Consider the following 288358-nt stretch of genomic DNA (forward strand, 5'->3'; position numbering starts at 1 on the left):
GTAGGAGAATATAATGGATTTTTGTGTTTTTTTTCTATTGACATTTTTAACACACAATTAGATCTGGTTGGAAATTTTCTGAAGGAAGTTCTTTTCTGCTGAAAAATGCAGGAAAAAAAAGAGAAATCCCCAGTTTTTCCATTAAATGAAATATCCGGTTCCTGTCCAGCAATATAGACCACTTACTAGACAACACCATTTGTTTTGAGGGGACTTATCTCAAACCACAGAAACGATTTCATTTTTAATTTTTGTTTTGTAGCAAGATGACCAACTTACTACATTGCAGGTATTTGCTTCTGCATTTTGATTTTTCTTTTTTATATAACTTAGAAAAGATACCCACATTCTTTAGAAGAAGAATTTTGGTGATAAATTACAAAAAATCCATTAGAATTTCCTCCCTAATTAAATATAGCACTATTAATAATATTATTTACCTAATTCACTGGGTATTGAAAGGTTTAATTAACTGTGTGAAAATAAATTTGAGATCCTCAAATGGAAGGTATGGTAGAACTGCAAAATATTGTGTTAGAAATTAGGAAGAGTAGTTAAAAGGATATTGAAATAGGAGATGGAGTTATCACCACATTGGACAATGGTGGACACACCCTACTGTGTCTATGGTATTTATACAAGCCCCATGGTACCTGAGTGATTAACTATATTTAGTGGTTGTAGTCTTACAGCACCCCCAATGAGCTAAGAGAGTACAATTATCCACATTTTACAGGCACAGAGACTAAGGGATTTGCACAAGGTCACACAAGAAGTCTGTGGGAGAGAAAAGAATGGAACTTGGTTCACCAGAGTAGTAGGCTAAAGCTTTAACCACAGAACCAGTCTTCCTCCCTGCATGTGTGGCAGAGGGCTTCTTCAAACCAGAAAGAGTAGGTGAATCTCTTCTCCTTTTGGGGATGCTGCTTCCATCACCCTTCCCCCACCAATGTGATCCCCTTACTTCAGTCCTTACCCAGGAACATCTTCAAAACCCCATGATATGGCCAGCTGAGCTGAATTGATGTTAGCCACAGTACTGTCATATAAAGGTTTATGTAGACTAAGGGCTTGTCGCTGCCTGGTGTGGCATTCCATTCTGTAGACGGCAATGGTCCACAGCAACACCAGCTATTATGTAGATTTCAGTGTGCATGACACATAATTGTGAGATACCTGCTGTCAAAGTGATCCTAAGTTCACCTATATGGCACCATCGAGTTGACTACACTAAAAAAGGGACAAATTAAATTTGCTGTAAATTCACCAAAGTCAGTAGAGTTATGCTAGAAGCTTGAACTGGTCTTTTCATGTATGTTTTATGTTAATTACTGGAATCAATCCAAATGATCTAAACAAAATAAAACATTCCCTCTGTTTTATTTATCAGCATGTCACTTTGGTCTTTTTGGCATGTGAATGTCTGTTGCTGTCTGACTTTCACTTCCTTTTGACGTCTTATTGCTCAGGCAGGCGTGCAATTAATCCCATTACAAACTAATGGATTTACATGGGGATTACCTTAAACTGGTTTGGTGAAGCAATAGCTGTGAAACAATGCACTTCTTCCGGCAAAAATGTTCTGTAACCTGCCATTTCCATGTCCCTCTCCTGTGAATACAAATAATTTACTAACTAAAGTAGAAGCATCCTCAGCTCTTGGCCACTCCACTGGAACAATCCCAAAAAGAATAGTGGAAATCAGGGTGGTTTTGAAGTTTATTAATAAATAGAATTTGGTTATGCATTACTTTAGACAAGCAAGTCTATCTTTTTTTTAAATATACAAAGCACAGAAGGGTTATTTAAATGTTTCATGAAGACACCTTGTGTTAGAATGTAATCTAAGTCCAGACAGACTTCCTACAACCTTAATCTTATGTAGTGCACAGAGCAGTTGTGGGATCAGGAAACAAACCAAATTATTTCCACTCCTGTTCTAAATCTACTACTGGTTAGTGACCCAGTTTTCAAGAAGAGGGTTTTTCTGATTACCTGACAGGCGCTAATATCTGTATGAAAAAAATTTAATCTTTCATGCACAACTACAACACTGCAAACAAATGCTACTGGTGTGAAAGCTGTGCTTTTGCTCTCTCAGCTTGCATGAACGATGATTAGTAGAGAGCTGATTTTTATATGTACAAGATTTCCAGATAAGAATATTCAAAAGCCGTAGCGGCTATGTGTGCATGTGATTCAAACACAAATCGTGTGGGTCCTGTCACGAATACAGCAAGAAAGCAGTGTATTTCATGAGTAGTACCAGTGAAGAGATACGCAACACTCAGTGGATAAAAGGCTCGTAGTCCCAGCTGGGAAAATAGTTCCATTATCTCCCAGCTGCATAGACATTCCATACAGCTTGGTTCTGCCTGGATGAACAGTGTGGCTTGCTGAGAGCTTGAAACAGTTCTGCAGAAAATTGTAAAGATCCTGAGACATTTCACTGTTAAGATCTGTAAGTACAAAATTGTGGTGTCTACTGCAATGTGAATAATGCTGGGGAAGGTGCATTTTCTCTTTCTTTTGGTGATTTTCACTAGCATAAGAGGTAGAAAATGTAGAAAACAACAAATCACAGCTTTATTTATGCTGTGTTTCGATGTATTACTGATCCTCAAAATGTATTTATTCTTTGCTAAGGAAAAATATATATTGAATTTGTATTCAAGTGAGGTTAGGATGAAACATAATAGAAGACTGTTCTGTTATAAAGATACCACCGGGGTATATTTTTGAGTCTTTCACTAGCTCTTGTTACAGTAAAACTAATGGGCAACACAGAGAATGACAGTGCTAATTTTGGCACTTTCATATGACTTGATACTGCATATTAAAAGGTGGGGAAGGTAACACGAGACTCATCTCATTTTCTAAAAGCTGACGGTTCAAAAGCAATAAATATACGACTTCAGACGATTTAAGTGAGTCTTTAGATGAAAGTTTCTCCCTTTATTTATTTAAATGGGGGGAACAAAACAAACAAAACAAAACAAAAAATCCAAACAAATGAGGAGATAACATATCCTGAACTTGATGTTTTCATCCAAAGATTTATGAATGAGTTGCAATTTTGATTCTGTCAGTTATATATATGGTATGTTGCAGTTTTAAAGGAACTGCAATACTTTATTAAAAGTTTTGGAAGTTTGTGGGTCCAGAAACAAAAAATAGGAACTGTATGATGATCATTCAGTTTTGCTTTATGTCATGGTATACTTCCATTGTGCTTTTTGGAGAACTGTTTTGTTGCAGACATTTGTTGCATCTTTAAAGGGACTCTTCTTGTATTACTGATATAATGAGCCTCCATGATAGGAATTTCTTACAGCATTCATAGAATAATTACACTTGTAAAATAATAGGACTGTTTAGATAATAGTCTATTCATCCCTTTGTACTTTTTTGCAGTATTTATAGGGGCATACTCTAAGATGAATACAGAATACTTCTTCTGAATCACCTTTATTTTTTTTCTGAAGACAGAAATCAAATAACTTGCTTCCTCTTCAAATATCTTGAAAGTCCTGTAAGTCTTATGTGGGAAAAGAAAATTAAACCTTACAATGCTTGCATTTCTGAGCACCACAGCAACACAAATAATATATCTTCATCAGCAAGCCTTTGCCTTGGGGCTTCAGGGGTATTGAGTCAGTGTTTTGCGTTTCTTGTGTCTCTGTTTCAAAGGTATGATCACACAAAAAGTCCCAAATTCTTATCTATGTGATGCTGGCAACTACTGTATATCAGATTGTGCAAAAAAGAATAATAAAATATACCCATACCTATAACAATCTTCTTAAAATGCTAGTGAGATACTGGTCTTTTATTTTTAGTAACTAGCACTGTTTTTCAACTCGAGAATAAATCTATAAATAATGCAAAACAACTTTGGCACTTTAAATCAAACTGGAGATATGCTTTTCTTTTTTGTTTCCAGCTTTGCAACCATAATTCAGGAGGCTAGCCATGAATTATGGGATTTCCTAAAACCAGTTTCTTGCAGTTTAGGCAAATTTTGTATTGATCACGGTAGTCAGCACCACTACCAACTGTATCTTAGTGCTAAATTGTTGTCTTGCTTTGATTTTATGTTATGTCTAATTGAGAGGGCAGAGGTTGTAGGAAATGTAGTCCTGCCTCTGTGTGCTGGAGTTGTTACTTGCAGTGTTCCAACAAATCCATTGATTTCTATAAGCAAGTATTACAATATTTTCCACTCCCAAAAGAAGAATGTAACAAGGGCCTGGCATCAGAAAGGGAGCAGAGTTCAGATTGTGTGTTTGTTTTGTGTGTCTATGAAGCAGTACCATATCTTTTGTTTTGCATTTTAACAGAAATTATTCATTAAAATAATGTGTATCTATCTATACACCAACGTTGTTAAATTTCTTTCTAAGATTTTGCAGTAACTCTGTATTTATTTCATGTTACTACAAAACAACCCAATTTTGTGTTCTATTATTTAAATTATGCATTGAGTTTATAAAAGATACTCATCACAGATGCTCTCCCAATTGCCCTCACAGTGCTGACAGATGAATGCAGTTTACCCTTCTAATGAAAAGAACACTCAAGAGAATTAAAATTAGGATTTCCTTAGATCTGAGTGAGGACTCCAAATGCTTTTCTTTCTTTCCCAACTCAATGGGTGCAGACAGACCCTTCTTGGTGATATGTTCCTTTGTGGCATGCCATTGAGAGATGAATTTCAAGTAAACTCTCTTAAAGACAATGAATTCAAAAAAGATTGATTCAAAAGTTCCCCCTTTTGCTATCAGGGTTGTAGTCCAAGAGGATTATATAGAGACATATGGCCAAAATTCTAGCCCAGTTTTCACTGGACCTTTCATTGCTGGTTGTAGGCCTAAATAATTCCAGGTACAATTTTGTATTTATAGTTATTATCCCTTGGTCATCAAAGTATCTGATTTGTGTCTATCATCAGTTATGTAGCTGTCCAGGTGACTTTTGCGTTTTCAAAATGGCAGACCAGCATTTGATAATCTCTGTGACTTATTCGCATTATCTAAACTCTTAATATAAAAATGGGATGTACAGAAAAAAGCATGTTTTCCAAAAACAATGTGGGACTGCTTCATACTGTAAAAATCAAAACCCTACCAAAACAAAACACTTCACTGCACACACGGTTCTCTCCCTGGGTTGAGCTTGAGAGGGAGGACAAGCCACATGTGACAGGTGTTCGTGAAGTTGCTAAATGTACTATTGGAAGGTGTTCAGATACTGTGGGGATGTGAGTGGTATAAGCACCTGAATAGAATAGAATAGAATAGAATAGAATAGAATAGAATAGAATGCTGGCAAGACACTTTTTTAGAAAAGGGAGCAGTGAAACTTAGACATGCAAAAATAGGATTCAGAATCTGTCCCTTGAGATGTTGAGAGAGAATATGGTGCCCATTTTCTTTGTGTTATACCTTCATGCTCCAACTCCATCATCTCATTTACGGTATTTTAGCAGAGTGGATTCCTACCCTGTGGATTAGATACAGTTAAGTAGATTAAAAAGCAGTTTCTCTGCTTTTTCTCCTGAGGACTAAAGGTGTTTTCACCCATTTGTTCAAGGACTATAAAATTAATTGCCCCACAATAGTCACATGATAATTAAAGACTCAACACCTCACTTCATTTTTAGTACTTTGCCTTACAAAACTGCTTCTTTGATGCCATTGCAGCAGATAATGATTTCCCAAGATCCCTTTATTTTCTAGTCTCAAATGTCTATTTCTCTCTCATAAGAATGAAAAGGGCAAAATTGTGGGTCACCAGCAAAAAAATAAACAGATCTCCCCTGCTTTTCTGTTCATATACTCATGGTCTGCATTCTCTTGAATGTTTCAACTTCAGTGCGGACAGAAGACAGATGACCTCTTTTCAGTACTGCTAGCACCAGCTGTGTGCCATTTAATCAGGGTTATTTCTCACTGGTAAAATCTGTGGCTTGTTTTCTTTTGCCCCAGTTGCATGGGTGCTGCAAATCTCCTGTTGTCTACTTGGGATTTGGCAAACTGGTTGTCCTCTTTTCAGGGCAAGTTTACAACATGGCTCTGTCTACTTTTCCTGCTGATGCTAACACCAGTTCAGCTCCTTTGGCATTAGCAATGCTGGAATCTTTACTGTTCATGGCTGACACCAATGTTTTTAATACCCTGCTGTGAGGTGGGTTACTTGGCACAGTATTAAAATTGCCAGTGATCCATCCATGCTAGGGCCCACAAAATTACTAACGCTGGTGGAGCTGAACCTGTGACAGCAACAGCAGGTGGGAAAATTCCTAGAGTAGGCCTATGACTCTTGATTTCTCTTTTATGTATATGCAGTAGTTCCATTTGTCCTCACCCTGTGCAAAGATATGCATGGTGTGCAGTCAGGTTGCATGCATTCTCGCATTACCTTCTGCACCCTTTAGGTTTTAGATGTCGTGTAACCTCTTACCTGCGGCCAGGAATATAGTATCATCCAATTCCCATGTCTGAGTTTTTGTCACTTACGCAGCAATGTATGTTCATCGACTTTAGCAAGGTATGTGCACTTCCATTCTTTTTTAGGGATGGTACAGAAGCAAGGCTTTACCATTAATATGGCAGTGATAGACATGTGCTAGGTGCTGTACATATAGGAAGCAGTAGTCGCTGGCCAGAAGAGTTTAGTCTAACCAAACAAAGACAGAGAATGGGGGAAGGGAGCAGAGCTGTGTGTGGTGGTGTGCTTGGAGGGGAAGTATAGAGACATAAATAATATATTCATGCAGAGGAATCAGGGTGACCATAGAGACATGGCTTGTTAATTGCTCATTGCTGTTCTGGAGCAGGTTTTGGTAGAGCCTGACTCCTGTCCTCTGCTGTCTTAGCATGCCCTCACTGCTGTGCCCCACTACAGATCTCAGCTCTGGCTGAAGATTCTTCCAGTGGCGTTTTGGTGCAGGGTGGAGAGGTCCTGGTCTGTAGAATGTCACATTGTGGAGAACAGAAGTTCTGGGAGCAGTACCCCACTCTAACCCACTGCTTTTCCTACTCTTGCCACACAGCACCTGTGCTACTGTGGGCTTTCAGGGGAGATTGTATTTGCTGTGTTTTTCTGCTGATCCATCTAAAACATCTTTTGCTACTGCCCCTATCAAAAAGCAGGTGCTTAGTGCCAGCCATATGAATAAGTATAAGCAGACATCCAAAAATGCACATGAATCAGTGGTGGCAGGACTCCATGCCAGGAACACCCAACAACTGACTGTCCTGAGCTAAGATAGCTTTGATGATGTGCACATGAGTTATCTAGTTCTGAACGGAATTCACTGTCAAAAATTTAAAGTGGTCACATAAGATGGGTTCCTAGCCTACTGGAATCATGCAGAATACTGGGCAGGGCTTGGGCATTCGAAAGAATTAACCTGTCCTGTTTCATTCCCCATCAGAAACTCCAATGCATTGGGTAATCTAAGTGTCCTTGGTCTGTCAAACCTCTGAGCCAGATTGTAGCTGGTCCCTGAATGGGTGTGCTGAGGAGGGCACAAACATTTTTAACTCTCACACAAAGGGGCCACCTATGGTTACATCCATTCTCTCAAGTACAGGGACAGTTCCCTGCTAGCACACCTGAGGTGGTAGCTGCCTCAAAGACAGCAGGGAGAAAGCTGAGCCATGGCTCTTTGTCACACACAGCCTAAATAGCTGGCTTATTGTGGAAGGGAGACCCCCCTCAATGGTGGTGTAGCAGGCAGGTAGTTCTGGGAGGCAGTGTGCAATGCCTCTTGGAACTCACATAAGTGCATTGGCCTAATGGGCACAATCTGGCCTGTTTTGGGAATAGCTTTTCAGGTTGTTAAACTGCACTGTGGTCTCTGTGGAGGGTTTTTTGTTTGTTTTGTTGATACAAGTGGAAGGCATGCATGGTACATACTCCAAATTGAGTGTTCGGGGGAGAGAGAGAGAGTAATATGATTCTAGCCTCTAAAGATGAGACCAAATGAAGGAAGATGGTCAGAAACACAGTCTGTGTTATTAAAATTCTTGGCAGCATCTGCTGTAAAGTTCTTGTTAAGAGAGATGGAAAATGGCAAAAAGATGAGAGAAACAGTGTTATGGTCCTTTTCCTCTACACAACATTAATAGTACAGGGAAGCCAAACAGACACAATTGGATTCCAAATAACCAAGTTTATTAACTATACACAAACATGCAAGACCTGGTGTTCTGACAGGGTTCTGATGGCTACAGCAATAGAAGATAGGAAGAAGACCAAGTACAACATTTCCAAACTATTTAAAGGGAAACCATCCACTTCCTATATAGTACATATTCCTCCCCCTACAGTGTATAAGAGCATACAAAAATTACAAATATATTACTATCAATAATATACAACATGCTACAAATTAAGTCTGAGAGGTGGTTTATGACTTCTCTCTAGATAATGATTCATAGACATCCCAACAGTATCTGGAACAGTGTCTGTACTTTCTGGTGTAGCTGTATCTGTGACATCTTCCTCCTCAGCAGTGTCACTTGTAGTAGAAACAGGGACGTGAAGCTCACTGGTACTATTACCAGTCATTGACTGTGTCTGTATTGTAGGTTCAGTATTTTCAACAGGTATCACTGGTGTATTTAGGTGCCAATTCCATGGGTGCTCCCAGGCTGGAGCACCCACAGGGAAAAATTAGTGGTTGCTCTGCACACACCAGCAGCCAAGATCCCTGCCCCGCCTCACCTCACCTCCACCTCCTCCCCAGAGCGCGCCACATCTCCGCTCCTCCGCCTACCTCCCAGCACTTGCCACCACCAAACAGTTGTAGCAATCTCCGGGAGGAACGGGGGAGGAGTGGGAATGTGGCGTGCCCAGGGGAGGAGGTGGGGCCGGGGCAGGGATTTGGGGAAGGAGTCGAATTGGGTCAGGGAGGGGGCAAAGTTGGGGCGGGGACTTTAGGGAAGGGGTTGGAATGGGGGTGGGAGGGGTGGGGCCAGGGGCAGAGTAGGGTTGAGCACCCACAAGCCCATAGAAGTCAGAGCCTATGTTGGTGTAAAGCCTTTTGCTGAATGAGTGCCTACCAACTGGTTTACATGTCTTCTCCATGACATGTTTGATGCTATTTCTGGCTTGATTCAAATGTGAGCCATAAAATAACAGCCCAAAGGTGAGTAAATATTAAACTTTTTTAAAGGTTCATATAACTTAATTACTTCTCAAAGAATAGCTACTGATGTACAACCTAGGTTAGGACTGAAGACATACCAAGCCAGTAGCTACTTTAAAAAGATGTGTGCTGTACATAATTACATACAGAGAGCACAGAAAGCAAGTCAAGAGATTCTAGAATGTCTTCCAAAGATGTAAGCTATTTGGGAGGAGAATACTATATTCAGTTAAAAAAAATAATATTTCTAATGTCTCATTACCCAGCACCGGATAGGGCTGCATAGGGTAACAATGAGACAATATTGTCCAAACAGACAAGATAGACAAGGTGAGGGAACAGTTAGAACGCACGAGTAGAGTGAATAATGTGACAATGGCAAATGACTTGTTAATTCACAATTATTTTATTTTATTGTGCTTTGTTTTTTGGGTGGCGGGTTTACTTAGTTAGGATTAAGCTAAACGGAAAGAAAAGAGAAGGGAGGTGGAGTGCTGGGGAGGAGAGAGTAGAAGGGACGTGTGGAGTGAAGTTTAGTTTGAAGAGACTGTGAGGTGGTTAGATCAAACATGCAATCAGTGCATGGCAGAAAAAGTCAGAGAATTTTCTACAGTTTTGACTGGAAAGTCCAGGGGTCCCTATTTTGGCTGCTTCTGCCTCTACAAGCTCAAGTCTCTGGCTGGCTGTTAGCATAACCAGACAGCAAGTGTGAAAAATCAGGACAGAGGGTAGAGGGTAATAGGCGCCTATGTAAGACAAAGCCCCAAATATCGGCACTGTCCCTATAAAATCAGGATGTCTGGTCACCCTACTGACTATTTTCTGCGGTTTTGCCACAACACCACATGGTAATGGGAAGAGGATGTATCCTCTGGGTCTTAGTGCCCTGGAGTATGTGTGGGAAGTCTAGCCTGCACAGTTCTGGGTTCAGGAGAATGCTGTCTGGAGGGAAGGTCCCAGCTGGTCACCATCAGTCATACCCCTTCCCTTCAGTGCAGCCACCCCTGCTTTCACTGCTTCTTGTCCTACCAGCTGTAGTCTTCGGCATTCTACAGTGTACAACAGATTTACAGAGAATAGAGGGATATTAAACTAGTCAGCAAAGTTAATTCTTATGCTATCTCTGGACAAGTAATCCCTAAAAGGGCTGTTTGGCAGTCATATGCAGTCATTTGAATATAGCAAAGCAATCAGTGCATTTGTAGAAAAGTACTTAAGCAACAGAAAACATCACCCTGATAATAAAGGGAGTTGCTGTCAATTGTGTTTGATTGTCTTAAGAGCCACAAAAACACAATGCAAGAGAAAAGACCCCCACACAAGCTGCTCGAAAGTTTATTTTTAAGCAAGTGTCTTCAGTGCCACCTAGAATCCAAAGTATGATGTTGAAGCTTCAACAAGAAGAATACCCTGGGGACTATAATATGGGTGAGGAACTAAATGTACATAAATTAGATGAGGAAGAGCTGAAAAGCCCATAGAAGCAGCTGGGAACAAGGAGAAACAACTAGCACTATGTGAACTAACATTTCTCAGCAGACCATCAACTCGTGCTCACAGGACCTGAGAGTCCCACAGGCCACAGAACTGCTGTCCTCCACAGTGCCATTCCAAAGAATATTAATTCAATGCATCAAACTAAAATCACAGTTAGAAGGAAAAGCCCATATTTACAAGATGACAAAGCGAAAATACAAAAAGCTCATGGAGATGTTAATTACTGGATGAATTTCCAAAATGTTCTACAAAAAAAATTACTTAATAAATCATTTCAAAGTAATAAAAAAGAGAATACAATTCAAAATTAAGAAGAGTTTGCGTACATCAAATGAGCATAAACTGGAGTCATTTGAGGTAATGACTGAGGTCTAAGTACTGTCGGTGACCTCAGAACTTATCAAGATGCTAAAAGAAATTTAAATAAGAGTGAAACAAATAAAAACATTGACAGACTCAGGATACCCATTAGATACAGGCCTCCTGGAACAGGATACCAAATCCCTTTATAAGACCTGATGAGTCAAACTCAGGCCTGCCTGGCTGCTGACATCACTATAATGTCACCCAGTAGCAGTTGTACCGCACTTCCACATGGCCCCATGACCTGCTGAAGACAAAGACTGTGGGAAGTCCTGTCTCAAGGGGTCTGACAGATAGCAGCCTCATGGCTCCTGATTGGATCCCTAACCTTGGACTCCTAACCCAGACCCTGACATCTGACTCAAACTTGGACCTTTGGTATTGACCTTGGCCTGGAACCTGATTATGAATTGGTCCAGAGCCTGAGGTTTGCCCCTGCTCTGACCCTTAGTCCTGACTGCCTCATTGGGACCATGACACCATTGCTCATTCTCAGAAGAGTAGGTTAAAAAATGGGATTTTTTTTCATGAGAATTTACACACCACTCCTTTTTCATGAGAATTTTTTGTCAAAAAATTATTTTAAAAATGAAAATTCAGCTCTAACGGTCAGGAGAGAAACTCCTCTAAAATAAGTTAATTGCCACTTACAACCTTAGTAGCCTTTCCCACCTAATCCTTCAAGAGACATCTTTTCGTTATATGTATTTGTTTATTTAAGAACAGATTCTGCCCAGCCTATAAAGTGTGTGTGTGTGTAAAGAGGTAGGGTGTCAAGTACCCCATTCCCTGTTTCGCATAAGGTCAAGCAGAATTATTGCATGTTTTCTTAGGGATTCATCCATTTTTTTCCAGTCTTACTCCTCAAGAATCACAGAGAGCTACAAAAAGGTGGGGAGAGACAAGGTGATTTCTTCTTTCCTCCCCCTACTCTATGTCCAGTCCTCATGCATAGGGAAATGAACTTTACCTCACAATAGGGTATAGTAATCTGATGCAGAGGCTGTGCACTTGGGAATTCTCCTCCATGAGTTTGTTAAGTGTGTGAAGAGTCCCACTGAAGTCCTTAAAGCTAGGCACATGTTTAAGTGTTTACTTGGCCTGGGGCTCCGAATACTCAGCAGTGCATCTTGGAAGACAGAGTCATTATATACCCCGGGCACTCCAGCTGAAGCATTTCCACTGACCTCAGCTGAGAGACACGTTCTCTCACAAAGACAGGTCCCAAGTCACTTATGGCTCTATAAATCAAATCCAATATCTTAACACCACCTGAAAACCAACAGGGAGATCAAGCAGATTCTAGATCACTGGTGTCCTGGCTGAGATGCTCTGCTGAACAAATGGAGTACCAGCTTCAGTTTCTGAGTTGATTTACAGAGTAGATGCCTGCAAACGCTTTAACCTGGAAATGCCCAAGGAGGAGAGTGCCCAAGAGAAAAAGATGTAACTTCCTAATAAGACATCTTGATGACTCTTGCTACAGGATTGTGTCACAGCAATGTAACAGAGTCAGTAAATATTGGCTCCTGCCATATGATAGGGTTAAAAACCTTCTATTTATCTGATGCATATCAGGCAACCAGTCCAGAAAATGAAAAAAAAAATAGTCTATTACCAGCACTCCTGTGTGTAGTGCCTTTAGTACGTGGCATCAGAAGTAAATGATATCTTTGGCAAATATGAAGCCAGCTGAATCTCTCACCCTGAAAGGGAACCAGGCAAAGAACTAGCCCTTCTAAACTTTCCTTGGCAGCAAGTGGTATTGAAGAGAAATCAGAAAGGGTAAGGTGCTCCTTACTGCTGCATATGGCAGGCCCAGAGGCATTGCAAATCTACAGGGCAATCCCGTGGGGACAGGAAGGGGACTGCACTCTGCTAGACAAAGTCATTCCTATTTTCCAGAGGACTATGATACATACGACAATGTCAGTGGGGAAAGGCACATTGTTGAATAAATCACATGAAATCAACAGAACTACTTCTGAGAATTGGCTTAATCTCTGAAGAGCAAGGTTACATCCTTTCCACATTTTTTTTAAGCATTAACTCTTCTAACTTTGGATATATAGAAATCAAGGATATTGAACAGGTAATGCTAATAGAAATTTTGGGGAGAGAGATAAAACTTCATGATTCAGTTAGGAATTAGGGGCAGGGTCTTTACGGAGGGGCAGATTATTCTTCATCTGTCTACTGTGGAAAGTTTTGCACCTTCCTTTGGAACTGGCCACTGTTAGTGGACAAAAAGAAAAGGAGTACTTGTGGCACCTTAGAGACTAACAAATTTATTTGAGCATAAGCTTTTGTGAGCTACAGCTCACTTCATCGGATGCATGCTGTAGCTCATGAAAGCTTATGCTCAAATAAATTTGCTAGTCTCTAAGGTGCCACAAGTACTCCTTTTCTTTTTGCGGATACAGACTAAAACAGCTGCTCCTCTGAAACCTGTTAGTGGACAGTCAGGCCTAATGGTCAAAGGAGTCAGACCTAGGGTTTAGAAGAGGCATCAGAAGCCAGGAATAGGAACCAACATTCAGAACTGGATTACCAGGAGTGAGGCAAGGTAGCGGCAGGGCTGGGTCCAAGACAGGGGCAGGGGCTGAGAGTAAGCAGGCACAGGAGCTGTCACACCCATAAGGAAATGCTTTGAGAAGATACCAAACTGCTGGGTTTAACAGCTGATCTGGTGACTCTTCCCACCATTCAGGTGCTGTAGCCAATCAGGCACCTTGCTACTCATTAGTTTTCCTGGAGACTGGCTGTTCTGCTAGTTCTGATTCCTGACACTGTTGGAGGCAGGAAACTGGATTACAGTGACCCTAGGTCTGATCCAGTATGGAAATTCCCATCTTCCTCTAAATCAGTAGAAATTCCTATGACCTCACCAATTGCATATTTGGGCCCTATATTGATATATATTCTGATTTTGCCTGTGGTTAGTATTGTTGCCCTAATTTTACAGATAGGAAAAGCAAGGCTAAGAAAGATAACATTATTTACCTGGGATTAGAATGATTTGTATTAGATTAGGTAGAGGTCAAGCGATCTGGGTCCTAATCTGGATCTGACGTTGACTTGTTCATTGACCTTGAGAAATCTCTGAACACTTCTAAGTCTAACTCTGACTTTCTTTGTAACTAATGTCTGTAAAATAAGAGCAAAGTATTATTAAAGTCAGTAACAAGATCCAGACAGAATCCATGGCTTCCTTTTTCATTTAAGATCTGAACCAAAGCACACTGGAATAAATGGGAGTCTTTTCACCAAAATCAATGGGCTTTAGATCAGGCTTTCTAGATCCCCAGAATTCATAAATGCAAACTTTCAAGTGAAGATGTCTGTCTAGTCTTAACATTATTCACTATGAATTTCTGACCCTCAAAATTGTGAAAAAAACCCTGAATTTTGGAAATAGACAATTGTGCAAAATGAACAGTATGAACTTTTTGATGTTTTTCTTATTCAATATCTCCCAGTTGCATTGATTAAATTAATTGTAAACTACTAGCATCCCAAAATGAAAGTGTGACAACAGCTTTCTTTTGCAGTCAAAGTCTGGAATGGATGTCACCAAGATAACTCCACTAGGCATAATGCTGTACCTCCTCATTTGATCCCATTCTTTAATCTATTTTTATGTTTTTTCTTTGATCATGCATGAGAACCAGAAAATATTCCAGCAAGGACAGATGTATTTGACTGCATTGGTGAGAACTGTTGTTTTTAAAATGGTAAAATGAAGAATTGGCCACATGTTAAAAAGATCACAATGGAGATTTTTGCTGTTCTTTTATTTTACAATGTCAGAAATGTAATGTTTGCTTTTGGGTAAAATTCAAATCAATGCAACCCTCATAACCTAATAACAGGTTATATATGTTATCCAATATATACTTTGTTACACAATCTATCTATGGCTTCTATTTATTGAGTCATTAAAAGTTTGTTTTTGTAAGATAGACATTATGTGAGTAGGGCATAACAAGGAATAACCCTTCATACATACCATGCTATAAATTAAATTACCCTTAAACTAAGTCATTAATCAAGTAGCTACAGCCTAATGAGACCAAAATAGACAAGAACTTGACATTTTTTCTTCAAGGGACAACTTTGTATTTATAGTATCACAGCATTTTCCATATCGTTTTATAGATTGGTTAGGTGGGTCCCACATATTTTTCCCCCCAAGTTACAAAATGGTGTGTTGGTATTTATATATATATATAATATAAGGCTAGAAGAGGAATAATACTCTGTGTCTTGAGTAGTGGGTAGTGAATAACTGCACTGACCCAGGAGGTGATCTGGTAGGTACTTCAGACGGGTGCTGCTTATTTCCCCCATGGCCATCTGCAATGATGCTGGGGGGTTTGTTTATTCTATGCTTCACCTCTGTGCATTTGCTTCCTGGGAGAATATCTGGCCCATTAGATCCATTCCCCACCATTTGCTCATCACCTGGAGGGAACATTCTGGTAACATGGTAATGCAAGAGAGGATGGGCATCCTTCATCCCCCAATACTCTTCTACACAGAAGGGTCAAATATAGCCCATAATAACTTGTATGTATTGATAGATAGATATAGATATATATAGATATAGATAGAATATTTAATACTTGCTGTTAGGATTGTGTACATAATTGTGAAATAAATTTCAGTTTGCTGTACTTAGCACTCAGGTATTTTTCTTTTCCAATATACATTTCCCTCCTTTCTATGTACACTGATCCTGAGGCTTTTCAGCTGCTGGGTGGTCTCAAACATGAAGCAGAGCAGCCTCAGGGCTGTTCTTTCTTACATTGGCTGTTCCAGAAGCTGGGGATTGCTGAGGGGCAGACTTGTCTGAGTCATGCCCCACAGCTAGGATTGCCAGTTTTGGTTCGACATATTCCTGGAGATTTAATCACATGACATTATTGTGACACTATGCCCCATATTCTTCATAGAGATATGGTTATGATATGATTATGGCATAACTAAGATGTATTTTATGCTAGATGGGTTATGTGAGATATCACTGGAAAGGTTATGATTTACTGAATATGATTATTCTATTGGTATGCATGTATCATTTTTGTATCTTAAGATAGAAATATTGTCTGTACGTCTATTACAAATGTGCTTACACCTGCGGAACACCCACTAGACAGAATGCAATCAGTCTGGATGGCTGGTTGGGAAGGGCCATTAGGGAAAACAATAGGTCTTTGAAGATGCTAATCTCCCACCAGGAAGTCTTCCAGGGGACACTACAAACAGCCTCTGAGTTATGGTTGCAGGGACATGTGACCACCTGGTACTGGACTCCATGATAATACTAGTATTTTTCCACTAACTGGGGATGGGAATCATACTGGGAGACAAAGGATTCCTGCCATATGCAAAAACTATTTAAGGCAGGGGAGTGACATCATCATGGTTCACTCTTCATTGACTTCCCACCCAAGAAAGAGGACTGCTGGAAACACCTGAGAACAAAAAGACTTGACTAGGGGAGAAAGGCTGAGCCCAAACTAGAGGGTGTCTTGCCTGTGAAAGGAATATCTGGAGTGTTAAGCTACAGGCAAGTGCAGCTTTCCTTCAAGAATCTCTGCAATCTGCCTAAAACAGTATTTAGGATAAGAGTTTGCTATTTATAACCAGGTTTTTCAGTATATTAAGCTTAGATTGCGTGTTTGTTTCATTTGCTAGGTAATCTGCTTTGATCTGTTTGCTATCGGTTATAATCACTTAAAATCCATCTTTTGTAGTTAATAAACTTGTTTTGTTTTGTCTAAAACCCAGTGTGTGGAATTCATAACTTGGGGCAGAAAGCTGTGTATATCTCTTGCCACATTGGGGATGGGGGCAAATTTCATGAGCTTACATTGTACAATTCTCTAGGCAGGGCAAGATGGTACAATTTTGTGTTTACCCTCTAGAAGGGGTGTGCACTTGAGTACTGGGCAATTCCTTAGCTGGGCCTTCCCAGGCAGATCTAATGTCAGCCTCTGTGTGTAAAACTGCAGCAGGCTATGTCCCTACTTGTATGTGTTTTGGTAAAGTGCAGTCTGAAGCCTGAGGGAGGGCTTGGCTGGCATGCCTCAGCAATACAGTGTAAAGGGAACCCACGCTTATGGGTCAGGTGGTAATGCATGATAACATGCATAACAGTTAACAGTTCCATAACAGATAACAGTTCCAGGTGGTACTCCGAAGGTAGGGGGGAACCCATTACAATAATTTTTAATTAAAGGTGAATCTTTAATTCCTGGAGACTCCAGGCCACTCCTGGAGGGTTGGCGACCCTATCCATAGTCAACCCCCTATGCCCACTGCCAGGAAGGGACTAGTACAGGAGTACATGAGTGGGGCACTACCAAATTCATGCCTGTGAAAAATGTGTCATGGCTTGCGAAATCTGGTCTCCCTCGTGAAATCTGGTCTTTTCTGTACTTTTATGCTGTACTAAACAGACGTCAGTGTTTCTCAAACTGGGGGTCCTGACCCAAAAGTTCACCGATGGGTCGTAAGGGGGTCGTGGTATTGCCACCCTTACTTCTACACTGCCTTCAGAGCTGGGTGGCCAGAGATCGCCAGCTGCTGGCCAAGGGCCCAGCTCCGAAGGCAGCGATGCAGAAGTAAGGGTGGCAATACCATACCATGCCATCCTTACTTCTGTGCTGCTGGCAGCAGTGCTGCCTTCAGAGCTGGGCTCCCAGCCAGCATATACTGCTCTCTGGCTGCCCAGCTCTGAAGGCAGCACAACCACCAGCAGCAGTGCAGAAGTAAGGATGGTAATACCGTGACCCCCTTACAATAACTTTGTGATTCCCCCACAACCCTCTTTTGGGTCAGGACCCCTACAGTTACAACACCATGAAATTTTAGATTTAAATATCTGAAATAATGAAATTAACAATTTTTTAAATCCTATGACTGTGAAGTTGATTAAAATGAACCATGAATTTGGTAGGGCCCTACATATGAGGGTTATGCTTGGGAGGAGGAATTTTCCATAGGCTAAATTTGTTGGATTTTGGAATGTGTTGCGTTTCTGGACCTGTGCATAGCCATTCAGATAAACTGGAGGACCTGACTGTATGTCTTTCCTGAGGTTCTTCAGACTTCCCAATTGAGTTCTATGCATCCCTAAATAGAACTGATTAAACCAGCAAAACAGATTTTGTGTTCATTTGGAGATGTTTTGTTCATTTTGTCATGTGTTTTCTTAAAGATACGTTTGTGATACATGTGATTCATCTCAACCAGTGATCTGAATCAGTTTCCAGCTGTTTAGGAAAGAGAGATTTTTCATCACTGCATGAAACGTAACTATGAATCAAATAAATTATTCACTTCTTATTTCTACCATATCTAAACATGTCATAACTCATTAATAAATGATTGAGAAACTGCAAGATTTTTTTTCACAGTAGAGTGTAAACTTTTGAAACCAAATACACTTTCCAAATTGGAAACAAAAAACAAATGAATAACTCTTTTTCAATTATTAGAGATGCAGGGTTTTTTTTAGTTTTGTTCTGTTTTTTTGGCCCTCCTGATACAGGGATCATAAGTAGAGATGAAAGGGAAATGTTTTTTCTAGTCCAGTAAGAATATTTTGAGATTTACAAAAAATTACCCATGATGAAATGGGACAAAAAATCAAAATCTCAAAATTTTTCACAAGCCAATAATCCAAAATAAACAAATAAATAGATAAATAAGTAAATTGATTGGGTCAATGGAAATATTTTGTTTCCATTTTAATTTTTTTAACTTTTTTTTTTAATTTTTAATTATGGTTAAATTTTTAAACAAAAAAGTCATTCCAAGCTGAAAAAAGAAACTTTAATAGTTTTGGTTTTGAGGAATCTCCATTTTCTGATTGTGACACAAAAAACCCTTGGCAAAGGGTCTCCTGTTCTTTGGAAACAACTCTCACCTCAGACTTGACAAACTCATTACACCAAATACATATCTTGTAGGATAATTACATATAAAGGGTAACATAAGATATCTACAGAAAGCTGGTAATGTGTCAAGATTCAGTATCATCATGAGATGTATGTACAGGTAACATTTAAGGAACAATGCATTTATATTGAAAGTCTGTTTTATGGACTTGGAGTAAACAGTAAAGATTAGTCATCAGGATGCTTCAATAATGGCCTATTCAAAAAAGGGGAGTTTCTGTCAATGCACCCTGCCAATGCAAGGCTCAATTGTTTAAACTTACACAATGCTACGACTTTGAATAGGAAACCATCGAAGGCAAGGACAAATAATTGAAACCACTTAAAGGTAAAAAAAAAAAAAGAAAGATTACAGGAAGACAAGGATTTAACCTATCTCTGAATAGAAACAAAAGACTGGTTTCAGCATAACAGAGTATGTGTGGAAGGACACTGCACCTATTCATTGATGAAACCCTTTGAAGAGTGGGGTATGGGGAGAGAAATTTTTGAATGCTGGATCCTGGTTTGTCTGAAACCAGCCAACTTTGCAAAAGATGGAATTTTGGGTGGCAAATCTACTTTATTATGTAGGAAAAGTAATTATTAATGAGTGGCCACAGATTCACACTTTATCGTAACCATGTGCTTCCACCACTGTCTCTTATTCCTAGTTAACTCTTTATATATAAACCTATTTTTGTATTATTAAATATGCTCACTAATGCTGTGTGGTTCACAGGAGCAGTGGTTTAAGGTAAAACTGGTAAATCAGAGTACACTTCACCTTTGCTTGCAGGGATCTGGAATTTCTCTGACTAGCCAGTGTCAGGGGCTGGATATCAGAGGGGAACGATTCAAAGGGGGTTGGGAATTGGGGTGTGCCTACAAGTTAACCTGCAAGGTCAAGTTAGGCCTAACATAGCCTAGAGGAGAGTGTTTGAGTAGCTTAAGAGCTGGTGGTGTCAGGGAGCTGCCACAAGAAAGACTCCTGTTCACTAGAAGCAGGAGGGTAACAAGGAGACTCCAGTCCTGGGTACTCTGAGGACCGTCACACTGGTGAAGAAAAGATCATTTATTGAAAAATTTCTGACGAGCTCGATTCAAAATAAACTTTCATCAGAATGGCTGCACTGTGTAGGACTGTCTTTAAATTGCAATTAAAGATCTGTAGAGGGCCAGGTAGGTGAGGTAATGTCTTTTATTGGACCAACTTCTGTTGGTGAAAGAAACAAGCTTTTGAGATACACAGATTTCTTCTTTAGGTCTGGGCTATGTCTCTGTAGAGATACACACCTAGAGATACAGGCAAACAGTAAGTGGAATGCTCTTTAATAATCAAGATTAAACTGACTGATGATCCTAATCATTAAAGACCTGTTCCAAATCCCACTCAAGTCAATGGAAGTCTTTCTGCTCAGTTGCATGAGCTTTGAATCAGGCTTCATATAGCAAACATTAGTGATTCATTGTTCTATGACTTATGACCCACATAACCTAATTAAGCTTGAGATATTTTGAGCTGTGTGGTCTAAGGGGGGTATGTATTATCTAGAGCTGGTCAGAAAAATGGTGGATTTTCCCCCAAAAAATTCATAGAAACTGTTGATGAAAAAGTTTTCATCTAATTTTTCTGCAGAAAATTTTGATTTTAGTCAAAATACCAAAACTCCGCAAATGTATTGGTTTCCCATGTTTTTCAATGAATTGTCACATTTTTGCACAGGAAGCAGAACTTTGTTCAAAATCAGTCAATCAATCAGTAAGTCCGTCGAAAACAGTTTTTTTTCAACAAGTTCATGGCTTCTGACTGTGATAAAGAGAGAGGGAGTATTTTTTTAATGCCAGTGAAGTTTACTGACATTCTTAAGAAGCCCACTAATGACCTATAAGAGCTAAGGACTGTGGATTATCTAAGTCCTAATAACATGCAGTATGTCTTCTTAAACAGAATAAAGTCTTTCCATGGGGTAGGTGATCAGATAAGGAATACATTTTTTTTTTGTCTGAGTCCATGATTGGTGAAACCTTTTATGTTCAAAGTCATGTAGTAATAACATTGCTTCAGATGTGAAGGCAAGAAATGACAATGCTATGATTTAGGCCAAGATCACTGGATGGACATTTTCATGAACATACCACAGGCTTCTCATTCTTTCTCCCATTCCTATTCCTTCTCCTAAGCTCTCTCCAAAGCAAGTAAGTCTGATGGAGCAAAATATGCACACATTGTAGAAAACATCTTGGACTGAAGAAAAGGCTGTTACAACAATAGCAGTGACACCCATTGTAACATCATCAGAAATTACTAGTGCCTCCATACCATATATGAATGCAATCAAATATGTGGATGATAAGAAACCAGAGAAGAGCAGTAAAATCCCTGAAACCAATCTACATTATTAAGAACATAACTCTGTTGAAAATAATATTAGTATGCAAAAATGCAGACCCTTTTAATGCTGAGATCCTCCTCAGCTCCTGCTCTTCAAACAGGAATTTAGTCTAGCGTCATTAGAAAGTGAACTTTATTTTAAGATTAAATAAATTGGATTTAAAATAAACATATTGAGGTTTATTGATAGGAGGGCTTTACAATTATTTAAAATTGTATGTGTTAACACACCCACGACATTCATACTGTAGCCTGTATGTCTGAGAAAGTGTTTGAAGGCTGATGGAAAATGGTTCAGGTATTACACGTTCTCTTTTTCTGTTGCAATTGTGAGAGGTGCCCCATAAAAATATGACAGATGGCTAGATGAACAGTGTTGAGCATAGACACTGTATGTGCATGCTGTAAATACGTGTAGAGTGTGCTACATGTCCAGCTTTACATAGGAGAAGGATTTTGTCAAGGAAATTCCCATCCCACAATTTGAATTCCATCCTCACCCCTTCTCATTGCTGTCTGTTCCTTTCCTTTCCTTTTCATATTTCCACCCTCACTTCCATTCAAATACTGTTAAATGACAGTAAAGCTCTATATTGGGCTGAGTGGTTGTTGGGATGAATCCTAGTTTGATGGATTTGGGCACTAGTCCTGGTCTGGTATATTATAGTATATTTGTTCTGTATGTTTGTAAAGAACTTTGAACAGTCGTGTTTTCAAATAGCTCAAAATAAAGAAATAGCTGGCTCAAACAGAAGTAGTTATTGATATGTCATTAGTTCACATGCAATCAAAACCTGTCATGGACTGTCCCTAAACAGCACAATCATTATGGTCCCCCATTGTGCATAGGGGGCAGGATGCAAGCACCTATTGGTTCATTGTTTTCTGAGTGCCATCACGCGTCACTGTTTCATGGAGACTCCTAATACCTTAGCATAGGTGGGGCTGTGCCCAAGGAATCTGCAGCTAGTTGGATCTCACAGACAAACCCCCTCTCCTCCAGGCTGTATGAAAAATAGCAGTAAAAGTAACTATATTACGCAATGGCCTGAAGGCAATGACTTTGTTCCTTTCCTGACCCCTGCAGAACTGTCTTAGCGTATAGGTGCCCTATCTAGCAGCATGTGTTTAATGATTAGCATGTGAGTAGTCTTACTGATTTAATAGGTACTGACTAAGATTAAACACAGTATTATGAATTACTATTAATATTAATAGCCATGTTTATTACAATAGTGTCTGGGGACCAGCCAAGATTAGGCCTGATTGTGCTAGGCACTGTAAAAATATGCAGTAGGAGACAGTCCCTGTTCCAAAGACATTACAATCTAAACAGATAAACACATTGTTAAATGATTTGCTGGATCAAGGCCATGATCCTGTTTCTTTGGCTGTGTACTCACCAGAAAATGATCAATAATGAACAGCCAAACTACACAGTTGTAAGTAATTTGCTTCTCTTGATACAAAATCCAGGTCAACTTTTGCTGGTTGGTTTATTTTATTTTTATTTATATGCTGCAATACATTTAAACTCTTATAAGCAAATATATATGATAAGATTTACTGAGTCAGGATGTTTGCTTTATTATGCTCTATCCATATTTGTATTTGCAGAGGTTTAAAAAACAGGGTAACATAAGGAGATATGGAGAAATAACACACTGTCACAGTAATGTCAAAAACCAAAAATTGCCATTTGATTTAGGACACTTAAATATTCCCTGTTTTATAATAAGATTGACTTTAACCATATCAAACTCTGCTAAACAATAGCAGGGACATTTTTAAAATGATCGAACATTTTAGAGCGGGTATGCTATCCTGGAGAAAATAGGTACTTTCTATATCATTGTCAAAAGACAAAAATTGCTTCTTGATTTAGGGTCCTATAAAATTGTACACAGTTGTGAGTCACTAGAAGAAATCTATAAAACCATTGTTATATGCATGGTGGGTAATTGTGACATCGATGGAAGGATTTTGAAACATCTCTCTAGTCTTTGCTGCTACTACATCTGTATGAGCACTGGAGCCCTTTGAAAAGCTTCCTGATGTTGGAGAATACTAAAAGATGACAATATATTAAGTGTTTAGATAATGCTTTTTAGATATAGGAAATTTATAGGTACTTCTGGGAAAGATGTTTCCACTTAGAAATTGATATGACCTTGACTCATGTATAAATACTAAATACAGAGCATGCATGAAGCTGTATTGAATTGACAGAGGTATATTCAGATCTTTGTGGGCATACAACCATAAACCAGTAGTCTTGGAAGGCACTGGGGAATGTAGGGACAATGGATCTGTGTTCTGGTATGTTTAAAACATTCTGTTAAGACAAAGAGAATGAGAACATGCATTCAAATAGGAGCAATACAATGAACTAGGCAAGCATGAGAAACTGTTATTAAATAATCCAAATAAATTCAAATTAATTTGAGATTACATTTGTATCTATTTTATGGTCCCGAAGGATCCTTATGCACTTTACTAACTCCAAATAAAATTTTACTCTTACATCTGCTTGGAGGATTTTGATGCCAATACTCCACTCCCCTTTCCTAATGAAGGAAAAACAGTACATCAGAGTTGAATCCCATGATCAACATCACTGAGATTTTCCTTCCTCTTTAAAAACAGAATGTTAGAACTGTGGATCTTGGAAGAAAACTTTCCCCTGAACATTGAATTAATTCCACCCTCTGCTGAAATGCTGCCATATATGGGCTTAAAAAGTGGCAGCTATTTAAACTGTGCACAGACACAATACACAACTGTTTAGGATAGAAAATATAGAACATTGTAAACACAGGGAGAATTTAGCGAGATAGAAGGGACTTACCTAGACTGGATTTTGATTAAAAAACTTGGGTTAAGAGTCTTTCAAATAGCCAAAGCTTCAGGTAATATCAGTTTAATTTTCCCTTAAATTAATATGGACCCCTGAGTCTTGTCAATTTCAATTTGTTTCATACTGACAGGTTTCAGAGTAGCAGCCGTGTTAGTCTGTATTGGCAAAAAGAAAAGATGTACTTGTAGTACCTTAGAGACTAACAAATTTATTTGAGCATAAGCTTTCGTGAGCTACAGCTGTTTCATGGTAGACTTTTAGTACAAAACTGTTATGATGACTAGCATTTAGACAGTAGGACTACATATGTGAATAAGTGCTATCTGACATAAGTGAGGCTTGCAGAAAATGGCCTGAGTGAGATAGGTAGATGTTAAATCTTTTACTGTTAGTTTTTTATACTTTAACAGGTAGTTTAGTGTTCTGCTTTTCCCCCTTCCATTAAACACTATGATTCAGACTACATATTTTAGAGTATAAAGAGTCTAAATTAAAGTGCTGATTAGATGGGTATAAAAAAGGCTTCTCAGTCAAGTGATGAGATAAGAAAGCAGGTTCAAGTTCTATTACTTTTTGAATGTACAGTTTAAAAGATGAGAAAAGAAAGCAGAAATGAAAAGGAGATTCACTCTCTTAAAGTGTCCTCACCATGTATTAAGCCATGGGGCCGTTTGTCCTGGTGGATGGAGAAAGTGATTCTATTTAACTGTAGGGATAGAATTTGTTGGCAAGCTGGTAGGAAGGGGATCATTGCCCCTTTAAGGTGCCTCCCTCCTCCCCGAGAAGTTTACTGGGAGACAAGACATACCTGCCAGTTTGTCTAGCTCAATCCCCAGGCAGGTCAGTTTATGGATGGCCCTTCTGTTTTGTTTTCAGTAGAGAAGTTTTGACCAAAATATTACATATTAATAAATTAATATCTATATATTAATAAATCCTAAGTAAGACCATCTTTATCATTTTTGCCTTGGCTAGATATAAACGTTTTTTCCTGAAATATATGTGCACCAGTTTCTTATCTGGCATAAATAAGCATGGCTCCATCAAATTCAAGGAAGCTATGCCAATTTTCACCAGCAGAGGATCTCTCCCATTGCATTTGTTGTCAAAAAAATTAGAACTCCTTCAGAACAATAAGCTCAAGCACACATCACTTTAGTGTAGCCAGGAAGAAAAAAACATTCACAAATACTTATTATTATTCAAGCTAAAATTCTGTCTAATATATTCAGAATCTATATAAATTGTCTGCTGCATACACAGTAGATGCAAATGTATTAATACGCACATCTGTGACTTGGACTGAGTGCAGTATAATTATCAGGAAAGAGAATCAATTAAAACAAATAATCTGTCGTGTGCGAAATGGGAGTCCAGTAGTAATTAATGTAATAAAACATATTCATGTTTCTCTCTATCGCCTTCTTTCACTTGTTTGATGACAGTTGATATGGACTGTCTTCAGAATGCACAAACAGCTTACCTGTAGTTTAAAGGAAACAGTGAATTTGGGAAGAAATTCATTAATAAACAGACATCAATTAATCTTAGTAATAGAATTACATCATAATTTCTGAGCAGTAGGAAGAAATAGTGACCTGGTATGTGAACTGATTTTGAAGGAACTAGAATGTGACTTTAAAGTTCTACGTTTAAAAAAAAAAGGATATTTTCTCATAGATGGAAAGAAATTAGATATTAGTATTGCCTAAAATTCTGCCAATGCTCTGTATTCTCTAACGTTGTGCTTTCTTCACATCACATTAACACATTTTTTCTGTATATGTTCAATAATATGGCTTATGGTAACATATGCTTTATTTTATAATCTTCCATTTAAAGGGGAATTGCAATATCTTATAATCTACATGTTATAATATGTTTGATTATGCAACTTGCTATAGCGTGCCTGTTAAGAAATCAAAACTGCATATAATGCCTACTTTGTAACAAGCTATTAAAATAAGACATGGCTATGTATCCTTAATTAAACACTAATAAATCATATATTATTAGAACTTTGGTGGAAAATATCAGCCCTTCTGAGGACACTACCTTAGCCCAGTTTGAGATACTCATTTCAGACAGAGTTTGCAAATTCTGATAAGCACTTGCAAATTTCAAAACCCTCAACCCTCTGCCTGTATGACCTGTATTGGTGTGTGCATTATACACACAATTATACAATGTTGTACTAGGTGGTACGCTTTACACACAGCTCAGCATAGAGGTGGAATGATACTCCAAGCAAGACGGGCTGCTTGACCTTTCATCAACCAAAAGGAACAATGACGGTTGCTCCCTGCTGTGCACTGACACAGCTCCACAAGCTGGTACAGAGGGGGGCAGAGCCAGGGGCTGACTTCCTCCCCACCTTTGTCCTTCCCCCACTGCCCTAGATGGAGCAATTACTGGGCAGATCCTAGTGACACAGCCTGTTGTTGTGATTGGCCCTTGCATGGATTACACAAGGCTTCTGCGTGCAATAAGATTTTGTATCCACGTAGCATGTCTGTCTTTTTTGTTGTTTTTTGTTATGCAAATCCAGCACCTTCCTTCCTTTGCTGCAGAGGGCCTTTTGGCAGTGACACTGGTGAGCTTCTATTCTGTATTGAAGATGGGAAAATGGAGGTGGGAGTGATACACAGGGCATGTGTTGCGCAACACAGAACACTACACTGTGCAAACTCCCTGTGCAGCAATGCATAGAAGTAGATGGGGTATGAGTGGTTCCTCAGCCATGTGAGGGTCAAATAGCACATCTACCATTGGAGAAATGTGTAGAAAATGTCTCTACCAAATGCAGAATCCCACAGAGTCTGGAGTAATGAGACATTCTAGTTTTTGTTAATTATTTCAATGTTGCTCTACCTTATGGTTGTACTGCTGCCCATCACCATCATATCAGAAAGCCTTCCACACAACGTGGACTGTCCTTAGCAAAGCCCTTTGTGGACCATTGAATCTCATGGCTTTTTCCCTGGCTCTTGCTCAAATATCATCCTTCTCTTTTTCTGGATCCCATCTCCATCTAATCCCACTGTTCTGCAGATTTGGTTATTATGTTTGGGAGCTTCTGTTGCCACTGGATTGGGTAGAATCCTGTATAGAACACCTAATTTAATCAATCGCTTTAAAATGCTGAAATGGATTATCCCACTCACACATTTTCTTTTCTATATGTTAAGAAATTACTTTCACTAAGCCCAATTCAGACTTGAGCTAAAACCACTTGCAGCTTCCAGTTTTCTCGGTATTATCAAAAGAGATTCTAAATTATACTAGTAAATAGAAACAATTTCCATCTGCTAACGAAGAATGAAATGACAAAGATTAGCATTTTAACTTGAGTCACTTACTTGTTAAACAATAAACCCTGACCTCAACGTTTATCTACTGGCATGCATGTACACATGTATGTGTGAATAGTGGTTATCAATTTATTCTTGGGGAACAAATACAACATATCATATATCTATTGCACAGTTAATATAATACACCCTGACTAGCAGCAGGAGATATAGAACTGCCTGGTTTGTATTTATACTATTTAGTATTCCAGATAGCCACATTTCTGGATGGTTCAAATTTACCTAACCCATAAGAATTTATGCCTCCTTGCTTAGTGTAGAAATTTACCTAGTCTCCTTATTTATTGTTTTGCAGCAATATCTAGCTATTACAAAATCTAAATATTTCTTGACAGCTCTCTGGAAAAATCTGAAGTTAAGAATTCATATTCATGCTGCATTAATACTTCCTGCCAGGCTGAAGACCTGATTGCTATTAAGCTGGCAAAATTCCAGGTTCTGGCCTAAGAAGTAACATTAGCCCTGTTTTCACTTTTTAATTTGTTACAAGCTATGATACATACATTCATGAGCCTAGAGTGATAGGTGGCCTTGCTTTCCTCCCACCTTTAAAGGACTTTCTCAGAGTGCCTGGTTCAAAAGAGCCTCTCACCAGCAACTCATAAAAGTAACTAAACTCTTCTGATCTTTTGCAGATCCACCCATCCACTTTGTGTAGAGAGTTAAAAAGGAGAATCTGATTTACAAATTTCACTGATGCAAGTGAACTGGGAGGCCATTTGAAGTGCCCGTAGATCCCTTTCCTTCAGATTTTTGTTTGTTGGGGGCGTGGGGTTGGATGGGTCAGGGGTTTTGAGGGGAGGCAGTTTTGAGGGCCAACTGTTTGGGGAGACACAGCCTTCCCTATGCTGGTGTAGTGTATTAAATTTCTCCCTGTAGGAATGTGCTACTTATGGTGTACTACTTATGGCTGCCAGTCCTGGTGGTCCGCAAGTAGCATTGGGGTTCCATCTGCTGACTCCTGCCAGCCGGGGTCCCAGCCGCTGGCCCCACTCAGCCTGCTGCCGGCCTGGGGTTCCATTCACCCAGGCCGGCATCTGGCTGAGTGGGGGCGGTAGCCGGGATGCCGGTTGGCAGCAGTGTGCCAATAAAAATCAGCTTGCGTGCCACCTTTGGCACACGTGCTGCAGGTTGCCGACCCCTGGTATATGACTTCTATGAGACTAGGTGACTGAAAGATCCTAAAACAGAAGCAGGGAAAGCGGAAATGATAACCATATACCCAGAAACGATGCCACATAGATCCCCAGTTCTGCAGCATATCTACATTGGATCCCTTGGCTTTTGAGTGGAAGGTGGCTTCCTAGTAGCTACCTAGTGCATTTCATCTTGAAAGTACTGTTGAAATGCTAATTAATTCTTACACCCCACTCTCTGAGGCAGCTCAACACTATTTTTTGCCATTTTACAGACAAAGAGATGGAGTCAAAGAGATTAAGTGGCTTACCCAAGGCCATAGGGTGATGCAGTGTTAGAGCTGGGATTAGACTTTAGACATGGCTGGCACCCAATGCAGTGTTCAAACCAGGACTCCTTTCCAGCAGGTTTTGATCCGCATTGTTAAGTCCACTCATTCCCTATTAGTCAGAGTGCAATGTGTACCCTCAGTCCCCACTCATGTATACTCACATTGACCCCAGTGTGGACCCTTTCAGTGGGATCTGCAGCTGTGAAAGAACATGTCTGACCAGCTTGTTCTCCTTAAATCCCTTAGTAAAGCTGGTAAAAAGTTATCTATCTTAAGTACTTACATGGCCCCATCACCAAAGTATCAGACTGCCTCACAATCTTCCATGCACTTGTCTTCACAACATCCCTGTGAGGCAGGAAAGTGCTACTATCCCCATTGTACAAATGAGGAACTGAGGCACAGATAGATTAAGTGACTTCCCCAAGATCACAAAAGAAGCCTGTAGTAGAGCAGGGACTTGAACCTAGGTCTCCCAAGTCCTCAGTCAGTGCCTAACCCCTGGACGATCCTTCCTTATACTACAGCTTTCCATAAGCTTTTTCTGCAACTGCCCTCTGTGCCCAGAAAACCTGCTACTTCTTTTCAAAGGAGTTTCAGGATTATTGCAGAGGTATGTGTATAGGGGGAAACTCTTACAGAGTGGCTTTAATGGATGCAGGGTGTAAGGGAGCACTTGACCCAGCACTTATGCCCCATAGTTATTTTTAATGTCTACTTGTTCAGTACCACTTCATGTTACTCTGGATTCCCTCCAATCTGCTAGCCTCCTCTATGCACTCTTATTCGCTTCGCCTGGCATGCTTTGTATGCTGAACACATTATTCCTTTTCTCCCCCCTCCAGAATACAAAATGAAAGTTTGGGGAAAAAACAGTCATTTAACAAACTAGCCATAACCTACTTTTTTAATAAGAAAAGTTACTAGGAATTTACCACAAGGCTTAGCAATAGGTCCCAGGATAATATTATGGAACCCAGATTTTCAAGCTGGCCAATTATACTTGGAAGGAATAATAAATGACCAACAGTGAAATAAGAAACAGAAGGATCATTTCAGATGTAAGAGCAATAAACAGCAACTGAGATTCTATGCAGGTAAATATGTAATATGTCTGCAAGCCAAGAATTAAAAAAAGAGGGACTATCTCAATAAATGATACATTCCTGCTACATATTGATTTTTTAAAAAGAGAGAGATTTGTGTGTAATTGTAAGAAAACCCCTCAGCTGCCAGCTGGATGCATGGCTCTATGCTAGAAGACAAGTACTAGAATGGAGATGGGAGATATAATACAAATCAAAAGATGCAGAATTACTGCTATGAAAAACACTAGGTAGGCCTGCCTAATAGATTGTGTCCAGCGCCGGTCACTAGGAACAGGTGCCTATCCCAATCCTAGTATACTGAAAGTTGCCACAGAGGTCAGTAAGGTGTGCAAAGAATGCAGGATCAGGTGCTTTACTAGTAAAGGATGTTATTCCTCTTGAAGAGAGTGCACTGGAAAGGTATCAAAATAGTTTTAATATGAAAAGGAGGACTTGTGGCACCTTAGAGACTAACAAATTTATTTGAGCATAAGCTTTCGTGAGCTACAGCTCACTTCATCGGATGCAACTCACGTAAGCTTATGCTCAAATAAATTTGTTAGTCTCTAAGGTGCCACAAGTACTCCTTTTCTTTTTGCGAATAGAGACTAACATGCTGCTACTCTGAAACCAGTTTTAATATGGTGTTTAATAAACAATCTATGATGTTTACTATGAAGCCAGTGTCAGCCTTTTAAACACTGAATAAGGGACTTGATAGCATAAATTAAAGTGTTACTGTGACATCTGGCTCACATTGTAACAACCTCTGCATGAGATCTTGCAAGACAAAAGATCTTCAAGACACCACTGCAATGGTTTATCAGCAGTTCCATTATGAAACCCCCTCTCCTAAAAGAGACATCCTCCCATGTTGTTTAACTGCATTTCAGTTTTGATCCTGGATTATTAAAATAAAGAGGAGTTTTGCCACTGATTTCAATGGAAATAAGATCAAGCTATTTATCTTTATCGTGCTTAAAATATTTTGGAGGCTATTTTCCAGAGTTCTTTATTTGAGTTTTCACTTAAAGCACATATTTAGTTTCTTTGTTAGGTATGAATACATGTGTGTTCTCCTTAAACATACAGTTCTTAATATCTGAGTAAAGAAGGGATTTCTGAGAACTTTTAAAATAATTGTTAATTACATTAGGAGTTATAATCATTCTAAATGAACCCTTTACAGCTTTTCATATATCTAATCTAATCTAGCTCTCTCTCTCTCTCTCTCTCTCTCTCTATATATATAGGATATAGATATCTATATCTATATCTTATTTTTTTAATTGATGCAGCTCTACACTGTAGCAAAATTTAAGACAGACTGCTTTTTACGTTAATTCATATGCTTATTTTTGATTTTACAACACTATTATACAGATCTCCCTTAAGGTTATTGTCATAGAATTTTTTATTCTTGAAAAATGTCTGTCATCACATGAAGACTCCAGGATCTAAATTTAAATACAATGCTTATAGATCTTATGATGGGGGCGGGGGGAGAGAAACCCTTGAAAATATGTTCAGACCGTATGAAAATCAGTCTGTAAGATTCTACCTCAGCAAGTTACATAGGATGAATTACATACAGGTTATTTCCTTAAAGAGTTCCATCTGATTGCTGCATTTTGTTTGAAATGATGTATTTGCAGGGCTTTCATTTGAATCTGGCAGTGTTTTTCATCACATGGTATTGACTACTGAAAGTGTTTTGTGATGACATATTGAGAAGATACCTCAAATGACCTCAGGTGCTCTGAGGTTTTAGCTCAACATCAGATCAAGCGTTTATGCAAAGTTAGGTCTTGTGAGGTTGCCATTAGTTATTGCCATTGGCATATTGCTACGATTCTGATTCAAAGGTTCTGAGCAAGAAGTTGGACTTTCAGACAGTTTCAATAAGTAATATACCTTGGGTATTTACTGCATTATTTAAATGCTTAACAATAAAATAATAAATAGCATGTGTCTGGTTCCTGTCATTCTTTCTGTTGGAGGACATTGCTCCTATTGTTAATATGGGGGTGATGGCAAAGTATAATAACCCAGTTATCAGTGGGACTAGATAGGTTTGTTATGCTATACTGTACTCCCGTGTCATCCACCACTAAATACATTCCTTTTACCTCCTTCTCTCACTCTCATCTGTATGCCTTCTTCTATGGTGCGTCCTATAAATGAACAGCCCTTTCAGTCCCAATGCTCCAGGAGCGGTCCCCCCTCACTCTCAAATTCCTCCTCGCAATTCACTCATTTATGAAGCACCAACACATTAGTCTACATCAGTACAAAGTTGTCATTAATTATTGTTATTCATATTTTTATTTAAAAAAAAACCCAACCAGCCAAACTTTCTTCAGGCTTGTAACTTTCTCTGTTTCTCCCAGTGCATTTCTGTTGAAATAGGCCCATGTCTTCTTTTGCATGCATGTTGCTGGTGCTTATCAGAATTTCAAAATAAAATAATAATCAAAGCAGAGAACTTGGAGCAAAGGTTGCTCACTACAACAAAACCCCAAAATGCATGGCAATAATAAGTTATGACAAGGTGAACACCTAACATAGAAGCAACATCCTAGTAGTAGTCAATTGCCCCTAGGACACACAGCCACTAAACACACTCATACCCTTTCTAACAACCTCTCTTTCGATTTCAGCTATACTGTCACCCTCAGTACACACATCACATTGCAAGTCAGCCTTTCAGAGCTAAATTATTTAGGGTTAGAACAGGTCTGACCTCTCACACATAGCCCTATGAGCTACTTGCCATATTAGCATTCTGGTCACTATGCTGAGGACCAGGCTACTTGGTGCTGCTACTCCCCCCATGAATAGGTCTGGACAAGGACTTTGCAGGGCCAGGGTTCTGCCCCCACAACCCCAAATCTCAGCCAGCAGATTTGGCAGGGCACCAGGGAAGTAAAAAGTCTGAACTTCTTCCTGGTAGCATGGGAAGGAGGTGGGAAGAGGGAAAAGAAGGAATTGTGGCTCAGAAAAATCTTCTTTGAAGCAGTACTGACACCAACAAGTGGGCAAGTTGGGGTATTTCTGCCATGTGCCAGAAGAGGGCTGCTTTAAACTCTCTACAGAGAATTACATACAGCCCGGTGACAGAGGGTCCCTGAAAGAGTCTGTATTGCAAATACTCAGGTCCTCTTCTCTTCCTGGTCAGCCCTATTCATTTTATGTGCTGTGCTCCTGGCCCCCAGAAGAGCAAGGGCTGCAGAGGGAATAGCCTGCTGTCTTCCCACTATGGAAAGGCTTTACACTTCCAGGGCCCTAGCTTGGTTTCCACCAGTGCAATCCAAGGAGTGAATTGAGCTGTCAGTGAATGCTCCAGAACTCTCCTGTAAAGTAGAGAAAATTTATTTAAGTGATATCTCAGAACTGGGATTTAATCAGTGTCAGAGCTGGAGTTTGATCTTCGGAGTTTCTGTCTCCTTTACTTATATGTGCCTCAGATCATACTGGAAATTATATACTGGAAACAAAAAGAGAAGTAAGACAGAAAATTGTATGTGAGGTTTACATCTTCCAGCAGGCCTCTAAGATCTGTGTGTTTGAAAATGCAGTGAGACAGAAGGTCAACGGCAGCCAATCTGTTGGTGAACCACTGTATATGTTGCCTATAGAAAGTAATTAGAGTAGCCTTTCCTCAGTTGGAGGAAGCGTGGCAGACATCACTAAACACTGCTATCACTGCTGCAGTTTTTTCTTTACATTATCCATATTGCCTCCAGAAGCATTTGTGTGGTCTCTGTTTTCCTATCAAGCAACATAAGACATATAATTACTGCACTTTGTCTCACTTCAGTTTGATTTCATTTCTAAAAAGAGTTGCAGGCTAACAACCTATGGTCTAGGTCTGCCACATTTACTCCTGTTTTGAATTTTTGTTAGGGAACATGTTTGACTGATATCCTTAATAGTTGCTGTTGCTTCTGAAGCTAGGGACTGGTTTGCAGATCAGTGAGATGCAAATGGGGCTGGGTTTGAAACTGGGGCGCAATCACAACTGGGTTATGCAAGGGCTTTGCTCTACGTGGAGTTACCTTAAGATGTATTGGGGGATAAAAAGGATGCTGCTTCTTGTAAATGGGCATCGGCCATTGTCAGTTTCAAGAGGATGTAGGTAATAAACAATGATAATGGTTATGGAACTGGAACCCCTGTAGCAGCGCAAAAGGGCAGGTAAATCAGCCAGGGATCAGTGGAGCACGGGGAAGCCACAGCCTCCCATTCCTAACCGGGTATTATGGGAGTTATAATAGGAAGCATTACTTTTGCCACTGCTCAGGGTAAAGCTGGGTAATTAACGGGGAAATAATTAGTGAATATTTTAATAGAAAAAAATCCATGAAAATGAGATACATTAATTGACAAATATTATTTGACCATTTCTCATTAAGCAAACTCTTCAGTGAGTGACATCTGGGCAGCAGGTACTGTAATGGGAATGAAGCTACCATATGCTAGAGACAGTTCAGAATAGAAACTACTGCCAGCTAGCTGCTTGACTTTGGGCCTGTCCATTATCTTCAGTTGGGTTTAGGTCAGGTCTTATGTGTTAATATAAAAGCTAGATCTTATAAACTGTCTTTTGTAGGTACTGAAAAATAAATAAGTGGCCACAAAGTCTGCAGCAAGAAGCACACAGTATAAGGCCCAATACAAAACCCATTGAAATCAATGTCTTTCCACTGAATTCAATGGGATTTAAATGGGCAGCTTGCACAATTTTGGGGAACAAAAATGGAGATTTAATTTAAAAGCAGTAACGTTTAAAACAGAAATTTAACAGCCCAGCTTTGAGAAGATTTGAATGATCTGGGTATCTAAGCACTACACTGTCATTCACTGATATCAATAAGTTTCTTTTTCTTATTGATTACTTTGAATAAATAAAATATTTTCATTTTTAAAAGTAGGAATTCCTTAAATGTAAATGATGTTCGTAGAGTAAGGTTGGCAATGTAAATGGATTGGAGCTGATCCTTTGCTGAAGCTAGTGAGCATACAGTGCAGTTCTAGATGGGCGGGGTTGCAAAGCTGTCCAGGTACCAAGCCAATCTCATTGTGTAAACTAGAGCAGCCTGAAGGCTGATATAAATTATGCCACCTGCCAATCCTAAAAAGGCCAATGAGGGATCAGTGGGGTACAGGGAAGCCCCATCCACTCTCCTTAACTCTCAGCCTTGTCCCTGCACTGACATAAGGGAGCAGGGGCCTCAGAGCCACTACACCAACTTTAGGGCCAACTTTGCACCAGAACAGCACAAGAGAGAATCTCAACCTTTATTTATCAAACATAGAACAAACTAGAGTGAAAATGATAAACACTGTAACTTTACAGTCCAAAAAGTTGTCTGGAGTTGAGATGATTGATCTAAATTATACCTTTGTTGGTACATTCTTAAAAAAAAAGAGAGAGAGAAAGCTAATATGTCTAAATCTTCTATGTTATAGGGGAAAACTCTCAGAAATCTGAGTGTGTGAAGCATTTTTTTTTCTTTTTTCTTTTTTTTTGTGCCCACGAGACAACCCTTTTAGAATGATTACGGCCATTGCATACTGTGTATCAACCAAAGAAAATTCAAAGTACTAGTAAATTAGCTTCAAAAAGCATGGTATTTATGAGATAACTGTACCTTCATTGTGCTTTTCCAAAGACTTGGGTTAAGCCCAAGGGTTGTGATTGTATTATAACAGCTATTTTCATTATGACTTATTGGTAAAGCAGTTTACTCTTAAAAGACATTTTTATGCTATTTGTGAACAATGCAACATGCTAGGGTTTATATCTCTTATTTTCTATAATTGTGTTAAATGCAGCAAATTATTACAAACTGTTAACTTTAGTTCTTTTATACAGAGTTTCAACTCTTCATAATTGTGGGCATTCATTCATATTTTGGGAGCATATTATTATTGCTTGTATTTGCACTTGTAATAGCTACATGTGCAAATGATCAGCTAGATTGCCAACTGGTAATTTACACGTATATCTTAAATATGATGTGTGTAGTCACCATAACTGTGCATGCAAAGTATACACACATTCTTCAGTGTGTGATTAGAAACTCTAGAGCCTGCATTGTAAAGCAAAACTAGCTAATTTATACCTATATTGCTTTCCTTGTTTGGCTATGAGACATACACAATCCAAGCTCTAGACTATTAAATACTGGAGGGTTGCACATAGCCCATTTTAAGTTACACTGCCCCTGGAAAAAGCAAGGCCAAAAACATTATGTTATAACAAGATTTGCTTTTTCTTCTTTTATCCAATAGTAATTTTGCATTTATACAGCATCTTGCTTCCATAGATCAGCCTGGTAAAATGCTGGGTATGCATCTTCACTATCAACGGAGAGATGGGTTCAGCTGAGGAAGAGACCTGCCAGTCCCTCAAAAGGAATTTCTAAAGTGAAGTCTATAGCATTTTAGAGGTAGGGGGTATACTGAAACTATCTTAGTTATCCACAGGCACCATAGAGCCATACGGTGAATGGGAACCAGATTTTGCCTTTGGATGTGCACATGCAAATACTTGTGAAGTCAGTTGTAAAAGTGAACCAAGAGAAGCTGCAGTCACATATAAAAGGGGTAGAACTTGGTCGCTAGTGTTTAACAAAGGATGTTGAAAAAACTGACAGCATATATTCTGTCAACAGGTACGTGCGTATCCCACTGAGGTGTTCGGAGTTAGGAATGTTCATTGAAGGCTGAAAGTATTAAAAAAAAATAAAATAAAAAAAACAGAGATTTTGTGAACTAAATTTGAATTAGAAATAAGCCACAGTATTTTCAGCTCCAGAGAAACAGTTTTCAGTAGTAGTCTGGAAGGTAAAACAAATGGTGACTCAGTTCCTTTTGCAACAAGAGAGGAAACAGGAGCCATCAGCATCAGGGAAACCTTAGGCAAATTCCCCCCTTCCCCGCCCCTGCAACAAGATATGATTCAATAATTTGGAAATAAGCAATAAATGACATAACAATGGAGGTAAATCTTCCCGGAGTCAGCAGAACTGGTCTCCTTTGCCTTTGCTCCATATAGTTACAAGCATCTGCTATTCATTCTGTTATGACTACCTGGGAAGGAGTCTGAATGCAGAGTGTCTGAGGGATGAAGAGTTTGAAAAGAAAAATGTATCTGTATATCATTGATATTCATGAGAAAATTCACATTAGATGCCATAAATCAGGTGCTCAGAGACAATATAGAGATCAGGAATAAGGGTGAGCCAAAAGTATAAGCCTGGCTGGGACAGACTTCAGCTTCTTTCCTGGTAGCTGAGCACATGAAAGGGAGAAATAATATTATAGGCCAATTCATTGTTAGATCTCATGACATAGATATTTGTGTAAGTGGATGGGAGGGAAGGTTGGGATTGCAGAATAAAATCCTCCAACACAGCTATCAAGAAGAGTAAGATAAGTACACTCCTAACTTATCTCCCCCTAGTTTTAGACACACACTCTATTATATCCTTCTTTCTCTCTTCCTGCTATGCTTCCACACTTCCATCTCTTTGCTATGTGAATTATGCCAACCCACTCTCACTGGTGTATATTTTGGTCCCATCATTAACATCACTAGTGAATTTGACCTACATCCTCTGCTGTTAAACCCTCTGTTTTTCCTCTTTCGTCAAAGTGTTACTATTTCCGCAATCATGGCACAACATTTTGTCATCGGTAAAACTGTCAATGAGCTTGTATTTAACGAAGAGTAAAATCTTGTAATTTTCATTGCCCAGCAATGTTCTCCTCTGTAAAATGTCGGTTTTCCACCTGAAGTGACTTTCACTTTTAGAAAACTAACAGACAATCACAGCAGACATGAGAAATGTTGCACATTTTCATGAAAATCTGTTACGTCACCAGAAATCATAGAATCATAGAATCATAGAATCATAGAATATCAGGGTTGGAAGGGACCCCAGAAGGTCATCTAGTCCAACCCCCTGCTCAAAGCAGGACCAAGTCCCAGTTAAATCATCCTAGCCAGGGCTTTGTCAAGCCTGACCTTAAAAACCTCTAAGGAAGGAGATTCTACCACCTCCCTAGGTAACGCATTCCAGTGTTTCACCACCCTCTTAGTGAAAAAGTTTTTCCTAATATCCAATCTAAACCTCCCCCATTGCAACTTGAGACCATTACTCCTCGTTCTGTCATCTGCTACCATTGAGAACAGTCTAGAGCCATCCTCTTTGAAACCCCCTTTCAGGTAGTTGAAAGCAGCTATCAAATCCCCCCTCATTCTTCTCTTCTGCAGACTAAACAATCCCAGCTCCCTCAGCCTCTCCTCGTAAGTCATGTGCTCTAGACCCCTAATCATTTTTGTTGCCCTTCGCTGTACTCTTTCCAATTTATCCACATCCTTCTTGTAGTGTGGGGCCCAAAACTGGACACAGTACTCCAGATGAGGCCTCACCAGTGTCGAATAGAGGGGAACGATCACGTCCCTCGATCTGCTCGCTATGCCCCTACTTATACATCCCAAAATGCCATTGGCCTTCTTGGCAACAAGGGCACACTGCTGACTCATATCCAGCTTCTCGTCCACTGTCACCCCTAGGTCCTTTTCCGCAGAACTGCTGCCGAGCCATTCGGTCCCTAGTCTGTAGCGGTGCATTGGATTCTTCCATCCTAAGTGCAGGACCCTGCACTTATCCTTATTGAACCTCATTAGATTTCTTTTGGCCCAATCTTCCAATTTGTCTAGGTCCTTCTGTATCCTATCCCTCCCCTCCAGCGTATCTACCACTCCTCCCAGTTTAGTATCATCCGCAAATTTGCTGAGAGTGCAATCCACACCATCCTCCAGATCATTTATGAAGATATTGAACAAAACGGGCCCCAGGACCGACCCCTGGGGCACTCCACTTGACACCGGCTGCCAACTAGACATGGAGCCATTGATCACTACCCGTTGAGCCCGACAATCTAGCCAGCTTTCTACCCACCTTATAGTGCATTCATCCAGCCCATACTTCCTTAACTTGCTGACAAGAATGCTGTGGGAGACCGTGTCAAAAGCTTTGCTAAAGTCAAGAAACAATACATCCACTGCTTTCCCTTCATCCACAGAACCAGTAATCTCATCATAAAAGGCGATTAGATTAGTCAGGCATGACCTTCCCTTGGTGAATCCATGCTGACTGTTCCTGATCACTTTCCTCTCCTCTAAGTGCTTCAGGATTGATTCTTTGAGGACCTGCTCCATGATTTTTCCAGGGACTGAGGTGAGGCTGACCGGCCTGTAGTTCCCAGGATCCTCCTTCTTCCCTTTTTTAAAGATGGGCACTACATTAGCCTTTTTCCAGTCATCCGGGACTTCCCCCGTTCGCCACGAGTTTTCAAAGATAATGGCCAAGGGCTCTGCAATCACAGCCGCCAATTCCCTCAGCACTCTCGGATGCAATTCGTCCGGCCCCATGGACTTGTGCACGTCCAGCTTTTCTAAATAGTCCCTAACCACCTCTATCTCTACAGAGGGCTGGCCATCTCTTCCCCATTTTGTGATGCCCAGCACAGCAGTCTGGGAGCTGACCTTGTTAGTGAAAACAGAGGCAAAAAAAGCATTGAGTACATTAGCTTTTTCCACATCCTCTGTCACTAGCTTGCCTCCCTCATTCAGTAAGGGGCCCACACTTTCCTTGGCTTTCTTCTTGTTGCCAACATACCTGAAGAAACCCTTCTTGTTACTCTTGACATCTCTTGCTAGCTGCAGCTCCAGGTGCGATTTGGCCCTTTATACCCACTTCAGCTATCTTTTTGTCCATCAGACTATATAGATATATTCATCTGAAGCATGCAACTATATATACCAAGCACAAAACCATATCACCCCAATATATGACTTATTACTCATTTTCCCCCCTCCAATGTCAAAAGGAGAGGAAGTGACAACTAGAGTATAATATCTGATGGGTGAATTCTTTTCCATTGATTTGTTTGCTCTAATGGGAAAGCATCAAAACACCAGTACTGACTACTTTTGTAACAAACGTATTTGTATACATTACATGCTGTTAATAAATGGACATGCAACCAGTACTTCTATGGGAAAAATCTAATGTCTCCCCCATGATCATATTTAGCATGCCGTGTTTTTTATCTAAGTAGACTGTGTGTTTAAAGTATGGCATAACAATTATAATAAGTGATAGCATTACATCCAGAAAAGAAAGAGTATGACGGCACGATTTATCATGTTAGTTTGCCTGATTTAATGCCAGACCAGGGTTCTAGTCTGAATCAGATTTTCTCCAACTATAAATATTTCAGGGTTTTTTCATTTATTCTTGATTTAGTTTGACAGTAAATAATCCCATGGAAGCTGTTGTTGGAAAGCTGTTGTAAAAATTATTAAGTACTTGTTTGCCCGTAAGGTCCTTGTTTCTGGCAGAGTTTAAACAAGTAAAATAGTTGGGCTAACTAAAGAAAATAGATTTTTTTTTAAAAAAAAAATTACTATCATGTGCAATAGTTTCTGGATTTGAAGTTAGAAGTGGGACAGCAGTTACAAATCAGAAGATTAATAAATATCTTCAGTTTATATGAATTCCATGATTACTGGATATGTAGTTTTGCTATTGGCAGCAACATGTGCCTCTGTGTTACAAGAGACCCAGGTTTAGATGCAGTTTAAGTGGGTATTATTACATGCTTCAGCAGAACAATCTGACTACTAGGTTTCTTTTTTCCAGAAACCACAAGCCATTTATACACTCATAGATTAATATTTAACTGCCTCTCTCTGAAAGCTAAAAATAGTAAAGTAAGGCTCAACTGTGCATCAGACACAGTCCAGTTGTTGGGGGTAGTATGGAGATGCATCACCTCAAATGAGGGTGGGGGCACCAATGTCATTTGAAGAGATACAATGATTCCAGCTCCCTGATACATTGGCAGTTGAAGAAACCCCTTCAGAAGGCGTGTGTGAGAAATACTCTCCCCAGGATGGCCACCCAACTCCTCTGTCTGACACGTCTGGAGGTGAAGCTGAGGTACAACTCACTTTCCACCCTTGGCTCCCCACCCTCTTCAGTATGCTGTACATCCTCAGGGGAGACGGGAAAGAGCAGTCACTATACTCCCTGTGTGCAGAGGGACTGCGATTCTGCTAAGCCCTGACACAGGCTATGCCCTTTATTCCATCCCCCACCCACTGCACACCTGCATATCAGCCAGGTTTAATCCTTAAGGTTTAGGACAGACCTATACAAAATTACCACCGTAGTTTCAGATTGGGCAAGATATTCTTACCCACTTCTAAATCCTTGAAAATCCCTTCTTTTCACGTATTCATAACTGTCTAAAACTTCACCTTTTGAGATATATTTTAGGTGAAATCATTTGGAAGATAGGTGCTATTAGTAGGGTAAGTATTCTGTGAATTCTTATTTGGTAGCATTTTACAACCACTTTGTGCAGGTGCAAATAACACCTAATGCAGAAACCGTGGAGAATCAGGCACTTGTTTGTCTATTATGAGACCACCTGCAATCCATTAAGGCCAACACTTAAAGTTAGATTGCTAAGTCCATATTTAGGCACCTGAATAAGTTGGGTGATTTTCAAAAGTGCCGAGCACCAAACATCTCTCACTCTCTTAAATCTTATTTCTTGCTTACATCAGTATAAATTAGGAGTAACTCCACTGAAATAAGTGGATCCACACGGCTGTAAAGTGGGACAAAGGAGAGGAGAATTGGGCCCTAAATGTGGAATCTAGTTTGTCACTGGACAATTTTCAGCACTTAATAGGTCCAGAATGATTTTCTAAATTGATAGACCCACTTTATCCAGTGCTTTCCAGTTTTAACCTTTTAATGAATTGATTCCCAACAGTAAATTATTAATTTGCCATTTGGGAGTAAAGGCCAAACTGATCCTTTTTTTTCTTGATTTAATTCATCATACAATGACTGAAATGTCAGAGGAAATTAGCACAAATTGTTATTTAAACCCTTGGGGAAACATGTTTTATTTCTAAAGGATAACCCTTCAAAAAAAGATTTTTATGTGTATGATATTATATTGCTTTAACATTAATCATGAAAGTTACAATTCTACTATTAGTATAAATGCTCTTCATTCCCCTAGATCTGCCAATGCATCTCCTCCAGCCCATGGTGAAGATGGAAGAGCCACTTCCTTTCGGCACTATGTCCCCAGCTCCTAGGGCATCATAGAGGGTTCTCTGCTGGGTCCTGGATTCATTCAAGTGCTGGGGAAACTCTGAGTTTGCTCATAGCTTGGGTGAGATGCTCACAGTCTCCCAGCAAAGCCCCATATGGAATGCATAGATATTTTCCCATAAGCCCCCTGTCTTTAGTTATTAGCAGATAGTATTTCTTTTATAGTTGCATTTTCAATCATACTGATAAAAATTGAAGGGGAATAACCAAGAAGGTCCTCATTAAAACCACAGTGTCCTCATTAAAACTGGCAATCACCATTTGCTAGTAAAATTAACATTAAGGTGGTATTTGTGGCATTTCCTTCCCTGGAGTGTATTTAGCATGTGGAATAATGTGGAATACTACAACATTTATCAAGGTTTGGGGGGGGGTTGTTTTGTTTTTTTGGTGACTAATACATCTGATTTAACGTATTTAAAGGAGATCACAGAACTGAGCTTCTATGAAATCCTATTGCTAGTATGAGAAAGTGAAGAATTAAAGAGTCTAGTAATCTGTAATTTGAAAATCCACACAAATATAAACACTTGTTTTCAGAATTCTAATCTGATTTATTAACTTTTATCCATTCCCTTTATAAATTAAAATGTTTTATATTAAAGAACATACACCGGATTCTCAAACTGAAAAACTCCTAATTTCAGTGTATCATTTATTTATTGCAGTGGGACAATGGGGCTATATGCATTTGGAATATGGGCCATGTCAGGGTTCCTTCCCCACTCTGAACTCTAGGGTACGGATGTGGGGACCCGCATGAAAGACCCCCTAAGCTTATTATTACCAGCTTAAGTTAAAAACTACCCCAAGGTACAAACTTTGCCTTGTCCTTGAACAGTATGCTGCCACCACCAAGCATTTTAAACAAAGAACACGGAAAGACACCACTTGGAGACATCTTCCCTTCAAATATCCCCCCAAACCCTACACACACCCTTTCCTGGGGAGGCTTGAGAATAATATCCAAACCAATTGGTTACAAAATCATCAAAGACCCAAACCCCTGGATCTTGGAACAATGGAAAAATCAGTCAGGTTCTTAAAAGAAGGATTTTATTTAAAAAAAAAGAAAGGTAAAAATCATCTCTATAAAATCAGGATGGAAAATACTTTAGAGGGTATTCAGATTCAAAACACAGATGATCCCCCTCCGGGGAAAACCTTAAAGTTACAGAAAACAGGAATAAACCTCTCTTTTAACACAGGGAAAATTCACATAAAACAAAAGATAAACTAATCTGCCTTGCCTGGTTTACCTATACTGGTTGCAATACTGGAGACTTGGATTAGGTTGGGTTGGAGAAGATGGATTTCTGTCTGGCCTCTCTCAGTCCCAAGAGAGAACAACCACGTAAACAAAGAGTACAAACAAAAGCCTTTCTTCCCCCCCACCCCGCCCAAGATTTGAAAGTATCTTGTCCCCTTATTGGTCCTTTGGGTCAGGTGCCAGCCAGGTTAGCTGAGCTTCTTAACCCTTTACATGTAATAGGATGTTGCCTCTGGGCAGGAGGGATTTTATAGCACTGAATACAGAAAGGTGGTTACCTTTCCCTTTATATTTATGACAGGCCAAATTCTGACTTTTGCTATGCATATGTACATGACAGCAGAAGTTGCATGGATTGTAGGAACTCCATTTGTATTCCAGCCAATTCCAAGACAAAAACCATCTAGGAGAATTACAGAGTAGGCAGCATTTGGGGGTGTGATTTAGCCTATTTATGCACACGTACTGTCCCCCATCCAGCTAATGGCTCTCTGAATAGAACTATAGAGATTCTTCCGACTTCTTAGCTGGGGAAATGTATTCCTGTGCTAAGGGTCCATGAAAGGCCTATGTCCTATTTAAGTCCCTCTAGAGTGACATTTTGAGAGCTTAATGGAACATAAGGTACACACAGGACTTGCATGAGCTGTTTCCCCAGGGCTGATTTTCAGCTATTAAGTGGCAGAAAGAATCTGTAGGGATCTGTTCATAGAACCTCTTGCTATATGAGTGAGACCATACATGCATAAACATGAGGATCATGCTTCTGTGCCTGAGGTCTTTCCTAACATATAGCAGCAGCAAATGGCCTCTAGGGACAGAAACTGCTGTTGAGGATTACCATGCCACTCGGGAATCCTAGCCATGACCCCTTTCGTCTGGCCATACTCTTCTTCCTGCTATAGCTGGGAGGAGGAATGGCATTAGAAGAAGCCTATATTTCAGATCTATGGCATCTGAAAATCACCTTTACTTCCCTGCACGAGTTATGCTGCATTTGAAGGCAGGCTGTCCCACAGGGCAGCTGGAAGTGGCAACACCATGAGGGAAGTCCTGGCTCTGTGTATTTGGTTTATATTTACATTTTAACGATTCAACATGTCTTACTTGTTTTTTTTTTAACAGAATATAAAGACAGTTCCAGGAAGATATATTTTATTCTCTGCTGATTGGATGGGAGGGATTGTTGACCTTGGAAAGTGGAGATGATGTTGCTATGGAAACTAGTAATTCTGCTGCCACTCCTGAGCTGCAACACAGGTAAAATGGTTCATTATTACTATTTGTGATTGATAAATATGTCAGCATCATAATTCCTTTTTTTTAAAAGAGAGGCAATTACCAAGACTAACAGTACTTATTCTCATGAACCAGTGAGTAAGCAGCTTTTCTTTAGGAAATCCTTTATTGTTAAGCATTATACGCTGCTGACTTTGAACCAGAAAAAAAAAAAAAATGTTTGAAGTGCTACAAGAAAGCAAGATATTGGGCATCAACATACTTCTAAGCTGTGCCATTCAAAAAGGAAAAATAGAAAGATATATATCATGAGAAATGTGTGACTATCTTCCAAGTTTCAGAGGATTGTCTGTTAACTGAAGTTTTCACTCAATGTGCATCTCAAAATGTGAAAATTAGCATGCCTATTTCTGATGTTTTTGGTCCATTAACCAAATAATTTGCATCTTCTTTTCTGCAGTTTATTTGGATTGTCTGCCTTAAGGGCCCAATCTTTTTCCCTACAAAGTCAACCCCTAAATTTGCATTGACTTTTAAAGGTTTTAAAGCAATTGGTCTATTTGTCAAATATTTATGATGTAATTATATTAATTATAGCAACCTCAAATGATGCTTAAATTAATTATATCATGCATGAATCAGCAGCTATATTTGACCTGAAGAATGAACAGAAGATAATGTAGTATGCAGCCTGAGGTAGCATTTTAAAATAAAATTAAAATGAAACCAGGTCATATTTGATCAAATAGACTCTAGGTATAATCTAGAATTTTAGTATTTCAGTAATATAGATCTTGTCATTAGATGAATGCTTAACAGCAGCTGTGTCAATGACAAATAGCCAGGTATTAAACATTTTAAGAGACTGTTTGTTTCCTTGGCAACCTGGATTCCAGTATATCGATTAAAATAATTACATTGTTATTATCTCTGCTTTAATTCTGGACCAAGTCCTCTGCCTGTTGCACAGCCTGCGTACTCACAGACCCATCATCCCTGCCCTTGTCCTCAGCCTATCCCTATATTCAAAACACCTTGGAATGCACGAAGACCCTAAGTATATGCTGTGTGAACACTGCCTTCCCTCTCCTTCATGAGCTCTGGAAGCTCAGTTCCAGTCAGGGATCAGATGAGGGGGCAAACAAATGTACTGATCCTCTCCAAAGCTATGCCCACAAATCAAGCTGTGACTGTTCCTGGGCATACCCAGGGTTATGAGGCATTGGGCTACACCTGCCCTTAGCATGAAGAAGTCTTGGCTGTGCCTTCCAGGGGTCAGCTCCTCAAACTCCACTAGTCACAGGCAACGCAAGCACTCCACACTATGCCTGCTCTCTCTCTCTCTCTCTCTCTCTCTCTCTAGATTAGCAATAGGCACACTTCAACCCCTGAGCCCATCAAATGACTCCCCGGAGTGTGAAGCCCCTGTTCTACCTAGACCTTCATTCATAGTTTCTCTGCGTCCAAAGAAGCAGGACACATGGCTTACTATTTTCTTCTCAGATTGCCACTCTGTTTGGCACACAGTACTTCAATATGTTTATAGTGAAAACAAGTAAAATCTTTTAAATAAAGTATGGAGATTCGAGCGATAGGAAGTCGAAGTATTGGAAAAAAATCTTTACACATAAAATAAAACCATAGCACACATTCTAGAACCCAGACTTACTTACCTAGATACTGTCATGTCTTATACAGCACTGCTTGCCCATAGTCCTTCTAACGTTTTTCAGCCAAGCTTCGTTGTGATCTTGTATTCATGAGACAAGTCACACTGTCAGCTTGCGTCCTTACTGAAAGACCTGTGGTGTCTCTTTGCACCCCCAGACATACCAGAACAGTGCATTATCCTTCATAAGCAGGACACCCCGTGCTAATTGTTTTTTTCCCTGTATACTCCTTTCTTGTAGATTTTTCTTAATCAGCATCTGGCTCAGTATTCAAATAAGCACACAATACACAATGGCCAGACAGAGGGATAAAAGTCTCTTACCCACAGCCTGAAAGGAGCCTATCTCATACATGTCACCTCCTAGTTACCTGCCTTAAGAACATAATTTTCAGTATAGACACATAACTCCTTAAATACTATCCATCCTCACATTTAGCAATATTATCATGAAAAATGGGCTACTTCCTCTCGGTAGAAGTTTCACATGCCACCTTTTAGTGAATTATTATGCTTATATCCAACCAAGGGGATCCCTGTAAAGTCCTATGCGCCCCTATGCCGGCTGGCATCAAGAAGTCCCTGGATCACACAAGCCCCACCTACTTGAGATGCCACTCACACCAGATTTACAGAGTTTTATTATAGCATTGTCCCTCTTCTTCCTTGCCTTCTTTTGTCAACAGTGAAGTAGCTAACAGTGCTGACATTTAAATCATCATCATTAGGCTTCAAAATCTTCACCCATTTGAGATGAATGGGGACATTTCACACCTATCAAAGCTATTGATTCAGGTTGCCTGGAGACTCACAAAGACATCACTACATCATTATATATAATATTATATATATATATATATATATATATATATATATATATATATATATATATATATATAATGCATCCGATGAAGTGAGCTGTAGCTCACAAAAGCTTATGCTCTAATAAATTTGTTAGTCTCTAAGGTGCCACAAGTACTCCTTTTCTTTTTACATCATTATAGGTTTCAGAGTAGCAGCCCTGTTAGTCTGTATTTGCAAAAAGAAAAGGAGTACTTGTGGCACCTTAAAGACTAACAAATTTATTTGAGCATAAGCTTCACTCCGATGAAGTGAGCTGTAGCTCACGAAAGCTTATGCTCAAATAAATTTGTTAGTCTCTAAGGTGCCACAAGTACTCCTTTTCTTTTTACATCATTATACACTCAGTTCTCAATCTGCATCAGTGGATATACTCATTTTATTAGTATTCCAAGATGTTTATTATCCTGCATGATTGATTTATGTTCTAACTGTTCCCTTTCCTAGTGTTTATCAATATTTATTTTTAAAAGGTGTGTATGATTTTGTAATTATGTAAACTTATTTTCATATTCTTGTGCAAACATTGTCTTTTACAAGGAGCTCAGTATGCCAGACATTTTTGAGTTAAGGGATCCAAAAAGTGTACTGTTACACTGGAATATTCAGTTTTGTGAAGACTATTAAAATATAGATGAAAGACTTGAAAACAATAGAAATATTATGTCCAAGAAAGATAGCATTCAAAAAAGTCTTATATAATCGTGTTATTAGTAAATCAGGTACATAATACAGCAATCTTGGCTTGATCCTACTGCAATTTATATGAATGGCAAAATTACCATTGACTTAAATGAGAGTAGAACCAATTTGACCAAGTATATGAATGTTCATATTCTCAGCTAGTATAAATCGACATAGCTCCATTGACTTCAATGCGGACTTATACCAGCTGAGGATCTGGCCTGAAGTCTGCATAGTGGCCATAATCAATCCCACTGTAAAAGGACAAAACTTCTTTGATTTCTTAAAAGCATGGAGTTACACTGGTGTGGAATTGGTATAAGTGGAGTTAATTATCGGAACCAATAAGTCTACAAATAATATCTTAATTAAATTAACTGCATGCAAGACATATATATATATATTCCTGAGAACCACAGATCTTATATGCAGCAACAAATATTCCTTCTATTTCTCATTTTCCGCAGAGTATGTTTATGTGGCTCAACAAGGTTTTTTTTGCCACAGACTACAGCAATAAAATAGTAACAATAATGTGTGCATGCACAGTGGCACAGTGAAGGAACAGATTGGGCTTTTCTTTTCTTCTTCTTCTGCTCCTTCTTCTTCTTTAATAACCCATTGCTATTTCAATGAGATAATCAGATCTCCACATAGCACCAGAGGCAAGGAGGAGGATGAAGATAAACTCAGAGATCATTATTTTTAATTCTGTATATTTGTTATAAGGATGCCTAGTGGCTGTCTCTTCCCATTCTTGCTGAAATGCAAATATCACTTGGTATTAATATGTTGAGGGAGAAAATCCAACTTCAGGAATAAGGACTTGGATAGAATATTAAAAAGCTGATCATAATAGAGAAGTGGACATTCTATTTGTGAAGAAGAAGCATTCTTTCTTCTCACCATCTCTCGGTCTTTACCCTATCTGCTCTGTCACTTCCAAGGATAATGACAAGTCATCTCAGAAATTAGAGGAAGGATGAGCTTGTGGGTTAGGCACTATGCCGAGGCTCAGAATCAGGTTCAGTTCCCAGTTCTGCCACAGACTTCCCATGTGATCTTGGACAAGTCACTTAATCTCCCTGTGCTTCAGTTCCCCATTTATAAATAGGGACAATAATACTTCTCTGTTCCCACCTTTTTTCTGTCTTTTCTCTTTACCTTCTAAGCTCAGTGAAGTAGAAACTCCGTGTGTGTGTGTGGGGGGGTGCCTAATACATTGGGGCCCCAACCCCTGCTGGGGCTACTGGGCACCACTGAAATACAAGTAACAATGATATTATTAATATAAAATAAAAAATATTGAAAGCAGCTCAGCGACTCTCCCATCCCTTTTCTCCCTCCCACATTAGGCTGCGGGCAGGGGGGGAAATAACTCTACTCTGAGACTGCGTCTTGAGGGAGGGGATACAGAAGTCCCATGTGTTCTTCACTTCCTCCCAAAAGCAGCTCAAAATGATGTTAGATGGGAAGTAGAAACAGACCTGCCAGGGACTGCCTGTTGAGCAGTGAAAGGAGAGGGGAACTGTACGCTCTAGTCTGGTTTTCACAGTAGCCAGTCTGCTGTTTCATTCCCAAACTCCCCTTTGAGTTCTCTGCCATTTGGGAATAAGCGTGGGGTGGGGAGGGTTACCTTTGCCACTAAGGTCGACACCCATAGGTGCCGATTCCGTGGGTGCTCCGGGGCTGGAACCCCCACAGAAAAAAAAGTAGTGGGTGCTCATCATCCACTGGCAACCCTGTGGATCAGCTCCTCCTGCTTCCCCCACCGCCTTCCGCCCACCATGATCGGCTATTCAGCAGTGAGCAGGGGGTGTTGGGCGGGAGGGGAGAAGCAGGGGCAGGGGTGGGGGGCTTGGGGAAGGGGTGAAGTGGAGGCCTGCAGATGAATAGCGGTCGAGTGCCCCCGGGGAACTCAGAAAGTCAACATCTTTATTGCCACCTATTGTTTCTGGATTTAAAGTTGCTTTTTTGCTCTCCCCTCTCCACCAAGAACCCTTCACCCTTACCTTTCCCCAAGACTCTGGGACATGAGTTCTCCCCTACCAGATTTCTTGCAGCTGCTGGTCTTCAAGGAAGAAATTGCAGTCGCTTTCTAAGATAGTTACTGCTTCTGCAGCTGGCCTGTGCCCTGTTGACACATGGACTCACTTTGTCAGGGTGTAAAAAGAAAGAAAGAAAGGAGATTGTGAGTTGGGATGTGCCTAAACATCCAAAATTAATCACACACATCATATATATACTGAAGACCAAGACTGGCTAGACCTTCCTTTCACATTCAGTGGGAGATGTAGTTATGTCTTCTGTGGCTGGATTTTGAAACTGTTTAAGCTGGGAGATAAATTTCCTAACGTAAAATGCCCCAATTTTTTTTAGGTTGTAGCATGATGAATATGGAAGACATTACACCCCAGGCTCTGCCCACAGTCTCTTATAGTTTTATTTTTACCATAACAGCACCTTTAGGAATGGAACAACAGACCATATATTAAGACAAGTGACATCTTGTCCTGTCCAGAAATGTAGAGGCCTATCTGAACACACAATGACACTTGGAGGGCCACCGAGGAGTCAGAGTTCTGATGATCAGGCATCTCTCTGAAGAGATGTAGGTTCTCATGACCTGGGGAAATACTGACCATGAGAGTTTTCTGAAAATGAGTTCAAAGCCATAGAAGATGGGTTAGTTGGTAATATTTAAAGGAGGGCCTTTTTCTCCACCTTTCGGTGTATGATGGGATGTCAGTCTACATTCTGACACCAGTTGAGGTGCCTGTAACTTGGAGGTATTTCATAAGATGGTGCAGCCTCTTTTCCCAATGCTTGGAGCACACAACGAAGACTGGTGTAGAGTGGGAGAGATGAGGCAATGCACCTTCCTCCTCCTCTTCAAGAATACCCAGAGGGATCTTTCCCTGCAGTGCAAAGATTACTGTTGTGGCCAACCTTGAGGTGGGCAATACAAGGGAGGGAGAAGGCTCCCACGCAAGTGCTAGCCACAGTTTGTCCCTCAGTGAACAGCAGCACGTGCATTCAAACATAAACAAGAGTCTAAGTCTTATTTCCATTGACCAGAAAAATACTGTTGTCCACAAAGTGGTAGAGCAGTAGAAGTACTAGCTGGCAGAATAAATCCTCTCTGTGGTGCATAGCAGATAGGGAATTAAAAATAACCATTCCTAACAGATTGTACCCTTAAGGCTGTTAATGTAAATTTGTTGGTGACTGCCAGCTTTGCAGAAATCACTCAAGGGAGGTACCTATCACACAGGTTTTCCATGTAATGCCTAAAAGTAGTCTTACATAGAGAATGAGCCATTATTAAATACAGGGAACGCTTTGCTCTCAATAACACTCGGATGGGGTTTGCACAAAATTTGACCCACACTCCTTACTCTTAGGAGTGATAGCTAATGCTAAAATGCTGTTTGTTTTCCTCTGTCTCTGTAGAAGAACTGTGGTGTGAGGTTATTATGGGGACACAAAACACAGGAAATCAAGCTTGTCACTGGCTTCCTTCCCCAGGGCACACCCTAGCCCAGGCTCAGATACTATTGTGACAAGGGACATAGAAGTAGACTGACCAATAAAAATGATGTTTTATTGACAATCCATTTCAACAGAGGCTCATTGGTTAAGGTTTTCAAAACCAATCAGCGCTGACCTATCTTGTGTTCCAGGGAATTCAATGGAAGTTTTACCATTAACTTCAAGGGGAGGAGAATTTGACTGATGCTGAACACTTTTGAAAATCCCATATATTCAATTTTGAAATTGCAGAGGTTTATTTCAACGTTACTTTTTAAATAAAAAAAAAGACAACTAGAACAATGAAATATGGTGTCTTCACTTATCCCAAACACAATATGGTACATCAAACTGACCTGTTAAACACAAGGAACAAGAAGTCCTTTAAAATCATGTAAGAATATTACAATCAGTATTGTGAATAATCTTTGCTCACAGTTCATTTCCAAAAAAAACATTGACTCTATTGTGAATCCCTGTAGTGCACAAATATACGGTGCAAAAGAGGTTAGAGCACAGATGCTTCTTTGAGGGTTAATTCACTTTCAGATTTTAGGTTGCATTGATTTACGTGTCAGGAAGATTTTATTTACAGTTTTTAATGTTAAGTGATGCTTACTAGAATGCACAGAAATCATTACTTGAGGTATCTGTTCGGCTGGAGGTTACTATATATGGCCAGTATATAACTCCAAATGTATAGCCTGAAAATCCTACCACCTAGTGCTTTAAATAATTATTTCATAATCTCTTCAATGTGTTACTTTGTTATATGATATATTCTCTCTAGTCAATTTTTGTATGGTGGTTTTTTATTTTAAATCAAGTAATTTTATCTTTGCCTATGAGGCTTAATTCTAGAAAATAACATTCTTTTGGTACTTTAGAAATAATTTAGTGTTTTCATTTTGGTATGTAGCAGGTTCAAAGAAAATTCAATTGCACTTCATTATCTCTGCCAAGAAGCAGAGAATTGTAGTTGATTAAGGATTTAAAATATTTTTGAGCATTTTTCTATTGCTTAAAGTGGTAAAATAAATGTTAAAAAATCAAATCTGAGAAGGTAATGTGAAAATGTGTAGGTAATAAGGGTGAATAAATCAGACCCAACCACTGTTTTCAAATGTAAATTTGTTCTAATTTCCTATAACCACAGAATGATGGAAAGACTGTGAAGTCACCTTGTCCAGTCTACTGTACCACCTAGGATTTTTCTCTGATCTAATGGTCTTGATTCACTTTATTTATATGTAAACTCCTCTAAAGATAAGACTGCAGCCACCTCACCAGTTCGGTCTTTCAATTTTTCAGTTCACCTAACTATTAAGAAACAGTTTCTAGCATCTCACCTAAATATATCCTGGTCTGACTTTCAAGCCTTACTCATTGACTGTGGATAATCCTTCCCTTCCCTTTGTCTTATCTGATTGAGTCTTTGGCTTTGTAATTTTCCAAAATGAGAACTAGTTCCCAGATGCAAAATTCAGAGCTGGATTTTGAATCCCTCCAGAGTTTGGGCTGCTGTTCAGATTTGGATTTCTGTTCAGCAAATTCCAAAAATGAAGACTCAGCTATAAATATGGATTGAGAATGAGTTTCAGATTCAACCTCTCCTCTTATCACCCACCAAAGTCTAGAGGAGTTCGGGAGTCACATTATTAGTTCCAGACTATATCTAAGGGCTTGTCTACATAGAGAACTTAGTCCACAGTGAGCTAGTGTGTGAATTTAAAGTGCACTAGCTACTCTGCACTAATTCCCTGTGTAGACGCTCTTATGGCACACTAATGCATGCAGGGTATGTCTACACTACAAAATTAGGTTGCTATTATAGAAGTCGATTTTTAGAAATCAATTTTAGACAGTCAGTTACGTATGTCCACACTAAACACATTAAGTTGGCGGAGTGCATTCTCACTACCGTGGCTAGCATCGACTTATGGAGCAGTGAACTGTGGGTAGCTATCCCACAGTTTCCCCAAAAAGAAAAGGAGTACCGGTGGCACCTTAGAGACTAACAAATTTATTAGAGCATAAGCTTTCGTGAGCTACAGCCAGTCTCTGCCACCCATTGGAATTCTGGGTAAAGTTCCCAATGCCTTATGGGGCAAAAATATTGTCACAGGTGGGTTTGGTTACAAGTTGTCAGTCGCTCCTCCCTCCCAGAAAGCAACGGCAGACAATCATTTCACGCTTTTTTCCATATGGACTCCATACTGCTTTCAGCAGACGGTGCAGTAGGACTGCTAACCGTTGACATCCACCATTTCCGCTGCAATTCTGCTCTGCTGTTATTGTCTCAATAGCGAATTTCTCCATGTTGTCTGTCATGGTCTCTTGGTTACATGTGTTCTTCCTCGGGAAATGTACGCGGTGCTGTCATCCTCCACTGCTTCTGCTGCAACTCTGCTCTCCTGAATTCACCTCGCAGGTCCTCTGGTCGTTCTCTATAAATATCTATTCTTCAGCATCCGTCATCAGCATGCCGCTTCTGCTGCAACTCTGCTCTCCTGCAGACGCCATACCACGGCAAGCATGGAGCCCCCTCAGATCACCGCAGCAGTTATGAGCATTGTAAACGCCTCGCGCATTATCCTGCAGTATGTGCAGAACCAGAACCTGCAAAAGCAGGTGAGGAGGCGACGGCAGAGTGATGAGGACATGGACACAGACTTCTCTCAAAGTTGGACATTGAGACATTTGTACATCCTGGTGGCAATGGGGCAGGGTTATGCCATGGAATGCTGATTCTGGGCCAGGAAACAAGCACAAACTGGTGGAACCACATAGTGTTGCAGGTTTTGGATGATTCCCAGTGGCTGGGAAACTTTCGCATGCATAAGGGCACTTTCATGGAACTTTGTGACTTGCTTTCCCCTGTCCTGAATCGCAAGAATACCAAGATGAGAGTAGCCCTCACAGTTCACAAGCAGAGTGGCAATAGCCCTCTGGAAGCTTGCAACACCAGACAACTATTGGTTAGTCGGGAATCAATTTGGAGTGAGCAAATCTTACTGTGGGGACTGCTGTGATCCAAGTAGCCAATGCAATCACTGAGCTGTTGCGGTCAAAGGTAGTGACTCTGGGAAGTGTGCAGGTCATAGTGGATAGCTTTGCTGCAATGGGATTCCCTGACTATGGTGGGGCGATAGACGGAATGCATATTCCTATATTGGGACCGGACCACCTGGTCAGCCAGTACGTAAACCACAAGGGGAATTTCTCAATGGTGCTGCAAGCACTGGTGGATCACAAGGGACATTTCACCAACATTAACATGGGATGGCTGGGAAAGGTACATGATGCTCGCATCTTCAGGAACTCTGGTCTGTTTGAACAGCTGCAGGAAGGGTCCTACTTCCCGGACTGGAAAATAACTGTTGGCGATGTTGAAATGCCTATAGTTATCCTTGGGGACTCAGCCTATCCCTTAATGCCATGGCTCATGAAGCCATTCACGGGCACCCGGGACAGTAGTAAGGAGCTATTCAACTATAAGGCTGAGCAAGTGCAGAATGATAGTAGAATGTGCATTTGGACATTTAAAAGCACGCTGGTGCAGTTTACTGACTCAGTTAGACCTCAGCAAAACCAATATTCCCATTGTTATTACTGCTTGCTGTGTGCTCCACAATATCTGTGAGAGTAAGGGGGAAGGACATTTATGGTAGGGTGGGAGGTTGAGGCAAATCACCTGGCCGCTGGTTATGCGCAGCCAAACACCAGGGCAGTTAGAAGAGCACAGGAGGCACAGTGTGCATCAGAGAAGCTTTGAAAACCAATTTCACAACTGGGCTGGTTATGGTGTGACAGTTCTGTTTGTTTCTCCTCGATGAAAACCTGCTCCCTTGCTTCACTCTACTTCCCTATAAGCCAACCGCCCTCCCCCCTTCGATCACCACTTGCAGAGGCAACAAAGTCATTGTTGTTTCAAAATCATGCATTCTTTATTAATTCATCACACAAATTGGGGAGATAACTGCCAAGGTAGCCTGGGAGGGGTGAGGGAGGAGGGAAGCACCAGGTGGGATGGGGGAGGAGGGGAGGACAGGTCACACTGCACTTCAAAACTTATTGAATGCCAGCCTTCTGTTGCTTGGGCAATCCTCTGGGGTGGAATGGTTGGGTGCCCAGAGGCCCCGCCACACTGCGTTCTTGGGCATCTGGATGAGGATGCTATGGAACTTGGAGAGGAGGGTGAGCAGTTACATAGGGGCTGCAGTGGTGTCTGTGCTCCTGCTGCCTTTCCTGCAGCTCCACCAGACTCCAGAGCATATCAGTTTGATCCCCCAGTAGCCTCAGCATTGCATCCTGCCTCCTCTCATCACTCTACTGCCACCTCTCCTCTTGCTCCCGCAACCTCTTATCTTGCTCATCCCTCCTGTCCTCGCATTCATTTTCTGCTTTCATGGACTCTGCCATTGTTTGCCTCCACACATTATGCTGAACATTTTCAGTGCAGGAGGACTGTATGAGCTCCGAGAACATTTCATTGTGAGTACGGATTTTTTGCCTTCTTATCTGCACTAGCCTCTGGGACTGAGATGATGGGGGAGTGTTGAAACATTTGCAGCTACAGGACAAAAAAAAAGGGAGAATAGTATTTAAAGAGACACATTCTAGAGAACAATGGGTAGACTCTTTCACAGTGAACCAAGCTGTTACCATTATATTGCAAGTGTGCTTTTGGTACAAGGTCGCATTTTGCCTCTTATATTAAGGGCCTACCAGTTTGGTGTTGGAGATCACACACACAGGGCCAGGATACAGAATTTGACTTGTAGGTAGCCATAGTAAGCCAGTGTCTTTTGGCTTCTTCAACCTTCATAACACGTAGGAATGGTTTCAAACAGCAGCGCCCTCCTTTCCCATACCAAGCACCCATGGGGTTGGCCATTTAGAAGGAGGGGTTGCAGTTTTCGGGTTAACGTGCAGCACAAACCCAACTAACCCCTCCATCACCACCCAATTCTCTGGGATGATCACTTCACCCCTCCTCCCACCGCATGACTAGTAGCAGGGAAGATCCCTGCCAGCCAAACATGAACAGCTCAGCGTGAACACCTCCCACCCCCGCCACCGCATGGCTAAAAGTGGGAATGATTTCTTTTCAGCCACAGGCAAACTGCCCAGCAGGATTGGCCACCTCTGAATATCCCCTTAATAATGTCCCTGGAGGATTTCCGCTCCATCCCCAGACATGTTAACAGACTTGTCCAATAGCTGTACTGGCCGCAAATGCATCCCAAGTTTTCAGGGAATATTAATCATTAAACACACTTGCTTTTAAACCATGCATTATATTTACAAAGGTACACTCACCTGAGGTTCCTTCTCTGGCTTCATGTTCCAGGAGCCGGCCTTGGGAGGGTTGGGAAGGTATTGGCTCCAGGGTGATGAACAGTTACTGGCTGTTGGGGAGAACAGTTTCTCCGCTTGCCTGTTGTGCACTATCCTCATCCTCCTTCTCCTCATTATCTTCCTCCTCCCCAAAATCCTCATCCCTGTTGTGTGAGACTCCCCTCTTGCAGGTATCCATGGACAGGGTTGGGATAGTGGTAGGGGCAATCCCTAGAATTCCATGCAGCTCATCATAGGAGCGGCATGTCTGAGGCATGTTTGCCTCCTTGGTTTTTGGTAGGCTTTCCTGTGCTCCTTAATTTTCACATGGCACTGCTGCGTGTCCCTGTTATAGCCTCTGTCCATCATGCCCTTGGAGATTTTTTCAAATATTTTGTCATTTCGTCTTTTGGAACGGAGTTCTGATAGCATGGATTCATCTCCCCATACAGTGATCAGATTCAGTTACCTCCCATTCAGTCCATGCTGGAGCTCTTTTGCGATTCTGGGACTGCATGGTCACCTGTGCTGATGAGCTCTGAATGGTCACCTCTGCTGATGAGCTCGCCACGCTGCCAAACAGGAAATGAAATTCAAAAGTTCCCAGTGCTTTTCCTGTGTACCTGGCCAGTGCATCTGAGTTGAAAGTGCTGTCCAGTGAGGTCACAATGGAGCACTCTGGGATAGCTCCCAGAGGCCAATACAGTCGAATTGCGTCCACAGTACCCCAAATTTGACCTGGCGATGTCAATTTCATTGCTAATCCCCTCGTCAGGGAGGAGTACAGAAATTGATTTTAAGAGCCCTTTAAGTTGACAAAAATGGCTTTATCATGTGGATGGGTGCAGGGTTAAATCAATCTAACGGTGCTAAATTTGACCTAAACTTGTAGTGTAGACCAGGGCTAAGAGTGCCTTCAGGCCATTTAGCATAATATACTTCCACAGTGCATTAAACTAATGTATTGAAAGGCACTCTTAATGTATAGTAAAAGTGTCCACCCAAGGAGTGCAGAGTAGCTATGGCACAACAGCTACTGTGTTTTCCCCCTCATGTAGACAAGCCCTAACTTAATAGGGTTGTATATAAGCCACATTCTGCCAATACCAACAAAGCATGGTCAAAGATTCAGAGTCTGTTTCTGATATCTCGTCCATTATTGTAATGAAAAGAAACTCTACTTAGGTCAGTAATATTGCATTTGTGTAAAAGTAATGTGAGATCTGAAAAGAATCTAAGACCACTGCTCCCCTATTGGTCTGTCTGTTTCTTGTTTCATATATTTAATTTGTAAGCTCTCTGGGGCAAGTTCCATCTTTTTGTTCTGCTGGCACAATGTGTTCCTGGTCCAAGACCAAGACTCCTAGATGCTATGATCATACAAATAATCAACAACAATGGTGATGATAGATAGTAAGAAAAAATGAGTTAATGTGCACTCTCGGGAGTTGATTTTCAAATGTATAAATCTCAGATAATTGAAAACATTTTTTTCTTGAAATGTTAAAAGTGATTAGCTTACCTAGTAATAGAACTTGTAGACCAAATCTTCAACTGATGTATATTTTCATAGACAATAGAGCTACGCTCACTGAAACCAGCTGTGGATATGGCCCAATATCTCTTTCCAAAACTAAAAGGACAATAGCTACTACTTTTCAGTGAGTCATTAAACACACTAACAAACAAAAACTCTCAATTTTTGGAGAAGCTTGAAAATAAAATTTCTTTAGTTGTTATTGATTAGCTACTTCCTTTTCATTTAACACATATTGAGTTGGTTTGGGATTTGCATGTTTCTTGTAAAGCAGAAATTAACACAAGCATTTCTTTGAATTCCTTATGTTTGCATCTACCAGTACATCTATAAAAGAAGGGTTGTTAGCATCTAACAGTACATCTATAAAAGAAGGGTTGTTAGCAAATGCTGGCTAACCCAGTCACTGTGTTTATGGACTCAAGAAAGCTATTTTTTCAACTTCAATTTCTTGATAACAAAAGGATTTTTTAAACTATTTTCATTGTTACTGTTGTGTTTACTGCTGGAATTTATCTGAATACTGAAAGCCCTCAAGAGCTAACAGTTTAATTTGGACACATGAAGTAAAATTCAGACATAGATGATCATGTGTAGATTGGAGAGGAAATCTATTTGGGGAGCTGGGCATTTTTAAACAACTATCTGGAACACCGACTCCCTATTGCCACCAAAATCATTTCTTTTTGGTCTGTGTGTTCATGAAGCCAACCATGACTCAGAGCAAGACCCTTATCTATATATTGAGAACAGAATCATGTTAGATTGGGACTGCTGGGGAGAGCCAGGTGTAGGGGGGCTGCATTAAAGAGAGTGTGGAGATCTGAATGGAAGAAAGACATATAGCTTAGTTGGAGTTTTATTGACTATCTGAATAGTGAAGATATGATCAATAAAACTCACACTAAGTTACATATCCTCCTTTGATTGTTCCAATATCCTGTTGCTCTATCCAGTCTGTTCAATGCAACACCTGAGATGGAGTCCTGGAGGCGATCTTTCTTCTTTAGTTTTTCTGAAGTCTTTATCAGAAAATGGAGGAGGTAATCTCAGGAAATTACAGGGGTATGCTTGGGCCAACACTGCTTTTAAAATGAGCATTAAGTAGTGGTAAGCTCCCCTCTGTGCCTTACACTCTACAGCTTTGTCAGGGGATAAAACCAATGGCAGCTTGATTCCTGAGGGGGACTCTCAAACTAGTGCAGAAGTCCATACATTCTTGCTCATCTTCTGATTCTACCTGAAAAGAGGGCTACATAATCTGCTTCATCCAGGCCCATGAACCCTGGTGCTATGAGGGGAATATAAAGAGGAAACTCGTGGCCTGGACAATTCATTTCCTTCCTGTGTATTTTACCACAGGAAGGTCCACTGCAGTGCTTAGTTACTAACCACTATGCATTTACTGTTATATGGTCACGTTGTTTTTGTTCTTGTATCAATCCTATTCCACTTTGACACAAATAGCTTTTGTTATAACTTAATACCTTAATACCTTATTTTGCCCCTTTGTCCGATGTGAAAATATGCTATATTGTTCTTCCCTGCTTACAGTCCAATTATTTAATTCCCTAATAGGCACACTTATCATTGTTAGTGAATCTCTGTTATACTGTCATTATTATTAATATGTTGTGGCAATTGAATCTGCATTAGTGTATTAGTCTGTTAAATCATTTCTGCTATTTAATTAAGTGACTATGTGTTATACTATTGAACTCAAAAATACATGCTCTTGCTTTTCAACTTGCTATAATTAGGTGAAGTCATTCATTTCTATTTACATAAACCAGTTCTTTTAATCCAGTGAGTCCCCTCTGGGTGATACCATAGTGTGTGTTGCCTTGAATAGGTGAGAAAAGAATCCAGTGGATGAAGCTGTTTATTCAATGAAAGATTCACCTTCCACTTGGGTCATGGAGATTACTGGACTCAGCATAACTGGTGAAGCCCATTGATATTAGTAAGATCTTCATGTGTTTGAAAGAATGGGGAGGCATGTGAGGTCAGGGTGCAATGATTACCACGGGGCTCCACCAAAGATTGTCTCACAGAGCAACCATGCCTGAGGAGGCTGCAGTACCAGTTGTGGAGTGGCTGCACTGAAATTCTGTCCCTTGGGAATTTTTTCTGTCATGCCTGCTGTGAATCTTCCCCAAAATAAAGACCATTTATCCAGCCTGTGTGCTGGGGACAGCATTTTCCCCACCTAGTGTCTTCATCTCCAATTTGCATGATTTTTTAATTGATAAATATTTACTTCTGCTCCTAAACAACCAGAGGCCACACAAAGGTATATCTGTAAGATGCCATTAGTGTAAATTATTTCTGACACTGGTATTGATTGTGTGGTTATTTATTTGGGTAAAACTCTGAAAAACCGCATATTTGCTTTTACTGATATGACATTGGTAAATTCTGTATATTGTGTTAACATTTTGTGCAGCATTTTGAAAATATAAAGTGCTGTTTATGTTCAATTGTTTTATAGACATTGGTTATAAAAAGTATCACCATAAAGAAAATATTTTTGAATCAATATGCTGAGCCTAATCTGTAGTCTTTGTAAATGAGTACATTATGTTGTAGAACTGCTTATTATAATGCCTGGCATTATATGTACATACACAACAATACAAGTGTGCATTTGTTAGTGGCATAACTATGTAAAAAGGCTGAGTTCTGGGTCTTTTTTAGTTTCTTTAATTGGATTTCTGTCTTAAAAAACAAATCAAATGAACAGAACCTCACTCTACATCAAAAGGCACTCCTGATATACAATGGAAAACACAATATCATTGGAATGACAAAGCAAAAATAGTCTAAAGTTGCAATACATATTCCTCCCCAACCCAACAATACCTCATCTAACTGCTAATCGGCAGATCAATATGCTTAAAATTGCCACTCCTCACCACACCATTTCACCAGTTAGAAATACCACCCACAGCTGCCTTACTCCTCCATCAATGCCTAATCAAACAGGTAGGTTTTGAAGATGTTCAAATGATCAACAGATTCAGGCTCTTTTGAACTGAGAGGGGAAGAAGGGAAAGAACATTCTAAAGAATGATGTGGAACATCTCAGGTCATAAGACAAAGGTACAGAAGCTCGAAGCTGGGCCGCCAGAACCCCTGGTGCAGGTCAGATCGAGTATCATGGAGAGAGTTGATAAGTTCATCTACCTAGGTTGCAAGTAGAATTTGAATGGGTGCATCAAACCAGACGTTCTTCAACAAATAGGTCTCACTGCCATCTGCATGAAGTTCCTGTCTCACTTATGAATGCAAAAACATCTCGTTCAGGATCTATCAAACCTGTCTACAATCTGAATTACTATATGGGTCAGAAACATGGATCATTTTGCAGGCAGACCTGGAGCAGCTAGAGGCATTCCATATGCTCTGTCAGTGCCAAGTCCTGAGCATAAAGCAGTTTGACTTTGTGCAAAATGTCATAATCTCTCAAAAAGAAAAGGAGTACTTGTGGCACCTTAGAGACTAATAAATTTATTTGAGCATAAGCTTTCATGAGCTACAGCTCACCTCAATCTCTCAGAGAACTGACCTTCCTCCAAACATTCATTATATTCAAAAGCAGTGTTGGCTGCTCTTCAGCCACGTCTCCAGAATGGACAAAAACATGCCAGCACACCAGGCTCTCAAAGTCTCCATTGATGCAGGAAGGGATGTATGTCCTGACTCAACCTGCTGTCAGGTGAAGGGCTGCCCCAGAGACTTGAGGAGTCACAGGATTGAGACACATCTGGGAACTTTACTATATGACGCTTAGTGCAACACCATTAACTGTGATCACTTTGGCTGGCACAATGGTCCTCAATAGACTACACATGTTTGATGATGATGCTCTGTCTCACAGATTACCCTCTGCCAGTAGCCCCACCTTACTTTTATACAAATGAAGGTCCAGCTTGAGTGCCCCCCAACAACTGGTTTCAACAGCAGCAGCACGTCCCAGAGAGTCTCTCAGATAGAAAGATCCTAAGTCATTTGTGGATCGTTCTATGCTATTTTTGTAGGTATGATTTCTTTTTTACACATTGACCCTATGTGTATTGTTATACTATTTGCAGTTGGATTTTCTTAAAAATGGGGAGTGGCGCAAACTATTACTTTATGGGAAAATTCACTAGTAACATAAAAACATGTTATAAAATCATAACACAGATACTTCTATGTCATTTTTTACCCGTAATAGACCTGAAGAAGAGCTCCGTGCAGCTCAAAAACTTGTCTCTTCCACCAGTAGAACTTGGTCCAGTAAAAGACATTACCTCTCCCACCTTGCCTTTCTTATATAGTCTTGGACAGTTCCTTGTTTATAGCATTTGATTACATCTACAGACATCTACATTGACTTTCCCTCCAGATAGCAGCATATTCTCCATCTAATAGAGGTTGTCCTCATGCAGTCTAGAAAATTACTTTGTAGATTAACAGTAAAACCTGTTAAAAATTAAGTCATATAAGAACTGATGTCTAAGACTAGATCACCTGCTTATCCATACACAGACAAAATATGGAATGCAACTTTTTTTTATACTCTAGTAACTTTCCACTTTAAAGACTTGTACCCAATAACAATTGACAATTACTTGCTTTCATGCAGCTCATTGAGAAATTTACACCAGTAGGTGCACTGCCAAGAAAAAACTAAAGAGGGTGGGGGTAAATTTCTATAATATCCTCATTAGCCCTTAACTGAATTTGTTGACAGTAATGTTATGGGACTGATAATGAATTTACGCTGGAGTAAATCCACTGAAGATATACTAGATTTACATTGTTGTGACTGAGGTCAGAATCTGACATATAAACTCTAAATGCTGTTGATAATTAGATTTGTTATGCTTTATGCTGTATGTATTAGAGATGAAAAGAGAGCTTTTCCTGTATCTTTCTCCCCTGTAAACATTTGTGTATTTACAACTGAGAATATTTAGCTCGCCAGAGGAAATGTAGTAATTTCCAGTGAGAGACACTGAACTCTTACTTGCCTGACAAATGATCTTATCTATCATGACTTGGCATCTTCTAATTAGTAGGTGCTTTGGTTTTTTGGCCAACTTAACCCTCAGGCTTTCCAGAACATAAGCTGACAGTGTGTAAATTGTATGTGATATTGTAATTGGGAGAGTGGTCTATATGTGTTCTTCAGTTTTGTTTTCTATTCTGTTCTGTAAAAGCTTTTATACTTCACGGCTCACTGTAGTATTGGTGAGCCTTTCAGTAGGCCAGTAATGAACATGACACACATCTGTCATATGTCTCTTATCTTCTGCCCAAAAGGCAAAGTATGTGTAGTGAAGTGTCTTGTTTTGGTTTCTTTATTTCTTTGCTTGCTTTTGGAGGGGTTTTCTTTGTTTGTTTTATTAACTAAATATACCTTTTGCTATTTGTTTATATTAGTGAAGGCAAGGTCAAAGTAATGGGCCTGGCTCTTGGAGTGGACAGTGGTCAGGTTTGCAAAAAGAAAAGGAGTACTTGTGGCACCTTAGAGACTAACAAATTTATTAGAGCATAAGCTTTCGTGAGCTACAGCTCACTTCATCGGATGCATCCGATGAAGTGAGCTGTAGCTCACGAAAGCTTATGCTCTAATAAATTTGTTAGTCTCTAAGGTGCCACAAGTACTCCTTTTCTTTTTGCGAATACAGGCTAACATGGCTGCTACTGTGAAAACTGGTCAGGTTTGTGATGATCCTTAGTTCTTGGGGAAGTTTTGAAGAAAGTTTCCCAAACCATAGTAAGTCTTCTTAATATCACATCAAGCTGATTGTGGACTAGAGCTGTATGGTACAGCATAAAGGGAATGAGTCTGGAGGTCAGGTTTTATTATCAACTCTGCCACTGACTTCGTATGTGCCCTTGACCAAGTCACTACACCTGTCTTGGCTTCACTGCCCCATTTGAAGAGTAGAAGTAATTATACCTCAACTTTACAAAAGTGCTGTGAGATCTATGGACTAAAATCACTTCTGTAGTATTAAAAAAATTGTTTGCAGAGTGCTGAAGACAAACAATGAGGTACTTAATCATCACTCCTGGATGTTCCCTTTAATAAAAGAAGCAATGAGAATCTTTCATTATAAAACCTGAAGCTATATGAAACTCATCTGTTTTCAAAGTTCATTTTGGTTTATTTGTTTGCATTCATCTCTGTGGCATAGTATCTCAACTTCTCACAAACAATAATAGATATATCCTCAGAAAACTCTTGTGAGCCAGGTAAGTATTCAAAAATGCCTAAGTGATATAGAAGCCTAGGCCCAGATCCTTAAAGATCCTTTGGTCCCATCTGCATCTTTAGGTGTCTAAGCCCACCATTTAGTGACCACTGACATGTTCAAAGCTACCACATAATCAGGTAGGAGCCTAAGTACCTTAGGCACCTAAATTTCACCTATGTACCTAAGGCTTGCATTTGCAAAGCTACCTAAGCACTTATGCGTCCCCACATCTAACAACCTGCTTGGAGCCCTAGCTCAAACTGAAGCCTTGGAAGTCACAAAGCAGAACTGTCAAACTAGGAACACCTGTCTCACCAGTGAGGCCCAATCCAGGAGGGGTGCTCAGCGCATGCCTAACACCTGTTAACTGCCAGCCCCCACATCAAAAGGGGCTGGAGGGGCCCTAGTGTTCCCACATAAAAGGCAGGGTACAGGGAAACATAGGGAACGCCCAAGTCCCATTTTCAAAAATGACAGTCACTGAGAGCCAAACTTGTAAGGTATTTGCGTGCTGACAAATACGTACCTAGCAAGATTTTTAGAAGCATCGAGGTGCCTAACTCTCATGACTGTGCCTATCTGCATCTTTAGAATCATAGAAGATTAGGGTTGGAAGAGACCTCAGGAGGTCATCTAGTCCAACCCCCTGCTCAAAGCAGGACCAATCCCCAACTAAATCATCCCAGACAGGGCTTTGTCAAGCTGGGCCTTAAAAACCTCTAAGGAAGGAGATTCCACCACCTCCCTAAGTAACCCATTCCAGTGCTTCACCACCGTCCTAGTGAAAGAGTGTTTCCTCATATACAACCTAGACCTCCCCCACTGCAACTTGAGACCATTGCTCCTTGCTCTGTCATCTGCCACCACTGAGAATAGCAAAGCTCTATCCTCTTTGGAACCCCCCTTCAGGTAGTTGAAGGCTGCTATCAAATCCCCCCCCCCCACTCTTCTCTTCTGCAGACTAAACAAGCCCAGTTCCCTCAGCCTCTTCTTGTAAGTCATGTGCCCCAGCCCCCTGATCATTTTTGTGGTCCTTCAGTGGACTCTCTCTAATTTGTCCACATCCTTTCAGTAGTGGGGAGACCAAAACTGGATTCAATACTCCAGGTGTGGCCTCACCAGTGCTGAACAGAAGGGAATAATCACTTCCCTCGATCTGCTGGCAATCCTCCTACTAATGCCTACTATTTAGGTACCTAAATACCTTTAAAAACTATTTTCTTCAATTAGACATTGGATACTATGTGACAAAGTCAGTTTTGAAAATGGGACTCGGGGTCCTAAAACACTTAGGCATTTTTGAAAACTTTTACCCATTATCTCTATTTTACAGTTGTAATGACCTGCTCTTCCTGGGCATACCAGTTTAATAACAGTGTCTTTTGGGGCATTAGCTCAGCCCTTTCCCCCCTCTAATCTCCCTCTGTGGATGCTTTTCTGTGAATATTGGATGATCTTGGCTGCTGTTCTTCATCCTATTTCAAGGGCACTGCAGATCTCTTGGGGAGCGGGGGGAGCGGGGAACCACCGATCAATTACACTTCCAACTTCTGGGTCTCAAAAACCACTAAACTTTTATTTAACGAGAGTAAACCAAATAGTAGTGTCCCGTAGCCCTTCTACTTCTCGTTCCCAGATGGAAACTCTAGTTTTATAAGAGGCCAACTGTTCTTCTCTTCCTGAGCACAGTCTAGCTCCCTAACTCCCTCTGTGATCTTGCTCCCTTGCCCCTCTGCAGCCAGATGCCAACTCTTTCAAATTCAATCCCCCTAAAGTTCTGAACATGTAGTGAAGGTGGAGCTTCCTTCCAGAAATCCAAGCCTTTGGGGGTATGTCTACACTTCAGAAAAACACTCAAGACAGTGAGTATCAGAGCTACGGACGTGGGCGATCACTATCGCTCTGAGATAGCCATGAAGATATTCCTCCTTGGGCTGGAGCTCAGCATTGACATCCATCCCTCTCCCCAGACTTCACAGCCTGAGCTCCAGCCCAAGTGGGAACATCTACATAGCTGTTTTTATTGCTGTTGTGGACCGTGCAAGCCAGAATCTGTAGATTAAGGCTCTGAGACTCACTGCCACAGGAATTTTTTTGCAGTATAGATGTACCCTGTGTCTCTGTGTATTCAACAGTATATGTTCTTTTGGTCTTCAGCCAACAACATGCTCCATTGTACAATTTTGGTTAACAACACTTATATAATAACAACATCTCATATCACGCCATTTCAAACTAACATAGTCCTTTGGGCCAGAAAGGTTCAATGACTTGCCTAAGGTCACACAGGACAGAAAATCTGTGGCAGCACGGGAAACAGAACCCAGATTTACTGATTCTCAGTCTTTTGCCCTAACCTCAAGACAATTCTTCTTCCCTGTTTTTTGTTACAAACTCAAAATGTTTTTGAAAGACTCACTAATGGTTTACATTGAAATCATGGCTGTCCTGGGGTCAACCCTAAATTGGGTTAAACACAATAGTTTTAACTGAGTTTCATACCAAGTGTTTGTGTTCATTCTAACCTGACACTGAAAGTGAAACCTAGCACGTGGGAATTAACACAAATCAAAGCTAAAGGAAGAGGTCACTCAACCATCTTAGGTAAAGGATGTTAATGAGTTTATGAAACTCTAGTTAACAATAAATTGATGAGATCTAGGTAAACAGTAAAGGGCCAGATCTTCAGCTAGTGTAAATCGGCATAGCTCCATGGATTTACACCAGTTGAGAATCTGACCCAGAGTCTTAAGTGCTGTACAATTGAGCCAAGTTTTAGCCAATAAATCATGTCATTATATATATGAGGCAGATGATGCATTACATAGGAGAGGTTGTTTTTAGAGCTAACACATGTAAGATTAAATACTGCATATATAAATTAGCGAGTATATAGAAAATGGGGAAAAATTCTTTTTACATGTATAGTTTTGTGGAATTTTCACAGTAAGCCAAAATGTCCTAAAGCTCTGAAATTTCATTACAATTCAGAAAAGGAGTACTTGTGGCACCTTAGAGACTAACAAATTTATTAGAGCATAAGCTTTCGTGAGCTACAGCTCACTTCATCGGATGCATCCATTTCTTTTTGTGAATACAGACTAACACGGCTGCTACTCTGAAACCTGTGATTACAATTCAGGTGCAGTTTTCAGGATAATGACACAATTTGACACACAATGACACATGGAAAATATTTGGTACAAGAAGATTGATCAGAATAGTCCCTTCTGGCCTTGGAATCTATGAAGTTATGAAGATGCGTTGTGATCCATACCCCCTCCCCCCAAATGGACACAAATACTCAAAAAGAAAATGACAGAAGTTTTGCCCTGCTTTATTCCCTTGCAAACTGTGTCCCCTCAGCATAGCTAAATCAGAGTACTATCACCACATCAATCATTTTTGTGCCATTCCCTAAAAATATGGCAGTTTGTCACATTGCTGTTGATGGTGCTACACAGTAGACATGCTGAATATCAATCCGTGATAAGATTTTTCTAACCATTGCAAGTAAAACAAGTACATTCCCTACCTTCTGAACCAGGCTTTTCATGGAATGGGTGAGTACACCCTAAGATCTGTACTTTAAAGCAAAGGCACAACTCATGGACATTTATGTTCCATTGTAACTGATTTTGAGCACATATTTATTTGACCTACTGCCCTTGCATTTCAATTCCCAAATGCCCTCATGGCTTTTTGGAAGCATCTATTTTATGTTATTTACTTTTTTAGATGAGAATACTTTTAATTGCTCAGTTTATCTCTACAGTCAAACTCTCTCTCCCTCTTATTTGAAGTGGTCCACCTACCGAGAGCATTTCTTCCCTCAGCATACTATAGAACCCTACTTCTCTTTATTCTCATTATGCTTTTATCTGTTTCAGCCTGAATTTCACCACTGTCACTGATGAGATGACTAATCCAATTTCCCTCGAATGCAGTGCCCTCTCGTACATCTCTCTGCACATATACTTTCTCCTGCATAGTCATCATTTTCACGGGAGTGGGAGGCACATGTGGGATTTCATTAGTGAAAATGTGCAGTGAAGTTTGATACACCGGGTTTTCCCTGCATTTTATTTTTTGCCCTGTATTGAATCATCTGTCAGGCTCTTAGTTTGCAGATAAAACCTCAACTCAATGTTTCCATTTGAACCTAAGCAATCAAAGAAACTCAAGAAATTATCCAGTACTCAACAGCCTGAGAGAAGCATAAGCAGGTGTTAAATTAGGACTATGCTTGTCTTCCCATTTTATTACTGTCCTATTTTTAGAAAACAGTCAGAGTGGAGAAGGCATTTGACTCAGATTAGTGTTTGTGGGCATCATGGAAAAGGGAGTCAAAAAGGCATTTAAACTGAGGGAGACATTGGAAGAGCAGCATAGAAATATGCATGGAAATTAGAGCTGGTTGATTTTTTTTTTCCTGAAAATAATTTTGACAAAAATGAAATATTTTTTGGTTTCATCAGCATTTTTCCTCAAACAATTCTTTTGGTTTCATTGAAATTTTCCTCCTAAGAGTTTGGATTTCAGCCAATTTTTCCAGTTTTCAGGATTTCAATATTTGAATACAACCCCAAAACATTTAGAAGAAGATAAACATTTTCTGCAAACGTTTTCATTTCTACAATATAGCTGTGTTTTGGAGGGAAAATAACAAAAAATTGGAACAAGTGCTGTTGAAAATGGGGGTGAAAAGAGCATACAAACAGGGTGGCTAAGCTGCCATCACTGGTGGAGACTGCACCAGAGATGACATGGAATTTTTCACAGATTCGCTTGTGAAATTCATTTCCAATGGGTAATTTCACTTGTGAAAATATGCTTGAAAAGCACAAAAAACAAAACCACTTTTCCCTTCAAGGGAAATTCCATTCAAAATATTCTCTATATTCTACAATGTCTAGGTGATAGGCATTTGAGTGTGAGATAAAGGCCGTTTTCTCCATGCCTTCTAATATTTTTCACATGAATTATAAAAGTAACACAAAGAAAATTCATGTAAGTACTCTCTCTCAGGAGCACTAAAAATACATGGAGGAAAAAGGGCAGTTATCTAGTCAGTTTTGCTATAATAGAATTTGCCATTTGACAGCTTAACCATTCTGTTAGCAGCACTTATTTTAGCTCCATAATAATGGCTATCAAAAACACCTATCACAAGAGGTTTTAGAATTTGCTATTTTTATTATTTTGTTTTAAGAGTGGGACAATCATGGGGAAGTACAGAGTGAAACAAAGGAAAAGAAATTAGCCATTGCTAATTTCAGCGATGGTCCAGTGAATCAGAGAGAAAGGGGGGTGAAAGATCAGAGATTCTGAAGTGAAGGATTGCACAGTTAGGACTTTAAATTACATCCCAAGAGGAATAGAGAGGTGTGAAGACCAGTCTTAACTCCTCTACCCCATTACTACTTTAGGTCACTGTAGTAGTATCACTAATGTCAGCTGCAGTATTTGGAATCATTACTGTGGAATACCATAGCACTCTTTTCATAAGGGCAGATCTGAAGCAGATGATCTCCACCACTCAGACCAAAAGGTGAAGAGGAACCTGAAAACCCAAGTGGTCCTCATCATAAGTCACCTATGAAAGGCTTCTGCCTTGCTAAAATAGAATGGGACAAATACTTTGCTTCCAGACTTCATCAATGATATTATCACTTGAATTTTTTTGGCCTGCGACCTCTTTTCCACGCACGTGTCTGACCTTTCTACTGAATTCCTCTCTCTCCTACCCTGCTTACCATCTTTCTGATCAATCTCATTCCCTTCCTACTTCTCTCTTTACTACCCAACAAACACCTTTCTCCCTGCAAAAAAGAGAAACACTCAAAGTCGCCACTTGAAAATCATTTTATTGGAGGGAGAGAAGGATCGGGATATTATACAGGAGGATCTGGATGACTTGTAAACTGGAGTAATAGTAATAGGATGAAATTTAATAGTGAGAAGTGTAAGGTTATGCATTTAGGGATTAATAACAAGAATTTTAGTTATAAGTTGGAGACGCATCAATTAGAAGTAACGGAAGAGGAGAAGGACCTTGGAGTATTGGTTGATCATAGGATGATTATGAGCTGCCAATGTGATATGGCTGTGAAAAAAGCTAATGCGGTTTTGGGATGCATCAGGAGTGGCATTTCCAGTAGGGATAAGGAGGTTTTAGTACCATTATACAAGGCACTGGTGAGACCTCACCTAGAATACTGTGTGCAGTTCTGGTCTCCCATGTTTAAAAAGGATGAATTCAAACTGGAGCAGGTACAGAAAAGGGCTACTAGGATGATCCTAGGAATGGAAAACTTGTCTTATGAAAGGAGACTTAAGGAGCTTGGCTTGTTTAGCCTAACTAAAAGAAGGTTGAGGGGAGATATGATTCTCTCTATAAATATATCAGAGGGATAAATACAGGAGAGGGAGAGGAATTATTTAAGCTCAGCACCAATGTGGACACAAGAACAAATGGGTATAAACTGGCCACCAGGAAGTTTAGACTTGAAATCAGACGAAGGTTTTTAACCATCAGAGGAGTGAACTTTTGGAATAGCCTTCCAAGGGAAGCAGTGGGGGCAAAAGATCTATCTGGTTTTAAGATTCTACTCGATAAGTTTATGGAGGAGATGGTATGATGGGATAATGGGATTTTGGTAAGTAATTGATCTTTAAATATTCAGGGTAAATAGGCCTAATCCGCTGAGATGGGATATTAGATGGATGGGATCTGAGTTACCCAGGAAAGAATTTTCTGTAGTATCTGGCTGGTGAATCTTTCCCATATGCTCAGGGTTTAGCTGATTGTCATATTTGGAGTCGGGAAGGAATTTTCCTCCAGGGCAGATTGGAGAGGCCCTGGAGGTATTTCGCCTTCCTCTGTAGCATGGGGCATGGGTGACTTGAGGGAGGCTTCTCTGCTCCTTGAAGTCTTTAAACCATGATTTAAGGACTTCAATAGCTCAGACATAGGTGAGGTTTTTCATAGGAGTGGGTAGGTGAGATTCTATGGCCTGCGCTGTGCAGGAGGTCGGACTATATAATCAGAATGGTCCCTTCTGACCTTAGTATCTATGAATCTATGAAAAACATACCCAGCTGAATAAATGTTTCTGCTAAAATTTAGGATAGTGACATTAGAACTGCTTTTAACTTCATCCCTATTTGTGAGAGTAATTTGCACAGACTAAGATTAACATCAAGATACCAAATATTCACAAAAGACAATTGCCTCAAATCATGTTTTTGCTTATCTATAATCATTTGCTTTGGTAATTTTATTCAAGAAAATTAACACAGATCACTTGTGCTGCATTCTTAATTATTTTTTAAATATTGTGCTGCCACTCACGTTGAAATACATAACATGCAAGTGGCAGGTTAGTTTGAAATGCAACATACTAAACTGCTTTTTAATCAGTGAATGATAACGGTAGTTTGTGTTTTGACTTTTGCCATTTAATTGCCAGTAATAAGATTGTTAAATTAGTAAAGTAAAATCTGAGTTCAGAGTCATTTATCTCTGTTTATGTTTATTTTAAAACTGCCTATGAGCTTGAGGTGCTTGACACAACAAAAATCTACAACACTAATTATGTTAGGAACAGTAATACGTAAGTTGCCATATATTTCCACAATAAAGAATTCTTGTGGCCTTTTTTGGGAAGCTCTTGTACTTCTATTGTTTTCTTCAGGCCTTGGAAATTCATCAAGTGGAAAGCCCTGAGACGATGTCCCAAGAAATTCCATTCAGGTTTGGCTGGAATATAAACTGGCCAAAATCACCATTTCCCTTCTGTTACTACCATTACTCAGGAAAATTTGGCAGAATGCCAAAATAATAATTGAACATGAATATTCCAAGTCTGGGCCAAATCTGAAGCAACAGCAGTTGACACTATGCAGGGAATACCTGGCTTCTTACATCTTTGGATAAATCCAGACACTCAAGCCAAAGAACCAAAGCCAAATCCTCAGTGTTACTGGAATTCTATTTAACCAGATTTGTGTATTCATATGCACTCAGGCCTCATACAAGCTGTATTTCTTTTGATACAGTCAAGAACTTGATCTGATATGAGTCATTCTGTTGGCTGATGATTGTACAGTAGCTCATCTCTCCTTTAGCTGTGAGTTCAGCCCCAGAGCCTCTTGTCACTTTCTTTTGCATTTTAGTGCACATGAGGTCTGTGACATTAACTAATATAGTGTCTCAATAAAATAAGATTGACTTGGGCCCCTGAGGGTAATTTAAAGGGCATGCTAGAGTCATTTATAATTATTGGTAGCCCCCAAGGTCAATATTGTTTACATTTATTACAACCACAACAGACAGAGTTCAGTCTGTTGAGTGCATTTTTATGTACTGGTTTCAGAGGGGTAGCCATGTTAGTCTGGATCTGTAAAAGCAGCAGAGTGTCCTGTGGCACCTTATAGACTAACAGACATATTGGAGCCTGAGCTTTAGTGGGTGAATGATGCATCCAACAAAGTGGGTATTCACCCATAAAAGCTCATGCTCCAATATGTCTGTTAGTCTATAAGTTGCCATAGGACTCTTTGCTGCTTTTTATGTACTGTACATTTGTTTTTTCCACTTTCCACTAAGATTACTTTTCTGATGTTTTGTATATTGTTTCCAATAGGCTGCATGTGTTATGTTTTGCATTTATCACATTTTGTTGTTTTATCAATCTTCTCCCCAAGCTTTATGATGCTGTCTACCCTAGTGCCAGCTCAGGTCAGGACTGCAGGCACATTCACTCATACACTGATAGAAATGAAAGGAGTCTGAAAAGGAATTGTAGTGTAATTAGGCCACTTGACTTTTGTGTTACTTTAGTTCAAAGGAAATGTTAATGATATTGTCGTCACTTATCTATAACCTGTTGATTGCTATTGCATTACATTGTGTATATCCCTGCAACTAGTTAATCCTAGATCAAAAGTGTGTGTTATTGTTAAGATGAGAATGTACTTGATGTATATACTTCATGAAAACTAATGAAGAATTGTTGTTGGCTATTACATTGCCTTTTACAGAGTGTATATCCCTGTAATTACCATCAAACACAACTGGAGCCTTGGAAATATAAATGAAGAAGAGTGCTAACTTCAGAGCAAGAGTCATTATGGTTTAACAATGGGAATTCACACACTCAATCTCCATTTACTACTCATTGACATCAACAGAAAACCCACATGGTTAGAGAGACTGGTTAGAGAAAGGTTTCAGAGTAGCAGCCGTGTTAGTCTGTATTCGCAAAAAGAAAAGGAGTACTTGTGGCACCTTAGAGACAAGGTGCCACAAGTACTCCTTTTCTTTTTGGTTAGAGAAACTGTCAGATTGTCCTCTGTGAGAAGCAGATATAAATATGGATTCAAAGAAAGATCCTTTATCGCTGACAGTTTGGACTCTTAAAGGAAAGATACCAAATGCAATGTGGAGATCCCCAGAAATATCTGGGTTCCCTGAAAAGACTTTTGGGAAACTAGCACTTTATTACATCAACTGCTTACATTCATTCATTTGGCTCACTCACCTGTTAATGACAGGTTTCAGAGTAGCAGCCATCTTAGTTTGTATTTGCAAAAAGAAAAGGAGTACTTGTGGCACCTTAGACACTAACAAATTTATTAAAGCATAAGGTTTTGTGAGCTACAGCTCACTTCATCGGATGCATTTGGTGGAAAAAACAGAGGGGAGATTGATATACACACACAGAGAACATGAAACAATGGGTTTATCATACACATTGTAAGGAGAGTGATCACTTAAGATAAGCCATCACCAGCAGCGGGGGGGTGGGGGGGAGGCCGGGGGGGGGAAGGGGGAAAACCTTTCATGGTGACAAGCAAGGTAGGCTATTTCCAGCAGTTAACAAGAATATCTGAGGAACACCAACGCATCCGATGAAGTGAGCTGTAGCTCACGAAAGCTTATGCTCTAATAAATTTGTTAGTTTCTAAGGTGCCACAAGTACTCCTTTTCTTTTCACCTGTTAATGTATTTTACTTGCTTTAACCTCTCAATAACTCTCATTTCTTTTTCTTAGCTAATAAATCTTTAGTTAGTTTACTAGAGAATTGGCTGTCAATGTTGTCTTTGGGGTGAGATCCAAAGCACCAGTTTATCTGGAGTAAGTGACTGATCCTTTGAGATTGGCAGTAACCTGATGTGATGTGATTTTTGGTTTATGTGACCATTATCACTAAGTCCAGTTTCTCTGGGTGGCAAGATAGGCTGGAGTGCCTAAGGGGACTATCTGTAACTCCATGGTAAGAGTGGTATAGTCATCCAGAAGTTCACACTTGGTACGCGCTTGGTGAAGCCTAATTGTCAAATATAACACAAGTTTGTGGTGCCTGCCCTGTTTTCTGGCAGTCTGACCTAAGATTTCCACTCACAGTTGTGAATGTGATAGCCTTAGCCTTCAGATAGCCGCTTTACTAACCTAAGGATTTATTCTGTGTAGGCTTTTGCCTATATGACATTTTGCATGGGGTCAATGTAGAACACGTTCCTTTGTTATATTTCAGTTGCACTACTGTACTGAGACCTACTTGGGGCTACATGAAATATAGCTTGGGTACAATTAGGTTACCCCACACTCTTCTCCTTTCCTGTGCATACAGTTGAATACAGTTGAACTGGAATGATTCCACTGCACATGCCAGGGAATAGGTTTTGGAGAGACTCCATGCGGACAGTGGCTACTCCACTTACCTCTGTATGCCAGGTAGCAAAGCTCTATGTTTGCTTTTTCAGTGGCAATGCAAAGACAGGGTTGGGGGCAGAGCAAAGCCCAGAATAGTCAAAAAGCATTAGCTGCAGACCCTGCTGCAGCCCTGAGGTCCTCAGAGTTCAAAATATAATTTTGGCCAACCATTAATCTGACTATGGATAATGGCTGCTTTCTTTATTATTAGTTGGGGTGGTATAGGAAGGGTAGCGATTTGTGCTGTCCATCATAAGCAGTTGAGCTGGACATGAAACTGCATTTCATTTCCTTAAAGTGTCTAGATGCTGTGACAATGGACACATGAAAATCAGTAAATAAAACATATTCCAAAAACATTCTGGTTTTATTAATCTGACTTGAATCAGGATTTCCCTGGATTTAAAAGTGTTATAAATATTTTTCTTTCCTCTCTAATTATATGTAAGAAAATGCCAACCCTTTTAGTGTTGTCTGGTTTTACATTGTCCTAATTGCTTGGGTTGATTTATTTTCCAAGGTTTTTTCCTCCTTCTCCCAGTTATCAATTTTCTGAAAGCAAGCAGTAAGGGGCAGTCTAATTTTTTTAACATATTTGTGCATTCTAAAGATTTTGTCTTGAACCCTACATTTGGCTAGAAAATTAATTTTCTCCATATGGTTTTATTTCCAGTGTCTCTTCATTGTCCCTAATGGTTTTAAGGGCTGTTGCTACATTTAAATCTTCCTTTCTACAACCAGAATCATGTCTGAATCTAAGTTAAGTTGTTTTGTGGGCAGTTCATGAATTCACGTCCAAATTGACAGTCAGTCTCTGTTACAATTACAAAACATATGAAGCAGTCATCTTGTCCCAGCTATTCAGAGTAAAAATACATGTTAATAACATTGTAACATAGGGTTATACAGACACTTACTAGTTAACTTGGCTATAATTGCAAATGTACCAAATTCCATACAGGGACTTGGTCATTGTGAGCAATCATTCCACTGTAAAGACCAAAATAATACCCATTATCACATGTTTCCTACTAAACATGAATAGGACCAACAAAGAATGTCCTATGGAAACAAGGGGAAAATAGAGTTTATTTTAGTACATTTACAAAAATGTGACTATACACCCTTTTGCATCATTCCATTTTTATTCAGATCCATTTGTTGTTGTTGTTTTACTACTTCATATCCGCTCTGCTTTATATCACCTCTACAACAATGCAGTTGTCTTCGGTTTTCACTAGCTATTACACACAGTGTTGGTGGAATTTTCAGGCAGGCACTTTAGTATTTAAAAAATGGATTATTATTTCCTGCACAACATACTGTAATCAGCACAAAATGAAATTTGAACAGAAGGGCAATAAGAAAGTCTCTTCTCTAATCTTTCTTTCCCACTAAGAATGTGTTTGTATAGGTGTGCTTCTATAGATGTATATATGCACAGTGTTTGCATGGTAACAGCATTTCCATGCATATATATGCACACAATTGAAAGATAGTGGTGTATATACTGTTATTTTATTCTTAGTATAGGTTTGATCGAATACCCATTGAAGTCATTGACTTTCTTTTGACTTCAAAAGGATTTAACTCATGACCTTTACAAAGAGAAAATTGATGAGGCACTCAATTTGTGACATGAAACTATATCTTATTGCCAGCAATAAAAATGTAAGCTAATTCTATTATGCATCTATCATGCACCTATGAATATTTTTCTTTATTGCAACTGCAGTCATGCTGGGGGGGGAGAGGATATTTTCTCATTCTCTGTATAAATCTGATTGTATATATTCCTTCTCTTCCTGGCAGATTCCATAATAAACCATTCCAGAAGGTAATCAGATAAACAAGAAGTAAATGTGATTTTAAAGACTAGTATAAATGCCCCTAGAGATTATCATCTAGATTGTCCCAAACCCTCCTTGTCCATTCAAGGGACTAAGGAGAAATATGGCACCCCCTCACTTCCTACCCCTATACCTCCTTCCTTGACGCTGTTCTGATTGTCCTTCTTGACACAGGGCAAGGATGAAGGGGGAGATCTGGGGTTACTCAATCCCTGGGGGAAATGGAAATGGGAGGAGCTAAAAGGAGTGGGAGAAGTCATAGCTATACACACAGACAATCCAGCCATTGCTGTCTCACAAAAAGAGCTGAAGTAATTTTTTTTCCCTCCACAGAGCAATGGAGAAGCATGGAAAATATTGAGCTATGCTCTTGAGCAGTGCAGTCAAGTGCCACACACTTTCTCAAGAAAGTTACTCAATCAATGTAGCCTTATGAGAATATATATATCTAAATATATAAAATAAGCCTTTTCAATGAAACATTGTGTCTTAATCTATTTAAATCAACTACTAGCATAAAGTAAACATGGACACACAAGCAAATGTTTGTCTTTAAGATACTTCCAACGCTGCTTCAAGCACAGAGGTTGAAAAAATATTTTTGGTGCAATATTTTGTTTTTGAATCTAAATAAAACTTTGCAATGGAACAAATATTATATGCTAGTGTACATAAAAAAAGTCTCTTTTCCCCCTGTCTGAACATGAATCTGAGAGCAATATGTCAACTAATATAACTGAAATACATGCAATAGAGTAAATTGCACAAGAATACAGAGTAAACCAATTTAGGAATTGTAAAAATTATCTGAGCTTAATCAATCATCATCCCTTTAATGTAGTAAGCATAGTTATATTTTATTCAGAAAAAAAAAGTTATGAGAACAAAATGTTGGATTTATTTAACTGGCAGGATATTAAATAATATAGCTGTTATCTTTTCCTGTATTGTAAATTATTGAATTAAACCTTCAGGCAGTTTGACAATAGTGCCAAATGAATATTACAACAGTACAATGCAGCAAACAATATCTGTCACTGAATCTAGGTCTCACTTATAGCTGAAATTACAGCGAATAAAATGCTTGTGCAGTAGATTGGAAAAAGGTTCATTATTATTTATTTGTCTTGTCTGGTAACACAAAAACTAATGAAATTTCACTGAGAAGAATACATGTCAGGATTACTGTACATCATAAAGACACATCCCTTTAACTTCACTGTGGATATTTGTCTGTGTAATTAGATGCCTGTTCTGCAATACTTCTATATCCAAAGGACATGGCCAAGTTCATGACAAAAACAATTCACCCTCATAAATGAAAAGGCTTCCTTTATCTCTCCTGCATCTTACACAATAGTACAAAAGCCTTCTGAAAAATGTGCTGTAAAAACAGTGTAGCAGTGTACAGCAAGTAATTCCTCTCTAGCAAGACCCATCTGTTGTAAACGTGCATGTTTTGTTGCATGTAGCATTATACAATTAATAAACTCCATAGATGTGTATGTCTATATTCTCATACCTATTTATGGTCTATATATCTATACCAATGTCTACATAATGAATTTATCCATATATTTCTGCATGCAAGTCTACATAATGTAATGTCAGATCCTCATCTGGGGAGAACTGATTAAACTTTATTGACTGAGAACAATTTTATGCAAGTTACCATAAATATTCCTATGCCATAGCTTGAACTTCTAGCTCTGAATGCTATGTGGAATATTTTGGCTTTGTATCAAATTATCTTAGTACTCTGTATACATCCAAAGTTGGATTTTGGCCCTAAAATTTAGCATGCTCCTTTTTATGAACAATTATTTCATCAAATGTTGATATTTAAAATAAAATATTAATCATATTAAGAGCTATAATTTATACAGCTATAAAATAAAAAGACAGCTATAGATGTACACATTAATATACATTTTCCAGAATCTTAACTGGTGTAAATCTGCATTGCTTTTTTTATTCACATATACACGTTCAAATTATGAACCTGAATGAATATTCCTGGAAAATTAAGTTTAGTGGTCACCATTTAAAAAATAAATAAAGAAATACAACTCTTGCCAGACTGTAGTTTCTAAGTTACTATACTAGTATTTGTTGAATATGTTTGGACATTGAATTTTTGACAAAATATTTTATCAATATTTGAATTGCAATGGAAAGAGGGAAATTGTTTTCATGAAAATGCCCTATTTTCCAACCAGTTCCGTACAATTAGCTATTTCAATTTGTAATCATTGGCAGAACTGTGATATTTTGTATCCCATCACTATATGATAACTTTTGACATGTGGTTCCTGATTAAACAGTAACCACAATAATGTAATAATGTATACCAATATTGTATTTGTAACATCAAGGAACTTCAGAGAATATGAAAGAAGTATGTAATGAGAGTGTGAAAACGGACACTTCACCTCCAACTACTCCAAAGAAAGCACTGGCCAATAAACACACCATAGATATTTTGGTTTAAATTAGGAAAAATTATCAGAATAGAAAAATACTGAAACAATCTCCCAAGGACTGGCATTTGGAGAGTGTAGAATTGCTCTCACTGGAGATATTTAAGATTTCTCTCTCATTTTCAGGGATGATTTAGCAGTAATGAATTCAATCCTATGGGGAAAGGATAAGAAAACCTTCTGTAGATCCTGATCTTTTGATCCAGCTCAGTACAAGTTCTGGGAGGGAGAGGAAAGGGAGGGACAGAGTGAGGCATGTACAAAGATGGCTTGCTCTAAATTGTTCAGCTTTATACTCTGCCTGGCTGCCAGTGGCCACAAGGGGGATCACCAGACTGCACAGCTGTGTCCTGTTTCATCCTGCCACATCCCATATGCTGAGAGGTGGTACCAACCCTCTGTTAGAATATAGATATTCAGGCCTGTCTGTAAAGGCCTATACTCTAAGAATGTAGGTGTATTCTTATCACTTGGCTAGTTATAGAGGTATAAAGAAAGAATGAAAATCACTGTCTGCCGGTGTAAGGGCCTTCTCTCACTGTGACAGTCTGAGGCCCTGTGCTTAGGCTAAGGCCTTGGCTAAGCAGTAGAGGCAGCCATAAGCTGGGAAGCGACCGGTCACATCCTCATATTCCAAACTAGTCACATTGAAATAAGGTGCTATTGGGCTGTTAGGAATACAATCCTGTCCTGATAATGCCTATCCCCTCCAGAGAAAGGGAAGTGCCTAGAAAATGTAAAAGAAACTTAGTTGGATAGCATCCTGTCTGGCAAGAACTCATTTATCAATAGCTGGGATGTGAAATCCTCATTTCTTTGTTGTTCTATCACTGTAGTCCCCATTTCCCTATTGTTTGTCTGTATAATCTCTGTCTGGTTCTATGATTGTTTCTGTCTGCTGTATAATTAATTTTGCTGGGTGTAAACTAATTAAGGTGGTGGGATATAGTTGGTTAAATAATCATGTTACAATATGTTAGGATTGGTTAGTTAAATTTCTGGAAAAAGATTGGTTAAGGTACAGCTAAGCAAAACTCAAGTTTTACTATGTAGTCTGCAGTCAATCAGGAAGTAAGGGGGGAAATGGGAATCATGTTTTGCTAAGGGGGGAATGGGAACAGGGACACAGGTAAGGCTCTGTGGTGTCAGAGCTGGGAAGGGAGACACTAAGGAAGGAAACTGGAATCATGCTTGCTGGAAGTTCACCCCAATAAACAATCGAATTGTTTGCACCTTTGGACTTCGGTTATTGTGGCTCTCTGTTCATGTGAGAAGGACCAGGGAAGTAAGTGAGTGAAGGAATAAACCCTTTAACACCCTGTAGCTTCAGAATGGTGGTGACCCGGAGCATAATAATGCCTGACTCTGTTGGAAGTCATTTATATACATGGTGAGTCTGAAATGTAAAGTCTGAGTCTGAAATCCTGAGTGCCATTAAAGTCAATGGGAGTTTCTCAGGTGGCTTCAGAGAGACTAGGATTTCACTCCCAGTACCTCCTAGGCCACCAGCACATTCAAGAGCATTTCAGAAAGCTGGGTTCCTTTCTATTTTTAGTGTCTGATAAGAGACAAACTGGGAGGTCTCAGTTGCTCCTGAGTTGACTTTTTCAAGAGAAACTGAAACCTGAAAGGAACCCAGTGTCTCTGAAGTGCTATACATCAATGTCTGGAGGGGAAGAAAGCACATGAAAGTTGAAGACTCCTGTGGGGAAAAATCCCTACAGGCTTTAGGATGTTTTTGTTGCTGAAGCCTGTAATATGTCCTTTAATCTCACTTTCTATATGCTACTCTCCTTGTTCAATATCAGGCTGGGATTTGAACAATTTACTGGGGAAATATGTCTCCTTGGGTATATGTCTGCTATGTCTCACATGTTTTATTCCTTTCCTTGGATGCTTTCATTCCCTTTCCTTTCTGCCCATCACTGCTTAGCTTCTTCCATGGCCAATATCTGACTCCTTGCATTAATATGTTATTTTAAGTTTATGTACCGCTGGTGTTAACAAGCTAATGAACTGACACTTCATATCATCCACTGCCTCTTCTTTTGCATCAGTCATACTATTCAAAGTCCTGGAGCCACTTTTTGGTTGAAGAAAGTATCCATTCTGTTCTGTTTCTAACAGGACTGATTCAAAATCCCTAGCATTATTTGCGACAAAAGGTTCACACACAGTTTTAATATTTCTGGGGCCTAAACAGCATTTCTTCTTTGTGTATATGTGGGGTGGTTTTGTTTTTTAAATATTGTCTTTTATTTTGTTCAGGTTTGCAGGTCTTTCTTAGAGGCAGATGCTTACATCTTTACAGAGTTAATTAACACCCACTATGGTGGGACTGTCAAAAATGCATGAGTGATTTAGGAGCACAAGTCCCATTGAAAGTGAATTGACTGAAGCTGTTCCACCTTGTATAAACAGTTAATATTCATTAGAGCAGGGACTGAAACCTGGACTTCCTACTTCCCACATGAGTACCCTGACCAGTGCACTCAAGAGTCATTTGTACTCTCTCTTGCCCAATGACTAGTCAAGGTGAAGTGTAAGTCTTTTGGGTCAGATACCTGTTTGTATAGTGCCTAGCACAGTGGTTCCCCTATACTGATTGGAGGGCCAGGTGCTACCAGAATATAAATAAGTGATAGTAACAAAGACAAAAAAACTTTAAAATAGAATTATGGTTGAGAAATGTATGATTAATTAAGATTGGAATACATTACAGGGATATTGCAATTATCCCCACATGAAGCTACAAACCAGGAAATTCAGCATTAAGAATACACTTAAAAGAAATTCAAACTTGTTGAGTATGGAAATACACAGTCAAGGCACCCAAACAGTCTTAACTCTGCTCTGTATTGATGCCATGCAATAATTGTATGAGTATAAAAACTTTCTAGTATGTCTAGTCCCAGAATTAAACTGATTTTCAAGACATTCTGGTTTTCCATATTTTTCCCCTCATGGTGTCACTACAGGGCAGAAGTGTCACTCAGTCACCTGTTCTGCTTTTTTGGAACATTGACCCGGTCCTCACTATAAAGTTGCTAGAAAAGACACCTCTTAATCATCTGCTGGTTTTGGTTCGTAAAGTCATGTTAATGTTTTGAATCAGATATGAGGCTCTGTCTAAGGCATGGTAAGAAAGATTCATTAAAGACTCACTACCCTTGAAATTTATAACGTCTCTGGAAGGTAATAGCTGGGATAAATTCCTCCTTATCTGGTTTCCCTATCTGAATGATTGCAGCTTAGCATTTAGAAGCTTTCTGCAGCATAGTCTTTACATAGTGCTTTCTTGTTCTAGCCTCTTCAGTGTTGTGATATTTCAGCATATTTAGGCTGCCCTTAATACCCACCCATTCATTTTAAGGGGCAGCAATAGGGGAAGAAATAAGAAGAAACGCTGTACCCCAGTGATCTTCTGTTTATGCATCATTTATGGTCCAGGAAAATTCGAATTGCATGGGCCCTACCCATGTCTAGTGTCCTCTCTTGTGTTAGTCTTTTTGGGGTCTGCAGAATGCAGAAAGAAACTCCATGCACGGACCAGTTTCATCTATAATGAAGAGAAGCTGCACTATAATAGTGATCATAGCTCTATATAACAGTGACTATAATTCCATTTTACATAGAATTAATATAATTAAAAGGAAACCTACATATTTCTGCCCCATATATATCTATTTGTGACAGGGAGTGGGGGTGTCAAAAGAAGGGGAGCTGCAGGTCATTCCTTGCTCTTCAGCTCCCAAGCATGTCTAATATACTTAGAGTTTTACTTGATTTTACTGTGAGTGACACACACAGAGTAAAAACAAGTAAAAATCTAGAGGGACATACTGAAAAAACTGTTTGACTGGATCTGAAATGACTACTTTAGCCCACCTAACAGAAAATATGCTGCCTACACAGACACTAAAGGAAAACACATTGAAATCCTCCATTGATTTATGATTCTGGAAAAAAAAAAGGCTTCCACCATATCCGGGTTAATCTTTATATTGGTTCAAGACAATATCACATAATGATTAAAGGAATGTTATTTCATTTCCATATTCCACATTTGAATTCAAGCTAGCATAATTATGGTGTTTATGGAGCTCAAACTGATCAGACAGCATAGAGAAATACAAACTCTCATTATGAAACACATCCTTATAAAGTTAAAATGTATGTATTTGCTTTCAGACACTAAGCAGAAGATTCACAGCCAAGGTTTATGACAAATACATCCATTTAGTCAAATGCCGTTATGCTGATATACTGAAATCAAAATCCAAATTCAATGTGTACAGGAGCAAGAGATACTAAAAAGATTTGTGTGTCATAACTAGTTATGGAGAAACAGGGGCAAATGGCCAATATAGGGAAAAAATATATGACCACCGTCTACAAGAAAGGAAAAATGGAAGAGTCAAGAAATTAGAAATGACCATGCCTGACCTTTCCTAGAGAGACAGTAATAAGGAATGGGTTCCCAACACTACTGAAGAAATGTATGCTGATAAAACCTAATCCATACGGTATCCAACAATGCAATATATTGACAAACTTGGTGGCATTCTCCATGGCTCACAGAAAAAATATTAGAGAGAAGACAGGATGACAGTGGCAAGCTGTGGCTCTTCCCAGGGCATCCAGGGCTGTGAGGTACCTCACTGCCGCCTGCCCTTATCCTGAGGAAGCCTTGTCTGTGCCTGCCAGGGGTCAGCTACCCAACTCCACTGGACATGGGTAACACGAGCACCCCCCTCTCTGCCTACACAAACCCTGCTGTCTCTCTGCAGGTTAGCGATAGGCTCTTTTAACTGGTTACGGTCATGCCTTATGGAACAAAACTCACTTAAAATCCTTTCAGTGTAGTACAGCCAGGCTTGGCTATGATCTTCCATGCATGAGACAAGCCACACTGTCAGCTTGGCTCCTCAGTGGAAAAGATTCAGGATGCTCCCTGCACCCCCAGGTAAACCCCCTTACCCTTATTGTTCTCCTTACTCATAAACGGGATGCTGGTTTTTTTTTCTCCTATCTGTGCATCATTTGTCTCAGACTGTAGCTAGGTCTCCACTATGATGCAGACAATACACAACACACACTTGACAAGCCAGAGAGAGATAAAAGCATCTCTTCTCTCTTACCTGACAGGAGCATGTTTATTGCCTCCTGGTGACCTACCTTAACTCACATCATGAGAACACAATTTTCAGTACACATACATAATTCCTTAAATTTTCTCCATATGTACATTTCACAATCATTATGACAACCAGTGGTCTGCTGGTAAAGATCTCACATGCCACCCTTAGGTAAACTTAATATGCATATATCTGATCCCCTGTGCTCTCTGCCAGTTGGCATCAAGAGGTTCATGTCAGAGAAGCCATCTTCAGAAATATACAAAAAAAAAGTCATGCACAATACCTGGGTAACCTTTCTAATAGGGGTAAGTAACACATGTCTCCCTTAAAGGACCTTTTAGATCAGGTGTCAATTAGTGTATCCTGATTTGACATCATACTGCAGTACAGAGACTTTCAATGGGAGTTAGGTGCCTAACCTGCATAGGTGGTTTTATATATCCCACTAGGCACCTATCTGCATCTTAAGTTACCTAAATACCTTTGTAAATCTGGTCCCTGGAAGTCTATGTCCCCTTGACTTTTAATGAAACTTAGAGCTCTAAGGGCCAAAATCATGTTTGAAAACGGCAATAATGCTTCTGAAACACTTAGGTGCTTTTGAAAAATTTAGCCATGAGCCATAGGAAGATAAAAACGATGAAAGGGCTGTGTAGATTAACACATAAGGCAAGAAAAGAACATTGTACTTACCGAAGGAAAGGCAATCGAGGGATAATTTGGCTGAACCCTTGGAATAATAAATCTGAAATTTCAGAAAGGCAGTAAAAATAAGAAAGCAGCAGGCTCAAAGAAAGAGAATTTAGATAAATTTTATTTACACAGTGTGTGGTCAGTTTGACAAATGTCCTATTAAGGGTAGTATGAGAAAGATCTAGCGGAGCCAAGTTGGGGAAAAGTAGCATTGTAGGAAATGTTGAGCGAAAGAACAGTATATTTAATCTGTTGGAAGTGTTCTTAATTAAGTGTTCTTAATTTGATTCCTTCCTTATGGGACGGAATTATCAAGGCCTCAATTACTAGCATCAGGGAAATTTCATTCTACAATATGGAAAATGTCTGTAGTTTTAGTAAAAGCAAACTGGACAGCATAGAAAGCAGAGATAAATGAGAGCCCTACTTAGATATTTACTGAGACTGGGGAAGGGACTGTCTTTTTGTTCTGTTTGCACAGAACCTAGCAGAATGTGGTATGATAATAATAATAATAATTTTGAATTTAAGCCCTGATCCAGCAAGGCATTTAAGTACATACTTATTTTAAAGCACAAGTGGTCCCATTAAAGGCAAATGGTGAGGTGGTGTCAATGATTGTATTCAGTTATATATTTGCTTTTGCTATCTTTTGCATCCTGTCACTGGTTTTGCTTTATATTATTGGAGAAGCTTAATTTATGTTCACTAGAGATGGCTAATGAAGAAATGTTTGAAGTCTCATTCAAGTTCAGATATAGCCTGCAAAGTTCAGCAGAATGTAAACAGTTATGGAAATTGATGTTTTTTCATATGATTTACTTCATTTTATGGTCTGTTATGTCACTTATAATATCTCATAATGTTCAGAGAAGTTTAATGATTTACCTTCAAACTACCAGCTCATCTTAGCTGTTTTACTGGCTTGAAATATTGTATAGCTCTAGCTTTATATCCTAAACTTGGTGGATGTATTTTATCTTTCTAGTGTATCTAACGTATGTATACCCCTACCACTTCCTTTATAATACAAGATACTCTTAAAAAAAAAAAAAGGGATGTGTCTTCCCAAATAGCTATTGCAGTGTAAAATAAATCAATCTTTTCAACTACTACTCACAATTTAACTCCATCTCTCCTGAAGGCTACTTCTACCAAGTGCTACTCATAAAAATACACTCACAGTCAGGTTGAGTTCTGTGAATTTTTATGTAATTCCTGAAGTGTAGACTGAATATAGTTTATATTAGTGGGCAGAATTTGTTCAAGGGCATATTTTAACGTTATAATATACCGGAATATACTTGTGTTTACCCTTGCGCGGAATCCTGACAAGGCCACTGGTATTTGGATATAATTGTCCATTAAAAAGATTGGTAGCCAACATGATGTTACACTTTTACAAAAGCAGCAGCAGGCACTTCTGGGGTTGAACAAAAAGCTGGTCAAGAGCACAGCACAATACCAACAGTGTAGGAAAGGAAACAAATAACAAATCTAACAGTACTTTAGTACATAAATATTTATAGTCTTATCAGATTGTTACCAATCCTGTCCCCCAGAATATTATTCAGTATCAATAATTAATCACTAAATAGGAAAACAATAAAACAAACAAGCCAAGACAGTACCAGGGAACAGGAAATGGGAGATTGCTTCTTACAAGTCTTTAAAAATGCTTCAAAAATGTTTAAAAGCCTTTTATAGAGCATCCCTTTCCCTCAGTACTATCTTGACGATCAGCTGCAGTTGTGTGCAGTTCTGGTCTCCCATGTTTAAGAAGGATGAATTCAAACTGGAACAGGTACAGAGAAGGGCTACTAGGATGATCCGAGGAATGGAAAACCTGTCTTATGACAGGAGACTCAAGGAGCTTGGCTTGTTTAGCTGAACTAAAAGAAGGTTGAGGGGAGATATGATTGCTCTCTATAAATATATCAGAGGGATAAATACCAGAGGGGGAGAGGAATTATTTAAGCTCAGTACCAATGTGGACACAAATACAAATGGATATAAACTGATCATTGGAAAGTTTACACTTGAAATTAGACAAAGGTTTCTAACCATCAGAGGAGTGAAGTTTTGGAATAGCCTTCCAAGGGAAGTAGTGGGGGCAAAAGACCTATCTGGCTTTAAGATTAAACTCGGTAAATTTATGGCGGAGATGGTATGATGGGATAACATGAGTTTGGTAATTAATTGATCTTTAAATATTCATGGTAAATAGGCCCAATGGCCTGTGATGGGATGTTAGATGGGGTGGGATCTGAGTTACTACAGAAAATTCTTTCCTGGGTATCTGGCTGGTGAATCTTGCCCATATGCTCAGGGTTTAGCTGATCACCATATTTGGGGTCGGGAAGGAATTTTCCTCCAGGGCAGATTGGAAGAGGCTCTGGAGGTTTTTCGCCTTCCTCTGTAGCATGGGGCATGGGTCACTTGAGGGAGGATTCTCTGCTCTTTGAAGTCTTTAAACCACGATTTGAGGACTTCAATAGCTCAGACATAGGTGAGAGGTTTTTCGCAGGAGTGGGTGGGTGAGATTCTGTGGCCTGCGTTGTGCAGGAGGTCGGACTAGATGATCATAATGGTCCCTTCTGATCTTAGTATCTATGAATCTATGAGCTGCAATCCTTTAAAAGCTTTTAAGCGATAAAGTTAAAATATACAAGCTTTTCATTTGATCATATCTTTTCAATGGACTTATTGCAAATGTCAAATATTATTGGATTTAGATCCATGAAACTGTAAAATTCTGGTCTCATCTATGATTAGAAGAAGCTTTAATAACAGCAAGAGAATCTGCGCTGTGCAGGAGGTCGGACTAGATGATCAGAATGGTCCCTTCTGACCTTAGTATCTAAGAGGATTAAACCAATCATGCAGTATACAGTATACTTTATAAGGCCCCATTCCCGCAAGTTGCAAGCTAATAGACCCTTGAAATCAATGGAGCTCTGGGCAGGTACAGAGGTCTCCCTATGAAGTTCTACTTGCAGGATCAGGACCTAAATATATACTTAAGGGTGTTGCAATATTTGACAGTCTTTACGTTACACGACATGTAACCAATGTATTATCATTTTCCAAGAAAAAAAACATATTGAGACAAAAAATGCATACAGAAAATTGCTGAGCACTATCAAAGTAACTTTAAACATTTTAGAGAGGTAGGATGGTCTAGTGGTTAAGGCACTAGCTTAGGATGTGGGCTCATTTCTATGCTCTGTCACAGACTTCCTGTGTGACTTTGGGCAAGTCATTGAGTCTCCCTGTGCCTCAGTTTCCCCATCTGTAAAATGGGGATAAATAGTATTTCCCTACCTCACAGGGGTACTGTAAGGATAAATACATTAAAGATTTTGAGGCCTTCAGATACTGCAGTGTTGAGCACCATAGAAGTACTAAAGATAGATCGATAGAATGACACCTCTTTGTCCTTCTCAGCTTCCACCCATAATCTTTATGCATAAGTGTGATGTTCAGAGGAGAGGGAGTAGATGTAATAGACATCCACATAATTTCGGTAGAAAACATGCAAACAAGCTACTCTTCACTTTCATTATGTAAATAAACCACAAATCCCCTGGAATGAGGTTTTATTATGAATCTGGTTTTAAATGTTTGCTCCATTACAGAAGAACCTGCAGACTGATGCCCAATATAATAGTGTTAGGTTTTAAATAAAGGGAAGAACCTTGGAAGCTCTGGTTTTTGGTTTGTTTGTTTTTATCACCTACATTAAGGCTAATCTTAAATTATTGTTTTATTTCACAGAGAAAGATACTCTTCACATTCCTGTTTTTATCCAAGAGCCATATGACATCACTTATTCTATTGGTTCAGAGGACCCAGAAATACTGCTGAATTGTACAGCCAAAGGATATCCATTACCATACTACAGGTGAAGTCAGCTTTGCAGCTGTGTGGTCTCCCTGTAAATGTTTTAAACTATAGTTGATCAAAAGCTTGGTAGCACATCCCTTACATTGGTGAGTGCTTACACACACACACACACACACACGCAAAGGTATTAAGGGGTCAATGGGACTACCTTTGTGAGTAGATACTCACCAATATGGGTAAAAGTGGCACAATCTAACCCTCAAAAATGGAATATCTTCACTTGAGTCACAATTTTGTTAGATATTTAAATTAAAAAACCATAATAATGACAATATAAACTGCTCAAAGAAACCACTGTTTAAAATATTATTAACAAAAAAATTAGGCCCTCAGGAAATAATACATCCCATTGAGCTGGATTCAGATCTTCCTGAAGACAATGGAAATCTTTCTATTGACTTCACTGGTTTGGATCAGGCCTGAGTTGTTCAGATTTCTTTAAAAAAAGATGGTGAAAAAATGACCAATACATCAATTTTGTGAAGTATGTGTCATTAAAATGTCATTTTTCACTTGTGTAATTTCATGAGCTTTTAACGTAAAGAAAACACATCACTGAACATTTCCCATAAAGTGTTTAAAAACTTACAACATTACTTAAAATCCACAGAATAGCTGTGAAAACCAGAAAAGGGTAGCATCTTGCTGTGCATAAGTATTTGCAAAAACTTTCATCATAAAAGCTTGGAATGCAAAAAAACACAAGTCTTGCTTATCTCTAATTCTAACATTTCATGTATATATTTATAAGTTTATTTAGAGAAACAGCATGGCACAGTTCTGATTTCTAACTTACTATACCCAATAGGCTCACTTAATAAAATCTAGGTCCAGAGCATTTTTTTGTTTCTTCAATAACCTTAGACTCTTTTATTTTAAACATAGTCCATTGCGCCAATGTTCTGGAAACTTGAGTTTAATAAAAAGAAAAGCTGTAAGTTTGGAAAAGGATGCTATACATTCCTCATTAAATGGGGTTAAAGCAAAGATTTTGGAAAAAGAAAACTGAGGAATGAGAAATCATGCATGCAAGATATTGAAGGAAATCAAGTGTTACCTAATGAACTGGAGAATATGTTCAATAACTTTTAAATATTGAGAGAAGGTTTTCTTTGCAAAGCTGCCAGTAGCAAGTGGGAACTTGGCTTCTCTCTATCTTAAGTGTCAACATACCGCAGTGAAGTCTTTTCAGAGCTTTCTATATGAGGAAGTAAATTTTCCTCCATTTTTTAGAAGAGTGGCAAAATATCTTGTTCGCCTCAGTAGACTCAGTCCCTTTTAGCCTTGGAGACTCAGGTTTGGGGCAAGGCAAATCCTTATAGGTGGCACTGGGTCCTGCTACTCCTCTCCTCAGTCAGACCCTTGTGCTTGTCTTCCTTCCCTTCTGGGGAGCAAGTGCAACCTCCCTACTGAGACGGTATGGTGTCTTGCTGCAAACAGCCTACTGACAACTTCCCTACTCCCCTCACTCTCCCCCTCCTACCACCCAGGGGAGGGTTTGAAAAGGTCCCAAGTAGTTGGAGTCAGCTGAACCTAATTGGTTCCCTAGCAACCCCTTTTCCAGCTGAACCTTATTGCCCCCTGGTTCTCTCTCCTCAGTGGATAGGGAGGAGCCTTTTATACCCCTGGGACCAATTACTACCCCCCTTTTGTAGTTGTTTGTCCTGGGTTTACCATACTGCTCACTATATATGTCTTCCAGCCCTCATCCCATGAACCCCTGCGATTTACTAGCCTGGCTATCAGTTGGTTCAGGTCACTGAGTTCCAGGCTCTCCAATCCATCTACTCATGCACTTTCAATAAACTAGGGAAGAGGGAGCTTCCTTGGCAGCTTGTGAAAATCCCCAGCCCAGGCCTGCAGTATATTCTCTCTCCTCCACACATATGCACAAACAGTCTCTGCAGGAGCAGAAGTAGCCTTCAGAACCTCAGACTCACTGGGGCAGATCCTCAACTTGTGTGAGTTGTCACAGCTCCATTGTGGATCTTCCCTGTGATGTCCCTATGAACACACACACTTGGAATATGAACTCTTCTCAATCTCATCCCATACTCTCCTATTTCCCCCTCTTCCTCCTCTCAATTATTCTGTTTCTCACTTTCTCTCTCCCCCGCATTCCATGCACCTTATCTCCTTTACCCCACATCCTGCCTACTTTCATTCTACCCCAAAATACAATGGAATGAACAGGAGATAGGAAAAATAATTTGGTGTTGTTTTCTTTCTCTCACTCCCTTTGGTGTAAGTCAGGAGTAACTCAATTATAGTAAATGGAGTTACAGTGATGCACAACTAATGTGATGTCAAAATCAGTTTCAACATTTTTAAGCTTTGCATTATATAAAATATTTTGCAAAGCCCTGGTTATACTTATATGGTCAGATCCTCACCTGGGGCTTCATCTGCACTGTTCAGGGCTTGCATTGACTTTACTAGGAGCAGGAATAAGACCTCCATGTAAATCAGCTTAACTCCTTTGATTTCAATGCAGCTAAATCAGTTATACCATCTGAGGATCTGGCCTACATATGTTAGGTTCCCATATATCTAGATAAATCAAGAACAGCATGAAATTGTAGTAATATGCTATGTTGAGTGTGGAGTTAAGGATTGCAAGGACTACTGCAAAGTTTTTCTTTGATTCATAAACACAGAAGCACTACAATAGGAATAAAGTTATATATAATATAATTTGCCAGCTGATACTTTTCTATATAGAGAAATATGCTTATGTGAAAATAACATAATAATAAATAATAATTAATAATGTTTAGTGTACCCTAAAGGTCTTTTTATAAGATTTTCATTATAACATTTAAAAATATCTGTTGACTCTAGTCATAATTTTTTGCAACTTCTTTTCAAAAACCCATAATGCTTAACAACCACACCAATCTCTCTCTCTCTCTCTCTCTCTCTCTCTCTCCATTGGGGAGAGAGAGAGCGCATGTGCACACTGAAATGGGCACAGGGAATAAGTAAAAAACCGAGACACTATATTCCACATTGTGCTAGAAATAGCAGAATGCAGACCAGATTACAATGAAAACAAAACTAAAGATAGAAATATAACTTTAGATACTGAGTAAAACAACATGAATATCCAGTTATATTACCTCACAATCTAATACCCTACTATGCCTTTTAATGTCCAACAAAGTTGGCTGTTTATAACAATATTTGGCCCAGTATTTCTATTGTAGCTTATATAATATTGATGAAAGGAAAAAATGTCACACAGGCTTACAAGATAATTTCTAATTCATTGCACTTGAGTATTTTCATTAGAGTGGAGTCAATAATTCACAATGAATAATTTTACCAATATACTTAGCCTCTTTTTCTGACTGCTAAATATCTATGAGCATATTGTGATTTTCTCTAATGTATTCATTATTCTGTTTTTCTTTTCATTTTTTAAAAACTCAGAGAATTGTTCATAAATAGTTCTCTGTGATATTTATATATTTCCTTTTTGAACTGTGGGTGATTACTTATGATTGTTCATGTGCGACATGTGGCATTTTTTCCTGTCACTGAGTGCAAGAGATCAAATGAGCTCTCTTGCATACTGAATATAAAATTTCATGTGAGTTTGAAAGTCACGTCCTTTGATTACACGTGTCAGGAAAAGATATGTGTTTAAATAAGTAAGTAAATAAATAAATGTCATATTGTACTCATTTGTGGTGTGTGTGTGTGGATGTGGGTGTGTATTGCACCATAACTTGTAATGATGTTTTTCAGATAAGATAAAATGACCCAAATGAAATCCAAATCCAGATAAAGGTAACAGACAAGTAAAAGTGGGAAAAGCAAAAACAAAGGGTAAAACAGCTACAATTGATATAACCCATGTTATATATTAGTAACATTGTATAAATTCTGATATTTTAAAGCTGTGACTGAAGTGGGGTTGGAGGGGAGGGGAAGCTAGCACCGGTGTGGAAGTCAACAGTTAAGGATTGGGTTTTGTGGAGGGATTTGACAGAAAAAAGTGAGGATACATGGGCATCTGGCTTATATGCTGTGTAGCGCCTAGTGGCATTTGTTGTTTTACTGGCAACAGACTTTACATATTACTAGTTCACTGAGGTGTTAAATTCTGAGAGCCTTCAGGTCCTGTTGATTACAATGGAAGTTGATGGTACTTTGCTTCTCTCAGCATCTTAAATAGAAGGAGTTCACATTACTGTGCCCAATGAATCTGAGAATACATTTTCTAGGTCTTGTTCATACTGTTGAAAAATCTGAGAATGACTGATGGATCAATCCTTTCTGTTGCCTTCCCCTTGTCTAACATGTTGTTTCCTGGATCACTCTAAAAATAAATATCTATCTCCAGTAGGCTGCCTAGGGCAATGAATTTAGCAATTAGGCAACTATCAAACTTATATGTTGGACATGGTGTTAAGAACATATCAAAAACATTAGTGAATTATGCCAAATCAAAATGAAATGGAAATCATCTGTGTATCCTTTTACCCTCTGTTTTAGTCACTACGTTAGACTCCCCCCCCCCCCCCCCCGTTTCTGTGATCATTCACATACATTAGCCTATCTGGCTTATAAATAAATATTGGTCACAAAAAAGAACCGTATTCCTCTAAAGAGTTGTGTAGGAGATTTTCCAGTTGAATCCAAAGGATGTATGACAAAAACAGAACTCTAATAATGAAGGCTTTGAAAATGCTTTTTCTACAGAAGATATTGTTGTTACAATAGATATTCTTAAAACACATATTTTGTGTTGGTTAGTAAATATATTGGGCCACATAATCAGCTGGCATAATTAGATATAGTTTATACAAACTGAGAATCTTGCCCTTACAGTGTACTTTTTTAATCTCATGACTGAATTATTAATATAACCTCAATCAGCTACATGACTAATGCATTCATTTGTCTTCTAATTAGTGATGAGTCTCCACATGATGCTACCGTGAGGGTGTAAAAGTGGTCTAGTGGGAGCAATGAATGCCCAATGCTTATGTGGCTCTGATGAAGCTGCTGCTACCTCAGAGAGACAATAGAGAGGTGTAGGAGGTCAGAGGAGATGATTTAGGACCTAATTCAAAGCTTGCTAACATAAAAGGAAAGTCTTGTACTGACTGCAGTGGGCTTAGAATGAGTCCCCACCCCATCCCACCCATGTCCAGTTAACTAGGGAACATGTGTTATGCTTACACCAACATTTAGGTACTGTGAAGGTATGGGGGAAGTGGAGGGGAAACCATGCTTGTGTGGTCAGTCTCTGCCCCACTTCTTGTTCTCTTTACTGGCAGTGAAATTCTGGTGGCTCTTGGTGATCTGGATGCCATTTGCTTATTCTAGAAACTTCATCTTAGATTGGAAAATGAAGGAAAATTACTACAACAGATAGGATTTTTTTAAGTCTGTACAGTGCAATTTTTTTTTAATTAAGCACCACTTATAGCACTCATTGTGCTGTATGGAGCCACTTCCAATTTCCAAAAAATGTAGTGTGCTTGCCCAGCCCTTATACTGCCCTTATACTGACTGATCAGTTTGGCTTTTGGTTGTAACAATTAGAATGGAAATGCTGTCTTGAATGTTTTCAAAGACAGGAATGACTTCCATGCCTCAGTGAGTGTCACTGAGCTGCACATAAATATTTTAACCACTTAAAAGAGCATCAATAAGGACCAATAATAATAATTTGATTGACCTGAGTTGGCAGTAACATGCCTCTTAGAATCCATTCTATCTCACTGAGATAAAGCATAGATTTTGCTTCTATGCACATCTGATTTGAAAGGCCATGATTTCTTGGATCTATAGATAGTGCTTGTTCAGGTGCAATGATCAAAGAGAGGTAACGTGGCTGCTCTAATTAATGCTTATAACAAACTCCCAATGTATATTTTAAAACAAAAATGGTAATACAAATCTCACCCTCCTTCCTTCTATGCTTGTGGTTAGCATTTTTTGGTAGCATATAGAAAGAAACCCAATATGTGAAGAGCTGCTATGAGGATGTTTTCTAATGAGATTACTTTAATTTCAAACCAGGACCCCAGTCCTGCAGGGGGTAGCACCCAGGCAGACTATTGCACTGTGTAGAACCTTCAGCTGGGTGTAAAATGGAATTTCTGTTCTACAGGAAGTTCTGACATTTCAAAATTTGTTTTTATTCCATATTAGAATAAAAAGACAAAATTTTGACATTTCCTGTGGAATGAGAACTCAGGAGGAAAAAAAAATCTATTTAGTGTAATCAAACCATTGTGTTTTTATAATGTTGAAACCTATAGTTTAGATAAAGTTAAAGAATTAAAGAAAGTGAATATTATCAATGCCAGTCAACATGGTTTTATGGAAAATAGATTTTGTCAAATGAACTTGATACCATGTTTGGATTATATTATAAATTTGGTTCATAAAGGTAACTGTGTTGACATCATATATTTAGGCTTTTGTAAGGCACTTGTCTTAGTATTGCTTGATATTCTGATTAAATTATAGCACTAAACAATATCAATGTACTACATATTAAATGGATTAAAAGTGTCTAACTGATGGATCTCAAAAGTAATTTTATTGGGAAACCATCAGTTAGGGGTGTTTCTTATCTATAAGAAAGTCAAGAAGTGACCTGATCATAGTCTACATATGGAGAATATTTCTGATAAGCCTTTAAACTAGCACAGAAGGCATGATAAGATCCAATGGTTAGAAGACAAAGCAAGATAAATCATACTAGAAATTAGGCTCATGTTTTTTAACAGTGAGGATAACTGACCACTGGAACAACTTACCAAGAGACATGGAGGATTCTCCATCACTTTAAGTCTTTAAATCTGGAGTGGACATCTGTTGTATTAAATAGACCCAGAGACTCAAAGGTGTTAACATGACCTTGTCATTGTCCAGCATTAAACAGTTTTAAACAGTGTTCAGAGTCTGGAATGCAGAGACCTCAGCATGCTTACTACCCTGGCAAACACACCATTAAAAATCTTTTTAATTTTTTTAAATTAAAGATACAGAAAAGAAGGAAAAACAGTTAAAGCATTTGAAATGGAAAGTTTTAAATAAGGCTTTCATTTTAGCCCTATCCTGTTTCCTTCCCCCTTAGCTACAGAGACTTTTTAATGAAGAAAAATCCCTTTTTTGGCTGTCTCTTAGATGATAATAACTATCTTTTTTGGGGAGGAAGAGAAAAAGTTAGTTGAGATGGGCTGGAGCTGTTATTTTTGCTGCCTGATCTCATTTCCTAAAAGACAAAACAAGATACACACAGGAGGGTACAGGTAAGTACAGGAAAGATAGAAAATGCAGCTTCTGTCTCCAGTGCTTATTGTCACTTTGTAGTCTCTCAGCTAATAAAATACAGGCACATTAGACCATCTTATTAGGCACTCTGAGACTGGGCAAACTTGTAGCAGCAGTGAGATTTTTAGGGTATTGCTTTTAGCCACCTCTTTGGTCACAGCCTTACAGCAGTGTTGAAAAGTATACAGTTTTGGCGGGATAAGACAGACTCTTATTAAACCGAAGGCAAAAGGAGAGGGATAGGAAAAACAAGAAATAAGGCAGGGAAGGGGGAAAACAATCTCTGACGAGGGAGGGACACATAGTCTCACATCTCAGGTAGTGTTTGGGATTTAGTTGGAACCAGAGGAGGTGAAAATGTCTTATGGGTCCACCTCTCTGGCCCAATCTCATCTGGACCTCTCTCAAGATTAGAGTGTTGAATCTCCAATGGTTCACAGTGGATTTCAAGGTCCCAGGAGATAGTGGGAAGAGGCTCACTCCTTCTTATTCTCCCATCTATCAGTCAGCCAGCATCCATGATAACTAATTCCTCCCCCCAAAGTATCTTTTTGAGGATCCCAAAAGTGGAGAAGTGGATGGAAACAGAGCCCAAGTCCTCATTATTTTGTCCACCAATTAGTCCTAATTTCCAACACACCAGTTTAGGTTCATTTGATTTTCAATCCCATGCTTCTGTTGTTTACGAAAGCATAATCTTAACATAGTCCTTGAGTTATATCTGTAGGCCTTTTGTATTTTGCCTGAAAGAGTCTCTCTTTTGTACCTTTTTCTGAGAAATATTTAGCGTTACAGATTATTGTGATTTTTTAAAAACTGTTATTCACTTTCTTACATTTAGGCTCACAACTGGGGAAGCCCTGCTAAGCCCCAGTTATCACTACAGGTCTTTCTAAAAGATATGCTGTAGCTCAACCAGAAGTTATGAGCTTGATGGAGGATTTATGGGGGACAGTCTATGGCCTGTATTATGTAGGAGGTCAGAATAGATGATCATACTGTTCACTTCTGGCCTTAAACTCTATGAATCTATAAAACAGGTGTAGTATTTACTTCACTGGAGGTCATGGTTTTGTCAGTCTAGTTTGAGAACATTTCCTTTCTAGGCAAATATTTAAACCAAGCTCAGTGACTTGCATATTTTTGGTTTATATGCTGAAGATAAATTATTATTCAGTGATGCATTTTCCACATACAATGATAAAATATATATTTTTTTAATGATTGCATTCAACAAGGTTCATAAAACTGTTAGATCAACTGGGCTTAATATAAAGATATTAAAAAATGATTTGAAATAATCCTTTATGGATTAGTTAATATCAGATAAATACACTAGGCACACATGCTATGATTAAACACTTGGCTGGCAATCACATGGATTCGTTAATTTTCTTCCTTCATTGATTTAAACATATTAATTAGGAAAAAAGCCCACACCAGGAGCTGAACCCCTGATCTATATGCACAGTTTAATAATCATTGTACCATGGTTATTAGAATGATTATGGGGATACTGTGAAAAATTCATTTGCTGCAACTAAGCCAACAACTTTGCATTTGTGTTGAAAAACAATTATGGAACTTAATTGAGAGCCATGTAATGATGACAGCAGTTATTTCAGTGATTGATTCCCAAATTAAAGAGAGCTGGCAAACTATATACCAGTATTTCCTGTGCTAGAAATCTAAAAGGAGAACCAAGGTCCAGAGAGCATGCACAGTACACAAATTATGAAAAATGGTGAAATCCTGACTGTGATATAGATAACTGCTTCATGTAAAAGGCTGATGGATGGCCATTACCCACAGCTCTGCTTGTCCTGATAACAATGTGAAAGATAAAATAGGACATAGGAATTCAAGGATCAAAATTAGCAGCAACTGGAGGCAAGCAAAATATTGATGTTCTGCAGTGGCCACTAGACTCCGTAATGTTAAAGCATTCATAAAACAGAAGTCAGAGATATGGAGGATCCAGCTAAATTATTTAAAGCTACTAGAATTTGTTCATGAAATTCAATTGATTTGATATTTGATCAATCACTTCTCATCTTTAAAAGCATATATCCTCCTCCAAGGTCATGTTTCTTGTCTTTCTCTGTACATATTTATCAAGATTTTCCTTACAGCATGCAGTGACATTTCCCATGATTCTTTGAAGCATCTTCTCCTACTCACAAATATTCCTCACAATCAAATTCTATGGAGAAAACCCTCACAGTGTTTGGCTCATGTAAAGTATTTTGCAATACACAGCAGGGCCAGCTCCTCAGATAATGTAAACAGGTATAGCCTATTGACTTTAATGAAGCCATGCCGGTTTATGAGAGCTGAAGATCTAGCTTCCAGTGTTTACATTTGTGGGAAATGATTTTAGTTTAGAAGATGTTGGTGAGAGTACAAAAGTTTGTTTCAAGTTTTTGACTGTAGAATCTTGTTCAGCTAAACTACCATCATTGTGAATAATCTTATTGCTGAAGCTAATTAGTACTCTATATTTTGCTCTGTGATATTATGGATAATTAACAAACAAAATTCCCTCGGTGCAGAGGGCTCACAGAAGGCATCCGTGCCACTTAAGCCATCCAGGAAGTGTCTACATCCTTTGCAGGCCACAGAGGGGTCTACACCATCTTCACATGCCAGTGCAGGGTGTGAGGAGTGGGTAGAGTGGAGTGTGGGGACTGGATTAGGTGAAGAACCACAGGGTCATGTGGAGCCAGTTGTGCTAAAATGCTATGTATATGCAAGGACAAGGCTTCAGATTTCAGAGTAGCAGCCCAGTTAGTCTGTATCTGCAAAAAGAACAGGAGTACTTGTGGCATCTTAGAGACTAACAAATTTATTAGAGCATAAGCGTTCATGGGCTACAGCCCACTTCATCAGATGCATAGAATGGAACATATAGTAAGAAGATATATATATGTATACATACAGAGAAGTTGGAAGTTGTCAACTGTCTAGGACTATCTTGATTATCTCTACAAAAGTTTTTTTCTCCTGCTGATAATAGCTCATCTTAACTAATTAGCCCCCTACAGTTTGTATGGAAACTTGCAATTTCTCTGTATAGCTATCTATCTATCTATCTGTCTATCTATCTATCTATCTTCTTACTATATGTTTCATTCTATGCATCCGATGAAGTGGTCTGTAGCCCACAAAAGCTTATGCTCTAATAAATTTGTTAGTCTCTAAGGTGCCACAAGTACTCCTGTTCTTTTTGAAGGCTTCAGATGTTAATCAAGACCACCCCTGGAGCAGAATCTATTGAGGGGCTTCAACCGATATGAATGCTAGTTCTTTGGGCTTTAACTTGAGTTATGTTAATTTCATCCTAATGTGACTAATGGCAAAGCCCTGAAACATTTCCCTTTTAAAAATAAATATTTATTTTCAGGGAAGTATAATATTTATTTTGACATTTGTAAGTAGCTGTGAAATGTTGCAGACACAATCTTTCTACTTAACAGACTAACAGAGACAAATCATGTTTTAAAATAGCAGCATTCTCATTATTACATTATAAATCTCAGACATGCTATATAAAACCTTTCTGCTTTCTTCTCCTCTTTGAAGTATAATCCTTTCTGATTTATATCTCTAAAATATTTCTATAATCAAATTTATGACATCACTTGCAAGGGCCATAAAACACTTTCAGGTACCATTTATATTATAAAAATAGTGTATCTCTCATCAAGGCATATTCTGCACTCCCAATTGGATGGATAATTTAATTTTTATGAATAAGTTATCATTACTTTTTGTAGATATTGGTTGAACGCTGGTGACTAACATAAAAGCAGCAAAGATTTTTAAACAATAGAATTATTGATAATATTAAGATTGATATAAAAAGCATTCTGATATTTAACCATACTTTTATTGTTACAGGTATTCTACAGCACGCTATTTGATAAATATGAATAGGCTCTGTAAATTATAAGCATAATTTGATTTTTTTCCCCTCAAAGGTGGAAGCAAAATGGCACAGATATTGATCTTACCATGAGTTATCACTACAGGTTGGTTGGAGGCAGCTTGGCAATCAATAACCCACATACAAAACAGGATATTGGAACATACCAGTGTTTGGCCACAAATTCATTTGGAACAATTCTGAGCAGGAAGGCAAAGCTTCAATTTGCATGTAAGTTGCTAAGACTGCATTTATTAAAGCATTTCTAAGTAATTCTGTATGTGAAATGTAATTTATTTGATAATTAAAGTATCACGATGACCACAATAAAAGGGGTGGATTTACCTCTGCAGTGCTTTTCTATTATAAATTAAAAAACCCTATTTTCTCATAAAATATTAACAAGAAAAACAGACTTCCAATTCCTTAGAGCACTCAGAGAACAATAATTACCACTGATGATTGAAAGGTCAAGAAAGATGAATGCAATTACTTTTGTTCAATAAACCTGTTATGTTTTTTGTTGTTTTTTTAAGAGGTCTTTTATTTTATTTTTTTGGTGGGAGTGATATTCATTAGTTATCTAGTTCCACACCTAGCCGCATGCAAAAATTTGCAGGAAGACTAGGCTTTACATTTGCTACAACATAATGATATCCAACAGAGTCACATAAATGTCACACCGGTAATTACTTCAGCGACATTTTGTTACATTAACAGGCATACAGTAAGATACCCTTCTTCCTTATACACTGTGCAAAAGGATACTGTTCTGCTGTGCTGAAATGTGTCATATTTCAGCCAGATTGGATACAGGTGCGATGTCAATTTGAACCAGTTTGAGAATTATTATGCTAACTCTTTATTTCTTCTGCACATTTTTGAGTGGTCAGTGAATGCTGTTGGTACCCTCAAAAGAAACTTGAAGGAAGCCACACGTTTTACTTGCACTCATTTTTTTCAGTCTAAAGGTCTGCACTGTCTGTTACTGTGAGAAAGCAATTGTTTTCAAACCTCATAAATAAAACATACTTCTAAAGCCAACCTTATGTCTCTATTTCAGACATCAGTAAATGTATTCATTATTAATCCTGTTCCATTTCTCATAGGAAGTCTCAGGTCACAGAGGTTATACACAGGAGACATCAGAGGTTGAGATGGTTCACAGACATTTTTTTCGTAAAGCTGATCATTTGTATTGGGTTTTATAGTTTTCCCACTGAATTTCTTAAGCAAAGAGCTTTGGTCTCTGGAGATGGGCAAATGAAAACTAAATTTTAATTCATCATATTCTGACCCTTTTATATTTGCTTTTCTCAAATATTTCTGCAAGTAACCTTTCATTCATGGGAAATGAATTCCACGCTTGAAGGTGAAATATGCTTTGTGACAAAACAAAACCCCTGTCAGGCAGAAGTAGTGGAACAGCCATCTTAGAATTTTGTTTGTGGAGACTGAATGAAGAAGGAAGCAGGGCAGGCTACTGGGAGTAAACTGGGGAATGAACGGAGGAGGAGGAGATCAAGAGAGGAAAAGGAAGATGCCCAGGAGGCCCTAAGAGGAGGAGGCTGAAGGCTGCATATATGTCACAGATATACCTGTAATCAAGGTGTCTATTGGAGTCCAGCTCCAAATGTGATGAGGGGAAACTCCTCCTTTTCTTCACCTGCAGGCACATTGTCCTGCCAGGAGGAAGATACATCCACCTGAAAAGGGAGCCTCTAGAAAAAATAAATGGCATATGGGCCCTACTCACAGGATTTCCTGAACATTTCTAGAAATATTCTTCTTCTCACAGCCTGGGTAGGGGAAGGAGGGAGCTACAAGATGAAAGGAGCATTGGAAGAGTAGAAGAGGAACCTGGAAAAAAGAGAAATGGGGCTTGCAGGAAGGACTGGAAGGAGTTTCTGTCTCTTTTCACTTGGAAGAAGGAAGGGAGACTATTCTCTGCCAGGCTGCTGTTGCATGTTATTTTTACACAGTTCTTGGCATGAATCACATGATCAAGAGTTTTAACCAGGATGGCTGACAGAGACACATTCCATATGCGGAGCTTGTGTTTGAAGTAACATCCACAGGAAGACCTCCCTGATGCAGAGAAGAGAAAACTTTGCCAGGTAATAGAGTAGAAACACAAACCTCTATTTGGCCAAAGAACTTGAAGGTGAGAATAAATCTGAGGCAAACTGCAAAGATACATATCTCCAAACTGAGTAGGAGTTAACTTTATTGCATGGTGCTAGGCCACAAGCAGGTCCACTCCTTTCAGAAGGATGACTTAGATCTCAGAATACTGAGGACATTGTCTTTGCCAGGCAAGTATTATTAGGATCTACAAACAAGAATACAATAATCAGCAGTGGAAAGCAAGGATACTACATAGGAGACTATGAGAACTCTCTCACTCCTAGATTAACATACCAGAAACTGGCCACCAGTTATTGGGGTGAAGTTAACCAAAACCTAAAGGAACACACAAATGACTTTTCCCAGGCAATTCTGCTGGTCAGAAAACCTGCATAAGGAGTACATAACTGAATGCAACTAAAGCAATTCAACAACTAGTAAGGACTATGGCTATATGGATAGTGTTAAATGGTTTTGTCTTATTAATACACAGTTTTTGGCACTCTACATTGGTGAAGCATTCTACCAGAAGAACTTAATTCACTGGGAGATAAAGTCCCTTAGTGATATACCACAAGCTCCAAAGATTAAAGATCAAGCAGTTTGTTTATTGAGGCTTCATATCCCCAGAGATACACTTCCCACAGCTATTTGTGCTACCAATATGGAATAGGTTTCAGAGTAGCAGCCGTGTTAGTCTGTATTCGCAAAAAGAAAAGGAGTACTTGTGGCACCTTAGAGACTAACAAATTTATTAGAGCATAAGCTTTCGTGAGCTACAGCTCACTTCATCGGATGCATGAAAAAAAACTTTTTTTTTCCACCAAATTTATCCGATGAAGTGAGCTGTAGCTCACGAAAGCTTATGCTCTAATAAATTTGTTAGTCTCTAAGGTGCCACAAGTACTCCTTTTCTTTTTGCAATATGGAATACAAGATCCTAGTTTTCATTTGTATGGACTAGATGAACCAGCAAGTGACAGCAAACATTAGTACTAATATGCAGACGTATAAGAAAGAGGAATGCAAACAGATATGAAATCCTAATTTCATGTAGAAGGCTTCATTATCAGAGGAGATGGCAGAAATGCAGCAAGAAACTCAAGTGAAAGCACCAAATAAAAAAGTCACTCTGAACATATGGCTCACAATTTGGTTTACAGAAAAAAAAGACAGAGACACTGAGAAAGGCACAAGGGCACCGGGTGAGGGGTCTAGTACAAAGTCCTTGACAGACAGGTGAAAAGATAGGAAGACAGAAAGGGATTTTAATTCATTCAGTCTAGTCACTTTCATGATTGGCACCTGCATGGCTCTTGGTCCCAATCCTAATACAAAAGCATCATAGCTTTTAATCAGGTTTCCACCTATGGGTCCAATCAAAAGAGAATTAAAATTGTGGTGCAAAAGTAGAGTCACAAAACTGCTCTTATAAAATGAAGGGAAAGGCCTTGATAAATCAAACACTGACTTTTCTTTGGTTTCAGAGTAGCACTGCTTCATAGCCAGCTGATACATTGCCCACTCCAAGGCCCCATAAACATCAGTAGGAGTTTGGGGTGTCTCAGGATCCCATTAGTGCATTGGGTGGGAACTCTGAAAGTTAGTTCTGTAGGATCTGGTCCTAAGTTTTTATTTGTATTTTTTTTGCCTGAAACAAACAATGACTCAATTCTACAACTCTCCCATAGAACAACACCTTACTATACAAGTGGTCTCACTGATTTCAGTGGACTACTCACCCAGGCCCTGCACCTGCTACTGGTCTGCAGGGACTTCAAGAGGGCTTTGTGGGAGTGCAGGGGTCTGCCCAACTGCTTCAAGATCAGGTTCCTAGTAATGTATTACTCATTAGATTTAAGTGTGGCATAATCAGACCCTATATAAATAAATAGCAATAGTGGAAATAATTATAATTATGTAGTAACTGCTTCTTATTATATATGAAACATGATTATTTCACAGTTACATTCTCCCATTCCCTATCTTCGCACCTCTCTCCATTTGTTTCTTATGTACACCTGTTGTTTCATATCTTATGCTAACCCCTTTGTGACTGGATGTGTCTATTTTATTATACATGTATGCACTGTGCCTAGCGCAGTGGGGCCCCGATCTCTGATTGGGGCCTCAAGATACTATTACAATCTCAGTAAAAATAATAATTTTCATAATATATTTGGGAAGGGGAATTTTAAGTATATTTGTTTCCTTATTACAAGGTAAATAACCATAAGTTATAATGTAAATTACTGTTACTCAAAATAACTTCATGTCTTCCTCCCTCTTCTCAAACTTGTTGGCCACAAATTCATTGCACACCTCAACAAGATTTGTGAAATTATGAGCTTTTTCTACCTAGAGAAACAAAACAATTGCTCCATAAGATTACAAATAGGTGTTCAGATTCAGCTGGAGTTTCCCTCTTATACTCCATTAAAAACAGCTGTCAAATCAAAGCATGCAGGAGGAATATTGTGTGGGAGGAAGTGACATAGATTATTAAAATAAAAGACAGTATCGAGAGAGAGGACAGTGTGAACACATAGATTGGGGTGGGTAAACTTTTTGGCCTGAGGGCCACATCAGGGTTGCAAAATGGTATGGAGGTCCGGGTAGAGAAGGCTGTGCCTCCCCAAACAGCCTAGCCCCTTCCCCCTATCCACCCCCTCCCACTTCCCACCCCCTGACTGCCCCCCTCAGATCTCCCGACCCATCCAACTCTCCCCCCTGCTCCTCATCCCCTGACCGCCCCCTCCCGGGACCCCAACCCCTAATATCCAACCCCCCCGTTCCCTGTCTCCTGACCAGCCCACTCCGAACCTCCAACTTATCCAACCACCCCCTGTCCACTGACTGCCCCCCGGGACCTCCTGCCCCTTATCCAACCCTCCCCCTTCCCCCCGCCCCCTTACCATGCTACTCAGAGTGGCAGAACTGGCTTATTTGAAAGCCTGGGAGGTGGGCAGGCGCAAGCTGCACTGCCCACGCGGCGACATGACTGCGGGGGAGGGGCCAGGGCCAGCCTCCCCGGCTGGGAGCTCGGGGCCAGGCAGAATGGACCCGCAGGCCAGATATGGCCCGCGGGCCATAGTTTGCTCACCTCTGACATAGATGCTTTAGCAGGACACATGGCATGGCCATGCCTAGGTTATTCATACTTCTTGGTGAAAATTTGTGTCATCCTAAATAGAAAGGAAATTGTACATATTCCCTATAAAGAATATACTTTTAAATTAGAAGCCGCAATTAAGCTTTGATTATTCACTGCCCAATATGCTTTTCAACAGTTAATGTTATCTAGATAATAACTGGAGCTCCATGAGTCAAATCCATATCCAGATCTGGATTTCCAACCCCTTCAAAGGAGCAGATCCTGGATCTTGCTTTTGTAGGCAGTCACAAAAAATGGATCCAGAATTAGATTTAGATTCTGAATCGCCCCCTCCACCTCCAAAGTCAGGAGTCAGCAGCCATCTATTTTATCATCACCTAGGTGACAAATTTAGCCATGGTGCAGAGGTCTAGCATGAGGGTATGTGCATGGTTAACCGCTGAGTGGGGGAAGCCTTCAAGAGAGCTGCCATGCAGAGATGCCTCTGCATTTCCTTTGGGCAGTGCAGAGCGACTAACCTCAAATAGGGTGGTGATAGGCGAGGACTAGGGCCAGGTCAATGCTAGAGCCATGGAATCTGAGTGTATGTGCACCCAGTGATCCTAAAACAGAACACAAATGGTGCAAAGGGACTTCAGCTCTATTCAAACTCATATGCTGGAGTAGCAGCCAAGGAGTCCATCTTGCCCATCTTCACCACACTTCACTAAGTCTGAAAAATCAATCAGATTAATAATTATAGAATAGTCTGAGTGATGATCTGCAAATATTGAATGACAATTAACTAACTACTGGTTTTGGATTCCGCATGGTATTTTCTAAAACAAAAATGTTACATTTAGCATGGGTGCAGGCTTCCCTGACTTGAGAGTTTTAGTTTGCTTTTTCCAGTCATGAACGTAGCATTAAAAATGTTCACTGCCAGCATCCTCCTAGATAACTATGGAATGAAAGGATCCTTGGTGATAATGCCACAAGAAAATGGCGTTTCTAGAAATTGTCACAGAGCCAACCAAAGCAGCCATTTGGGATGTCATTTCATTGCCAGAAATAGCAAGGGTGGAAGCACAGGAACATCAGAAAATCCACAAGATGAAAAAGCATCCCAGTTCATGGAAGAGTTTTGACCAGTGAGTGTTTCTCTTCTACTTTGGAGTTGAGAGGTATTTTCTTCATACATATGAAGGAGTTGTTTTTCATAAAGCCAGTCTATTTTTATAAATGAGGATTATATAACTCACATACAATTCCTTAAAAAAAAACAAGTCATAAAGAACTGTCAGAGTTCAAACAGCTGGGATTTTATCACTCCAGCACTAGGGATTTGCTTTAATTATTTCATCAGTTTTAAGTAAAATAAGTACATGCAAACAACTGAGCTTGGGGGAAATACCCATAACCAGTTCCAGTAAAGCAGTCCATCCTTGCCCATTATTATTTTTTTTAGTTCCAAGTAATGATCCAAACCTACACAAGCACATTCCAGAAATGACAAGTCAAACAACATACTGAGGGAAAAAAGACTATGTTGTGAATCAAATTATGTGAAACAATATCATTCATGACTATTCATAGAGAGTGAATACAGCAGACCAAATATTTAAAACATCCAATTTGTCAGGGATGTGAAATGAGATTCTTTCTAATACAATAAAATCACTTTGTCATATATTCCATTACTAATCAGAAGAAGTGATGATGATTTCTATTTAACACAGGTCTATTCCTTTCCTATGTAAAAGTCAAGTGACAGTCAGAAATCCTTAATTTTTACTTGAGAACTCCAATAAACATTCACAGGAACTTAAATTCAGGTACAAGATTAATGGGTTTCAAAAGAAAGCAATATTCTTGGATCAGGCAGCACAGACATATTTGTCCACATTTTTAAAAGCTTTCCCTTTTATTTTAAACAGAGTTTTAGTTGTATTTTGCTTGGCGTTTTATGGCCACATTTAGATACCCATTGATTTCAATGGGATTACTGAGAAAGCAAGATGCTACTCCGTGCAAAGGTATCAGAACCTGGACGTTATTATCAGTGTTAGAGAGAACATCTCATGTTCCATTTTCATGTTCCCTGCCCTTGGCTGGAGATAAGGTTCAGTGCTGGCACACAAGAATTTTGGATGTAAAACCAGGAATTGGAATAGATGGAAGAAATCTGGATTTCCTGAATTCTCTAACACAGTGTTTGCCTGACTGTTGTTCGTGTAGAAGACACAAAATATTTTCTTTGTTAAAGTGACAAATGGAAGAGGAAATGGCCCCTCTAGGACACGATCTTCTGTTTTGTAATAGGGAAAAAATAAAAAAAAATAAAACCCCAAATCTTTATTAGTATCTAACCATTTTAGGATAAGATATTTAAAAACATTCAGATCCATTTAGTTGTAGCTAGATCATGACAGTATCAGGTACGTGCAGAGCCCTTTTAGACATTTTTTGTATGAGATGCTCAGAAAGCATAAAATCCAGCTTTTCATCTGATTATTTCATCATGTTGTTTACCTTGACTGCACACAAATTACATGAACATCACAAAGCAACATAGCATGCCTCAAAATGTCATAACCCTTTTTACTTGAACCATATGTTTTGAAACAGAAAATAGAAAAATCAATGCAGTTAAATCAGATCAGATATTCTGAACTTATGAAGTCTCAACATGCATGAATTTCCCTCCAAATGGCTCTTACACTACTAGCTAGGCTGATAGTATGCTACTGTACATGTGTTGAGATGCCCATTGGAATTATTATGTCATGATTAAAGATGTAGTGGGTGTAGTATCTACTGCCCAGGAGTAAAAGCTTTCTCAGGTAATTTGCACCACTGACTACCAATTAACTACCTTCAAATGCTTGCATACTGATCAGCCAGACTTTATCTGCTTGTACTGTATGACAAAAATCATTGCAATATTTTTTCTTCTTAACAAATAATTGTATGAATTCCATAGTATTGTTTACATTTTATTAATTTTTGCCAAGGTTGAGAATTATGGATATGATTTTCAAAAGCTCCTAAGTAAACTAGGAGACTAAGACCTATCTTCAAAGGGGACTTAGACCCAAATCCTCAAAGCTGTTACGGAATTAGGCACCTAAATACCTTTGAGAATCTGGCCTTAGTCCTTTAAAAGTCTAAGTCCCATTAACTTAGTCACTTTTGAAAATGGGCATTTGGCTCCTAACTCACTTAGGCACTTTTGAAAAATTTACCCTGTGTCTCATCTTGGGTAAGGAGCAGCCCATTACTGCTCCATCCTCGGAGCACTCCAGGGAAGGAGTTGTGACTTCTAGAGATGGAAGCAATCTGCAGTTGACCCATATCAGCAACAAAGTACTTCCCCAGCAGCACTGACTCTCTATCACTGGCCAATGATTGGGGGAGGTGGGACAGAGCCAAGTACCATTTATTCTCCATCCCTCTCTGGCCACTCTTTATCTTCCTATGGGGGGGAAGGAAGTAATACTTCCAAATTCAGACCAGGAACACCACAGAGAGAAGTAAAAGGGGCACTTGAAGCCTCCTTATTCCCCAATAGGGGCACATAGGACAAGTCACAGTTTTGTCATTTGTTTTACATGGCATTATCATGACACCTAAATAGAATAACGCCTAAAACACACAATCATTGCTTAAAATTGTTCCCATATCATCAGTGGAGAAGCTTGTCTCAACTTGTATGCACATATAGGACCAGATAGAGTACAGAGGAACATAGGACTGGAAGGAATTTCCTGGGTCATCCAGTCCCCCACTATCCCCCTCTATCACAGGCAAATCCTTCATCTAATTCCATTTATAAATGTATCAAGCTCCATCGTAAAACTAATTAATTTGTTTGCCCACTACTCCTACTGGAAGATTTTTCCAGAACCTCACTCCGCTGATGATTAGAAACTGTGTGATTTCCAGCCGAATGCATTGCACCTCACTCTGTCACCAAGGCAAGATATGCCCCAGTGTGGATTCACCCTCAAAGAGTTCATGCAGTGGCAATGAATTACTGCCTGCCCTCCCTCAGCATTTCTCCCAAGTGAGGAAAGAGCAGCCCACTTTACCAAACTCAAGCAAGACTAAAGTGATGTTGGTAGTAGGAGGGGAATTATTTGAAGATACCCCACTGCTGACTGACATGTGCCTTCAGGTTGTTAAATGGGTCCACAACCTGAGTTCCTCGTTGGAGTCTTGATTATGACTGGGTACTCAAATAGCTAGCAGCAATAAATGCCTAATCCCAGCTGTGATTGGCTAGAATGTGACCAATAGGAATGGGCATAATCTGCTGTGTATAGAATTGTAATAGATAAGCCTGGTGTTCACAAATGCAACTCCTTATTATGTAGAAACAAATCCCAATTGGCTGGAAAAGCTCTGCCTTGTACAAAATGAATCTATCCATCTGTTTATGAGCACAGATCACCAAAGAACCCTCCACTCCGAAGCCCATCCCCACCATAGGTTTCAGAGTCCAAGTTGCAACTACAAAGCACTGTCTACACAGCTCTTTTTAGAGAGCTAGTTCAAACCCTGCTAGCCCGAGTCTTTCGACTCAACATTGTGTAGGCATACCCTGGGAGACCTGGGTTCAGTTTCTATGTCCGCCATAGACTTTCTGTGTGACCTTGAGTATGTCACTTGTTCTCCTTGTGCCAAAGTTCCCTGTCTATAAAATGGGGATAATAGCAATTCCATACATCAGAGAGTTGTTGGGAGGAGCATTAAAGATTATGATTTGCTCAGGTAATAGGGACCATATAAGTATTTGAAGGTTATTTTTTAGTTAGATACTATTTACTCTTCTGTTATTCCTATAGAAAGGTGTATCCTAAATCAGCCTGTTGTAAATTGTCCTGGAAAAAGCAGTATGTGTGATTAGATATTGTTGGTAACAAAGAATCTATAGGTCCCAGAGCTGTTGGATTCTGATTGATACAATTTAATATTTTTGAAGGGTAAAACCAGTCTCTTTATTTGCGGTGTGGGTGAAGTTCCTTTTTATCTATCCGAGTTTCATTGAACACAATATGACTTAGCTTCCAATAAATTATGGAATGCAATATCTACAATGTCCACATGAGCTTTTTTATTTTTGGCTTGGCACAAAAAATAAAAAGATAGATGGAGATTTGGAAAAAATAAGAAAACCACATAAAATTCTCAGTAATAAATGACTGTTTTCTTTGAAAAAAAAGTAATTAAATCAGTTTTTATTACTTATTTATTCTTGTACCACAAATAAATCTTGCTTAATATCAGTTTCAAAGACATAAGATAAAGCTCAATTATTTAGTCTTTATATTATACAATTTCCATTCAAGGGACAGAAAGAGTCTTCATCATATAATAATAATAATAAATAATAAATAATAATAAAATAATAAATAATAATAATAATACTTTTAATAATAAAAGCGAGAAAGGCCCCAAACTTAGCTATTCAGGATAAAAAGGATAAATTCTGATATGAAGAATCACATTGTTTTTACCTCACAGAGCTATAAATAGTGACATCTAAGATGTTAACATCTTGAGTTGAAGTTAAAAACCATAGAACTGGGGTCATGTTCACAAGCAGGATTATGGCCGCTTTTCACTAATCAGGTGAATTCCAGAAAATTCAGAGGGATGTCCCTGCTGGTGTTTTGTGCAGCAACTGGACCCTGTGACTCCCCCCACTCCTCCTGGGGTACAGGTTGTGTGGGGGAGAGAGAAGGTGGGGGCATGTCAAGGGTCCAGATGGGCAACCCTGCACTGGCTCAAGATCCATTAAGGACCTACTGCAAAGTTAATCTTTCGAGACAAGCATTTGGATAGGGCAACAATGGGTGGGATGGGGATCTTTGTTATATTCTGTGTGGAAGGCTCATGTGTTGTGAGATCTTCTGCTTTTTCTATTACTTATATTTTATTGGCATGGATTATCATTCATAATATTGTGTGAGGGTGCCCAGGGCCAATCAAAATAAATAAGTAACTGGAGATGAGGGCACTCAGTATTTCACAGGAGGTGCTCAGCACCTTGCAAGATAGATCTGGCTTATGGTGAACAAAGCCCCTGTCATGAAACTGGTTTTGTGCAGGTTCATTCAGGACTACACATGCTCAAAGGCAATTGAAAGATCAGAGTCTGAGTGAACAAATGATTTAGTTATACATATACACCCATATGCATACTGAGAATACAGATCCAAATAGGAGAATGGGTAAATAGAAATAGAAATAGAAATAGTTCAAGGTGAGAATGAATGCCTTTGCCTTGAGATACAGTGTGACACCAGGGGCCAAGTCCATCCCGAGTGTAGCTGCATTGAAGTCAATGGAGTTACATAAGGATTAATTTGTCCCATTTGATTTAGACTTTGGAGAGAAATCTGTTTTTAAGAACACTCCAATCTGGGGAAAACTCATGCAGATGGTAAAGTGACTCTGTGATGACAGGTGACAAATTGACTCTATGATAAACGTAAATAATATAAATATTATATATATATATTTTGTTTCCTTTTGTGAGGGTAAATTTCTTGGCTGTAGCTCTGGCCTCCAGCTGGAGTTTAGGGTGAAAGCCTCCATCAATACTCACTGCTCAGTACAGTTCACTGTGGCTTGGTTCAGAAGTGAGTTTTAATATTTTATGCTGTTAACACTAAAGATGTGGTCCAGCAGAAGGACATCACAGGATATGCTTTGCAGTGAATTTCTTTGTGCACACAGCAAATATAAACTCAGTCAAGGATTTTTCTACTTCAGTGTTTTATTTAATTATGGTCTTTTGCTGTATCTCCATTGTGGTGCTTGATATTATCTTGAGGGGGGAGCTTACTTTCTTAATTTACAACGCAGACAAAGTGCTGCTATCCACGTTTTACAACAGGGGAACTAGAGCACAGAGAGATTGAGGACCAGATTTTTTAAGGTACGTGTGCACCAAAAGAGGTAGATAGGCACCTATATAGCCTTAACATACCTTAAAATATCTTGTCCTAAGTGACTTGTCCAAATTCACCCAGAAAGACTGAGATTGAATCAGAAAATTAACACAAATCTTCAAAGTCCCAGTCCAGTCCCTTAACGGCAAGGCCAACCTTACACCAACTGTTACTCCTGAATGATGGTTGTCTAATATTCAGTATAGGCTGCCTATCATTGCAATTCAACGCTCCATCAGAATCTCCAGAGCCAATTTATGCCAATCAGAGACCTCCTATGAAGTTATTCAATTGGATAGATCTCTAAAGGGATGAATTTTGGTGACTGACTTTCTTCTCCCACCTGTTCCAAACAGCTCTGCCATGACAACTGGGGACAGAATAGAGGGGATTCAGTCTCAGAGTGAAGGAGAAATAATGTACTATGCTCAGAACTAGTGTGTCTTTGTGAAGGGAGATAGGAGGAAAAAAGGATGAAGGTTTCCTGTTAAACAGAAGGTAAGGTAGGTCTGTGGAATATCCCAAGTGGGACAATGGAACACGAGCAGTAAATATTACATCAGGATTTCAACCTGTGCCTAGTGAAATGGGACATTCAGCATTCTTTGTGGCTGTTAGTTCAGCCATGAACATTGTGTCTCTATAGTGTACTATGGGCTATTGTCACAATACAAGATTATATTAATGACAATTTGAAGGCTTACCCAACATATATTTTCAAAGGGGACAGAAGAGATACATTGTAGTAAAGAGAGGCTCTTTAAATGTTTAGTGGAAAATACAAGGATTTAAATCAGGAAGTGACTAATGCTAAGCAGCTTTCAGCTGCCTTAATTAGATATATCATTGCTCTTAATCTTAAGAATGAATTTAAGGAAAATCAATTGAAAGTAAAAATTGAAGATTAGATAGTGTTAAAAGAAGAAAGAGATCAATAGCTTCAACACCATTATCAGGATATAGGAAGTGTTAGAGAAGTTATTTGATAAGTTTACTTCACTTTTGAGAGTTAAAAAAGTATTTTGTGACTCTATGACGTTTCTGAGCAACGTGTGATCACTATGCGCCTACATAGTGATATCTGTAGAAAATGAGGGTGCTTACCAAGGTAACTACTTTTATGAATACATGGCCCTTACAGATCCATATTAAAGGCTCAAATGCCCTGCAATGTGAAGGTGGAACCCATTTGGTGGGTGGGGGCTTTTATACCCCTGGTTCTAGAATATTGGAACATACTCCTCTCCTCCCCAATGTTTTTCTAAGGGTATGTCTACACTACGAAATTAGGTCACGTTTATAGAAGTTGTTTTTTTAGAAATCATTTTTATATAGTCGATCGTGTGTGTCCCCACACAAAATGCTCTAAATGCATTAAGTGCATTAACTCAGTGGAGTGCTTCCACAGTACCGAAGCTAGCGTCAACTTCTGGAGCGTTGCACTGTGGGTCGCTATCCCACAGTTCCCGTAGTCTCTACCACCCATTGGAATTCTGGGTTGAGATCCCAATGCCTAATGGGGCAAAAACATTGTCGCGTGTGGTTCTGGGTACATGTAGTCAGGCCCTCCCTCCCTCCGTGAAATCACCACCTGACAATCATTTCAGTGAGGTCTGTCAGATTCCACTGCTTGTGGCAGGGCATCAGATTTCACAGTGGGAACCTGTGGTGGTAATGCCATGAGGAAATCATTTATCATATCGTCTTATGTTTGTGACGAGATCATGTCACTAGGATTAAAAAATGCCTTATATATTTAGAATCTTTTAATTGCAATGCACAGCCCTCTCATTTGAGGTGTCATGAACAGGTCCACAGTCAGTTGTGATCCTTCCTCTCTTTATATCTAGATGGAAAATAGACCCTTTTGTAAAATGAGCTTACAGTATGAAAAAGGTCAAAAGTCTCTGATTTAGATCACTGAGCATAACACTGAGCATTTAGGGAGGAGAGATAGTTCAGTGGTTTGAGCATTAGCTTGCTAAACCTAGGGTTGTGAGTTCAATCCTTGAGAGGGACATTATAGGGATGTGGGGCAAAAATTGGGGATTGCTTTTAGCAGGGGTTTGAACTAGATGACCTCCTGAGGTCCCTTCCAACCCTGAGATTCTATAACTCCTGAAACACATCAGACCAACATTCAAAAATAACATTAATATGCTTACAATGGAGGTTTCTAAAATATGTGTTCATATATAATTGTTTTTACATGCTAATCTGTGGGTTGCCATTGATAAAATTGACTTTTTTCCCTTCCACTCTGATTGTTAACATACTCCAAGATTACCTGAGCTTCTATTGTTGTTTTTGTTTGGTTTTTGTTATCATAATATCTGTTTTCCAAGATGTTGAAAAAGAGTTATTTTCTGTAGAAAAAAAAAATTAAGGACTCTGATCTTAAAGACTTTTTTTTAGGTATCTTCAAGTTTTTTAAAAAATTATCTTGATTTAATGACTCATTTTCTGATGTTCAAATTCAGTTCATATAGATGTATAGATAAATTATTTCAGGGCTTTTATTTCCATGTGCTGAATTCTTTTTTCATCAAGACCATTGGAACAGACATACATTACAAATAATGGTACCAATAATACAGTATTGTATACATTGCTGTATTACTTACTTGTTTCTGTTTAAACAAATCAGCCATATGATGCAGTTAACAACAAACACTTAGATTGACAATTATCCAGTCTCTTCTATTACTGGTTGATTGAGACAGAAAAAGAGATAATATTTTTTCTTTGACCAGCTTCACTTGATCTTCCCTCTCTCTCATATTCTGACACCAAAATGGCTACAATAACACTGCAAACAGTAATAATTAATTGAGGACTTATGTTGAAGTCTCATTCTACTGTATTTTTTAGATGAGTTTTCCTCATGCTATTTAAAGTGAGAATACTAGATTTCATTGTTTGCTTCATCCTGCTTGCTTTACTCAAGCTAATAGACTTACTGACGTCAATGAAATTTCCCACATTCCCAAAGGGAGGTGGCTCTGGTGCAACATGTTTAACTCTTTATTTTAGATTTTCTTTAAAATAGTTATACATAAAAGTTTTCAAATGTACAGCAATGATGACAAGAGACACATTGATATTATACATGCATTTGCAGCCAGTTGTGGCATTTTAGAACCAATCTGCATTTGGGATTGCTCAAAGCTACAGTGCCCAAATGGGAACACTTAGGAGGCATTGTACCTCTAGGTGGCACAATGTCTTCTGGAGCACTCTGGGAGAGCATCCTGGTGCCCTGCACTCTTGTGGATGTGCATCAGGGCCAATCACAACTATCTGACCCTAACTATTTTTGTAGCCCTGCTGAAGTCAATGAACCTTCTTGCATGAGGAAAGATGATGACTAAGAAATAGCAACAGTGATAGGCATGAGTCTAAGGTCCCAGTCCTGCAAAGCTTTGATCATATGAGTAGCCTCATTGTTTGCACTGGGGCTAACTCATGTGAATAACAAATATTCAAGTGTGAATGATAGCTCCCATCTTCAAAAACATATCAGGAAACTCCAAAACTAAAAGCATGAACTGCTACAGCTTAAGCTAAGGATCCAGGTTCTTTAGCTGGGTGTAGTAATAGAGACTCATATCGTCTGTGAATCAGGCACAAAGGGCGACCTGTAACATACACTATAACAGCAGTGAGTTATATGAGGAATTTGAACCACAGAAAAAAAAATTAGGTAACAAATAACCAGTCTCTAATCACAGATGATAGAATTGCTTATTGCAAATTTTAACATTGGGCTTTTTCTGAGAACTGCTGAGTTTACAATTTTTGGTCACATTTCCCTGTGAGGAAAATTACATTGTGATACATCATGTCATGATCTATCACACTCTCTAAAGCAAAGAAGAAACTGGAACCCAACGTGTTGTATCACAAATCAGCACATCTCCACAGACATGTGAGAAAGCCTATTGATTTTTCCTCAGCAGGATTTCTAACTTGTGAAGTGCTCTTACTTCTAATGACCTAGCATACATAGTATTATTCAATAATGGCCTTTAATTATATCAGTAATATCTGGGATTATATAATGACAAAACATTCATGGAAAAAAATCAAAAGTTCAAGAAAGCATGAAATTGCATTAATTCAGATGAACTGTTAGTAATTATGCAAGGTGATAAATCTGACTTGCTTTAATTGTCTGTAACAATCTCATGTATTAAAATGCTCTTATTTCCTTGTTTGCTCGTTAGTAGTACAGGGCTGTTCAATATTCGTTCCTAAAATAGGTTAATAGAGTTTTATTTTTTCTAATTATAAAAAAAGAAGATTGTTTTTCTTCTACTAAGCTATTGGCAATAATCATTTATCACCAGATCACCAAATCTCATGCACCAAATCAATTGTTTTATCATCTTCATATAAATACACCAAGAGTATCCCTTGCATGGAATCCTTAACATACTGTTGCATCAGACCTACCTTGCTGCATGACCTGCGTCAGTTGCCCAAACAGTGGTGCAAATGACAGTGACTAATTAAAGAAGATCCAAAAAGAACATGGTGTCCTGGCTGGTGTCATGGAAAGTTCAGTGTGCTACTGCACATATTGTACAGTCTGAAAGTCAGGAAACATGCATAAGGTGAAAATACATGCAGGGTCTTTCTGGAGCACTGATAAGATTGGTTTCTGAGCACTGCCTTTCTGAAACAGTGTCCTGCACTAGCAAGTTGGTTCAAGGATGCACAAAAAGACCAGATCTACATTCTTCTCTCAATCCAAAATCCATTGTTTCTCCAGTATGCAAGAGATATTTTTTTCTCAGTGAAAGAAATTGCTAGGCTTAAATCTAAGGTCAACAGTGTTGGATAAAATAAAACTTTCTGAACCTTGGCCCATTATTAGAATTCATAACTAAATCGTTTTTGGAACTTGTGAAGTATTTGGATCAAAGTTTTCTTTATGACTTGGCCCTCATATCTTGAAAAAAGATGATGATGATTCCCTCCCAACACTGCAGTTCTACTTTCTTACTTCACGTTTCTGGCCAGGATTTCAACAAGAAATGCTGGACTGCCATGGTAAACGCTATCCTCATAGGTTTCAGAGTAGCAGCCGTGTTAGTCTGTATTTGCAAAAAGAAAAGGAGTACTTGTGGCACCTTAGAGACTAACAAATTTATTTGAGCATAAGGTTTCGTGAGCTACAGCTCACTTCACCGGATGCATTTGATGAAGTGAGCTGTAGCTCACGAAACCTTATGCTCAAATAAATTTGTTAGTCTCTAAGCTATCCTCATAATGTTCCCAGCTATAACTGGGAACAGAAGCGATGGAAATGTCAGAAAACATCATGAAACAACCACTTCCTGTGACATTTTTAACCCAAATTTACCAATTCAGGAGGCCTAGATATTTCTGGGGTTTTTTTTATAAGCATCCCAACTGAACCCAAACTAGGAGCATTCTGATGCTCAGCTGTCTCAACTTAAATCATGCAATTCCTATTGACAGTATAACACCAACAGACCCTGGTTGTCGTCAGGCAGGATCAAACCTGGGTTCTTTGAAGTTTACCTCTACTGCATGGGCTACAAGCCACATGACTCTAGGTTGGCTTGTAGCAGACTCATCAATCTCTAGATCAGTGGTTCTCAACCTGCGGCCCGTGGGCTGCTTGCGGCCCAATCAGCACACTGCTGCGGCCTATCTGACATTCTCGAGCCATACAGGTAGTATTGGATGCGGCCCATATAACACACTGCAGGCCACATGTGCAGCCCACAATGGTAAATAGCTTGAGAACCACTGCTCTAGATGGTCTATATGCCACTAGAAGGGGCTACAGTACCATACCAACCAGGCATGGGTTACAATAGCACTATTTGCAAAAAGAAAAGGAGTACTTGTGGCACCTTAGAGACTAACAAATTTATTAGAGCATAAGCTTTCGTGAGCTACAGCTCACTTCATCGGATGTTTTTCCACCAAATGCATCCGATGAAGTGAGCTGTAGCTCACGAAAGCTTATGCTCTAATAAATTTGTTAGTTTCTAAGGTGCCACAAGTACTTCTTTTCTTTTTGCGAATACAGACTAACACGGCTGCTACTCTGAAAATAGCACTATTTATCACTCACTTGGCATGAGCGTCATACGCTGGATTTAATTTATTGCAAAGTGTGTGTCAGTACTTCATGGCCTTGATGCCTGTTCTGCTTCTACTTCACAGAATAATACACAGTTTTATTATTTTCTGTACATTGCCCTCACCATGGTATCAAAACGCCACATATCTATAAGCAAGCATGGCAGATTCTGGTATATTTATCTGTATTCAAAGCACCTAAGAGCACTTTAAGACCGGGAATTAGTTATTACTAGTGCATTGGCCATATAGGTATCAGTTGCCAAGGCCCACTAAAGAATATGCTCTGCCCCATATTTAAAAAAAGAGAGAAATCAGCTGTATGATGTGGGCTAAAAATGGAGGTGCGAAGTAGGGGATTCAGAGTAAGACTAGATGGAGGGGATTTTATCTAGAACAAAAATTTGGATTCAGATCAGGGTACGGATAATCAGCTCAGAGCCAGACCAGTTCATGTTTTACTTGAAATGGTTCACCCTTCCCTATGAATCAGCTTTTGTCTGAAAGGTGAGGATTCTGCCATCTCCATCTCTGGCAAAAGTGGGGAGGGATAGCTCAGTGGTTTGAACATTGGCCTGCTAAACCCACGGTTGTGAGTTCAATCCTTGAGGGGGCCATTTAGGGATATGTGGCAAAAATTGGGGACTGGTCCTACTTTGAGCAGGGGGTTGGATTAGATGATCTCCTGAGGTCCCTTCCAACTCTGATATTCTATGATTTTAAAATGCATGTGAAAGAACGGAATAACACTCCATCACCCTGAAGAATGATGTCCGATTAAGCTGCAGATTCGGAAGTGTCCCAACTACCATTATGTGATGTATGTAGCTTTGACCTTACCATACATAGATTAATATTAAATTATTTCCTCCTCCTGATGGGATTTTGATACCCACTGTACAAAAATGCATCATCTCCCCACATCCAGTCTGATCCACTGCATTGTGACATGTTAGGATACACTGTTGTGTGACTTAAAATAATTACTCCATCACTTTATTTTAGAAGACGTTTACGTTAAAAAAATAAATCAAGCATCCTGTAGGTAAAAATAAAAATAGTTATAAACTCCTGGTCCAATTAGCATTCATAGGAGTGGTTGGCATTGAACACTTAAAAAAAAAAGACTTTGGAAAATAGTCTCCTTTCAGTGATTGATCATCAGCCCTTTTAATGCAGTAGCATGAGCACGTTGAGTAGGAAATGTTTGTATATATTACATTAGTACATTTCTCCAGATTTCATCATTCATCTTCTTAACTAAACACTTCACTGATCACTATGGATTTGCATATCTTCTGCTAGCTGCAGTGCAGTACTTAGCAAAACTGCTCTGATATTCATTTTCCTCTAAAATACAATTCATTTTACCTTCTCCTTTTACTTGTAACTAAATATCCATATTTAAGAATCACAGGCCATATCCTCAGTTGGTGTAAATCAGTGTAATTCCATTGACCTTGACAGAGCTATAACAATTTATACCCATTACACCAACTTCCTTCCCATATTTACACCTCATGCAAATCTGGAAACCCCACTATCTCAAATTTTTCAACCTATATCAGAAATGGTCCTGTCAGCTGCTAATTTGGTTTCCACTGGGTAACATATGTTTTTCCTGTTCTAAGCATATATCTCTCTTGCTGAGGTCTGCAAATGTTCCCTACTGAAGATGATGACTTGCTGCCACACACAGCTGAGTCCATATATTTCCACATTTCACTGTGAAGAATCACTTATTCACCTGAGTGTTTTCTTTGTCTACAGGACCTCATTATTACATTTGACTGATTAATTGTGCCATACCAATAGTAATCTGCCAGCACACACAATTCTGAAAAGGGGATTATTTTTTTGACTGGCAGATCATATGTACAACACAATTTGTGGCAACTCATTATTCACAAAGGGAGAGAAATGCAGGCAAAGAATGGAAGGAATCACAGAGAAATAGGTAATAACTTATTTATAGATTTCTGCAGAAATTCTATAGTTAGCAAAATATACCATCTGTTACATATCCACACTATTCCTAAATGCATATTAGCAATCTAAATACATGCCAAACACCTGATCTTTGTTATCTTATTTAATACTGTTCTTGACAGGCAACATTATGCTTTATTAGGTTATGTCATGTTATGTTATAAAGTTATGCTAGGTAACCCAATAACAAAGAAGACAGTGTGGTTCTGCTGCTGATACTGTAAATGTTCATGTTGGGGCAGATTTTTAAAGGAGTTCAGCATCGAACACCTTACATTTACTCACTTATTTCACTGGGCAGATTTTCAAAACAATTCAACTCTAGAGCTGATTGGAAAATTGAGTGGTTGAGGAGGGAGGTATTCTCAGAAAAAAATGACAAAAACTAAAATACATTTGTTTTTAAGTGAAAAACTAAAAAAAACAAAACTTTTGGCCAAAAATTGAACATTTTCAGCCAAAATGTTGGATTAGGAAATGCAGCTGTGGTGCCTTATGGGAGTTGTTGTTCACGTGCCTCATACCACCATTCTCTTCCATGAGCTGAGATCCCTGGTTAGACTATACCTCCCAGTCTCCTGTTGTCACAGTGCATCATGGGAGGTATAGACTGGTTGAGAAAACTGGCCCGTAGAGAAGAATAAGGCACCTGAGCTACAAATCCCATGAGGCCCTGATGAGGCATTTACCAATAATTTCCTCCTCATTTCCCAGGTGTTCTGGGGGTTTACCCAATTTTCCATTAGATAAGAGTTGAAGCAGAATTTTTTTTTTTTACTAATTCTATTAAGCAGTCACTAAGTGTCCATTGGTTTTAATGGGAGGTGCTGAGCACCTCTAAATGATCTGGTCACTTCCTTTAGATAACCAAATGGGAATTAAATTATTTTGAAAACCTGTCCCCAACTGTGGTGAGTGCTGCTCTCTTTGGCAAATCTGACCTACAGTATACTGCCAATAATGCCAGTGAAATAGGCAAGATTCCTGCACAGGGATTTTGGCACATCACTTGTAGATCAGATACTGAAGATAATTTCTTACCACATCAAAATTACTCTTACTAATTAGGAAACTGTTGCACTATTGACATTTTAATCAGAAGTGGAGTCTGTGATTTTAAATGAAAAACAAGGGGAAATCAATTCCTTAAGGAAAGGTAGAGGGTGGATGCAAGACAGATTACTGTAGCCCCACCAGACAAAAGTTTCTCCTTACAGTCTCCTGCTTTCTAGCAAATGCACCAATTTCCAGAGTCACAGGCGCCGACTCTTCAAAGTGCCGGGGTGGGGGTACTTGACCCCCTGGTCCTGCCCCATGCTCCACCCCTGTTCAACCCCTTCCCCCAACACCCCCATGCCCCGCCTCTTCTCACCCTGCTCCACCCCCACCCTGCCTCTTCCTGCCCAGTTCCACCGTCGCTCCTCTCCCCTCACACCTCAGAGCTTTCTGAAGCTGCAAAACAGCTGATTACAGAGGGCAGGAGGTGTGGGGAGGGAGTGGGAGGTGCTGATCCGTGGGGCCCACCAGTGGGTGGGAGATGCTTGGGGGGGAAGCTGATAGCGGGGCTGCCAGTGGGTGCTCAGCACCAACCATTTTTTCCCCGTGGATGCTCCAGCCCCGGACACCCATGGAGTCGGTGCCTATGTCCAGAGTGATGTGTAATATTACTGGCAGAGCTCTAAGAACAGCAATGAAAACTTGGTTAATTTTGAATCTTTGTGAAAACATTCTTCACAGTATTGCTCTTCCCCCCCCCCCGAGCTTCTTTTACCTGCAGAATCTTGTTCTTAGCAAAAATGTGAATCTACAATTTACAATAATGGAAAGGGATTGGAAGCCTATTACTTTCTACATCCTCTAAAAAAAAAAAAGAACGGAGCCATTCAAGTGTGACTCCACTTCCTCATTTTAAGGTCCACTAGTATGTCAAAGAACTCCACCAGGTTAGAGCTATCAGAAGCAGCTGACAAATACAAAAGAACAGCACAGACATGTGATCTTCTTTGCCTGCTGACCACCACAATCAGCATCATCTCCATGTTATAGCATTCCTTAAAGCCAAAGTGGGTATAGTAAATATACCTGAGAACTCCATTAGATTCTTGACCAGTTCCACCAGAGCCTTCTTGATAATCCTTCTCAGGAAAAGAATGGTTAAAAAAAAAGATATTTTTAAGAGACTGTGATTGTCAGAGAAGGCTCTTATAACCATCTCTTTCAAAGAAAATTGTATGTCCCTCTACTAGAGACAGCTCATGAAAATAATTTCCAACAATATCCCCAGCAACTTTCCGATGGCCTTCACTAGCCAAGAAGGACATGTATTCAATTTGCAGGTCATAACAGATAACTTTCCTATCACCACCAGCATATCAGCAAGTGACATTGGCAAAAATTCAAAACAAAGGTGACAGCAGGAACAGACAGGCTGGGCCAAATATGAGCTAATTTAACCACAAAATAATCTGATTATTTCTCACAGTGAGAAAAAGTTGACTCTGTCACTGGATACAAATGACCTGAATTAACCCTGACATTTAACAGCCCCATTAACACAGTCCCCTGACACATCTATCTCCCTGTGCAGCATTAAATAAAATATTTTTTTAAAAAAGGTTTAGCTCATAGGGAAAAAAAGCAAACACAGCTATTATTTACCTGATTTCTTGTAGGTTATAAGTTTGATTTGCATGAGACTATCTACAGGACTAAATTTCCATGCCTACCAGGACCTAAAGGTACGTTTCAGAGTATGAACATAAACCCCTTATGGTAAGATAAATAAAGCAAACAATATATGAAATTATATGGGATAGATAGCTCTAGGAAGGAGATGATATATCCTGTTACATTTTATTAAAACACAGTTTGAATGAAAAAAAATGCACTTGATACATCCCCTGCCATAAAAGTAATGAATCTCAGCATTTTAAATGAGAGCTTTTGGAACAAAAAGAAAACCATTGGCTTTGGTGGAATTTTTTGGAAGATACATCTGCTATGTATCTTTTGTCATTAGAGTCACATTATTAATGGGGAACCACACTGAGAAACTTATTATCTGCACCTTTTTAATAAGCAATGAAACGGAAGGGTAGATTCTTCTCATGATGTATATTCATAGCTTCAGTTAAAAGAAACTGATAAATAGCCATAGAAATTACACTTAGGGGTATATGTGTATGTGTGTGTGGGCAAAGGGAGACTTTACTACCATAATGAATCTCCTCGTGTCCATTTATTTGTCTCCTGTAAAGCTCTTCATTTGCTCTTATAGGTCCAGATACAAAGCCCATTGATATTAACAGAGAAATTCCCCCTGACTTCAGTGGGGTTTGGATCAGAACTATACTGATCAGATTCCTTTAAAAAAGGTCTGCCTGCATAGGCATTTAAGTACAGATTCTCATCAATGTACCAGAGTAAATGCTAAAGTTACTGTCCACCTAATAATTAAACAAATACAACATTCATTATTAGAAAAATAGGCTTTTTCTCTATTGACATGAAAGACTTGTAAATTTGAAATATACAAAAAAAAGTCCAAGACAAGCTTCTTTTTTTGTGTTCAGTATCCAAAAATGGTGCTATAGAGTCATCAAATAATGCTGAATGAGCTTTCAAAGGGGAATATAATGTATTACAGAATGACAGGACTTGGGAAAAAGAAAAGGAGTACTTGTGGCACCTTAGAGACTAACAAATTTATTTGGGCATAAGCTTTCGTGAGCTACAGCTCACTTCATCAGATGCATTCAGTGGAAAATACAGTGGGGAGATTTATATACACAGAGAACATGAAACAATGGGTGTTATCATACACACTGTAAGGAGAGTGATCACTTAAGATGAGCTATTACCAGCAAGGGGGGGGGGAGAAAACCTTTTATAGTGATAATCAAGGTGGGCCATTTCCAGCAGTTGACAAGAATGTCTGAGGAACAGTGTGTGTGTGTGGGGGGGGGGAATAACATGGGGAAATAGTTTTACTTTGTGTAATGACCCATCCACTCCCAGTCTTTATTCAAGCCTCAGTTAATTGTATCCAGTTTTCAAATTAATTCCAATTCAGCAGTCTCTCATTGAAATCTTCCCTATGAACAAGTTATTCTATAATCATGCACCTCGAGGATTTTAGCACCTCCATCTGGTTCTGGACAATCTCAGAAATAGGGTACTAGATTAGAGGGAGAACTGGCCTGACATGGTACAGTATATGAGCATGTATGCAGATAGAAGTTTTATTATACTATTGCAATAAAAGGCCTGGCTCTTTTAATTTCAATTAGATTTTTGTGAGAGTAAGGATTGCAAAATTGGACCATAATTCACAGCTAAATAAATCTGACAGTTAATATTTGTTTTTTGTTTTCTTTTGTTCAAGATCTTGGAAATTTTGAAACCAAAACAAGAAGCATCGTCTCAGTCAGAGAAGGACAAGGAGTGGTTTTGCTTTGTGGTCCTCCACCACACTATGGAGGTATTATATGATGTTCTGAATTGTGCAGTTGATGTTGATTTAGACAGATACTGTCATGTCCAGCAAAAGGTAGCCTGCAGCTCACAAGGTGATGGACAGTAGAATACTGTAAGATGGATCCAACAAATTGGTCATTTTTGTTTCAAAGCATTGCAATCCTAAAAACAGAATGAAATGGCAAGTATATTTACTACCCTACTGTAAAATCACCAGATATGAGTAAGTATTCTTCAGATACAAACCACTAACGCTGTGCTCTTAAATGGGTTTCTTACAACATGTGGATTTTCAGTATTAAGACCCCTAAATTGGACTACTCGTGGCAATATAGTTAAGCAAATGCATAAGTGTTTGCAGGATTGTGGCCTAAATCTATACTTGGGTGCATACTAGAACTGTGTAAACTAAGAGCCACTGAAAATCTTCACTCTAATATCAAACTGTACTCAAACCTTTTAGAGTTTCAGAAAAATATGGACTTTTACCCCTATTATTTTTCATTTTTATGTTCTTCTACATTTCAAATTTCAGCCTGAAGTACAAGTTCCAAAAACATATGGAAAAGTGTTATCAATACAATGCAGTATGATAACAAAGACTGATAAAAATTGTTTTCTTAACAGAGTGTAAGGTCTTCCAATAACAGTAGAGCAGAAATGTACACGGTATACTTCAGAATATTCCGTGGTAGCATGTTAAGAAAGGGATTTGCCAAAAAATGTACAAAGTATATTATAAAGATTTCATTGTATTTCCAGATCCACCAGAAGCAAAAATGAATGAAAGCCCTGTTTCATGAGATTGTCAGTCCAATTTCAAAGATCAAAGAAATTCAGATAGATGATAGTTCTTTTTTATAAGATCATAGAAGAACCCAAATTTTTCTTTATTATTATTCATATTGCAACCCCATGCAGAATCAAGGCTGCATTGCACTAGTCACTGTATACACATGATGTAAATATAATCCCTGTGCTAAACAACTAAGTACATGCAGATTGGTTGTTTGCTACCTGGTAATGACTGTTTGGGTTAGAGCAAATATTCCCTCATCAGTATTCAACACCTCTTCATCAATAGAAAGAAAGTGGGAAATCTAAAAATAGGGATAAAATTATATACTCCATATCACTAATTTTGACCACATGCACTATGACAGCTTGAGAGCTGTGTGAAACATTTGTTGAGAAACTAAACGCACTTTCTGAGATTGAAGAGCTTCTGTGGAAAATGCTGGATGTCAGTGAGTATTAGTAGAAGTTAGGCATGGCAGTGTTTTCAGTTTAGTGTTTAGCATCTCAAGTTGGGTTGTTTGGGTATCAACAGGTGAATGAAGTCACATGACATTTCTTCAGGCTTCTTGACTGGCTGAGCTCTATTCTGTGTGCTTGAAAGGATCAACAGAAGCTATTTTCTCTTGTTGCCTAAGCTTGTGAGAAACGAAGCAAGAAGATATGCTGAACAGGGAGCAGATATGAGGTTTACTAAAGCCACTAGCTAGGGATGCTTGGTCACTAGTGATACCCTCCATAAAGACAACTTTAGCTGGGGAATGGGGGAAATCAGGAGAAGGGTCTATTGGAAGGCCTACTAAGGCACAAAAAAATAGAATATTGTTGCACTGATATTTTGGTTTAAGTATGCGGGAGTGTCTTACTGTATTCTCATATTTAGTTTCCATTCAGTAATGCTAGAGTTTGTATTTCATCTCTCCTCATCCCACCTTGTAATGCTAGAATTATTTCAGAGGGTAAAAGAGTGTGTTATTTGTCTCTGGAGGACAAAAGTGAGATGGGGAAACTAGGAAAGTTGAAAATATTTTGTCTCTCTCTCTCTATGCAGTGAATCCACAAGCAACACCACCTCACTTCATCCCATGTCAATTCCTCCATTTTCTATGTGTAGTAACTGAACAGCAGCCTGCAGTAAGAACTCCATTATACATTACAATCACTTTGAGTGTTATAAAAGCGCCTCCATTTGTCTTTGTGGTCACCATTATTTTGATTTCATAATTTATATATAAAATCTGACATGGAAACTCACTTTATTCTCTGAAACATCTCTGATTCTCTTCTGAAGCAAAGCCCATCTTTCCTGTGTGTGTGTGTGTGTGTGTGTGATGCTGTGACAGTTTGTGTACATAACACACAGTAAAACTTTGACTAAACCCCATAAAGAGTGGGGGAGGAGTCTTCTGGGGAATTGCTTGAGAGGTTTCTTGATGCTTCTGCTGTCCCTACTACCGCTTCTTGTGAGCCATAGGTGCTCCTGAGCTGCTGGTGTTTGCAATGGTGGCCTCTCTTGGTTGGTGAAGTATGGGGTTCAGCACAGTTCCTTTGCAGGAACTTGTGGTGCATCCACATTGATCTAGGTTTTGCTTGTAGTGCAGGGTCACATGTAACCTTCTCACATTTTCTGTACATGTAGCACAACATTTCAAGCCTCTGTTTACATCTAAATTATTTGGAAACCTTAGATATTATGCTCACCTGCCCTTCCCGTTGGCTTCCTGAACAACCTTTTGTCTACTGCCCTCCATCATCAGTGTCACACATATATGTATTTTAATATGAATGCATTTATATGTGTATGCCTTTATGCTAATATAGATGTATTTTTTTCCTCATAGTATTTATGTCCCTACCAGAAATAAGTGACATGACTCTCAAGAGAACCTGTGCTTTTGAGATTTTGCAGCTCAACCTTGCAGATCTGAAGTGGGCTTGAATAGTTTGCATGAACAAACAAAAATTCTGGGTGTTATAACCCAAATCAGACCTTTTGAGAACTGCCCATGAGCAATCAAATGCTCACAGCCCCATAGTTTTCTAATGTGGCCCAAACAGCTGCCTCTGTTACCTCTTAAAGATCATAGAAAATTTCATTTAAAAACAATAACAAAAAGAAATAAAAATAGCACAATGGCCAAATCAGTTTTTCAAACTGAAAGCAGCAGCTACTCTTTGGTCATTCATTTTTTCTGTCTTCCAGGGGAGGTGACCACACATACTTGGGAGCTCAAAATAGTTTACTGCATGCTAGCACTGACCTCTCTCTCTCTCTCTCTCTTTCTCTCTCAGCAATATTTTCTCAATTCTTATTAAAGAAACAGAGTTATAAGACAAATTCTCAAGAGAAGAAGATAAATAGCAATCTGTAAAGGGAAAGCAGTATATCAGAGGGGGAAAGAAGTCCATCAGTCAGCTTAAACCCAGAAAATCTTATAGAGAGATGAAATGTCAGTTCATGTAATGTTTACAGCACTATGAAAAAGGTATATAATCAGGGAGATTAACTGAAAACTAGTCCTTAAAGGCAGAGAAAGCTCCAAAGGGAGTCCCTGAGATGGATCAATGGGATGGATAGGACAATTAACCATCCTCAGACTATCAGGCTTCTCTAGACTCAAAGTAAAAATATTATACTGACATAAAGCCGGGGAAGATGTTCATAATGGAAACAAATAGTTAAAGGTGAGTTGATCCCAGCTTAATTGAACTGACAGAAGAGTAGTCATGAACAAACCTCTTCCACAGTGTTTTATTGGTTGGAAATGTGAGCTGCTGATGAAAGGGCATGAAAACAAAAACACATTATTTGGAATAAGACTGCAGGGAATGGAAATTGAGTTCCTCTCCTTCTGTGAGCCATTGACACTGTATGTGTTCCAAAATTATATGCCATGGGGATGAGGAATAAGGTGTAAACTGCAGTATAAATTGTATTCTATTCTAGGGCACTAAGACAGTGAAACACTTCTATTACTGTGGAAAAGGTGTTTTGATTGAAGCTCTCTCCCCTGACACTAAACACTTAAATGAGAAAGGCCTAGTGGCAGTATGCATGGTTCCCACAGAGTTCAATGGAAGTTCTGCATGAGTAAGGCAGGCAGGATTTGGCTCTTAAAAAGAGATGAGAAGGAAACTGGTTAGCTATCAAATAGTTTGCTGTTTACTTTCTTGGCCTGTACACCATGCCAGAGAAAAGTTGCAAATGTATTGAATTTCCTTGTTTTATACAAAAAGGGTGATCTGGATTAGAAGGAAGAGGATCATTACAGGATGGACATTCTTGTAACATTTATTAGAGAGAGAGAAGTCATATTAAATTGATCTTTGTTTCTTTAAACAGAACTTTAGTTTCTACAGGCTGTACTCTCTGCATTTACTACTGCAGACAACATGTTCTGTCCATTTGTTGCAATCTAAGATTAGCCTCAGAACTAATGATGAGGTTATTATTATATATTTGTATTACAGTAGTACCTAGAAGCCCCAGTCATGCACCAGGACCCCATTGTGCTAGGCACTGTAAAACACAGAAAAAGGGTCCCTACACCAAGATTGCCTGAATTTGCCAGTGATGATCCTTTTTAGGCCTAACATTATTCCCACAAATATTAAAATGAATAAGATCCAGACTTTACACAAAATCTCTGTTACTTTGCCACAACTCTCATTCCTGATATGGTTAGTTCACTCAAACAAACTCATCATTAGATTTCAGCTAATAATTTTGTTTAATATTTTGAAATGAACAAATGAATCATGTAGCTTGAAGGACCCTTGTAATAAAAATTACCACCATTTAACATAGACTGTTTGAATAGTATCATGCTATCAAGAGGCTTTGAAATCAAACTGTCATCTTATTCTTCACATTATTGAAGATGATTAAGATAAGGAATAGTTATGTTCTCTACTCTGTACTGTCGAACTCTACGATGCATACTGTAGAGCGTGTATGCTCCATGCATGACATTCCACTGATGACAATGGGATTTCCACATGCAAAACTTAAAATAAGGACCCACCATATTATTTATTATATTATTATTACTGACAACCGAATGTAATATGCATTCCTTGTGTTCTACATATTACAGAGAAAAGATTGCCTTGAGGAATTCACAGTCTAGTTCAATGTGAGACAATATACAAAATAATATGGGAACTTTCAAGCCCAAGACAGTGTAAAAGAACTGAAGCTAAATATACACATAGGAAATGCTGATAGTGAATACTAAAGAAGAAGATCTTTCCTTACTATTTTAAGTACAGATAATCCTGAGAGCAGAAATTCGTTCCCATCTCCCCCATTCCACTATAGAAGATTGGAATGCAAAAGCAAGGGGAGGGGAATGCAGGATAAGGCCCCAGCTGGGATCTTAGGTCCTCATGCTCATCAGACCCAGAAATAAAAACATGAAATGATGGAGGGGTGTGGGGAAATCAGACTCCTAGGGATGGATCCAGCCCCTGAGAGAAGAGTCTATTCCTCCCACCTCTGACAGAAGCAGTGAAGTGGAGGAACAAAAGCTCCACTTGGGCCTCACATCCCACCCCACTGCTGGAGCTCTGAAGGTTTACAGCAGCTGAGGATCTGCCCTTCTTCTTTATAAATGTTTTGAAACTAGCCTTACCACTAGTCCCACATTTGGTAAGAGAAAAACAACAGAGCAATGGACACTAGTACATTTCCAATTCTGAATTTGCAGTATGGAGATAGCCACAAAGGTGCTCTTCTTTTAATGCACTTTAAATGTTGTTGAAAACTAAATTTTAAAATAAGCTGATTTCTCAAAAGTGTAAATGCTATCATGAATGAGATAAAAAATTGTTAGCTATGCCTCTAAGACTATTCATTCCCAACCCAAGATATAATGGTTATCTTCCATTTCCGCAGCAGTGCAAGGAGAAATTGACACCATCTCAAAAAAAGAGGTCAATTATATATTGGGTAGGAAGGTTGTCATGTGGAAAGGAGATAAAGATCTTCAGCAAGAAAGCAAGAGACCCTGAACACTTTGATGGAGTTTAAATGATCTGGCAACAATTTTCAGTAAAAGCCTTAACATATCTCAAATTATCCACCTTAAAACTGCCAGTCACTAACTATGCCTGAAACTTTCAGCCTTAATCTGTCCCTTTACTCACATTAATAGATAAAGACACTAAGTTTTAGAGCAAAATGAATGTTACAATCAAGAATATTTTGACTCTTCAAGGCTTTTTGGTCACCCTACTCAAAAGAAGAAATTATAAGGGAAGGCTTTCTTCTGCCAAGTTCAAAGTAATCAAAATAATGCACAGCTGATTTAATTTAGGTTTAAAATAAATAACAAGGCTCATAAATAACACTTCTACCACAATACCCAAGCAATCTTGCTCTTTTCTGCTTCCACTTTGATGTGAATTTATATACCCAGCCTCATGCCCCAAATAGATTCAGCCACTTATTACTAATTATGCTCATCAACACTCTGCAAGGTGCAGCTGCTAAACTACCTGGACTGGTTAGCAAGATTCAGGAGGGCTGATTGTCATGGGAGGTGCTTTAAATCTATCTCTGCTGCAGTCTCTGTGAGAACTGTCAGCCACATCAGTTACTAACTGGTAATTCTGTGCAATTTTAAAAAGTAGAACAAAAGAAAAAATAAAAGAGCAAATCTGAGGATGTTGTCCTTCTTCCCTCCAGTTATATACAAGTTCAAAAAGAAATTGTGACCTTATAAAGTAATGGTGTATTCATGAATGGATAATATATAACAGAAGTAAATAAAATTGCTGTTAATTAATTCAAATGAATGCACCAGACAACATGGATGTTAGTTTGTTGGAGCTGATCATTAAGAAAGTTGGATTCTTTTGTTGTTGCACTGGAACCAAAGACCTATTGTCACACGTCTTTACTTTACCAGTATATGAAACCTGAGGTCCTGCTCCTTCAAACTATTACACAAGAGTTTAATTTTAAACATCTGAGTAGTCCTATAGATCACAGAGGAACTACTCATATGCTTACAGTTAGGCATATGCATAAGTGTTTGCAGGATTGGAATCTAATTCCCTGAATGTAAATACATGTTTAGCTTTCCTACTGTGATTTCAGTGGGATTACTCATAGGCGTAGAGTTAAGCACATATGTGTTTAGAGCACATATTAGAGCACTAGTGGAGGCAGACTTTGCTCCATGTGTATTTGGGTACCAGGGCTGACATCCACAAACAGGCTTAGCCCTGGTCTACACTATGAGTTTAAGTTGAATTTAGCAGTGTGAGATCGACTTAACCCTGCACCCGTCCACACAATGAAGCCTTTTTTGTCCACTTAACGGGCTCTTAAAATCAATTTCTGTACTCCTCCCCGACAAGGGGATTAGCACTGAAATGGACATCGCTGGGTCGAATTTGGGGTAGTGTGGACGAAATTCGACTGTATTGGCCTCCGGGAGCTATCCCAGAGTGTTCCATTGTGACTGCTCTGGACAGCACTTTCAACTCAGATGCACTAGTAGGTACACATTGCTTTGGGCAAAGACCAACCAGCAGTAACTGCTCATAGGAGTTGTCGTTCAGTGCTTATTATGCAATGGCTGAATATAATCATAATATTTTAATCAAACTGGAACATTTAGACTTTGTAAGCTTGTCTGAGAGCATGACACCTCAGTGTTACATTAAAAATGTGAGGAGAAAATTACATGAGTATATTCTCATTTTGCTGTGGATTTTTTTCCCACACTTCTCTGAATTTGATTTTCCATCATTATTTGCAAGCATACATAGCCAGGGGATTCTCTCCAGGTGTAAAATTGCCATGAGGTTAGCAGAATATTTTTACAATCTAAGGGTAAATTACACTCTGTTCCTACAGTATCCTGGGAATGAGTCCAGCTGGTATTGTAGATGATTTTGATGCAAAAGTTTGCAGAAAACCCAATACATGTGGTTGGGACCAAGGTTCTGTTTGCCTGACAATGTGTGATGTGCCACTAAGCAGGATTCGCTCCTATTTAGACCCATCCAGCAATAGATTACACACTGGGTCTCTGATGGAGTCTATTCATAGCCCCAGTAGCTTCATTGTAATCAGCTATACTAGGATTTGGGCCAAAGTGGAAAGAATGTCATCTGCTAATATCATAATTCTTCATTCTTTTCAATGTCTACAGCATATTCTGGAGAGTGTGTTTTTCTTTTCAGAACAGCACAAGATCTTTCTAAGATATTTTGTTAGCTTAAAGTATGAATGAATGATTTGCCTAGTTTTTAATCCATTGTGGGTTAAATGTGGATCTATCTATCTATCTATCTATCTATCTATCTATCTATCTATCTATCTATCTATCTATCTAATATTTTATGTGGTCTTACCACATCTAGAAAAGACTAGGTAATTTTATGACTACTTATAATATTTCTTGAAATAAATCTCATATTTCAGGAAATAAGCTTATAGCCTGCAGTGATTCTAGAAGAGCTACAATTCCCCTGACCCATCCTGCCCACCGTGTACGAGACTGCATATTTTGCTAAATGCATTCATATTTCTAAAGTATGAGACATTGGCTACTGTTGAAGAGAACAATTGCATAAATTGACTAATAGTAAGATCAGGTATGAAAAATCCTCTATTCCCTAACTTCAGAAATTTGTTTTATTTTAATTTCATATAGTAGTTACCCCAAAGGGAAATTTCAAAGGTACTGTTCTCCGAACAGAAAAACAAAACAAAACCCAAAATCCTCATCACTGCTGGTGAGTAAAATGTGCATCCGACATACAACACTGTAGTCCTTATACAACAGTCTCCAGAATTCAGTAATTCTTCTGAGACTATCACAGGTATGTTGATAGCAAGAGGTGTGATTCACATAACTGCATTTTTCACAAAGATCCTGTAGATAAATGAAAAACAAAATAAAATAAATAAAAAAGATAATTGTGCCTTTATTTGACCTTCAGTGAAACAGCCTGCATATTTGCAGTTTACAAGCATTTTCATTTCAGTAGGCCTCATTAGCTGGGGATATACTGTCCACTACTTTCTCTGTTCTTTTAGTGCATCTTTACACCATTCCTATCTACTTGTCCAATATTATCCTTACCAGACTCTTTGCTGAGTTACTGATAGTAATAAAAATGAAGGAAGCCCTACATGTGACAGGTATGGTCTCTGCACACCTTCCTTTCAGTAATACTCTAGTTTAATGACTCTGCCTTGAATCTGTTTTACCCAAAATCTAGTGACACGCATGTACATTGTCTAAGTAATTGTACCTTAACTTTTACAGAGAAAATAGCTCATAAAATGTAGTGCTGCATTATAAAAGAAGCAACTTCATATGGAGCTATCCTGGCAATCTAGTGTTATGCCATACAGGAGAGCTCTAGAATTTGGTATCTTGCTTTCCAGGGATTTGATCCCATTGAACTCAGTTAAAACTAAGGCTTCCTTTGACATCAGTGGGAGTTGAATTGGCTGCTAGGCAAGTATGACCTGTGAGGAAGGAAGGAGGGAGGGAGAGAGGATGGTGGTGGTGAACTTCCAATTAGAAGACTGGGAGCTCTAATACTACTTCTACTGGGAGAAATATAGATTCAGATATGAAGGAGAAGGGCTTGCACTTGCTCCCAGTAAGTTAATGGGAAAACTCCCATTGACATTGATAAGCCCAAATACAATAATGTGATAGGGATGTGGGGAGATGCCTAGCAAAGTGTGTAGTAGCTGAGGCTGACTGGAGACTACTGAGAAGGAGAGAGAGTAAGCTGACCCTTCTTTGCTGATTCATTAGGCTCTGAGATCAGCCTTATGGAAAAGCTCTATATAGCATTTGTGGGTGAGATTCTGTGGCCTGCGCTGTGCAGGAGGTCGGACTAGATGATCAGAATGGTCCCTTCTGACCTTAGTATCTATGAATCTATGAAACCAGTATGATTGATAGACATTTAATAGGATTCTGTAGAGTTTTTCTTAAATTACACAGCATTTAGTAGGGAGTAAGATCCTTTCTATAGGCATTGGTTTAGTATTGCACCAAAAGAGAGAGCCTCTGAATCTGCTGAACTACCTACACCACTTTCTAGAGTACCCTAGGTTTATCTTGAGACGTGAAGTGGACTATAAATCCAGTGCTAACTGGGGCTGACTCTCAAAGGTGCAACTGTATAAAAAAGGTTGAAGTAGGGGAAAAACAAAAGTTTAAATGCTTAAGTCATGCAGCTGAAGTGAAGGGGATATGAACAGAATGGTTGAAAGATGTTGGAAGGTTATTCTAAGAGGTTATTCATCCTTCTCACCCTTCCCCATAGGATGCACACTACGCTTGTAAAATTTGATGAAGTCACAGTCTCAGCTGACTGCTTGCAATAAACATCTTTTCATGTGAGTCACAAATCTACCTAAAATTTGGCTCTTTTCACTTAGGGCATTTACTGTTTAATTCAGATATAACAAAATTAAAGTCTTATGAGCCAGATATTTAATTGTTTATGTATACAATCCCTAATTTTCACAGACAGATACCTACAGGTAAGCAGAGCTATTAATTGATATATATATATATATATATATATATATATATATATATATATATATAGTAACTGGCAATTCCAAAAAATCAGGGGAAAAATTCATTTTGGGTCAACTTGATAATACATTTTTTTGAAATTTCAATCAAATGAAAAGAAAAAAGGCATGGGTAGAATGAAACATTTTATTCAACCTGCAGCATTACATTTCAATTTCGACTTTTATTAGGGCATTTTTAATGTTTGTAATAAAGGCAATTTCAAAACAAAGTCATTTTGAACCAAAAAACCCTAAACATTTCATTTCAAAAAAGCTGAAACAAAACTCTGGGTTTTTTTGGATTATTTTTAACACAAAGAATATGAAAAAACAACCTGAATTTTCAAAAACGTTGATGTTGCAAAACCTGCATTTTTCACCAAAAAAGGTTTTGCCCAGTTTTATATGTGACTGTAAACTAGAGTTTGCATCAGAGTAAGTCCATGCACCAGCGGGGCATGCACACTTCTGAAAATCTGTCCCTATATATCGTTTTAAAGTATGACATTATTTTAGAAATTGCCAACTATTCTAGGTTTATTGTACATCCAAATAGCGTAGTGTAATGTCTAGCAGTAAGACAGGCTTTAGCTACTTAGGGAAAGTGTCCTTGATCGGTCCCCAGAGATGTGTCATTTCTAATTATACTCATATAATGTTGTAGGGTGAGAATGTAAAACTCCAATAAACTACTGAAGTTTACAGACTTCTTATCACACCGTACTGATGTCATAACTGAAAAACAAATTATGTTTTCAAAAAGGGGGTTGATGATGGGGGGGGTATATGTAAAAATGAATCTGTTGGCAGAATGTTGTTAGCTCATGAATTATACATTTAAGAAAAGCTAAACTGCTGGATTTTGAAACTTCTGATTTGCTGTGTTTCATTAAAAATAGAATTTCAGTACTAGTCCTGCCACTTTTGGAACATGATAGAAAGAACTCTGCAGTCAGCTGTCAAACTCCAGGCAGCAGAAAGGAGCAGCTGTGGCAGAGACAGACAGAAAACTTAGAAACAGCAGGGAAACAAGAGGAAAGGGGGTGAAAGAAAAGGGTTAGAAGAGAGGGAGGCAAGGAATTCAGTGCTGCATGGGGAGCACAGAGAAGTGAGACATAGAAGTAAGTCATATAGGGGTGAGAGTTACAAGAGATCAAGAGGTAGATGGTAGCAAAGGGCATGCACATTGTCCTAGTCTTAAAATAATTTATAGAAAAAATAAAGTATGTCCATATGAGGCCCTTTTGTCCTCCCTTCTTGGGAATATAGTGATATACCCTTAAATCACCCTATTTTTTCTCCTGTTGCTTAAAACAGAAGAGAAGGGTCCAATAGAATATTGGGATGAACATGGAACTTGATGTACAGGATTCAGTATACGCCTCCATTTGGGTATTCAGTAATCTTCAAAATAGAGTAAGTTACCTCACAGTATATCTGTGATAATTATAACAAAACTCATGATTTTCTGTTACTGACCCTACGGAAAGAGTTGTTTAGATGCAGTAGTATTAAGGCCAATCTCTTATATGAGCTGTCCCTAGAAGGTGACATAAATGCACGTTAGGTCTTGTTTGATTCCATCAGTAAAGAGCAGCACTACACAAACAAGCAGTAGGTATACAATACTGGGTGTTGGTGTGACACCTCTCCCTATTTCTTTCTCTTTCTTATTCCCTGGCAGAGGGGCTGGTCTGGGGCACAAACCCCATCTCTTTCCCTGGAGAGGACAAAGGAGAAGTTGACAAAACTAGGTTCCTCTTCCTTTGCTTCATGGATGCCATGGAGAGCTGCAGGCTTCTTCTTGTTCTCCTTTCTCATTTGTAGGAGATTTCTGAACTTTAAGTTGCCCAACACAGTGATCATCACTTTGAGTGTTATCCCTATTCTAAAACCTAACACCAGCCAAAATTACCAGAACACCAGTCTGTGCAGACAGCTGAAGCCATCAGCAGAACCCAGGTATTTTTCTTAAATCCAAATGTCAGCAACAGTATGGAGATAAGTTAATAGTCTCTGTCCTGTTACTCAAAGCCTTTGATGAGATTTGCCATAACTACTTGAGAACTCACCTCTCTCTCCATAATTGTGACCTCCCACAACATATATGTACCACCAGTAGAATAAAACTGTTAGGAATAAAACTGTGTGGAAGATTTCACCAGATCTGAATCTATGAAACTCTCTCTTAGAGCAGACGAGAAGTGCCATAGAACTAACTATCTTCCAAACTAAAAAACAAATTCACACCAAGTTACACACCCAAATATAAATAAGCCATCCTACAAAAACTTATGCTAATATCAAACCATTTCTCCTATGGGGTGGAAAGAAACAGAAAGCAGGATTGTTATTGTTGTTTCTTTTCCCAAATATCTGAAAAGCTTTCAGACACTGTGGTAATGGGGCCACAAATACCTAGAATTAGCTTACAAATGTCTCAATGAAGAGATGGGATTCAAATAGCCTGCAAATATCTAGATGGACAGCTGGGATAGAAACAAGCTTTTTCTACACACATATGCACACAGTAAGCTTCCAGAATAAATATAAGGATAAGTGGGAGCCAAAATGCCATGCAAAGAGCAGTAGAACTGTCAGATATTTAGAAGGACAGTATTATAAATGGAAATTACTTACTAAAACAGCTTTTCAGTGGCACTTCAGCACTTTTGTTTCTTCTTATTGTTGAAGCCAAGAAGATTGGCAATAGAAAAAGAAGGTGAATGGTGCACAAAAGTTGGTGAATTTCTGAAAAGCTTTGATTTATGTTTTAGGTTGAACAAATTCTTAGTTGATCTGAGTTCATCCCAAATTTCTCCTGTAAGGATGACTGGATATTTGAAACTGGCTACATTTGGGTTAGACTCTAACATGGAATAGAGTACATTGGAAAAGATGCATGATGAATATTTGATGTTTTCCAGACCTTTCCTATGCTTGGATCTTCAATGATAACCCCTTGTATGTTCAGGAGGATAGTCGTCGATTTGTATCCCAAGAGACAGGAAATCTATACATCGCCAAAGTAGAGCCATCTGATGTGGGCAATTATACCTGTATTGTAACTAATGCTAAATCAGAACAAAGTGTTCGGGGCCCACCCACTCCACTCATCCTCCGTAGTGATGGTAAGTTATTTTAATGTGACTATCTGGAAAAAAATACAAAACTTACTAAAATCATTTATTTGACTTTGATATTAGCTATTCATTCTGGGGTAATAACAAATCCCTGTAAACAAACATGCAGATTCATACTTCTTATTTGGATCCTGATCCAAAGATTCCTTTTTACCTTTAGTGGACTTTGGATCAGGTCTTAGTTGGTAAAATGAAGAAAAAGGTAAGTTTAGGGTTAATTAATAAACACATCTACAACAAGATAAAACGTAATACAACGAAAAGAAAGCAAAAGAATGCCAGTTCCCCATTCTAATTTTATTCTTCCCAGGAAGGCTTATGTTTGGATTTGAATTTGACAAAGCTTTCTAAACTTAAATTCAAGTTATTGCTCAAATATAAAATCCAGAGGTAGCTCAAAACTAAGTGAGTCACTGGAGTGAGAAAAAAACAAATACCTTTTAGGAAGCTGTCTAAATAAATGTTCACAATGGGGAATATATAGCTGGGAAACCTGTTAGCAAAGTTTTTTGATGGGATTGTTTACCTAAATTGTAATCCTTCATACTGCTTTCGAAGTACTCTTATAAACTAACAAAGTACAGCAGAAGGTTATATTCCTAGAATAAATAAAAGACAAATATGCATTATAGGGCAAGTTCTGATGGTCTTTTAATTCAAAATATCAATTTTTGTGTTGTTTGCATAAATACCACAGCCCCCAAATGAATGTATAGCTCCATAGCTCATAAATTAGTTAATTTATATAAAACATGGGTACAAACACCCTATGTTTTGCTCCTATTCTTCTTTGCCCCTTTCTACCAACATGCTCTTTTTTTACCCTCCATCCTCCATCCATATTTTTTCCATACCTCTTCTGCTTCTTATCTTCTACCCTCTTTCTTTACATTAGGGAGAGTAGGGGCCTGATCCAGAGCATACTGAAATTCATGGGAGTATTTCCATTAACATCAATGGGGTTTGGATCAGGCCCCAGGCCAGTGATCTCTGAAGCACTGTGCGACAGTGAAGAACAACACACATAATGTTAATGAAATTCTTGTTAAACATAAAAAAAGAAGCACTGGTTTATAGCCAATATGGAATATGGGTGAAGACACTGAACAGATTGAACAGCCCTGTATAGTTAGGAAATTCAGTTTTAAGCATATTGGCTAAAAATATAAGCCTGCAATCACTGCAATGCTAAACACCCTCAAACAGATCCTATTCACAGTAAACATTGCAGATGCTAAACCCTTAGTCAGATTTTCCAAAGTGCTCAGTGCAGAAAATTGGAACCAGATTTTCCAAAACCTTCAGATCCTGTTTAGGTACCTACATTAAATGATCAGATTTTCAAAAGTTCTCAGTACCCAGCTGCTTTCATTGTTTTCATCTTCACCCATATCTCATACTGAATATTGCTTTTTATACTTGACAGCATTGTGGTTAACACTGTGTGTATTAGCAGTCATTGCTCTGAATGGGAGCTTCTGGTTGCTCAGGTTTTTTCAAATATCTTGACCCACAAGTGAAATTTACCCTGGGCAAAACCTGTACACTACTTAAGATCCACATAGACTCAGATAATTCCTGGGCCTTATAGTGGCTGCTTGCAATGGGGTAAAATTCATGCAGAACCGCAATCCTGCTCCCTCTGAAATCATTTGAAAAATGCTGATTGATTTCCATGGGAACAGGATGAGGCTCTAATTTTAGAAATAACCACATCCTTTCTTTTACGCTGAAATCATGCTGCACTAGACAGGTCTCAAACACAACTGTAGTGCTAGCTGTTTTGATGTTCAACAGGTGTGATGGGAGAGTATGAACCAAAGATTGAAGTACGTTTTCCAGAAACAACATATGCAGCGAAGGGTTCATCTGTTAAACTGGAATGCTTTGCCCTTGGAAAGTAAGGAGTTTTTGGTTTTGTTTTAATGTTTGTTATTCAACAGTGATAGTCACTGTGAGTTGTGAATATCTTTGGAATGCTGGGTCACAGTGGAGATTTTTTGATTGGTTGTCATCCAAATATCAAAAATACCTAGATAGGTCCTTTAAAAAAACCAACCCTTATTTTGGTTTATTATTGTTTCTGTATTAAATATTCACAATGATGCAGGCCAGCAAACAAACAAAAATCTGAAGCTGACTTAGTGGCCGGTTTTGTTACAAACTCAGAACTCTGACTGCATTCACTGAAAGGTTCATCAAGCTGTGTAGACCTTGGAAGAAAGCCCAAGCCTTAGTTTAGAACAATCTTGGGCTGATTTGCAGTTTTCAGTCAAGATCATGTAAAATACTATGTGAAACCAAATTTTGTGTTCAAATTCACATCTCAAAATAAAACTTGGGATGAACCCATGCGGATTGAACCTGAATGTATTGTAAGGAACCTTCCAAAATGGAGCTACTGACGTTTGTGCAGTCCACTTTATAACTACTGTTGAGATGTGCTGATTATCTCTTGAGAGGTGCTAAGGATCAAACCTCACATTATAGTCCATCAGAGTTACAGGTACTCAGCACCCATCAGGACTGGAATATCCTCTAGGCATAGTATTTATAGGAATCTGTTGTGCTTGTCCAAAGGACTAATTGAAGTAGCTTGTCTTTCTACCTCATACTTCACAACATGTTGTTCAGTAAGACATTCATTCAGCAATAGAGTGAGCCAGATCCTCAGCTGGTGTAATTCAACTGGTGTAATTCAAATTGGTGCTGTCCCAATTTACTCCCGCTGACGATCTGGCCAGTTTCTAAGCTATCCTGTTGCATGATTAATTGGTGTTTTCAAATAAAAAGCATGTTCTTGTTTTTAATATTAAAAACAATTAACTGACATTTGTAAAGGATAATTACAGATAAACTGAAACGCTTAGAGATGCAGAAGGTGTTATATCCCCTTCTCATAGTATGTCAAATATAGTACAGTTCTTCTGAGAGATGATTGGCCCTTTTAGCTACAACATGGGTCTTTCTAAGAACAGTGTTTATTAAATGGCATTGAATTGACTGGAACTGCTATGATAAATACATTTTGGAAAAAAAATTGTAATGGGAACTTGCTAAACACTGTAGTGAATCTCTTCTTAGATTAGCCACCAATGCTCACCTCACTATAATGATATGCTTTCATCAAACACAAGTTATTCAGCTCAATAAAGGGTTAACAAGGCCTGTGTTATACAGGAGGGCAGACTGGATATTCTAAAGGTCCTTTCTGGCCTTAAAATCTATGAACTGCAAGAAACTCCAGTTGATTTGCTTTCCTAATCTTAGTCCTGGTCTACACTGGGCGGAGGAAAGGGTACTGTTGATTTAAATTACGCAACTTCAGCTAGCTGAAGTCGATGTATTTAGATCTACCTACCGCAGTGTCTTCATCAGTGTCTACTGATGCTCCCCTGCCAATTCTGCCTAAACTTCTTGCTCTGGTGGAGTACCGGAGTCAACAGGAGAGCACTTGGCAGTCGATTTATCGCATCTTCACTGGATGCGATAAATCAACCCCCACTGGATCGATCACTCCAGAGGTAAGTGTAGACATGCCCTTAATCTCTATTAATCTCCATGTCCGAGGAAGACAAAGATCCCAGTAGAGCACTCAAGATCATTTCCAACATGTCCTGTAGGGATCTGTGTCAGTTAATGCAATAAATGTAAAGTAGGTTAAGAAGATCAGAATGTTCCCTGAGTATATATTTTCTTTAGAAAAATCCGCAGATTGTTGACTTCTATTTAGTTTTCGTTCACTTTGACAATCTGTTTTAAGGTTGTGAGCTTTTAAATGTTTAGAGCTTTTCCAGAGGTTAAAAGGCTGAGTTGTACAGAAGACAAATTAATCAAATGTTCCTGCAGAAACCACTGTGAGAAGAAGAAAAATAAAATAAATTAACAAAACAAACAAACAAACAAAACTAATAGGAGGAAAAAAATCAACAATTTTTATGACACTTTCTCCCAGATTAGTCTTCTACATTTAACAAATCTGATTCCCCCTCTGCAAGACTGTGATTTTGCTTTATATACTTACAGTTATGCACATTTAAAGCCTTCATTTAAGAAAGAGTGGGTGAGTCAGTGTTGGCTTTACATTTCAAAGGTTTAAGTATGAGTTTTATCAGATGTATGGAGAATATACGACAGAAAGAGATACTGGCTACATAGGCGTGTAAGTTATACATTAAAAAAATGTTGCCATATTATTTCAGGGAGTTCAAGAAGGGCATAATAATGTGGTGCATGAGGCTTGCTCACATTCTGGGCACTTTGTAAAAAAAATGAACACGATCTGACTATCCAAAAGGAGGTGAGGCTAAGGCTAAATCCCTTAAACAGTATGGTACTCTCCGAGTTGTGTTTAAAACAGGGAGCAAGTTATAGCTGTTCAAAGCAGCTTCTGCTACCCCACATATGTAATCACAGCTGATATCAGTACTGGTATGGTATCTTTGGGATACATTCAGTAAGTACCAGTGACTACTGTACAATAATAAATAAATAAATATGGGTATCATTGATACCGTACTGACAATACGTACTTAGTGGAACAAGTGTGTATTGGAGGGGTGCTGTTCGGTATTCAAATCTGTGTAATGGTATTTTAGGAGAATATTTCCATTATACATTTGCTATAGTACAGATATACTCTCTTTTCTTTCATGCAGTCCTTGATTTTTTTAAATTGAATTCAGCCATGCACCACATTTCTACCAGCATGTGAATATGTGAAAAGACACCATTCCAGAGTTGACAAGCATGTACGAGAACAGCAGGAAAAAAAGGATAGTATACGCATCATTCTTAAGCAGGTTACATAGGGCCATAAGGGAAGGGAACAGAAGGAGACTCCACCGATTGGAAGGCATGAGATGCACTGTCCTAGGGTTGGGGGTTCCACAACTACCGCTCCCAAGAGAAGGTGGGTGGTGATGGTCGGGGACTCTCTCTTCAGGGGGACTGAGTCATCTATCTGCTGCCCTGACCGGGAAAACTGAGAAGTCTGCTGCTTGCCAGGAGCTAGGATTCACGATGTGACGGAGAGACTGCTGAGATCCATCAAGCCCTTGGATCGCTACCCCTTCCTGCTTCTCCACATGGGCACCAACGATACTGCCAAGAATGACTTTGAGCGGATCACTGCAGACTACGTGGCTCTGGGAAGAAGGATAAAGGAGTTTGAGGTGCAAGTGGTCTTCTCGTCCATCCTCCCTGTGGAAGGAAAAGGCCTGAGTAGAGACCGTCGAATAGTGGAAGTCAACGAATGGCTACGCAGGTGGTGTCGGAGAGAAGGCTTTGGATTCTTTGACCATGGGATGGTGTTCCAATAAGGAGGAGTGCTAGGCAGAGACAGGCTCCACCTAATGAAGAGGGGGAAGAGCATCTTCGCAAGCAGGCTGGCTAACCTAGTGAGGATGGCTTTAAACTAGGTTCACTGGGGGAAGGAGACCAAAGTCCTGAGGTAAGTGGGGAAGTGGGATACCAGGAGGAAGCATGAGCAGGAACGTGTGAGAGGGCAGGGCTCCTGCCTCATACTGAGAAAGAGGGATGATTAGTGAGTTATCTCAAGTGCCTATACACAAATGCAAGGGAAGCAAGGAAACAAGCAGGGAGAACTGGAAGTCCTGGCACAGTCAAGGAATTATGATGTAACTGGAATAACAGAGACTTGGTGGAATAACTCACATGGCTGGAGTACTGTCATGGATGGATATAAACTGTTCAGGGAGGACAGGCAGGGCAGAAAAGGTCGGGGAGTTGTATTGTATGTAAGGGAGCAGTATGACTGCTCAGAGCTCAAGTATGAAACTGCAGAAAAACCTGAGAGTCTCTGGATTAAGTTTAGAAGTGTGAGCAACAAGGGTGATGTCGTGGTGGGAGTCTGCTATAGACCACCGGACCAGGGGGATGAGGTGGACGAGGCTTTCTTCCGGCAACTCATGGAAGTTACTAGATCACAGGCCCTGATTCTCATGGGAGTCTTCAATTACCCTGATATCTGCTGGGAGAGCAATACAGTGGTGCACCGACAATCCAGGAAGTTTTTGGAAAGTGTAGGGGACAATTTCCTGGTGCAAGTGCTGGAGGAACCAACTAAGGGCAGAGCTCTTCTTGACCTTCTGCTCACAAACCAGGAAGAATTAGTAGGGGAAGCAAAAGTGGATGGGAACCTGGGAGGCAGTGACCATTAGATGGTCGAGTTCAAGATCCTGACACAAGGAAGAAAGGAGAGCAGCAGAATACAGACCCTGGACTTCAGAAAAGCAGACTTTGATTCCCTCAGGGAACTGATGGGCAGGATCCCCTGGGAGAATAACTTGAGGGGGAAAGGATTCTGGGAGAGTTGGCTGTATTTTAAAGAATCCTTATTGAGGTTACAGGGACAAACCATCTCGATGTGTAGAAAGAATAGCAAATATGGCAGGCGACCAGCTTGGCTTAACAGTGAAATCCTTGCTGATCTTAAACACAAAAAAGAAGCTTACAAGAAGTGGAAGATTGGACAAATGACCAGGGAAGAATATAAAAATATTGCTCGGGCATGCAGGAGTGAAATCAGGAAGGCCAAATCACACCTGGAGTTGCAGCTAGCAAGAGATGTTAAGAGTAACAAGAAGGGTTTCTTCAGGTATGTTAGCAACAAGAAGAAAGTCAAGGAAAGTGTTGAATAAGGGAGGCAACATAGTGACAGAGGATGTGGAAAAAGCTAATGTACTCAATAATTTTTTTGCCTCTGTCTTCACGAACAAGGTCAGCTCCCAGACAACTGCACTGGGCAGCACAGCATGGGGAGGAGGTGACCAGCCCTCTGTGGAGAAAGAAGTGGTTTGGGACTATTTAAAAAGCTGGACGAGCACAAGTCCATGGGGCCGGATGCGCTGCATCCGAGAGTGCTAAAGGAGTTGGCGGATGTGATTGCAGAGCCATTGGCCATTATCTTTGAAAACTCATGGCGATTGGGGGAAGTCCCGAATGACTGGAAAAAGGCTAATGTAGTGCCTATCTTTAAAAAAGGGAAGAAGGAGGATCCTGGGAACTACAGGTCAGTCAGCCTCACCTCAGTCCCTGGAAAAATCATGGAGCAGGTCCTCAAGGAATCAATTCTGAAGCACTTAGAGGAGAGGAAAGTGATCAGGAATATTTAGCATGGATTCACCAAGGGCAAGTCATGCCTGACTAATCTAATTGCCTTCTACGATGAAATAACTGGCTCTGTGGATGAGGGGAAAGCAGTGGATGTGTTGTTCCTTGACTTTAGCAAAACTTTTGACATGCTCTCCCACAGTATTCTTGCCAGCAAGTTAAAGAAGTATGGGCTGGATGAATGGACTATAAGATGGATAGAAAGCTGGATAGATTGTCGGGCTCAACGGGTAGCGATCAATGGCTCCATGTTTAGTTGGCAGCCAGTATCAAGTGGAGTGCCCCAAGGGTCAATCCTCGGGCCAGTTTTGTTCAATATCTTCATAAATGATCTAGAAGATGGTGTGGATTGCACCTTCAGCAAGTTTGCAGATGACACTAAACTGGGAGGAGAGGTAGATACGCTGGAGGGTAGGGATAGGATACAGAGGGCCCTAGACAAATTAGAGGATTGGGCCAAAAGAAATCTGATGAGGTTCAACAAGGACAAGTGCAGAGTCCTGCACTTAGGACGGAAGAATCCCATGCACCGCTACAGACCCGGCACCGAATGGCTCGGCAGCAGTTCTGCAGAAAAGGACTCGTTACAGTGGACGAGAAGCTGGATATGAGTCAACAGTGTGCCCTTGTTGCCAAGAAGGCCAATGTCATTTTGGGATGTATAAGTAGGGGCACTGCCAGCAGATCGAGGGATGTGATCGTTCCCCTCTATTCGACATTGGTGAGGCCTCATCTGGAGTACTGTGTCCAGTTTTGGGCCCCACACTACAAGAAGGATGTGGAAAAATTGGAAAGAGTCCAGCGGAGGGCAACAAAAATGATTAGGGAACTGGAACACGTGACTTATGAGGAGATGCTGAGGGAACTGGGATTATTTAGTCTGCGGAAGAGAAGAATGAGGGGGGATTTGATAGCTGCTTTCAACTACCTGAAAGGGGGTTCCAAAGAGGATGGATCTAGACTGTTCTCAGTGGCAGCAGATGACAGAACAAGGAGTAATGGTCTCAAGTTGCAGTGGGGGAGGTTTAGGTTGGATATTAGGAAAAACTTTTTCACTAGGAGGGTGGTGAACCACTGGAATGTGTTACCTAGGGATGTGGTGGAATCTCCTTCTTTAGAAATTTATAAGGTCAAGCTTGACAAAGCCCTGGCTGGGATTATTTAGATGGGAATTGGTCCTGCTTTGAGCAGGGGGTTGGACTAGATGACCACCTGAGGTCCCTTCCAACCCTGATATATATATGTAAACCTCAAAGTCAAAATAAAGCATTTCATTTCAGGTCTAACAAAATATTTAGTTCGATCCAGAATGATTTTTTTTTCAACTTATTAATTTGCTAATAATTGCAAAAAAAAAAATTCATTACAGGTCAACCTGAAGCATTTCGTTTTCTGGAACTGTCAGCAAACTGAACAATCACTTTGCACACCTCTAAGTGACTGTTTGGGGGGAGGGATAGCTCAGTGGTTTGAGCATTGGCCTGCTAAACCCAAGGTTGTGAGTTCAATCCTTTAGGGGGGCCATTTCAGGATCTGGGGCAAAAATTGGGGATTGGCCCTGCTTTGAGCAGGGGGTTAGACTAAATGACCTCCTGAGGTCCCTTCCAAACCTGATATTTTATGATGAGCCTGGGTGCTTTTGAAAATCTCACAAGGTGAGATTTCATATTGTCTAAACATATCAGCTCAACATTTTTTTTGAAATACACCTCTTATATAGCTCAGCTGTTATGACGTATTGTCTCTCTTCGTATTCAGAACTGCATTCCCATTATCCACTCATATATATTCATACTATTAGTCCACTTGGGTCAGCCAATGCCATCAGCTGTCAATGTCTTTGTGCTGTGTATTACAGAGATCTTTCACATCTAAGCTGGTGATAGACAACCTGCTGTACTTTTGCACTCCAAAAGCCTTAAATGAAAGTACTTGCACGGTGTTTAGAGAAACACAACCTTTTCCTTTTCTGGAACATAAAACCACACCACTGACTGCTGCTCGCAACACATATTTGCACTCTAATATATATGAGTATGAGAACAAAGTTAAGTTTGAACTGTAGACATTGTTTGTATTTTCTGACTTCTGAATCTTTTGTTCTTAGCCATCCCATTGTATTAACCCCAGTTTAATGGATTCTAAATGACAGTAAGAATGAAGATGTTGACTTATTGGCAATTCTATGATTAGACTTCTCCTTTTTGCTTATATGCAGTGACCTAACATTTCTTTCTAAAAGAATATTGACTTTTAAATATATCTTTTCCTCACTACAATATTTCCTACACCCTGGACATAGCATGTAAACTAGTATATCAATGATTGGGACCTCAGGTAATTCTGAAGCGTCTCAATGAAGAATTAATAATTTTACCTTTTCTGTAATATTTATGGCACAGTGCTGCAAATAACAGTAAAGAACAAGCATTTTCAATAAAAATGCTAATAAATATCTCCTTCATTTTTAATTTCATTTTTTTTCTTTGTAGCTTTTCAATACTAGCACTGTAGCTGTTAAGAAATAGCCAGAAAAATGGTGTTAGATAAAGACCTTAGCCTCTATGCTATGGCCTTCTATTTTTGTGGTAACACTTTGGGGCACTGTAAATGATAAATGATCATTATCTGCTATTACAGATGGCAAAATGAATATAGGTATAAATACATAAAAAGGACATTATAGCTGAAATGTTGACCCTTAACTCTAGTGCGCTAGTGGGTGCCACATATATAATAATTGAGAATAGAAAACAATACCATGTAGAAAATTTCAGTTACCGAAATCTGCCAGAAACTAATAATAGAGATCAAATTCATCCAGTGACTTCAAAAACTAAAGGACTAGTGGGGAAGCCTGGGGGTGGGGATGGGGGTGATCATTAGAATTATTCTGCCTCCAGAGGTAAAGTCTCTTGTTGAAGAGCAACAATGTCAAGCAAGAAACAGAATGCAATGTCAAGCAAGAAACAGAAGAAAAAGTTCAGGTAATAAGTACAGCTGCATAATAAATTGTCAGTACTAGAAAGAATAATTTACCATTAATTGTAATTAATGGACTTAATAATTCATGACTTCAAAATCCATTAGTCTTGATTGGATTTTGTGTTCCTTAGTAGTGGTGATTCAAGAAAAAATGTCATGATAGTTTAGATCAAGATAATTAAGGTGGAGTATTTATTATTATATATACAAGGAATGATAATACATTAACAAATGGGATAGTGATGGATTGGTGTTAGGTTGATGTAAATGCAGGGTACGTCCGATGATGTCCGGGGACTTACTCTTCTTGTAAACGAGAGTAACTGGAGCCTGTCTCGATTATTATTATTTATTACAGCAGGATTAAAAACATTAGGTAACAGTGAGAATTAGAAATGACAAAAAACCTAGGAAGAGGTTTTATTGTATCAAAATTGTTTTTCTATCTCTAGTTATAAGTGAAAATAAACGTTGTGCCCACTATCTTTTGGTTGTATGGTTCTGGAAAATTGAAGGTCAAAGGATAAATTTAGCTTCCTCTGTCTCTTACATTATTTGACTAATCACTGGTGCCGGAATTTGCCCCTCCCCCAACTTGTCCCCTGCAGATTTTTTTCCATCCAGCAGAATAATAGATTCTGCCAGGGAGGTGTTGCTATTATACCTTTCACCCAGCAGAGGCTGCTGTGTTGTTAGAAGAGCGGGCAGCTAGCTTACTACCAGAGCAGTCACCTTCAGAGAAAGACGGGGTACTTTGGCTCCCCCCCGCAACTTCTACAAAGGTGTTGGTGCCCTAGGCTATAATAGATATAACCAATACTGAAGAGACCAGACTGAAGAAAGACCAATTAATATACTGGGGGGGAAATCCTTCCAGAACTCTGCTTCACTGGCACTTTGGCTGCCAAGAAGAAGGCAATTTTTTTGTCACAATAGATCTCAGAAATCAGTAAGTTGAATTACCAAGAACATGAAGGTGGACAGAGCATCAATATTAGAGTTGCTCGGTTGAGGTGGTTTCCTGGTAGATGGAGAAACTGCATGTAAGTTAGCTGTTCACAAAATATTTGAAGGACAGGAATGTACCTCCAAGCTGAAAAACAACATTAATATCAAATTATAAAACAAGCATGAAGGATCCCATAATTAGTGGTGAATGGAGCAGGCAGTATTCAAAAGTAATTTTAAAATCATGAATCATCTACTGACAGTGAATTGTATGCTGGAGAATATAACAAGACTCTGTGTATAGCTTCCCCAGACCACGAAGAAACCTTTGACTTTTAGATGGAAAATAAATTAATATTGAAAGTGTTGGATGCTTGGGTGGGTTGGAGGACACAAATATCTTGCATCTCCATCAGAGGAATAGCAGTTACATTTATGATTAACTAGAAGGGTGAACAGAATAGGACAAATGAAGCATTTAAATGTGCTTTAGTTTCATTATTTTACACAGAAGGAAACTGAAATTCAGAAGACTTACTTGACTAAATTCCCATGGCCACATAGTAACTCAGTGGCAGAACTGAGATCTAAACTTCTGAGTTCCAGCCTTGTGTTCATTCCACTGAACAACATTACCGCCATGCGACATTAAAGGTCACATTTTAGAATTAACTGTATCAATAGTGCTAGATATTCTTACTTTCATTATGCTTTTGAAAGGGTTTACTGCAATAAAGGATCAGACACATTGCCTTTAATGCCAGAAGGGACCATCACGATCATCTAGTCTGACCTCCTGCACATTATAGGCCACAGAACTTCACCCACCCACTCTTGTAGTAGGCCCATAGCTATGGTTGAGTTACTGAAGTCCTCAAATCTTGACATGAAGACTTCACATTACAGAGAATCCACCATTTACTCTAGTTTAAATTTGCAGTGACCCTGGCCCCATGCTTCAAAGGAAGGCAGAAGGCACCCGGGATCTCTGACAATCTGACCTGGGATAAAATTCCTTCTTAACTCCAAATATGGTCATCAGTTAGACCCTGGGCATGTGGGCAAAACCCATCTGCCAAATACCTGGGAAAGAATTCTCTGTAGCAACTTAGAGCCCTCCTCCTCTATTGTCCCATCTCCAACTGTAGGGGATATTTGCTAATAGTGGTCATGGATGGGCTGTATGTCATTAGTCCCATCATTTCAATCCTATTATAAACTTATCAAACTTAGTCTTAAAACAGGTTAGGTTTTTCTTGTCCTCTTTTAGAGTTTCACTCCTTTGATAGTTAGGTACTTTCACCTAATTTCAGTTTGGTGGCTGAACAAAACAAATCGAAAAAAAAATCTTTTCAGGTCAAACTGAAACAAAAATGTTTCAATTTTTTTAGCAAAACTAAATGTCAAAAACAGTTTTGTTTTGATTTTGAGTTTTAAAAAGCATTTTAATATTTATGTTTTTGATAAAATGAGGGAACTTCCAAAATGAGATACCTTTCCAGAAATGCTTTTTCATCCTGACTTGGGCCAAATTGGAATAGGAGCATGGTTACTTGTGAAAATAAACAAAATGGTTCCCGAAACAGGCACACATGCTGCAAATGCAAAGTTCACTTGTATTCTGGCTGGGAGTAACCCTGTTCATAGCCATTCCCCATACAGATTATCTCTGCTAACATCAGGAATAATACTTTTGGGAGTTTGTGTATAGGCCATTGCTGGATCAGAGAACATACAAGCACATACATGGGGACCATATAGCTCAGGCCCTTTGAATCATAATCCAGAACACTTATCAAGGGGGGCTCCCCATCATCTTGCCACAGTTTTTGGACAGAGTCAGCATTGTGTCTATACTTTCCAAAAATGCTTACTAACTATATAAAAAACATACAAGGTCTAGCTAACTCTACACACTGGTACTTTGCTAAGATCTGGTGGCTTCTGAAATAGAAGACATGGAGGATCACTAGAAAGCTCCTGTAGTGGGGCAGTCACCCTCCTCCAGCTCAGAAGAGGTTAAAAGCTAGCCCTTGAAGAGGGCTGGGGTGGAGAGCCAATCAAAAAAGTCTGGGAGGCAGACAATCAGGGCCAGGCTGGGCCCTATAAATGGGCTGCAGGGCCAGAAGGCAGCCAGTCTCTCTCCAGCTTTGGAAACAGATGGATCTGGCTGCCTGAAGGACCAAAGGGTACCTTGGACAGCATAGTGCTGGGGAAGGGCAGGAGGAGCTGAGGGAGCTCCAGCCTGGCAAACCCCCAGTCAGAGGCCTTGCTGTCAGGGCTGGAAGAGGTATTAGGGCTCTGGGGAGGCAGCCAGGGAAGGAAGAGGCAGCAGGTCCAACCCCCTGGTCAATGGTGAGTGGTCACTTCAGACTGCAGTTTGCCCTTGTGGGAAGGGGCTAGATGAAGACTGGCAGTGGGTCACTGAGGCAAGGTGGGCTTAGGAGATTGGGCTTCCACAGAGAGGGGAGGACCCCGAGTGTGGGAGCACTGCTGTGGGGCAGTAATCAGGAGAAGGGGCACCATGGGTCGGGAGGGATGCAGGGCCTGAAGTACAGAGGTGGAGACCAGGAAGCAGGCACTGGTAGGGAGACACCAACCAGCAGGAGTTCCAATATGCTACAAATCGGTTGGACAATTTCTAGCCCACACTCCTGATTCAGGGAATGGATATTTTCGCTGATGCTCCGCACATTAACTGCTAGAGACAACAGATCCTTAGCATTACATCACCAGTTACAAGCTCCAGGGGGATCATCTCCATCTCCCTGTTGTACTGCTTGAGGTGGATCACTTGATTCTTGTCACACTTCTGACCAAACATCTCCTGCAGAGGAATGGAAGCCTCAGCTGCTCTCCAAGTAATAAAGCAGCATGATTGGAATCTTGAGCCCTTTAATTATTATGCCCTTTGGATCTTAATTCTTTCGTGTGTCAGTATTTGATGCAGACATTATAGGAGCTTTCAAATCTCAGCTTTGTCTCATTTGTTTAACCAGGCATGGTCTTAATTATCTAAGCTGTAAATTTAATTTTATTGTGAAATGCCCTGAGATGCACAGCATGAAAGATGCGACAAAAAAACAGTGTGATCGACTGACTGTTAGGCTATCTGTGCCTTCATTTAATGATGAGATGGAACTTTCCTGTTCGTGCAGATTATGGTGTTACAAACACATTAAATTGAGGCCCAGTGTGATAAGACTTATCCCCCAAAATAAAATATTTTTTGTCTTCTTTTCTATCTAATTTAGTAACTTATGGATGCGTGACTCTGCGGTCTGTGCTGTAGAATATGAATAAAAGTAGTAGCTGCACCCAATGTCCCTAGGTGCTCTGGAGCTTTCAGACAAACTATAGATTTATGTTCACAGACATGCACACATTTATATACTGTGTTTTCTTATTTTGGAAGAAAAGATCGAGACTTTGCTGTCTGTGAAGTGCAATACATTTTAAAATTGTCCTCATGGTTCTTAGACTAAAATAAGTAACTGTTTAGGGTGGGGAAGATTTGTAATGTCATTTAAATCTATAGAAACCAGATAAAAAGCTGCATTGTACAAAAAATAGTGATTGAAGACATGGAAAGTCCATGCTAATGAGTTACCAGAAAAGCCAATGGAGAAATGTAAACCTTCTCAAACAGCCCAGATAATACAGATTCTATTTATGTATGATAGGCACATAACAGAAACACTGATCCTACTATAGACTGCAACAGCAGTCATTTAACCTATAATTTGGGTTGAAGAAGGTCTGCTGGAACTGCTGTCCTCGCAAATGAATTCTCTCTCTTTTGATAAAACTAGGCCACTCACTCGGTCTAAGCCTCTACTATGAGAGAACGAAGTACTGTTGAGTATTTATTGCAATTACTAATTTAAATAGTGCAAAGTTGAGGAGCCAAATGCTGATTTTTACTTCTGTCATCCTGTAATAGTTCACAAGAGAGGAGAAATGCATTTCAAATCATGTTGGTACAAAGGAAAAGGGGAGGGGGGGCAGGGGAAAAGGAGATTTTGTCTTGAAAGATCCGCAAGGAAGTAATTATAAGGATCTGGTATGGATAAGGAAAACAGGAGGACATCTTCAGCGCAGGCCTTGCTAAACAGATTGACTGAAGAGGCATTTTTCCACAGAGCCCTGCCTCTGACCTTGGTGTCTGCTGAAGACTTTCCTTATTCATGAATAGTGTGATTGCTCAGATAAAACAAACGAGTAACAGGGTAAGACATATTTAAATAATCATTTCTGGATAACAAAGTATGAGTGAAAACACTTAATAGTTTTTGTTTTTTTGTCTTCTTTTATCCTCTCCCCCCCAATGGCCCCTACTTTCTCTTCATCTTTTTGCCAGCTAACTCCCACACCAGAAGACACAGTTTTTAAAAGTTTAGCAATTCACCTATTGTTTAATATGCAATATCATTTTTAAAAGCCTGACATGTTCTCCTGCCTATTATCAATGGTTTCAGTCAATCTATAGCAAGATCCACTCCAACGAATCTTGATCACAATAATGAGGGGACAGGCCTTTTCTGCACACTGACTGCAATTTTTACATGAGTTTAAGAAGCAGTGTGTTTTGCAATAATCCAGTGCATGGAAGCAGAGCCCTGGATAACAGTGAGCTGGTCTTCATCAGCAAAAAAGAGAGTATAACCTCCTGCAGAACCACAAATAATAAAAGCAATCATTTTACTTTGTAATAAAATTAATCAGTTTACAACCACTGCTATCTGACCTTCCAGAAGAGACTTGGGGCCCAAAAAGTGCTGTAGGTTACAAACCTGCACAACAAAAGAGGGCATAGCACATTTATTGTGGGCACTGATAAAATCTTGCTTGCTTCCTCCAGGTGCTTCCCTTGCTACTGACATTACCTCAGTTTTAATTCAGTTAAGACTCCTTCAGCTAGCTCTCAGCCATTTCCCAGTCTCACTTAGAGTAACTTGTTTAGCTACATTGGAGGGGTCAGATTAGAATCATATATATACACACTCAGGACTGTGGCTAAATGCCATAGTCAGGCACAGAGTGAATTGCATATAGACGCACACTGACTGTGTAAGCAGCATAGTTTTGATGAAATACTAAGATAGCTGGATAGATCACGGAGTTCTCTAATAGCTAAAGTTCTGGTCTTGATGCTATACCTTTCTGTTTCATATAGCAGAAAGGAGCTTAGGTTAGAAGTCCTTCTGCTGCACAATTTATCAACTTCTGCCAGCACTAGATTGCTGAAAACATTTGCAAAGTTTTCAGTGCATCTGGTCTTCGTTTTGAGTTTGCAATGGTACCCAAACCAAGTGAGGTTTGCATGATTTTGTCTTTCATTATATTTCATGGTGCTCTAACTGTAAATTGTTCTGGTTTCAGAGTAGCAGCCGTGTTAGTCTGTATTCGCAAAAAGAAAAGGAGTACTTGTGGCACCTTAGAGACTAACAAATTTATTTGAGCATAAGCTTTCGTGAGCCACGAAAGCTCATGCTCAAATAAATTTGTTAGTCTCTAACGTGCCACAAGTACTCCTTTTCTTTTTGTAAATTGTTCTGTGCACATTTGTTTTTTCCTACTTAGATAACTATATTTCCATACAGATAACATTTGACCTCTCTCTCAATATAAGTAGACACAGACTCATACACAGTATAGCTTCTACTCTACAAGTTGATACAGGTCAGTGAACCTGAATCTCAGAGCCCAAGCTCTGGTCCTCCCTGCCCAGGTTCCAACGTCTACACCGCAGTTAAACAGCCTGAGCCCTGTGAGCCTGAGTCAGCCAGTTGTGAAGTTTTATTAGCAGGACAGACATATACAATGAGGCTCCATGCAGGAGCAGAGATCTGCCCATGAAGAGGAACATGCAGGATCGGGACATATACTTACTGGTCCCTTGGAACATGTATACAACAAGTTACACAAAATATATATGTTGCCATTGTAAATTTTAGTACGGAATATTTTCTGATGACATTACTAGCCATAGGGAAAAAAAAAAAAAAAACCCTCCAGCATTCAGTCAAAGCCTCTTCAAAAAGCTGTTACCAGTGTAACAGATCTTCTACAGTGGAAAAGCAACTTACTTTACTTTTCAGTACATGAAAGGCAACCTTGAAATGCAAGACTATTAATATTTCAAAGTGTTCTGGTGACACAATAAATCATGAAGGTGAAGTGTGTATGGTCTGTGATATTACCAGAAACTCAAGAAGTATTTGTAGCCTTGTTCACACTTGACTATTTTTTATCATATAGAATACATTGATCCAAACGTCAATGGAAACGATAAAAAAGCTATAAAATGCGAAACAAGGAAATATTCTCCCTTGTCTCTTTACCTTCTTCCTGACACAGTCACTCATCCTCTTTTCCTGTTCTCTGCTCATTTCTCTTTTTTTGTACCCTCCCTTCACTACATCTTTTTATGTCCTTATTTACAGCTCTTCATTCCTCCTTTGTGTTCCTGTCTGAAGTTTCATCATTCTGATTAGTGAGGAGTATCTGAAATGGTGCAGATTGGTTGGTTTTGTTCTGAAAATCAACCAATAATTCAGATGCTTGCATGAAGATTAGTTGCCCTTTCAAGCTTTCTGAGCTCTCCCCTCCCACAATCTCCTCTCTCTCTCTCTCTCTCTCTCTCTCTCTCAGGTATCAGATGGCAGGATTTGGTCCTAAAAGTTGAGCAGATCTGGGTGATGCAGTACTGGCTGAGGCTGGAATTTTCAAAAGCACTTAAGTGACTTAGGAACACACTTCCAATTGCGGTCAATCGGATCTGTGCTTCTAAGCCGCTTGGATGCTTCTGAAAATCCCATCCTTGGAGAACACTTTAAATAAAACTTTTAGATATGTGCAAGTGTTTTTAAAACTTGTTTAAAATCCTTCCCTCTTCCCCCTGGAGTTATTGTTAAGGGATTACACTTTATCTTTTCTCTGATGTATTGATTGAACTATCCCCACATCTAATGCAGTATAATTATTTAGTCCAGTTCCCAGTATTAGCTGGAAAAGGAGTGATGGACACCCATTGGCAAGGAAAATCAAACACTACAAATCCAAAGGAGTCCTTGAAATCCCAGATTTTCAGCAGGAAGATGAAGGCTTTTATGAGTGTATTGCAGGAAACATTCGAGGAAGAAACATTGCAAGAGGTCAACTAATAATCTACGGTGAGCAAATGGAATTGTTTTTACATAGAGTATGTTAGCATTTCAAAATATTCTGTACACGACTAAGATAATGAAGTCCATTAGCCCCTTGCCAGGAGATATCAGTGAAGAATACAGTTTCAGGTTAAGCTGATTAATAAAAGGATTGAAAGTTTGAAATGACCTCTGAATTACAATTTAAACTTCAGCGAGTACAAGATATTGTGTATTAGTATCAGATTGAAGAATGTAGGCTGTGCCATGCTGCAGCTATGAAAGTTAATATAAGGCAGAAAGAAACCTCATGTATTTACATGAAACATTAGGGATGGATAGAGAATTTACTCTCAGCCCATATCATGGGGGCAGCATGTAGCTGTGATGTCTCATGAACATAGGGAAGGAACTGTGACCCTCTGATCTATACCAGTAGCAGATTCCTTCACCTACCATCCTGGTTTAGCTGTGTTGACCAATGTGTTGTAGAAGAGAGTCATTCTCCAACTACCCCTTGCCCACCTGCACAGAAGTGTAGAGTAGCAGCCCTATGAAACCAATCACCACTCCTATTCTATGACCCATGATGCATGTAGCCCTCACAGGAAAATCAGGGGGCATCTTATCACCTTTGTTCTCATGCATGGGTACACAGGACAAACCCACATTCTTTCTCTAAATAGCAAAGTATGGCACTCTTCTTTATAGGCCGGAAATAATGTAAAAGTAAGGAGAGTAAAGAAAAAAATAGGACAATGAGAAAGGATCATTCAAAACTAAGCTCTCTGATCCTACAGGTGGCTCTATGTGAGCAGACACTTCTTTCTTTATTTTGCAAACTTTCATTCTAATGTACAGAGTCTGGTTTAGCTGACAGGCTAACAATCTCCAGGTTAATGTCAAAGCACAGGTTTATGCCAGGAATAGAACAATTTGCTGCTGCTTTAATTGTTGTTGATGGTGATGCTTTGGTTGGGGTTGTTTTGCTCTCATTGTCTAGTTGTTTTCATGGAATGTGAATCAAATGGTTGGATTACATTTCGCAGATTACCTTGCCATGACTAATAACTACAAATTTAATTATACAATTATTAATGGAGTAAATGCAATTAAGATTGCAAGCTTATTAATTGTGCTTTGCAATCTCATTCATAATTGTTAGTAGGCCATGAAATGTATATAAATAGCACAGATATTTTCACAAGCATTTTTCATGATTTTATAAGCAGGATGGTATGATTTGTGTGATGTACTTCCTCATGCTTAATTCCCACACTGTTGCAGAATGTTGTGTCCATCCCCACTATCCTGTGTCTGTCTGGTCTATTTAGACTGTAAGTTCTTTGGGACGGGAACTGTCTGCGACGTTGTGTTTGTACAGTGCCTAGCACAATGGGGTTCCATTCTTGGTTAGTCCTCCGGCACTGCTGTAATAAATATGATTCACAATGAACAGTAAGCATGATCAGCTTTTACCATCTTGTTCTTTTATTACAAATGTACATTCCCAGTGCAGGGACTGGCCTCTAAGAGTGGTTTGCATCCAGGGATGAACAATTTGGGGACACAGAGTCAGGATTCTACCAATAACTAGCTGTGTATCAGGAATAACACTGAAGGATATTTTATCAAAGTATCACGTTCTGATCATCCCCTGAAAATACAGTGATCTTCTTTGTTAATTAAGGTAGGACTGTGATTGGCCCTTACACTGGAGAGTGAGATGGTATGTGCTCAAAGAGCCTCTCTGTGTTTTGAACACGCTGCCCAAGAGTCTCTTACAGGAGAACACAGTGACGGCTCCCTGTGTATGCCTCTCAGGGATGCCTATCAGCTCAAAGAAGGCAAACAGTAGCAAGGAATAGGAGGGACTGTGTGCCTGCTCTCCTCTGTGCTAGTCTGTGGAGCAGGATCAGCACACCAGAGAGAGCAGATGTCGTCATCATCATGTCACAGTCCCCTGGTTCACTGAAGAGTTCGCAGAGGGATATCTCCCAGTGCACCCCTCAAGGATGCAGTTTGCTATTTATTATTACTTAGGGTGACCAGATGTCCCGATTTTATAAGGACAGTCCCAATAGTTGGGACATTTTTTTTATATGGGCTCCTATTATCCCCCACCCCGTCTGGATTTTTCACATTTGCTATCTGGTCACCCTATTATTACTAATATTAGTACTGTAGTGCTTAGGAGCCCCAGTCATATTCCAGGATCCTATTGTGCTAGCTGCTGTACAAACATAGAACAAATAGATGGTCCCTACCTAGAGAGTTTATGATCCAAGTATAAGACAAAAGACAACAGATGGATACAGACAGACTGGGGAGTACAAGGAATCAATGAGACAATATTGGTCCATGTGAAAGGCTGTACTCTGAGAAAACCAAAAGCCTAGCTTCTATTTACAACGCTTTGCACTTTTTGTCTTGTTAATACAGCACTCCCTGAATGGGATAAAAAAATCCAAAATGCCTATCTGTCTCTCTATGACAGCTTGTTTTGGGAATGTAAAGCAAGTGGAAAGCCAAGTCCTTCCTACAGTTGGTTAAAAAATGGCCAACCCCTTATGCCAGAGGTAAGATACAATATTTTTTACATTGTTTAGCAGATGGGTTTGACTTTGGCTTTTCTAAAAAAAAAAAACAAAAACCGGATCATTTTGTGAGTATTGTTGCCCCTTCTTAAGTGGAATTATCAAGTCTGTCTTTGAAGAAGAAGATGTTTTTTAAAAAGCCTGCCATTTTCTAATGGTATTCTTTTAATAAAAGAGGGATAAAATACTCTAGTCTCACTAATATTTTTCACTGTAGTTACAGTACATTGTAAATGGAATACTTCAGGCAACAAAATGTAGAATGTTATTGCTCAATGGACTAAATGGATAGTTTGCAGGTGAATGTACAGTGAGTGTAATAAAATATTCACTCTTTCACAGCACTATGCTTGCTGAAAATATCATACAAAGCTGCTTTCCACCCTAAGATTTATTCTATAGTATAGGTCCACTGTTTAACAAACTACTTCTTTCTGACCACATAGCTGGTCACCTCTATGTTATTTCTGCTTGTGTGTATGTAGTGCTGTATCCTTCATTTTGTCTTAATAACTCAAAAAATGAGTCAGATGAAACATGGGGAGGGGGGATTCAGCTTCTGCGTGAACTGCCTGTATTATTTTTTAAAGGGGGTTTTAAATTCATAGACTTTCTGCTATAAAAAAAAAGAAGAAGAAGAAGAAGAAAAAAGTACATTGAGAGGATAGCAAACACCCTGCAGGTAGAACTAACTATGCAGAAGATATCTGTAGTCAGAGTCTTGATGAAAAAAGTGGCTAAGTAATGTGATGTTGTTAATTAGTTAGCAATATACCAACTACATAACCCCAGGCTATGCTCTCATCACATTTTCAGTATAATCAAGGTTGGATTGGGTCAGTACATGGCTGGGAGACCTCCAAGGGGCAGGAAAAAAAGCAGGATGCTGAAGAAATTGTTTTTGCTGACTTAATAGGTGGCACTCTTTCCTATAAAAAGAAAAGGAGTACTTGTGGCACCTTAGAGACTAACAAATTTATTAGAGCATAAGCTTTCGTGAGCTACAGCTCACTTCCACCAAATGCATCCGATGAAGTGAGCTGTAGCTCACGAAAGCTTATGCTCTAATAAATTTGTTAGTCTCTAAGGTGCCACAAGTACTCCTTTTCTTTTTGCGAATACAGACTAACACGGCTGCTACTCTGAAACTCTTTCCTATGCATCAATGTAGTAACAAGACGACATCAAATAATCTCTGCAACTAGCATTATCTTTTACTATTAGGAAGTTACATGAAATGCATTGACTAGTTCACAAATGTATATTTTATTTTAGATGCATACAGTATTTCAGCTGAGGATTCTATTACATACTGTAACGCAGTATGGCGCACTCTAAATTCTATGGAGACAGTGTAGCCAGTCTCAGGAATATAATAATAAAACAAATCTGTTGCTTCCAGACCTGCATTCAATGATGGAATTTATATTCTGTTGTTGTGGGTTTCTTTCTCACTGATTCATTTTGGAGAGAGTACTCTCTCTTGCTTTTTGGTATTCTACTTTACAGTGTGGCTTTTACTGTCCCTGGAGGATAGTGATAGTAAGACTTGAAATATTTGGTTTTAAGTTATGTTAGTAGTACAGAGCTAGTTTTATTGTGTGTTGAGGAAAAGTGAAGAAAAAAATTGTTTAAAGCATAGAAACAAAAATATGGGCCAAATTTATCCCTAGTGTGTGTGTGGTCTTTTTATTTGTTTTGTTGTTGTTTTTACTTCAGCAGCACTACACTGTTGATTAAATTGGCCTAGTAAAAGCTGAAATTCAAGCTAAGAATATCCAGCCTCCATCAGATGATCTGTGCTGGCTGCCTGTTGGTTTCCAGCTGAAGTTTAAGGTTAAGACTGTCATGTAAAGCCCTAATTGACTTGGGACCTACCTACCTAAACTACTTAATATTTTACCCTTCGAATACAAGGATACCAAACTGTAGTTATGGATCAAATTGTTCAACAGTAACTAGGTATTTTCACAAGTTAAGTATATCATTAAATGATCCAAAGTTGGAGGACTAAATGTGCTTATCAATGGAAAAAAGTCCACCGCCCTCCAAAATTTTATTCTGATTGTGAAGATTTGGTTGTTTTCACATGACTCATGCCTTAAATGTTTTAGGCAATATTATCTAATCTGCTGGACACCTGAAATGTTTAACTGATGACTGAGGTAAGGCTTAAGTAGAGTTTATTTATTTAACAAACAATAAGAAATAATGTTGTTCGCTGTTTTGTAGCCGTGTTGTTCCCAGGATATTAGAGAGACAAGGTGGGTGAGGCAATATCTTTTCTTGGACCAATTTCTGTTGGTGAGAGAGACAAGTTTCAAAGACAGTCGTGATGCTGTTGTAATCTAGCCTAGCTGTATTCTCTGTCTTAGTCTCTACAGCTGCTTCTCTGTGTGGGAATATATGAGTGTTAGCTGGATAAGTGGCACAGCACAGTGTCCTGCAGGTTGTGTGGCATATTTATGATTTGTAATAAGGTAGCCCTTGATCATAATCCTTAAATCATTAAGGGAAAGTCTAGAGAACATACAGGCAGAGTGAATATTGGCAAACATCATATTAGTTCCATGATTTAAAGAAAACGAGAGAGAAGGTTTATTTGGAGGGAATTAGGTAAACAGCAAGGGAAGTGGAGAAAGCATTGAAGAGAGGAAGGTGAAGAGAGGGGACGAGAGGCGAGAAGGAGAAATGAAGGGAGTATTATGGGCAGGTGGAGTGAGGCTGTGGTAAGTGACTGTTAAGGAGGGCGTGAGTGACTGTTAGAGAGGGTGTGTGAGGGGTTGGAGCAAACAGCCAACCAACAGAGAGGAGAGAATGTCCAAAGTAAAAACTGAGAAACAGTCTGTTGATATCATAAATGTCCAAAGGCCCCTAATTCAGCTTCTTCTTCTGTATCTGCTCCTGCCTGCTGAGTTTTTGGCTGTACTCTGTAGCTTTTCTCTTCCCCAAATCCACATGGATGGAGGGGAAGGATGGACTACATGGGGAGGGGTCTCCCTGAAGATTTCTGTCTCTCAGATGCTGAAGGGGGTAAACCCCTCGAGGTCTCATTTTCCACCTCCTCTCATGGTGCATCTGTCCCTGATGCAGCTGCTTTGGTCTCTGCTTCGTGTTAATCATAAGCCTTTAGCTCTCAATGCAGCAATGCCTTTAAACAATGAGACTTCAGCATGTGCCCATAGTTAAACATATGTTTAAGTGCTTGGATAAACTGGGGCCTTAAAGCTAGAGCTGGCCGAATAACAAATTCTTTGGTTTCCTGGCAATTTTAATAAATTGCCAAAGAATTCATTTTGGGTCAAGCTAAAAACAATTATTTAAAAATGTTTGGCAAATGAAAAATTGAAATCAAAACATTTGACCCCCGACTAATTTTTTCAAACTTTTTTATGTGTTTATTTATTAAAATAAATTAAAGAAAGTTTCTAAAATAAAGGTAATTTAAAGTAGAAAAATAAAATGTTTTTCTTTTTATGTTTTTTAACTGAAATAATTAAATCAAAATCTACACAAATTTGCAAAATTTGTTGGTGTTGCTGAATCTGAATTTTTCTCCAAAAAAAAGTTTAATGAGAAAAATTTTGCTTAACTCCTCTTATATCATTACAGCCATTATGTAACCTTTATTCTAAGGTATATATTTGAGCTAAGCTACTTGGCTTCTTTTATTTATTTTTTTTATTTTCATAGTGTTTTAATAAACATTCAAAAACAACAAAATCTCACCTTCTGACTCATGACCACCAGCTTTTATGTTAACTTCTTCAGACAAAATGTTTACTTGTTTTTCCTTTATTAGGAGAGAATTCAAATAGAAAATGGAACTCTTACCATAACTATGCTGAATGTATCAGATTCTGGCCTTTATCAGTGTGTTGCGGAAAACAAATACAATACAATTTATGCAAATGCTGAGTTAAGAGTGATAGGTAAGTAAATGAGTCAGCTAGAATGTAAAACTAATTTTGAAATTCTGAAAGTGAGAAATGAAGAGAGCTGACTGAATACTTCAAAAATAGCTTTTGTGGACTATTTGAATTCCACAAGGCTGTTTAGTTCAGCTATTTTTGTATCCCTTACTGTTCGCAAACATTTGGGCAAACGTGTTTTGTTTGCATGAATGTTTGTGGGAAAGGATGTTCTTTATCAGTATTTTCATTTGAGCAGCATTTCTGTGGGTGAAAAAGGGTGCTTATTGTGTGTTATTCCTTACTTACTGGAATTATTATTTGTTATTCTTCAATTTAAAAACATCAGTCATCATTTCAAGCAAGCAAAAAATGTCATGTGATTTAAGCACAATTAGTGCATATAATCTCAATATGAATCTGAACAACACCCACAGGCTGAAATTTGTTCACATGTGGTGAAATTCATCCCTGTACAGAGAGTCATTTTGCAGCCTATACAACAATCAGGTCCCACTTCAGCCATCAGAACACAATCTCCAATTGCACTAAATGTTGCGTAGGTCTTGTGCTGCTCCTCTCAGCAAGATTGAATTTCACCCACAAATTATTTGACAAATACCTGTGAATAATGAATGGATTTCGTACATCAAGATCAGATCATGAACAGAAAAAAAAACTAATTGAAAAATTTATTTGCAATGAATAATCTACACTCTCACAATGAATACAATGGACTTGATTCAGTCTTAATGCAGTTAATTCTGCTCAAGCTTTTGGTATGTCTACACTGCCGCTGGGCATATGGATTTGTAGTTCATGTAGACATATCTGCTTTAGCTTTTAATCCAGCTAGCTTGCTAAAAATAAATTGAAGATGCAACAGTGTGGTCTTTACCATGGGCTACACACGCCTACCTGACCCTATCTAGGTACACACTCATTATGCAGCCTGTTAGAGCTCTGCTAAATCACCTCATTCCTGATCTAAAATAAACATTCCTTCCAGTCCTCAGACTGTCCTAAGCAAAGCCTACCACAGAAAGTTGGGTTATTCTAATCCTTTTAGAAAAAAAAAAAGGAGTACTTGTGGCACCTTAGAGACCAACAAATTTATTTAATGCTCAAATAAATTTGTTAGTCTCTAAGGTGCCACAAGTACTCCTTTTCTTTTTGCAAATACAGACTAACATGGCTGCTACTCTGAAACCTGTCTAATCCTTTTGTTTCCAGGTGGACAAAATTCACAAAAGGCAATATAAATACAAAACCTCTAAACAGATTTAAGTTCCTAGAGTTCAAATAAAAAACATGAATTCAAATCTGCAAAGGCAAAAAGGCAATTGGATTCACCAACTATGCTCAGCAGAGAGAAAATTTCAGAAAATTAATTTACTTTGTTAGCTATATCATGAGTTTCTTCATTTTTTTCCTTTTCTTTTCTTTTTTGAAGCTTCAGCCCCGGATTTTTCCAAAAATCCTGTGAAACAAATGTCAGTTGCTCAAGTTGGGGGTGAAGTTACCATTGAATGTAAACCAAATGCTTCTCCCAGGGCAGTTATCAACTGGAAAAAGGGCACCAATGTTCTGCGACAAAACAAAAGGTACTTCAGTAAACTGATTGCTGAGCTGTTTGGGGTTTTTTTTGGTTTTTTTTTGTTTTTTTTTTTCTGGTATCTGAACATTGGTTGACTAAGTATCATTTTTGACAGCTCATTGCTGGAATACTCGAATGCTGCAGGCCTATTCATATGAACTCTAGCCATACCATTCTAGATAAAAAGCTGATTGACAACAAAGCTGGGTTTAATATATTTGGGTAACTGTAAATTCTGTCTGTGGACACATGTTTTGCTTTCTTGAACAGCTATAGCATTGCAATAGTCTCTGGGCCATCTCTTCTTATCCCATACAAAGCCTGATTGAATCAGCTTCATGGTAGGGAGTTCAGTGGAGCTTTGAGTGGATGAAATCTACCTCCTGGCTCCAGATCAACTGCACAGTAGCTTTATAGGCTGTACTGTGACCCATGGCTATATCATTATCCACTGTCTGTGCCTTTAATACTTAAGCAAGGAGATTTTGCCAGTGGATCAGCAAAGCAGTAGAGTCACTTGCCATGTGCTGGCCCTTCTGCAGAAGTCCTCCACCACAAACTCCTTTGTTTACCTTGAACCACCCATGTTCATGTCTGCCTGACACCCTGGGTCCTAGCTTGGCTGACCAGCCTGTGCTGCTACAGCTAAACTGCTATTATTTTTAGCACACTAGCTTGAGCAGATTTAGCATGAGTCTGATTACTGGCTCTGGGAATCATCCCTCCCAGCTGCAGTGTAGACATACCCTAAGATTTTAAGGAGAGATCTACCTAAGATTTTCAATCACCCATACACGGAAACATCTATCTATCTATCTAGCTATCTAGCTATCTATCTCAGCATTAATAAATCCTGTTATCTATACTTAAATTTCCATAACACTCTTTTAAATTAAAAAAAAAGAAAAGGAGTACTTGTGGCACCTTAGAGACTAACAAATTTATTAGAGCATAAGCTTTCGTGAGCTACAGCTCACTTCATCGGATGCATTTGGTGGAAAAAACAGAGGAGAGATTTATATACACACACACAGAGAACATGAAACAATGGGTTATCATACACACTGTAAGGAGAGTGATCACTTAAGATAAGCCATCACCAGCAGCAGGGGGGGGAAAGGAGGAAAACCTTTCATGGTGACAAGCAAGGTAGGCTAATTCCAGCAGTTAACAAGAATATCAGAGGAACAGTGGGGGGTGGGGTGGGAGCTGCTGGAATTAGCCTACCTTGCTTGTCACCATGAAAGGTTTTCCTCCTTTCCCCCCCCTGCTGCTGGTGATGGCTTATCTTAAGTGATCACTCTCCTTACAGTGTGTATGATAAACCCATTGTTTCATGTTCTCTGTGTGTGTGTATATAAATCTCTCCTCTGTTTTTTCCACCAAATGCATCAGATGAAGAGAGCTGTAGCTCACGAAAGCTTATGCTCTAATAAATTTGTTAGTCTATAAGGTGCCACCGGTACTCCTTTTCTTTTTGCGAATACAGACTAACACGGCTGCTACTCTGAAACATGGGGAAATAGTTTTACTTTGTGTAATGACTCATCCATTCCCAGTCTCTATTCAAGCCTAAATTAATTGTATCCAGTTTGCAAATTAATTCCAATTCAGCAGTCTCTCGTTGGAGTCTGTTTTTGAAGCTTTTTTGTTGAAGTATAGCCACTCTTAGGTCTGTGATCGAGTGACCAGAGAGATTGAAGTGTTCTCCAACTGGTTTTTGAATGTTATAATTCTTGACGTCTCTCTCCCACCCCACCCCCCACTGTTCCTCTGATATTCTTGTTAACTGCTGGAATTAGCCTACCTTGCTTGTCACCATGAAAGGTTTTCCTCCTTTCCCCCCCCTGCTGCTGGTGATGGCTTATCTTAAGTGATCACTCTCCTTACAGTGTGTATGATAAACCCATTATTTCATGTTCTCTGTGTGTGTGTATATAAATCTCTCCTCTGTTTTTTCCACCAAATGCATCCGATGAAGTGAGCTGTAGCTCACGAAAGCTTATGCTCTAATAAATTTGTTAGTCTCTAAGGTGCCACAAGTACTCCTTTTCTTTTTGCGAATACAGACTAACACGGCTGCTACTCTGGAACTCTTTTACATTATAATTTATTGGCATTACACCAACCAAATGTGCAATGTGGAGATGTGTCTCCATATTCAATATTGCAATTGTGTATAATGGCTTTAAGTATAGGAACAGAGGGCCTGATTCTCCGTTTGTTTGCACATTGTGTAGTCATTTACACCTGTACAAAGTGAGTGTAAAACACCACCAAATCAAAAAGAGAGCACTTTGCATCTACTTTGCACAGATGCAAATCATTACACACGATAAAGTCAGTAGACAGCATGGCCCAGAGACTGTAATATAAGATGCTATTATACAACAGAAGTTCCTAATTATTTTTCCTTTGAGACAATAGCAAAGAAGCAATCTTTAAATTATGGGGAAAACATTCAGCTATTACTTACCATAGTATCGTTTTAATTAGTGTTTAGTCAGATCTTTCAGATGGTTGAACATAGTGTATAATCTAAAAGTAAGTAAGTCCCTGGCCAAAATGCTACTTCTATAATATGCAGCGAGAATGATTGGGCTTCCTTATGTACAGTAATAAGGAGATAAAGACAGCCTAAACTTTACAACACCAAGGTCTGCACTGGCAATGAGGGTCCCATCTGATTTGCATGTGCATGAACATGTTATATATATATAAGTCCAAGTAAATATTATGGCTGTGTGCATGTATGTTTAATTTATATATCTTTATCATAATTATAGATTAATTATTATTAATGTTAAATTATTAATAATAATTATAATAATCGTGCATGTATGGACATCCGTCCAGAACACTAAACACAGGCACTTTCACTAAAATAAGCCAAAGAAGTATAATTTCCATTAAAAAGGCAATAGTTGGGTGTTTGAATTCACCAGTCCCCCATTCCTCCCATGCAGTTAAAGCGTATCATTTGGACATATGGTAACATAATAACCAACAATCTCTTGTAAATTGCTCCTTCTCTTGATTGGTAAATGATAAAGTAGCTATTGCCGCAATTTTAAAGATGATAGAAATAATTTTCTGTAGTAGAACTCTTCCAGAAGTACCATAGCATATGAGGTAGCATACAGAAAATGAAGTGAGGACTTGTCAGGTTTTTTTTTTTCTCACCTAGCAAAATCATATGTATCTTTACTTATAAAAAAAGGGGGGAAACATCCCCTCTAGCTTTTTATATGTATATTTTAATTCTAGCAGGACACATAAATCTGAACTACTTTAACTAAAGGTTACCTGAGTTTCTTTTCCTATTGTGCAACATTTATAATCTCCACGGACCCCATTTCTAAACTTTCTGAAAAGCTGGTCATCATATTATCTGAGAAAAAATTCACAGTTCTGACAGGAATGCGATGATGGACAAGTTGCTAAATAAGTCAAACCACATAGCTCCTTTAGGATGATCTAGACAAATTAAATCCTTTGTTAAGGAGATGGGGCTACCAAACCTTTGGAGAATATTTTGCCCTAAAGGAGAAAAGACACTCATTTTCCCCTCACTGTGTGCTTGCTCATGATTTGATCTATTTCTGATGGCTGTGCATAGTATTATTATGTACAGCTGCTCCTTTTTTAATATCACATGATCTGAAAATGTTACCTCTTATTTATTTTATCTCCTACATATAAAAACAAAGAGATTATTAGGCAGAACTGACTAATAAACTGAGATCCACCTTCTTGTTCTGTCTATAAGAGTATTTTCAAACCTTGATTATAGATGTTTGATTAAACTGTGAATAATGCGGAAATGGGGTGGGGGGAAGAGTGATTTATACCTCAGATAAAGCAAGTTTTGAACTCTAGAGTTTGATCCTGCACAAGTCATTAGGAGCTTTGCCATTGACCTCAAGGGTGCAGGATCAGGACCTAATGAAAACTTTGCTATATATTACAAGTTATTTTCAGCTGAAACAAGTTGGTAGATGGGAATCTTATCCCAGTTGGTCATCTGTGAGAGATGCTATTTCCTGAATACAAGTGTAATGGATCCCAAAATGCTGTAAACACATACATACATGTGTGAATCACTCCCCCTTCTCTTACAGGAAGCCTGCTGAGGTAAAGCATATAAATCATTTAATAAGTCAAGAGGAAGGATTATATTAATTGTAAGCTGCTTCAATGCATTAATAATCAGTAATAAAAATATTCATAATTTTAAAACTCCAGATTTGTTTATGTTATTTTATTTTTTAGGAAACAATGCAACTGGACAAAAAATCAGTCTAGCAATCTACAAAGGGAAGCATTATTTTACAATATCTGTTCCCAGTCTGACTTGTAAGCTAAAATTTTATTCCAGTTCCATCACTACAGACATGAGGGACATTAACTATCCAAAATCAAAGCTCCAATACTTGATAGACTTTCACCATTATTTTATATAAGGTTTTCAGTATTTACCATGCACATTATTGCCATTTATGAGAGGAGGAATATGTGGAAATCCTTGAAAAGAAGAATTAGATGCTGGCTTTTAATAACCTATCTAAAGAAAATGTAGACAACTGAACAGATGTTGTCATTGCAGACTTTTATCGCTGCCTAATAAAGGTTATCCAGTAATTGCTAAAATCTTACAGCTGACCTTGGAGTCTTAAACTCAGAGAGATCTTCCATTTCCAACATGGTGTGTAGTGACTCAGAAGTTCATTAAGTAAAGGATTTCAATCTGTTTATAGCAAGGTATTGCATTTGAACTATGCCAACAGCCTTCTAAGCAGGAGGGTTCTTCCAAGGCTCTGCGTTCTGATGTACAGATATTATCAATTCCCTGTGTCTGGAAAGATCTAGCTTGCACAATATTGTGAGAGTATAAGGGCCTTGTTCTCATTTACACCATTTTTATGCTAAAATAATACATTTGGTCTTGATGCAATTGGTCCTTATTTACAGTGATGTGACTCGGACCCCGGTCAGGCCCAGCATGTCAAAAGTTAAAACATGTATAACATCTGATGAGTAGACATGTCTCCTTAGGTTTTCGTTTGCTGTTGATGCTTTGGGTGGTTTGGAGGTTTCTTTTGGAAGGGGGGTGTTGTTTTTTGCTATTTGAGGAAGAGGGAAAAGATACTATGTTTCAGGTGTTTTTTTAGCTAGAAAAAAATACCAAACATAGATACCACGGAGGAGGAAGAAAGGGATCATAAGTTTCCATTTTAAGGCAAAGATTTTCTTTTTTAATGAATTTAGTGCTCATGGAAGATGCTGTGTTGAGAGACCTCAAAGCTGAAATTCACTGTTCATAGAACAGATACAAGATAGTCAGCAACAGTGTAAACCACCTGCATGTTTGCTAACAAAATTTAACCCTGACCCTACAAGTATTAGGTCCAGTCCTACAGCACAGAAGTATTGTGTGTTGCACAACTCAGGGAACACCTCAACCAGGTGTCATCAACCAGACTGATGTTGGGCCAGCCCTCAGCCCCTAAGGCTTTATTTATATGTATTACAATAGTACCTATAGACTCAAACCAAAATCAGAGCCAATTGTGCCAGGCACTGTACAGAGACATTCTAAATAGACAAGACAGAAGAGCTGGTCAGGAACTTTCAGTGAACATATATGCCAAGGGAAAATGCAGTTTCCACAAAATCAAAACATTTCAGTTTTGCCAGAAACATATCTTTTGTGTTTGTGTGTGGAGAAAATAAAAATGTTTTGTTTCTGGTTGAATTGACCCAAAGTGTAATATTTCATTTTGTTTAACTGACTCAAAATATTTAGTTTTGAATCAGTTCAAGAAAACATTAAAGTGCAGTTCCCTATCAGCACATTGCCTTATGTCTCTTGTAGGTCAGGCCCCCATTCTCTCCTGTTCACCAATGGCTACTATGCTCCCTGGAGAATTACATCTCACACAATGCAATGCAGACTCCCTTCTGACCAAGCTGCATGGTACATCATGGGAATCACATGATTTCAGATGCATCATGCAAGATGTAGTCTGGCCAGGGTATGTGGCCTTCAGGGGAGATTAGGGGCTTCAGGCTCTTAAACTACAGCTCCCAAGAAGCAATGCACCATAATGGGAAAATGCAGATTATTATTGAACTGACTTGAAATGAAGCATTTCCGGTCAGTTCAACAAACGGAAATGAAATATTTTGATTTCAGAATGTCAAAATGTCACAATATTTCATTTTGATTGAAAATGGTGAAACAAACCATTTCAACATTTCCTTTTTGAAATGTCTGTTTCACAAAAATAATTCAAAATATCAGTGTTTTGCTTTGATTTGTGATGAAAACAAACGTTGAAATATCGAACAAAGGGTTTGAGGAGCAAAGAAAAGGCAAAGTGATGTGCTGAAGGTCACACATGAGAGCAGTGACAGAAAGAAATAGACCCCAGGGCTCCTGACACCTAGTTTAGTAACCCAGCCAATAAACCACATTGCCTCATGCACCCTCTGCTACCAGTGGGGAGGGATGGGACCTTCTGTGCTGACTTTACAGTTTTACATAGGAACAACCATTCTCACTGTATTTCAGCACTTCTGGCTTTGGGTTTTTCTAACAAAATGTTCAATGAACATATATGCACCTACAAAATAGTTTGGGTTTGTGTATTTTCAGTTTTGGGGCCTGGTTTCAGTATGTTCTCATTTAGCCTTGCTCCTCCTTCGTTAGTAATTTTTCATAGCTTTGATGCTTCCCTTTAACCCAGGATCTTATCAGTGCGTGTATACTTGTAAAGAAGAAAGTTCATTTCCCCTTCTAGTTTTTAAAGAGAGCAGTTGAAGTATTGGCATTAGCAGTCGGAACATTTTTAGATATCTTAGGCAGTATCACTGTAAATCAACATGAATACAGATTAAGCTTATCTCTTCATGACATTCTAATTTGATTTAGGGAACCAATGGAACTGATTCCGCATCTGCTAAATTTGATTAATCACTTCAGTTCTATTCTTAGCTAACAAGTGAACTGACAGAAATCAAATACATAGATTTGCCTGCCTATTTCCAGTGCCCATGTATTGCTCATTCTGAAATCACCTATTGAGGTATGAAAATGCATGCAAAATCTCAGATTGCTGGACAGAATCACCTTGATTTTTCTTCTAGCAGAAAGCACTAAACATTTAACATACTCTGCTAAACTGACAACATCATCATTACATCTCTTTCAAGGGAATGCTGATAACAGTAATGAGTATTTGTGTTGTAAATCTATATTTCACTGTATGAGCACAGTGGCTTCTCTCTTTATATGGAAGGATGGCAAATGATGTTTTGTGGCAAAAATATGTAAGAAGAAGGGATTTATAGACCTTGATAATATATTTATCTGTTAATGACTCTATTGTTATCCTGTTTGCTGTGAATTATGTATAATTTTAGGCTAAATTCTACAAATACTTCTCCACATGCTTAACTTTGCACTTCTGAATAGTGTCATTGAATCAGTGAGTCTGCTCACAAATGAAAAACTAAGTATTTGCAGAAGTGTTTCCAGAAATAGGGCCTTTGGTCTAACAGCAAGGAATGAGGGAACCCAAAGACACCGACACCCAAATCCAAAGACTGTGACAAAAAACGTTGTCTGAAAAGTCCATTCACAAGAATGTTGGGAAATTGCTCAGATTATTCCAAGATTTGTCTCTAGGTTCAATCATTTTTCTTTCCTTATCAGTTTCTCTTTCCCTTAAGATAAGAGGGAGGATTGCACAGTAGGAGGAGCACTAGCTCTGCCTGAGTGCTGGGGTGGAGGGAGACTGAAAGACTCCAGGCAAGGCTAAGGCCAGAAATACAACAGGGTTCAAAAAAGAATTAGATAAGTTCATGGAGAATGGGTCTGTCAATGGCTATTAGCCAAGATGGTCAGGGATGAAACCCTATGCTCTGAATGTCCCTAGACTCTGTCTGCCAGAAGCTGGGAGTTGATGACAAGGGATGGATCACTCAACGATTGTCTGTTCTATTCATTCCCTCTGAAGCACCTGGCATTGGCCACTGTCAGAAGACAGGATACTGGGCTAGATGGACCATTGGTCTGACCAACTATTGCCGTTCTTATGTTCACTAATGGGTGATGATGATGAGAGAGAAGAGAGATTCATCAATCCCAAGGCCAGAAGGAACCATTGTGATCATCTAGTCTGATTTCCTCTATAACACAGGCCTTAAAACTTCCCTCAAACATTTCTAGAGTTTATCTTTTAGAAAAACATCCAATCTTGTTTTAAAAATTGCCAATGATGGAGAATCCACCATGAACCTGGTAAATAGTTCCAATGGTTAATATCCCTAACTGTCAAAAATGTATACTTTATTTTCAGACTGAATTTGTTTCGTTCCAACTTCCAGCCATTGGATTTTGTTATACTTCCCTGCTAGACTTACGAGCTCATTATAAAATATTTATTCCCCATGTAGATACTTATAGACTGTAATCATTCTCATTACCCTCTCTAAAACTTCTCCAATTTTTCAACACCTATCTTAAATTGTGGTCACCAGAACTGCACAGTGCTCTGGAATGGTAGCAGCAGTGCCAAATTAAGAGGTAGAATAACCTCTCTACTCCTATTTGAGGTGTCCCCTATTCATGCATCTAAGGATCACACTAGCACTTTTGACCACAGTTTTGTGCTTGGAGCTCATGTTCAGCTGATTATCCATCACATGCCCCAAATCTTTTTAGTCCCCCATACAATAAGTATGACCACATTCTTTGTTCCTAGATATACACATTTATCTTTCGCCATATTAAAGGGCATATTGTTTGCTTGCACCCATTTTACCAAGAAATCCAGATCGCTCTGTATCAATCAATCATTTACCACGCCTCTAATTTTTGTCTCAGTTGCAAACTTTATCAGTAATAATTTTATGTTTTTTTCTAGATCATTGATAAAAATGTTAATTAACATTGGACCAAGAACCAATCCCTGCAGGACTTCACCATAAACACACTCCCATGTACAATTCCCCATGTACAATTACATTTTGAGTTCTCTGAGTTAGCAAGCTTTTAATCCATTTCATGTGTGCCATGTTGAATTTATATTGCTGTAGTTCTTTAATCAAAATGTCATGTGATACCAAGTTAAACACTTTAAAGAAATCTAAGTATATTACATCAGAATTATTACCTCAAAGAAAGATAGCAGGTTACTTTGACAGATCTATTTTCCATGTTGATTGGCATTAATTATATTGCCTCCCCTTTAATTCTTTATTAATTGAATCACATATCAGCTGCTCCATTATCTTGCCTGGCATCAATTCCAGACTGACAGGCCAATAACTACCGCAGTCATCGTCTTCACTCTTTTTTAAATATTGGCACAACATTGCCCTTCTTCCAGTCTTCTGGAATTTCTCCAGTGCTCCAAGACTTATTGAAAATCAACATTGAGCTCCTCAGTCAGCTCTTTTAAAACTCTTGCATTCAAGTTATCTGAACCTGCTGATTTAAAAATGACTAATATTAGTAGCTGCTGTTTAACACCCAGCTGAGATACTATAAACAGAAAAAACTGTTTTCATATGATATGACTAAATCATTAATTCCTCCCCCTGCAAATATAGAACAGAAATATTTATTGATAATAGGAGAAGAATGAGCAGAGATAATAGGAAAAGAAAGGGGAAGATCCTCCTTTTTTTCGTATCCTATCACTTTTGTTTCATTGTTCCCCTTTCTTCCTTTGCTGCTCTTTCCATCTGAAGCCACTGCACTGAAACTTAATGAGAATGCAGAACGGCACCCAGATAGCTACTTGACCCAATGAAATGTTAGCAGCCTGCTGATATTAAAATAATAGTGCAACAGAAAGCATTAAGAAAAGAGCCTTTTCTTCACCTTCCCCCTCCTTAGAGAGCTTCATAATGGAACAAGCCAATAAACCTAATTTTATCTTATATCACTACATCTTAATGTAACGTGTTTAGTACAGCAGCTAGTGTGAACGTCAAATAGGCAAATGAACCATATGTTCTCATGCTTAAGGAAGACTGACAACCTGCATAATAATTGACATGTTACAATTTACCTTCTGTGTGTTGTCTTTGTTAAAAAAAATAAAAGAAGTTCAGATTCAGCCCTGGGAGCCTTATTAAGGTGAGCTATACCAAGGGGGGATGCAGTACATCCTGACAATGTCACAAACAATCTGTCACTCTTACCATTTCATATGGAGCTGTAACAAGCTCAAATCCTGTGAGTGTCATTGATGAGCCCTCTCTCACTCTTTCTGAGCTTCATACTCAGCCCTTGATTCATGAATATAAATATAATTGATATTTAGGGCATGAGCCAAAGCCAAATGAAATCTTTCCATTGACTTTGATGGGCTTTAGATCCGATCCATAATTGGGAGCTCTCCATCATGGAGAAGGAGAGTTTTAAGGAGGGTAATGAATTAATATTGTGAATGTTTATGGTCAATGGAGGCTTGCATCATGGGATAATTGGAGGTGGAAGTCAACATAAGATAATAAGGTAGGTGGAGAAAGGTCAGGAAGGGCCTTGAAAGTGAAAATAGTTAGCTTATGTTTGATGCAACAGAGAAGGGGGAGCCAGTTGAGGGATGCAAAGAGAGGCCTGACCTGATCAAAGCAATGGGCTAGGAAAATGATCTTTGCAGAACCATGGAGAATAGGACTGAATGGGGAAAGATTTAAATTGTTAAGGTCCAAAAAAAGGATCTTGAATTAACTGAGACATGAGATGACAAGAGCATGGGTGAGAGTATTAGCTGTGCGGATGGATAGGAAAGACTACATATTAGCGATGTTATGGAGAAAGAATAGGTGCCCCTCATGCTTGGGAGAGGCTTCCTATAAATATCTGCATAGCTACAATGCTACAGTACTCAGAACTCTCCCTTCCCATAATGCCTCCAAAAAACATGACAATAATTAGGCTGCTGGAGTTTTATGACCACTGCCTATCACCAATATTGTCTCCTTGTTTCCTTGTATTCAGTGGTCTGTCTGTATCCATGTGTTTTATCTTGCCTTACGCACAATTTGCAAGCTACGTTGGGCAAGGACTGTGTGTTTGTTCTGTGTTTGTGCAGCGCCTAGCACAATGTTGTCCTGGTCCATGATTGGAGCTGTTAGGTGATACAGTAATAAAAATAATAACAATAAAAGTTGTCAGAGGGAAAGGGGGAAAGGAAGGGAAGCCTGAGGGGAGGGCATGTCAGATTTTGTCAGTTTTCTTTCAGAAGAAGTCAGTGAGATCCTGTGCAGAGAAAGAAGTGGAGGCACAAGTTGGGGGCAGGTTGAGGAGTGAGTCAAATGCTGTGAATAGTCAGCTGAGATTGCGGGTGGGGGATTCTGTTAAGTTGGAGACGTAGAATTGTTTAGCTAGCAAGAAGGTAGAACTAAAGGAGGAAAGAACAAATATGAAGTGGAAGAAATCAGCCCTGTCATGGGATTGCTAGCAGAGATGCTCTGCAGCATGAGAGCAAGAGCTGAGGAAGCAGATGTTGGGGGTGAGCCAGGGCTGGGGGTTGGCAGGGCTGACTTTGTGATGAGAGAGAGTGGAAAAAGTGAAGGAAAGTGAGGAATGAAGAAAACTGACAATCATATCAATAAAAGAAAGGGAAGAGAGGGCACAGAATAGAGGGCTGAACACTGATGAGAAGTCATTGGTTCTGTTGGGTTGGAAGTCATAGAAAGGCTTCATGGCAGGGGATGAGTGTGGGGCTGAAAAATGATGCTGAAAGAGGCTAGGTGCTGGTCAGAGATGGGGAATTCAGCAACAGAGAGATCAGAGAAAGAACAGTGCTTGATGGGAGACCAAATCAAGTTAATGGCCCTGTTGGAGTCGGAGCGTTGAACCAGAGCTGCAGGTCAAATGAAGAAGTGAGGGCGAGGGTCTGGTGTACAACTAAGGGGCTGAATGGGTCATCAGTACCAATCTGAAATCACAAGGATGAGTGTGGGAAATTGTGAGGAGAGGAAGAAAGAGAGAGTCAAATATTGAAATCAGGCAGGAAGACTGATGGCAACAAGGAGTTCCTCATAAGAGAGAAATGCAGACCTGCCTGTTTGCCTCTCGTCCTCTGTCCCTCTCCCACTGTTAGGGATGCTAGAATTTTCATTCACAAATTCCATTTTGACCAGTGTGATTGCATTATAAATATTTCATTATTTGGGTGTTGGAATCTTTCAACTGCATGAACAGATATTAGTGCACCAAATTGCACATGCAGTTGACTGTGTGTGTTTGTAGACAAAGTATTCATGACAGTAAGTGTCCAGGCCTTTTACGTCTGAGATGTGGATAAATGTTACTTGCTGGTTGTACAGACAGTAAATATGGAATATTTGTGAGACAGCAACAGTTTCGATTTTATATTGACTCTAAGTATGTCCTGGAGGAAGGAAGAATCTCTCTGGGAGTGAATTCACTCCCACACAAAGGGTCACATAAGGCTCACTTCACCATTTAAATCCCACTTAAGTCCTGTATTAATGGTCTAACTTTACATCAGGACTGAGTTTAGTCTTATCAGTGGCTGTATCTGAACTCATAATAATGCCTGAAACATCATGAAAAATAATGATCAATGGTGGAATTAGATCTAATAATAGCACTCTGTCAGAGGGTAAGTGAGATTTTCTCTGGAGCTCCTGCATTGTTAATGTCTTTCAAAAACAGCAGGATTTAGTAGTAAATAAGGGAAATTGCCAGGCTATCCTTCTGACAATTATATTTGACATTTACACTTCTACTTTCACTATAGAATTCAACAACCAGCGGAAGCCGATTCTTTCCCTCTCAGTAGAAAGCTATATTATATTTCTTCCTACTGTGGACTCTTGGCTCAGGTTCCCAGGTCTGTAAGGACTATATTTCACTGTGCCCCCTTCACATGGGATAACCATACTGAAGAAGCCTTTGACCTCGCTCGGCCGGACTATGAGTTTTGGTGTATGACTGTTGACAGCATGGGAGGATTATTCCTCCTCCCTGGTGCTAATAGAAGGTAATCTTCTCACTGTAGCTGCAGCTTTCAATAAGGTGGCAGTCAGCTGGGTGGGTGGTACTGAACAGGTTGGTGACACTTGAATTGGTCATTGATTAGCTATGCTGCGTAATATTGATTGCTAAATTAGTAGTTGGGAGTATTTTATTCTTCCTACACAGATTGTCTGAAAAAGGAGTGAGTGAGTGAGTGTGTGTGTGTGGGGGGGGGGGGGGGGGAACAGCCGTTGGCTTCCTTGGTGTACTTTTGCAGGAATTGCTTGTGGTTTCTATATTTATTGATTTTTCTTTGAGTAGACTGGCTAGTTATTTTTCATTTGTAGGATGGAATGTTATCTCTATTTGCAGTTTGTTTAATTTGATCCTTCACAGACACCCGAGGTGCTAAGTATTGTACATATTGTCACATTGTCACAACTTTGACGTTGGGCAAGTACCCTGGCACAGTTTCCTAGTCTTCTCTTGGAATGAGAAGATAGGGTGGGGCTAGACAGAAAGTGGGGACATAACTAGTGTGGATGAGCCTTAATACTGAGAGCTTGTTCTGCAGTTGGGACTACAGGGGTGTGAATATCAATGCTCAGCAAAGTATTGAGCTGTAACTCCTCCATGTGGATGTTGCATGTGCAAACACAAAGGTTCTTAGTTGTCATCTTAATTACAATTAGTCTTAATCTTAATTAGTTCTTAATTAGTCATCTTCTAACAGGACTACATTAAGGTGAACTAGAAAACTTATTTCACACCCACAGTATCCCCATGCTGTAATTACATCACAGCACTTTGGTTCACACATTTATTCACACCTCCATAGTCTGAACTGTGGGGCAGAGTATATAGTGTACATAGTGTGAGCTCACATGGAGCCCAGTTTCCCCCTTAGGAAAAGACCAGGATGGGGAGTTGCGGTTTAGAGCAGTGGATTGGGGGTGAGGATATGCTATAGATAGCCAATATTAATGGAGTGGGAGACAACAGGAATTTGGGGATGCTGAGTAATGGTTTTATTCAGGCTGAGTTAAACCTTTAATGGAGTTTCAGTCAGTGGCCTTTAAACCAGTTATTTATGTGGTATGGTGATGGGATGTCTACGCTACACAAGGACTGACCAAGTGGAAAGGGCCAACTAACCCTGTGACAGGGTGCACCTCAAGGAGAGTCATGGCTGATAAGGCCTACTTACTGATGAAGCCCAGATAGGGGAGGAGCTGGGGCAGTCATAAAGAGAGGAAATTGGTGTTAGGAGTGGGGCAGGGTAACAAGCATTGTGGAGATGGGGGAAGCAGTAGATGTGATATATCTTGAATTTAATAAGGCCCACAAGACCGTCTCAGAGGAAAGCAAACCCAAGGAAATATATCCTAAATTAACCTATTATGAGGGGTGCACAACTAGTTGTAAAATCATACTCAGAGAGCTGATATCAATGGTTGACAGTCAAGCTGGAAGGGCATATTGAGTAGGGTCCCACAGGGATCCATCCTGGGTCCATTTCTTCTCAATATCTTCAATATGATTTGGATAATGACACAGAGCGTACACTTATAAAGATTGCAGACAATACCAAGCTAGGAGGGGGTGCAAGTGCTTTGGAGGACAGGATTAGAATTCAAAATAATCTTGACACACTGAAGAAATGGTCTGAAATAAATAGACAGAAATTCAATGAGGACAAACACAAAGTACTACACTTAGGAAGGAATAATCAATTGCACAAATACAAAACAGAAAATCTCTGCCTAGGAGAGAGTACTTCAGAAAAAGATTTTGGAAGTTATAATGTATCGCAAACTAAATATGAGTCAATAATGCAAAAGAAAAAAAAAGCAAACATACATTCATAGATATTAAGGTCAGAAGGGACCATTATGATCATCTAGTCTGACCTCCTGCACAATGCAGGCCCAGAATCTCACCCACCCACTCCTGCGATAAACCTCTCACCTATGTCTGAGCTATTGAAGTCCTCAAATCATGGTTTAAAGACTTCAAGGAGCAGAGAACACTCCAGCAATGTCATCCTGGATTTATTATAGGAGTGTTGTAAGCAAGACACAGGAAATAATTCTTCTATTCCACTTAGCACTGTTAAGGATGCAGCTGGAGTATTGTGGCCAGTTCTGGGCACCACAGATTGAGAAAGATGTGGACAAATTGGAGAAAGTCCAGAGGAGAACCCCCTCAAAAGATGAAAGGTCTAGAAAACATGACCTATGAGAAAAGATTGAAAAAAGTGGGTTTGTTTAGTGTGAAGAAGGGAAAACTGAGGGGAGACAGGATAATGAGTCTTCAAATATATAAACAGTTGTTATAAAGAGGAGGGAGATAAATTATTATCCTTAACCACTGAGGAAGTAATGAGCGTAAATTGCAACAAGGGAGATTTAGGCTACACATTAGGAAATATTGCCTAACTGTCAGGATAGTTAAGCACTGGAACAAATTACCTAGGAAGGTTGTGCAATCTCCATCATTGGAGGTTTTTAAGAACCGGTTAAACAAACACCTGTCAGAGATGCTCCAGATGATACTTAGTCCTGCCTCAGTGCAGGAGACTGGACTAGATGACCTACTGAAGTCCCTTCCAGTCCTACTTTTTGATGGTTCTGTGATTTATCCAGGTGCATCAGGGTGCTTTGTGTCATGTGTATTTTGTACTGAACAGTGAGTTGCTGGTTAACAATGGACCCCACTATACTTTTTTTTTTCCTTAGAAAAAATTAAATCAGGTCACTACACAAATGACCTTATGGGTTGTGTTTGGTTCTTCTGTATGATGAAATGGGGGACTCTACTAACTTATCTTTTATGGAAACTTAGTTTCCTCACCATATTGCATTTTGCCTGGAAGCTTTATCATTCAGTAAAACTCAATTCAGATGTCTGTCTATATTTGCATAAAAGAAATATTTGTTTTCACAAATTGTACATAGATCCTACATCCCAGGTTATGTGAAAAAATAGTAAAAATAAGAGACCTTGCTTTTTAATTAGCAAGGAACAATGCTGTGTTATCGCTTATTATGTTTGCTTTATAATATTATTTATTTAAATATTTTAATAACCCTGTTCAGTTAGATATTGTAACTTTGTTTTGATCCAAGTAGTAAACGTTGGTTTTAATGGTATTTATTTTGTTTGCAGTTAATTGTGCCATTTGATTTTGAAGCTCATTAATATCAGCCTGCAGATAAAGAAAGTCTTCTTTTAAACATAATTTATTAAATAGCAATACTATTAGCATACAAATGAATACTCTGAATGGGATAAACAGTACAAAGATCATTAACATATAATATAAACAACTGGATCTAAGATGGAAGTCAGTAGAACCTTTTAACTAAAACCAAAGCTGTCATGAGGCACAATTCATTCAAATTTAACTCTAAATTAACTCTAAACCTTCTAAAGTGTAATTTGACTGGCTTTAGTGAAGTTACTTGAGAATTTGGCCCACTTTTCTATTTTTCTATTGTTTTCTGTTATACATATCCAAATCACTGTAATCCAGTCCATCTCTCATTTGACTTCTGAATATATTCACCTGATTTTTTAAAAAGAGGCTATTAATTTGGGTGCCTAAATATGGATTTCTGAGCCTACTTTTAGGCTCCTATTTTTAAAAATCTGGTATCCTGGCCTAATTGGTAAATGTAGTTACCCTGATTGTATATGCAATTCAGATAATTAAATTCACAAATGGCTAACAAATTCACAAATGGCTAACTTTGTGCATAGGGCTGAATTAAACCAATTTAGGCCTATTGGCACACCACAACATGGGTCCCTGCATAGTTTTGTTCCAGCAAGGTCACCCCAAACCCCCTTGGAGTAATGATAGTAAAGGGGGCACTTTCTGTCCACAAAGAGTGACTACAAGGATACTCTTCCCTCATAAAAAGAAAAGGAGTACTTGTGGCACCGTAGAGACTAACCAATTTATTTGAGCATAAGCTTTTGTGAGTTACAGCTCACTTCATTGGATGCATTCAGTGGAAAATACAGTGGGGAGATTTATATACACACACAGAGAACATGAAACAATGGGTTTTATCATACACACTGTAAAAAGAGTGATCACTTAAGATGAGCCATCACCAGCAGGAGGGGGGGAAAGGAGGAAAACCTTTCACAGTGACAAGCAAGGTGGGTCATTTCCAGCAGTTAACAAGAACGTCTAGGAACAGTGAGGGGCTGGTGGGGGGGGGAGAAATACCATGGGGAAATAATTTTACTTTGTGTAATGACTCATCCACTCCCAGTCTCTATTCAAGCCTAGGTTAATTGTATCCAGTTTGCAAATTAATTCCAATTCAGCAGTCTCTCACTGGAGTCTGTTTCTGAAGTTTTTTTGTTGAAGGATAGCCACTCTCAGGTCTGTAATAGAGTGACCGGAGAGATTGAAGTGTTCTCCGACTGGTTTTTGAATGTTATAATTCTTGATGTCTAATTTGTGTCCATTTATTCTTTTACGTAGAGACTGTCCAGTTTGACCAATGTACATGGCAGGGGGCATTGCGGGCACATGATGGCATATATCACATTGGTAGATGTGCAGGTGAACGAGCCTCTGATAGTGTGGCTGATGTGATTAGGCCCTATGATGGTGTCCCCTGAATAGATATGTGGACAGAGTTGGCAACGGGCTTTGTTGCAAGGATAGGTTCCTGGGTTAGTGGTTCTGTTGTGTGGTGTGTGGTTGCTGGTGAGTATTTGCTTCAGGTTGGGGGGCTGTCTGTAAGCAAGGACTGGCCTGTTTCCCAAGATCTGTGAGAGTGATGGGTCGTCCTTCAGGATAGGTTGTAGATCCTTGATGATGTGTTGGAGAGGTTTTAGTTGGGGGCTGAAGGTGATGGCTAGTGGCGTTCTGTTATTTTCTTTGTTGGGCCTGTCCTGTAGTAGGTGACTTCTGGGTACTCTTCTGGCTCTGTCAATCTGTTTCTTCACTTCAGCAGGTGGGTATTGTAGTTGTAAGAATGCATGATAGAGATCTTGTAGGTGTTTGTCTCTGTCTGAGGGGTTGGAGCAAATGCGGTTATATCGTAGAGCTTGGCTGTAGACAATGGATCGTGTGGTGTGATCTGGATGAAAGCTAGAGGCATGTAGGTAGGAATAGTGGTCAGTAGGTTTCCGATATAGGGTTGTGTTTATGTGACCATCGCTTATTAGCACTGTAGTGTCCAGGAAGTGGATCTCTTGTGTGGACTGTTCCAGGCTGAGTTTGATGGTGGGATGGAAATTGTTGAAATCATGGTAGAATTCCTCAAGGGCTTCTTTTCCATGGGTCCAGATGATGAAGATGTCATCAATGTAGCGCAAGTAGAGTAGGGGAATTAGGGAACAAGAGCTGAGGAAACGTTGTTCTAAGTCAGCCATAAAAATGTTGGCATACTGTGGGGCCATGCGGGTACCCATCGCAGTGCTGCTGATTTGAAGGTATACATTGTCCCCAAATGTGAAATAGTTATGGGTGAGGACAAAGTCACTTATCTCAGCAGCTAGGGTTGGTCTGCTTGGATGGATGTGCTGCTGTTGCGCCCTCCTCCCACACAGGGTCCTCTATTTGGGTGATGTTGGTAAGACCGAGCAGAGCAGTTGGTCTTGGTGTTAAAAATCTATTGAAATGCCTGGGATTGTGCACACCAGTCTCAACTGTTGTTCCAGCCTGTCTGCAGACTCAGGCAGATGTTGCTGGGTTGATTATGATTGATTCACAGTTTAAAGCTTTTTATCACATCCCTGCGGATTAGAAAATTACTTCTCTCCCATCCCCAAAATGAAAGCAGAGATTCCATTCTAATCATATAATTCCAGTACTGTAGTCCCTAGTTATACGCCTAGAGTGCCTATTCCTTAAGTCAGACCTCTTTGTGCATGCAACTGTCAGACTTGTGCATTCACTTGTGCTAATTGTGCATACAAATTGGACACAACATTTCAGATCTAATGTTTAAACAATTCTCTCCCTCATTGTCCTAATTGCAGTAGATTTAAATCATCACCAATTTTTATAATTAACACACTGTGATTCTGCAGCCCTTAATAAGGAAAAAAGACCCATTGGCTACAGTAAAGACTGTAGGACTTGGACCATTGAGTCTGATTCATTACAGCGTTAGTCAAACTTTACACCTGTGTGACTAATGATTTCAATGGCATTAGACTGGTGGTGCACTGAAGTACAGCAATGGTGAAGCAGGGGTGCAAGTGTGTAAATAGGTAAAATGAATGACATAACAGTGCACAACTTGCCTTGAATAATTTATCAGGGTACACATTACCTCTGCCACAATTTAAAATCTAATGTGTTGACATCTGCTACCTCTTCCAGCTTTTATTTTCTATCAGCCTTGTTAAACACATATCATTCTTTCATGCTCTCAAGATCAAGAGAAATAGCTGTCAACAATCTTTTGTTCACAGGAGATATCACTTTGGGAGATGATTTGTTTCGCACAGTTAATTAAAAGTTGTACATATCGTCTCTGCTTTTACTTAGGTGAAGCTTGATTTCTTAAGCTTTTACTTTACTTTTAATGAACATTTTTGGTGCTGCTTAGGGTAATGAACACATAATTGCATCTTCTGCACAAAAGTGGCAAACCATTTTTATTACTGGAGACCATTAAGAAAATTTGGACTCAGCTGAAAATTTACAGAGTCCTTTTTATTTTCTTTTGTCGTGTGAAGTCATAGGCATCCAGAGCTAAGGATTCCAATTATAGAGATAGGAGTTTATATTATGTTTATCTCATAGATGAGGCAATAATTCTAGAAATAATGGATTAATTCAAGTCTGTAGTGGGTGTGTGTCTATTTTATGTGTTTATAAAGCAGAATTTTCATTTATTGCTTCATTTCCACACGGAATGGTCACCTATTTGTGTCATTCACCTACACTACAGTAGCACAGCTCAGACCCAGATTAAAATAGTAAGCATATGACTACCTTTAAGCCAGTGAGCCTTTCCATTGACTTCACTGAGACTAGTTCATGCTCAGAGTTAGGCACGCGCTCAAGTAACTTGCTGACATAGGGCCTCAAAGAGAAAACCAATTATATCTTTGAAAAGCTCATTGACCTCTTGTCTCATGACATCTCTTAATGGAGATGCTTTCAACTGATTCACCTTAACTTTTATTCATTTTGTCCTTTGACACGTGATAGTTTATTTGCTGGCAACTACTGACTTTCTTGGACGAGAAAATGTATCCCGTGGTTACTTGTGTTAGATCGAACTTTAAATATTAATGCACATTAGTATCTTGTTCAAGTACTTGGAATTACCTTGACTTTTGATGTAAACAAGAATTATTATTACCAAGCTTCATTCTGTCCAAACCTTGTGAAAAGTTAGTTTTATAGTAAGCATTTCACAAGGCAAAATGGGGTCACTTTTCACAGCTTCTTTTTTTGCTAATCATTTGCTGAGGGAGTTTGATCCAAAGCTAATTGAAGTAAGTGGAAAGATTCCCATTATCTTCAATGATCTTTGCATCAGGCCCACAATTTCACTATATAAAAAAAATACCAAAAAATACAAGAAACAAGTCAACCAGCCCAATCCCCTGAGTGAAATCCAAGATTTCACTCCCTTATTTTTCTGGATGTATTTAATTTTCTGCAATGCTCTGTATCCGCATCCTTCTCCAGAAACAAACTCACACTCTTTGTTTTAACTGCCTTTCCTTTTAACTAATTATGTGTTCATTACCCTTTGAAATAATTGTGCCTGTGTCCCCCATTTACTGCCAGCTTCCTAATTTTTAAGTAATGTGACTTCAAATTCTAAAACCACTAAAACTTCCATTAGCTTTTGTCACAGTTTCTCTTTGCTAACATATATTTTGTTCAGTAGAGAAAGCATGTCCAGTTTCAAACTGGCTGATTATTTAAATATTTGTGTATCAGCACCGATTGCCTAGGTCAAGGATTATCTGACCAACATCTGAGTGGACAGTGAGCAATCCTAATGGGTAAACAGTGTGTAGCCAAGATGTCATGCATAATATGCATTAATCATTGTGCTCAACCCCATGGAGGCCTAGATTTCTAGAAGAGAATATAGAAAAATATCTCAGTTTGCACAGCTACATTCAGAAAATGGACCATCAGCAGTAATCTCTCTCTCTCTCTCTCTGAGCTGGATTAACTTCATAAATTTGAGGAATTTTCCATTAGAGTGAGTTTCAAACTCCAGTCACTTTGGCAGAATGTGGTGTTGAATGTCTTAATAATGAAATCTTTACACCTTTTGCAGTACCTGTGAGAAGTCCCCATGTAATGTTCTGAAACACACTTTAATTAGAATAAAGGTTGGCAGGATGCTGAGGACTGTTTTGTAACATTGTGTGTGTATGGAACACATCTATTGTAAATGAATAGCAGTGCTTAATTTGTAATCAAAGAGGTCTCTGGGCTCAAGCAATTCGGTGCTGGGAGTCAAGCAATTTTTTATATTCGTAAATGATGCAGCAAGCCCATAGGTGCCAGGGCTATGCACTGCCAAGGCTAGAGGTGCTGGGGATTAGCCCTGCCACAAATTAAGCACTGATGAATAGACCCGAGTATAAGTGTCAGTGTATTCTAGAATTCCCTATCAGATTGCTTTACACAGCTTTGGCAGTACAAAGGGAATGTAAAATGGCCTTATATAGGGGAATGCCGTGGCATGGGGTATGCTCTGCTTATGCAGAGGTGGTGTAGCTAGATCTACACCATATGCTCCTCATACCACCTCCTCACAACACAATGTGCTCTGTTGCTACGTGCTCACATAATGGTGTTTGGGGGCCATTATTACAACCTAGCGTGATTTAGAAGAGCTGCAAATTACACCAGGAGCTGAATTGAACTCTGCTGACCTACAAGTGGGGTAACAGAAAGCCACCTTTGACTTCCCAATCCCTGATATACAAAGTGCTGAATAGCTCTGGTGCATGCAAAGATTCTATATATAGCCAAGCGGTTGATCTTTCTGTCAGTAGGTATTCATTTATATCTTTATTTAATTAGCTCGTATGCTCTTTAGACTATCTTTTTGTTTTGTATTTGCACAGCACCTAGCACAGTGGTCCATGACTGGAGCTCATAGGAGCTACCACAATACAAATAATAAATACATAATATCTGATTACTCTAAACTCTTGACCTCCTGCTCAGTCTGAGTTATAACTCAGGCATACAGTGTGTGACCATCTGGTGATCCACAGGTGAAACATTCTTTGATTTTCACTATACAGAATGAATAGTCTTTGCTTATTAGTCACCTCAATATATTTTATCACCCGTATTTTCTAATGGCTGTGCATCTGCAGCTGTGGCGTAGACCCATTTTAAATGCTAGAGAAGCTTGCAGCAGAGAGAATAAAAGTCTTGCCAATTTAGGGCCAAACTCTGTTGGCTTGTAAAACCTGAGGGATGTCATTTGACCCAGTTTGTAAGCGAAGACACGCAAGCTGTGCTGTAAAAAGACCCCATATTGCTTTTCACAAATGTCACATTTTCAAATACTTTGGCATAGAGGGGCAATCAAAATTACTGTATAAAATTACATTGTGTATAGGGAATAACAAGCAGATGCACAGAACATTGATTGGTTTTTCAAAGGGAATATTTTCTGTCCCTGGCTTTGCTGTGTATCAATGATTGTGTTGACATCCAAAGACTTGAGAGTGTAGTAATCTTTTCATCATTACTTACTATGGGCTAGTGTGGCCTGAGGCATAGTCCTGTATAATGGACAGTGCACAAACTGCAGCACCCCCTAGAGTAGCCCTGGGAAGAACACAGTCACAGTACCTCCCACAATGTCTTCCTCTTGTCAGGGACAGGAAAAAGGGGGAGGGAAGTGACTTACTGATCAGCACCAGAACCGAGGTGGGGAGAAGAATAGATGCCTGCTGTCTCACAGAGGGCAGCACTGGTGTTAAAGCCCCTGAGCTAATGTAAGATCCGAATGTAGCCATGTCTTTCTCCCCAGTATGGCTATACTCGGGCTAGTGACAACTTAGCAATAAATAAATTGGGTCATTCCTCTATCAGGCTTCCAAAAGGATTAGGTCCCATTTTAGCTACAAAGTTCCTCAGCATGACATGGGGAGATTAGGCTGATTTAGCATTATCCTTCTTTGTTCACTAGGTTGAGTATAGTATAATTTATGGATGGCATTTTCTAAAGCACTTATGTGATATAGGAGTGGGACTTGGACTCCTAATTCAGTTAGGGACCTTGGAAAATCCCTCCCGTCCCTGATTTCAGTGGAGTTGTGATCGATTTACACCAGCAGAGAATTTGGACCTCTTTTCTGCCTCCCACCCCCAAAAATTCACATTTTTAGGAGATGAACAGTGCGAGATAAACAACATGAACTGCTGATTCAGCAGTAGTGGCAGACAGAAAAGCCTTCCTCCTCCATACCCACACAGGGCTAACTTTTATACTCACAGCTGATCACCCAGCACACTAAACATAGGTGTGAGAGCTCCCTTTCATTGGACAGCTAGTTGAACACAGTCTTAATAATGTCTCTAGCTCCACGCAAATCAGACAGTGTGGTGATCATACAAGATGAATTAATTATTTGTACTTCATCAAAACTTGGGCCAGATTCTGTATTCAGTTACATAGAACGGCTCTCAACTACATAAAGTAAATGAGAATTGTAGCCATGTAACAGAGTAGAACATAGCGCATGGTATGTTATGCAGATAAACACAATGATATAAATATATGTAGGAATACAATTTTTATATGTTTAATGTATTTGATATTACCGCCAACTTCCTGTTGCACTCTAGTTGTTGTTCATTTGCTTTAATAGTTTAAATGTTAAATCATCTAAATTTATGTTGTTAACATTGAACACCCTGGCTGTGAGGCTTACATTTTTTTTAATGTAAAATGTGTTTTTATATCAGATTTATATCTTCCCCCGCCAGAAAATTCCCTCAGTTTTTATTTCCAGTATTTATTGCTCCATTTAACTCAGATTTGAAATTAATTTTCCCACTTCTGGATGGTTGCATATTGTGTGGATGTCTATAAAATGACACAGCAAAAGTCTAGTGTTATCTGTCCATATTCATCATCTGGGAGGTAACACAATGTTGAGTCCTTGCTCAAGCCCCCTAAAAGTTTAACTAGCAAGAACTTAGGCCAAAATGTGCATTTGATTATACTCTGAAATGCCATGTTGACTCAAAGAGGTAAAAATCAGTGAAAAATTTGAAACATAAAATGCAGGAATTCGAGTTTACATTGCTTGAGACCGTTCTGATATACCATCACTGCTTTCATCTGGCATCTGTTTCTCCAACTTTCTTTCCACATATCTCACCATTATCTTTGAGGTTCTCATAATATTAGTCAGTATAAACTAGTCAATACTCACAAATCAGTGCATAACTAAGCAAGGTAAAACATAGTCACTCATAAGGTGATTTCTTAGAGCAATATAACAAAGCTGTGTATTTTATGTTTTCATTGTCTGAGAGATGGTGTTTCAGGCTCTCATCTAGACTGGTAACAACTTTTCATAAAACTGACAAAATTACACAGGCTGTCAGTCCTCATGTTTCACATCATAAGCGGCTTACCATCTGGGGTCAGGGAAAAAATCCCCTCTAGAATAATATAGCATAATTAGCTGCATTATTGGGGTTTTATTTCTTCTTCTGAAACATCCAACATTGAACACAGAAGGACATAGAAAATTGGACTAGATGGATTGATGGTCAATTCCGGTTTGTCACTTTTATGTTCCTTATACGTTGACAGTTAATAGATGGAGGTGAAGAATATATTTAGTTTGCTGTAGGAAAGCATAATCATCATAATAGTATTTAAATATTAGCAATGCAATGCTACTTTTATTACAGATCCTGTATAGGAAGTTGGCACAATATCCTGTTAAGTTTATCTATCTGTATATTTTTTAGGATCTTTATGCTAGAGGATGGCAGTCTCAAGATATATAATATTACCAAAACAGATGCAGGAGTGTACACTTGTATAGCAATGAATCAATTTGGAATTGCCAGGAATTCAGGAACCCTGATTGTGAAAGGTATTTTATTGTCTTCATTTGTGCTTTATGAATATTGGAATTGTACATACATATTTGATGAAACATACCGGGATGTCAAAGATCATAATAATACTGTTATGATGCAGGGTTTCAACTAAATCTTTACACTGAAACAGAGCTACCAGATGGCTGCAGCAACTGTTAAAATGTCTGGCCTACCCACAGGTAGTGACTATGCTTTCGTATCATTCTTAGAGGATATTAACAACAAAGCCTTATTCTTTCACCGGGGCCCTCGGGGTTATCAATATCATTTTTAAATCAGTACTTCTAAGAAAAACATTGACAAAATAACAGAAATCTGGCAGTCGATTACTTATATCAAATATATAGCAGATATTATTTATTATTTGTATCGTAGTAGCGCTTAGGAGCCCTTGTCCTGGACCAAGACCCCATTGTGCTAGGTGCAGTACAAACACAGAACAAAAAGACAGTTCCTGCCACAAAGAGGTTGCAAGCTAAGTACCAGAAACTTGAAATATAGTGGCGGTGGGCCTCTGAACACCTTTCTGTTCTCCACTATGTACAATGGGTTGAACCAATGCTGCTCATTTATAGCTTACATTGGATCTCAGGCTACAAAAGATTATTTCTGCCACTGTAAATTAAGGAAAAGAGATTTAGTGAATTAATCTGGTAACTGGATTGTTTCATTATTTTTGTTTTTGTTTTAATGTTTTGTTCTATTTTAAAAAAGACTGGTTTAGAAGCTGAATAAAAATTTCACTCTAATAAAACACAGAATCGCTAAGAAGCTGCTTCCCTCTATTACAATTGTGGTTAAACACCTTGGCACATGACACTAAAACAACACAGAGCTGAAAGAGGAGTGGTCTCAGGCCCTTCAGAGAGTTTCCTATTCTTAATATTAAAATGCTCCCCGCCTACACACACACACACACACACTCCCAAAGAACACAAGGAGCAGTTGTGATATCTCCTACACTTCACTGCTGGTTACTTTCCTGAATTTTAACCACTTAACCTCCCAGATTCATATGTGTGATTTCACTACCTGCTCCAATAGCTAAAAATATTTGCTTCTTGAGGGAGTAATCTGAGCTCCCAGCTAATCAAAAATGTTCACATCACCAAGCAAGTCATTTTGGTGAAGGAAAAAAACACCTTCTCATTTTAATTTTTTATTTCAAACTGCATATTAGTTGAACTTCTAATCCTCTTCTTTGAAAGAAAGTCACTTTGTGAGACATCACTATGGACTTGTCCTAGTCAGGTTGCGTTCAACAAATCCAGTCTGAAGTGTTTTAAGAGAATGTGACTGAAGTAACCTGATGGGATATGTCAAAATGCACCCACCAGGGTAATATATGAAAAGAAGTTTTCCAGAATCTGAATGGTCATTGAAAGTGTTATGGAGTCAACATAGGTTTCAGAGTAGCAGCCGTGTTAGTCTGTATTCGCAAAAAGAAAATTTGTTAGTCTCTAAGGTGCCACAAGTACTCCTTTTCTTTTTGGAGTCAACATAGTAATTGCTGCTACCTATGAGCCATACCTGATTTTTTCTGAAGGGGCTGTTTACAGGTAATTGCCTACCTACAGGCCCACTGAGGGAAATTTTGAGGCTACGGTACATCATGTTCTCAGGGACCTGATGTTTTCCCATTTCACTTTATTTACACAGATGATACAGATATTTCGGGGACTCCCTGAGCTCAGGACCCCCATCAATTGCTCCTTCCCACCCTATCCTAAAGGATTTGTAAGAAAGAAAGGGACAGGTTTTTTTTAACTCTAAGTATCCAGATCTCTTTATATACCACATAGAATGCTTAGCCACAAAGGGTGGGAACCTTAACAGAATAAAAAACAAACAAGCTTTCATCATAGGGAAGGGTTACATTTACCCCTGTGCAGCATGCCAGGTCAACCTATGCACCTCTTACCTTATTAAAACAGGGTTCTAGGTTTGTATTGGAAGGGGGAATTTCACCCTACAGGAGAAGCTAAAAGTATTTTTAAGGGAAGATTGACCATTTTGTAGTTATAATATAACTTTTAGATTGTCAACTTAAATGTCTCTGACTTCCTATTGCTGTTCTGGGAAGCATGTTAAAATGTATTATGCTTGTATGACCTTTATCTCTCTGTTGTGAATGTGATACACTGACTAAGGCCTTGTCTACACTGGGACTTCATCTGCAAGCCCTGAATGCATCTGTGATTGACAATGGTGCATTTTACCTTTTCCTTTAATATCATTACTTTTTTTTTTAAACACAGGCAAATTGCACTGCATCAATGTAAATCATGTTTATATTAAGCATTTTCACTAGTGCAACTGCACTGAAGGCTGACATAGCAACGTAGACAAACCTAACTGTATCTTGTCCTCCATTTCATGGCTGAGCCTCCTAATTGTTAATAATGTACTCTTGCTAGCAGCTCATAAGGATACTTCCTTAGCTCAGTAGTAGGATGCTTGTGACTGGTGCTGAAGATTCTGGGTTCAATCCCTGCTGATCTGTGGATGGGTGAATCATTACATTAATGTAGCTGCCAACACAGGAAAAACTGGGGGAAATATCGTACTTCTCTTGCTGTTAATTAAGCATGATTGCAATCCTCAATATATATAATTGGTTTCTTATGAAAACATCCTGGTGACATTAACTGGTAACAATGAAAAGGTGGAGAAAAGTAAGTTAAAAACATGTAACTTTGAATTTAATTATCAGAGCTATGAGCAGAATACTCTCTCTGTTAGATAACATTAGAAATGATAGTAGTTATAAGAATGAAAGATTACCCAGCATAATTTGTGACTCAGCTTTTTTTCTGATTTGGCTAATTTTAAGTAACTTCACAATCATTTTCTCTAGCTTGCAGGCTTAACTTTCCTCCTTACCATACCACAGCTGGCTAACATAGTTTTCACATTCAAATTTTGGAAGTGCAGTTAGTACCAATGCGATGTGTAATTTGAGAAAATGTTACAGCACCGCTAGCAGTGAATAAAATGAGTCGTGTAGTGTTTGAGGAGCTCTTACTTCATGAGAGTTAGATACCATTGAACATACCGCCATATATACATCCTAATGGAACAGTATGCAAAAAATCACATTAAAAACAGCAACAAAATTATTTCATTTGGCATTTACAAAGTGTATTAAAAAAACAGAGTAATAACATGGTATAAAAATGATCTTGTTTGCAGGGAACATTTGTTTTTGTTTTCCCTCTGGAGAAGTTTTGGCTGTTCAATTATAGGGCTCATTGCTTCAGCATTATTTTAAACTGAAATGTCAGAACTTGGAAAAGCATATCTAATGTGCAAATTAAGTTTATTGCTGCTCATTGAGTTGTTTATTCTTTGTGATAGAAGTCTTTATTATACCTCAACACACAGCATCTTATCTATTGTTTGTCTCTGGAAAAAAAAACATTCTATGTAATACATCTCTGCAGTTACTAAGCAAGATGGATAGATAATGGGAAACCAAGAGTTTCTGAGAGCCATTTGAAAGGATCAGAGGTGGAGGCTGTAAACACAACTTCATAAAGGAAACAGCAAAGATCATACTAAGTGAGCAACTAGGCATGAGGCATGTCATGTGACATGGTCCAGCAAAAATTATGAACCCAAAGGAACACACACACACAAACCCTATATAATTCAAGTTTAAAAATATATTTGTGGAAAAATAAAAAGATGCCTGCCATTGAGCAGATTTGAGAAAGCAGGGCTCTTTTGCAGGTAATGGTTAACTGTGTAGTTATGGACTTTCTCAGTGTATAAATGGAAGCTTTTTGATATTCCAAAAGAGCAGATCTGTAGTGGGAAGCCCTAGTACTACACTTTCCAAACTGTTTGCCTATCCCTATGGATAAGTCCTATGGAATTCAATAGAAAATGACAAGTTGTCTATTGGATTAAGAATTCTATCTATACAATTCTATAACAGGGGTATTCCTGTCAAATGTTAGAATAGTGGTTTGTTCTCAGTCTCTTTGGGCCTGTGACTCAAATAATTGCCGGAAAAAATAGTCTTCCAGCTGACCTTACCCAACAATTCATTGTGGTCACAATTACATGGTTCTGGGAAGATAGCAATAAGCAGACACAGTGGAAGTTGGATGTACTGCAGACGTGGGTGCTAACTGCTTGAATGGGTATGGTTGGGGGGTTCCCCTTCTCCCTCTCCCTCTCTTTGTGCTTGCCTTTGCAATGCTAAGATCTGGAGTAGTGAACTGAGCACTGTGGTAGAATGGAAAGGGGAGAGGGAGAAACAAAGCTGTGGATTTGGAGGCAGTAGGAGGCAAAGCAGAAGGGAGGGAGAGATAAATTGCTCCTTCTTTGTGCTCAGGCTCCTAGCAGGTTTTTACAGATTTTGTTTTTCTTTCATATGTACATGTGACTCATCAGACCCCACCCAGTCACAGATATTGCTGGGTAGAAAACAGTTTTCCCATCCTGCATTTTTTTCAAGATTTCAAAACATTTTCCTACTCCACATTGTGACACATACAAATCACAAAAAAAATTTGCAAACTGGAAATTTGTTTAAAAAAAATCAGCTTAGGTCAATTATTGAAACATTTTGTTTTGATTTTGACCATTTTTAAACTATAGAATATCAGGGTTGGAAGGGACCTCAGGAGATCATCTAGTCTAACCCCCTGCTCAAAGCAGGGCCAATCCCTAATTTTTGCCCCAAATCACTAAATGGCCCCCTCAAGGATTGAACTCACAAGTCTGGGTTTATTAGCAGGCCAATGCTCAAACCACTGAGCTAATATTTCAAAATGAAAAGTCCTTTTGAAGCAGAAAACTGGCATTTTTTTATTCAGAAAATTTCAAGGATTCATTTTGGCAACTTTCCTTTCAAAATGTTTTTAGTTGAAAAAATTGTCAAAGCCAACCCTCTCTAATGAAAATGTTTAGATTTGGTGAATTGGCAGTTTCTGACTAAAAAAAATGTTGAAAAATCCCCAGCGCACTCTAGTCACCTAACTGAGGCTGGTGTTCCATGTATTGTGAAACTGTCCTAGACAATGGTTTAAAATTCAAGAGAAAGGATATCATTTTCTATCACATTCCATAGGTTTCTGAGTGATTTCTATGGAGCCCCATTTAATTTACACACAACCCTATTAGTTTAATTTCTAACTTTTTATATAACTTTCCTATAAAGCTAAATTGTTTTTACTAATAGTATTAGTATTCATAGAGTGCTATAACTTTACACATAGCTTTACAGAATAAGCAAAAGGTACCTGCTCCATTGATTTATCATCCAATACAGACGAGTAAGATTTGCAGGAGAACAGCTCAGGCACCAGGTGGTGTTCAAACATCCTAGAAGAGATTGACACAGCAAGATTTCTCAAAAAGAAAAGGAGTACTTGTGGCACCTTAGAGACTAACAAATTTATTAGAGCATAAGCTTTCGTGAGCTACAGCTCACTTCATCGGATGCATTTGGTGGAAAAAACAGAGGAGAGATTTATATACACACACACACACACACACACAGAGAACATGAAACAATGGGTTTATCATACACACTGTAAGGAGAGTGATCACTTAAGATAAGCCATCACCAACAGCAGGGGGGGAAAAGGAGGAAAACCTTTCATGGTGACAAGCAGGTAGGCTAATTCCAGCAGTTAACAAGAATATCAGAGGAACAGTGGGGGGTGGGGTGGGAGGGAGAAATACCATGGGGAAATAGTTTTACTTTGTGTAATGACTCATCCATTCCCAGTCTCTATTCAAGCCTAAGTTAATTGTATCCAGTTTGCTCCAACCCCTCAGACAGAGACAAACACCTACAAGATCAATATCATGCATTCCTACAACTACAATACCCACCTGCTGAAGTGAAGAAACAGATTGACAGAGCCAGAAGAGTACCCAGAAGTCACCTACTACAGGACAGGCCCAACAAAGAAAACAACAGAACGCCACTAGCCATCACCTTCAGCCCCCAACTAAAACCTCTCCAACGCATCATCAAGGATCTACAACCTATCCTGAAGGACGAGCCATCGCTCTCTCAGATCTTGGGAGACAGACCAGTCCTTGCTTACAGACAGCCCCCCAATCTGAAGCAAATACTCACCAGCAACCACACACCACACAACAGAACCACTAACCCAGGAACCTATCCTTGCAACAAAGCCCGTTGCCAACTCTGTCCACACATCTATTCAGGGGATACCATCATAGGGCCTAATCACATCAGCCACACTATCAGAAGCTCGTTCACCTGCGCATCTACCAATGTGATATATGCCATCATGTGCCAGCAATGCCCCTCTGCCATGTACATTGGCCAAACTGGACAGTCTCTACGTAAAAGAATGAATGGACACAAATCAAACGTCAAGAATTATAACATTCAAAAACCAGTTGGAGAACACTTCAATCTCTCTGGTCACTCGATCACAGACCTAAGAGTGGCTATACTTCAACAAAAAAGCTTCAAAAACAGACTCCAAGGAGAGACTGCTGAATTGGAATTAATTTGCAAACTGGATACAATTAACTTAGGCTTGAATAGAGACTGGGAATGGATGAGTCATTACACAAAGTAAAACTATTTCCCCATGGTATTTCTCCCTCCCACCCCACCCCCCACTGTTCCTCTGATATTCTTGTTAACTGCTGGAATTAGCCTACCTTGCTTGTCACCATGAAAGGTTTTCCTCCTTTCCCCCCCCCCCTGCTGCTGGTGATGGCTTATCTTAAGTGATCACTCTCCTTACAGTGTGTATGATAAACCCATTGTTTCATGTTCTCTGTGTGTGTGTATATAAATCTCTCCTCTGTTTTTTCCACCAAATGCATCCGATGAAGTGAGCTGTAGCTCACGAAAGCTTATGCTCTAATAAATTTGTTAGTCTCTAAGGTGCCACAAGTACTCCTTTTCTTATTTCCCCATGGTATTTCTCCCTCCCACCCCACCCCCCACTGTTCCTCTGATATTCTTGTTAACTGCTGGAATTAGCCTACCTTGCTTGTCACCATGAAAGGTTTTCCTCCTTTCCCCCCCCTGCTGCTGCTGATGGCTTATCTTAAGTGATCACTCTCCTTACAGTGTGTATGATAAACCCATTGTTTCATGTTCTCTGTGTGTGTGTATATAAATCTCTCCTCTGTTTTTTCCACCAAATGCATCCGATGAAGTGAGCTGTAGCTCACGAAAGCTTATGCTCTAATAAATTTGTTAGTCTCTAAGGTGCCACAAGTACTCCTTTTCTTTTTGCGAATACAGACTAACACGGCTGCTACTCTGAAACCTGTCAAGATTTTTAGAGTCAAACTCTCTTTGGGTGTTTTTCAGAGTTTGAGTATTTGTAGTCAATGGAGTCCTGCCAACAGAGAATTTGGCATTTGAATCCATGTGAAATGTAATGCACCTGCCACACTTGCTTCCAGACAGGGAAAATTTTCTCTATTCTACTGGTTAAAAAAAAAAATCTTTAATAGTGTCATGTCATGCCTTCACCTTTGGGCAAATCTTCAAAAAACCAAGTGATATGAAACTCTTCTGATCTTTAAAAGAAAGGGTTCTAAACAGCAATTAATTCATGCAATGGATACCAAGAAAAAGTCTGCTCTGTTTCAGCAATTGAGGTTCTTCAAAGACTCTTTTTCCTTTCCTTGCAATGTGTACATGTTAAAGAGAGAGTCCAGCAAAGAAAAGATTTTAGCACCACCTAATCTGTTTTAACAATACAAAGATCTTTCTTTGAATTCATTGGGAAGTGCCAGTTAAAGACTGAGGTGTAAACACTATAATTGGAGACCCAGTTTTATTTCAAAAGAAGGATCACAGAAAATGCAATATTCCGCCTCATTGCCACTTGACCGCTGTCTTGACAGTCCCAGAAATTGTAACTCAACTCTGTGAGGAAGTCACTTGAAGTTCAGGACTGTACAGAATGGTCCCACCTACATAGCACTCAGTGACTGCAATTGTTTTGGCAACCTGCTTAAAAGTGTGGTCTGAATAGCAAATTAATAAGAATTGAATCTTCCACCTTTAATAAATGAGAGATCCCTTTGAAGTCAGAGCCTCATATTGAATAAAATTCTCAAATACTTTGCCAATACACAGGGTTAATCCTGGCATGGGATAGACCTACTGAACTAATGCGGTCCCTGAAACCTCCATTTTTCCCCCACCGCCACACACACACACACACACACACTTACGTTTTTCAGAACATATTACTATCATTGAATGGATTCTGTGCACATTTTATTCACATGCATCTGAATTCTCATGATTTTATAAATGTTCCACCAAATGCATCCGATGAAGTGAGCTGTAGCTCACGAAAGCTTATGCTCAAATAAATCTGTTAGTCTCCAAAGTGCCACAAGTACTCCTTTTCTTTTTGCGAATACAGACTAACACGGCTGCTACTCTGAAACCTGTCCCACAAAGGTTATGTGTCAAACATGCCAACAATAGTAAAACCATATAAACCACTGTCTTTCCCCTTCAGCAAGCTATCTTTCCCTTTAATGAGAGCTGCTTCTCTCGTTATCAGTGTATGGGGGTAAAAAAGATTAAATGATTTTTCAGTCTGTTGAGTCATCTCCTTTGGAACCTAAATACTGCAATGCATGTGACACTGTGGGAAATTAAAATAGGAAATAAAAAGGGCAAGAAATCTCTATTTAAGAAGTAAGAAAACACAGTGACCACATTTTATTTTGCTGCAATATTCTGCAAGGACAGTTTTTCAAAGTCTGCATCATCATTTCTCTTCCCCATCTCTGTGTAGTCTTAGCAGCCTCAACAATATCTGCTGTTTTGTTTGAATTTAAGTCAGATCGAGTAAGTATGGGATTTATGAATCAGCATACTATAGGAGATGAATAATTTGGTATGTTGCACATTTTCTGTTCTTCTCTAAGATATACTTAGCACCCATTGTATTCACAGTGCTCTTGGCAAGAGGCTATAAATGGTTTATAATGCACTGGAATCATCAACATGTCAAAGATCAGTTTCTTTAACAGGGACAGTAGCAGAACATTAGATCAATTTTAAACCATTTCAGAAATCACTGCAAAAATCATTCAAATATTTTTTATTACAAACGTATACTGGTATTTTTATACACTTGTTTATAATAAAGAATGATTTTTCTCAACAGAGAGGACTGTAATTATTGTTCCACCTTCTAAAATGGATGTTACAGTTGGAGAGAGTATAGTCCTACCATGTCAGGTATCTCATGACCCCTCCACTGAGGTTGTGTTCACATGGTCATTCAATGGAGATGTGATAGATTTTAAAAGAGGAGTGAATCATTTTGAAAGAATTGGAGGAGTAAGTTCTTCAAACTCTTTAGTGCTTCATCAAGCTATTCTTAACAGTCCTTAAACCACATAAACATCTTTTGTAATTCCCATTTTTGATACGCATGTCAAATCACTGCTCCTTTATAAAAGTTACATCCATTTAGTTTGCTTTCTTATATTTCATAAACATGCTCAAGTTATTTGTGAAGCCATAAAGTGTTTATTTATATCAGCCAAAAGTGTCAAACTGATATAAACTGATGACAGCAATGAATGCTTTAATTTAAAAGCTGCATTTTTATTAATATTTAGCAAGTTATAAAAATGTCCGTTTAGAAAACATGTTGTGAGTGATTAGTTTTATCTTTTCCTTCCTTTTATTTCCAGGAATCTGTTGGGGATTTGATGATAAGAAATATTCAGCTAAATCATTCCGGGAAATATGTTTGTATGGTACAAACAACCATAGACAGTCTATCTGCAGCAGCAGATGTAATTGTAAGAGGTAAGTCTATTAAGTGTAGAATTCTAACGTAACTTATGTAAGAATGTGAAATATGTAACATCAGCAACTGGGTTGGTGAAATTTAAAATGTTGTGGGTCTCTGGTATAACAATGCAGCTATGTGATGGTGTTTCCTACACTCATTGCTCTCTTTGGACCAAACTCTGTTGGGTAGGTACTGGCCAAAGTAAGGGTGGTGAGTAAGTGCTCATTCCAATTGGAGCAAGCCCCATTTAAGGTAAGGTGACAAACATCCTCCCCAAGCATTCCAGTAAATGGGGAGGTTATCTCCACAGTTTGCACCAGCCTTCAGAATGGCACAGCCTGCTCCCCCACAGGTGTGCCCAGGTTATTCTTCACGTTGATGCAAAGAAGCAATGTCATGATCCTGCCTTCTCTCCTCCCCCCATTTAGAGTTCTTAGGATGGAACGTTCTGTGCATTCTACTGGTTGCTGAGACTCCAATTTTGTGGCCCTTGCTAAAATACAGGGATATAATTAAGAATCTAAGAAGATGCTCTACGAATCATGTTGAAGCTCAATTATGCATCCATTTCAAACTTTAGGAAAAGTAAAATTCTATTAGATATAAGGCTCCATCCCATAACCTTTGCACACCCTAATCCCCCATTAACTTCAGTGGGAATTTTGGATATTCAGAGAATGTGAGGTCCAAAATCTTATTTTACATAGTCATATAATAAAGCTCTTTCAACTGAGTTCTGGTTCCTTCATGCTAACAATAGAGATATTTAAGTTCAATATCTTGTTTTAAATACCCCAGGAATGTCATTTTTTCAAGCATTTAATGAAGACATGAAACCTTGAGAGCTAGATTATGTAACTCTTACTCATGTGGGTGAGCCCTTATTTCCATGAGACAGGCCAACTGACTTCAGTGAGTGAATATGGGTTGCACAATCCAGTCCAACAATGAATTCAATATCCTAGCGCATCAGTTACTCTAAAATATATGTTTCTATAAGGCCCTCCAGGTCCCCCACAAGATGTTAGAATCGAACACATTTCTAGCACTACTGCCCTGCTATGCTGGAGACCAGGAACAGATAATAATAGTCCAGTCCAAATCTACAGTGTTCAGACAAGGACTCCTTTTTCAGTTGGATGGCAGGCAGTTTCAACCGGTAAGCAATTTGAAATTTCTGGTTCACTTTCATGCATGTCACAAGACTTACTCCAAAGGTGCATTGTCATTCACATGTCTTTTGTATTTAGTTCCTGAAGTTCTCAATGGTAGAACCTATTCAGCAACAGTGACTGGTTTAAACCCTTGGGTTGAATATGAATTCCGTGTGGTTGCCGGCAATAGCATTGGGATTGGGGAGCCAAGCAGACCATCAGAGCTGCTAAGAACGAAAGCATCAGGTAAGTTTTCCTGATTTGTTCCAATGATTTTAGAAACCTCCTAGTCACTACTCTGTTCTATTTAAAAATGAAATTACATCACGCTATGGGACTGCTCAAAAGCCCACTGAAATCAATGAGGATTTTGCATTGATATCAATGAGCCATGGTCCACACCCTGTGTGCATTACATTTGTGGCAGCATCTTTCAGTTCATAATATGCGAATTCAGTCTTAATGAAACTCCAATTATATCAATGGAGATTCTCTCTCTTACACCGGGTCTGAGGTTGGCCATACTGTTATAACAAGATATGAATTCTGTTGTTTAAACACTAATCACAGATCTTGTTTTCTGCCTGTTATAATGGTGTGCACATGCCAGCCACTGAGCAAAGCATCAGTATGGAATGGTTAATGTCATCTTCCTGAGTAGAATCCCTAACAAAATCTTACATCTTTATTCAAAATTTGTCTGAGATCTCCGCCACCAGTATCTGGGCGTAATTGAAGGAAGTAACTTAGGACAACATCCAAAGACCACCAAAGCCAATAGGATTGTATTCAATGATTTCAGTGGCCAAAAGATCAGTCCCTTTGCTACAAAGTCAGCCTAGCCCATACACATTTCTCTAACCACCTCCTCCTTCAGCTCTTTTACCTACTTCGTGAGGGACTCTACCATCAAACACCTCTTATGTTGGTTGGTTCCCCCTGCTTGGCTTTTTCCAGTGAGGATATGCAGGCTGCATTCCCTGCAAGTCAAGACTAGAGCCTGAGCAGAAGCCGCCAGGGTCAGGACACCTATCTGGTGGGGACCCCCATAGGTGCAAACAGAGGAAAAGCTAGCAGTAGTGTTGGTGACATGCCATTTTCCTCCCATTGTGGGTTCTTCCTTGTAGAGTACCTACAAGTTAGGGAAAGGACTTTTTTTTAAACCTACCTTCCTCAACTGGCAAACTCCATTAGGCTCCCATATGCCTTCATCTTACCAACTACTTGAAGAATGTCTACACTGCAACTAAAGGACGATGGCCAGCTGATGTGGAGCTTGGGCGAAGGGACTGTTTAAATGTGGTGTAGACATTTGGTCTTGGGCTGGAGCCCAAGTTTTGGGACCCTACCCCCTTCTCAGGGTCCCAGAGCTCAGGTTCCAGCCCAAAACCAAATGTCTACACTGCAGTGAAATAGCCCCTTAGTCCAAGCCCTGCAAACCTGAGTCAGCTGGCACAGGCCAGTCTCAGGTGTCTAATTATTATGTAGAAATACCCTGGTACATACTTTTAAAAGTGTGGGCCCCGCACACAGCAGGAATGAGTGACTCAACCCCTCTCACTCAGCTGCCTCTAATTACTGGTCTATTCAAATAAAAACTCAACTGCTCAGACTTCTAAAGGCCCTGCCAAAAAACTGGTGCTAACTCACCTAACTGCAGGGCAATCTAGCCCAGACAGTCCTCCACCACATCTAGATTTCAAAACACAGAAACAAGCCCCAGAATCCACCCAAACTCAATGACAAGTTCCCAGTACAAAAAGAGCTCCTTTGTCCTCCCAAGTTAATGAATAAGTCAGAAGTGCTCCAGAGATAGTCACCAACTGTCTAATGCCCTTAGTCTCCCAGCTGTCTTTATTTTACCATCCCCTGGGAGCCTATGTGCTTTTTAAAGACTGGGGCCCAACACAGCTGGAAGGGATGACTCATCCCTTCTCATTCAGCTGGTGGTGATGAATAGAGGGAAAATACAGTCTAGCTTTTCTTAAGAGCAAGGGGAGTATGCTGCAGCCCCAGAAGGGGTATAATAAATTGCTACCTTCTCCCCCTGGAGCAAGTGGGGAGTATGAGAGGAATTGTGACTTACTAAAACTGCTGTTGGGACAGTACAGCTGTGTGCTATCCTTCACATAGGACTGAGCATGAAAGTTCAGTATAGCTCACGGGAGGTTCTAATTCCCCACCAACCTAGAGTGATACAAATACCAAAATACCTTCTCAGGATGAGGTTTCAGAAGCACCTATTGCAGTCAGGGACTTTTGATTCCCTCCCTTAATTAGCAATGCTGCTGTTTACATGATGCTTCAGTGAGAACTAGTGTGTTGGAATTCAAGCTTCCTTTCCATCAGGAAAAGCTTTCAGTAGCTCTGCTAGGGGGCTGCACAAGACTAGATGTGAAGAGATGGCACTTGCACAGCAAAAACAACCAAGACCCAACAACAGTAAGACCATTTAAAATAGGGAATTGGGGAGCAATTGAAATAAGAGAAAAGAACAACTTTCTCACAATGCATTCACTAGGGCCTGACCGAATGTCCATGGAAGCCAGTGCAAAGACTCCCATCAATTCTATTGCATTTTGGGCCAGGTCTTAGTGCCTTAAACACTTTATTGCTGTAAAACATTCCAGCTGCTGTATATACAGCCTGAATACAACTGCTGTGCAAAGAGATATACTAGACACAGCCTAGCATTCTTTTCTTAACAGAATATGAATTCACAGCAAGAACACAGGAGTGGCACCAGAAGACTAGCAGTGAAAGGGTAAATTGGAAATGCCCTGTTGTAATAGCTATTTTGCCAGCTAAAACCTGATTGAGCATTAGTAGATTTGTGGATGCAAATGAGCAACTGCTCATTTCATTAAAATGCAGCTGAGAATTAATTGAGCATCCGTTGGTGCACTCAACCGTAAATTTTCATCTGTTTCTCAACTATGACCCAGTTGAGGCTCTGTTGAGCAGTAGTATAAATTTTTCCCCATGCGAATGTAGTAAAGACTGAACTCATTTAACACATGTGCTAATTGAGCATCAATGGGTTCATGGAACAGTGGAGCACGAGTTGAGTCTGGCTTGAAAGTCTTTTTCTTCATTTACTTCCTTAGATTAATCCCCCTCCTTCCCATCTTAAATTCCTTAACTATGAAGCACACAGTGACGTTGGATATGAGTGATAAAATTTAATCACCAAAAGATCATACTTTACTTTCATCAAATACAGTCATTTTGAACAATATTCTCTCCAAATTTCTAAAAATGGAAAAACAAAGCTATACAAATGGTCTGCACCCAGTCCTCTGAAATGTTGTACAGAAGATATGAGCTTGAGGCTAAACTTGCGCTATAGAATATGTTATCTTGGAGAGAGATTTGATTCATATACAAAATTGCTAGAGAGGATGAAGCCTCACAAAGGTTTAGAACTGTACTGGAGTAATTAGTGTGTGGTCATGTGGTCATTTAGTGTGTGGTCATGTATCTGGTTAACAACAATACAAAGCACGTCAATATATATGGCTGCTATCTTCCTGATATTGAGTAGTAGCTTATTTATGTCATTAGTCCCATAGAAGATTGACAAGAATAAGGGACTTCTCACGGTAAAGGTGATAGAATTTGGCCCATAAGGTCAGATTCCTCTACCTGTACTCTGGTTTAATATCAACTTAGTCCACAAATTGTCCCACTGAAGTCAATGGGTATGATTTTATGGTGTGGCAACATATAAGGGCCCTAGTGGAGATGAGAATTCTTCTCAGTGGTGCTACTTGTGGGGTGCTATTTAATCTGAGTAATGCTGTCAGAATCTGGCACATTGTGAAATAGCAGAATCTGGTTCACAGAAAGAATCGAAAACAGTTTTCTTTTGCTGGGAACTTATTGCAAGAGGCAGGGAATTTCCTTGGCTTTTTTCCCTCCCTTCCTCATCCCTCACTTGGGAGTTCTATGAAGTATGCTCCTCATCTTGAATCACCACTGCATTACATTAGTTGGACACCGGAACTATAGTGTCATGGTGAATCAAGCCCCCATATTTATGTACCATTGGCCTCTTCTGATTGCTTGTCAAAGAACAAGAACAAATGTGGTGGCATTTTTTTTCTGAGTGCTGACTTTCTTAAGAAAAAGGAAAACCTATATTTAATTAAAAATATATATTTCTCTAGCAACATGTTTACTGCACAAATGTATAATTAGCCAGAAAATCAATAGTATAGTAGCTACAGTCTGAATGGAACATTTGCCAATTAGTTGATGCATATTAGTGTCAGATCCTTGATGTCACTAGGTTCTTTAATTTTTCGAGCCAGGATACCCATGTATCAAACACATCTCTGTCCCCGGTCTTAGAAAACTGAAAATGTGTAAATATAATTTAAACTCATTTAAAGTATACTGTTGTACCAGAGTCCATGCATTGCATTTTGAGTCGCTGTATATAAAAACAGCTGAAATGCGAGACTGCAATCATGCATTTGACAACAGCTGCTGTGAATCGCAAGTCACAAATGTCCTTTGTTCTTTAGTTCCTCTAGTGGCACCTACAAATGTGAGCGGAGGTGGAGGGAGTCGCTCTGAGCTCATCATCGCATGGGAGGTAACTTTTAAATCAATTGATCTAAATAGTTTTCTAAAAGAATGTGGGTGAAATCCTAGGTCCCTTGAAGCCAATGGGAGTTTTGTCATTGATTTAATTTGAGCCAGGACTTTTCACCCTCTGCCTGGCAAAGAAATACTCAGAAAGATACAGATCAGGTTTTCTTTGTCATTAATAATTTATAGAACTAAACAGTTTGAGAGGCATACTCTACATATATTTAGAACACATCTATAACCCTGTTATCTCTATTATACAGAAAATTGCTTAACACGCTAATCTGCTTGGCCATTTTCTGCATTAAACATTTTTTACATTTTTGTTTGCATGTTGTTTATTCTTGAATACTAAGCTGAAAAGGCAGATTTCAGAGTAGAAGCCGTGTTAGTCTGTATCCGCAAAAAGAACAGGAGTACTTTTGGCACCTTAGAGACTAACAAATTTATTTGAGCATAAGCTTTTGTGGGCAACAGCCCACTTCATCGGATGCATAGAATGGAACATATAGTAAGATATATATATATAAGTTGGAAGTTACCATACAAACTTTGAGAGGCTAATTAGTTAAGATGACCTATCATCAGCAGGAGAAAAAAAACTTTTGTAGTGATAATCAAGATGGGCCATTTAGACAAATAACAAGAAGGTGTGAGGATACTTAACTTAAGAAAATAGATTCAATATGTGTAATGACCCAGCCACTCCCAGTCTCTATTCAAACCCAAGTTAATGGTATCTAGTTTGCATATTAATTCAAGCTCAGCAGTTTCTTGTTGGAGTCTGTTTTTGAAGCTTTTCTGTTGCAAAATTGCCACCCTTAAATCTTTTACTGAGTGGCCAGAGAGGTTGAAGTGTTCTACCGGCTTTTGAATGTTATGGTTCCTGATGTCAGATTTGTGTCCATTTATAATTTTGCAACAGAAAAGCTTCAAAAACAGATTGCAATGAGAAACTGCTGAGCTTGAATTAATATGCAAACTAGATACCATTAACATCCGATGAAGTGAGCTGTAGCCCACAAAAGCTTATGCTCTAATAAAGCTGACAAGGCATAATCTATCATGTATTAAAAGAGATGAGGTCTTCAATGCATACACTTAGTATTAGAGAATTAAAGACCAATCACACATCCAAAGGAAATCTCTTGCTTAAAATATACAAGCCACAAGATACGGTCTGGACTAAACCTCCAATCACCACTCCTAGAATCAGTGATAGACACCTAAAACACTTACTTCCCTTCAGGTTTTTTGTTACAGATAAGAAACGTGACTTGGATTTTCTGATCTGATTAGGGGATTTAGACACACACAGCTCTCACTGAAATTAATGGGAGTTACACTGTTAAATATTTTAGTTGTCTTAGACAATGTCAACATGTATCTAGATAGATAAAAGGAAGATTCAACCCAGATTGCAGGGTGGAGACCACACCCTTTCCTGTGTATGAAAGAGCTGGGGAGAGTGAGTATATATGACATTCTACAAAATGAAACATGTTTTAAGGGGAAAGACTCCCATTTATTTTAATGGACTTTGAGTCAAGTGCTTCAATTCACAGTGCTCCCTCTCTAAGTGGCGGAACTTCCTCCATGGTTCAGGATGATCGGGGAGCGTGATCTGATCCTGTCCCTCGAGTTTGCTTCCCTTTGTAAAGAGTGGAGAGTCCTGAACTCATAGATAGGGTAATTCTAGAGAAGATTAAGGACAATTAAATGGTGCAATTTCCATAATTAGTGGCCACAACTAATCAAAATTCACCTGCGTTTGATCATATGTTAAACAGACATTTCACTCAGCCTCCTTAGATAAACTCTTCTTCTATTACACAGTGTCAAGAAATAAGTGGCAGCTCTTGATTTCCATGGCCTTGAGAGATGACACTGCTGCTATTTTCTTCCCTCATGGAAAGAATCTAAGAGCAAATGGTGATTCCAGTAAAATATTTTACTGTTTCTTACTGAGCAAATAGGAATCTTGGAATCAGAGTTTAGATTGCACAATTGGGCTTTTTGTTTCTTATAGTGCTACAAAGGTATTTCTCGTCTTGTATATCAGGCAACCTGTGTACCCATGTCACTTCAATGATGGTTTTCTTATTTTTCAATATACTACTTTTTCCACTTTTTGGTTTCCTCTCCTCTGTTCATCCATCATGAAGAAAGAAAAGAGCAACAACCCCAAAACACCCACATCAAATTATCCCTGTTTTGAAATCTAACATATTGAACTCTACAATCTGTCCTGAGGAGCCGCCATGGGAGACGCTTATTATACCAGGCTAACAAAACAGAACACAACTCTTCTGCTTCCTGTGATGAACTGACTAAGCACCCGATTAAATCTGAGGTCACAAAAGCCTCAAAACAAATTAAGTGCTCTAGCAAATAGCTTAAACTCTGACATATCCCCCCCCCACACACACACACACACCGTAATCTATCATAGTTAACTCTCTCAATCCTGAGTAAGAAATAGAAGGGGAAACTATACTATGGAGGGTTTTGAGGATTAATGTTTGTAAAGCACTTCAAGGATGGTAAGCTCAATATAGATGCTAAGCTTTACTATTTCATGTCTTGCTTGCCATTGGGCTCAGGAGGATTAAAGAAAATAAGCTAAAATATGATTCTTAAGAAACTTGTTATGCTCTTCTTGCTTTTTTTCCTCCTTTTTACAATATTAATGGTCATGGTGATTCCGACACACAGTAGATCTTTGAACTGTAAGCTAAGGCTCACTGAAGCTTCCGGTGTTCTTCCTGTCTTTGTGTATACCTCCAGATTTTCTACCCCTTTTGCATGGCTGCTTTTCAGTGCATCTTTATTTGATGTAAATATTTGCACGACATGATATATTGCTAAGGAATACATCCGGTATATCTTGTATCATGCAGCACTGATCCTTTCATTTTCTTGTTCAAAATATTACACAAATATTCTCTCTCCTTGAAATGCCAATGTGGCAGTATTTTTTTTCTCATAAGAAAAAGGGCAAACTGGCAACAACGCTGATGAAATTGCCCGCTTGGTATGAGTCATTAATAGATACCTTGAGAGGAGATTTCAATAACATCTCTATGCAAGATAAACTTAAATAAGGACATTTTTATGCACTTAGGATGGCACTCATGCTAAAAATTGAAATAAAAGTGGTGTGCTTATAAATATGCAATTAACATACACTTATGTATATACATTTGCTCTTTTCCAAATTCTTTTCTCCTTATAAATCATCCAAAGTTAGCATTTCAGTCCCTGTGGGGAGAAAAGATTCCGATACAACCTGAGTTGAGTGAAATGCTTTTAATTTTAAAAAACTTCACACTTGCAAGAGCATGCCTTTAATGGGACTGATCAAATCTTTTGTTTCTAAATTGATTGCCTCAATGGACATATTGTTTTGATTTTTATTTCAATATTAAATTGACTGATGGAGCAAACTTTATTATCTTCTCTAAGGCACAGTCAACGAGATCAATACAACTGAAATATACTGATAGAATGAAGATTCAATTAAAACCATATATACTTTCAAATGTTTATTGATTGATTTCCTCTACATCTACAGTCAGTTTCTGAAGAACTACAAAATGGGGAAGGTTTTGGCTACATCATTATGTTTCGGCCTCTTGGTTCAACAAGCTGGACGAAGGCAGTAGTGGCTTCAGTAGAAGCATCAAAGTATGTCTACCGAAATGAAAGTATTATACCTCTCTCTCCTTTTGAAGTTAAAGTGGGTGTCTACAATAATGAAGGAGAAGGGACTCTGAGCTCTATATTCATTGTCTACTCAGGAGAAGATGGTAAACAGTATTTATTATTATTTATTTATTATTATTATTTACATTTATTTGTGTTCTATTAGCATTTGTAGATCCCCAGCCACGATCAGGGCCACACTGTGCTAGGCACTGTTCAGATATTCTAAGAAACACTCCATACCCCAAAGAGATTACAATCTAAATGCACAAGACAGGCAAAATGTGGTAGAAGAGGAAAAAAATATTACCTGTATTTTATACATAGGGGCTGGAGGTGAAGAGAGCTCAGGGCCAGATTTTCAAAACCACTCCATATCTAGCAGCCCCGACTGAGTGAATTCAGAAGAAGGCTAAATGAGGCTGCTTATTGCCAGATTTTTCTAAAGAGTTTGGCATCCAAAATGTCAAACTCTTTTATAAATGTGGCCACTTATTTTGTCGCTTAAGTTGGAGCTGAGCTTTTCTGAAAATCTGGCTCAAGGTATAGGTGCTAAGCCTTTTTGAAAATCATGCCCTTACTGACTTAGCCAAGGTCACATATGCTGTCTGTGCAAAACCAGGAACTGTAACCAAATTTCCTGAGTCACAGACTAGTGCCTTAACCATAATACCTTTTACTCCTTTTAAGTTCTTGCACATTTGATGTTCTAACTTTTAATCAAATGATATGTTCTGTAAATTGCATTTATTACAGACATGCATTTTCTTTTTTATGATCCCAGAGCCACAGATTGCACCAATGGGGGTTTCTGTGCAGAGCTTTTCAGCTTCTGAAGTTGAAGTATCTTGGAATGCTATTGCATGGAACAGGCATACAGGAAGGGTACTTGGCTATGAGGTGATGCACAAAAACATTAATTATATATTTGGTTGAAAGATGTTAAATTCAGATTTCGCCACAATCATATCTCTTCCAAAAGCCACGTATATTCTAGCTTGCCTTCCATTACAGCGAGTTAATGGATAAGAGACCTTCACCCAACTCTCATTAGCAACATTTCACCTGAAATAATCACAAGTATTTACAGTCCTATATCGCAGTTCTGTCTATGCCTAATGGACTAAAGTAAATTAAACCTTCACGAACAGCACTTAGGTCTACACTTTTGCATTGAGTACTATAAGAGGAGTTGCATTTTATTCTAAAAACCATAACTATCTAGCCATCTATTCATGTTCTTATAGCGTAATCATCACTACAGTATCTGAGCAACATCGGGTGGCTTTGAGGCATATAGATGAGTTAGAGCAAGTATTTTAACATTGGGTCACCAGTACAAATCCATTTGAAATTGAGAGTAACTGAAAGTAGTTACCATGAAAAGACTGTTCTGTAGCTTATATGAAATACATTGGTATTCTCAGTCCATCTCCTAGTGAATAGCTGTCCAGGTCATAAAAAATAACGGCTTACAATAACAGCACATTTATCCCATTTCACACAGTCATCGGCAGTCTCTAGCATTGAATGGTCATGAAGACTTGATCCAAACTCCACGTGGATATACACCACATGCAACCCCATTGGTATCAATGGGTTTTCCTGGGATGTAAATTGGGAAAGAATTGATCCCAAGAGGTGGTGCCTTCAGGAAGGCACAGTGGTGAAGGTTGGGGGAAAGTTTTTTACATTACCATTATTTGTGCTCTATATGGTCTATGAATATGCTAACACTGAAATATTATTTGTGCTTCCAGTGCTGTAAATTCAACCCATTTCACGTGCACTGTGAAAAAAACCCACTTCTCTACATAAAATAAACCTAGAATAAATCAAATGCAGACAACAGAAATATTTAAAATTCTATGGTCCTATCATTATGAACATACGTATCAAACAAAGTGGCAGGGGTGTAGAGTATGCAAGCCTTACTAAATCAAACATCCATTAGAGCAAGAGAAAGGTCTAAGTAAATAATTGCTATTGTATCAAAACTCATAAGTAAAAACTTCCTTGATGGCTGATATAAGTGTCTCACTGTGTCTTTTTAAGTCTTTTTCAAATATGCTCAAATTATAAAATCAGACAAGCCTTTAAAATATCTTATCTTATCAAGGTTTCCCTTTTGGACATCTATAAAGCTAAGAATTTCTCATTTGCTTTTCTAATTTGTATTCAGAGTCTGAAATTTTATTTCTTCACTATAAATATTCATGGCTAATTTTATTTCCTGACAGTTTCAATTACAAAACATGCTGTCTTTCTTGAAACCTTAGTTGTTGGCTTGTCTCATTTCCAATCAAGACTGTAATTGGTGGGAAAACAATGAACTGCCTGTTCTTTGCTCTTAATATTCAGGTTTTATACTGGACAGACGATTCCAAGGAAACCGCAGCTGGTAAAGTTAGAGTCAGTGGAAATGTAACAGCAAAAAACATCACAGGACTAAAGGCCAACACAATATATTTTGCAACAATAAGAGCTTACAACACAGCTGGGACAGGACCAACCAGCACTCCAGTCAACATCACTACTAAGAAGTCACGTAAGTATTTAATTTCATACGCAATAAGTGATACAAAAGCAGAACAAATGCCTAACCTTAAATCAACATATCACAATGCATCTTTGTTTTATGTGGTGATGTTAATAAATGGATCCAAAATAGCTTCACAGAATTAAACGGTGCATTTACAAAATAAAATAAATTAATGTATCTCTCCTTCTGCTGTTAATAGACAGAGTAGTCAACATTAAAAAGACAACATTTACCAACAGTTTCCTACCCTGTGATATCCGAGATGCCAATTCAGTAAATAGGCAAAGGGAACTCCTGGGGTGAAATCCTGGCCACAATAGATATGACTAGGCTACAACTAGACACCTGTGTCTGGCCTGTGCCAGCTGACTGGGGATAAGAGGCTCAAGCTAAGTGTCTGTTTAATTGCGGTGTAGACATTTGGGCTCCAGCTGCAGCTTGAGCTCTGGGACCCTCCCACCTTTCAAGGTTGTAGAGGGCTGAGCCCGAATGTCTACACCGAATTAAACAGACCCTTAGATCAAGCCCAAGTCAGCTGAAATGGGCCAGTTGCGAGCAATGTAGACTCATCTAATTATGTCAATGGCAAAACTCCCATTGATTTCAATAGGACCCTGATTTCACCCCTGCAGATTATTGTATCTGTTCTATTCTACCTTTAGGTGATTCCCCCAGTAATTCCCCATTTTTAGAACATAAAATTACTATGGCATTTCAGATGCTGCCATGTGGCAGCCATTGATAAATATTTACTTTTGAATAGCAATTATGTGCTGCATTTCTGCATGTTTTCATATGTGATTTCAAAAGAGATGGCGAGTCAATAAAGAAAAACTGTTCCAAATGGCTAACAACAATATCTGGAACCAGGAATACGAGTCTGGGGTGGGTTCTTTTGTAAATGTTACTGGATACATTGTTTCCACTGTTCTGCAGAGTGAAACAAATATATGTATTGGATTCATATAAAGGCAGATTATTTAGTCATTTAAATTTCCCATAGTAACAGAATTATGACAAAACATGTCACTCCTTTTTTAGAATGCGGTCCAATGAAGCTAATAACTGATGGTGTTTTAAGGCTTGATTCTCCAAGATGCTGAAAAACTCCTGGAAGTATCAAGTACAATCCAGGAGCTACCAAGCATCTTGCAGGATAGAGTCTTTAAAGTGGTGTGAGAAACCTATTAGTTAACAGTAAACATTCATTAGAAAAAGCATTATGCCACATATCTACAAAGAAGGGCTGTATTTGTAGAATCATGATAAGAATAAGATTTAAGACTGATCCAATTCCTGTGGAAGTCATTAACATCAGTGGGCATTGGATAAAATGGATAAAAATAGCAAGAGTTTGCAGAAAAATTTTGTGCAATAGTGAGCATCCAGATTCAAAACAAAATCTGACAGGTTTCGGAGTAGCAGCCATGTTAGTCTGTATTCGCAAAAAGAAAAAAAATTTGCACTGAATGCATCCGATGAAGTGAGCTGTAGCTCACGAAAGCTTATGGTCAAATAAATTTGTTAGTCTCTAAGGTGCCACAAGTACTCCTTTTCTTAAAACAAAATCTGAATATTAACCAGACATGTCATGTCTAGATGAGATCTAACTAAGCATATTGTTCTCAAAGGCTTAAATCAGCTACTTAAACTTCTTTTGCCCCGTGAAGATTGATAACATTTACAGCTAGAAATTGTGCTGATCCTTAATTAGATACAGTGATGGGAATGTTAGACATATAAGTTACTAAGCAGTATTCAGTTTTTCCTTGCTATCAAATATATTCAGAATACCTGTCAAGGTTCCTTCCCCACTCTGAACTCTAGGGCACAGATGTGGGGACCTGCACGAAAGACCCCCTAAGCTTATTCTTACCAACTTAGGTTAAAAACTTCCCCAAGGTACAAACTTTGCCTTCTCCTTAAACAGTATGCTGCCACCACCAAACATTTTAAACAAAGAATAGGGAAAGACATCACATGGAGACATCTTTCCCCAAAATATCCCCCAAGCCCTACACACTCCCTTTCCTGGGGAGGCTTGAGAATAATATCCAAACCAATGGGTTACAAAATCATCAAAGACCCAAACCCCTGGATCTTGGAACAATGGAAAAATCAGTCAGGTTCTTAAAAGAAGGATTTTATTTAAAAATTAAAAAAGAAAGGTAAAAATCATCTCTGTAAAATCAGGATGGAAAATACTTTACAGGGTATTCAGATTCAAAACACAGAGGATCCCCCTCTGGGCAAAACCTTAAAGTTATAGAAAGCAGAAATAAACCTCCCTCTTAACATAGGGAAAATTCACATAAAACAAAAGATAAACTAATGCGCCTTGCCTGGCTTAACTATACTGGTTGCAATATTGGAGATTTGGATTAGGATGGGTTGGAGAAGATTGATTTCTGTCTGGCCTCTCTCAGTCCCAAGAGAGAACAACCACGTAAACAAAGAGTACAAACAAAAGCCTTTCACCAAGATTTGAAAGTATCTTGTCCCCTTATTGGTCCTTTGGGTCAGGTGCCAGCCAGGTTAACTGAGCTTCTTAACCCTTTACAGGTAACTGGATGTTACCTCTGGCCAGGAGGTATTTTATAGCGCTGTATACAGAAAGATGGTTACCCTTCCTTTTATATTTATGACAGTACCTCTCACATATTTATCTTAACCCCAGTCATAATTCTGCTTTTTTTCTGCCTTTATTACATATCATTTCTAGAGATGAAAAAATACACATACAAGGGGCTCTATAAAGCCAAATATATTATTATAGTGCTGTCTGGATACTCTGCTATACATTTTTGGCATCATTTTCATAATAAATTCCTAATTTTCAGTGGTATCTGAGTTGGAAGTGAAAAATAACTTAGGCAGAAACTTGGCATAGAACCTGGAAATATGGCATATCCTGGAAGCAAAACATACTGGCAACTAAGAGGAAAAAAATGACTTTTTAATATATAGCATTATGATACATTATGAAAGCTCAAAAGTGTCTCAGTACATCCAGCTTATGAGGACAGTTTTCCTTTTCTCTTTATATATTTCAAGTATTATTTAAAAAAAATTAGAGTTAGAGTGGAGTTCTCAGTCCAGAATTAGAGTCTGTGTGAAAAGCCCTCAATGTTCTCAAAATCTTTTGCATTTGCTTGTTGCTCCTGAATAATCTGCCCTTCCTCCTGAATATTAGGCTTTAGAAAAGGTGAGTCCCCTATTAATGTCAATTTAAGAGACAATTTTATTGAGTATTGCCATCCTTATTTTTGTTTAACTGCATCTCCTTTTTAGATTGTATATTTCTTGTTTGCATATGGAGAGGTGGTCATGTATGCACAGGTATAGGACTTTATGCTGACTAACAATGCATTGAAATATAATCCCTTTAAATAGTACACATCAAAATGCCACAAAATATCTTTTTATGAATTAGAAAAAGACTGCAATGTTCAAAAGGGTGTCCAATTCCCATTGAAATTCAATGAGAATTGGACACTTAGCTCCATTGACAGAATCATACTTAGGGCATAAGGGAAGGCCAAATAATTCAAGATCTACCCTTCTCACTCTAAATTTCTAGTTACAGTTCATATAGTTTATTTTATCCACAATAAATTTGGTCATCATAACCTTGGGTCCCATCTCCCCAGCTTCAGCCCACAACTTACATACTGCTTCCTGGAACGGATCAACAACTTTTGCTGCTAGAAAAATTAAAAGGTATCATTTTGATTGTCTTGTAGGAGAGAGAAAATGTATGTTTTGTTTTGTACTGGTTTTTGTAACCTTCACTATCAGCAAAACTGAATTTTGCCTATTCCTCAAAAGAGTACATCAGAATTAGAGCTGAACACAAAATTTGTAACAAACAGTTTATCCAGTGAATTTAGCCCTTTTTCCTTTCTGAAGTGACTGCTTTATGCAGATTAACTTACCCTTCAAAATGATTATTTTGGGTGAAACTTTTTAGCCTATGGATTTCTTGTGAGCTGCTTACTACATATATCAGTTTGAATATGTTATTGTGTGGCTGAGTGCCTTCTTGTGGCCTCAAGGTAGTCCTGCAAATAGCCCCTACCTCAATTTCTGCCTTTTAGGGGCTTCTTATATAACTCACAAATCCTTTTGACCATTCACACATCTCCTCAGTTTCTGGTTTATTAAATTAATAAATATTCAAATCCCTCCTCAAGTTGATCTGTTTACATCTTCTCATCAGGTCACTTGGAGGCCTCCTGCTCATGATCTCAATCCCAGAGTCCCAGATTTCTGTGCTGGAACCTACTCACTCCCAGCAACCCTTTTATCTCTCTCTTAGAAGTTCTCCATAACTCTCTCAGCTCAACTCTGGTATCTCAGTGTTCTCTACTGTAGCCTATTTACTTTCCACAATCAGTCATCTCCCTCCATCCCCACTCTAGTTTCCTAGGGAATATCATCTCTGCAGCTTTCCGCTGCCATTAATAGCAGATAGGGCTGAGCCCTGCTTGGGTATGCCTGCTTAGTAACTAGGGTTGGCTAGCACTTAAAGAGGCGAGCCACCCTGTTACAGAGTATTTGAAATTTACAATCTGTTATTCAAGTGGTGTGATTGGTCACCTACACACACAGTAAGGTGTTACTCACCATGACTGAAAATGGCAGAATCTGTCTCTTAATTTCTTAGAACCTTAATTTATCTATCTATTAATGGGTGCAATTATACTCCAACATTATGAGGTCTCGTTTACTAATATTTGAAAAAAGCTAAATTCCTCAGAAGATAGGTATTTTATATGTGACAAGAATCGAGTAATAGTAATAATAAATGAAACTAGGTACTAGCTCTCTAGATACTCTAATATTTATTACTAGAGGACAGTGTAGAATGTAGAGTAGGTATGGGCCTGAACTATAAAGTTCTGATCTAGAACTGAAATTCCCCACAGTTCAAGGGGATTTGGATCTGTGTGTTTTAGGCCTATCTTTAGTATTTATTATGATGGACAGCAAAAAGGTTAAGCACTTATAACTATGTTCACTAGCAGCTTCATTGATAAGTTCCCACCTCCACCACCAAATACCCACTTCTCTGTATGTACCAAAATACTTGTGGTTTAGTAAAGCATCTGTGTTTTCTTTTGATTATTATGGCACTAGAATGATATATCAAAATGAGATCTGCCTATCAGAATATTCAATAGGATGAAGCTTCTAGCTCAAAAAAGTCTAATTCCAAATATTTCAAAGATTGTTAGGCTTTTGTTTGTTTGCTTAATTTATTTTAAGAATAATATTGTATTCACGTTATTTTCTCTCTGTAGGCCAGATCTCCCAGTCCAGTCACATGGCTTTCTACACAGACCCAAGGAGGTGTGAGGGATGGGAAAGATAGCTGTAAGCCACCTTTCTTGTCCACCAATCTGGGACTGGCTGGGGGCCAATCTGGCCTCCAAAGTAATTTGGAGGACTGCTCTAATTTACACAGGTAGTGACTGCCCCACTGACTGTTCCATTAGCACAGTGAACTCCAGCTACACCTTCAGGCCTCCCCAGATGTATCCCCTACAGTGGTGGGGCTAGGAGTGGGCAGGGTACTGCTGGCTACATGGAGGAATCCCAGAATACCACATTAGCTATACAAGGTTTGCAGCAGCCAGGTGGAGGGCAAAGGATCTGGCCCCAAGCTTTTATGTTTTTATTTATTTATTTATTTGTGAAATCTGCCTTACAATAGCTATGGAGGGAAAATAGAGGCGTAGGTAGCCCCATGTAGGATGTAGTGAGGCTGGTGAATCATGCATCCTCCCCTCCTCAAGCTCCTCAGGGATTCTCTGGAGAGGATGGTAGTACCACAGGCCATATTACCAGTCCTGTTGTAACCCTCTTCACTGGTGGGATCCCAGTTTAAGGGGCAGCTGAGACCACAGGGCATCCCTGGTCATATTGCTCCACTGGAGCCTTGTTGATGGGTAGTGCAGTGGGGAGGGGAGCCTCTTGGCTCATTCCACTTTGGGGATGGTGGGGGGACCCCACTGGGATGGTTGAGGAGAAACTGAATTTCATTCACGAAGTTTCCCCTTCTTAGCCCGTTTTTACTGGGAATCCAGCCCTGGAGCAGGCAAATTGAAAGTGCTCCTCCTCCCTTTGTTCTTCACTTGATGACCACCCTAGCCCACAATGCCGTCTATGTCCACACTGTGCTATTAGTGTCCAGTGGTGCCTCCCCACCAGGACATGATAGCAGCAGTGAGTGTGGAAGGAAGGACCTGGGCAGATACTGAGAAAGCAGCCTGAAAGGAGGCTGTGAAGGTACTGAGTGGGAATGGGTAGCACAGCTGAGATTCCATTTTGGAGCTAATTGATTGTTTGATAAAGCAAGAAAATTAATGTGCACTCTGCATTTTTTATTCTGCTATGTAAGCCAAAAATTATTAAATACAACTAAGATCACAGGGTGCTGTATATTTATCACAGCAAGGACACCATTACACATAGAGCCATATGATTGTTTATTAGGTTGGCAAATGTGACTGCCATGAATTTGTGCTCTTGGCTACATGTTTTGGAGGTCTCTGTTACCCCTTTGGTGTTTAGGAAATTCATGGTGGCTGGCCAGCCTACATTCTTGTGCCGAAGGGAACAAACACTAGTTCTAGATTCTGGGTGGCTTTTACATACATATAGTAGTATGGCCCAGACTTCCCTCTGCAATCTCCTTCCCCTTCACCTCAGTTTTGCTGCACAAAGGCAGCCAGAATCTAATTAGAGAAAATTATTGTATCTTCAAGGAAGCCCATCTTATTGTCCTTGGCACAGATCAATTTATCCCCTCTTTTTCTTTGCACATTATATGGGACAGATTTCAGTTTTTAGAGACATAAACCCCAACAGAGCCAAGCACATGCTTAGCATTAATTAGCATTAAGCATGCGAGCAATCCCATTGCTTTAAGGTTAAGCACATGATTAAATGCTTTGCTGAATTGAGGCCATGCTCATTATTACAATCTATTTGATGAACACTAGTTGTGAGGATATTTCACTCTGTGCATTTTAGACTTTGTGAACACTTCATTGCATCTGTTGCTTTGAGTTATGACTATGCTATTTGTAATTTGCTATTCATGCTGTATGACTGGTCACCTCAGTAACAAAATATTACCTATGCTCTCTGATCTGATAACTGCAACTTTTAGATACAGGAGGATGTTTGGATAACTCTCCTGTGATGCAAACAGATGCATTTTGGCACAACAAAGACCTTTGTGGTGGCTCTTGGAGAAGGGTGAAGATCATCCATGCACAAGTACTTGCAACACTACCATGAAAATACCTGTGAGAATACACAATTGGTTGAGGATTCGTGACACTTTCCCTTCACTGAACATCCTTGTGAACAAGTAATTGCTTGAAAAAGTGTTTGTGGAAAGCAAATAAGAGGTTGTGAACACCATTTAAGTGAATTCACTTTTTATGCAAGTTCATGAATGTTTTTTTAAAAAAAGAAATCAGTATTCACCCAGCTTTCACACTATTTCTCAGTGAGGGAGCAGCTGAAATATACACACATCTTTTGGTTACACCTCAGTTGTTCACCAACATCTTCCTTTTCTAATGATAAAAAGGATTAAAATTCTCCACAATTATGAAACAAAAAACACTACTTTTCTTGCATTATGTAACAATTAGTTTGTTCCATCTCTGAAGGAAACAAAAGAGATTACAGACTGTTACCAAATTAAAGGTTCCTTATAAATTTACATACTTTAAGTGTCAAGGTCAGATGTGGGAACGGCAGTGCATAGATTTAAAAGGGGAGAAAATGGATCCCAGAAAATTAACAAGTTAATTTTAGGTCTGTGTCATGAAAACCATAGGAGTCCTACTGGTCCTAATGAATCCCATTTTCTTCCTTTCAATCCAAGTCTACATTCATAGACTTTAAGGCCAGAAGGAACCAGTGTGATCATCTCCTGCACGTTGCAGGCCATAGAACCTGTAATAGATTTATAACCTCTGGTTGAGTTACTGAAATACTCTCACCGTGATTTGAAGACTTCAAGTTACAGAGAATCCACCATTTACTCCAGTTCAGACCAGCAAGTGACTTGTGCCCCATGCATCAAGGGAAGGCAAAAAATCCCCAGAATCTCTGGGGGGGAAATTCCTTCCCAACTCCAAATATGACAATCAGTTAGATCCTGGGCATGTCAGTGAGATCAACCAGATAGACACCTAGGAAAGAATTCACTGTAGTAACTCAAAGCCCACCCCATCTGGTGTTCCATCTCTGGCTGTTGGAGATATTTTCTATTAGCAGTCACAGATGGGCCACATGCCAATGCAGGCAATCTCTTCTCATTCCCTTAATTTCTAAATGCTTTCTTCCCAGAAGTGTTCCCTAACCAAGAAGGATACACCATACAGCAGGATACAATACACCATTCTAAATCTCAGATTTACTTCAAAGATGCAGTTTCAACTTCACACATCTGTGGAGAACTCTGAATTTTGCAGGATTTGATCCCAGTCATTTTAGGGTAGATTTTCAAGTCACAAACAGCATTTAGGCACTTGGTCTAGATCCATAAAGGGGACTTAGTCCAGCAAGCTGAATGAGGAGCTCCCTAAACTAGCCACTAGGAAATGCCAAGGAGTGGGGAGGGGCTCAAGTCCCCCCCAGTCTCCACTCCAAGATATTTAGGTGCCTAACTCCAGGCAAAAGGGAGGCACCTACCCCTGTTTGAACCATGAACCCTCTCCTGGAATTAGTCTCCTAATCCTAGTCAGTCCTTTCTCGTGAAAAAAGACAGCGGATTGTGAGCATATGTATCAGATTGGGCCTCACAAGCAAGGCAGGCAGGGGAACATCTCATTTAGGAATCCTGGCATGGCTAGGGCACCAAGCAACTTGGTGGCAGTCAGGACTTAGGCATTTTTTGCACATGCCCACAAGTGGAAGCTTAATTTCCTTAAGGACTCCAGGTGCCTACTGGGTTAGGTGGCAGATGAGCAGGGTTTTGAGGATCTCAGTGGTGCCTAAATTCAACATTGGATCTCAGTGGTGCAGAAAGGTTCAATTTAGGCACTAAACTTTTAAAGGCATTTAGGTGCATAACTCCAGTTAATTGTAGCAGGAATTAGTCACCTAAATACCTTTGAGGATCTGAAACATTGTGGATCTAGCACCTAATGCATGTTATTTGTGCCTTCAAAAGTCTACTCTGTCTACTGTACACAAGGGTTCCTAAAATGCTGTCAGTCTGATCTATCAAAAACAGACTTGTACATTGAGCTTGTTTCAAGCTTTGTGACCTCATATTTTGTTTTTTTTTCTGATATCCACATAGAAAACCATTTTGTAATACATTACATCTAAATACTCATAATAGTACTAAAACTTAACAAAATCTATTCAGTGTACTTAGTATAGGCCAAAAGCAACAGATTCGTCCTATATTCCAAAATTGCACTTTTCTCAGTAGGTAATTTGTGTTATGAGTAGAACTTTACAATTCTAACCAACATGTTAGTGATGACTGACCTAAAAATATTTTTACTCCTCTTGGTTTGGATCAGCCGTGCATTAGTTACTTTCATGTCAGCAGCTCATTCAATTATACTATGCAAATTAATATCCAGTTGTATCTTGTGATTATCTTTTTTAAAGCACCAAGTCAACCACCAGCAAACATTGCATGGAAACTGACAAATTCAAAAATATGCTTGAATTGGGAACATGTAAAAACAATGGAAAATGAATCAGAGGTGTTAGGCTACAAAGTAAGTAATTTCTTTGTCTAATTATTCATACATATTGGTTATAATAGAGGCACCACAAGTAGAGCAAATGCTTCATGGCAATCATACTTTCCCTGAGACTAATCACTAAGTGCAAAAATATTGACTTCTTCAGTGTTCTTCAGACAGTTAAATAGAAAAATTAAAATTGGGCTGCTATCAGCTCTTGTAATTTGTCAATGCCTAAATGCATCTCCACACAGATCACAGGATAGACCTCTACATAACAAAAGTGTCAAGGAGCTCTACATGAAAATCATTTAAATAAATCGATTGTTTTAAAAAGGTAAATTTAGTATAAAGTCTGTTCACGGTGGTTTTGACCAAAGAGGGATGTGGCCACAATTCAGTTCAAGAAAGGAAAAATTCTTCATTCCCATCGTGAAGAATTTAGACATTGGCCCTTAGACCCAGTCCTGCAAAACTCTTACTCACATGAGTGAAGACTTGCATGAGTAAGGGTATGCAGGACCTTTGAATCATTATTGTTTTACTCCCCCCACGGCTATGCACAGATATTTCCCATGAAAAAAAAAAACCCTGTCCAAAAAAACAAAAACTGTGCAACATTTCTGGAAGAGAGATGAGCTCATACAGAACATAACTCACGAGGGAGTAACAGTGTGATGAGCTGCACACTTTTGGGGACAGACTAGACTGTTGAGCTTCGTTACGTTCACTCCTTTGTGCTTTAACCATTTGCTTCTAGGCAATACTTTTCTATTATATTTCAACATTCTAAGAGCTCTAAGTACCCACTGCAATAAACCCATTTTTAAAATGCCCATTAACACCATTTCTCCATCCACTTCACTCTGCAGTTTATATCTTTTTAGCATAAAAGTGTCAAAAAGCTGCCAAGGGCAAGGAGTTATATACTGTCATTGCTGTGCTGGCAAAGAAGAAAGACTTCCTGAAGAAGAGCTCATTCTTGCAGCAGGAGTTGCGTCTAAATTTATCTCTGGCTAGCTCTCATGCACCAGTGAAATAGTCCAACCAATCTGTAAATTGGCACAACGATATAACAAAAAGACCACATGAATGCAGTGAGTTATGTGTTAGGAGAGAAGAAGTTCTAGTTGACACTATCCAAATTACTGTCTCCTCTTGAGCTTTTTTAATACATACACCAACAGGTTGCTTTACTTTTTTCAGATTTGCAGATAAGCATTATGTTGCAGTCAATGGGAGTATTTGTATTGATTCTGATGGACTTCGGATCAGAAACAAATGGGCAGATTTTCAAGGGAGTTCAGCATGATGGGTTCTTTGCTGTTTTGAAAATGGGGCCATAAGTGTCACAAGGGGAGATGTTGGGCGATATGCACTTTTGAAAATAAATCCCTCGTTTGGATACCTTAATGAGAGCTGAGCTGTTTTCAAATCAATTGTTTCAATTGTGGATGAGAAACATTAAAATCTGGCCTTAAGTGCATCCTCAGTAATTCCACACTGGGTGAGATAGAGACATGAATAATACATTTTTAACAATCTTTCATGACCTTACACTTTAATTTATGAATACTGTGTTGCACATAGGACAAGGACTGGCATTGTCATTGAAGCACTACACCCATTGGGCCCCATGTGCTGAGTCTACACAGAAAATTATTGCAACTTTCTGAAGTGGTCTGTGTTTTTCTCAATAAATCTGCAGGTTTCTGAACATGCAGAATTACATGTGTGTGAGATATGAGAAATAATGCTCTCTTAGAGACCCTTAACAAAAGCAACTACAAAAATCCAATTATTTCTGTTTTTTCTAATCCCTTTATATTTAGATTTCGTACAGGCAAAATAGACAAAGCAAAACTCATATATTGGAGACAAACAACACCTCAGCTGAGCTTCTGGTACCATTTGAAGAAGATTATCTCATAGAAATAAGAACAATCAGCGATGGTGGGGATGGCAGCAGTAGTGAGGAAATTAGGATTCCAAAAATATCAAGTAAGTTTTTTTTTCTGAATATTATTGTCTAAAATGAAGCTAGTGCACTTCTAAAGGGAAGGCTAACTAGACCTTCACCACCATCGATGAGCAATAGCATGGCTTAATGCTACGTAAACCTAGACCAATCTCTGGTATAGTTTTATGTTTAATGCAAATAGGGGAAAGCAATTTATATAGTCTGCGTGTGGTCTAACTTTTCAGGGTTTCTCTCCCTCAGCAGTGGCCTAGAGAGTGGGACCAAAACTCCGTGTGGAATAAGTGACTCTATTCAACACAAGGGTGTGCCTAATAGGCATTATGTAGCACTGATTTGTTGGTAATAGACTTGGGGGTGCATCTCCTCCTAAAATACCTTCAAAGAAGGTGCCAGCTATCATGAAAAGGTTCCTCTTTTTCTCTTGTTGAGATGAAGTTATGTCATTTTACTTCTGTAATTCCTAGGCAATGCTGCTGTAAAAAGTATTATGTGAATCCATTAGCAGTAACGAAGCACCATGGTCCTGATCTTATGAAGTGCTAGCATCTGTGGGCACTGAGGACACTCAGCACCTTGCATGAGCTGATTATGAATTAATATAATTCATAACATTTGCATATGTATTTTTGTTGAAGAATTTGAATGATTCTGAATTCGGTGAAAAATAGATCTGATACAAAGTACTCTTGCATATGAATTTACTTGCCTGAGGTGGTTTTATTTTTGTATTTTATAGGTTTAAACTCCAGAGGAACAAAATCATTCCAGTTGGTAGTCCCTGTGGTAACAATTGGAATTATGATTCTGAATTGCATTCTTACTTTCTCAGCTCTTTGATGATTAAAGCCAGGGACAGTCATGGACTTTTATCCTGATACTCCAGCCACAGCCAACATGCCCGATGACTATACTATTGGGGGATGTGAATATACACTGTACATTATTAAGAATGTAAATATCAATATTGCATTAATAAAATATATTAAAAACTGAGGATAAAGATATATAAATAAATTAAATGGAGTGGTGACAAAATATAGCTGTGTGATTGTAACAAGTGACACCTATTATATTTTGCAAACAATGAGGTATGGTACAAATCCAGTTTAATTATATGACCCACATGAAAGACCCGGGCCAACTCATAAATGGTGAATTGATAACAAAGAGGGAATAAGTTTGCAGGTGTTTGTGAAGTGAATATTTATCCTGTCTTCCTCATTTTAAGCTATAAAAAAGAATAATAATCAAACTTTACAATTTAATGAAAAAATATTTGTTTACATTTTGCACCTATTTGTATCAGGTTACCACCGTTAGGATGTTGCAAGACATGAATCGACATATAATGTAACCTTTTGACCTTTACCAAATTATTTTCTCTGAAAAGGGAAATAGTCATCTGTTTCTACAAAAGGAATTAGAGTCCAATCCGAAACTCATTGAACTCAGTTAAAACAATCCCATTGACGTCAATACCAAAGGCTGTGGATCAGGCCCTTAAACAGACAATATTTCTTATGATACAGCATACGCTAAACCACTATATTCTCAAAGACATTAAAAAAAACTTTCATGCAAAGAAATTATTCTGGTCAATAAATCAAGCATTTCGGGGGGGGCTAAATATTTACATTAATATTATTATAAAAAGGAACATCTTCACGGTTGGTCTGTGAAATATTTGATGTACTATTTTTCTTATAACTGTTTGGAAATTCAATGTAATTTTGTGTTTCATTTTCTAAATCATCTGCTTCAGTTCTGTTTTTCTAATAAATAAATAACTGAATAATCCAACCATAGTGTTACTTAAATATTTAAGACTATATTTTCATCTTTCTGCTTTGGGATATACTTTGTGTACATAATTTCCTTTAGCATTAATACAATTCACAATCACACAGCAGTGCCACTCAGAAAATGAAAGTTGATGTGTGACCTTATAGAAAACTCACCACACATTTGCACTATATCTTTTTTATACCAATGCTACCGTATTGAATAAAATGCAGTCACTGAAAGAATTAATGATGAATCTGAGGAGAGCTTTTTTCCATTACTAATAAAGTATACAGAGGCTTGTTAAAAAGCTCTGCATATTGATTTAACATAAATAATCTCAAATGTTGAAAAAGTTCTGAAATGTTTTGTGCTCAGCATATAATTGCAGGGTATTCACGTTTATGTAGTCCCCTGCCTATGCATAGTAGATGAAATCCTGGCCCTATTGAAGTCAATACCAAATCTCCCATTGACTTCAATGGGGCAGAATATCACCTGATGATATTACATTACTGACTAATCTTAAAGGACCCTTAAAGGGATCTGACCAGGAGATACTGAAATCATGTGGTGGGAGAATAGGGTCCAATGTCTTTAATGTTTTGTAAAGTTGCTCTTTAATCAATTCAGCAAGAGTATTAGTCATAATTTCCACAGATTGTCTTTCTTTCTCTCAGTTACTATATACAGTATAGATTTTACCAACCTTCACAAGGAAAAATCTCAGTCTTCCATAGTGTTTAACTTCCACTGTTTTCTCACATTTACCAGAGCAATGATATTATATCAGAGCTTGTTAAAATCCTTTGTCACTAAAAAAAAATACTAGTTTCCCGACAGATTCTGTCACTATGTATTAATTGGTATTTATTTTGCCACTGTTTGTAACTGTAGATTCATCTTCAGGTGGAAGTGTGAGGGGGAAGGAAAGGAGCAATGCTTTATATTTATACTACACGATGATGAAAATCACCTGATTAAGTTCTTCAATTTATTCAGTTATTAGACAGTCAAACTCAGCCCCATAGTATGTGACTATAAACCATTTAAAATAAATGAGTTTGGCCCAAAATGTGAAGTGACACTACTTTATTATAGCTTGACAGCTTTGTGAACACCAATATCAATGACTGACTCTCTCACATTAGGTTTGGGGGACCAAAAAGTTCCTCAGCATTTCACACTAGTTTATATTCCCTCTTCACTACTGAATACTGTGTAATGTGCACCCTCAGCATAAAGACCTGTGCTGTGTCCCCTTTCCTTGTTTAAAAAAAATGAATATGTAGAAAATATTTACCAACACCAACCCTTTTCATGAAACATACTTACATGTTCTGAATGTTCCTACTGATGATTATTGTATACCCATTCCCCTTCACAAAAGGTCCCAAGGGAAAAGAAATCTATTCACATACTAAGGAGCAGAGGAGTAAGAACAGATTCTTATTAAGATTAGTATTTATTTTGAACAGGGTCACATTTTTCAAAGCTCAAAACAACATGCTCATCCCTAGGCATGGAAGGCCTGATCAGCAGCAGAGCCAGTGCTGCCTATAACAGATGTGAGCTCAAATAGATTGAGGGATGTCATTCTGCAGACTAGTCACCCCCTGGCATACACTTTTAAAGCACTGATTAAAACACCACAGAACTATGTTGAGATTGAAAAAGAAATGCTGGCAATTGTGCTTGGTTGTGAGCAGCTTCATGCATATGTATATTGGCAGAAATCTGTTGCGGTAGAGATTATAAACCACTGGAAACCATATTACCATTGTGAGAGGTGACACCTACACTTCCATAAATTAGCATGCACTTGCAAAAACCCTTCATTAAATGTGAAATACAGGCCCAAGGAGGAACTTCCTATAGTGGACATACTTTCAAGAGCAAGTGAAAAGAAGGAACTGCAGGGAGAGGAGTTTGCAATAAATACAACAAAATGCAGAAAAATCACAGATCACCTAATCACCCTTCCTGCAAGGCCTTCATAGCTAAACTAAATAGAAAATATTACCTTTTTTTAAGTGGACTAATACTCAGTTTGTTTGGAAATTGAGCTGTTGGACAACCCCCTGAGTAGCAATGTAATTGCTCATTACCATATATTGGGAGTCATAGTTTGTTCATAAGTGTTAAGAGCAGATAAGTGACCCCAATTCATATGTGGTTCATTTCAGGAACTCTGATATCTAAGCACTAAATACCATTAAATGGATTAGCAGAAAAGTCACTGCAAATAGCAAATTATCCCCGATTAATTCAAGGGAGTCATACTAAGCATTATTTTCAATATCAGATTACACTTCCCATATGTTAGTAGGATCACCATTGTGGAGACATATGGGCAGAATGACAATATCTAAAATGCTTCTTGAGTCAAAGAAATTGACGTTAAAGTAGATAAAAACTAGGGTTGACAATTCCAATTTACAGCAACTTTTGAGGTTTCGGAATTTGTTTTTGTTCCACATTGGCATGAAAACAAGCCATTTCACATGTTTTTTATGAAAATGGAATTGTGTTGAAATGTCCATTTTCAGACAAACACCAGAGATTTTCATTGTGTGTGTGTGCGCGCGCAAAGGCAAGTGCCCTAAACACCAGGCTATGTGAAAGTCTCTCTCCTTTCCAAGGTACATTTTGTCAAAACCACTACACCCCCATAAACTGTTTCAGTTTTGATGAAACAGCATATGGCAGCAAAATGAATTTTTTCAGAAAATGTTCCAACCACCTCTACAAGAAACTGCTAGGAAACTTAAATGGAGGATAGAGAACAAGAAAAATGTCAAGCAGTTACCCCACGTCAAGTGGAGAGAAGGGCAAATTTCAAACAGAAATCGGCACCCAATATGATAAATTAATATCTAGATAATCTACAACATGATTATATGCAATAACTCCAACTCAGAAGCCAAACCAGGCACAGAACCGTTCTGAGAACATAAAAGTTTTCCATCTCTATTGGTGTATTCCACTGATCACCTGTGCTTGTTGATGGTTGCTAATTTTATTGATACTAGGGGTTTCTTGCATTTAACAAAAAGATTTAATGAAAAGAAGAGGTAACAATAAACACCGGACTCAATAGACAATGATCCCTGGCATGTGACAATAGTGTAGCCTTTTGTAATCTGGACTCATGTCAGTTGACTGAACCAGGAGTTGGAAATAAAGATTAATCTCTTACCAGCACACTTATCAGAGTAGCAGCCGTGTTAGTCTGTATTCGCAAAAAGAAAAGGAGTACTTGTGGCACCTTAGAGACTAACAAATTAGAGACTAACTTATGCTCTAATAAATTTGTTAGTCTCTAAGGTGCCACCAGCACACTTATGAATCACATCTTTTTTACACTGTTTGGTAATACTTAGGGATAAGACGTGCCATGAAGGGTGTCCATATTCAGGAATGTGACAGGATGGTCTGGTGTTTTGTGGGGTATATAGATGTTTCTATAGCCTATAAAACTCAGTGTTGTATGTGGCTTGATTAAGTGAGTAAATGTGATGTAAGTGGAGAATGAAAGATCATCTTGTCTTGTTTTCTCTTTCTGTACTATGCTCTGTCTATGCTGCAGAATTGTTGTTGTTTAAATTCCTCTCTCACTCTTTTGGGAATCAAATGAGCCTCAGAGATTCCTGACACCTGGGACTCAGTTGAGTTGCCTTAATAACAATTGGCCAGACAAGACAGGGCTAATTGTCTTGGTTTAATTCTCAGCAAGCCTAATCAGGGCCAAGGAAGCAAAATAAATGCAGCTTTCCTGTCTATAAGAGAAGGGTAATTCAAATGTTGGAAGCTTTAGCTTCCTGCTTCCATATGCTAGGGGAATTGCAGCCTGGAAAAACCCTGCTAGGGAACCTGAATTGTTTACTTTGGGGCCATTGCTTTGTATTTGGAACTGTTTGGTACATGTCCTCTCCCAGCTACAGGGAAGACAAATAAAACTTGTATTCCACCCTTGATAGAGAGAGACAGCATCTGTGATTTTTTTAATGTAATCCATACCCACTACTTGGGACATCACTATGATATAGAACCAGTATTTATGCTACAGTTAGTATATTTATTATATTTGTGCTTTGTGTAGTGTATTAACTGCACAAAGGTGATTTGTGTAGTGTATTAATATTAAAAATCTATGTAAATTGGGGCAGAACACTTAGTCTGTAGGCCAGGGATAATCAATTATCTTTTGTCAAGGTCCAATTTCTTGGTCAAGGTATAGTCAAGGTCCAGACTCCAAAGAAAATAATACAAAAACAACAATAATAATAATAATAATAATAATAATAAGTAAATAAAAAGATTTGGAAGTCTGTTCAAAAGCGTATGGCAGTCTGGATTTGGCTTGCGGTCTGCCTATTGACTAGCCCTGCTGCAGGTAGTCTCTTCTCCAGAGATTATCCACAGCATTTGTTCTAATTTCAATCTTTTAACACTGTTGTCTCTCTAAAAGAAAAGGAGTACTTGTGGCACCTTAGAGACTAACAAATTTATTAGAGCATAAGCTTTCGTGAGCTACAGCTGAAACCTGTTGTCTCTCTGTTTCCCATGAAGATTTCCTGAAAGCCATGGATATCTGTAAGCATGAAAAGAATGAATAATAATTAATTATTTCCTCTAAATCAAAGAAAGGCACTAGGACTATCCAGAGCTCACCTCAGCCTTAGCTAACAAATTTCACGTCCAAAATAACCTGGGTAGATGGAGAGGCTGAAATATTTTCAAGTGTTTCAAATGGCAACCCTAGTTGTTATAGCAATGTTGAATGATCTTTGAAAAAGGAACAGATGGATTAAGAGTAGGATGGTTCTGATTCTTCTCACCCATTGGAGTAAATCAGGAGTAATTCCATTGTAGTCAATAGAGGAAGATCAGTGTGAGACCAGAGTAAAACCCAATAATTTCAAAGTGAGATTAATTTAAAAAAAGACTATGTTGAAATGACAATCAAATCCACTAGTGGGCTTCAAAATCAGAACAGTTTATAATCTACTTCAAAATGAAGAGACTGTCTCATTAAGTTACCGTTGCATTTAACCTTGCAAGCACATGCTGAGTTGCTCCCACGCTTCTGCGTTGCGGAGAGCTTACAGTCAGTGCAAGATCCCAACACAGATATCTGGCTACATGCACATCCCCACAAGCCATCTGAACATTGTTTAGAATTGCTTAATATTTTATGACAGATGTCATTTAAAAATAGAGATAAGCAAAACTATTTTCAGTTAATTTGAATAGTCAGTGCAAGTGCTGTATCTATCAATTTACAGATACAACAGGTAGGGTACAGTCCATGTGGCACCTTTCCATGCTAATAGCAATTTCAGATTTCTGTAATCTGAATTTGTTAGTGTCTACCAGACAAAGAAATAACATGGGGATGGGAGGCTGAACATCCTTACATTCTCTTGTTAGATTGTCACAAAACAAAAGTATAGTTCTATTCTAGAAAGCCATTCTGTCAGCGTGCTGCTGGGAGTTTCCATGTTAATTACCTCTCAATAATCAATCATCTAACTTCCTCAGTTCACAAGTAAAGACATGATGTCTGTCTGTACAACTTCCACAATTTAAGCAGGCTCTAAATGTTAGGCAGGTTCTTTCTGGGCTGTACGAAATTATAATTCATAAAGATTCTGCAACTGGAAGCAGCCTTTACAGAAGCAAAATTCCCTTTGGCCCCAATCCTGCTAACACTTATGCACATACTTAAATTTATTCACAAGCAGTTTTACATTTATCATTCTTATTTATTCATTATATGTATTGTGGTAGTGCCTAGGAACTGCAGTCAGTGACCATTATGCTAGGCATTGTACAAACAGATGACAAAAAGGTGGTCCCTGCCCCCAAAGAGCTTACGGTTTACGTTGGAGACAAGAGGCAACCGGTGTGAGCACAAGGAAAATGAGACAATATTGATCTGAGTGATCTCAGTACTCCAGGTGCTTAACTATTGTCAAGTGTTTTTATTAAGCATCATATCAAAGAAGAGTTTAAATGAGAGATTTGAAGGAGGACAATTAAATAGTTTTGTTGATATTTACAGGGAGTTGCTAAGCATGAGATGCAGCCTGGGAGAAAGCACAAAAGTATGTGTAGATATATAGATATATACTCCAAATATCATGAGACTTGTGACAAAACCGTGGAAGCTGATATCACTTGCCTTTTAGAAAGACATCTAATCTTGATTTAAAGATTCTAATCAATGGAGGAATTTTCACATCTCCAGATAAACTGTTGCACTCGTTAATTACCCCACTGTTACAAATTTGCATCTCATATTGATGATACCAGAGCCAGAAGAGAATCCATTTCACCTCTCATGGATGTATGGCCTGTGTAATGTTACCAGGAAGGTGCCATAATGAAAAGTTTTGTTTTGGTTTGGTTTCAGGTAAGCTGATATTAGTTACAGTTAGGGCTGGTCAGAATTTCTCTGAGGGACTGGTTTTCCATCAAAGAGTGCAGATTAGTGGAAAATGAAACATTTCATGGGAACAGTTTGATATACAGTGTTGCGCTCTCTCTCTTTTTGAAGAAACTTTTCAAAAGGAAGCATTTTTTTCTATCCATACCTTGCTATTCTCATTCTAGCCTCAAATATTTACCTGATCCTACAAACCCTTTTTCATGCCACTAGACCCATTGACTGCAATAGGATTATTTGTTTGAGAAATGTACATATGAAACTCCTCATAGTGTGTAACTTTACACATGTGAGTGGGCCCATTGAAGTGTGGAGCTCCTGCAAAGGCAGTGGGACCACTCGTGTGAATAAAGTTACCTGTGTTTTAAACTCCCTTAGAACAAACTGGAAGCAAAGAAGCAATTGTGCCTCTTTGGGTCACATTTCTGGCCTGGGGCTGTCCACAGGGATGAGCCTAAGGCACAATCTAGCCCAATATAATTATGTCGTAAATATTTATTAGCAACAATCATTATTTATCTGTGCAGCCCCAGCTGCAGTCTGCTAGTTGCTCCTGTTCATTCAAACGGTTCGATTAAATTATGTTCTAAAGATGTCCGCAGGACGCAGGCTTTTGGTATCATAGAACTGGAATAAACTATTCCACTGATATAGACACATCACCTGGTTTTAACAAAATATATGAATCTCTTTCCTGAAGAAATTTTAATAGAGTAAAAGGAACTGAAATTGAACCTGCTCACTGCTTTAGTCTGCCATTTATAGTATCCTGCCCTGTATTTATATGGTAATAAAGGATGTTATTCTGGAATAACATTTGTGAGCTAATACTCTCACCTATATATATATATATATATAGGTGAGAGTATTAGCTCACAAAAGGTGTATTATATATATATACCTACCAAGCTGTCCCAAAGAGCAAACCTTTAAGTAAATTCACAAATAAAAAAAAATTACAATGTGCATGGGAAGGAGATTAAAGATAATCTAGGTATGACCAAAAACTAAGTGAATACTTTGCCTTGATTTTCAGTAAGGGTGATAATATGGAACAGGCACATGAAGGCAGGAAGGCTGATGGAAGTGAGCATATAGAAATGGAAATGACCACATCTGAGGTGGAAGAAAACTTAAAGAATTTAATGTGCTCAAATTTGGGGAATCAGATAATTTTCATCCCAAAATACTAAAAGGATTGACACATGAGATTGTTAAACTGGTAGCAAGGATTTTTAATACATCTATCTATTCAGGGGTAGTACCATATGGCTGGAGAATAGCTAATGCCTTACTTATAGTCAAGAAAGAGAAAAAAAAATGACCTAGGCAATTACAGCCCTGTTAGTCTGACCTCAAAAGTATGGAAGGCTTTAGAAGAAATTGTGAAGAAAAGAATAATCAAATTCATGGAGGTAAACAGTAAAAGGGATGTAATGCAATATGGGTTTATCAAAAATAGATCATATAGACTAATCTGATTTTCTTCTTTGAGAAAATAACTGATTTTTTAGATACTGGATATGCAGTACATTTAATACACTTTGACTTAAGTAAAGCATTTGACAGTGTACTATGTGGGAATATCATTTGAGAAGATGGGGATTAGTACAGAAGTGTAAGGTGGATATGGAATTGCCTAAAGGGGAAAAGGCAAAGTGCTGTGCTGAAAGGTGTATTATAGGACTGGAGAGAGGTTACTGGTGGAGTTCCTCAAGGATCAGTCTTTGGAACCATCTTATACGGTTTTTTGATGGATGACCTTGACATAAAAAGTAGGAGTGTGTTAGTGAAATTAGCTGATGAGACAAAGTTGGGAGACATAGTCAATACAGGGGATCAGAATATCATACAAGGTCATTCCAATCTTCCTGAAAGCTGAAGTAACAGAAATGGGATAAAATTCAAAAGTACAAAGTGCAGGGTCATGCACTTGAGGCCTAAAAGTAAGTATTTCTATTAAAAGCTGGGGGCTCATCAGCGGGAAGTGACAGAGGAGAGAGACATGGGTGTGTGGGTCATTATGAGCCATCAATTGGTACCGCTGTGAAAAAGGGAAATGCAATCCTCAGATGTATTAGGTGAAGCATTTCCAGCAGAGATAGAGAAGTATTAGTGCCATTGTACAAGGCTCTGGTAAGACATCATTTGGAATACTGTGTATAGTTCTGGTCACCCATGTTCAAGAAAGATGAATTCTAACTGGAACAGGTGCAGAGAAGAGCTGCTAGCTAGGATAGAGGCCCTATTTTATGAAAGGAGACTGGTAGAGAATGGCTTGTGTAAGCTAGCAAAAAGAAGGCTGAGAGGGGATATTGTTGCTCTCTACAAAAACATCAGGGTGGTAAACACCAGGAAGAATGAAGAGCTATTTAGCTAAAGGACACCATTAGCACAAGAATAAATGGATATAAACTAGCCATGAATAAAGCTACGATTTAGTCACAGAGGTCACTGCAGTCACAGACTTCCGTGACTTATTCTGCTTCTGCTGGGTTTCTTTGGTCTCTTTCCTTTGAAGCATCAGGGATGGCCATGTCCAGGGATAGGACACTAAGTGGGAAGGGCCAGGGCTCTGAGGTGGCACCGAGCATTCTCTCTCTCTCTCAAGTGCTTTGTTGCCTGGTTCTCTCTCACATGCTCAAGATCTAACCAATCACCATATGTGGAGTCAGGAAGGAATTTTCTCCCAGGTCAGATTGGCAGTGACCTGGTGGGGGTGGGGTGCAGTGTGTGGCTGTGGGTCATTTGCCAAGATTATCTGTGTATAGCTCTCTTAACTACTTCCCTGCCACTGTGGGGGCCTTGGGAAATGGTGCACCTTGGTCCCTCCTTTTCTCTGCCTGTGGCACATAATAGTCTAGTCTTCTGTGGGCTACAATACTTTGGTCTACTTTGGGCTGTTGGGTTTAGCATGTGGTGTTGGTGTCCTGTGATATGCTGTGGATCAAACTAGATGGGCCCTTCTGGCCTTAAACACTATGACTCTGTAACATACATTTACCCTTTGAAAAGAAACAGTGCAACTTACCACAATACAAGCCCAAAAGAGCACAGCAGGTGCTTATTCAAACCCAGTCTACTTTCCTTACAGCTCCTCCCATGACTCTTCTTAGTAATAATGTTCTGGTCATTTGAGATAAATCAGTTATCAAAAGCAACCACTGCCATGACAACCAGTACAATAGTCATTCTCCCTAAGTATGCAAATGAACTGGAGGGAGGGTGTGATGAGTGGTTGACTGTGTCTGATGTCATATTGTTACTGCTTAGTCAGCAGCAGGGAACAGCAAATGTTCACAGTGAGGGAAAAAATCAAGTTTTTCCTGTGTTCTGGTTTTCCCAAATTTCCTAACACATCAACAACATAGCAACACAAAATGCACATTGGAGATCATTCCAGACACATAGTAATTTGTGGCTGAAATTTGGTTCAAATTTTCTATGGTATGTTTACAAAAAATGTTTCCAAATAAAGGCGAGACACTATGTTACAGACTCTATAAAACAATATTGATAGGGAAGCTTAACTATGGTCTTGATACTGCAAGACCATAATACAATAACAAAGAAAACTGTACATCATGGGCAACCCATCATATTGTGTCTTACTGTGGTTTTATCTTTTCCACTTTAGCCCTGGCCTTCCTTTGCAGTGTAGCACTATGGAGAGGATCTGTTGTGAGGAGGCCTGTTCTCTAAGCTGTCAAAAGTCTAACTCAGCCTGTTCAAAAAAGTTGTTTATGAAAGTTAGTAAAAATTAGAGAAATACTGACCTGGAACAAACTGGATTGTTTAAATTAATAGGCCAGTGATAAGGGCAGTTTTGCCAACTCTCGATGTTATTTCAAGTCTTTTGATGTTTGACATTTTCATTGCAGCTCTATCTGCTAAAACGAAGAGATTCTAGGAGAATTTCAGCTTTCTTTTTTTTTAACATAAATTTTGGTCCCTCATGGTTTGGGGGGGGGGAAGCTTCAACATGTGAAGTACAGTAAGTGCAACTTAAAGGCTCAGAAACCAGAAGACAAAGGAATTCTAAAATTAAAAAACAAAAAACAAAAAACATGATTTTTAAGATGAACTCATGATTGTTAGGGGTCTGACTCTTGATCTTTGTAAGTCTGGGGTTAGCAATACAGTGAGGGTTTTTCAAACATCCTTGTAAAACCATTGGATAGCATGACAATGAGCTCAATGATTCTAGAAATGGGAGGAAATGTTTACAGTTAAATCACCAAAATGTGTTTTGATTGAACGGAAGGAGGAAACTTTGTCGTCATCCTCTGCATCTCCTGGGGCGCCAGATCTTACACAAAACCACTGGATCTTTGTTGTTCTGATCCTGTAAGGCACTCTGACCAGACCATGCCACAGAGAGGGAACCAAATTACATTGCCACCCCCGCCCCGGCTTCACCTAGGAAATGAGCCTGAGGTTCCTGCTGCCTCCCTTCTCACCCCTCATTGTCATTTTCCTTCCCCATTTTATTTCTCCTTTTTCTTATTTTCTTTCCCAGCCTTCTAGCTAATTAGAGTCTGGCCCAGCTGGCCAAGGCAACCTTTGTAACAACTGCTGTGAGTCTGTACCATGAAAGACAATGCCTTAAGCAGCCCAATGCTAATAAAAGCTTGCCACATCTTGGAGTGACCAATTGCTGGGTCTGTGTTTCCCAGCGCCAAGGTTGCAAAGTCAGCAACAGAGACGGAACTGTTTCTATCTTTGCTGCTCTTTTTCCTCCCCTCTTCTGTGCATTTGTTTTGCATTGTTTTAACGGAAACAAAGTTGGATGTCAGCAACTGCTCAAGACTACCTATACTGACTTGTTCTCTTCTCTACTGAAAAGGGCTGTTAATACCATCTTTAACCACCTCTAAAAGACTGTCAAAGAGGGGTTTTCCCTATAAAAGACTGTTTACAATCAAAGGGAAAGGGTATAAGAGACACTATTTAATGAAGGTCTTACTTAGTACTTTACATTTCAAATTCTTTAACTGGTTTTCCTTCTTATTCTTTAATAAACGGCAAAGATTTTTAATCGTGTTTGTTACAAAAGCAGTCACCAGCAATAACTTGATTTGAAACCCCAAACCACACTTACCTGTTCAATGTTCTAATGGTGAGGAAGGATTTTATTAACATCTTATTTCTTGTTGGGCAGGAAACACCCTGTTATCAACACAACAGATCTCAGAAGGATCCCTTACATGCATATCCTTTCCTTCCATTTGCATTGGGGATTGGGAATTCAGTGGTGAGAATAGTGAGACAGTCCTCTGTGATGGCTCTCAGAAGAGTACAAATCACGACTACATCATGGTCACAGGTGGGAGTGCGTGATGGTTGGCAGAGATTGGGATTGAATATGTTTGAGGTATGACAGAAATCAATAGCTAGTAGACATGCTCACTTGAAGGTCTTGCGAATTATGCATCTGAAGCATAATTATGCAAGGTCCAGCAGCCTGTGTGTGTTTTTGAGTCTTGATTCCTTGCTCCCTCACTAATGTGTGGGTTTGGAGAATCCCACTCATCTCACCATATTCTTTATCTGGAGCAAGTCACTTCTCCAAGCCCCCATAATACCCTCCATATTGTCTTTTTCTAGTGCCTGTACAAAATATTGGCTGGGCACGACATATATACTGGGCTGTCTCTTACACAGCTATTGTGGGTTCCAGTTATATCAGTTCCTTGTGCTGATCTGCCCTCTGCTATCAGAAATATATGTGGGATACAGCTGCACATTTATACTGGTTTCAGAGTAGCAGCCGTGTTAGTCTGTATTCGCAAAAAGAAAAGGAGTACTTGTGGCACCTTAGAGACAACTTGGCACTCTTCCTGGGCCGTCCCCTGCCTCTCTTCTGTCAATGCCTATATGCTACAGTGTTTCTTCTAACATCTTTTGCTGTTAGCATATCTGAGTATGTGCGACACACTTGGCTTTCCTGGGGGCCTGGTTTGCTTAAGACTTCCTTGTCCATCTGCCATCTGTCAGGGCACCGTCTCTGATTGACTGTTTTGGTGTTATATACTGGGGGATTGTTGGCCACTCACATCAACAGAAGGCTTCCTTCCCCCCACAGACAAGTCTTCCCCTCCTCTTCTGGAACAGGCAGCAGCTAAAATGATCTGTGTTTTGATAATGAATGCTCAGTAGGACGTACTCCAACTGCTCTGCACAGCTGAGGCAAGAATACTCCTTGTTCCCTAATGAACTAATGAGCTGAGCCTATAGCTTCACTCTGATCCTGCTAGTATGTTTTTGACATCAGCTGAGATGACAAACATGAAAACAAGATCACAGTGGGATGGATTTTCAGCTGCTTCATGCAGCTCCTTTGGCTTCAGTAGGGGTTGAATGGTGTTTTCGAAAGCAGTATTTGGCCTACTGCACACACCTTTTGGGGAGAATATTTTAATATTATCTGGGCCAATATTTTCAAATGTGAATGCATAGTCAGAGGTCTGGCTTTCTGAGGTGTCCAGCACCCACAATTCCCATAGAGGTTGACCAGGAAATCAGACCACTTTTACATCAGTGCCTAAAAATGGATTTAAGGACTTAATTTTATGCAACCAGATTTGAAAATGTTGGCCTTTGGGTAAATGTGGATTGACATAATAAAATTATCAGACTAATGTCCTATAAATTGGTTCATAAAGGATGTATATGAGATTTTCAAAGTGCAGATAGTATGGAAACATACACTGCACCTCTCTTTTTGGCATAATTAAAAAAAAGTAGTTCAACCTCTCTCTGCCATTGCAATGATATAATGTCTATATCCTGCCTTCTAGTACTGAGTGTGTATTATTGGAGTTCTGCTACTTATGAGAGTAGCTTTGTCTGACATGGGAAAAAATATAGAAAATGGCCAAATGATGCATTAAAAATATGAACTCTTTCTGAAAATTTAAACAAGTTGCAAAACATCAGCATATAATTCAAATGTTCCCCACGTCAGCTCCAGAGTATACACAGGGACTTGGCATTTCTCTCACGCTGACCATTATCTAATCCTAAAAGCAGGAGAGAAAAAAAACAGTGTTATTAAATGATTCATAAAAAGTTTTTCTTGGAGATATTTCCCATATAGAAAAGGTCACTTGGACATTTTGACAGAATGCTAAAATGAAGGCCTCTCCACAGCCCTCAATCATTTGGTTTTCTAATATGAACTTCTTTTCTTTGTAAATTCCTAGCACTTGGTATTTGAAAATATGTCTGAGGTAGCAATTAGAATGTCAATTTTATAATATTGTTATGTATCTTTTCATTACTTAATCTACCCTGCAATAAGTCTGAGATCCACAGTGGTACAAAAGAACATCACTAGGCCCTCCACAACACTTAAGTCATTCACAAGATTTGTGAAAGGAGAATAGAGCAGTAGCCACTAATTTGTGCCTGTACACTTGTACTACAGGTTTCAGAGTAGCAGCCATGTTAGTCCGTATCCGTAAAAAGAAAAGGAGTACTTGTGGCAGCTTAGAGACTAACTGCACTCCGATGAAATGAGCTGTAGCTCACGAAAGCTTATGCTTTAATAAATTTGTTAGTCTCTAAGGTGCCACAAGTACTCCTTTTCTTTTTACTTGTACCACAGAAGCTGTCTTTGTGTCCATTCTGCTTAGTGAACGAAGGCAAAAGGGCTACAACTGAATATCAGATGTGAGGAAGTTGGGGGGAGGGCTCACAGCAGCTCTGCTCATTATCTCCAGATTGTGTGGTGGCTAGCAACATCTCTGTACTCTACTCAGATAGAGCACAATTAGGGCTTTATTGGGTTGGATAGGAAGGATGGCCCAGTGGTTAGCACCCTAGGCTGGGCTGTAGGAGATGCGGGGGAGAGTCAATTCCTGCTATTCCACAACCATTCTGTGTGATGCTGGGCAAGTGGCTTGGCCTCTTTACCCAAGGACCCCATCTGTAAAATGGGGATAATACAGCTACTCTACTTCCAGTGGTGTTATGAAGATGAATACACATATATAAAGATATTGAGGTGTACAGGCCCAGATTTTTAAAGGTGCCTAGGAAGAATTTCAAAAGCAACTAGGTGCCTAACTCCCATTGATTTCAATGGGTATTAGGTATCTAGTGCTTTTAAAAATCTGATTAGATGCCTATCTGAATCTTTAGGAAGGTCTCAATGCCTTTTAAAATCTGGCCTGTAGATAGCAGAGTGCCTGAGATGTATAGAGAGATGGAGTGGATTTCACCCTGAGAAATACCAAGAACCCCAAAGTGACTTCAAAAGCACTTTTGTCTCCTAGACAGAAACCTGATCAGAAACAATAAAGTTTCACTCACGTAACATAATCAACACCATCCTAACTAACGGCCTAACTAATAAAACAAAACAAAGAAACAAAAAGAAAACACAGCTTGAATTTTAAACTGCAGCTACTGAATAATTCTGATAACAAATAGATTTTAAAAATAGTATTTTCTCCATGGCCTTCTCAGTAAGAAAAAGGATTTGTTTTATTGGTTACAGAGTAGCAGCCGTGTTAGTCTGTATTCGCAAAAAGAAAAGGAGTACTTGTGGCACCTTAGAGACTAACAAATTTATTAGAGCATAAGCTTTCGTGAGCTACATACACTCCTCTGCGTTTGTCCTGGCCTTTCTTCCTGAGTCATTGCCTCATGATAATTTTCTGTGCTGACAGGTATCAGCTAAAGGATATTTCCTGGGGTATTCAGTGTGCCATGAAGTAGACATTTTAGGTGGTGCTAGTGTGATTTAATCGTGTTATTCTGCAGCACTGCTACTTTGGAGATTTTAAAGGGACTGCATATGTGCAACAGGAATCTGTCACACATCTCACTATCCTAGGTAAATTGAAAGCCTACAAAGTTTGAGTGGGTTTGAAATTTATCTGAAGGCCTTCTTACAGTTGTACAATTTATCCACTGAGATCAGCATTTTACAGCATATTGACTAACGTGGTTATTGATTTATTCTGCGATTGTACAGGCCTGGTACATATAGCACTGGAAAGAGCTGCATTCCAAGAGTGATTGACTCCTCTCTGTATTGACAAAAATGAGCTGATGAAAGTCTTCCTCCTGGCTGAGCTAGTGCTCCATTTTTATATGCCTGCTTCTAGCACAGAAAGTACTAGATGAAAGCTGACTCCAAGAAAAGAAGCTCCCACCTCTACATGGCTCAACCCCTGCAATATTACTGTGGCTGAGCTAACACTAGCCCATAATCTCAGGTAGGGTATGAGCTGGGACACTGGGACATTTTGAACTAAAGGATCAAATAACTATTTGTTCTTCAAGCTTTTCTAGGTGAGTCTTGGAGTTTACTGCTGTTCACTGATGCTGGTGGTGAGCTCTGTCCTCCCTACAACCCTTCACCCCATCTTCAGGAGGGTGGAAAGACCAGGTAGACTTGTAAAGGAAAGAAATGTGAGGGCCTTACTGTCCCCAGAAGGAACAGGGGAAGAAGTGTTGCTTTGTATGGTTTGGACTGGTTTATTGGAAGGGTGTGTTGACCAGTGAAAGTCAGGACACCTAGGGCTAGATTCACAAAAGGATGTAGGCACCTAAATGCCACTTTAGGGACCTAAATCCCAGCTTCCAGCCCCACTAGGATTCCTAGGATTCACAAAACCCTGCAGATGCCCAAACTTGCTTGGTGCCTACATTTTTGCAGTAAAAGTTCCCTAGATACCTATATCTCCTCCTCTGAGCATGCACGTTTCAGCCAGATACCTGTGTAAAGCCAATATACCCCAGTCATTGGCAGGCGGAATTGAACCAGTGACCTGTGGAGCTTAGTGCATGAGTCTCTTCAGCATGAACTAAAAGCCAGCTGGTTGCTCTACAGCTAAGGCTGTAGAGCAGACTCCTTTTCTCTCTCTCTCTCTAGTGGGTGCCACTAGATGGTACAGAGCACCATACCTGGAAGATGTGTGGATTACATACTTCCTCCAGCTGAGGAAGTACATCCCAAGCTTCAGAGACTTCCCAGTTGAGACCCCACTTGTAATGCCCACAAGTTGTTGGCAGGCGGGACTGAACCTGGGACCTCTAGAGTTTAGTGCATGAGCCTCTACCACATGAGCTAAAAGACAACTGACTGTTAGCTAAGGCTGGAGACAGACTTATTTTATCTCTGACTTCAAGTGGTCTTGGTGCCCCTAGATGGGACAGAGCACCACACCCAAAAGGTGTGTGGGTTACACCTGCACCCCAGAACCAGAAGAAGATAGGAGTTCCTCCTCCTAATTCACCCAGGAGGTCTGATCCAGCAAGCGTGCTCATAACTCACCTACTGAACCCTATAGGTCAACTGTTTGAGGTTTTCTGGGGTGGTGGGGAGGAGTATGAGGTGGAATGAGAATAATCAATCGGACACCATAATATCAGGGTACTAAATATATCAGAAGGACAGAACAGTTCATGCTGGTGGGGGAGTGGCATTATACGTGAAAGAAAGCTTAAAATCAAATGAAGTAAAAATCTTAAATGAATCAAACTGTACCACAGAATCTCTATGGATAGTGATTTCATGCTCTAATAATAAGAATATAGCAGTAGGGATATATTACTGACCACCCAACCAGGATAGTGATAGTGACTGTGAAATGCTCAAGGAGATTAGAAAGGCTATAAAAATAAAAAACTCGATAATAATGGTTGGTTTCAACTATCCCCATATTGACTGGGTACATGTCATCTCAGGAAGGCATGCAGAGATAAAGTTTCTTGACACCTTAAATGACTACTTCTTGGAGCAGCTAGTCCTGGAACCCAAAAGAGGAGAGGCAATTCTTGATTTAGTTCTAAGTGGAACTGGTCCAAGAGGTGAATATAGCTAAGCCACTTGGTAATAGTGACTATAGTATAATTCAATTTAACATCCTTGTGGTGGGGAAAACATCACAGCAGCCCAACACTATAGCATTTAATTTCAGAAAGGGGGACTACACAAAAATGAGGAAGTTAGTTAAACAGAAATTAAAAAGGTACAGTGCCAAAATTGAAATTCCTGCAAGCTGCATGGAAACTTTTTAAAGACACCATAATAGAGGCTTAACTTAAATGTATACACCAAATTAAAAAACATAGTAAGAGAACCAAAAAAGTGTCACCATGGCTAAACAACAAAGTGAAAGAAGGACACAAAAAGGTGTCCTTTAAAAAGTGGAAGTTAAATCCTAGTGAGGAAATTAGATAGGAGCATAAACTCTGGCAAATGAAGTATAAAAATATAATTAGGAAGATTAAAAAAAATGAAGAACAGCTAGCCAAAGACTCAAAAAGTAAAAGCAAAAAAAATTAAGTATATCATAAGCAGGAAGCCTGCTAAACAACCGGTGGGGATACTGGATGATTCAGATGCTAAAAGAGCCCTCAAGGACAATAAGGCCATTGCAGAGAAACTAAATGAATTCTTTGCATCGGTCTTCACAGCTGAGGATGTGAGGGAGATTCCCAAACCTGATCCAATCTGAGGAACTGTCCCAGATTGAGGTGTCATTAAAGGAGGTTTTGGAACAAAATGATAAGATAAACAGTAATAAGTCACCAGGACCAGATGGTATTCACCCAAGAGATCTGAAGGAACTCAAATGTGAAATTGCTGGACTACTAACTGTCGTCTGTAACCTACCATTTAAATCAGCTTCTATACCAAATGACTGCAGGATAGCTAATGTGACACCAATTATTAAAAAGGGCTTCCTGAGGATCCCTCCGTTGTTAAATTGGTGCTTGGCCAATCAAAGGGCCACAGAGAACTGTCACTCTGGGTGTTTTGGGTGGTACTTACTGAGGTATCTATTCTCCACAGTGCTTCCTGCCAGGGCCTCGTGGTAGCATTGTGGGAACATCAGCTGTCCCATGCTCTGCAGATCTGGTTTCTAGTCCCCACATCCTTACAAGGGGATTAGCTCTCCCATCAGTTTAGGTAATCCACCTCCCCAGGAGAGGTAGTTCGTGCTTTCTACATGGAGGGTTAGGAGGGCTTAACTGTGACATTGAGGGGTGTTGATTTTTTATACCCCTGAGTGACGTATTTATACTGACCTAATTTCCTTGTGTAGACCAGGCCTTACAGTAGCCTTCACATAGCATTCTAATATGTGCTTGGGCAGTGAGTCATTCTAAGATCAGGGAGGACCAAATGAAAACTTTGTGTCTCTTTATTCTGAGAAGTGTTGAGTGCTTCTTATGTACAGCTCTGGACCTGGTCCACTATGTGCTAGAGCTGTGCAAATAATCCTTTTGTTGGTTTGGTTGATCCAATTTTTTAGTTTTTCAGGGAAACAAAATGTTAAAACAATAGTTTTAGTTTAAATGAAACATTTAGTTTGTCACAAAACAAAATACTTAATTTAATTTTGAGGTTTTTTTTTTACCTTTTAAAAATAAAATGACATTAAAATTCAAGACCAAAAGTCATTGCAAATAAAAAGAATCAGAATGTTTAATTTCAGAAATCTATGCAATGTTGTAGTAACCATGTTGCTCTCAGGATATTAAAGAGGCAAGGTTAGTGAGGTAATATATTTTATTGAACCAGCTTCTATTGAACAAAACATTTAGATATTCTTTGGATTTTTTTTCCCCAGTCAGAATAATCTGTTATTTTCTATGACCTCAGCCTATAAGAAGTATAGGCAGAAATCTAACAGTGTCTAGGGGGAAAACTTTTAGGATCCTTCATAGGAGTGGGTGGGTGAGATTCTGTGGCCTGCGCTGTGCAGGAGGTCAGACTAGATGATCAGAATGGTCCCTTCTGACCTTAGTATCTATGAATCTATGATCTCATTTGAAATTTTCATCCCAACCCCTCAAGGTAAAGTGTAAAAGTGTAAATGTTTTTTTTAAAAAAACAACTAGATCACTGCATTTTTCTCTCTTATTCCGGGCTTGATGCCTATTATAGAATGATGATTTCCATATAGAATTTATATTATTGTATAATGAAACATATATGTTTTAGCGGTAGCACTGTATATGACAAGACCAAAGAGAGAAAACCACTTAAAGAAACTACTTGCAAAAGTATAAAAATGTTGAGGTCTCAAAAATCCAACATTCCGCTCTGAAAGACACAACATAATTTCTGCACACACATCCTCCCCGCCACCACGAGAAGTAGCTGGCAGTTCCTGAATGATTTTATGGAATGCACAAATCCAAAAGATCCAGTATATATAATAAAATGTTACAACGAATACACAAAAATACCAATGAGGCAGATCTTTTGTTGAAGCCCTAGGAGAAGACAAAGAATAATGTGTCTTGGTGTAAAAAAATTCCAATCCAGCTAGCAACCTCTAATGTTTGTTCTGCTTGTTTAAAAGAGAGAGAGAGAGAGAGAGAGAGGCGGGGAAGTGAATATCAGACCTGAACATTTTGAAATTTATCAGCCCAACCATTATTTGATTCTGTGAACTTGCCTGGAAGAATAGAGTCTTACTGAGAGGGATTTCATAACACTTTCTCTTACTCAAGGTCAAAAGAGGTGCATAGAAATATTAGATGCTATTGTATTACTAACTACAGCATCCCTCACAACTAGTTGCCTGACTGAAAGAGTGCTATTACAGATGCCACTTTTCTACATACTACTGGAATCGAGCCTAAAATAATATATATTCTTCACTTGCCCACACAATGGGAATAGGCAATATTCCTGCTAGAGATGTTTGGCATTTTTTTTGGTCTGAACTGTTTTAATCAAAATGGAAACATTTTATGGTAATGTGTCAATTTCAGTGAAATTTGACAGAAAAAAATTGAAACAATTTCTATCAAAACGGAGTATTTCATTTCAACTTCTTTTTTTTGTTCTGATTTTCCTGTTTCGTTTTGACTTTTGTTTTTCACTTTTGTAACTTTTAATTAATTTAGTATAATATTATATCAGATATTATATTCAATATATAATATTGAATACATTATATTTTACATTGTCAAAATGAACCATTTTAATAAGGTATTTGTGATGGTTCTGAAATAAAATGTTTTGACATTTCCATCGCAAACTAAATTTAGAATTGTTGATTTTTTCATCTGGATTTCGGACAAAAGCACACTTCAAAACCTCAGAATTTCTTTCCAGACAGAAATTCTATTTTTGGACCAACTTCTTCCTGCCAGTCTTGTGTTGTCCTCAACTTTCAGGATATTATATTTATAAATATGTATACAAACATCTGAAATGCTCCCAGTGTTTGGAGCATGTACAGTATAATTATTGCAGCCTATACAATTGTTTAAAAATTCTGCCATCCTACTTGTCTAGCAGTGATGGACTGAATCTGAAGTTGGTTCTGTGGAAGTGAGCCGTTAATTACACTTATGCTTCAATGAGAAAGAGCAAAAGGTTAGAGAAAGGGTGTAATTTTCAAAAGCAGCTACATGATTTAGGAGCCAAAGTATCTTTTCAAAAGGGACCTAAGAGTGTCTACACAATGGGGGAAATGTGCATAATGGGGTTCATGATTTCTAAAAGCACTAATGTGTTGCACATTAATTGGTCCATGTAGACCCTGCTCATGTGCACACGGTAACCTTGACCATAAAAGATTTGCAGTTGCTGTTTATTCCATTAACTGATGAATTTCAAATGTTCCTACCCTTCTGAATAGAACAGTATGAATTTCAGATTTATATTGGTTTATTTGTTGTCTCTTTAAAAAATAGTTTTGTTGCAACCTCATTTTCATGTAACCATATAGCCTGAAAACAGCAGGTTTGATCTCACTAAGAGACAGAGATTTGAATACAGAGTGGTTTGATTAGGATATTCCAAAAGGACCTTCCTGTTATTAAGGTTTGAAATATCTAAGCTGACAAATCTTTACATTGTTCCTACAGAGAAAGATTAAGAATGCTTAGAAAAATAAAATAAAAAGAGTTAGTAACTAAAAATCTGTATTTTAGAAACAGAACATAGTCAAGAGATAGGTAAATTATTATTCATCCCTCTCTCCCAGAGAAGGAAAATCAAAGTGATTCTGAAATATTAGGCAGTGCATAGCAGCAGACATTTGTATCTAAGGCCCACCATAATAATTTATCTAATTTATCTATGATACTACACTCATAAGTATGGATTCCTAATCATTTCCAAACATTAAACTTTTTCTCCCAGATCCTGAAAGATTTCTTCTATAAATACATCACTAGTTCTTTGATATACGAGTCATTGTGAGGAAGTAAAAAATGGTAACATGCCTTGCTCTATGAAACCTTGTCTGTAAAGCATTTTAATAAAAACACTAAATGACAAGTATGAGATAAAATCACAGTCTGTTCCTTATCATTATGACAGCCTAACAGTTGGTTTTTTTATTTTAAATTAAAGACATTAACTATGGTTTGGTCACTATGTGGTAGTTCACAGCTTTAAACAAAATAAAACTGCCAAGCCTTATTCATTCATAGGTTCTCCAAGCTATTATGGTATTTAGTCTGGCATTTAGTAAAATTAAATATCCAGAGCCCAATTACATAGTCATTTTTAAACCACAATTCCAATGTGGTCCCTGATTTTTAGTAAGATATTGTTCATTACTTACTGTGGACAAAATGCTACTCTCTGGTCCTTAGGCGTCCAATCCCAGACTCTCCAATATTTTGCTCTCCTTCATTTCACAGAACTCACATTCACATCACATGGACCCTGCACATTCCAGTTGAATAGAATATTGGAGTCAAAATTTGCCATGTGCACCTGAGAGGAGAGTTTTTTCCATTTGTATGCGAGACATGTATGACTTTATCAGAGCTACTTGCTTTATCAGATACTTCTTTTAGGGTTTAACTACACAATGACATCCAATCATCATCCAATCAAAGACTTCATAAAGGCAATTTACTTGGCACCAAAAGCGCTGCAAGTAACTGGTGGAAACTCTCAGGCAGGGTTGTAGCTTCTCTCGTCTTTTGTATAGAGCCACCACCTGCCAAAAAATTATGTCCCAGCTACAGTTGTGAGAAGAACCAAAATTTAATGAACAAGATTTCAAAAAAAAAAATCATTTCAATTAGAAACAAAACCTGAAAATTTCAAAATGATCCATGAAAGAAAATTTTGGGGGAAATATTGTTTTGGTCGAGCTAAACTTTGTTTCAATTTTGACTTTTACATTAAAATAAACAAATTTTGAAATGAAAACTCATTTCAAAAGGAAACATTGAAATGGTTCATTCCAAAAGCGTCAAATAAGGATGTTGTGACAATGGGAGAACTATTTTTTTCCTTTTTTGCTCAAAAAAATCAACAAAATCAACATGATTTTACAGAGCTTTTAGATTTTAACAGAACTGCATTTTTTGCACTGGAAAATGATTACTTCAAAGTTTTTTTCCAAGCAGCTCTAGTCCCAGCATTCAATATTCCAATTTAAGATAAACAGAGATAATAAAAGTCCTAGCATGTGATGCTGCAGCAGTTCTGTTCAGATTAAGATGTAGTATGGAATGCTGGAACCTATAGTCTCTGTAGACCTATTAAAGACGAAGATGACAGCAAGCCATATTTCACAATTATATTTGGCCTCTGAGTCCCACTTTGTCTATTTCCACTTATTTCTTGTTCCTAACTGAGCACTACAAAGGTTAAACTGAGGAGGCTTTAAATTGCAGGATTAATTTTTTAAGACTTATTTGTGGATTTTAATTCAACTGAACTTTTGTTAAATTAAACTACATCTTACACATTTGTTTATTTCTCAAAGATTAATGTATGAAAAGAAGGGAAATTAATAATTACCAGTTATTAAACTAGACTTTATTTTACAGAGAACATTTTGTGCTTAATGGGCTACAGGCACAGTCTATATTCTGCAACTGTTCTGATTAATAAAGATTAATATTGTGCATTTCACTGTACAAACTTAAACTGATATCTAAACTCCAGAAAAGACCCTTGTCTTTACTAGGAAAACAGTTGTATTCTTGACTTATGTTAGCTAACATGGTAACTAACATGAAGTAAAATCCTAGTGAAGACAAAACAATTTGTAGTTTTAAAATGTGTTAGTGGGTTGAGATAAAACTATAGGGGAACCAAGATTTTTAGGCCAGAAGGGACCACTGTGGTCATCTACTTTAATTTTCTGCATAACATAGGCTGTAGGACTTACTTGAATTAATTCCTTCTCAATGCCCAATAGCTGTGATTGAACTAGAACATAAAACTTTTAGAGAAACATCTAATCTTGGTTACAACATTTTCAGTGTCAGAGGAGCCACCACAGCCATTGGAATGTTGTCCCAATAGTTAATTACCCTCCACTGATTTTAAAAAAATGCCTTATTTCTAGTTTGAATGTGTATAACTTCAACCATTGAAACTTGCTACACCCTTATCTTTCAGACTGAATTCCTATCACCAAATTTCTGTTCCTTATGTAGGTACATATCAACTGTGATCAAGTCACTCCTTAACCATTTCTTTAATGAACTAAATCAGGGGTCAACAAACTTCGGCACGCGGCCCATCAGGGTAATCCGCTGGCAGGCTGTGAGACATTTTGTTTACGGTGACTGCCCACAGCTCCCAGTGGCCGTGGTCTGCCGTTCCTGTCCAATGGGAGCTGTAGGAAGCTGCAGGCTGCAGGGACATGCTAGCCGCGGCTTCCTGCAGCTCCCATTGGCTGGGAACAGTGAAATGCGGTCACTGGGAGCTGCGGGGGGCTGTGCCTGAGGATGGTCAATGTAAACAAAATGTCTTGCGGCCTGCCAGCAGATTATGTTGATGCGCTACATGCCGAAGGTTGCCAACTCCTGAACAAAATAGATTGAGCTCATTGACTCTCACACTGTAAGGCATGTTTTCCAATCCTTTAATCATTTTTGTGGCTCTTCTTTAAACCCTGTCCAATTTTTCAACATTCTCCTTGAAATGTGGACATTAGAACTGATTAAGTTATTGGGTAGAGCGGTTGCACCAGTGTCAAAAACAGAGGTGATAAAACCTCCCTACTTCAATGCAATACTCCCCTGTTTATATATCTAAGGATCACATAAGTACATTTAGCCACAACATTGCACTCATGATATCAAGTGTCCCCCACAAGACATGGCCCTCCAAGCCTTTCAGATTCATTGCTTTCTAGAATAGAGTCCCCCTTCCTTTAAGTAAGGCCTGCATTCTTTGTTCCTTCCATTTTCCATATTGAAATGCAGATTGTTTGCTTGTGCCCAGCTTATTAGGTGATCCAGATCACTCTATATCAGTGACCTGTCCTTTTCATTATTTACCACTCCCCCAATCTTTGTGTCATCTTCAAACTTTTTCAGTGATGATATTTTGTTTTCTTCCAGGTCATTGATAAAAATATTAAATAGTGTTGGGATAATTCTCTCTGTGGAAAGAAAAGGAGTACTTGTGGCACCTTAGAGACTAACAAATTTATTTGAGCATAAGCTTTCGTGAGCTACAGCTCAGCTCACGAAAGCTTATGCTCAAATAAATTTGTTAGTCTCTAAGGTGCCACAAGTCCTCCTTTTCTTTTTGAGAATACAGACTAACACGGCTGCTACTCTGAAATCTCTCTGTGGAATACCACACCATCAGTGATGATTCTCTGTTTACAATTACATTTTGAGACCTATCAGATAGCCAGTTTTAAATTCATTTCATATGTGTCTTGTTGACTTTTTATCATTCTATTTCTTAATCAAAATGACATGCGGTACCATGTCGAATGTCATACTTAAATTTATGTATAGTACAGCAACATTATTATCTCTGTCAACCAAACTTGTAAATAAGGTATACTTTGGCCTAATTACTGGTGTTATAACTATAAATTGTCTTGTCATCATGGGACTTTACATCGTTAGTCACCATGTGTTCACTAACACAGGTTCATAGATACGAAGGTCAGAAGGGACCATTCTGATCATCTAGTCCGACCTCCTGCACAACGCAGGCCACAGAATCTCACCCACCCACTCCTACGAAAAAACTCACCTATGTCTGAGCTATTGAAGTCCTCAAATCGTGGTTTAAAGACTTCAAGGAGCAGAGAATCGTCCCTCAAATGACCTGTGCCCCATGCTACAGAGGAAGGCGAAAAACCTCCAGGGCCTCTTCCAATCTGCCCTGGAGGAAAATTCCTTTCCGACCCCAAATATGGCGATCAGCTAAATCCTGAGCATATGGGCAAGATTCGCCAGCCAGATACTACAGAAAATTCTTTCCTGGGTAACTCAGATCCCATCCATCTGTTCACTAATAAAAGCATACCAAGACTTCTACCAAACATGCTTTCTGGAACTTGGGCTGTTTTTACATCATTAAAGAAGATGTTGTTACACAGGTACAAAGAAATGTACCCCCCACTACAGTGAAATGCAGCAACTGTTTAAAAGTGCATAGCAATACTACATAACAATTTCGGGCAGGAAATGAAGAATGGTAGAATGTAAGTAAGTAATTTGGAAGTTGGCCAGGGTTACAGTGTTTTAGAATACCGCCTCCAGCAAAAAGTCTTTTTTTTTAATATAATTAGCTTAAATTTCAAACTAGAAAGCCATTTTAAATTGATAAGAAAGGGATTTTGCATTTTGAAAATGTCAAGCTGGATCACTTTGACAATTTCAAAACTTGTTTCCACTTTATTTAAAATGAGAACTTAATTATAACCAACCCTTTCCCACAAAGAGTTTCAGTTTTGACAAAAAAAAACTTTTTGCTGAAAAAATTCTGACCAGCTCTACTTTTGAGTGCTTCCGCTCCCAATCAGAGACATCTCCATCAAACAATATCCAGTGAAATCCACCACCTGCGCCAGTCATTTTCTGTGTTGCCTCCTGTTATTTTAGCTATCTACTCCCAAAAGTTGCTTAACTTTTTCTTACATTTATCCTGGATGAAAAGCAGCTGTCACGCCCACCTGTGTCAAGAAGGTTTTACCCGAGCTCCATCATAATAATATTATCCCAGTGAATAACAGTTATAAATCAGGTCTCACACAAATAAGACAAAGTATACACGTACAGTGTTAATATGGCTGGTGTTACGAACTCTTTTAAAGAAGCTATTGAAAAAGCACCCAAATGCTAGATAGCATAGTTGATTGCATTTTTTATACTAGTGGAGTGTATTAATGGGAAAAAAGTTATACCCTAGCATTATAACTCTTTCAGCTGATATTATCATTATGTGCATTTCACATTATCACTAATTTTATATTCAGTGTATCAAGACCATTAATTCACATTTAGTTTCCAGCTGAATAAGCCAGATTGCTTAAGAAAATAAATGTCTATTTCTTTTTATAGGGTGAAGTTCATTTACAATTCCAGACTGAGAGAACTAAAGATGAGAATTAAAACCATGTTTGCTACATGAGATTTCCCAAAGATTAGCATTCATGCATGTTGTGAACATATAAAGTGCCTTAAATAACATTTGCAAATTCTCTTCAGCTAAAGGCATTTTTCCTTAGCTCATTTTGATCTATTTAGCAACTATGTCTTTAAGCTTTCCTTGTAGCACATACACATCGGTGGAAGATTAGACACTGAGGTTACTGAATTAAAAGAGAATCATTATTTACAAATGTGGTCTAATACAAAATGTGTTTCTGGTGGCACACAAAAGAATGTAAATAGAACTTCTTCAGGATGGCATTAAGGAGTTTCATCCTGATCTTGTGTTATAGATAAAAAGTTTGTCACATTCAATGGAATTTCTGAAGCGGCAATATATCATGTTAACTAGTACACAAACTGAAGAGCTCAGGTCAACACAGCTAAGCAGTTAAAATTTTGGTGAGGAGAGAAGAATTCAATAAAAACACCAAATTCAAAAAGCAGCATTCTGTCCATATCAATCTTCTTTTGGAAATTAACTACCATGTAGCTCTGGAAGACAGAGCTGGAGGATAGGGGTGGAGTGGCTTATGTTGCCTATCTGCAACCTGTTTTCATTGAAGTCACTGAAACTTATGCCACTGACTTCAGTGAAGAGGATAGACCCTTCTGTTTTCTGTTACAGTGCAATTCATACCGCTGAAGAGGGCCAGCTCAAAACCTGTACACTAATTAAGACCCACTTAAGTATTCAAAACAACACTTAAGTAGGACTTAGTCCTCAGAGGGGCCATCTGCACAGTGGTGAATTTCGTACTTAGTCGCCCTCCACCCACCCACTCAGTTCTGCTAAGAACTCCACACAGGCAGACCCTATACCCGCAGAGAGCTTACTGAAGCATTGCCAACTCAAGCATTCAAAATTCATAAGTTAGCCCTACAAAATTATGAGTTTTTCCCCACTAAATAATAAATTTGGGGTTCTTTTTATTTGCCTTCTGATTTCAGAACCTGAGAAAGCCCTCGGGTCAGCTTTTGTCTGCAATCCTGAGGGCTAGAAAGGACTTTTTGGGGGAAAACAAAAGCTGAGATTTTGATGCAATCTTTTTTTCCCCCTCCCCCAGCAGTTGGAGCTTTCACAGCAATTAAATATAATAAGGCTCACAATAATTGTGAGAACGGGCGACACCGTTGTAGCAGGATTGGGATCTTAGTCAGTAATGTACTTCCTAGAATCCCCTAAAAACTGATTTTTTTGCTGAAAGAGAAATACGATTTAAATTTAAATTTAAAATCCAAAGTTATAATAAGCAACTGAGTATGAGTGTCATAGCTAACTGATGTGCCTTGGAGGTTTTTGCACCGTTTTAGCTTACCTGTTAAAAAAAAAGGACACTGTTTAAAGGCCTCTCTGGTGAAAAGAGATGGTGATATGAGTCTATCTAGGCATTTAGATAAGGCTCATCCCCCATACCATCTGAGCAAGAGTCCATTTCATAGCATAAAGGACACCATATCAATGGGCACCAGTGTAAGTAGAAAGCTAGGAACTGAATGAGCATGTGAGCTGATGCAGAATCATTGGAGGTATGTGGCCATGTCACTGGTGTGAGACGCTCTCAAGCAGATAGAAAGAGTGAGAAAGACAGGAAGCAGATGGTAAGATGAACGTGTAATGGTACTTCATGTTGTATGTCACAAGGAACCATGGTTATAAAGCTTACCTTTCATACACCATCCTTGCTAAAGTGACTCAACATTTTGGAGGCCAGGGCAGAAAAATGGCATGTTTCAAAAGAAATGTACAATACTTTTCTTAATATATGAACTATGATGGCACATCAGTGTTTTTCTTGCAAAGATGCTAGCATGTTATGATGTCACACTGAGATTCTAACAGCTAAAATCAGACTAAAAATTGTAGAAACAACATTGCCTCATTTTTTTAATAAATGGTGTTTTTAATTCTAAAGCTAAAATCCAAATGCAAGAGTGTCATTTTATAACAATTGCTCTTATATCATGTGCTATTTTCCAATATTCCATCGCAATGCCTATGTAAAAATGGTTTAAGAACATAAGGATGGCCATACTGGATAAGACCAATAGTCCATTTAGCCAAGTATCCTGTCTTCCAACAGTGCCCGGTGCTTCAGAGGGAGTGAACAGAATAGGGCAATTTATCAAGTGATCTATCTATCCCCTGTTGTCCAGTCCCAGCTTCTAGCAGTTAGGAGTTTAGGGACACCAACAGTGTGGTGGTGTACTCCTGACTATCTTGCCTAATAGACATTAATGGACCGATCTTTCATTAATTTATCTAATTATTTTTTTGAACTAAGTTATACTTTTGGCCTTCACAGCATCCCCTAGTAATGAGTTCCACAGGTTGGCTGTGCTCTGTTTGAAGAATTACTTCCTTATGTTTGTTTTAAACCTGATGCCTATTAATTTCATTGGGTGACCCCTGGTTGTTGTGTTATGTGAAGAGCTAAATCATAGAATCACAGGACTGGAAAGGACCTTGAGAGGTCATCTAATTCAGTCCCATGCACTCAAGGCAGGACTAAGTATTATCTAGACAATCCCTGACAAGTATTTGTCTAACCTGCTCTTAAAAACCTCCATAATGGAGATTCCACAACCTCCCTAGGCAATTTATTTCAGTGCTTAACTACCTTGACAAGAAGTTTTTCCTATTGTCCAACCTAAACCAACCTTGCTGTAACTGAAGCCCATTGCTTCTTGTCCTATCGTCAGAGGTTAAGGAGAACAATTTTCCTCCCTCCTACTTGTAACAACTTTTTATGTACTCAAAAACTCTTAGCATGTACTCTCTCAGTCTTCTCTTCTCCAGACTAAACAAACCCAAGTTTTTCAATCTTCCCTCATAGTTCATGTTTTCTAGGGCTTTCATAATTTTTGTTGCTCTTCTCTGGATTCTCTCCAATTTGTCCACATCCTTCCTGAAATGCAGGTCCCAGAACTGGACACAATACTCCAGTTGAGGCCTAATCAGCGTGGAGTAGAGCAGAAGAATTACTTTGTGTCTTGCTTACAACACTCCTGCTAATACATCCCAGAATTATACTTGCTTTTTTGCAAGAGTGTTACACTGTTGACTCATATTCATTTTGTGATCCACTATGAGTCCTGGATCCCTTTTCATGGTACTCCTTCCTAGGCAGTCGTTTCCCATTTTGTGTGTGTGCAATTGATTATTCCTTCCTTAGTGGAGTACTTTGAATTTGACATTACTGAATTTCATCCTATTTACTTTAGATCATTTCTCCAGTTTGTTCAGATCATTTTGAATTTTAATTCTATCCTGCAAAGCACTTGCAACTGACACTTCTGTATTCACTTTCTCCACACCATTGATGATTTTATAGATCTCTATCATATGCCCCGTTAATCATTTCCTTCCTAAACTGAACAGTTTGTCTTTTTAATCACTGTTCAGATGGAAGCTGTTCCATACCCCTAATCATTTTTGTTGTGCTTCCCTTTACTTTTTCCAGTTCTAATATCTTTTTTGAGATAGGGCTACCTGAACTGAACACAGTATTTAAGATGAAGATGTACTGTCGATTTACACAGTGGCATTATGTTATTAAACGTCTTATTATTGATCCCTTTCCTAATGGTTTCTTACATTGTGTTAGCTTTTTTGAGTACCGTTGTCCATTGAGTGGATGTTTTCACTATCCACAATGACTCCAAGATCTATTTCTTAGAGACCACTAATTTAGGCTAATTTCATTTGTATAGTTGGGATTATGTTTCCCAATGTGTATTACTTTGCATTTATCAAAACTGAATGTTTAAAATGGGAACTTTTATTTTTTTCCCAGTGTTTAGTAGTTTCATAAGAAAGAGGACATTAATTACTATCACTGACTTACAAGGGTCAGATCAAAAGGGGAAAAAAATGAAACTAAATGTTTCAGAAAACAGGTAAAGTATCCTGCTGTGGCAAATGTGGATGATTTAGCTGAATGCTGAAAAAAGTTTTAACTTTTTCTTCTGTAGTCGATTGGATACACTGAAATTGTGATTCCATTGTACTCATCTTCCATTTATTTCAACTATATGCAATTCAATTCAGCAACAGGTGACTTCTTACAGAGGCTTCCTCTTTCCATTGGTTGCATGGGAGGTAGAATACCCATCCAAATAAAAACATTCACAGGAGTTTGAAGACACAGAAATGGATCAAGTGTTTTGGTTTTTTTCCTTAACAATTTTGTTTCCGAAAAGTGTTAAAGTCCTGGAGGGTAAAACTACTTGGAATTTTCTTATTCCTCACTACACTATCAGATCACAAAGCCATATTTCAGAGATGGCCTAACATGAAAGGCAGTGGAAAGAAATAGAGATAGTGGCCCAGATCATCAAGTGAGCCAGAACAGAACATTGGTGCACCTGAAAGGGGAAGGTCTATGATGGCTTCAGTTATACTTGGGACAACACACTTGGGACTGCTGGGGCTGGTTCAGCTCCAACCTAATTTAGGTCAGCTGCTTCACCATCTGGGAAATCACTGAAGAGTATTCCACTCTGCCCATATGCCCTTCTATCCCCATTATGCCATCAACATGTACCCTATACTGTGGGGGGCTAAAAGAAGGTGATGCAGAGTTGGCTGTGCCATATGTAGCTTCTTCTATACAAGGAAAATCCATAGCTGTCCTGTTAGATCAACTTTGACAGGACCCAAAGGAGGAGAAGGGGCAAAGGTAGGATTACACAATCCAAAAGGCAACCAAAGTCCAAATCAGCCCCTGTATATGGCATCCTCAAAAGGGGCACAAAATCTACAGGTCTGAGTTTTGATCCATAGATTGCCTAGGGATACCACAGACATTACTGCAGTGAAAGGTCACCTTAGGGATAGTAGGGATCTTCTCAGATTTAGCAGCAATGAGAAAGCATCTGGGCACTCCTTCAGGAAATGAAAAAGAAATAGTTAAATACATGCAGGAGCATCCTACCTCCCCTTGCTGGATAATCGTACTCTGCCACAGATATACTGACAGGATCCACTTAATAGAATACAAGAAAACAATGAACAATTACTTGGAATGCCTGTAGATTTTGGTATTTTTGGCTTAAACAAGATGAAACACTCACTCACATGAACAAATTTAAACTAAGTGGGAAACTTGGGACCAGGAAGGAAATCTCTCTCCGGGGCACACTGGAATTTGAGTTTTTTCTTGTTTATTTTTTTTCTTTGCTTTCCTGGGGAACATTAAAAAGGAGGCTCTGTCATTATGATCACTTGGACTTATTCCATATGACCAGCTTAGTGCAGGTGTAGAGGGTCAGTCACTGAAAAGACCATGACTTCTCTCTCTCCTGCGATTCCCTCCTAATCTGAGAAGTTCTCATAAGAAATAAAGAAGTTGATAAAATCATTTTATTGCCTGACAGGAGGGGAGAATGCCTTAATTTTGTTGTCACTAGGAGTCTAAATGTATAAGGACAGCTGCTGTGCTCAAGCAACAATGCAATCAGTTAATGCTTTCAGCAGGGAGACATTAGCTGCTTCTTCCTCCTGCCAAGCAAGTAGAAACAAACTTTTTATTTTGGGAACTTTTTAGATAATTTATCTTTTTGCATGAGCTTCTTAGAACTGAGGAAAGGCGAGGACCACAACTGAACAGTGGCATACCATGGATGATCTTCCCATTGCTGCATATGGCCTACTGATTTTTGTGTTATTTGGCATTTTGATTGGATTTTGGCCATACTACATTCCCTTGGCCTACTTCTGGTGATTAGCCAGAAGAGAGCAAAATAACATGAACAACAGTATACTAGTCATTCAAGGCCTACTAGTGCACCAGTGAAGACATGGAGAGTTTTGCCATTGACTCCAACTGGAGCAGGATCCAGCTGTAGGGCAGCTATTGAATAAGATATGAAGCAAGGTTAGGAAACCATAGAGAAAATAGATACCCTTCAAGGACACAGACAAAATTAAGGTAACCAAATGAAGACATTAACTACTGGCACATTCCCAGTAACTGTATATTTAGAGACAGCAGAATAAACAGGGATATAAATTAAAACAGTGTAAGTAGCTGCGACACAGTCTATTGCTTTGCCCCAGAGCTGAAGAAATGTAGGACTCATTAAGCACTAGGAATGGGTTTCAGTGGCTTAGTGTGCTGACTTCTAGAATTATCCTTAGAAAAGCTTTTAAAGAGTGATGAAAAGAAGGATCACAACAAGCTCAGCCCTGTCTTCGCAGATTTCACTGTGCTCTGTTTTCAGATATTCCATATGGATCTAGATTAATCTACAGTTCAATAGTCCTCCTTAAAAAAATAGGTCAAGAAAAGAAGACTGAGGTTTATACCAGAGGTTATCAATCTGTCCTCCACTACAGGAGTGCACTTGTGTGGAAGGATGTGGAGAGTAGAAAAGGGCGGTTTCAAGTAATTTCTCCTCTCCCCCCAACCTCCAAGTTACTAACATTTTCTAGTCTAGAGAAACAAATCTTAATAGCTCTATCTCTTAGTGCCAATACAGGGATGCAACTCCCACTATATTAATCACAGGGGGGTTTCTGTCATGGCTTTATGGACACCATGATTAAAGACAAGAACAACAATCACAATTAACTATAACTATTTTATTGCTAAAGAAAGGGGTGAAATTAAAACCAAAACAAAACAGAACAAAGAGCAAACTACAGTTATTTTGGTTACAATTTCTTCTTTATGGGCTTCTGTGGAGAACTTTCACCAGAGATTATACCATTCAGAGGTGGTCTATCCTTGTTCTCAAAATCAGGAGTGAGTCCTGTTTTATGGAACCATAGATGACTAAATATTTTAAAGATGGAAAAATAATTTCATTTAAGTGCACATGAGTCTTGTTTGGTTTATTATGGATAACCTAAACAGTCTGTGGGCAACGTTGTGTAGTCTCCACTAAGTCCTATAACACCAAAGAAAGAATTTGTGAGTCAAAGTAAGCCATACAAGGAGCTATCTTGAGACCCATAGATGAATGAATATTCACAATTTTAAATCTGAATTAAATCCCATTATATCTCCTTTCCAGAAATACACTGTCTAAACAACTGTGTGTTTAATAGGAGAAGCTGTTAGTATCTTAAATTACCATAGCATTTCAACATCCATTTAAAATCACTGAAGATATATTTTAAACTAATTCTTTGGCAGTGCTCTATAATTTCATCTCACCGATACATGACTTCAACATGGATGATGTCAGCTGAACTGGAAAGTTGATTATTCATAATGCTTCTCTGTGACTGTTTGTTCTTCTTAGCTGTAGTTTTGAAGCTGCTGGTTCCTTATAGAGGTGAAATGAACAGGATGAGTCATGATGAGCTCTGTAAAGGGTGCGGTTATATTGGTTTAGTTGGAATAAATGGGCCAAAGGTGTTAACATAACCTAGTCACTGTCCAACATTAAACAGGGTGCAGGATTTGTTACACAGAAACCTCAGCCTGCTTAGCACTGTATCAAACACACCTTTAAAAATCCCTTTAACCTTTTATTAAAGATACAAAGAAATAAAAACAGTTAAAGTATTTTAAAAGTAAAGTATTAAGTAAGGCTTTCATTTTGACAACATTTTTTGTTCCCTTTCTGTTTGGCTGGAGAGAGTTTTAAAAGGAAAAAAAATCCCCTTGTTTGGCAGTCTCTTACATGGTAAAAAAAAATGGTAATAACTGTCCATTTAGGTAAAAGAAGTTAGTTGAGATGAGCTGGAGCTGCTGTCGTCATAGGTGCCAACTCCGTAGGTGCTCTGGGGCTAGAACACCCCCGGGAAAAAATGGTGGATGTTGAGGCAGCCCCCCTACCAGAACCTCTCCCTCCCCACAGCGCCTCCTGCCTGCCGATGGTCCCTGACAATCAGCACCTTCCCCTCCCTCCTAGCACCTACTGCCTGCTATGGATCAGCAGTTTCGCAGCATCAGGGGGCGATGGGAGGGGGAGAGGGGAGGAGCGAGGGCACAGCACACTTGGGGAAGGGGGCGGAACTGGGCGGGAAAGAGGCAGAGTGGGAAGAGGTGGGACGGGAAGGGGTGGAATGGGAGCAGGGCCTGGGCAGAGCTGGGGGGAGCACCCCCTGGCAGGTTAGAAACTCTGCCCCTATGGCTGTTGTCATTGATGCTGTTGTTAAATCCAATCCCTTTTTATCTCAGGCCATGTTTGGGATTTAGCTGGAGCTGGTAGAAGTGGCAATGCCATCTGTCTCTCTCTTTCTGACCTGGTATGGTCAGAACATCTCTCAGGATTATGAAGACGAAGGCTTAGGGTCCCAGGAAACTGTGGGATGGCAGACAGGATAGTGAAGCTTGCTCCAGAGCCTCCATCTGTTCTTCCATCATTTAAAGTTTCTTTCTTTAAGGACCCAAAAAGAAAGTGATGTGTGGAACAGCCCATGCCCTTATTATTTGTTTTAGTACATTAATTTCCGGTTCCACTTCTTCTGTTTTTACCAAGCATGGTATCAACACTGAGTTACATCAGTAGGCCATTGTGTTTAGACTAATTCAGTCCATCTCCCTTTTGTATCTTTTCCCATTAATGTTTGTCACTATAAGTTACTGTGACATTTTATGAACTTTCACATGCTTTTTACAGTTGAGCTCACAATAAGTGTAAATTTGTAGGTCCAATTATCACAACAGTGGGGAGCAAAGAGCATTGCTTGTTCACTTCAGAAAGACTTTATACCGCTCTTTTAATTTTACTGAAAGAGGAAGACACACCTCTTTTAGGATAGCTGTATTCAAAAATGAGCTGTTGTCATCCTTTTATTGGCTTAATGACTTCATGGGTTAGTCTTAGTAACATCTTCATCTCACAAAGACAGTCTAATGCATATATAGTATAAATTATTGAATTTTCCTCCCCACAGATGGACTGTGACTCCAGACAGTGGAGTTCTATTTCAAGCTCTCACATTGAACACCTTGTGCATGCCGAAAGAAAAGGAGTACTTGTGGCACCTTAGAGACTAACAAACGTATTAGAGCATAAGCTTTCGTGAGCTACAGCTCACTTCATCGGATTCATTTGGTGGAAAAAACAGAGGGGAGATGGATATACACACACAGAGAACATGAAACAATGGGTTTTATCATACACACTGTAAGGAGAGTGATCACTTAAAATAAGCCATCAGCAGCAGCAGGCACTCTCCTTACAGTGTGTATGATAAAACCCATTGTTTCATGTTCTCTGTGTGTGTATATCCATCTCCCCTCTGTTTTTTCCACCAAATGCATCCGATGAAGTGAGCTGTAACTCACGAAAGCTTATGCTCTAATAAATTTGTTAGTCTCTAAGGTGCCACAAGTACTCCTTTTCTTTTTGCGAATACAAACTAACACGGCTGCTACTCTGAAACTTGTGCATCCCACTTAGTGTGAGATTTTCAAAAGAGTCCAGTGTTTGGCCTAACCTTGCTCCCAGAATGAGGTCAATGGTAAAACTTACATTGACTTGAATGGGAGCAGACCTGAGTGCTTTTGAAAACCCCATCTTTAATCTTTTTTGCCCATTGAAGTCAATGGGAGTCATTTCATTGCCTTCAATGTCCATTGATTCCGGTTATCTGTGCCTCAGTAACCCATCTGTAAAATGGGGATACTACTACTCATCAAGGTGTTGGGAGGATGTAACTGAAATGCACTCATTAAATAACAGTTGAAAAACACTTCATAAATTACAAGTAAAATAAGAAACTAACACTTGAGCCTTGCCTGAAAGAAGACTTATTTTAAAGGCTGCAAACAGGACAGTTACTAAGAGTTTGACTGATAATTTGGTGAAGTGTCTAATAAGGGACCACAACTAAAGCTTTAAATCATGATTTCATACTACAAAAATATGCATCACAGGAAAAGAAATTTCAGAATGTAAATGACTTAATATGTATTACTAACAGTCTGAAACATCTGGAGGTAATTGGGTGTTACACCTCAAGAAAGGTGGATTGGGGAAACAGGGTAAGTTAATAACTCAAAAGCACATGTCGCTTAGAAAATTAGACTTCAGAGACATTGGTGAATGGAACACTCAATAGCTAAAATGTTTTATTATTACTGAGAAAGATAAAAAATGAATGCACTACACTATATATATTTTTTATCTTTTTATCTAATTTTATCTCATTTTTTATCTTTCTCAGTAGTTTTAATATATATATATTTAATATATATATATATATATATATATATATATATATATATACATAAGAGTCACAAACAGGATGAACTGACACCTGCAATATCTATGTGCATGTGAAGTTCAATATTTCTTCAAAGGGAGATCTGAAATAAAAAGCAATAATGCAAACATTAGAAAGTTATTAGGTATTACTACCTTAAAAATGCATTTTGAGAATTCTGTAGCGGAGAAGTATTTGAAATGGTAAAACAGGTTCCTTCGCTAGGGAAAGAAAAACACCCCAAAATGAATAATTTGGAGCCAGATAGTTCAGCACTTGTTCACTGAAGGAATCCCATTGGTTTGACTTGCACAGGGCTTGGCAAATTAATCCCTCATCTTCCATCCTCTGCTGAGCTTTAAAAAAAAAAAAATCAGAAGATCTGAGGTCACTTTCAAACTTAGGTCTCCCAAAAGACAACATAAAAAGCAATGTGCTGTATGCAAATAGACGAGACCAGATTAAGATCTTTCAAGCACCAACTCTAATGTACAGGAAGAGTAGTACAAAGCACACAAAAAAGAGAATATATTTAAATATAAAAGGGTGGAAACATTATGACCTGAAAAGAAATATGGGAATGACGGCTTTAATAATTCTTTAAAACTATTAGGCCATCACTGGCTGAAATAAAATAATTTTTCTTAATTTACTTTTAGCCCCGATCTTAACCTTATTCATCATTATTAAATGCTGGAAGTTTAAATATTTAATATAGATGAGATTAAACTATTTAAAAGCAACTGAAGCCTTTGCAAGAGAACTTGATTAATCTCTAAAAATTGTGGTTAATGTTGGTACCAGAAACATCAGAAAAAAAAACAGAAGACAAAATAAAATTGTTGATTAAATCATTTATTTATATCATCTTAATTTCAGAGATTACTGAAAAGGGTTTTAAAGAAGATGTATTAGTTTTAGGAAATGACAAACTAAGCCTTTCATAGGAACCAGTGATTATATGTAGGTGTATTGAAAATAGAAGAAAGAATGTTATGTAGACGTGCTAGACAGATACTATAATGTAATTTAGATATTAATCTAGAGAAGTGGATTAACAGAATCAGCTTGTTGGACATTTTCATGAGAGCTTTTTATTGCATTGGTAAAAAAGCCTACAAAGAATTAATTGAGGTTTTATATCAAAGAGAAATCACCAGAGATAGGCAGTGGAGGTGGAAACAGGAGGGTGGAAACAGGTTTCAGTTCATCTGAAAAGATTAAACACTGCTTTAAAATAATTTAATTAATTTTATTCTTTGTTCTTCTGGGAGGAATCTTTGGAGCTTGTTGTTTTTCTTCTTTGCTTTCCTCCCTCCATCCTGAAATGCCTCATTGTAGGGATTCTCCTTTGTGACAAAGGCTTTCTCCAAAGTCTGCAAAGGTTGCTCTGAGCCTCAGCCAGAGCAGCTCACTGAAAGATCAAACTAAGCAAAGATGTAAAGAGACTAATCTTTAAAAGTTTGTGTTGCACAGTAAGCAATTACACTGTTTTTATTTTAATTTTATTTTAATATCATATAAATAAGATATCATAAAATAATAGAGTAATAACCTGGAACTTTAGTAAAATAATGCTTATGTTAAACAGATAAACCTGTTTGTGCACGCTGCCAAATTTCTAAGAGCTCAAAGATAGAATGAAAATCTTCAAAAATACTTAGCTAAGGAAATATGTCAGATACTGCCATATGGCAACTGTTAATAAATGTTGATCAGACTTGAACTGAATATCCATGCCAGGTACTGTAAGTGTCCAACATGCAGGAGCTCCACTTGCAGCATGTTTGCAGGAAGGAATCTGTTTGTATCTTCCACAAGTTTCATTTAGACCAGGAAAATTCAGCAACCACCTCTGAGGTGAGAAGTTTCAGTATCTCAGGGCTCATTCAACCTTTGCCCTCTGTGCTTAGACTGTCACCTAGTTCTCAGTTCATGCCACTTGTAATAGTAGATTTTTGATATAGCTATGTCTCTATTAGGAACAGGACTGAGACTAACAACTCATTTCACACTGAACTATCAGATGGTAATGACTTTCATTTTCAAACTCAGTCAGATGTGATCCATTGACCTAGAGTTGAAAGATTACACATCCCATTACCAATACCTTGAAATCATCCAGTTTCTACTTTGTTTTATTTTTGAATCTAACTCTACTGTTAAAGAAACATTTAAAACACGTCCAGTAGTCATTATATTTTCAAATTCTGACTTTGTGGCTTTTAAAGTGGTATGAAGAATGTATTAAGTGAGGCATGGATGCACAGTAAGAAATAAGTTTTTAGCAGCTGGCCTTTATTTTTGCATTCACTATTTGCCTCTAATTATTTTCCACCCCAAAAATGTGGGTTTGAAAACTGAGACCCAGTTACTCTAGGAAGAAGATCAGATCTTAGTTTATAAATAGGCAAATAGTTTAATTTCCATTTTGTCAAAAGCATGTTAAGGTGCTCTTATCTTTTTGTTCTGTCACTGGAACTAAAATAGTGTCTTCTGAAGAAAGATATGAAGAAGTGATTGCTAGGGTCTAATCTTCCAACCACAATTCATACATTTTGATTTACTTCAGTGAGACTAATTTTGTGAATGAGGACAACTGGTGTGAGTAAGTGTTTCCCAACTGAGCCCATAGATTAAAGTTCTTTGGGGTCAAGGATATGTCTTACTCTATGTCTGTAAATTACTTTGTATACTTACAGTGCTCTGTGAATGATTATTAATAGCACAGAATGAGGAATAAATGAGGCAACTGAAGTGAATTCAGAATTCCCAGGTCTGACATTTTACTGAAAAAAACATTTATAGCTATTTTAAAAGTCTCTTTATTCTCCCTTTGGAGTGACCCAAAGTGGCAGGGAAGAGAAGGGGCATAGTCCCCACTTCCACCAGCCCATGCAAATGGGCCATCATGAAGGGGGATTGTGTCCTAGAAATGGGTATAGAAATGCACACGCTCCCCATGTGTGCTGTGAGTTCTGGGAGATATTCTGCAGAGTGCCAGTTGGTGCTTCTCTGGATGGTGCAGCTCTGCATGGCTCTCAACACAGGGCTCACTGTCTTAAAGGTACAGTTAAGCTGATGCAGTTTAGAAGAGAACATGACATGTTAAGCTATCACTATCCATGTTTATATTGCAAAGTTTGTTAAACAATAATATGATTAAAAGAACATTCCCCTAAACACCGCAGTCTAAACATTTTGCATGTCAGTTGTCTGAAATTCATCTAAATATTTTGTTCTGTGACATTTATCATTGTTGTGTTCTAGCAAAAATTGTTGTTTTATTTCCCAACGACTTTCTGACCTGTCTTTGAAGTCAGCAGTCTAATCAGTCTTAACTGACATACAGAAAATAGTAACATATTGACTTTTACAAGAGGTAACACAAGATGAAGAGATGAAAACTTGGCACTGAATTTTCCATATGAATGGAAGTGTCAACAAAACAAGAGAAACATCCACTCTTCATATAGTTAGTGTATTTTCTATATAAGTGCTACCTGTGTGTGTGTGTATACTTTTATATAAAATGACTCCAATGTACTTCTGAACTTATCTCCTGAGATTGATTTAGGGATTCTAGTTTAAAAAAATGTAACCTTTTATTTGATAAAAACATGGTGGTTCATCTCTTTATGGATTCCTAAAAATTGAAAGAAATTAAATTGCTTAGTACTGTGTGTTTAGCTTTATGGAAGAACTCAGCCTTCAGAAATCTGCAATGGCTTCCAGTCCATTTAAGAATCCAATACAATATGTCTCCTTATAATTGTCAAGGTCCTTTCCTGAAAACTTTCCTATTTTCCAGTCTGTTCTCTTGTCTCACAAAAATAGGAAACATTTTCTCCTGTGTTGTCCCACCTTCTGGACCCTTCTGCTTCTCTTCAAATCCCATCTCAAGACACACGATTATTCGTCATACTAGTTCCAGTAAAGTGTATGCTCAGAGAAAACAAAGGATAAAGGATCAATCCATTTTCAAATATGTTATATGGTTTAGATAGGCTAAACAAAATGATTAATAGTTCTGGTTGGAGTTTTCAGAATTTTCAGTGTAAAGAATCTTGAATTTCTGCCAAAGAACAGAGAAACTGTTCAGTGACACTTTCATAATGACATTAAACCAGTTTTTCTAGAGAAAATACAAAGGATACAATCAACAGTATTGTAGAACACTGACACAAATCTGGCTCAAGAGGGAAATTAGCTAAAATTAATAACAATTGAGGACTATTCAGTGGCCTTGCGAGTTGAATGCCTCAGTCCAGCTCCTAAGTGACTGATGATCACCACAACAGCAACAACAAACAATGAAACTGTCACTAATTGACTGTTTATGCTGGTGGTGTCATCACAGAGAACAAAGACTCTTTCTCTCCATGTCAAGGCTATCACAAACTGGGGGAGTATTGTAAGGAACCTTACATTTTTGCTGTCCATTGAGTAAATGGTATATAGGTATACTGAAGACTTCAGTTTCTAGTGCCATCTATAGAACTTTCTCAAGCACAATAGTTTCCTTCCAATCTGCTTAAAAGAGTAGTAAACTCCATCCCACTAATTATTATTAGTACTTCATGGAATGATATAATGATATAATTCTTGTCTTAGTACCCTGAAGCTATAGGGGTCATTTAAATGCAAATATATTGAATGAAAAAGCTACATGTTGCTGATAAAACTCCAGAATTTGTTAATTTAACATTTCAGTCTTTTGAACTGGTTTAGTAGATTTTAGAAATGAATCCAATATAAGAAAGTGGACATAGGTTGAAAATGACATCATAGTTCAATATTTATGAAATGTCATTTTTTCCTTAGAAATACAGATATTCAGGATCAACTGTTTACCTCCCCATAGTGAGGTGGTGTGACCTCCCACCAAGGCTGATCAGGAGGAACCACTCCCCGCCCTCTGGTGGGCAGAGCCGGGCCAGGCCAGCCACCAATGCCAGAAGCAGAGGGGTGGGGAAGGAAGTATAAGAGGCAGGGCCTCCAGCTCAGTTGGGCTGGAGCCAGAGAAGGATGCAGATGCCCCTGCCTTGCTGCCCTCTGCAAAATACCCAGAGGGCTAAAGCCTGACTGTGTTTGCTGTCTGCCCCAGCCAGGGAGGCTGGGACCATGAACACATTAGAAACTGTGCCAATGACTGCTTTCTAACCATCAGAGGAGTGAGGTTCAGGAACAGCTTCACAATAGGAGTTGCGGGGGCAAACAACTTCATTTTTAAGAGAGAGCTGAACACATTTATGAGTACAGTTGTATGACAGGGTTGCTTGTGATGGTAGAGGATAGGGCTTAGAAGCCCTGAGGCTCACTTCCAGTTTGTCTTATGTTCCTAAGTCTCATGCTCCACAGTGTCAACCAGCCACTGTCAGGGATCAGAAAAGGTAACTGCTAACTGCTCTGCCCTGCCCTGAGGCCTGGAGCCAGATGGTGGTTGCCATCTACCCAAGTGAGGGAGCTTGGGTGATTGCTGGACCTGCCCCAAGGGTCCAAGCCCTAGACCATTAACTGCTACTATACCTTGCTAATCCCCTGCCAGTTGATTATTGATAGTTAGGTGGCATAGTGAGACTGAGTGCCCTCCCTTCGAGGCTGACGGAGAGGAATCACTCAAAGCCACTATATCCCCTCTTCCCTTTCTGTCTGTGTGTGAGATCCTAAACCCAGTGAACTACCACAGATACACTGCATGGCGAGAGAAAAGGAAAGGACAGGACAGACTATGGAGAGACTCTGAACCTCCAACACACTGTGAAGCCCCTCTCCCCATGCCAAACAGAGACAGGGGTTTCAGGTATGACTGGGGCAGGCATTGTGTGAATTTTTCCAATAGATTCATCACTACATGGATCCACAATCTTAACCACACCTTTCCTAACCTTCCCTGGTTGATGTAGGGTGACCAACTGCTACTACAACTCATTGCTTGTAATTATTTCAGTTGAGCAGCTGCACATCCATTCGGGCAATGTCAGAGGATTGGAGAAGTGGTATCCTTACACCCAACCCCATTAGCTCCTCTTAGATCTCCTGCACATAGTCCTTGTACTTATTCATTTGTTTTCAGTGAACAGAGAGAACTGATAAGAGCATTTAGCCCCCAGTACTAATCACTAAAAGTAGATTTTGTCATTTATCTACTTTCCTATTTTTAATTATTTTCATTTGTTAAAATTGGAAAAGCAAAAATAATCTGTCCATTATTCTGCTGATCAATTTGGCCCTTTAGGCTTATTGACATGGATTTGTTTCCCACTGGATCAATCATAAAGTCACATAAGAAAAGCTTTCCCCATTTTGCTCTGTGCAATGTTCTGAAAGCCTTTGCTACAAGCCCTTTCTGCTTTTATATATGTATATGAGATCAGAGAAAGCTGTTGATACCAGCTTTCCTCAGATCCATAGATACAGGGTGCACCATGGTTTCCAGGCAGTTTCAGTTCAAATTTAACGAACAGGAAAAAAATGTTAACTATTTAATATTTGAAGATGTGTTTAATATTTTAAACAGTAAAATTCTTCTGGTGGTTAAGCCAATATTAAAGCAGGATGGAAACTACCTCCTGGCTACTGTCTATCAAAGAAATGAGTATTGAAGAACGGTTCAGTGATAGTGTTAGCTCTCAGTCCAGGAAAACACGTAGACAATAGGGCATTAAGGGCAGTGTGAACACTCTTCATGGTTTTAAATACACAAGGGGAGAAAAGTGCCTAGGAAAGTGCCAGTGCCTTGTGCATGGGTGAATTGCACCCTTAGATGGCCTGCAGTACAGTGAGTAAGTATTATTTCTTCCCATTGTACTTCCTTCCTCTCTTACGTTCTTGTTTGAATGTGTGCAATGGTGGAAGTTCCCTTTCTTACTCCAGCAGCTGGCAAATGTTGAGGAGAAAAATACTTGGTATTACCCCAGACACTTCTTATTCTTATTCATAGTGTCTTCTATGTAGGATGACCACCTTTTCGAAAGGCAAAAGCTAGATATATGTAGGATTCCTGCGTCCTCTGTGGCCCTGCCACCTGATCCTCCTTTCCTCTTCCCCACCTTCCCACGAGGTCCTGCCCTCTGGCCAGTGGTAAGAGCCTCCCAGGAGGCTCCCAGGGAGCCTGGGCCACTCTGGGGAGCCCTGGACTCTCCATTTGCCCTGGCCAGGGAGCCCGAGACCATCCACCGTCCCCAGGGCATGCCACCCAGGGCAGGTGGAAGGTCCAGGGATCACCACAATGACCCAGGCTTCCTGGGCAGCTCTTACTACTGCTCGGGTCTGACTTAAGGTTTGGATACGGGGAAGGGGTTCAGGGGAGCAGAGGGCGGGGCCTTGTGGCAAAGTCCCCTCCTCCCACCACCGGGAAGAGGCTGGTAAGTGTGGAGTGGTGCCATGAGGAATCTGTGACTAATGCTGTCTCAAAGTCATTCAGCCTGAGACCGGGACCTGAAGTCTGCATTTTGGGATGGGTCGTCACCCTACATTCACAGCTGACCACTAACCATTTTGTGGTAGTCAAGATATTCCTTTTATTTTCAAGGAATCATGTCTTGGGTAATTTTAGTCTGGCCAAATGAGCCTCAAAAAAACCATAATTACTTTTGATAAGAACAGATACACCTCTAACTGTGATCATGGTCAGCATGAAACAAGACAAGGGATTCTGTTCCTGCTAATTCCTTTGAGAGTTATTCCACTTTCTCCCTGTCTTGAGTTATGACTCCTCAGACTGTCTCCTTATCTTTCTTTTCAGCTCTTTCCTTAATATAGTTTACTGCCGAATATTGCTTTATGCTGGAAGTTATCCTTATGCAACTTCCTAAAAAGCAACTTGTACCTACTGCAAAATAACTGTAATAAACCTGATCCTTAGCTATTGTAAATCAGCCCAGCTCACTGGCTTCAGTAGAGCTATGCCATTATAAACCAGCTGAGGATCTGGCTTTTTATTTTGTGCTTTTCTTCCCCCTGTATTCCTTTAACTGGTCCTTAAAGGCCCCATTTTGTAGTTATCTGGGTAATCCCTCATTTGGTCCAATTACTTTCCCACCTGAAATACAAAACTCTCCATTTACATGAATTCCTGAACTACTCTAGGGAAGAGATGTTACAATGCAATCTGAAAGTGAATTTGTACAGTTCACTGTTCTTGTATAGTTCACTTCCCTTTAATTTTCCTTTTATTTCAGGTAGCCTTGTTATAAATTTCTATTGATTTCTCTAAACAATGTTATTGTGTTCAAATATTTCATTAATTGCCAATAGAGACCCACAAAATACATGAAAGCAGGATATTATTTCCTTTTCCAGTTGAGAGAGGATGCCCAGTGCCACCTCAGAGCCCTTGCCTAACCCCCACCCAGTATCCCATCTCCAGTCATGGCCATTCCTAATGCTTCAGAGGAAGTAGATGGGGGAAAAAGCCTCCCAGAATACCACTGGGAGAAAAAATCCTTTCCTGATCCCTGACAGTGGCTGGTTGACACTGTGGAGCATGAGACTTAGGAACATAAGACAAACTGGAAATGAGCCTCAGGGCTTCTGAGCCCTATCCCCTACCATCACAAGCCACCCTGTCATACAACTGCACTCATAAATGCGTTCAGCTCTCTCTTAAAAATGAAGTTGTTTGCCCCCACAACTCCTAATGTGAAGCTGTTCCTGAACCTCACTCCTCTGATGGTTAGAAAGCAGTCACTGGCACAGTTTCACTAATGTGTCCATGGCCTTACTTCTTCTGATTGCCTTGTGCAACTATGTTAGGACAGGTTACAATCTAGCACATGATTTTAAAATCAGTTTCGTAGTTTACTTATATGAACACAAAAGTATCTGAAAGTGCAACCCAACTTATCTCAAAAATGATGTTAACAGTTCCTCTCTATCATTATGATTCAAAGGAGATCTGTTATATAATTTACCAGTTGTCAGCTTTACTTTTCTACAGATGCAAAATAAGAACAGAAACAAATGGTTTCATGCTAATAAACAAATATACAAAGCATGATCAATTAGCCAAAGTGAATGACTCATCTATCATTAAGACAGCGTGCAGAGATATAACTCATCTATACAAGGATCCCACTCATCATATGAACATTTGGTCTGTGGTGCATATTGTTCTTGAAAGGATCTATATAAATAAACAAATCAACAACCTCTTAGTTCAAGAAGTCCTACCACAAGGAATCAGGGGTAAAGTAGTCCACTGCCGGTTGAATATATTTTCTTATGTTTGAAGCAGCTGCATTGTATTAGTCTCTGAGTGTAATAAAAGATTGTTAATCAGTACTCTTTTTCCCTTTTTATTTTTTATGGTACCATAAAAAATAAAATAAAAGCAATCTCCACTTTACAGAACAGAACAATAAGTATTCAGAGGTCTAACAAAATTGCTTCCTCAACAATACAGTCCAATACAATATTGTCTAATTAATCCATTTCAATCAGCGAACCCTTTCTTTTTTGTCTCATAGGCAATTCCCAAATAAAAACAGATACCGGAATAAAGATGTACATAACACATTTTTCTTCCAAATCCATTTTCATGAAAGCTTGACATGAAGTCAAGTTCTCTCACAAAAAAAATGGTTTCTTTGTACGAAATCTTTTAAAGTAACAAAATATTCCAAAAGATTTTTGGAAGGTTTCTTTGTACGAAATCTTTTAAAGTAACAAAATACACCAAAAGTAAGAACCAATGTGGACACAAGAACAAATGGGTATAAACTGGCCACCAGGAAGTTTAGACTTGAAATCAGACGAAGGTTTTTAACCATCAGAGGAGTGAAGTTTTGGAATAGCCTTCCAAGGGAAGCAGTGGGGGCAAAAGATCTATCTGGCTTTAAGATTCTACTCGATAAGTTTATGGAGGAGATGGTATGATGGGATAATGGGATTTTGGTAAGTAATTGATCTTTAAATATTCAGGGTAAATAGGCCAAATCCCCTGAGATGGGATATTAGATGGATGGGATCTGAGTTACTATAGAAAATTCTTTCCTGGGTATCTGGCTGGTCAATCTTTCCCATATGCTCAGGGTTTAGCTGATTGCCATATTTGGGGTCGGGAAGGAATTTTCCTCCAGGGCAGATTGGAGAGGCCCTGGAGGTTTTTCGCCTTCCTCTGTAGCATGGGGCATGGTTGACTTGAGGGAGGCTTCTCTGCTCCTTGAAGTCTTTGAACCATGATTTAAGGACTTCAATAGCTCAGACATGGGTGAGGTTTTTCATAGGAGTGGGTGGGTGAGATTCTGTGGCCTGCTCTGTGCAGGAGGTCGGACTAGATGATCAGAATGGTCCCTTCTGACCTTAGTATCTATGAATCTATGAATCTATGAAAACCAGATTCCTTGACATTCGCTCACACTGGGTAACATCTTATTCCACGAATAGCCCCACTGAAATCAATGCAAGCAGGACAGAATTCAGCCCAATGGGATTAGCCATGGAATAAGTTAGGATTTAGCATGAGTAATGGGGAGACTGAGGCCCTAAAGTGCATAGTTTAAGGAAAACCCCTTTGTGGGCAGTGGAAAAACTTCAGAGGAGATTTGGAGGAGTCTCAAAATGTTCAGTAGTGTTGGCCATAGAGAGGTAGATGTTATTGTTTTTATTATATATTAATAGTGAAGTAGTCTTCTGGCCCACATTTTCCCTACCTCACAATCAAGTCTGCATGCACAAGCATACAAAATCTCTGTGACGAATTATTAATTATTATTATTACTATTATTATTATTAATAATAATAATAATAATGTTTATTACAGCAGTGCCTAGAGACCAACCAAGAATGCTTAAAACAAATGGGCCCCAAACACACAGTACAATCTGAAGAGACAAGAGAGAGTCATGGGATGCTAGAAAGGAATGTAATACAAGATGTGATGGCCGCAAATGTCATGTTAAGATCCACATTTTTCGTGTGGGGTAGTTAGGAGGGATCAGGTAGATGAGAAAAAAGGTGAAGGGAGAGGGGACATTTAAGGGAGAGGATGTAAGAGGGACAGAGGTGGGAAGAAGAGAGTAAAACAGACAGTAATGGAGTAAAGCTAAGGTAAAGAGACCAAGGGAGGAGGAAGGGTTAGAGCAAACTGCCAGTCAACACAGGGCAGAGAAAGTCCTGTCAAAACTGTAGAAAGGTCTCTGAAGGTCCAAAATTTTAGCTGCTTCTCCAGTGGCTCCCACTGGCTGGAGTTATTGGCCAGGTGGCGGAGGCTCAGTGGTAGGGGAAAAAAGCACACCCTGAGTCCTAATTTCCACAAAGCCAGAGGGGTGGGGGAATGCTTGAGGGTGATGTGGCCTTGGCTGAGTCCCATTTAACCCCCCTCTCCCCTGTCCAGCAGTCTGTGCTTTGGCTGCTCTGCAGCTGCTCCCACCAGTTGGGGTCTCTGGCTGTTTCCTCCCTGCTATTTTTTATCAAGACCAAAGCAGTTGTTTACAGGGAGGTGCTATAGTAGGAAAGTGTGTGTACTTGAACTGTGTTTAATGTAGCATGTTTGTATTTGGCCTTTTTTGGCAGGGAGAAATAGAAACTGTCTCCCCTTACTCTTGAGTGCATCTCCCTTCTCCATCTGTTGTGTCTTCCCATCTCTTGTCCTGCTAATGCTTCCCTGTTGCATGTTCCTCTGCCCGTGGTGCCTCTCTCTCTTCCACTGTTCCCTCACAGTTGTGTTCAGCAGCTATGGCCTTACTGGTGTCACAAGTTCCAAATGGCAACTTATAGTAGTAGTAGTACGGTAGTGGTAGTACTGTGGTAGTGCATAGCATGATGTATGGGAATTGTAGGCTATCACTTTAATCTGCAAGGATTTTCCTGGTCCTGCATGCAGGCTAGGGCACTCTGCAGAGAAGTGTGTGATAAGAGTAAACATGGAAAAAGCCAGCCTAGCACAAAGTACCTAAAAAAAGCATTTTTTAAATCTAACTTCTCTGTTTGTATGCTATGAATGTAACACACAGGAACCCCCACACATGGATCCCGGGGTGCTGGAACAATTTGTATATTGGGGGTTCTCAGAGCCATTGAATCAAACTGTAAATCCAGTATATGAGAGAAACCACTTCAAGGCAGGGGGTGCAGCAGCACCCCCCGAACCCCTAGTTGCAGCATCTATGCATGGATCAGGACACCACTGCACTAGACATTGTACAACACATTATGAAATAACTCTGCCCACTCCAAAGAGCATGCAGTCTGTTTCCTCTCCTCTTCCCCTTTATGTAGCAGTGGCCCCTAGTAAAGGCACCTAGGATAAAGGTGTGGCCCCTAAGTAAAGGCAACTCCTCCGCCGCCACATTTTCAGCTGCTTCTATTGATATCCATACTCTTCCTTCCATCCCAGCTCTTCTGTTCCCCTTCATTCTACTGGCTTCAGTTCCATAAATCCCCGGTAACCTCCATTCACTTTCAGTGCTCTATTGCTGGTGTGACAAAGCTCTGTCCTTGCCTCCGTGGGTCCCGCACTTCCTGGTGGATTTCGCTAGCCTCAGAGGCTCACTGTGACCCTCCATGTAACCCTTCTTTCTCTAGAGACAAGGGTCACAGTCTACTGAGCCATTTTCATCATAAGCCAGCAAGGGAGGTGAGGAGAAGTTATCCTTCTTTGCACAGTCTCTGTTGTCACCCAGTCTCAGTGATTAAACAGGGAGCAAAGGTGGTGGGGGAGGAGCCCGGGCCACCCTCTATTCCGGGCTCCAGCCCAGGGACCCTAATAGTGTCAGCTATGGTAGCTGACCTTTTAGAAACATGACATGAACAATTCCCTGGGCTACTTCCCCCACAGCAGCCCTCACTTCCTCAAGCTCCACTTAACCCTTACCTCAGGGCCTCTTTCCTTGTGCCTGATATGGTGTGTACTACTCAGCCTCTCCAACAGCGCAACTTCCTCTCACAGCTCCTGACATGCACCCCCACCTGACTAACTGGAAGACTTCTAATTAGTTTCAGCCAGCCCCTGATTGGCTTCAGGTGTCCCAATCAACATAGCCTTCTCCCTGCCTTCTTGAAAGTTCTTAATTGGCCCCAGATGTCTTAATTGACCTGGAGCAGCTTACATTTCACTTAACCTGGTACCAGAGATTTGTTTAGCCTGGAGCTAATATATCTATCTCCCACTACTTTTCTATAGCCATCTAGCCTTGCCCCGTCACACTGGTCTAATGAAATCTTCACAAATGCTTTTCCAGTGCTATGTCGTGGTTATTTTTAAAGCTATTCCAATGACCAGACTCTGCCCTCTGTACAGGTAGATTCCTTTGAAGTGAGAGGGAGCTGTGCAGACCTACCCAATGACAGAATTTGGTCTAGATTTCCTCACCTTCTTTCTCTACAGTGCCATGTTTTCTGTACAAATAGATAATTGCATTGCTGCTCTTCTTGTAATACTGAAAAAAATGTATCCCACAGAAATATTATTCTGGGATGTAGAACTGGGCATAATGCAGAGCTGTTTTCCCATTCTGCACATATTGTCCAGAGTAAGCAACTTTTTCCATCTGAAATTGAGATTAGAAGTCAAAATCTCAAATATTGGCAAATCAAAAAACAATTTTTAAACATTTTGTTTCGATTATTAAACGTTTCATGAATTCAAACATGTTTTTCAGTCTGATGACTTTAAATTTCTAAACAAAAAGTTGTTTTGAATGAGAAAACTGGAATTTTTCATTTTTGAAAATGTCAGAATGAAACTTTACAACAATTTCAAAAAACTCTCAGCATTTTTCGAGCCGAGAAATTCCTCAAACTCAACCCAGTTTCACAAACAGTTTTGGTGCCAACAAATTGGCACTGGTCAATGCAAAATTATTCCCGACCAGCTCTATTGGGATGCATATTTTTCACAAAATGCTTGGTAGCCATCGTTATGTGGACATTTCTTATACACCTTTCTCCCCCTTTCACCATTTTGCAGCTGTTTACTCTTACTCTGACCTTTGTCCGTTAGCCTCTGTCGCCTGTCTGACTGAGTTTCTGGCTGTGTTTCCTCTTCCCAGACAGCTCTGCAATAGGGGGATTATCATATACTCTTAGTGATTCCTTTATGCTATCAGCACAGGTGCTATTCTCTCCTTTCACTTGCTACTTTTACACTCTGAGTTGGAAGGGGTGTGTGGGGAGAAGCAAAAAATGTGCAGTGCCTTTATCTCCCTTCCCCCCAATGCGCACACACACACACACACACACACACTTGCTGGCTAGTGCAGCCGAGATGAAGGAGGATTGTAATTTTCTGCAACTATAGGCTATCAGCAAAGTACTAATCCCTTAGAGCAAGTGGGAAGGAAGGGAAGAATTGTGAAAGAAATGTGATTCTGAGTCATGATGTCTCCAGAGACTACTCTTGGATTGATGCTTCATATCACCTCTTGCTCAAGCTTGTGCCTGATGTCACATTCTAGCCATTTGTGAGTAAATGGATTTAAGGAAGAGACAGATATGATTGTCAGATTTGTGGTTTTGGCCCATTGGGATAAATCTTTCAGCAACCATTCAAGCAAACTCCCATCAATACTAGGGGGAGTTTTTCCCTCAGTGAGGAGTGAGTAAAAATTGCAGGTTCAAACCCACTGCATTTAAAACATTCCTTTGATATTTATTCTTTCTGAAGTCCACATTCTCTGTCTTTTCATCCTAGTTGTAGAAATTTTGTTTTCTGAAAACAAAAGCTTACATTCTGGAAAATATGATAAAATCTTCAGGAAATCTTTGTGAAGACCCTAAATCCTCAGAATTCACCGATTTTCCACGTCCACAGATTTCTATAGCCCCAGGCTATAAATCCCTGACATGCCATTAAGAAACAGAATTGCAGCAAGCTGCGCACTAGAGTTTTGATGTCTGGAAAATAAGCCCCTCAAAGCTTGTAAGCTAAGTACCATTCACCCCATAGGCTCACTTGTAATTGCAAGAGTGCAATTTCAAATATAGCATGGTTTAATAGAAAGGGCACTTGCTTGGAAGCTGAATTTTCCATAGTTTTCAAAGCTCAGCCAGAAATCCAAGCTGATAACCACTCTTTTGTGGGATGGAGGCTCTCAATTTTCATCTGTTAACTATAGATGAAAATATCCTGTCAATAACATTGTGGAGGGTTTATTTTTATGAGGCTTCATGCTGTGAAACATGGTGCGCATTAATCACTGTTTGTAGAATTTCTGTTACCTTTTGTTTCATCCATATGGTTCCACTTCTTTATTATATCAGCAACAAAAAATTAGGATGGTCAAATAATATGATTAAATTGTAAAATGAATCATTACAAGTCTTCTTCAACATGCCTCATTGCTGAGGATTTCATTAAAATGAGAAGGAAACAGCCAAACAATACAATAGAAAAATGTCATCAAACACACACAGACACAACTTTATACATTTCTCCAAATCCAGTTGCTTCCTTTATTTTACAATATCTTTACTCATGCCCTGATCCTGCAATGAGATGAGCGGGAGCAGATTCCAATGGATTTCTCATGAAGAAGATCAGGGACTTGATCACAAATTCCAGAGAAGTTTCCAGCTGGCATGAATATAATGTTAGCTTGCACAGGCACACATGAACCCAGACACTCATGTACACACATGGAGTGTGAGTGAGAGTCTGTGTGAGTGGAGACAGAGACAAGTGTGAGGTAATATCTTTTATTGGATCAACTTCTGTGGGTGAAAAGTTTTCAAACTTACACAGACCTCTACTTCAGGTGTCTCGCTCTCGCTTTGGACATACACACACATACAACAGATAAATTGACATGACTTTACAGCAAGTGTGGATCACATTATTTTTCTGTTATGGAGTTGAGAGAAATTCTTATGGCAGTGTTTATGTGCAAAAGTCAGAAGAGAAAAAATGTATGTAAAGGGCCTGAGTAAGGATGTTACAAAATAAAGGAAGGGAATTTATATATGAAATCTTATTATTATTGTAACAATAAAAAATAACATGATTGATAGAATTTGTTTTATAAAATTAGAAAATTGTTTAGGGAAAAATGTAAAAATCTCAATATGCTAAATTGTCCTCTGTTCCACTGCCTTTAAGCTTAGAGTGCAATGTGAACAAAATTCTCTCTCATTGACATTTAGAGCACGAGTGACAGCAAACAAGGCAGAAACTACAATACTCTTTGGGACCCACTTTGAATTACAAAACCAATAATAAAAAAATCATTTTGACTATCTCCCTAGCAACACAATTGCTAATCTTATTGAGCAATTAATTGCATAATTGTTCAACAACCACAAAATGTTCAGCTGGCTTTGGGACTATCAAAGCAAGCGTAACAATCCTCCCTAACAGCATTGTATAATACAGATATAATGAAATGGGAAATATAAAAAGAAAACAGACTAAACAGCATACAGAGTAAACTGTTGGGATATGACATTTACTGTGATCCTTCCCACTTCCCTTTCAGTAAAAAATGTTGCTATATTGGTATTCCAGCTACACAGGCTATCAAGGTTCCTTCCCCACTCTGAACTCTAGGGTACAGATGTGGGGACCTGCATGAAAATCTCCTAAACTTACTTTTACCAGCTTAGGTTAAAACTTCCCCAAGGTACAAACTATTTTATCTTTTGTCCTTGGACTTTGGCTGCCACCACCAAACATCTAACCAGGTTTATTATTGGGAAAGAGTCGTTTGGAAACATCTTTCCCCAAAAAATCCTCACCAAAACCTTGCACCCCCCTTCCTGGGGAAGGTTTGATAAAAATCCTCACCAATTTGCACAGGTGACCACAGACCCAAACCCTTGGATCTTAAGAACAATGAAAAAACCATTCAGTTTCTTACAAGAAGAATTTTAATAGAAGAAAAAGTAAAAAGAAGCACCTCTGTAAAATCAGGATGGTAAATACCTTACAGGGTAATTAGATTCAAAACATAGAGAATCCCTCTAGGCAAAACCTTAAGTTACAAAAAGACACAAAGACAGGAATATCCATTCCATTCAGCACAGCTTATTTTCTCAGCCATTTAAAGAAATCATAATCTAAGGCATATCTAGCTAGATTACTTACTAAATTCTAAGACTCCATTCCTGTTCTGTCCCCAGAAAAAGCATCACACAGACAGACCCAGACCCTTTGTTTCTCCCCCCTCCAGCTTTGAAAGTATCTTGTCTCCTCTATTGGTCATTTTGGTCAGGTGCCAGCGAGGTTATCCTAGTTTCTTAACCCTTTACAGGTGAAAGGGTTTTCCTCTGGCCAGGAGGGATTTTAAAGGTGTTTACCCTTCCCTTTATATTTATGACACAGGCATATCAAAGAAATTCCTAACCTTGTCTAATAAAGTTTTAACCTGCTCACTGATAGCACGGTTGTATTCTCTATAGACAAAACATTTGTGCATGGGGAAGAAGGCATGAGGAGTCAGCAATTAGGATAGAATTATAAATTCTGATATCTCTATGTGGCACCCAATACAGTCTCGGGGAAAAAACTGATACAATGAAGCTGATTGAAAAGTTACCCATTACCTGTAATGATCTTAGAAATCTTGGTTGTTTTTAATTAAATGAAATGACTTTACAGTGAATGCCAGGTGCGGGAATGGAAACACTGGATGCTGAGGAAATTGGTGGTCTCATAATTAAAGCAATGGACTGAGGCTCAGTAAACCTGGGTCTGACAGAAATTGCAATATCTTTGGGGACCATGTTGTATTAAGTTTATAAGTAGTGTAAATATCACTGTGGACCAGCGATTTTATGCTACTTGGGGGAGGAGAGGTACTGCAGCTCCACCAGGAACAAAAAACAGTGGAGGGTGATTAAGGTGAATCACTTAGGGTGTAAACACCTCCAGAGAGGTAGCACCCCCAGGGGAGGCTTTCCAATACTGGTTCACATTGGATTTTCCAGAGACTAACAAAGAAAGGGCTTTGGATATAAAAAAGATTGTTTAAACTAACTCAGGCCTTCTTTCTGCTCCAGCAAATGGACAGGACCTTCTGCCCAAGGAGGCCCCAACTCTTGCAAAAGAATTGGAAAGACTTTGGCCTGCTAGAGCCTCATAAGTGTGATGGGTGGCTTCTGGTAAGCTTTTAGATGTGTATAGGAATTTATTGTTTTAATGCGTTTTCTCTATAATGCTGTTGCCTTAAGAAAAAATGTGCTTGCTTAGAAAGAGCTGTGTAGTAACTTGTAACTGCTGTCAATAGATGATTTATAGCTCACAGAGAAAACAATGCACAGGCACTGGGGAGGGTCTACCAATTTTGCTGCCCCAAGCAGTCGCCGCCAAATTGCCGCCACCGCAAGACTGGTGGAGCTGCCGCCCAAAAGCCGCCCCGGTGGGAAGATCAGCGGAGCTGTCACCAAATTGCTACTGCAGGACAGACTGCCACCCCATTTTGAATGCTGCCTCAAGCACCTGCTTGGAAAACTGGTGCCTGGAGCCGGCCCTGACATGCACTTGTCGTTAGACAGATTCACTTGCTGGAGATATCACAGTGTAGAGCAGGAAGCTGTGCAGCCTTAAAACTCCCTGGTCAGAAGGGAATGGGACAAAGGTCCATTCCCAGAGACAGGAGACAGCTGAAGACCTGAGACCAGAGTAGGCACTTCTGGGGTGGACCATGAAGAAAGGGATACAGATGCAGTTACCCTGAAACTGTGACACTGGGTTTAATTCTTAGCTGTGCTAGAGGCTTAATGTGTAACCTACAGCAAGTCACTTAGGGACAGATTCTCTAATCAGTTTCCAGTCCCCTTACATCACCAAGGAGGGGCAAATGGAACTGCAACTAGATAGCTGAAAATTCCCATCAGAGGGGAACTCTGAGCAGTCACAAATGTGCTGACTAAGGGACCTGCACCTCTGACACCCCAGTGCAAAGAGCATGTCAGAGCTCTCCTCTACCACAGCAATAATGCACTGTTAAAAGGTGCATTTGTTCAAATTAAAACTCATGGCAATTTTAACTCAGGGCAGCTGTGCCCTCAATAATCAGGAAGCAGGAGCTGGCAATCTGACACACTAAGTCCTGTATCAAGCAAAGCTTGGTCCAGGAGCATCTGACCTTTTAGTCTCCATGCCTCAGTACCCAATCTCTGTAAGGAGGATAATAATGCTTTCTTCCCCCATGGTTTGTCTCTCTCACCTGTTTCGACTCTAAGCACTTTAAGGCATGGAATTTTTCTTATTGTGTTTATACAGTGCCTAGAACAATGGGTTTCAGAGTAGCAGCTGTGTTAGTCTGTATTCGCAAAAAGAAAAGGAGTACTTGTGGCACCTTAGAGACTAACAAATTTATTTGAGCATAAGCTTTTGTGAGCTGTAGCTCACAAAAGCTTATGCTCAAATAAATTTGTTAGTCTCTAAGGTGCCACAAGTACTCCTTTTCTCTTAGAACAATGGGGTCTCAGTTTCAGTTGGAACCTGCAAGCATTACTATAAATAATAACTTCTCTTCATTCACAGGAAAAACAGGGAAGCTGGTTCTTCTTCCACTGAAGTCAAAAGATACTTTGTTGTTCATTTCACTGTCAGCAGGTCAACAGTGCCTACGAATCCCTGCTAATATGATGATAACTGCTCCAGCTGGGTCACATATTCAAAACATAGACCGGAGTGTCGAGTGCATTATCCACTGTCTGGCAGGGAATGGGCTTGTGACAAATTAGGGATGTGCACATCTGCCGCCTCTCTGCAGTTTGGGAAACGCATTGCTGCAAATCTATTATGCTCTTCACATTGCCGAGTCACAATCCTTGTAGCAGGAAACAATTGATGGCTCTACATACTCGCATACTGTGCATTTTCCAATTCCAAAATAATTTCCTACCCACCAGTCACATGCCAACACTGCAAGTTTCCTTTGTGCTATCATCACTCATTTCTCCACTGGCAATGCAGCTCTCAGTGTCCCTGTGCAGGAGGAAGTTCAGCATGCAGTTTCAGGAATGTGGCCTTTTGCATCTCAAAGTTATGCAGCCACAGCTGATCATCCCAAACCTACACTATGATGCAATCCTGTCAGTCAATGCTTGTTTCTCTGGCCCCCAGAAGCAGCACTCCGATGTATACAATTGCTTCATGAATGCCACCAACAATCTTCAATCGTTTTTCCACTATGTCCCTTAGCAATCTGTCCTGGATGAAATTGTTGTTTTTTCCCTGCAGCTCTGAAAATAATGGAGTATTATTCATCCTATGTTTGCAACACTCATGACATTAGTGCAGAGCTCTGCAAACTCCATGCTTCTGTCAGATACCACATACAGCAAAAAATTAATGCACAGTTTGTGGGACTAAAAAAAGAACAACATTTATGTCAGATAGATGGCATTAAGGAATAATGAAAGTTGTATTGAGGGAACTTGATCCTTTGCTCCCAGTCATCTCTGCATTACTTGTTTCTACACCAAAATGCATTGCAAAAGAGTTTCTCAAAAGGCAGTGTACCAAATGGTGCTGCATGGCATACGAGGATACCTATCAATAGTTCACCTCGCTGTGCATCAGCACAAGCATTCCTGGTGAGCATGCATAGTGCCAATAAAAGCACCCAAGTATGTACACACACAAACAGTAGAGTAACTGCTGCAGCTTTACACCACCATAACTTGCTTCACCAACGTTTGCAATTTAGACATGGTCTAAGACTACTTTTATTCTGAATGAGAGTGTTCACCCAGTGGTTTAACACAGTTAAACTAATCCACTTCACAATTTAGTTTATTTGGATTAACTTTCCTGGCTGTTCCTTTGTGGGCAAGTCCTGAATTAGTTTCACAGTCCGCATGCAATTTAAAACCACTCATTAGATTTCAAATCTCAGAGAAGAAATAATCCACACAAAAAAATACTAAAAAAAAATATCCCCTCTCTATTTAAAGGGATATTAAAATAGTGAGAGAATGAAAGCAAGGAAATTCATAGCAAGCCTCAAAGGCACGTTCTGTGAACCAGTTCTTAGAGGCATCCCATTGTTTTAACAGTTTGGAAACATTCCATGCTTTCAATACTTTGTCACAATGGTTCTTCTTTTGTTATGTTTTTTCCTTGGGTGGAACACACAAGTCACTTCTTGTTTTCCTGTTTAGCTATTTCAACTCAAATTTGATTAAAACAATAGTTTATTTTTCTATTTTCTCTTGAACTGTATATCAATCATTTTAGTACTGCACATATCAGTCAGCTCTGCAACATCCTTATTATAATGCATTTTCTGGGTAAAATTTTCAAAACTACTAAATCCCTTTGCAAAGGATAGTAATGAGTGACCATAACTTGCATGCTGACTCTGAATCTAACTGAAGCCTAAACAATAGCCAGACACATGGAGTTATATTATTTTCATGTAGGGTTATATGAAACAAGCATGTGCTTCTAATGGTTTTCACTAGATGAAAAACGAAGAATTGGAAAAAAGTCCAAAACTGCTTTTCATCTTTGGTGAATACCACAGAAGAACAGACATACTGGGTCAGACCAATGGTCTGTCTAGACCATTATCCCATCTTTTCACAGTGGCCAATGTCAGATGCTTCAGAGGGAATGTACAGTATAAGAAATTGAGTTATCCATCCCTTTTGTCCACTCCCAACTTCTGGCAGTCAGAGACTAGGGACACCCAGAGCATGGGGTTGCATCCCTGACATCATCTTGGCTAAAAGCCATTGATAGATAAGTTCATGGAGGATAGGTCTAATTCTTTTTTTAACCCTATTATAGTTTTGGCCTTTAGAACATCACCTGGCAACAAGTTCCACAGGTTGACTGTATGTTGTGCAAAATGCTTCCTTTTGTTTGTTTTAAACCTGCTGTCTATTCATTTCACTGGGTGACCCCTCATTCTTGTAATATGTGAAGGAATAAATAACATCCTTATTCACTTTCTCCATGCCAGTCATGATTTTATAGACCTCTATCATATCCCTCCTTAGTCATCTTTTTTCCAAGATGAAAAGTATCAATCTTTTTTATCTGTCCTCAGAAGGAAGCTGTTCCATATCCTTTGTGATTTTTTTTGCCTCTCTCTGTACCTTTTCCATTTCTAATATATTTTTGAGATGGTGTTGGCATATTAAAGAAGGTCTGTATTAAAATCACAAGGGAGTTTGATTCCCCATAGATTAAATTCCAGGGTATTACTTGAGACTTGCAAGCTGCTAATTGTGTCTGTCCTCAAAGCAATACTTTGTAACTGCCCTTTGAAACAGTACACAGAGTCTCCCACCCTCTGTAGTTTTTAATCTCGCTTTGTTATGTTTGTGACACCCCAAGAGTTGTTAAAGTCAGAAGAGACAGCGAAATAGCAACTGTGATTAAAATAGAGATAGAGGATGTATGTGGATGGATGCTTGGTTTAGATAATAAATGAATGATCAGGGAAGTGCCAGCCTAAGAATTCAGTATCAATCGGCTGAAGAATGTTCAGAGTGGAGATAATTGGATGACCCCCGGAGGGCAAAACTGGAATCCACTCAACCATCCCAAGGATGAGAAAACTGAAGAACCAGATAAACACTTGATAGCCATCATGGAGCCATCATGACAACAGCATGATGAAGCAATTCCCATAGACTGGTATAGGAACAAATTCCTATTAAAACTGACTCTAAAAAGTGAGAACTTTTGACTCTGATTCTGCTACCACCCTCCAGGAGCATCGGATGCACATCTGACAAAGATTCGGCTCCACCCTCGTGTACAGGCTACCTGGCCAGTACTCTGTCATGAGCAACCTGTAGGCTGGTAACTATAACAACTATGCAGAACTTGTATGAATGAATATATAAATTGATATGTGGATAAATAAGGAATAGTAGTGATATAGAATTTTATATTCTGATCTTTTTATTATAATTACAATAAATATGGCATTTTACCTTATCCCCTTTACAAGATCCTGTTTGTCTTATTTTTATGATATAACAACGGGGTGGCCAGAACTTCATGCAATATTCAAGATATGGGCATACCATGGATTTATATAGTTGCATTATGATATTTTCTATTTTATCTATCCCCTTCCTAATAGTTCCTCATATTCTGTTAGCTTTTTTGACTGCGGCTGCAGATTCGGAGAACTATCCACAATGAGTCCAAGATCTTTTTTGAATGGTAACAGCTAATTTAGACTCAATCATTTCATATGTATAGTTGGGATTATGTTTTCCAACAAAAAAGGGTTGTATTGAAAAGAATGTAATTTTCTCATGATCAGTTCTGACCTAATATAGAATGAGTCAGAGTCTTCATTCCTGGTTCCAGTGGGCAACTCAGGATTTAAGGTCCTAAATCAAGTAGGCACTCTGGAAAATGTTACCTTGTGTTCTCCAGGTGATCATCTAAATTCATGTGTACAGAGGGACTATATATCAGTAATTTAATAATCTGAACAATGAAGCTGAACAAAGGTTTCCAGTTACATTAACCTAACCTGGCAATGACATTGTATTTTGAAGATGCATTATAATCCTGTGATCATTGCAATTCCTAAACTTATCAATATTTGAGAAATATTTATCTTTTGTCTCTTTGCTTGTAAATTCAAGTATTTCTTGAAATACAAATGGTCTTACATACCAAACCCTATAGAATTATCACTAGAGCAATAGTTTGTTAACCTATGAATATGGAAACCAACTGCTTCTGTGGTGTTAACATTTTAGAAGCCACCTTTCCTTCTTTCTTTACTGTTATCATTAATTTATTATTATTATTATTATTATTATTAATAATAATATTTCTGGTAGACATTTTTCTCTATTTAAACTTAATTAAAATGAAAAATCCAAGTTAAAGAAAAGCACTAGCATCTTTGCTTGTACAGTCCATCACTAAAGATGTTAAGAAATGTACAGGCTTTCAGGATCCTAAACTAGTTTTTTTCCCCCCACACATATTTGCATTCCAACTTCCAGTCACAGCACAGAAATCCTAAATTGATCAGATTAGAAAAAAAAAATCCCTAGCCACCAAATCTCGCTCCACAATCGTTAAAATCAGTTTCAAAATAACCCTGTACATCCAAACACATTTTAATCCATTTTCAGCAGTTCAACTGGGAATATTTGTGCACTCCCATTTGGATACCGGTCAATTTATCTTCAGGGCCACATTCCACTTTTCTACTCACATTAGCCCATATGCAATACAACTCTTAAGCCTGGGCATAACCTTAAATATTTGAGTAGTCCTATTGAAGTAATGGAATCTAATATTAAATAAAAGACATTGTTTATAATTGTAAATAATCACCCCTAATCACCACTACAGTACACTAGATTATCAATACCTTGGTGGTAGGGGAGATATCTTGTCTTTTACCTGGGTAATTCAGAGCATACAGTGAGTACTCAACAAATAACTGTGAGAAGGATATTTCCTCTAAAGTAGAAAAGTGTTTTCTGCAAATATGATATTCAAAAAACAATGGTATCAAACTAATTAAAGGGAGACTATGTGATTCCTATCCAATATAGTGTGCATTAAAACAAACAAACAAACAAACAAACAAACAAACAAACAACTGGTTACCTTGTGAAAAATAGGTTCATGAGATTTCTGGCTTACAATCAGGTTAGAAATGTGATGGGAAAAGCCTTTTTCATGCCCTTTAGGGGGACTCATGTTTTTTTTCCTCAGAAACAGCAAATGTTGAGATGTATAAAAGTGAAAAATGATGGTGAAGAAATGGCATCTGAAGTTTTAAGACACTCAGAAAATGTTCAGAACCACTGGACTTTGGTTTGAATTTTGAGTGATCAGTTGAGAGAGGGCTAATTTGATTAGCCTCCTCCAAGCCTAATAACAAATTCTCCATTAATATATAATCTTTACAGGAAAGTCTAATTCAGGAAACATCATTGAAATATAGCTAGACAGAAAATGAAATCTAACCTAATGGTGATCACCAGTATTGATCCGTTTTATGACTTCTTTCATACAAAGACAATCATTTGCAATTATAAAAAAAGGAGAGAGAGAGAGAATCTCCATGCTATATTATATTTTGTGTCTCCCATTTAACATGTAATCAGTTTTACTGACAATCCCTTTTGCTACTTCCTTGTAGTAATAATCATAGAATCATAGAACTGGAAGGGACCTCGAGAGGTCATCTAGTTCAGTCCTCTGCACTCAAGGCAGGACTAATGTTATTAAGCAAATCTGTGGGTTTCCTGTTTTTAACTAAGTGACAATCACCTGATTAAAACAATTTCATTGCCAAAATACTTTCATGTGAGATTCTAAAGCAGCACGCCACATGGGAATTGTATTTCTTTATGTCAAAAGATTAGATTGTATAATAGCATATAGGGTTGTACTGACATCCTTTATCTCTCAGGTGTTGTACAGTTATCCTAATAGCTCTAAGTAAAAAGCAATCTTTTGAAGATTATAGTGGTTGTCATTAAAAAAAAAATCAACATTTGCCATTCCACAGTAACCACAATGCCATGATATCAATTTTTCTTGATGTGTATTATCTGTTTTAGCGATTGTAAAAACACATAATGGGAAAAAATCCCAGCACAAAAGCTTATAACTAAGGGTAAGATTTTGTCATGGATATTTTTAGTCCAAGTCATGTACAGGACAGGGGCAATAAAGAAAAATTCACAGAAGTCTGTGACCTGTTCCTGACTTGGATAAAAATATCCATGGGGAGCTGCTGGGTCCCTACAA

General features: G+C 39.0%; 1 protein-coding gene and 1 long non-coding RNA gene across 6 annotated transcripts; one reads left to right on the top strand and one right to left on the bottom strand.

Annotated features, from left to right (window-relative positions):
- The first annotated feature begins 2161 nt into the window (after positions 1–2161).
- Positions 2162–225750, top strand: CNTN6 (contactin 6). 5 transcript variants are annotated; one of them, XM_043518977.1, is made up of 24 exons: positions 2162–2461; positions 44753–44887; positions 89402–89528; positions 100810–100985; positions 123716–123781; positions 125428–125523; positions 138810–139013; positions 140823–140925; positions 157083–157267; positions 159683–159819; positions 163640–163769; positions 165202–165352; positions 190317–190444; positions 199604–199779; positions 200139–200256; positions 201243–201401; positions 201493–201642; positions 205926–205996; positions 209567–209801; positions 210482–210597; positions 212059–212245; positions 221891–222003; positions 223803–223971; positions 224688–225750. In XM_043518977.1, exons 2-24 carry the CDS (start codon positions 44833–44835, stop codon positions 224786–224788), a joined length of 3153 nt encoding a protein of 1050 aa, XP_043374912.1. In that variant the 5' UTR covers positions 2162–2461; positions 44753–44832; the 3' UTR covers positions 224789–225750. The 5 variants fall into 5 exon arrangements, with proteins under 5 accessions (XP_043374912.1, XP_043374913.1, XP_038267393.1 ...); XM_043518978.1 differs by having other exon boundaries at positions 100861–100985; XM_038411465.2 differs by lacking the exon at positions 123716–123781 and having other exon boundaries at positions 100861–100985.
- LOC122461066 lies at positions 80976–98278 on the bottom strand. Its single transcript, XR_006282768.1, has 3 exons — positions 98268–98278; positions 91262–91269; positions 80976–81108 (listed from the first exon to the last, which is right to left on the bottom strand). It is a non-coding gene; the product is annotated as an uncharacterized LOC122461066 (long non-coding RNA).
- Positions 225751–288358: the final 62608 nt, after the last annotated feature.

The sequence above is a fragment of the Dermochelys coriacea genome, chromosome 7 (genome assembly GCF_009764565.3).
Source record: "Dermochelys coriacea isolate rDerCor1 chromosome 7, rDerCor1.pri.v4, whole genome shotgun sequence".
NCBI classification, from domain to species: domain Eukaryota; kingdom Metazoa; phylum Chordata; order Testudines; family Dermochelyidae; genus Dermochelys; species Dermochelys coriacea.

Coding starts and splice junctions, on each gene's coding strand:
- CNTN6 (XM_043518977.1), top strand. CDS start 44,833: ATGATGTTGCTATGGAAACTAGTAATTCTGCTGCCACTCCTGAGCTGC. Junction 44,888..89,401: donor ACTCCTGAGCTGCAACACAG/GTAAAATGGTTC, acceptor TTTATTTCACAG/AGAAAGATACTCTTCACATT. Junction 190,445..199,603: donor AGGAACCCTGATTGTGAAAG/GTATTTTATTGT, acceptor TTTTCTCAACAG/AGAGGACTGTAATTATTGTT.